Genomic DNA, 251,226 nt, shown 5'->3' with positions numbered 1-251,226 from the left:
GAGGTATTTACAGCTTTCAATTGAACATCACAGTAAGACAAGGTGGGTGAGGGATCGGTGTAGGCCCCCTTTGCTGGGAGCCCTAATACCACATGCAACACCTCTACATGCCTTCATGCTGAGCCACCCTCTGGTGGTACCAATATCAGTTTTGTAGACTACCACTGTCAGAAAAATCTAAGGATAGTAAAATGGGTAGTTGGCATCCGGCATGTTAGACATCTGTGACATCTCTTATACCTCGTGATGAACCGTTACAGCAGGGAAACGCGTCGGGGTGCATCCGCTCATAAGTGACCATCTTTTGATTCAAGCACTAATGGGCCCTCCCTTGGGACATGTGGCAAACGTTATAATATTTGTCAGGCATGTTTTTGGTCCTTATTTGTTATGATGTGGATTTGTCTGGTTTTTAATTATATATATATTGTAGGGATGTGACTCGCTCAGGTGCAGCGGGAGACAATCATGAGGCAGGTTCTTCCCAAAGTTCATGAGGTTTATTTGCTCCATAAACCATAGACAGCATAACACTGAAATGTAACCTTCACTTCAGGCAAAGGAACAGAAATGTCCGTGGCTTCAGACTCGGACTGAGAGTCTCAGCACATGCTGGGAGCTGTAGTCCTCCCCATATACACTCTCTGTAGTGTCCCACCTGGACACATGGAAGTCTGTCCACACTCATACAGACTCCCTCACACTCTCTCACATGTGCCAAACACCTCAATTACATAGCCCTGTAACCACACCCACAGGTGATCACATGGCTATGACATCACTAAAGGTTGTATAGACACACACAGGCTTCCCTGACACAGTGTAACAGAAAGATCAGCAGTACCTCTGCTGATCAATACACCCTGGAGCCTGCATACCAAGGCCACCCACCTTGAGACCCATAATGGTCATTTAGGACCCTGCTCCTGTTACCACACTGAATGTGCCTGTACACCCGTCCTGGGACACCCACACAGCGCCCCCTAGCTGACATAGTGGTAACTACACCACATACCTCCCCCCTCTGTTCAAACTTGTGGGGTTGAACACATGACATCACCCAGGGATCTTGAGACCTGGCACCCATGTCACCTTGCCCTACCAGTCGGGAGGACCATCTCCGTCTGTTTCGGTAGTCATACTGCATATTTACGTTAGGCCTCCCCTGCCCCTAGCGGTCAGTATCTCGGCCTTGGGCCTTCCCGTCAACGTCCGTCAGTGTGACCAGACACTCTTTAGTCTCCGCCTGTCTGCAGTGTGCTCCATCACGCGACCTTTCTCTCACTGACTGGCTCTCCCAGTTCGCACGGTCATGAGTCCCACGTCCAGCTGGGCCAACTGGCTGGTCTGAGTCTGACCCTCTGTCGCTATGTCCACCACCGAGTCTCGTGCCTATGTTACTAAGATTAGAACGGCCACTTGCGGACTCTCGACGTTCTTGCCTTCGACTACCTGTCCTTTCATTCCTTGGAGGATCCCTTCGGGTCCTTACACCTTGGGTTGGAGGGGGACGCCACCTGACGTTCTCTATCTGCTCATTCATCTGCAGTCGATCCTGTCTTAGCTGCTCAATCTCCTTCAGGTACGCTACCCGATATTCCAGGAGCATGCGAAGCTTCCCAATGCTTTCCACCGAACCAACCACAATGACAGGAACCATGTCATCTTCAATAACGACTTGGATTTCACCAGCAGGTGGGATCCTCACTCTCTTCACACAGGATCGATTCACCATCTCCTGCATCACCTTTCCAAGTCTGCCAACGACTTTCCCCACCAGATTTCTGGGTACCGGAATTATGTCTTCCACAAAGCCCAGCCGACTTTGTGCTTCCCTTGCAAGCTCCAGACGTCGAGCGGCTTTCCTATTACGCTCCACGAGCATCTGTTTCGTGTGGAGACATTGTAGGTGCATCTCCTTCAGGACAGCCACCCTTCTCTCTGTGTCTTCCGTTTCTGCCAGTATCACCAACTGGTCTGTTTCTGGTGCCCAGCTCACACTATAGGCCTTTACTGCCTTTTTAAAGGTCTCATGCACACCTTCGCTGGCACACGCTTCTCGCACGTCTTCGGGTACCTCCATCACGCACTTGAAGGTCATGGACTTGCTCTCATCCTGGACAGATGGCTCTGGGTTCCCCACGGACACTTCCCTCAAGGTATCTGCCAAGACTGGGTGACTGTCTTGTGCAGCTCTTGGCTCACCATCTTCCTGAGATTTACAGTCTTCAGGACCCTTTTCCAAGATGGACTTTGGCAGTTCTGCCTTGCTATCAGTCGGGCAAGGCCGCTTTACGTCTTCGCCCCTCCACTTCTCCTGCAGAAGACCTTTTACTACTCCACTGAGTTCTTGCAGAACTTTATCTTTCTCCTCTGCCAGGTAGCGACGCTCATCCTCTCTCCTGAGAATCTCCTGTTGATGCTTCTCTTGGGCCTCTCTGAGCACCTCCATATCTTCCAACAGGGTCTTGTTCATGGTTTTACTCGCTGACAGGTGACCTCTGAGCTCAGAGACTTCCTTCTCCAGCTCATCCACTCTGTGCTCAGCTGCTTGCCTTAGGACTCTTTCCTGTTCGACATGTTCTGTTACAGTCTCCTTTATCAGCTGTATCTCACGATCCTGCTCTCTTTTGTCCATCACGTGTCTCACTACTACCTCTTTAATTATATCGTTAAAGGGTACCACTGGGTCAGTCACCCCAGTCGAGTGAACCCTCCAGTTACCGTCCAGCACCAATGTGTCTAGTCCAGTCGTCTCATCTCCCAGCCCACCATCTGTCTTATCACGAGACGTCAGGTCCGTCAGTTGGGCAGATGTACTTCTTCCTCTGGTCAGTTCTACCTCTGACCTGTCCATGTCAGGAGCCGTCACTGTCTCAGTGTCCGCTTGCCCCACAGTCGAAGCATCTCCATCGTCAGACCAAACGTCATCAAACAAAAGAAAGTCCCGGCCCCTCTCCCAGGCATAGACTAAGTCCCGTGGTATCCCTCTACCTTGGCACTCACCAACTTTGGTCCCCTCAAACACTACTGTGTCTACTGCGTAGTTCACCGTGACCCCGTGTTTACAGCGAACCCTGACGTTTTTCTCGGTCAGAGAGAAAACGAGAGGCGTTCCTGTCAGAGTCACCTGACTCTCTGAGTCCAGCCGACCAAAGGCTCCTTCCCGGTGCAGCATCACTGTACACATCTGTGGCCCGTCATTACTACCCGGAAAGGATATTCCACATTCTGAAAAAGACCTGCACATACACTGCAGTACTCCAGACATATCTACTGAGTCACCCAGTGTTGTCACTTCTTCACACTTGGCCCCTTTCTGGACCACCACCCCACTTTGGGTTGCCACCCCAATTTGGGTCACCGCCCCCTTTTGGAACTCCACCCCTTTTTGGGTCACCACTCCAACTTGGGTCACCGCCCCCTTTTGGGACCACCCCTTTTTGGGTCACCGCCCCCTTTTGGGTCACCGCCCCCTTTTGGGATTTCCCCATGTCCGTCCTGCAGAACCTCTTAGGCCACAGTTCACACAGTACAGTTTGTCTTTTAACGATACCACACAAGTCTTTGCTGGCACCACCACAGCTCCTGCTATCACTGATCACCGGCACCTCCGGCTGCTGTTCACACACATACACAGCGGCTGGTGTCACTGCAGCTCCTGCTGCGCCATCTTCGTGGACCCGCCGATCCACCGGAAGCCGCTTGTCACCTTCGTAACCCCGCCGGGTTACTGGAAGCCGCTTGTCACCCTCAAAGATAAAAACCACAAAAGTGCACCCATAGGGCCTTACCAGTGCAGGTATAATGGGTTATGAAGCAATGATACAGGGTACTCACCCTTAATAGTTGTGTAAAGCCACAACTACTGTATCCGCTTAGTCATATGCAATAAAGCTGCAGCAGGATGGTGTAGACAGACAGCGTCTGCTACCAATGCTCCCAGGGCAGATCCCAAAAAAGGAAAAACACCAGGTCCCTGTGCTGCGAGACCTTCGTGACCCCACTGAGCCACAGCAAGCACCTTCAGGTTTTGCAGAGGAAAAGAAAAAAAAAACAAAAACACATGCACAGTCTCTCATGTCCTGTCCGTGTGCTGTTCAGGACGTACCGTCTCCGCCTGAGACCGTCCAACACACAGGCGCACACCGGGTGCTATTCAGGGAGCAGCCCTCCTCCCAGGGTTTCCCAACACACCGGTCTCACCAGGTCCAGGGGCTCAGCGAGTGCTCTTCAGGACATCCGTCTCCACCTGAGACTGCCCAACACACGCCTCACCAGGTCCAGGGGCTCAGCGGGTGCTCTTCAGGACATCCGTCTCCGCCTGAGACTGCCCAACACACGCCTCACCAGGTCCAAGGTCATATCACGTGTTCCAGGGATCCGATTCCTCTCCCAGAACCTCCCAACACTGACCCTCCAGGACCTTGCTCACTGAACCCTCCAGGAACACAGTCTCTCACTGACCCAGGTCAGTGCAACACAGACTCCTGTCTGTTACCTGTGTCGGCCACACAGGTTCCTGGACGCCTCTTCTCCTCAGAGGTATCCCACAAATATTAATACAGTCACTTTCTCTGACCTCGGTCAGTATTACTCACGGTTGTCAGACCGTCTGCTCTCCTGGCTCAGAATTGCCAGCGCTGCCACACGTGCTTCTGGGAATCGCTGCCCGCAGTCTGTCACCAATTGTAGGGATGTGACTCGCTCAGGTGCAGCGGGAGACAATCATGAGGCAGGTTCTTCCCAAAGTTCATGAGGTTTATTTGCTCCATAAACCATAGACAGCATAACACTGAAATGTAACCTTCACTTCAGGCAAAGGAACAAAAATGTCCGTGGCTTCAGACTCGGACTGAGAGTCTCAGCACATGCTGGGAGCTGTAGTCCTCCCCATATACACTCTCTGTAGTGTCCCACCTGGACACATGGAAGTCTGTCCACACTCATACAGACTCCCTCACACTCTCTCACATGTGCCAAACACCTCAATTACATAGCCCTGTAACCACACCCACAGGTGATCACATGGCTATGACATCACTAAAGGTTGTATAGACACACACAGGCTTCCCTGACACAGTGTAACAGAAAGATCAGCAGTACCTCTGCTGATCAATACACCCTGGAGCCTGCATCCCAAGGCCACCCACCTTGAGACCCATAATGGTCATTTAGGACCCTGCTCCTGTTACCACACTGAATGTGCCTGTACACCCGTCCTGGGACACCCACACAGCGCCCCCTAGCTGACATAGTGGTAACTACACCACAATATATATATGTATTTCTGGGATTGGTTATTGGGCATTTTAATCTTTTTCATCTCTACACTATCATGAAATTGTTTTCCTACCTATGAGAATAGGGATTGGTAGGGGAGCGAGGGACAGTCCTTGTTGAGTGGGGGCGCCAAAAAAAAATTGTTTAGGGTGCCAACCTCCACAGACAGACAGGCCTAGATTAGGGCCTTGCAGCACCTGAGAATAGGTCTTTTCTATATTTTGACATTTGCCAGTTTTTTCACTGGGAATGTGTTTTTTAACATTGATCATTAAAAACTTTTTTAAGGGATTGTATGTTCACCTTCCAAGGAGGTGGAGGCCTGATGGTCTTGGAGGCCTACTGCTACAGGCAACACGCATGAAGGAGACCTAACCAGGAGTTTTAACATTTCCAAAAATTATTGGCAGACACCATCAAAGTGGCATCAATTTCACCGCAGTAGAAATGGTATAATAGGGACTAACAGGTCTTCCACTACACCCAATCCAAAAGATGGATACTATACAAAGAGTGTTCACATTTAAATAAATGAGGGCTTTACACCACAGAAGTGGCATCAATTTAACCACAGTCGAAATAGTATAATAGGGACCAACAAGTCTTCCACTACACCCAATCCAGCAGATGAACACCCAACCAGGAGTGTTCACATTTTTAAAAATGAGGGCCTAAGGCTGGTTTCACACTTGCGTTTTTTTGCGCTGTTTTTTTGCGCAAAAAAAGCATGCGGTTTTTTCCTATTAACATGAATGCGCATACACATTCGTTTGTACGCGTTTGTATGCGCATGCGTTTTTTTGTAGTGTGCGCTCGGGCGCACAAGATGCACTCTGTTGCCTTTTTTGAGCGTCCGACTTGTCCCAAAAAAACGCATGCGCACGCAATGCGTTTTTTTTTCACCCAACCACCCATTAAAGTCTATGGGTGCGCTGACGTGCACATGGACGTGACATTAATGCATCACACTAAAAAATGCAATATCACCTAGTCTGTACAGTCTGCGATTGGGTGCAAAAGGCCTTGGAGATCCATGACTTGTTCATCTTAATTAAAGTTAGGCGGGCTACACTTTCATGGGACTGCCAGAAGTGCTTATCCATCAGGACACCACCAGCAGCTCTGAAAACACATTCTGAGAGAACACTGGCTGCTGGGCATGATAAAACCTCCAAGGCATGTGAGGCGAGATCAGGCCACTCCTCCATTTTTGAAGACCAAAATGTGAAAGGGTCCAATCCCTCCCTGATGGTATTGATATTTAGTTCTAGATACTCCTGCACCATCTTCTTCATTCGTTCACCACGTGTAAGACTTGGACTCTGTTGTGCTGGTGCACGAGTTGGTGTAAAAAAAAAAGTGTCAAAGGACTCACAGAAATTGCTTCTTCCACTTCCACCACTGCTGCAGCTGCTAATGTTTTGGCATTGCTGCATTGACTGGCCGGAGGTTGGGAGTCTGCATCTGCAATGCAAACTGTGAGCTTAACTGCTGTCCTGGGGAAAAGCTCTCTTAAGGTTGCATAAAAGTTGTTTTGATACTCCAGCATTCGCGGGTCTCTTTCTAGGGTGGGAATCATCTGTCAAAATTTGGTTTTATAACGTGGATCTAATAAAGTGGCAACCCAGTGGTCAGCATTATTCCTAATTATAACTATACGGAGATCATGTTGCAGATAGTGCAGCAAGAAGGCACTCATGTTGGGCTCTACCATGAGGTCCAAGCCCATGCTTTGTTGGTGTCTGGGCATCAATGAGGCGCATTTCCTCTTTCCCCTCCCACCAACCACGAACAACAGAGAGGTGAGGATTATCCTCTTCATCCGACAGGTGCTCGCCCATCACCTCTTCCTCCTCCATTTGTTCCTCGGATCTTACACCTTTGATAACAGTTTGACTTGTTATCACCAGCCCCCCTTGATCACAGTAATCCACCCACCCTTGGCACCTGCCTGTGTGACGACAGTCTTGAACTTAGAGACATTGTTATCCCTTCCGCAGTCTCCTCTGCTTCCTCCTCTTCTTCTGGGACCACCATCTCCTCTCACAGGCTATTCAAAGTCTGCTCCAGCATATAGTTGACCGGAATAGTGATGCTGATGATGGCGTCGTCAGCACTAACCATCTTAGTAGCCATTTCAAAACTGTTCAGAAGGGTGCAGAGCTCCTTAATCCAGGCTATACGACATGACATACTGCATCAGGGCTTGTTGCTGCTGCCACAGTCGCTGCAACATGTGTAGAGTGGAATTCCACTATGTCGGCACATCGCATATCAACCTGTTAACTGGCATGGGCAAAGACCTCTGTATCCATGCAAGTCGATGGGCAGAGAGGTGCGAATGGCGGAAATGAGCACACAGCTTATGTGCTTTCTGGAGCAGCTCACCCAGGCCAGGATAATGGCTGAGAAAATGCTGCACCACCAGGTTGAGGATGTGAGCCATGCAAGATACGTGTATGAGCTTGCCTGTCCATAGGGCAGCCACCAGGTTCGCACTGTTATCCGAAACGGTCTTCCCTGGATGCAGGTTCAGCGGAGACAGCCATTGATCAACAGCCTGGAGAGCGGTCCACAACTTTTCAGCTGTATGACTGTGATCTCCAAGGCATATCAATTTGAAGACTACCTGATTGCGGTGAGCCCTGGTTGCGCAGTACAGAGGTGGTGGGGGTTCGCTATGCACTGTTGGAATGCATGTCTCGTGAAGGCAAAGCTTGAGGGTGCAGGTGGAGGCCCTAGAAGAAATAGAGAAGACAAGCAGTGGAGGAAGTGTTAAATGTAGAGGTTTGCCCTGCAAGCCTTGGCGATTCCAAGACTTATGGAGCAGCACCTGTCCCCACAGCTACCATAGTCATCCAGTGCCCAGTCAGTGAGATTTAACGCCCTTGACCATGAGTACTCGTCCAAGCATTTGTGGTGAAAGGCACCTTGGCAGACAGAGGTTTTCACATGGAATGGGTGATGTTGTCTGCTACATGCTGGTGTAGTGCAGGCACAGCTTTCTTAGAAAAGTAATGGCGACTGGGTAATTGATACTGGAGTACTGCGACCCCCATCAGCTTTCGGAAACTGTCGGTATCCACCAGGCGGAAAGATAGCATTTCGGTGGCCAACAAATTGGAGATGGCGAAGTTCAAGCTCTTAGCTTTGTCATGTGTAGGAGGAAACAATCTTTTCCATCACCACAACTGCGGAAACAGGAGTGTTCACATTTCCAAAAAACATTGGTAGACACTACCAAAATGGCATCAATTTCACCACAATAGAAATTGTTAGGAACGGCAGAACGCACTAAATAAAAATAAAGTGCGTTCACCGCTCGGGGTCCACCGTGCAGTAGATGTTACACCGCTGCTAGGTAATGGCAGATGCACAATATAGCGGTATATCGCGCACGGGTTGAACGTCACCCAAGTGCGGTAAGCAATCTCTGTTTGCTCACAGAGATATCAGCAGAGATAAACAAAAGGCTGAGCGTGTTAGTGTCACAGGACTCAGGTAAATGCACACACGGTATCTGGTCACAGAAGCAGAACCCAAGACAGGAGCTGCGTCCGTCTAGACCTACCGTGCGTGCGGCGTCGTTACTGCGGACGCCAAAGAGGACTGCAGCGCGGCGTAGAACACTGCCGCAAGTCGACAAAGCAAGGAAGCAGGTGCAATGTCGGATGCTAGCACTGTGGATGATGCTGTAGTGGCTTGAGGCTTGCCATGCGCTGGCGCTGCCTCTAATCTAAGTCCCTGTACACATTTGTAATATCAAAGGAAGGGGATCTTAATAAGTCATTCGCAGGTTCATACATCCATCATCATTCACACATTAGCAACTAGAGACTATACTAGCGCATGGCCGAACGGTCATGCGCGCTTTTTATAGCCGGGACCTTCCGGAAGCTTCCAGATCTCCGAGATGGACCAATGAGATCTGGAGCAGGACCTGGGCACATGACTCCCGATCTCCAATGGGAGATCGTCTCATGATCATGCCCAGTAGGAGAACAGAGGGACTTAGTCTCTGGTGCAATCTGCTGCAAAGTAATCTCCTATGCAGTAGATAGACAGCAGGAGACCGCAGAATGTGAGGCTCTGGATTCCTCCAGAGCAGATGCAGAACCCTAAGCCTAACATTACCCCCCTCCTAGGGCCCCCTCCCCTCTGAGCCTTCCAATCCACTACCATGTGCCCATCAGAGGCATAGGCCTCAGACTCGTCCGAAGGCAAGTCTGATGTCCCGGCAGGTGACACGGAAAACCGGGACACGTGGAAGGTATCAGAGGCGGCAAGATCGCCAGGTTTAAGAAGGGACACGTGGGAGACAACAGGAGCGGAAAAATTGCCAGGAGCAGAAGTAGTAGTGGAACGCCGCAGTGTGTTGGCGGGCGTCCTCACTCTTTGTTTAAGGAAGCTATTCCGAGCACAAGAGTCACATGCCCGACTATATTTTTTAGTGTCCCGAGCCCTGTGCAGCCACCAATAAGACCCTGTCAGGAGTTTTGTGGCCTGCATGTAGCCACAGTGACCACCCGCCCTGGACGCGTGTGCCCACGCGAGAACCTTCGGCCGAAGGCGAGGGGGCACAAAGGTCTTGCCCGGCGGCACAGAGTTTGGCCATTGCGGGGCCCTGTTATCCTGGGGAACAAAGTGCTGACAGTGGTAACCGCGAGTGGGACTTAGTGCCGGACGCACCTCGAGGCTGGCGCGAGACACCTCCATAGGCTCTGGGGGTGAACACTCTGGCTCGGGTAATTCTGGAGGTTCAAAAAGGTTGGGAGCCGAAGTAACCTTCCGTCTGGTTTGAGCATGCTCCAGCCCGCGCTCCAAAAAATGGAGATCAATGCGGGTGGCAATGGCAATCAGCTCCTCCTGACTTATCGGAACCTCTCTGGTAGACAGAGCATCCTTAACATGCTCGGCTTTATCAGACCACTCCAGCTCAGAAGCCAGTGTCCGAAAACGAACGGCATACTGCCTAACCGAAAGAGATCCCTGAGTCAATGCAAGTAACTGAAAAGAGGTATCGGGCTTGACCCGTGGTCCCAGGAAGACCTGCTTGATAGATGTTAAGAACTGAGCAGCGGTCCGAACCTCTGGGTCACCACGCTCCCATAGTGGCGTGGCCCACTCCAGCACCCTGCCCGACAGTAGGGAAACAATAAACCCCACCTTAGCCCGTTCCGTAGGGAATCGCACAGCCAGTAACTCCAGCTGGATAGAGCACTGGCTCATGAAACCCCTACAGGAGGCACAATCGCTAGAAAATTTATCAGGCAACGGGAGGCGGGAAACTGTTGGCGCAGGGGAGGACGTGGACATACGTGAAACCGCCTCTGCGATTGCCAGTACAGCAGCCTCAGTAGACTTCGCAGCTGAGATAGCACTCTCAAGAGTAGCCAACCAGCCCTCTAACTGCCGAATGTACTGTAAGAGTTGCTGCTGATCTGTCATTACTAGCCAGACGCTGGCGCTAGTATGATGTTAGGAACGGCGGAACGCACTAAATAAAAAAAATAATAAAGTGCGTTCGCCGCTCGGGGTCCACCATGCAGTGGGTGTTACACCTCTGCTAGGTAATGGCAGACGCACAATATGGCGGTATATCACGCACGGGTTGAACGTCACCTAAGTGCGGTAAGCAATCTCTGTTTGCTCACAGAGATATCAGCAGAGAAAATCACAAAAGGCTGAGCCTGTTAGTGTCACAGGACTCTGGTAAATGCACACACGGTATCTGGTCACAGGAGCAGGACCCAAGACAGAGGAGCTGCGTCTAGACCTACCGTGCGTGCAGTGTCGCTACTGCGGATGCCAAAGAGGGCTGCAGCGCGGCGTAGAACACTGCCGCTAGTCGACAAAGCAAGGAAGCAGGCGCAATGTCGGACGCTAGTGTGGCGCCCCCACGAGTATGGTCGCCACACTGGCTTTGCCTTCCTCCAGGGGTGGGGAATGTCAGGCTTGGAGGCAATGATGGGTCTCTCTCACAGTCAATCCATACATACAACACAGTTCCACTCCGGGCCAGCAGGGGGAACTCCGAACCAGGATTAAGGGGAGGAGTGCTCTCTGTGGGCCAGGAGGAGGGAAGAGTTAGTCAGTCTGCGGAGGGTGAAGTGTGCAGACGTGGAGAGAGAAGCTGGAAGTCGAGCTTCAGAAGGCGAGCTCCCTCAGCTTGAGAGCGCAAGAACTGGAGCCTGGTCTCCACGGTGGTACGGATACTAATGGTCCTGCCACAGACACCAGAGTAGGAGGCTGTAAATGCCCTACTCCCATCTAAGACTTGAGGCACAACAGCAAAGCGGATAGAGAGCCGGGATTCAGGAAGAGAGGAGTCCCAGAGATAGGCTACAGCTGTCTGCCGTGCAAGTAGAGTTCTAGGAACATCTGACAGGAGTAACTCCAGAGTAACTAAGGACTGGAGTGCTTCACACCACAAGCGCTAGGAAGGAGACTGCACAGCCCATCTGAGAGAGAATCCCTGAGTTGCTTCCAGGCTAGCCTGCTCTGTTACCATCTGTAATCAGGACCCTGGACTACAGTTATCAAGTAAAGGTACAGAAATTGCACCCCGCTGTGTCTTGTCTGCTTCCTATCCTTCCGGCACTGCTACATCCCCGTGCCAACCACATCTACACTGCCCTGGGGCTACAGCTTCACCTGTGGGGAGCTACACCATCTAAGCTGCAACACACCATCAGCCCCAGAGGATCTGCACGCAGCGTTGGCTAACACCTAACTTGCCAAACACCACAGGTGGTGTCACGAACTTTCCATATAAACTACCTTACAAACATCACCGCCATTGATATTGGGCGCCCAGGGCCACGGACCGGGTCACCGCTGCTGTGACACATCCCCCTGACACCGGCCCGGTACCGAGTACCCCACAGCCCTGGGAGGGCGACCCACTAGCACTGTGGATGATGCTATAGTGGCTTGAGGCTTGCCTCTAATCTAAGTCCCTGTACACATTTGTAATATCAAAGAAAGGGGATCTTAATGAGTCATTCGCAGGTTCATACATCCATCATCATTCACACAGTAGCAACTAGAGACTATACTAGTGCATGGCCGAACGGTCATGCGCGCTTTTTATAGCCGGGACCTTCCGGAAGCTTCCAGATCTCCGAGATGGACGAATGAGATCTGGAGCAGGACCTGGGCACATGACTCCCGATCTCCAATGGGAGATCGTCTCGTGAGCATGCCCAGTAGAAGAACAGAGGGACTTAGTCTCTGGAGCGATCTGCTGCAAAGCTCTGGATTCCTGCAGAGCAGATGCAGAAACCTGATGCCTAACAGAAATAGTGTAATAGAGACCGACAGGTCTTTCACTACACCCAATCCAGCAGATGGACACCCTACAAAGAGTGGTCACATTTAAAGAAATGAGGGCCTTACTCCACCAAAGTGGCATCAATTTCACCACAGTAGAAATAATATTATAGGGACCGACAGGTCTTCCACTACACCCAATCCAGCAGATGAACCCCCTACAAGGAGTGTTCACATTTAAAGAAATGAGGGCCTTACACCACAGAAGTGGCATCAATTTCATGGGAGTAGAAAAAGTATAATAGGGACCGACAGTTCTTCCACTACACCCAATCCAGCAGATGAACACCCAACCAGGAATGTTTACATTTTAAAAAATGAGGGCCTAACACCACCGAAGTAGAATAACTGTCACGAGAATAGAAATTGTATAGTTGTGACTGACACGTTTTCCATTAAAGCTAACCCAGCAGATGTAGACCAATCACACATGTTCATATTTCCCCAAATTTGTGTTAACATCAGCAGCAGCAACAGAAGCAACGCTAAGGCTGTGTGCACACGTTGCAATTTTTAAGCGTTTTTGCTGCGATTTTCGCCGTGAAAACATGGTGAAAACGGTTAAAAAACACATACAGAACGCACTCCATGCATTCCTATGGCATTTTGCACATGCTGTGCTAATGCTGCGATTTTTTCCATGGCGGAATCGCATCGCGAAAAAAAAACGCAGCATGCTCATTCTTTTTGCGTAATCGCCGCAATTCCGAAAAGAATTTCCGCGATTCCTCACCCATAGGAATGCATGAGATCCGCATACTTCCAGCATGTGGCTTTGCCCACCATGCACAAAGTGAGCCGCTCATGTGCAGATGGTACCCGCGGTGTGGAGGAGAGGAGACTGTACAAACTTTGACGCTGTTGTGTTGGTGCACGAGTTGGTCTAAAAAAAAAGTCAAAGGACTCACAGAAATTGCTTTTTCCACTTACACAACTGCTGCTGCTAATGTTTTGGCATTGACGCATTGACTGGCCAGAGGTTGAAAGACTACAGCTGCGATGTGAACTGTGAGCTTATCTGCTGTCTTGGGGAAAACCTCTCTGTCGAGGTTCTGCAGTCAAAGACCTGCATCTCAATAGTTGGCACGGTAACAGAGGAGGAGGAAGAAGCAGCAGATGCGATTGATGGGGCGGCTGATGGTTGTTGATGTCCGCTGGTTTGCATTTTTGCGCAGTGGGATTCCCACAGTAAAGAATATTGATAGTGCATGTGAAGATTCATACATATAGTAGTCGAATTATTGTACTTTTTACCGCGACTCAGTTTTTTTTGCAATATTGGCAGAATACATGAGTTGGCTCATCCTATGAGGTGTCAAATAAGTCCCAAACTAGGCAACCCTTGCCTCCCCTATGAGCTGCAGACCCACGAATGCTGCTGGTCAGAGGCACAGTTTTGGCTGAGGATGCATCGCTCGTCGTGGCTGCATTACTTTATGCCTGCGACGGACGCAAAGTAACCTCCTTAGATGACCTACTCAGCTGTATACCACTATGTTCACACCAACTGGGAACTAACACCTCATCATCATCCTCTGTGTTATCACATTCCTTGCCATTGGAGTCACCCTCCTCCTCTTTTTGCCCTGACAGCAGTACAGTCTGCGTGAGCCTCAGATATCTGAGTATCATCAGGATCACCTCCCCCCAGGGGTTAACGTCTGATGACGAGGGTCTGGATGCTGTTTGGACCGTACTTCTTCCTGCCCCGGATCCAAGCTAAACTAATTTTGAACAGCAGTGTTAATTTCCTCCACTTGATTGTTTGAAGCGCTTGAGTACACTTCTGATGAACATGGCATAGAATGTGTGAACAGCTCTTCAGACTCACCCATCTGTGGTTCCGTACAGTCAGTTGAATGGATGGATAGTTGGGACGCTGTGGTGCTAATAAAAATATGGATATCTTATAGCCTACATATTGTAATATATTGTTTATATGCTTTGATATAGTGTGGTCATTAGACCAAGGGTAGAAAGTATTGCAAATATGAAATATGGTTGCTTGAATCCAAACACTATATTGCAATACTAGGGTGTAATCTGGACTTTTGATACTGAGACACAAAGCGTTTGCTCTGTGTCAATACCGTAAGACAAGGAATTGCACTGTGGTCTTTGAAGCTCTGTGTTTCAAAGATTCCTTATCCTGATTTGCACACAAGTGATATTTGCTTTGAGTGAATACCTTCACTTGGGGGTGGTTGATGGAAAGAAGCTTTCCAACTAATTCTGTGTGGTATTCTAATATAAGAGTTGTGTGGTATATTCTTACATATAAGACAATAGGAATAACAACTGTATAGATAATGAATATTTATGCTGCTTGAACAAGGAAGTCTTGTGCTCAATAATAGTCAATATTGGGTCGTGCATGACATCCATAATCGAGGAACGATTGTGATACATATCTTGACATGTCTGAGTGTGTGTCTGAGTTACATAGGTATCCAGTTTTCAGAATAGGTGATTATGGAAGTCATGCCACCATCTTAGAGCATTATGCTATGAGCATGAAGAGTTAACTTTGTAACAAGCAACATATGTTGAACTTTTCAACTTTGACAAGTTGACCAGAGGCAAACAGAGTCTAGGTTGACATACTATTGGCAAACAAATCTCTGGTTGGTGCAAACACACTAAGAGGCTTTAGCAAACAGACCTTGAAGTCTTGTGCAGTTTCCAGATTCTGATGACTCAGCATACTGCACAGAGGGAATGTGGGAATATTGTGTATAAAAAGGTGGACCTGTGTCAGTGAGGTAGGGACATTTTCCAGAAGCTATCGTGGGTGCACGGTTTCTGTGATGACAAGATTTTCCTTCTCACTGACACTGTGGGGTCCCTCCAGTGGAGAAGTGATGTTGCAATGCTACCTGGTAATGTATTGATGCTTATTTCTCTATGTAAACAAGACAGGGTAATATTATATCTGCCATTCCATTAATTTGGTGTTTTATAATCATTGTATAATAAAATTGTGTTATATCCAAGTAGTAGCCTTCTTTAAAGCCGTATTCGAACCTTATTGCTAAACAGTTGGCAATACAGACGCGGAGGGAATCAATGGGGAATTTGGGTGCCACATCTGTGGACTGTACTGGGTGTGACATTGAGGTGGAGGAAGTGGAAGAGAGGCCACTTGAAGCTGCACTTGCCATCCACTTGAGTACATGCTCTTTCTGGACATCATCGACAAGGCGTACTTGTCAGGACCTGCTGCCTGACAGGAACTCACCAGTGGCAGTGTAGGAGGCTGATCTGAACGTCTGGTGCCGGGGCAAGCCCGTGGCACCAGGGAACAACAAATGTGAGCTGTACTAGTGGTGCAAAAGCAGCTAGCTGCTCTCAGGACAAGGCAGACAGGACTGCGTCACGTGACAGCGTCAAATGAGGTGGGCGGAGCCTAGTGCCGCTGTAAGGGTAGTCAGCGTGGGGTTGCTGCAGCTCTGGGGGGCACTTGCAGGAAGGAGCGGAGGTCTCAAGGGTGTTCAAGGCGAAGCAGAGGTAACGTAGTCACACATGAAACACCAGAAAAACATACAATAGCATAGGCACAAAGCACAGCAGGGTCAGACATACTAAGCCAAGTGTCAGAGTATAAATGACAAAGAATGGTCTCACAGTGAGGCTATAAAAAGCCTCCCAGAACCAAGAAAGAGGCAACCAGAGTTAGCCCTGCAACTACCTAATCCGAGAACCCAGTAAACCATGACAGTACCCCCTCTCAACGGTGGGCCTCTGGACCCCCAGATTTTTCAGGATTCCGAGCATGTAATACCAGAACCAGACGGTCAGCGTCTACTGATCTGGCCGGCACCCAAGATCGGTCCTCCGGACCGTACCCCTCCAATGCACTAGATGCTGTAAGGACCCCCGCACCCGTCGGGAGTCTACGATGTGTTGTACCTTAAATTCCATGTGCCCATCGATCAAGACTGGGGAGGGAACAGCACCTGGATCCTCTACCACCGATCCCATGGGTTTGAGCAAGGATCTGTGGAATACGTTGTGGAGTTTCAAAGGGGGGGTGAAGACAATACGCCACCGGGTTGATTACCTCGATGATCTCATAGGGACCGATGAACTTAGGCCCCAATTTGGCGGAGGACACACGAAGATTTATGTTCTGCATAGAGAGCCACACCTTGTCCCCACACTGCAACATCTGAGTAGGATCCTTTTTTTTATCCGCAAAACGCTTATAATTCTCCTGAGCCCTGGAAATTTTTAAGTGAACTGGTTTCTACCTAGGGTGGCCTCTCCTACTGAACCTAGGCACTGGAATTTTCCGACCTCTTTGGACAGGTACGAATCAGGTGCTCGGAACTACCACAGTAGAGGCAACTTCCCTCTTTGGGACGCGCCTCCTGGCGGCAGCTGCCCAAACTTACTTGATCAACCTCCATGGACTCAGGGGAGGGAGGGGAGGTAGCCGTCTAAGGAGAACCAGAGCCCAAGTGGTAGGGCCTTTTGTCTCATTTGTTCTCCTTGGAACGCTCCTGAAAACGCAGGTCAATCTGGGTTGCCAAGGATATCAGGTCATCCAAGATAGTAGGCTTGTCTCGTCCCGCCAGCTGATCCTTGATTCTTCCCAATAGGCCCTCCCAGAAGGTAGCCACCAAGGCCTCGTTATTCCAGGATAGCTTGGACGAGAGAGTACAGAACTGAACAGCATACTGAGCCACTGTGAAAGTTCCTTGACGTAAGCAGAGAAAAGCTAAAGCTGTCGACGTGGCACGACCAGGTTCATCGAAGGTCCTGCGAAAAGCTTCTAGGAAAGATTGAAGATCATTAACCAGAGGGTCCCTTCTCTCCCATAGAGGGTTCAGCCAGGTGAGGGCCTCTCCAGCAAGATGTGACATTATGAAGCCCACCTTGGCTCGGTCAGAAGCAAACATATGCCCCAGGATTTCGAAATGCAAAGTGCACTGATTGATGAAACACTCGACACTGAGTGGGGTCGCCGTGGAAGCAGGTGGGAGCTGCCAGGCAAGGACCTTTACTTGCCATGCAGGTGGGTACCTGGGTTCCGGTAGATGAGTCAGGTGCAGTAGAGGTCAGCAGGGAATCCATGCGGGTAGACAAGCTGCGAAGATAAGTCGTGATCTTGTCCTGTTGATCCCTTAAACGGGTCACCTCTTGGCAAAGTTCCACAGTCGGAGGTCTCTGGGATCCAGCAGGTTCCATAGCCTGAGCAATTTGTAACGAATGGAAGCGGAGGCACAGATGGTGAAGTTCACATTCATTTTTTATTTTTAGAGTGGAACCTCGGGAGTATGGTCCGGGGGGCTCCGAAGGGGTAGTGACTATTGAGCCTCAGGTATCTGTAGTAAGGTCCCTTGAACAGGACCAGACTGGAATACCTGGGGGACACAGGTGCTACCTCCAGTTGGACACGTGGCAGCTGTTCCAGCGGAACAAACGGGTAACAGGTATAACAGATCTGATGGAGGTGACCGGCGGACACTGGGTATGAGTGGTGAACCTGGCACTGGTGAGGAAGGTCAGGTTCCGGGTAGATGATAGGAAGCTGGCTCCAGTAACCTTGACGTAGTCCTTGGATTCAGATGGCGAGTGGCGGAATGGGATGGCACTTGAATCGATGAATACTGATGTCGTCTGAGATAGTTGAACACTGGTCACAGATACTCTGCGGAGACAAACAGGTATGAGCAAGTGCAAATGGATTGCTAATGCAGCGCAGACAGAACAGGGACAGAACCGGATGTAGCACGAGTAGATACTCATTGCTCCAGCACTCTCCCTATGGAGGAGAGGCCAGAAATAGTAATCAGTGCAGTGCCATTGGTTAATTGCTATTTTCAAAAAATGCGTGCTGTCCCTTTAAGAGACAAGAGGGAAGCACGCGTCCTAAGCATTCTCCCTGAAGGCCTGCTGGCAGCATGGGGTACCTGTTGTCATATTCGGGTTTTTGGATGGATCAGGAGAAGGTCCGCACTGCCCTTGATTGGGACCATCTCTAGAACTTGAAGTCTCTACAATGTTTTCTGGGCTTTACTAATTTTTTCTGGAAATTCATCCAAAATTATTCTGTGGTTGTGAAACCCCTCACTGGCATGACAAGGAATGGGTTTGATTTTCCCAAATAGTCGATTGTCGCCCTGCAGGCTATCTCCTCACTAAAGAACTATTTTGCTGCAGCCCCTATACTCAGTCAACCTGATTTTTCCCAACCCTTCATTGTGGAGCTTGATGCATCAAAGGTGGGGGTTGGAGCTGTGTTGTCTCAGGTTCTGTCCCCGGGTAAATACCGTCCCTGCGCTTTCTTTTCTAAGATATTGTTGTCGGCTGAGAGAAATTATGATGTGGGCAATTGGGAACTTTTGGCGATTAAATTGGCATTTGAAGAATGGTGACATTGGTTGGAGGTGGCTGTCCATCCCATTACTCTTTTTACTGACCATAAGAACCTCTCATATATATCTTCAGTCGGCTAAACGTCTCAACCCTGGGCAAACTAGATGGTCCCTGTTGTTTTACTAGGTTCAATTTTGTTGTCACTTTCCATCCAATGGTCAAAAATGGCAAGGTTGATGCTTTGTCCCTGAGCTTACCTGGTGGTGGTGACCATAAGAACCCTGCCCTGATTTTGCAGGAGGGGTTAGCATTTTGGCATTGTACCCTGAGCTGGAGGGTGAGGTGTTGGAGGCCCACGGGATGCCCCTGCCTCCTGCCCTTCAAGAAGATTATTTATAGCAGGGGTGGGGAACGTCCGGCCCGCGGGCCGTATGCGACCTGCGATATCATCTGGTGCGGCCCCCAGCCACTTTGCCCGTTTTTAGGCGGTGGGCCCTTTAATTCTTCAGAGAACTCGGACACAGACACAGACTTGGTTCCCATCACAACTGTGTCATGTCTCTGCCTACTCCTGGGGGGGACTGGTTCCAGTGAGTGAGCTGCTCACAGTCAGAGGCACCTTCTGCTGACACCACGGCTCCTGCCCGGCCCCCTCCCGAGTATCGTGTGAGTACGAGTACGTGCTGTGCCCCTCATGTCGGGCACCGCTCAGGATGGCAGACGCTCTGCTGTCTAGTTCTGTCACCTTCCAGCTCTAAGGGGTCACTGCTATTCCTGGGAGGCAGCAGCTGGTGTGTGGAGGTTCCCAACCAAAGCAAAGGGGAGAATGTCTCAGCCTGGTAACGGAGGTAAGGGAAGCCCAAATTCTGGCGTTTGCACTGTGCAAATGCAAAATCCTCCTAGTGCATATGAGAGTGCAGGAGTGCAGGCAGCTGGGGGCCAGTGCATTAGTAAGTTCGAGCCTTCCCTGTTGCACATGTATTTCCTGTTTGCTGGCTGCCCTTCTGCAGAGTTCCTGCAAGGCAGGGCTTCCATGCAACATGTCTGGAGATCACCACACTTAGTGCAAGCTGACATGGCTGCACTGGCATGCATGTACTCTCTGCAAAAACTGCACAGCCCACTGCATCTTGTCAATGTAGTACAAAAACTTGGCACTCAAAAAGAAAAATTGGTTTGATGTCAACAGCCATTCTAAGCTGAATTTGCATGCCCTTGTCAGATCGCTGCTGCTAAGTAGCTTGAGGCTGGGCCAGTACCCGCATGGGAAACTGGCTGGGAATCCCTGGTCCTGTTGACACCAAAGGAATGTACTCAACTGGATGCCTTTTACAATAAAGGAACTGTCAAACCAATTTTTCTTTTTGAGTGCCAAGTTTTTGTACTACATTGTTAGGTGGCTGGATACCCGACTTGTGCACCTCTCTCCTCATTGAGTGCCGTGTTTTTCTATTTTGCACTGCATCTTGTCAGTCAGCAAGCAACTGGTTAAAAACTCCATGCATGCTTAATTTAATATTTTTCTCTTTTTTTATATTGCTTTTTTTTTCATGGTTGCAGCTTTAGGCATTTACTACGTAGCATTTTTCTTATTTTTTTCATGCTCATTTGTGATTTTATTTTGCAAAGTTTCAAATTATCACTTGTATATTTGCAGGCATTTTACTATCATTTTTTAAATATATTTTTTTATATAATTTTGCAGTTGTATTTTTTTTCTTGCAAGTTATTTTGTATTTGCATTTCACTGACTGATGCAAGCTTAGAAAACCAGTTGGGAGTAGCAACATCATCAATACCTCCCAACATAGCAGGCCTCACCAAAGAGAAGTCCTTCCAGCCATCACATTAGGTGGGAGTTATTTAAAGGGAACCTGTCACCAGTTATGGCCACTGCCTTTCGGGGCTGATATGTAGTATTCTATATTGCTGCATATCTGCACCCGATCAGATCTGTAAGAGAAGAAAAATAACTTTTTTTTATAGTCACATGGGGGCGGTCCGATGGGCGTCGCTGGTCCTGGTCCGGTGCCTCACATCTTCTTAGGATCCCAGCCCTCCTGCTTGCTTCATGTGGATGACGCATCCCTGAATCATCCACACAGTCTCCCCGGAATCACGCTGCTGCGCAGGCGTACTTATCTGCCCTGTTGAGGGCAGAGCAAAGTCCTGCAGTGCGCAGGTGCCGGGAAACGTCAGAGAGGTCCAGCACCTGAATAAATATTAAGGCCCCCAAACGCCTTTATAAAATTCGAAATGGCCCTTGGCAGAAAAAAGGTTCCCCACCCCTGATTTATAGCATCAAATCTGCGCCAGAAAATAACTAAGGAACATCACAACTCTCTGCTTGCTGGCCAACCAAGTGGTAAGGCAACTGCGGACGCAATTCTCGCTATTTTTGATGGCTGGAGATCAGGATGTAGTTGAAAATGTATCTGTTTTTAGTATCTGTACACTTTCTATCACATACCTGTCCGTCTGGTACTCTTCTTCCACTACCTATTCCTAGCAGGCCATGGATGCACTTGTCCATAGATATCATTACTGACCTACTAGTATCTGCAGGCAAGACTGTGGTTTTGGTGGTTGTAGATATGTTCAGTCAGGTGGTTCATTTTGTCGCATTACTGGCACTTCCGAATGTCAAGACTTTTGCTCAGGTGTTTATAAATGAAATCGTGAAACTTCAAGGGGTTCCCTCCAATATCGTGTAAGATAGGGGGACCCAATTAGTTTCTAATTTCTGGAGGGCATTCTATTCTCGACTAGGGGTACAGCTGTTCTTTTCCTTTGCCTTCCTTCCCGAGTCGAATGGACAGACCGAATGTGTTTATCAGAATTTGGAGACTTGCCTCAGGTGTTTTGTCTCTGAGAATCCAGTAGGATTGGTGCCTGCTTCTTACCGCTGGTGGAATTTGCTATTAATAATCATCAGGAGTCAACCGGTAGGTCTCTTTCTTTGGGGCGTACGGTTACCATCCACAGTTTGTTACTTTTAGCCGGGGAGGGGCTTTGGGAGTTCCAGATAAGGAAAGTTTCGCTTTGTCGCTCTCTTTGGTGTGGCAGTGAGTTCTGAGTAATTTGAAGTAATTTGAAGATCATGGGAGACAGGTACAAACATATGGCTGACAGAAAGTGCTTGCCAGGTCTGGACCTGTATGTGAATGATTTTGTGTGGTTGTCTACCAGGAATATCAAGTTGACTGTTCCTTCCTGGAAGTCGGGGCCAAGATTTATTGGTCCTTATAAAATAACCTGCCATCAATAACCAAGAAGCGTTTCATCTTAAGCTACCCCAGGCCCCTTAAGATCCCCAATGTCTTTCACAGGTCTCTACTCAAGAACTATGTGGAACCTCTTGAGTCCTCACCCCTACCACCACCCCCCAATAATGACTATCCGGTAATTGGGCAGAAAATACTGAGTCTCCCAAACAATAATTAAACCATCCTAAAAAAAAGAAACTGGGGAACTCTATTGAAAAGATAATGGAAAAATCTTTATTGAATACAATATTAATTAATAAAGCATAAACATTAAAAAGTAGTACATGATTAGACAGCAAATGGTACTTTCAGATAAAAAAAAGTGGTATCAATAATAACAAAAAAAAAATTGGGGGCATAATTATTCTCATAAAAAAGTCGCCCTTAGCATATAAGTATAGAACTATATATACTATTTTTCACATTAATTTATTGACATACTGATCTACAAAAGGGGGAATCTATGCATTAATAAATCTCTGAAATTAATTTCTATAGTTAATTCAAAATCAAAGAGAAAATGCATCATGTAGTCATATATATTATTATATATAGTATATATTTTTTTATTATACTGCCATCTGGTGGTACAAAAGAGGAATATTCTCTAAATATGGTATTTTCTGGTGTATAAGACAACTTTTTAACCCCTTTTTAATTTATGATTGCTATATTATTGTTAGTGAATAAAATGTGGAATTTAGCCTAATCTAATGGCGGTCAAATGACTCTATGTAATAATTTTGTAATTTGCTAGTGATACGTTGCCTTTAAAATTGACCATGGATATGGTATATCTAAATGTATGGCTCTGCTGCAATGTGGATGTGTTGACGTTTGTCGGTAGCTATGGGGTTTGTTTACATGACTGGTCATGTGACCGGTCATGTGACTGCCCCTGTACTCTGACGGGCGCTCGCAGCCTGATTGTCATGCGTGAGCCTTTAAATTAGCTTGTGACTTAGGTGATACTGTTAGTGCGCGTGCGTGGTCACGGGTGGATGGGGGCGGGGCCTATGATCGCTGTTTGCGCTCTGCTTGAGATGCCGCGCATGCACGGTATTTCGGGCACGATTGCATCGCGAGACTTCTTCCTGGTCCCGTCCTATCTGCGGCTGCGCTCCCGCACTACACAGCAACCTGGAGCAGACGATTGATAGGGTGACGTTCCTGCCTACCATCTTATGTGTGAGTACCGCTGATAGGCTGCTTACTTGGCACCAACGCCATGATCTTCTCTCATTGGCAATGAGACAGCTTGATATGAGCAGACTTCTATCTGGAATGGTGATTGGTGTATTATCACTATGGTAATCGCTATGCCTAATGGGGATTGTGTGATGACATTGGGGAGCTGTGTTTATTATGATTTTTGTTTATTGTCCACGATAATTTTGATAAATATATATATATCTACAAAGGTTGTTTTATTCTGTAATAGAATGTTTTCTTATCTGATGTACTTTATGACTTATTTTTGTGTATGTATTATTAAGGGGTGTTACCTAAAAAGTGATTGGTTTGTCCACACTATATAAGGTCGTTCCATATGCTATTTGGATGTACTTGAAAAAGACCTTGTTATGGTCGAAACGTTGTACTGATGTACTGATGGCAGAATAAAGGAATTGAATTTTTCACCTGGACTGGATGCTGTTCCCTCTACATTTTTGTAGAAGACAGAAGCAGGTCCGAATGCAAGCCAAATCAAAACCAGGGAGTCAACAAACTTACAGGGAAACACTAACTCAGGACAGACAGAGGGAATAAACAGACACGGGGCAAGACAGGGATCACCGCAGGACAAATCAGGATATACCAGAGTCAGATACACACGCCGAAGGCAGAACTATAGCTGACACCGCCTGCAGGAGCTAAATAGCAAACCTGAAACCAGACTGAGGCTGAGAAAAGTTAACCCCCTGAAATGACCAGACAGACAGGACTCAATACCCGGTCTGGATCATGACAACACTTAGCTAAAAGGAATCATGTACTTCATTAAGAATAGCTACACATAAAGAGGGTGGTATATAAATTCTAAGGTATGTGATAAGAAACAACCCAGAGTGGTTTATTAAACAGTCAGTTTATCATGGGCGTGGCCTAGCGCGCAATGCGAGAAGACGTGCGGTGGAGCTCTCCTGCCACAATCTCCCTTAATATCGGTACCTGAGGCGCCGCCGAACGCTGAAATCACTCTAAGGAGTGTGCAAAGACTCGGGGAGCAGCATTGAGCGGAGGGCGGTCTGGTGGAGAGGAGTCCCGCAAGAGGATGACGCGCAGGAGACAGAAGGAGCCGGCAGCGTCGGGAAGCTCTCAGGCCCAAGATGGCGCCGAGGCGGCAAGGGCGAGCGCGGCATATCAAAGAAAGATGGAGGTGATCGCTTGGCTGGAACGCTTTGCGAGGTCAGAGGAGGCTGTTAATGAGAGGTCAGTGGCTGAAGGTGAGAGACCTGAAACAACACATGTCCCTGGGAAACAGCAGGAAGGAGGGGGCCAGCCGCAGAGCGGTGGGGAGGAACAGAGATATCCTGATGTGGCTGCACGTGCTGGCCAGCTTGAACAGCCGGACACATTCGATATAGCAGAGCCGACACTCAAAGATATATTCTCTGTGGTAATGCGGCTCTGAACAGTCGTGTGGATGATTTAAAGGGAGAGATGGCTGCGATTAATGTTGCAGTGCGCAAAGTTGAACAGAGAATGGAGGTGGTGGAAGAACGTGTGGGGAGCGCTGAAGACCAGGTTAATGAATTGTTGAAAAGGGAAAAAAAAGTATGTGCAGCGTATAGCTGAACTGGAATTTAAAACTGATGATCTTGAGAACTGCTCCCGCAGGAGCAACCTGAGGATTGTGGGGGTGCCAGAAAAAGAGGAAAGAAATAACCCCACTGAGTACATTGAGTCATGGCTGAAAAATACTGTAGGAGGGGATGGTCTTACTAAAATGTTTTCCGTTGAAAGGGCACATCGTGTGCCCACTAGACCCCTGCCCCCAGGATCACCCCAAGAGTCATCTTGGCTTAAGTTCTGAATTATCCGGACCGGGATACTCTGCTGAGGAAAGCCAGGAACTGTGCGGAACTAACCATAGATGGCAATCGCATCTCCATCTACCCAGATTATTCTGCAGCCGTTCAGAAGCTCCAGATGACGCTTGGAGAAGTTAAAAGACGACTACGAGACATGGATGTGCGCTATTCAATGATTTATCCAGCTAAGCTGAGAGTCGTAGCCTTGGATCGGGTGCACTTTTTTCAAAATCCAGAGGAGGCGACACACTGGCTTGACTCTAACATTAAAAATATCAGAGCGGAACGGTCCCGTTGAAGCATACTCTGGGTGATGTTGAAACAGTGACTAACTGTTATTCAGTTTGAATTTGATAAGTTAATGGTCATCTCTGAGATGACGTAATGCCATGTTGGTATATGTGGGTTGTGTTCGGCGGCGCAACGGTTATTGCAGTTTGATAAATGTGGACGGGAGAGTAGTTGGAGTGCAGAGCTTGTATTGTTAGGCTGTAAAAACGCCCTTCTAGATCTCAAATAGAGAGGGAGAAAGAATTGTTATCAGCTTAAAAGTTGTGGGAGACAACTAATTTTTCGGGAGGGGGATGGAAGGGAAGGATGGGAGTTATTTCAGTTGGAAGGTTGGGAAAGGGGGAAAGGTGGGGGGGAGGGACAGGGGGGATAGGGGGGGAGGACCGAGATCTCAGTTTTAACTAGTCAAATGTTTGGTATTGTAACATATCATGGGGGTAGAATTAAAATTCTAAGCTGGAACGTTAGGGGTCTCGCTAACGTCTCAAAACGGGCCGCAATTTTACAATATCTGCTGAAGCTGAGGCCCTCAGTGATTTGCCTTCAAGAAACACACCTGGTAGAAGACAAAGTAGCTATGTTACAAAAAAGATGGGTGAGGAAGGCTTATCACTCGACGTACTCAGCATATGCTAGGGGAGTGGAGGTATTAATCCACACTTCTACTCCATATGAAGAAGTGGAGGTTATAATAGAGAAGGATGGGCAATACGTGTTTATTATATGTAAGATATTGAATAGATTATTATGTATTGTGTCTTTGTATATCCCTCCACCGTTTTCTGGAAAAAAGATACAGGAAATTCTGGACTTATCCGGGAAATGGACTGGGGTCCCGTTGCTTGTAATAGGTGATGTGAATAATATTGCAAATGATCATTGGGATAAGGGTAAACATACGGGGAGCAGAGAGGGAGGGAATGTGACACCTTTTGGAAACTACATGAGGGAAATTGGTTGGATTGACTTGTGGAGAGTTCGGAATATGGAGAATTACACTTACTCGTGCTACTCGGCGACGTATGGATCCCTGTCTCGCATTGATGTGGCTTTGGGAAATGAGGGGATGGATAACTTGGTACAGGAAGTGGAATATTTGCCCAGAGTCCTATCGGATCATTGTCCACTGGTGGTATGTCTACAATTGGGAGAACGGGGGAGGTTGGCAGGTATGGGATGGAAAATTCACTCCTTTTGGTTACGGTTGCTGGACATGGGAAAGATAGGAGAGGAATTGTGAGAATTCTTTAGGATAAACGAAGGTAGTGCAGAGGGTCATATAGTTTGGGATACTATGAAGGCGTTCTTGAGAGGGACATTATTCAGAGAAGTATCTCAATATCAGACTTGGTCTCAAAATCTAGACAAAGCAGTGATGGAGGAATTAAGGGTGGCAGAGGAGGCATTGGGTGCGCAGTGTTCAAAAGCTACGCAGACCCGTATGAGAGTAGCCCAGTCGGAGGTTAATAAACTTCACATCCGTAAGGCAGAGAGACTGGGCATTTCAGAAAGAGGCATTCAATGCGGGGGGTGAAAAAGTGGGGCACCAGCTCTCAGTAGTAGCTTCGGCACAACTTGAATCCTCACATGTGTATGCAATTAAAACTAAGGAAGGTAATGTGGTTACATAGGGGGATCAAATTTTGGATGTATTTAAACAATTTTACAGTGAGCTATACTCCTCAAAGATACATAAAGGTCAAGAGGAGATGGACAGGTATATGAGTGCGATTAAGCTTCCTAGACTAGGGGATGAAGACAGAGAATGGTTGGATAGGCCGCTTGCCGCGGAGGAGTTGAGGGTGGCACTGGCGGACATGGCGGGTAGTAAGGCCCCGGGGGCGGATGGCATTCCGGCAGAGGTGTATAAAATTTTTTAATGAAGAAGTAATAACTAAATTGGAGAAGGTATTTAATGAGTCGTTGGAGAGGGGAATATTGCCTACATCTATGAGAGAGGCCATTGTTGTGGTCATTCCTAAAACGGATAAGGATCCATTGAATCCGGAGTCCTACAGACCAATCTCACTCCTTACAGCGGATATAAAGATTTTGGCGAAGGCCTTGGCCAACAGACTGACCCATGTGATTGATAAGGTAATCCACCCAGATCAATCTGGATTTATGCCCAATAAATCTACAGCAATCAATTTAAGGAGGCTATTTTTAAATATGCAAATTCCAGCCGAAAATGCTGGAAAGAGAGTAGTAGTGTCTTTGGATGCCCATAAGGCCTTTGATTGTGTAGAATGGAATTACTTGTGGTTGGTTCTGTTGGGCCTTGGGTTCGGGCCTAAGTTTATATCTTGGGTGGGCTTGCTATACTCCTCTCCAACGGCAAAAATTAGAGTAAATTATAAGTTATCTGATAGTTTCTCATTACATAGGGGTACGAGGCAGGGGTGCCCATTGTCTCCGTTGCTGTTTGCCCTAGCCGTGGAGCCCCTGGCCGCTAAAATAAGGGATGCACGAGAGATAAAAGGATTTGTCTATGCAATGAAGGAGGAGAAGGTGTCTTTGTATGCCGACGATATTATGTTATTTTTGGGGGACTCAGGGGAGAATCTGGATAATGCGGTGACATTAATTGAGGAATTCGGGGAATTTTCTGGACTCAAAATCAATTGGGACAAATCATGCATTATGCCCATTGATGAGGTGGATAGGGGTATGGGGGAGGTGGAAATGTCAGCAAAATTGAAGGTAGTTTCGAGATTTAAATATTTGGGGATACAAATCGCCCTTCCTCTAATGAGGTTTGAAGAACTTACCGTATTTTTCCGACCATAAGACGCACTTTTTTCCCCCAAAATTTTTGGGGAAAGTGGGGGGTGCGTCTTATGGTCGCAATACACGGTACTAACCTTCTAGCTGGTGGCAGCGGGTGGAGCTCTGCGGTGCGGTGGTGGCAGCGGGCGGCGCTCTGCGGTGTGGTGGTGGCAGCAGGCTGTGCTCCGGTGCAGGGGCGGCAGCTCCGCCGGCATTTCTTCGCAGCCCGGAGGCCCCCGCACAACCCTTGCTGGCCGCCGCCATGTTGCGGTGGCCTCCAGGAGCATGGACGTCGGGAAGATGGCCGCCGGTCCGGGGACGGCGCATGTGCAGCTTCAGATCTCGTCCCGAGATCTCGGGGGACGAGATCTCGTTGCCGAGATTTGAATCTCATCCCCCGAGATCTCGGGACGAGATCTGATCCCGCGCATGCGCCGTCCCCGGACCGGCGGCCATCTTCCCGGCGTCCATGCTCCCGGAGGCCACCGCAACATGGCGGCGGCCAGCAAGGGATGTGCGGGGGCTTCCGGGCTGCGGAGAAATGCCGGCGGAGCTGCCGCCCCTGCACTGGAGCACAGCCCGCTGCCACCACCGCACAGCTGCCCCAGCCCCAGCACTGCTGCCCCTGCCCCAGCACAGCTGCCCCAGCACTGCTGCCCCAGCCCCAGCACTGCTGCCCCTGCCCCAGCACAGCTGCCCCAGCCCCAGCACTGCTGCCCCTGCCCCAGCACAGCTGCCCCAGCACAGCTGCCCCTACCCCAGCGCAGCTGCCCCAGAACAACCAACCTGCCCCAGCACAGAGCCTGGACCACTGAATGACCCCTGTGACTACTTCTCCACCTGTGCCGGATCCCTTCCCAGGTAAGCTGAATTCAGACTGTAAGACGGACCCCCATTTGACACATTATTATTTTTTTCCCTATTTTCCTTCTGAAAATTGGGGTGCGTCTTATGGTCCGGTGCGTCTTATAGTCCGAAAAATACGGTAATCTAAGCCCTCTGTTACAAAAAATACATTCCAAAATTTCGGCGTGGAATAAATTACATCTTTCTGTAATTGGAAGGGTGAACCTTTTAAAGATGATTGTGATGCTACAGCTATTATATGTACTGCATAATTCTCCAATTTGGATCCCGCAGAGTAGGTTCCGCAAAATTAAATCGCTGTTTGGCGAACTAATATGGGGGGGGAATCCCACGGTTTAAACAAGAAACTTTGCAGAGGCCACAGGAGGAAGGAGGCTTAGCGCTCCCTAACCCCTAGGTATATTTTTTATCAGCACAATGTAAGCATATTGGAGGATGGGGGGAGGAGACGGGAAAGGGACAATCGCCCAGTAGTTTGAGATATGTGATTGGAAAATGGCCTCTAGGAGAGAGTTTGGAAGGGGGGCAATTTTTAAAACTGGGTTCTCGGTTTCCTACTGTTCTCCTAATTCATAAGGTATGGGAAAAAGTTAAACAGATTAGGGGTGTCACGGGCCTTACCAAATACTCTCCTGTATGGGATAATATGAATTTACAAGAATTTAAGCAAATGGAAGCATTTGGGCCCTGGAGAGAGGCAGGAATTAGAAGGATGGGTCAGCTAATGGGTCAGGGGAGACTTAAGTCATCCGTGGAGTTACAAACAGAATTTCAGTTATCACATTTAAATTTATATCATTATAAAAGAATTCAGCATGCGTATCAGTCGCAATGTCGGAGAAAACTTGTTGAGATCCAGATTGATGTCACGCTGGCCTCCATTTTGGAGAACAGCGTGACAAGGGGGGCAATCTCATAAGTGTATAGAGATTTATTATTCACCTTTCTAGTCAAACATCCCATCAAGTCTATAGTGAAATGGGAAGCTGAATTGGGAGAGATAAATGACGATAGATGGGAATCTATTTTGGAATATGTGCCTAAGATCTCTATGAGCGAACTCTGGAGGATGTCTCAGCTGTACGTAATTCATAGAGCTTACAGAACTCCAGATAGACTGTTCAAGATGGGTTTGAGGTCCGATTCCGAGTGTCCACGATGTTCGCAGGAACGGGCAGACATGCTGCACATGCTGTGGCATTGCCCTAGATTGTCTACCTACTGGACAGTTGTTTTGAGTCGGATTGAATTGATATATAGGTGTGCAATCCCCAGAGACCCTTTGGTCGGTATATTAGGTTATGTGGAAGAATTAGTAGCGGTATCCATGGTCAAACTGGCGATTGCTAGACTCTTGTTCATAGCAAGGAAGTTGATCGCTCGGTTCTGGATCAGAGAAGAGCCTCCGACTAGACAAGACTTTCTTATGCAGGCGGAGCATATAATTTTATTGGAAAAATGTATTTATACTAAGAGAAATAAACTTGATGTATTTCATAAGATATGGCAGCCATGGGTAGAATGGAGAAAGATTTGTGGGGAGGATGTATTATGACATAGATGATGTTCATACTATACAGTTGTATATGGATGTGGGAAAGAGTACCGGAATAGAAATGAGGAAGACACTGAGGGGGTCTCGAAGGGGGGGGGATAGGGGGAAAAAGGGGGGGGAGTTTTGTTCATAAAAATATATGATTATATGTGAACAATAGCTTGATGTCATATATGTTATAATTGTTATCATTAATAAAAATTTATCTGATTAAAAAAAAAAACATCATACAGGAACACAAGACAGGAGCAATCTCACCGCTCATAGCTGCCTGACTTTTCAATTGTCCAAGGACCATGGGCTATCAAGCAAACAGGATCCCATACTGGTCTCTCCTCAGCCAGACATAAATATAGTTTTCAAGGCCGCCCTCCCTGGAAGGGGTTAAACAAACGAGATTTCCTCATTTTCGCTCCTGGTATGGAGTCTATAGCACAATCATATGCCGCCATATAGTAGCCGTCCGGTAACTGGTGATAATTCCCTGATGTGTGGCGTCTATTTGTCTCCAAGCAGAGAAATCACACGTTACATTCCACACATAACACTGTGCAGAAAAGGCGGCGCGGGGGAATTGTGCCAGTAGTGAGGGGGAATAATGGCGGGAAAGTCACTGACTGAGGAGAAGTCTCCATGTAGCGTCTGCACTCCGGATATCATGTGACCCCTGACTCCTCCCCTCCTGTGACCTCATCACAGGTCCTGTGCGCACAGAGCAGCCATATATGTGGTGTGCGGCTCTGCGGGTGGAGGTAGGTGCTGGAGACTCCCCATTACTGGGGGGGGGCATTAACCCCTTCAGCACTGAGGAGACTCTTTTGGGGTCTTTGTTGCCCCTTTATAAGAATCATAACGTTTCTGTGCTGTTTCCTGTAATAGATACATACGACCCAACTATGGGAGACAGGAAGGGAGGAAACGGAGTGTTCTCATAGTACAGAGCCCCATTCTTGGCCCCACACAGTGTAATGCCCCTTATGCAGTATGTATGATGGCCCCCACACTGTATAATGTTCCCACAGTACCGTCACCCCCCACACACAGTGTAATGCCCCCATTATGCCCCTTATGCAGTATGTATGATGGCCCCACATACAGTGTAATGCCTCCATTATTAGTGATGTACGAATTTGTTTGGAAAACGAACAACAAACATAAATTTGGCACATTCAGATTCCGGAGCAAAATTTTATAAAATCGGTAACATTTGGTAAAAGTGCGGGAAAATGTTTGCGTTGCCACATAAATAATTCCCTCACTTTAACAACAATAATGTAGCATGTAAGTCTGCAAGGGCAGGGTCCTCTCTCCCCTCTGTATCAGTCTGTGATTGTTAGTTTGTTTACTGTAAGTGATATCTGTAATTTGTATGTTACCCCTTCTCTTGTACAGCACCAAGGAACCAATGGTGCTATATAAATAATAATAATAATGGTGGTGTATCATGAGTGTTTGGCCCGTGTATGATGGGGGGAGGGGGGGTTTGCAGAGATCAGAGACGCGGCGTTCTTGTAAGCACAGCAGTCATTTTTCCCCCTAACTTTATGTGCGCACATTGCGGCTAGCCAATCAGTGCACAGGAAACATCCACAATGTCCCTACTCAATGGCTTATGTCATTGGCTGCTGAAATCACATGTCCCTCTGCATATCAATAGCGGCCATCTTGTTTTAGCGCCATTTTGACACTGACACAGCGCAGAGAGGCTGCTCCTGACGCTGCCACTGTTTGCAACAAGATTTCAGCTATTTAGTTAGGCCACTGTAGATCAGTCAGATAGTGTAGCTAGTGTCCAGTGTCGCTGTAAAATATACCTTCCAGCCCTTTTTTCATTTTTGGCCATACTGAGGTTTACATACAAATCCAGCAGGGTATGTGTTGTGCACTGGTTCTATTGTGACCCATGCATACATATATCATTCAAATTCACATGTAGCTAGTGAAAAAATATTAAACAGCCCGCTGTATCCCGCCTTGTAACTTAATGGTGGTAAAACTGTCTACAGACCTAAGGCACATAAAAAAAGTTACAATTTTTTCTGTTGCTAAATGTGAAACATGCTTCTGTATGCCACCTTGTCATTTTGTGGCAGTGATATAAAACTGTCTGCAGCCCTTTGGCACATTAAAAGAAAATTAATTTTTCAGTTGCAAAAAGTCAGACAACCCGCTGTATTACACTTTGTCATTTGGTTGGGTTGAAATTAAGCTCATACAGTAAGGGACCTGAGTTTAAAATAGTTTGTAGCATCTAGTGTGTTATAGAAGCCTGATCCAGAGGCCACAAATATATATCGAATGGTTAATGCTTTTCTTTCTTTGGCTAGAATTTGTTCTTATATTCGTGTAGCCTTATAGTCTCCGATCCAAGGACTTTATACCTCTTATCTCACATGCAATGTTTTCAAGAATCTGCAAAAAAATGTTTTGGGTACATGGTAAATAGAGGTCATCATGACCTGGGTAACGGGGGGGGGGGGGCTGCATGAGTTACATTGAGATAGACTGCTGTAAATGATATAAAATACTGCTTCTTGTGTGAACAAACTAGAAAAGTGACTTGCTTACAACCAATGTGCATTCTTTTCTCTGAGGGCTTGTTATTTGGGGGCGTAATCTCTTCATTCGGCCTCACTGGTGATCCGGATCATCTGTTTTTGCCGGATACGGTGCAGGAGAGGGAGAGGGAGAGAGAGTCTTTGCGCATGCGCTCTGCAAAAAAGTGGTCTGGCGCTGTCAATAAACGTTGCATGGAACGTTTTTTGCAGACACTGGACAGGCATTTTTTGCCGTTTCCGGCAAAAGCCGGACACGCCGCATGGCCATCAGGTGCAATGCGGCGATAATGTAAGTCTATGGGAAAAAAACGGATCCGGTGGCAACAGGCGCCGGATCCGGTTTTTACATTTTTCGCCGCATCGCGCCTGATGCTTCAAAACGGAAATCTGAAAGTAGCCTAAGGGACCTGACTTTAAAAATAGTTTGTAGCATCTAGTGTGTTATAGAGGCCTGATCCATAGGCCACAAAAACGTCCTGTGCTATTAACTAGTGATGAGTGAGCATGCTTGCAACTATTCGGCGCTCGCCCGAGCATCGCAGTGTTCGCGATGCCTGGAGCTCGCCAAGTATTAAAGGGGTTGCTCGGCTGGAGCTTGGGTGCCCGCCCTGCATGTTTGACACTCTTTAGAGAGCCAATAAACATGCAGGGATTGTCTGCCATGCACTGTAATGCCGCAGCCTTGTTGGGTGTGACATTACAGTGATTGGCTGGCCGCACAACGTCATCAGGTCAATTTCAGACCTGGTGCCACCATGCTAGTCACATGCTGTGTCTGTGAATGCAGTTGTGTGCGTGTGTCTGTGTGGGTGTGTGTGTCTGCAGGTGTGTGCGGGGACGGTACCGCCGGTACTGTCGGTCACAGCACTAGGGATCATGCTCTCAGATGTCGGCGTCAGATGATCTTTTTGCTCCCAATTTTTTATTTTCCCATATATGTGGGGGTAAACCACTGTTTGGGGCCATGGCAGAGCTTGGAAGGGAAGGAGCACCGTTTGACTTTTTCAGCGCAGAATTGGCTGGAATTGAAATCAGATGCCATGTCACGTTTGGAGTGCACCTGATGTGCCTGAACAGTGGAAACCCCCCAATTCTAACTCCAACCCTAACCCCAACACACCCCTCACCCTAATCCCAACCCTAACCCTAATGGGAAAATGGAAATAAATACATTTTTTTTAAATTTTGTTATTTTTCTCTAAGGGGGTGATAAAGGGGGTTTTGATTTACTATTTATAGCGGGTTTTTATGTTTGGCAGCTGTCACACGCTAAAAGACGCTTTTTATTGCAAAAAAAATAGTTTTTGCATCACCACATTTTGAGAGCTATAATTTTTCCATATTTTGACCCACAGAGTCATGTGATGTCTTATTTTTTGCGGGACGAGTTGACGTATTTATTGGTACCATTTTCGGGCACGTGACATTTTTTATCGCTTTTTATTCTGATTTTTGGGATGCAGAATGAACAAAAAACAGCAATTCATGAATTTTTTTTTGGGGGGGACGTGTCCACCGTTCCGCGTGTGGTAAAATTGATAAAGCGGTTGTATTCTTCAGGTCAGCACAATTGCAGCGATACCTCATTTATATATTTTTTTATGTTTTGATGCTTTTATACAATAAAAACAATTTTATATAAAAAATAATTATTTTTGCATCGCTTTATTCTGTGAGCTATAACTTTTTTATTTTTTCGCTGATGACGCTGTATGGCAGCTTGTTTTTTGCGGGACAAGATTACATTTTTAGTGGTACCATGTTTATTTATATCTGTCTTTTTATCGCGTGTTATTGCACTTTTTGTTCAGCGGTATGATGATAAAGGATTGTTTTTTGCCTTGTTTTTTTTTTCTGAAGGGGTTCACTAAAGGGGTTAACTAGTGGGACAGGTTTATAGGGCTGGTCGTTATGGATACGGCGATACTAAATATGTGTGCTTTTATTGTTTTTCTTATTATTTTCAAAAAATAAGAATTTATTAGGGAATATTTTTTTCTTTATTTAGGAATTTTTAAAAAATTATTGTTACACTTTTTTTTTTACTTTACTATATTGTCCCAGTATGGGACATCACTATATAGTGTCAGATCGCTGATCTGACTCTTTCCAATGCACTGTGTCAGATCAGCGATCTGACAGGCAGTGCAGGTGGCTTCTCAGCGCCTGCTCTCAGCAGGCACTGAGAAGCCACCTCCTTGCAGGACCTGGAAGGCCCCCACAGCCATCTTGGATCCGGGGGCCTGCAGGGAGGAGGCCCTTGGAACAACATGAGCACATCGCGTTGTTCTGAGGGTCTCAGGGAAGCACGCAGTTCACCGATCAACACTCGTGCTAGCTTTTTTTTTCCTTAGCCCCCTTTCATTTTTTTCAGCCCCCTTTGTGCCACCTAACTACAACCCTAACTGATCCCTGCCCAATCTCTCTTTATCCACCCCAATCCCCCATCCCCCTATTTTTAACCCCTTCACCCCACTTTTGCGCCACCTCTATGCACAGCCGCCGAGCGTTGATCGGTGACGCAGTTCACCGATCAACACTTGTGCTAGCTTTTTTTTCCTTAGCCCCCTTTCATTTTTTTCACCCCCCTTGTGCCACCTAACTACAACCCTAACTGATCCCTGCCCAATCTCTCTTCATCCACCCCATCCCCCATCCCCCTATTTTACCCCCTCCACCCCACTTTTGCGCCACCTCTGTACACAGCCGCCGAGCGTTGATCGGTGACGCAGTTCACCGATCAACACTCGTGCTCGCTTTTTTCCTTAGCCCCCTTTGCATCACCTCCGTACACACATCTCGCAGACGCAAAACTTGGATAAGTGACACACGTCACTCAACAAAGCTTGTGCCTGCCGTTTTTCATTTTTTTCACCCCCCTTTGTGCCACCTAACTACAACCCTAACTGTTGATCCCTGCCCAATCTCTCTTCATCCACCCCAATCCCCCATCCCCCTTTTTTGTACCCCCCTCCACCCACCTTTGCGCAGCCGCCAAGCGTTGATTGGTGACGCAGTTCATCAAGCCTCACAGAAATTGACTTTTTCAAAGTCTTTTTCTCTGAGGATTTTGTTAACGTCATGGTGGAGCAAACTAATTTGTATGCTCGTCAATTTTTGGAGCAAAACTCCCGTTCATCATTTTCAAACTGGTCTCCTGCAGACGCAGTTGAAATGACGCAGTTTTGGGGCCTGGTCCTCCATATGGGGATACTGAAGAAGTCGGAAATTCGGCAATATTGGAGTGTTAATATTTTATACAACGCTCCAGTGTTCCAAATAGTCATGGCCCGGACGCGTTTTGAGGCCATCCACAAGTTTCTGCATTATACTGATAATGCACAGTGTCCCGCACGAGATGACCCCAACTTTGACCATCTTTTCAAAGTTTGGCTGGTCATCGAACACTTCAACAAAAAGTTTGCTGAAGTGTACGTGCCCAAAAGGGACATCTGCGTGGATGAGTCCTTGGTTCTCTTCAAGGGAAGGCTGCGATTCCATCAATACCTTCCCAGTAAGAGGGCCAGGTACGGAATCAAACTCTATAAGCTGTGTGAGAGTACCTCAGGGTACATCTACAAGTTTAGAGTTTACGAAGGGAAGAGCACCCGGATTGAACCCCCTGAGTGTCTCCTCCTTTCTTGGAAGTGAGTGTGAAAATTGTGTGGGATTTGGTGCACCCACTGCTGGATAAAGGTTATCACCTCTACACTGATAACTTTTATACCAGCATCCCACTCTACAAATCCCTCTCTGAGCGACGTACCGCAGCCTGCGGTACTGTCCGCAAAAATCAGAGAGGCCTCCCGAAGATGCTACTTGGGCAGATGCTCCGAAAAGGTGAGAGCAGAGCCCAATGTTGCGACCACCTGCTGGTGGTCAAGTACAAGGACAAGAGAGATGTCCATCTCTTGACCACCATACACGGTGATGGCAGTACCCTCTGCATTGTACGGGGTACCTCTACACAGGTCTGCAAACCGACATGTGTAGTGGGGTACAACAAAAACATGGGGGGCGTTGATCTGTCCGATCAACTCCTCCAACCGTACAATGCATTGAGGAAGGCCAAGGTGTGGTATAAAAAGCTGGCCGTGCACATCGTCCAAATGGCAATGCTCAACGCATTCCTGCTGTCACAATGTGCATGCCCCAGCGATACGTCGTACCTTCAGTTCCAGGAGGTAGTGGTTAAGGCCCTGATGTTTGGTGCTCAGGAAGGAGCGGGCCCCAGTACTTCTGGAACTGAAGGTGCTCGTATTGTACCAGGTCAGCATTTCCCAGGGGTGGTCCCGTCAACCCCAAGAAAAGGTAAGCCGCAAAAAAGGTGTCGCGTTTGTTACAAAAAAGGAATACGCAGGGACACCACTTATCAATGCGACACCTGCCCCGAAAAACCTGGCCTGTGTATGAAGGATTGCTTCAAATTGTACCACACCTCCATGCACTACTAATTTACATTACATTAGTTGGGGGCACATCTAGATTTGTTCTTTGGGGGTCTAGTATCCAAAATGATGTCACATGTGGTTTTTTTTCCTGTTTAGGCACATCAGGGGCTCTGCAAACGGAACATGACGCCAGCAGACCATCAAAGTCTGCATTCCAAAATGACACTACTTCCCTTTTGAGCCCCGACGTGTGCCTAAACAGTTTTTTCCCACATGTGGGGTACCAGAGTACTCAGGACAAATTGGACAATGACTTTTGGGGTCCAATTTCTCCTGTTACTCTTGGGAAAATTAAAAATTGGGGACTAAATGATCATTTATGTGGGAACAAAACAGGATTTTATATTTTCACGCCCGGGCATTATAATCTTTAGTGAAACACTTGGGGGTTCAAAGTGCTCACCACACATCTAGATAAGTTCCTTAGGGGGTCTAGTTTCCAAAATGGGGTCACTTATGGGGGGTTTCTACTGTTTAGGAACATCAAGGGCTCTGCAAACGGAACATGACGCCCGCAGACCATTCCATCAAAGTCTGCTCCAAAACGTCATTACTTCCCTTTCGAGCCCTGACGTGTGCCCAAACAGTAGTTTTCTCCCACATGTGGGGTATCAGCATACTCAGGACAAATTGGACAACGACTTTTGGGGTCCAATTTCTCCTGTTACTCTTGGGAAAATTAAAAATTGGGGACTAAATGATCATTTATGTGGGAATAAAACAGGATTTTATATTTTCACGCCTGGGCATTATAATCTTTAGTGAAACACTTGGGGGTTCAAAGTGCTCACCACACATCTGGATAACTTCCTTAGGGGGTCTAGTTTCCAAAATGGGGTCACTTATGGGGGGTTTCTACTGTTTAGGAACATCAAGGGCTCTGCAAACGGAACATGACGCCCGTAGACCATTCCATCAAAGTCTGCTCCAAAACGTCATTACTTCTCTTTCGAGCCCTGACGTGTGCCCAAACAGTAGTTTTCTCCCACATGTGGGGTATCAGCGTACTCAGGACAAATTGGACAACGACTTTTGGGGTCCAATTTCTCCTGTTACCCTTGGGAAAACAAAATATTGGGGACTAAATGATCATGTTTGTGGAAAAAATATGATTTTTTATTTTCACGCCCGGGCGTTATAAGCTTCTGTGAAGCCCTTGGGGGTTCAAAGTGCTCACCACACATCTAGATAAGTTCCTTAGGGGGTCTAGTTTCCAAAATGGGGTCACTTGTGGGGGGTTTCCACTGTTTAGGCACATCAGACACTCGTCAAACGCGACATGCGTCCGATCTCAATTCTAGCCAATTTTAGGTTGAAAAAGTCAAACGGTGCTCCTTCCCTTCTGAGCCCTGCCATGTGCCCAAACAGTGGTTCCCTCCCACATATTGGTTATCAGCGTACTCAGGACAAATTGGACAACAACTATTGGGGTTCAATTTCTCCTGTTACCCTTGGGAAAACAAAATATTGGGGACTAAATGATCATGTTTGTGGAAAAAATATGATTTTTTATTTTCATGCCCGGGCGTTATAAACTTCTGTGAAGCCTTTGGGGGTTCAAAGTGCTCACCACACATCTAGATAAGTTCCTTAGGGGGTCTAGTTTCCAAAATGGGGTCACTTGTGGGGGGTTTCCACTGTTTAGGCACATCAGACACTCGTCAAATGCGACATGGCGTCCGATCTCAATTCTAGCCAATTTTAGGTTGAAAAAGTCAAACGGTGCTCCTTCCCTTCTGAGCCCTGCCATGTGCCCAAACAGTGGTTCCCCCCCACATATTGGGTATCAGCGTACTCAGGACAAATTGGACAACAACTTTTGGGGTCCAATTTCTCCTGTTACCCTTGGGAAAATAAAAAAAAGTGTTGCTAAAATATCATTTTTGTGACTAAAAAGTTAAATGTTCATTTTTTCCTTCCACGTTGCTTCTGCTCCTGTGAAGCACCTGAAGGGTTAATAATCTTCTTGAATGTAGTTTTGAGCACCTTGAGGGGTGCAGTTTTTAGAATGGTGTCACTTTTGGGTATTTTCTGCCATATAGACCCCTCAAAGTGACTTCAAATGTGAGGTGGTCCCTAAAAAAAATGATTTTGTAAGTTTTGTTGTAAAAATGAGAAATCGCTGGTCAACTTTTAACCCTTATAACTTCCTAACAAAAAAAAGTTGTTTCCCAAATTGTGCTGATGTAAAGTAGACATGTGGGAAATGTTATTTAATAACTATTTTGTGGCACATATTTCTCTGTTTTAAGGGCATAAAAAGTCAAAGTTTGAAAATTGCAAAATTGTCACCATATTTCTGTTTTTTTTCATAAATAAACGCAAGTTATAGTGAAACATTTTTACCACTAAAGTGAAGTACAATATGTCATGAGGAAACATTGTCAGAATCGCCTAGATCCGTTGAAGCGTTCCAGAGTTATAACCTCATAAAGGGACAGTGGTCAGAATTGTAAAAATTGGCCCGGGAGGAGAGAGAGAGAGAGGGAGAGAGAGAGAGAGGGAGAGGGAGAGAGAGAGTTTTTTTCCCACCGCCAGAAAGGAAAAAAACTGCCGGATTTTGACTGATGGTCAAAAACGGAAGTGTGAAAGAGGCCTTAGGTTACAGTTGCATAATGGGCTGGTTTCATGTGGACCTTCATAGAGCGGGTGGGAGGAGGTTATTCAAACTGGATGCTAAAAAGAGCTAAAATCAGGGCAGAGAATAGGAACAGAAAAAATGTATTGGAGTCAAAAAATAATATTATAGAAAAGAAGGATATGAATATAAAAACATTTGTAAGTTTGGAATATAGCCTGCAATTCAATAAAATCAAGAGCATTTTTTTTAAATGCTTACCAATATTATATGAGGATGAAATACTAGCGAAAATATTAGATTCTGGCACTAATGTCATTGCCAGATGGGCTCATACTATTGGAGATATTGTATCTCCCAGTTTTTTTGCGTCTGCATCATCCTGTGAAAATTGGTTGAAAACCACTGGTTTCTATAAATGTGGCTCCAATAAATGCAGAATGTGCAGATATGCGCAAAAAAACAAAAACATTTAATGATTCAGGCAATATCCAGGAGTACAATATTAAACCGTTTATTAATAGTAACACAGAAAATGTAGTCTATAAAATACATTGTAAAATATGTAGTTTATTTTATGTAGGCTGCACAACAAGAAAACTAAAAGCCCGCATCTTGGAGCATATCAGAGATGTAGAAAATAATAACATTAATATATGCAACATTTCCATGATTTCTAAACATTTTTTAACGCAGCACAATTCAATTGTAGGAATTGAATGTGTTAAAAATTCAAAACGTGGTGGTGATGGAAAAAGACGCCTTCTCACAAGGGAGGCTTTCTGGATTTTTTGTCTTGGGTCTAGGTATCCAAACAGTCTAAACAAAAGAACGGAAATTATGTATCACTCTTAATGGTTATCTCTATACTTTTTATTCATTTATATATATGTTTGTTATTTTGTTTTTAATCTGTTATTATTATGCAAACCTAAATAATGTGGAGAATTGCACACAGGACCTTACTATTAGAACATGTGATAGAAGGCAATGTCGTCATTGGTCCCTATAGAGCATGTGATATGAGTCGCAGTTCCCATTGGTCAGCATTAGGTATAAGGTTTGTGTTATGTCATTAATTTGCAGCTGTGATAAAGATCCATGTAGGATCGAAACGCGTAGCTGGTGACTCAGTGCCTCACTGCACATCCATCTAGTTATGAGGAGAAAGCCGCTGTATTATGTTTTAATCCTTCAATAAGGCAAGTAATTTATCAGCTGGAATGCTCCTTTTCCTCTGTCTACTATCAACTATCGTTGGGTCCAGACGAAGTTCCGTGCTCTGGCTGTGGTTGGGGAGCTGACTAGGGCTTTTTAGCCCATTTTTTTCTATTTGTGTCACTTTATCTCCACCTGCAGAGCTGCCAGGACCTGTGTGATGTCATGATCATGTGGTCAGTCACATGCTGGAAAGAGTCACATGGTCTGGGGTTTAAATAAATGGGCTTTACAGGCAGTCTGGGTTCAGCAAGACTGGAGAGAGGAGTCTTCAGTGGTTTTGTTCGTTGTAGACGACAGACTGAACCTCTATTGCTCCAGAGTGGGGCGCCACCCATAACATCTGGACTGTGTTGCAATGTTTTTGTTTTTCTTTGTTGCTTTCCTGATTTAGCCAGAAAGGCTGAGTTTATTTCCCCTCTTGTTGGTTTATGCTGCATAATAATTAACCAACCATGGATTTAAAGAGACTGTGTTCCTATTTTCTACCTCTGTATACAGCCGTGTGAATTGAACTACCACAAATATATATATATATATATATATATAATATGTATATATATAGTTTCCTTTTGAAGTTGGGAGGCCCTATTCCAGATATTGCTGTGGGACCTGTGATTTCTATCTATTCAACTGTGTATAGGATAATAGAGTATAATAAAGTTATGGACGAGACTTCACTAACATTGTGCAGTGACTCTATTTTCCCTAAAGTGACTGGATATTTCTTGTTGTTAAAACTGTGATATTTTCTTTTCATTTTAAACTTTTTCAAACAATACTGATTAGTAGTGATGTAGTCAGTGACGGACTCTGGCCAAATATGTTTCTAGAGCCGTAGTAGAAGATGAAGATGTCGTCCTCATCATGAAGTACTTATTTCTCCTGTCCCGTGTAATGAATATCTCCTGCAGTATTGCTAATGCCGATTCCAGTGTCGGGAAATAAGACGAGAATTAGCGTTATGGAAGATGAGTCTATGAGGAACGTATTCAGCTGCCGACTCCGAGGAGGAAACTGCTTGTTGTCTGTGGCCTAAATACATAGGTTTTATTAGTAGATGTAAAGAAGGAAACTAAATACTGTAAAATAATAAATCTCATATGTTTCCCTTATTATCTCCAGTAATTGTATTATTACACAGGATTTTTATGATGTTACATCGGCTCATCTTCTCATTCAGGTCTCTACTATATCGGATCCTCTCAGTGAAGATCTTCTATATAAGAGAATTTTCCTGATTTACCCATCAAAGATGGATATGGACAGAGACAAGATGGTGGAGAGGATATTACACCTCACCCTAGAGATCCTCTTCCAGCTTACTGGAGAGGTGAGAGATTCTGATGACGTCACATTACATCATTCTTATCTATGGGAATAACAGATGGACAGAACTGCAGAGGTGAGGACTCTGGAAATGTCTGTAGTGAAATTTATTAATGTGTCTCTCCATAACCAGGATTACACAGTAGTGAAGAAGACCTCTAGTGAGCGCTGTCAGGACCCTGTGTCTGAGGAATGGGGAAGACCCCTGAGCCCAATCACAGGGCCTCCAACTCACCCCCTGATACATGAGGACATCAATGACCAGAAGATCCTAGAACTCACCTACAAGATGATTGAGCTGCTGACTGGAGAGGTGACACTGCTGGGAACACTGGGACATTATACGTTAACGCTATGAAGGGATCGGGGGGATGATGGTATCATTATATGTGTCAGGTTCCTATAAGGTGTCAGGATGTCGCTGTCTATTTCTCCATGGAGGAGTGGGAGTATTTAGAAGAACACAAAGATCTGTACAAGGACGTCATGATGGAGGTTCCCCAGCCCCTCACATCACCAGGTAATAGACAGGACTAAATACACACGGCCTATAATTGTCTGTGTGTAAAGAATGAATTCAGTCCCTGTATGTGTTTCCCCCAGATCTATCCAGTAAGAGGACAACACCAGAGAGATGTCCCCGTCCTCTTCTTCCTCAGGACTGTAAACAAGAAGATCCCAATGTTCCTCAGGATGATCAGGTAGATGGAGAGAAGGTGTCATGAGATCTCCCCTAGATGTGTAGATGGCTGTGAAGGTCTTGTGCTCAGTCTTGTTTTATCCCCCAGTATTATATGTTTTATACTTGTGTATTGAGAACGGTGGAGATGGCAGGATTAGAGCTGATCATAGATGAGACTTATCTATCTGTCTGTAACTTTTAGGGTATGTTTCCATTCCACGGTTCGTACTGCCAGCGCTTTGAATGCAGCAGATTCTCGCTCTGTCCAAAGCGCTGCCTGCATTTGTACGCGCGGTGATTCCACATGTGTTCATTGAACACATGCGAAATCATCGCATCCTATAAATAGGACGTGCTATTTATCTTGCGGAGGCTGTGTGTCTCCGCAAGATAAATAGACATGCTGCAGTCTATAAAGACGCACCGCATGTGCGCATACGCAGTTCTGCCACCTGCATCTTTGAACTCATAGTGGAGATGAGATTTTATAAAATCCCATCCACTATGCTGTAACATCTGGCTGCTGCGGATTGGATGCTGCAGATGTATGCAGCCTCCAATCCGCAGCAAATACTGAGCATGGAATTATAGCCTTACGTTATTTGTTTCAGGGTGCAGATCTGACCCATATTAATACTAAAGAGACAAACATAAGGGGTGATGAAGGGTGCCAAGAGGAGATTCCTACATATAAGTACCCAGGTGAGTAGTAACAACTAAATGCAGAGATGTCAGATTCTTCTCTGTCACCGGCTGTGGCTGCTTCATCGGTCGAGTAGTCCGGCCGTATTACAATTGTGTGATCATTATTTTGCCGCTAGACCATAACATTCTCCTCAACACAAAACTGTTCAAATGACTTTGGGCATTGAAAGCCCTTTTCTGTAGCACTTACAACCTGGAGAATCCATCTACCCCCTGGGATTAGGAGATGCTGACCGTTACCTGCACAGATCTGTATACTACAAAGCCAAATGACAGCGTACATAGAATGTGCTGACAAGTTAAAAAATCACTTGAAGAAAAGTATTACGATGGGTTTGTAAGAGAAAGCGGAGGGTAATGATGCTGTTGGCTTCCTAGATCCCTGATATCTTATTGGATGAATCTCCCTTCTCTCCCTTCTGTGCTGCTGAATGTGCTCATATGGTCCCTACAAGACCAGGTCCAGTCTTTCTGGCCAAACTTCACTTTTATGATTGACAACAATAAATGTGCAGTGAGGCCGAGTGTGAATTTCTGTACAATAACAGTGGAGTTTCCCTTTATCCTGACTTTTCAATTTCTTTTAAAACCAATTAATTTCAAACAGGATTGCAACAACATTACATTGCTATAAAACCATTACACCTGTGCCACGATATATCTCTAAGCTGTGTGTGGTTGATGGCTATAATACACATGTATTCACGACTGTAGGAGATGCATTGGCATTGTTTGAGCCCTGGTTTCATGGATTCACTTCACGTCATAAATTCCATTATGCTTTCAAACCTAATCAATTCAGATTCCTGTTCAAGCTCTTATGAAATGAAGAGCACAAATACTTTCTGTACTCTTCTGGTCAGAACTCAGAACTCATAGTAGCTCCAATGGTCGACCGTAAATGAGTGCAAGTCCAATTTAGTGTTGGAGTTCTCCTCTCATACACACGTTTACAGTTTTTCATTCTGTATTGATTGTGTTGGGATCAGTCTGCCTCCCTTATTTGAGTCTAACTCCCTGGTAGTGTTTAAAATGAATGATCTCCATTGATTCGTTCAAATGCCCAAGATCTAAATTTAAGACACCTCAGCACTGCAGTATTTTAAAAAGTTCTCTTTATATGTCTAATATTTCTTCTTAAAACTCACCTGATAGAAAATATTGACCCTTATGATAATTAAGATTGCCACCGAGCCACATACTGTAATTTTGCAAGTGAGGTTTCCCCACTTGTTAGTCATCTCCCTTTTTTTCACTTTAGATAACTGTTCAGCTTGATAATTTCAGTAGATGTGTTATTGTCTATAGTCACAGTTTTGACCATCACCCTTTCACTACTTTAACCTCTGTACTTGGATCTGGACTTACACAGAGACCTCTAGGCTTGGGCCATGGTGTATCTGCTGTTCTGTAAAGTGAGATGAGAAGAATAATAGTCAGGTAGTTGGGTCAGAATGAGGAGGGCAGAGAAAATGCAAAATCAGAAGACATAAGAGTAGTCAGTAAATGGGTCGGGGGCACAGCAGGAACCAAATACACAAGCTGGGAGCTGAGCACAGATGACTGAACCAGAGGAGAACAAGGCTGTATCTGGCAGCTTCCGGCAATATGCTTCAAGCTTTAGTAGGGTGTGGTGCTTTCCATTTGGCTGAAGCAGGGAGCAGATTACTTCTTTTGGGCAGCACGCACACCCATTCTGCCATACTGAATGGTACCACTGGTCCCAGGTACCCTAATCTTAGTGGCTGGACAGAGCTTCCATCACCCAGAGCTTCTGGTTTATAGTACAGAAGTTGAATGATCCCAGCAAAGAGCAAACAGATGAACGGCAATCTAGGGTACACAAATCACTTCATTAACAGACGGCGCTAATTATCTGAAGTATTGCGGTATATATTTCAGTCAAAAAACGGAGGTGCTTGCATGAAAAAACATGAATATTTCAATGTGAAATGAAAAAAGAAGAAATATGCAGCACTCACCAATATAGCTGAAAAACTGTGCGTCTTTATTTGTTCAGTTGCCATGACAGCACCACGAGAGAGGGGATCCGACCCTCGGGGACAGGAAACCTACAGACATAAAAAGGGCGGCCCTCTCTCCCACCTCAGTTGGTTTCCTGTCCCTGACAGGGGATCCCTTCAGACATACCTTTGGATCATGGATGAAGGCCCAGGCCTGGCGGCCGACTCAGGCAGCGGGGGTCCCATGCCTCGGCCTGACCAGAGCTGTGGAAGCGCCGCACGGCAGGGGAACTGTTGGTGCAGGCGGTGCCAGGTGGAAGTAGCCTCCAGGGGGAGAGCCTACTTCAGGACACCCAAGAGCCGGTACCGGGTGAGTAGGTCCGGTTTCCTTTCCCCCCTCGCCCGACCCCGGGGGGGGTGGGCGCTGTCCTTTCCCTTGGCGGGGGCGCTGGCCTGGGTATGTCTGCACTATTGCCAGGTGGCTGCTTCCGCTTCAGAGAGCGGCCGTTGGCGTGCAGGTGCGGACTGATGACGCGGCCGGCCGCGCCGCATGATGCGCCGGTTACGTGCTGCAGGCCGTGACCCTGACGTCAGAGGTGTGCTTTTCTGGAGGAACTGGGGTAGCGGCGTGTGCATACGCGGCGTTCGGGGCCGCGTGCGCCGGCCGGGGGCGTCTCGCCGGCCCCCGTCGGGGGGGGAAGTTGCTGGGCGCAGGAAAAGAGGTACTCGGCGGGCCTGATGGACGGCACCTGCGAGCCCCAGAGGGGGCGGTACCGTGGCTACATAAGGGCTCAGGTCACAGTGAGAGCTGCTTCTGGCCCTGTGTCATTCCATAATGGCGTCGCAGGAGCAGCCAGAGCCTCTGGAGGAGACGCAGCCTCAGTCTTCAGAGAAACCGGAGCAGCGTTCTAGTAGCAGCAGCCGCTCTGAGAAACACAGGTCCACCCAGAAGGCGAGACCTGAGAAGTCCACGAGCCGTAAGGGGTTGGCGGCTCCGATGGACCCCCCACAGTACTGCGCTGTTATAAGCCAGGGTAAGTGAGCTCCAAGAAAGTTCACCGGGGTGATTATCTGTTCCCCTTATGTTCCCTCTCTCGCTTTCTACCAGGGGAAAAAGTGCTCGGGGAAAAGCAAGCACAGAGAGTGTGCCGAATGCGGATTCCCCCTCCCGGATGGTCAGGGAAGGAAGCTCTGTAGACCCTGCGTTCATCGCCTGGTCTCGGAAGAGACAGCTGATTTTACCTCCAGTATAAGGGAGATAGTCAGACAAGAAGTCAGGGGTTCGGTTAGATCCCTTTCTCCGGCAGGGTCTAGAGAAAAATCCCCTAAATCCCTGGTTCTAGTCTCTGATAGTGATTCGCAGGAGCTAAAATCGGATTCATCATCTTCCTCGTCTTCTGAGCCAGATCGGGCCAGTCCTGTTTCCCACTGGAGCAGATCAATCATCTGGTAAAGGCGGTAAATACTACAATGGGGATTGCGGTGACCCCAACCGAGAAGTCAGTACAGGACTCTATGTTTCGGGGTTTGGACCGGAAAAATCGAAGGTCATTCCCTCTGATAGATAAAGTCAGTGCCCTTATCACAAGGGAATGGAAAAAACCAGAGTGGAAGGGCTCCCTGCCTCCGGCTCTTAAAAGAAAGTATCCATTTGATGAAGCAGCTTCATCCTCATGGGACAAAGCCCCAAGATTGGACGCGGCTATAGCGAAGGCATGTAAAAAGACTTCCCTACCCTTCGAGGATCTTGGTAGCTTAAAGGAACCTCTGGATAGGAAGGCTGATGTGTTCCTTAAGGGAACTTGGGAAACAGCAGCTGGAGCCCTACGGCCAGCAATTGCGGCCACATGCACCGCCAGGTCCTTAACGATTTGATTGGACCAGCTGGAAGAACAGATCAGGGATAAAGTCCCAAGGCAGGATATCCTTTCCTCCCTCTCTACAGCTCAGGGGCCAGCGGCCTTCCTCTCTGATGCATCAGTGGACTCAGTGAAGTTAGCAGCCAGATCCGCGGCCCTCTCCAATGCCGCTCGTAGGGCCTTGTGGCTTAAATGTTGGCCAGGTGATATGCAGGCCAGATCTAAATTATGTGGTATCCCATGTGAGTTTGGCAAAGTTCTGGATGAGCTGTTAGAAAAGGCAGGCGACAGCAAGAAGCGCTTTCCATATTTAGGAAGAACGCCTTACAGAAGAGACTCCTACAGAAGGTGGTTTGATCCTAGGAGAACATTCAGAGAAAGACCCAGATATGACACCAGGAGAAAAGGTAGGGGGTATATGTTTATTACCCCTCGAGACCGTAATGATCCCAAATGACTGACGGACCAGGTGGGAGGGAGGTTGTAATCCTTCTACCCAGCCTGGTCGCGTATTTCAAATAGTCTTTAGATACGGAGCATCATCAGAGAAGGACTGAGGTTCGAGTTCCAGCAGACTCCGTGTGAGAAATTTATTCTAACTCTCATTCGTTCTTCGTCCACAGAACAGATGGCGTTGGAGGTGGAGATCTTCGATCTTCTCCAGAAAGGTGTTTTGGTCGAAGTTCCTGAACTACAAAGGTAAGGGGTTTTACTCCCCCCTCTTTCTAGTCAAAAAGCCAGATGGCTCTTATCGTACCATTATTAATCTCAGAAGCCTTAATAAATTCATTAAAATCTACTCTTTCAAAATGGAGTCTGTAAAATCGGCGATTAAACTGCTATTCGATGGGTGCTTTATGGTAGTCCTAGACCCTAAAGACGCCTATTATCATGTCCCGATACATGCAGATCATCAGCAATTTTTAAGGGTGGCCATCTCACTGGGTGGAAGAATAAGCCATTTTCAGTATAGAGCGCTTCCCTTCGGGATGGCGGTGGCACCCCGGGTCTTCAGAAAGTTAATGGCGGAGGTTATGGCCCATCTGCACGAACAGGACATTCTCGTAATTCCTTATCTGGACGATTTCCTAATTGTGGGGAATTCGGAACCTCACTGTGCCTCCCAATTAGGGAAGGTAATATCCAGCCTTCAGAATCTAGGGTGGATCATTAACTTTAAAAAGTCACGACTGCAGCCCCTGAAGGTGCAACAGTTTCTCGGCTTTACCCTTGATTCTGATATACAGGAATGTCGGTTACCAGAATCTAATGTCTTAAAAACCCAACATCAGATACGTAGGGTAATAGATAATCCATCGATTTCTCTTAGAGGGGCTATGTCACTTTTGGGCTCACTTACGGCATGCACTCCAGCAGTACTCTGGGCCCAACTCCACACAAGAACCCTGCAGTGGGACATCTTACACACCACCCGTCGGCTAGAGGGTTGCCTTGAGAGTAGAGTCACCTTGTCTAACGCGACCATTCAGTCCCTACATTGGTGGTCCCTGAGTTCGAATCTGCGTAGAGATGTTCCTTGGGTAAACCAGATCTCCTGAATTCTAACTACGGACGCTAGCCCCAGGGGCTGGGGGGCTCATATGGGGGATAACTGGGTCCAGGGAGTGTGGTCTCCGTCTGAACAGAGATTCTCCTCTAACCTTAAAGAACTGCTAGCAGTAGAACGGGCGGTAAATGCTTTCCTTATGTCCCTACAGGGCGAACACGTCAGACTATTCTCAGACAACCAGGTAACGGTACCCTACATTAACCACCAGGGGGGAACACGGTCCAGGCCCTTAATGGATGTAGCGAATCGTATTTTCCAGATCGCAGAGCTTCACCTCCTATCCCTCACAGCTCTACATATAAAAGGGAAACAAAATCTAACAGCCAATTTCCTAAGCCGCAACAAGCTCAAACAAAGAGAGTGGACACTAAAAAAGGCCGTCTTCGGGCAGATCGCACACAGGTGGGGGCTTCCAGAGATAGACTTGTTCGCCAGCAGAAGGAACTATCAACTCCCCTTATTCTGTTCTCTGGATCCCAGAGAAGACCCGTTTGCAGTGGACGCTTTCCTGATTCTGTGGAGCTTCGGTCTGGCATATGCCTTTCCCCCGCTGAATCTGATTCTAATGGTGCTAATTAAGATCCAAGAGGACAGGGCCCACGTTATCTTAGTAGCCCCATTCTGGCCCAGGAGGTCATGGTTTCCTTGGCTGAGGAAGATGTCGGTATCTCAGCCATGGATTCTCCCCGAGCTCCCGGACCTTCTATCCCAGGGTCCAGTTTATCACCCACGAGTTTCCAACTTACATCTAGCGGTATGGAGTTTGAGGGGGTGCTGCTAAAGAAGAGGGGGTTTTCCCAAGGTCTAGTCAACACCCTCTTAAAAAGTAGGAAAGCCTCCACAACAAATATCTACACCAGGGTATGGAAGAGGTTTTTGGCAGTGTCTGGGGCGGAGGTCGGTCAGAAAATCCACGTTGATCAGATACTGGAATTCCTTCAGAGGGGGTTGGAGATGGGCCTAGCCACAAATACTCTTAGAGTCCAGGTTTCGGCGCTAGGGGCCTTTTATAACTGCAACTTAGCAAGCAATTACTGGGTGGCAAGATTCATTAAAGCAGCAGCAAGATCCAGACCCGTTATTAAAGACAGGCTGGTCCCATGGGACCTCAACTTAGTTTTATCAGCACTCACAGAGCCTCCCTTTGAGCCTATTGACTCCGTTCCCATAAAAATCCTGTCATTCAAAACTGCCCTGTTGGTTCCGGAAGGTATAAGAGCGCACTCTACTCGGGCCATGGCAACATCCTGGGCAGAGAGATCAGAAGTATCCATCGAGGACATATGTAAGGCGGCCACATGGTCCTCTCCATCAACTTTTTTTCAACCACTATAGATTAGATTTAGGCGGGTCCGCCGACCTCACGTTTGGGAGAAAGGTGCTTGAGGCAGCTATCCCTCCCTAGAGCTCTCCTCATCTCTGTAAATCTCTCATGGTGCTGTCATGGCGACTGAATAAATGCTCAGCTACTTACCGGTAGCGGTGTTTTTCAGGAGCCCATGACAGCACCTTCACATTCCCTCCCTCTGCTTTCACATCTTGGATCAGCACCTTTACTTCTGGTTAAAAATTTTGCACGAGAATAAAGTATACTTAGTTTGACTGTGCATATATAAATTGCTACTAACCAGGGAGGTCCTCTCATGCCCTGTAATCCAACTGAGGCGGGAGAGAGGGCCGCCCTTTTTATGTCTGTAGGTTTCCTGTCCCCGAAGGGCGGATCCCCTCTCTCATGGTGCTGTCATGGGCTCCTGAAAAACACCGCTACCGGTAAGTAGCTGAGCATTTCACATGAATTCCATCAATGGATATGTGGACATGCAGGACGTTAGAGGAATGCTATGGGAGGGAGGTGCCGGACAACGGCCATTTCGCGATTACTCACCTCTTTTTTCATTTCATAGTACAGAAGCCCTAGTATGACAAAATGGCAGAAAACCAGATCAGCAGAAATCCCCATAAAGTGACTCTATTTTGGAAATTATAACTCACTGTATTAATATATCGCAGCAGTAACTATTTTGACTCCATATGCACTTTCCGGAAACTATAACACAGTGGATGTTGTAGAGTTAAAATTGCACATTTGCCATTTTATTACAAAACACATAGTGCCCAGATTGTGCTCCAGGAGACACACACACCATAAATTAAGTGGTTTCATCTCACTATAGTAATGCCAAATACATGTATGCTAAATGTAGTTTGGGCACATTGCAAGGCTCAGAAGCGAGGGTGAGATTTGACTTTGGTACAGTGGATATTGCTGGATTGGTTTGTGGAAGCCATGTTGCTTTTCAAGAGCCTTTGAGTCACAATTGAAGAGGAAACATCTGTTTTTCCAGTTATGGACCTGAGGGGTGGCTTTTTTTTTCTGAGATGAGTAGAATTTTTCATTGGTATAATTATTGTCTACGTAACATTGGTGGCATTTTATTCCATATTTGGGAGGCAGAATAAAAAAAACAGTTGAGCATCACGCTCCATTGGTTCATGCTATGAGGTTTTCTATTAGACTGTGAACTGTCATTGCCTTGGTGAAAATTTAAGATTTTTACATAACTAGCCATTTTTAAATACAATTTAAGTAGAAATACTCAAAAATATAAAATTCAATGATATTTCATTCAAAAATAATAATTGGTTTTATTTTGGCAGATGACTGTACCAGGAGATCAGAGGGACAGCTGACATCTTCAATTTTTAAATCAGATAATCTTGAGATCCCACAAGTTACAATTGAAGTGAATGACATTACTCGAGATATACCATCATCCCTTCACACCAAAGATCAATCATCTGTTTTTTTAAGCAAATCCCTTCTTCATATTCATTAACAACTACTAAGGAAAATCAAAGTCACAAGTTAAGCATTAAAGAACAATTTACCCCTAAAGCAAAGAAGCCATTTTTACATGCATGTTCCAAGTGTAAGAAATGTTTTAAGCAGAAATCAGATCTTGTTAGTCACCAGAGAAGTCACACAGGGAAGAAGCCATTTTCCTGTTCAGAATGTGGGAAATATTTTACACAGAAATCAAATTTTGTTAATCACCAGAGAACTCACACAGGGGAGAAGCCATTTTCATGTTCAGAATGTGAGAAATGTTTTAATCGGAAAGCGCATCTTGATGGCCACCAGAGAATCCACACAGGGCTAAAGCCTTTTTCCTGTTCAGAATGTGGGAAATGTTTTTCCCAAAAATCACATTTTGTTAATCACCAGAGAACGCACACAGGGGAGAAGCCATTTTCATGTTCAGAATGTGAGAAATGTTTTAATCAGAAAGCGCATCTTGATGGCCACCAGAGAATCCACAAAGGGCTAAAGCCTTTTTCCTGTTCAAAATGTGGGAAATGTTTTTATCAAAAATCAGATTTTGTTAAGCACAAGAGAACTCACACAGGGGAGAAGCCTTTTTCATGTTCAGAATGTGGGAAATGTTTTAAGCAGAAAGCGCATCTTGATAGCCACCAGAGAACCCACACAGGGGTGAAGCCTTTTTCATGTTCGGAATGTGAGAAATGTTTTAACCAGAAAGCGCATCTTGTTAGCCACCAGAGAACCCACACAGGGGAGAAGCCTTTTTCCTGTCCAGAATGTGGGAAATATTTTAACCAGAAATGGGTTCTTGTTAATCACCAAAGAACTCACATAGGGGAGAAGCCTTTCTCATGTTCAGAATGTGGGAAATGTTTTACAGAGAAATCAACTCTGGTTAATCATCTGAGAACTCACACAGGGGAGAAGCCTTTTTCATGTTCTAAATGTGGGAAATATTTTACACACAAATCAAGTTTTCTTAATCACCAGAGAACCCACACAGTGGAGAAGCCTTTTTGCTGTTCAGAATGTGGGAAACATTTTACAAGGAAATCACATTTTATTAAGCACCAGAGATCCCACACAGGGGAAAAGCCTTTTTCCTGTTCGGAATGTGGGAAATATTTTACACAGAAATCAAATTTTGTTAATCACCAGAGAATTCACACAGGGGAGAAGCCTTTTTCATGTTCAGAATGTGGAAAACATTTTACACAGAAATCAAATTTTGTTAAGCACCAAAGAACCCACACAGGGGAGAGGCCTTTCTCCTGTTCAGAATGTGGAAAATGTTTTACAGCGAAATCAAGTCTTATCAGACATCAGAGAACTCATGTTTCGAATGTGGAAAATGTTTTGTGAATAAATCATCTTTTATTAGTCACCAGAGCAGTCACACAGGGGAGAAACCCCTTTTATGTTCTTAATGTGTAAAATGTTTTACTTGAAAATCAACTTTTAACAAAACACCTTGTTACATACCAGAAACTTCACACAGGGTAGAAGATATTTACATATTTAGGATGTGGGAAATAATTTCTACTTAAATGAGTTCTTTACGCACATCAGAGATCTCACACCAGGGAGAAACAATGTGGGAAATTATTTATCTTGATATCATATCTTGTTATACACCAGATAAACCATTTTCATGTTCAGAATGTAGAAATTGGGGCAGCACGGTGGCTCAGTGGATAGCACTGCAGCCTTGCAGGACATTTGCAAGGAGTTTGTATGTTCTTACTGTGTTTGCGTGGGTTTCCTCCGGGTACTCTGGTTTCCTCCCACATTCCAAAGACATATACTGATAGGGAATTTAGATTGTGAGCCCCATTGGGGACAGTGATGATAATGTGTGCAAACTGTAAAGCGCCACGGAATATGTTAGTGCTATATAAAAATAAAGATTATTATTATTAATTGTTTTGTGGTGAAATCATCTTTTACCGTCTCCCATGACGGCACACATGAGAGGGGATCCGCCCAGTCAGGACAGGAACCCTACTGAAGATAAAAGGGGCGGTACCTCTCCCTCGCTTCAGTTGGGTTTCCTGTCCTGACAGGGACCCGTGTTCTGAAGATTACGTACCTGCCCCTCTTTCGTGCCGACATGGAAGATCAGGCTGGTTCATGAGCGCTGTGTGTCGGGACGGGGAAGCGCCGTCCGCGGGTCCCCCGGGGGCTCAGCGTCCGAGCAGGCGCAGAAACAGCACGGCTGGGTTCCTGGGGCTCTGCCGTGGCTGCCGCGCCGCCCTCTCCCCCTTTGCCGCGTCCATAAGCAGCGCAGGAGCCTCAGGGAGTGGCCGCTTTCCCGGGTCGCGCCCCTCTGATGTCACACGCAGGGCATGCTGGGAAAGGGGCGTGCCCGCGTGACATCGGGAGACGGCACCGGTGATCCAAGAGGGCGGCGCCCATAGCAAACAACGCCGGCCGGCGAAAGGAGATCCCGGCGGCATGGCAGGGGGGAGGGGCTGTGGGGGTAACCGGAGGAGGCAGAGAGTGCAGTGGATCCCCCTTACATAAAGGGGATGACCACAGAAGACGCACTCATGCCCAATGCTTCATGATGGAAGTGGGGCAAGATGAGCAGCGTCAGCAGCAGCGACAGCAGCGTCAGCAGCAAGAGCTCTCGCCAGATGCTAGGCCGATCCGCCAGCATACCAGGAGCAGTCGCTCGAGTGGTGGGAGCGGCAGTCATAAACGCAACTCTGAGACTCTCTCTGCATGACTCTGAGACGTCCAGGAGAAGCGTCACGAGTGCATCTGAGGAGCCTCCGAGATCGGTACCCCTGATTGACAGGTGAGTGAGCTACGTGAATGTCACCCTTATGGTAACGGGGTTCCATTTTCTCTGTTTAATCACTAGGGGTCGAGGAAGGCTAGCAGCAAAACCAAGAATAGAGAATGCGCCCTTTGCAAACACCCGCTAGCAGATCAGTGGCAGAAAGACCTCTGCGCTGACTGTATAAACAAAACTATATAGGAGGAAACCCCCTGATTTGGTGACTAGCCTTAAAGAGTTAATACAACAGGAGGTGAAAGGTTCCTTAAAGGCAGCCCTTAAAAAGAAAGGTAAAAGAAACCGTAGAAGGAGCTCCGATTCAGAGGCCTCGCCAAGGCAGAAGGGGCGGGATAGATCCTTGTCCCCCTCCACCTCCTCTTCCTCTACTCAGTCCTCAGAATCCTCCTCGGACAGCGATATAGGTGGCCGTCCATGTTTCCCAGCGGAGGACGTGGAAAAGCTGGTCAAAGCTATCAGGGCTACAATGGGCCTTAAAGAGGAAAAGACTCCCAAATCATTAGAGGATGTAATGTTTGGAGGACTGGAGGAAAAGAGAAAATGTACCTTCCCTGTAAATGATAAAATAAAAGCACTAATTGACAGGGAATAGAAAAAACGGAGAGGTCAGGGGGCTTAACTTCCACATCAAAGAGGAGGTACCCTTTTGAGCAAAAGGATTCAGAAACCTGGGAAAATGTCTCTAAAATTGATGGGGCCGTAGCCAGATCCTCAAAAAGGTATCTCTACCATTAGAGGACTCTGGCGTGTTGAAAGACCCGCTTGATAAAAAAGCAGACGGTTTCCTAAAGCATATCTGGGAAGCTTCAGCAGGTGGATTAAAGCCAGCGATAGCTGGTACCTGTACCGCTCGTGCCCTCATGGTCTGGCTACAACAAATAGAGGACCAGATCAAGGATAGCGTTCCTAGGGACGAAATTCTGTCTAATTTGACACTGGTACACTGGTACACGGAGCAGCGGCTTTCCTAGCAGATTCCTCTACAGATTCTGCAAGGTTGACAGCTAGAGCGGCAAGCCTGTCAAATGCGGCAAGACGAGCCCTGTGGCTTAAAGGGTGTCCCGGAGATTTACCATCAAAACATAGGTTATGTTCCATTCCATGCGATGGCCAATTCCTCTTCGGAAAAAAACTAGAAGAGATTTTGGAACATGCGGGGGATAGGAAGAAAAGCTTTCCTCGATTTCCGGGAGAACCTAAAAAGCAGCCCTTTCGGAGGAGGAGATTTAACAGGGGTCGTCCCCCGGGAGATAGAAAAAGCTGGGACTTTAAAGAAAGAAGAGGATCTGGCTATATGTTTAAAGGGCCCTCCACTTCCTCCAAAAAATCTCCCCAATGACATTGGGCCGGAGGTAGGGGGAAGGCTTTCTCTCTTCCTTTCCGCCTGGGCGAATATCTCCCCCAGTACATGGGTCCTAAACATAATAAAGGACGGTTTAAAAATAAAATTCATCTGTCCGCCCAGGCATACCTTCATAATGACACCCAGAAGGAAAGCCCAAGAGCAACAGCTGGCCCTGGAGATGGAAGTCCTGGGACTAGTGAAAAAATAAGTCCTACAGGACGTCCCAGTGCAATAAGAAGGAAGGGGGTTCTACTCCCTCCTCTTCTTAATACAAAAACCAGACGGCTCTTGGAGAACCATTGTCAACCTGAGGAGACTCAATCAGTGGGTAGACAATTGCTCCTTCAAAAAGGAGTCAATCAACACAGCCACAAAGATCCTGTTCCAGCATTGCCTCATGGCAGTGATAGACTTAAAAGATGCCTACTATCACATCCCAATTCATCGGGAGTATCGAAAATACTTGAGAGTAGCGCTCTATGTCCAGGGGCAGGTGAAACACTACCAATACGCAGCCCTTCCGTTTGGCCTGTTTACAGCCCCCAGAGTATTCACCAAAGTGATGGCCGAAGTAATGTCTTTTCTTCGTTCCAGGGACATAGTGATCGTCCCATACCTAGACGACTTTCTTGTAATAGGGAGGTCGGAGTCCCACTGCGCACATCAAGTGAAGGAAGTGATAGCAATTCTAGTAGGACTAGGATGGATAGTAAACATCCCCAAGTCAAGGCTAACCCCAGTAAAAGAGCAATCCTTCCTAGGGTTGATATTGGACTCCGAGCAACAACGCTGCCTCCTACCAGAGAGCAAAGTGACCAAGATAAGAGGCCTAGCTCGCACAGCAATACAAAGACCAAATATGACACTGAGGAATGCAATGTCCCTTTTAGGCTCGTTGACATCATGCATACCCGCAGTAGCATGGGCGCAGTACCACTTAAGGCAACTACAGTGGGAGGTTCTGTCAGCACAGAAACAATTAAAAGGGCATTTAGAAGGCAAACTATGTCTCTCAGTGGCTGTAAGAGATTCCCTGCTCTGGTGGACTGTAGAAAAGAATAACAGCTGGTGTCCCGTGGCAAAAACCAGTCGAGGACATCATTACAACAGACGTGAGTGCCACAGGATGGGGAGCACACTTGAGATCCCACTCAATACAGGGGACCTGGTCCTCGCTAGAAAAGGATCACGGTTCAAATGTAAAAGAACTATGGGCAGTGGAAAAAGCCGTGAAACATTTCCTTCCTTTACTTCGGGGCCGCCACACCCGAGTCATGACGGACAATCAGGCAGTTGTAGCCTACATCAATCACCAGGGGGAACGAGATCTCGGGGCCTCATAAAAATATCGGATCTACTCTTCCAGCTAGCAGAGCAACATCTGTTATTCATCACAGCACTGCACATAAAGGGGGTAGAAAATATACAGGCAGACTTCCTGAGTCGCAGGCACCTAAGACAAGGGGAATGGTCCCTAAACCCCCAAGTCTTCCAACAAATAGTTCAGGCCTGGGGCAAACCAGAAATAGACATGTTCGCTACCGCACACAACCGGAAGGTCAGGAAGTTCTGCTCACTAAATCCAAGAGAAAACCCCTTCGCAGTAGATGCCCTACAAATACCCTGGAAGTTCATCCTGGCCTATGCATTTCCCCCGATAACAATGATCCCAGTAGTGGTCAGGAAAATCAGGGAGGATCGAGCGAGAATAATTCTTATAGCTCCGTTTTGGCCAAGGAGACCTTGGTTCTCCCTTCTGAGACTCATGTCGGTTACAGATCCATGGATATTACCGGAGATTCCAGACCTGCTTTCCCAGGGACCAGTGGTCCACTCTCAGGTGAAGGGCTTCCATCTAGCAGCCTGGAATTTGAGAGGGTGCTACTGAGTCACCAGGGATTCTCTCCAGGGTTAGTCTCCACCCTGTTGAAAAGTAGGAAACCTATAACATCCCAAATCTACGGTAGAACCTGGAAAAAGTTCCTAGACTTCCTGGGGGAACCCTTGGGGGATGTAGCGCCAGTGGGACCTATCCTAGAATTCTTACAGTCGGGGCTACTACTGGGATTAGCCACTAACACACTCAAAGTCCAAGTCTCAGCTTTGGGAGCCCTATAAACAGTGGGGCAAAAAAGTATTTAGTCAGTCAGCAATAGTGCAAGTTCCACCACTTAAAAAGATGAGAGGCGTCTGTAATTTACATCATAGGTAGACCTCAACTATGGGAGACAAACTGAGAAAAAAAAATCCAGAAAATCACATTGTCTGTTTTTTTTTCATTTTATTTGCATATTATGGTGGAAAATAAGTATTTGGTCTGAAACAAAATTTCATCTCAATACTTTGTGATATATCCTTTGTTGGCAATGACAGAGGTCAAACGTTTTCTGTAAGTCTTCACAAGGTTGCCACACACTGTTGTTGGTATGTTGGCCCATTCCTCCATGCAGATCTCCTCTAGAGCAGTGATGTTTTTGGCTTTTCGCTTGGCAACACGGACTTTCAACTCCCTCCAAAGGTTTTCTATAGGGTTGAGATCTGGAGACTGGCTAGGCCACTCCAGGACCTTGAAATGCTTCTTACGAAGCCACTCCTTCGTTGCCCTGGCGGTGTGCTTTGGATCATTGTCATGTTGAAAGACCCAGCCACGTTTCATCATCAATTCCCTTGCTGATGGAAGGAGGTTTGCACTCAAAATCTCACGATACATGGCCCCATTCATTCTTTCATGTACCCGGATCAGTCGTCCTGGCCCCTTTGCAGAGAAACAGCCCCAAAGCATGATGTTTCCACCACCATGCTTTACAGTAGGTATGGTGTTTGATGGATGCAACTCAGTATTCTTTTTCCTCCAAACACGACAAGTTGTGTTTCTACCAAACATTTCCAGTTTGGTTTCATCAGACCATAGGACATTCTCCCAAAACTCCTCTGGATCATCCAAATGCTCTCTAGCAAACTTCAGACGGGCCCGGACATGTACAGGCTTAAGCAGTGGGACACGTCTGGCACTGCAGGATCTGAGTCCATGGTGGCGTAGTGTGTTACTTATGGTAGGCCTTGTTACATTGGTCCCAGCTCTCTGCAGTTCATTCACTAGGTCCCCCCGCGTGGTTCTGGGATTTTTGCTCACCGTTCTTGTGATCATTCTGACCCCACGGGGTGGGATTTTGCGTGGAGCACCAGATCGAGGGGGATTATCAGTGGTCTTGTATGTCTTCCATTTTCTAATTATTGCTCCCACAGTTGATTTCTTCACTCCAAGCTGGTTGGCTATTGCAGATTCAGTCTTCCCAGCCTGGTGCAGGGCTACAATTTTGTTTCTGGTGTCCTTTGACAGCTCTTTGGTCTTCACCATAGTGGAGTTTGGAGTCAGACTGTTTGAGGGTGTGCACAGGTGTCTTTTTATACTGATAACAAGTTTAAACAGGTGCCATTACTACAGGTAATGAGTGGAGGAAAGAGGAGACTCTTAAAGAAGAAGTTACAGGTCTGTGAGAGCCAGAAATCTTGATTGCTTGTTTCTGACCAAATACTTATTTTCCACCATAATATGCAAATAATATGAAAATAAAATAGACAATGTGATTTTCTGGATTTTTTTTTCTCAGTTTGTCTCCCATAGTTGAGGTCTACCTATGATGTAAATTACAGACGCCTCTCATCTTTTTTAAGTGGTGGAACTTGCACTATTGCTGACTGACTAAATACTTTTTTGCCCCACTGTAACTGCAACTTAGCAGTCAATAGGTGGGTGTCCCGATTCATGAAGTCCTGTGGCAGGTCAAGGCCGTTCATTATCCCAAAGATACCACCCTGGGACCTCAACCTAGTCTTAGAGGCCTTAACCAAAGATCCCTTTGAACCACTACTAGAGCTGTCACCAAAGTTACTTACACTTAAAACTGTCTTACTGGTAGCCTTAACATCATCCCGAAGAGTGAGCGACCTACAAGCTCTATATGTCCTCCATATACACAGATCTTGGATGACCGAGTGGTTCTAAGACCAGACCCGGCCTATCTCCCCAAGGTAGTCCGAAAGTTTCATAGGACTCAGGAGATCTCCTTGCCATCTTTCTGTAACAAACCTAGAAACCCTGGGAAGCAAAAGTTCCATACATTAGATGTAAGAAGAGCCATAGTACAATATATGTCAGTAACTAGTCAGTGGAGGAAAGATCAGTCCCTTTTTGTAGCCTTTCAGGGTAGTAGAAAAAGGCACGGGGTAGCTAAGAGTACCATTGCCAGATGGATCAGGGAGGCCGTTATGCTATCCTACTCCGCAAGTGGCGCTCCGGTTCCAGAAGGCGTCAAGGCTCACTCCACCAGAGCCGTGGCTACCTCCTCGGCAGAGAAGGCTGAGGTATCGATTGAACAAATTTGTAAAGCCGCTACTTGGTCCTCACCATCCACCATTTTTAAGCACTACCGACTTAATCTGTCTTCCTCTACTGACCTAACCTTTGGTAGAAAGGTGCTGCAAGCGGTGGTCCCTCCCTAAGGTGTCTTATTCTACAAAAGTCTCTCATGTGTGCCATCATGGGAGACGGGAAAACACCAAGGTTACTTACTGGTAGCCGGTTTTTCCGGAGCCCATGACGGCACCTGTATATTCCCCCCCTTTTTCACTTCTTTGGTGTGCACTATAGTTTGGGTGCTTTTTTTAGTTAGATATAATGTGGTGATAGTTTTACCATGTGTACTAACCCGAGGGGCCTCTCATGCTCTGTAAACCAACTGAAGCGAGGGAGAGGTACCGCCCCTTTTATCTTCAGTAGGGTTCCTGTCCTGACTGGGCGGATCCCCTCTCATGTGTGCCGTCATGGGCTCCAGAAAAAACAGCTACCGGTAAGTAACCTTGGTGTTTCTTAGTCACTATAACATTCACACCGGGAGAAGCCTTTTTATGTTCTTAATGTGGGAAATGTTTTACTTTTCAATCAACTCTTAATAAATATCAAAGAACAATGGAAAGGACACCATTGTAGGCATTTACTACAGGCCGCCTGTGCAAGCTGAAGATAGGGATGAACTCTTTATGCATCAAATGGCCAAGTTCTCCAAAAAATATGACATAGTTGTCATGGGAGATTTCAACTATCCAGACATTTGTTGGGAATCTCTCTCAGGCAAAACTAACAGGTCAAGGAAATTCTTATCCTCTCTTGCTGAGAACTTTATCTTCCAAAAGGTAGGGGAGAAAACAAGGGCCATGCTATTTTAGAATTTTGGAAAACTAGAGGAGAAAGACCTGTGAAGACTCAGACGTCAAGGTTAGATTTCAGAAAGGCAGATTTTAAGGGATTCAGAAAGAGAATTGGAGGGATCCAATGTCTGGATATCCTTAAAGACAAAAATGTCCAGGAAGGATGGGAAATCTTGAAAAAATGAAATTCTCAAAGCACAATTGTTAACAATTCCGAAAACAGGGAAGAAATAATAGGAAGCATTTAAGGAAGCCAGGATGGATGAACACAGAACTTAAGCACATGCTAAAAAGGAAGAAAAAAATGTTTATAAAATGGAAAGAGGGAGGCATATCTAAAGAAGAATATAATGCTGTCTGCACAACCTGCAGGGCACAAATCAGATTTTCTAAAGCTGACAATGAATTGAGGCTTGCAAGAGATGTGAAAAGCAATAATAAAGGATTTTGGGGATATGTCAAAAGTAAAAGAAAAGTCAAAGATGCTATAGGATTTTTACAGGATGAAAATGATGAAATGGTAAGACAGGATGTTGAGAAGGCCGAACTTTTAAATTCCTATTTTGCATCTGTTTTCTCTCAGAAAGGAAATGTAACATCAACTGTTCTTCACTGTCCTATTAAGGGAATAGAAGAATCCAGGATATCTATAAACAGAAAGATAGTGAGGAAACACTTAGCTAACCTAAATGAATTCAAGTCTCCAGGTCCAGATGAAATACATCCCAGAGTACTGAAGGAGATAGCAGAAGAAAATTTTGAACCCCTCTCCATAATCTTTGAAAATTCTTGGAGAACAGGAAAAGTCCCAGAAGACTGGAGAAGAGCAAATGTTGTTCCTATCTTCAAAAAGGGGAAGAAGGTGGACCCAGGCAACTATAGGCCGGTGAGTCTGACTTCTATACCAGGAAAGATCTTTGAACAAATTATTAAACAACATGTATGTCAGTACCTGGATAAGAATGAAGTGATTAAACAGAGTCAGCATGGGTTTGTAACTAATAAGTCATGTCAGACTAACTTAATTTCCTTCTATGACGGAATCACTGATTGGGTGGATCAAGGAAATGCTGTAGATATAGTATATCTTGACTTCAGCAAAGCATTTGACAAAGTATCTCATACAATCCTTATTGAAAAAATGACTAAGTATGGAATGGACAAGGCAACTGTTAGGTGGATTCATAACTGGCTTAGTGATCGGACCCAAAGAGTGGTCGTAAATGGCTGCACATCCAGTTGGAAGAATGTCTCAAGTGGGGTACCACAGGGCTCTGTCCTGGGCCCTGTATTGTTCAACATCTTTATCAACGATTTAGATGAAGGAATTGAGGGTAAACCGATTAAATTTGCTGAAGACACAAAGCTAGGAGGGATAGCTAATACTAGAGAAGAGAGAGAGGATTCAAAAAGATATAAATAAACTGGAGAAGTGGGCAGCAACTAGCAGAATGGTTTTTAACAGGGAAAAAATGCAAAGTACTACATCTGGGCAATAAAAATGAAAAAAGCATATACAGAATGGGAGGAATAGGGCTAAGAACAGCACATGTGAAAAAGACTTGGGTATACTAATAGATCACAGACTGAATATGAGTCAACAGTGTGATGCAGCAGCAAAAAAGGCAAATGCAATTCTAGGATGTATTAACAGAAGCATACAGTCTAGATCGCGTGAAGTCATTATTTCCCTCTACTCCTCTTTGGTCAGTCCTCATCTGGAATATTGTGTTCAGTTTTGGGCACCACATTTTAAAAAAGACATCAACAAACTGGAGCAAGTTCAGAAAAGAGCGACCAGAATGGTGACCGGTCTGCAAACCCTGTCTTATGAGGAAAGGTTGCAGTATTTGGGAAGGTTTAGTTTGCAAAAGAGAAGACTGAGATGAGAATTAATAGCTGTCTACAAATATCTAAAGGGCTGTCACATTGTAGAAGGATCAACTTTATTCTCATTTGCACAAGGAAAGACTAGAAGCAATAGGATGAAACTGAATGGGAGGAGACACAGATTAGGTATTAGAAAAAACTTTTTGACAGAGTGATCAATGAGTGGAACAAGCTGCCACGAGAAGTCTTCAAACAGAGGCTGGACAGACATCTGACTGGGATGATTTAGCGAATCCTGCTTTGTGCAGGGGGTTGGACCAGATGGCCCAGGAGGTCCCTTCAAATTCTACGATTCTATGATTCTATGATTCTAAGTCACAAAAGGGAGAAGCATGTTTCATTTTCAAAATGTTGGAAGAGTTTTAACTGAAAATTGTATCCTCCAAAAAGGATTGGCCACTACCAGGGTCGGACTGGAGCACCTTGGGCCCACCAGAGAAAATAATTCTTGGGGCCCACTATGTAGTTACATAGAAATAAATACAAGACCACCAATTTTGCGGTAAAACACGTTAATATCAGGGTATAATATAAGGTAGTACACGACTTAATAATGTAGCAGGGGTTGGGTTAGCCCCCTCATAGAATATAAAGTAGCCCCCCTCATAGAATATAATGCAGCCCCCCACAGAATATAATGCAGCCGCCTCATAGGGTATAATGCAGTACCCCAGCAAAATATAACGTACCCACCTCAGAGTATAATGCAACCCCCCTCATTAGGAATACTTTCCCCTAGAATATACTGTAGCCCCCTCATAAGGCATAATGCAGCCCCCCTCATATAGTATAAGGTAGTCAGCCCAGAATATAATGTAGCCCCCCCGAGTATAATGCAGCGCCCCCACTGAATATAATGTAGCCCCCTCATAAAATATAATGCAGCCCCCTCATAGGGTATAACGCAGCCCCCTCATAGGGTATAACGCAGCCTCCTCATATAGTATAATGCAGCCCACTCATAGGGTATAATTCAGACCCCCCACTTAGGATATAATGCAGCCCCTCTCATAGGTTATAATGCAGCCCCCCATAGGGTTAAATGCAACCCCCAACAGAATATAATGCAGACCCTCATAGAGTATAACGCAGCCTGAAATGGAATATAATGTAGCCTCCCCCCATAGAATATAATCCATCCCCACAGTCCTAGTCTTATGGCCACCAGAACTCACTCAGTGACTCACAAAAAAACATTATCACTCTACGTCACACAGTGCAGATACAGAATAATATCTGCATTCAGTCACTTACCACTGACGTCTCGTCTGATTAGAGCTGCTTTCTGCTGTTGCTTCTCCATTTAGTCAGACCCTCATGTCGACATCTCCCAGCCACAGCTTGTCTTGTCACGATGATCTTCGCAGCCTTGAAAATAACAAGGTCAAATACGTTGTATACATATGTGTCTCCTCCCTGACTATAGATATATACCCCACCATTAATATACTATTAGCCAGGCGCCATTAAAAATACAAAGTAATAATCAGCACTGTGTCTCCATTAACTATAATCTCTGACTCCCAATAATATAAATTATTCAGTCTGTGACTCTCCACAATTAACTGTAAGGCTATGTGCACACGGAAAATTTGCAAGGCTTTCCAATACAAGCAAAGTGAATGAGATCCCTGTAGTCTCATACACACGCTGCTTATTTTTTCCTTTCAAATTTGCAGCAGATTAAAATCTGCATAATGTCAATTCTTGCAGCGTATTTCACGTGTACTAATGGACAAAAATACGTAGCAAAAGCATGGCAGAATTGTGGAAAAAGGATGAATGTATTTTACACAATTTTCCTCCTGCCAACACATTAGTACATGCAATACCAGCAGGTCAAACTCACATACATGGTATATCAAATATACATCTACCATATAAATATGGATTTAAGCTGCCTATCACCAACAACACATAGACCATACTAAGAAAACGGTGAACACAAGGCCAAAATTAGCATATAAAAATACAAAATTTTATTTAGGATAATTAGTAAAATCCGATCGACAGGTAAATTGGGGGAAGGGCATAGAAAAACACACACATAATGGTGGTACACAAGCACATGCAAAGGGACGCGGTCATCCAGATTAATATATACTAACAGTTTATCAAAAGAGTATCACAAACATGATTTTAATTCGTGTGGAAAAAAACACCTATAGTATATACCGACTAACAGGAAAAACATGGATGCATAATCAGTTGGGGTAAATACCACAATCAATCCCCCTTGCAACGTCCATAAAGATCCCACCCTGCCAACTGCTCACGGCCTCCCATGATCCACAAAAATAGTCACAGTAATGCCAAATCGCATAAGGAGTTGTTTACCAAGGTATTAGCAGCAGCAGGAGACTGGTCAAAATCAGGATGAGCGCATCAGCCCCGACGTGCGTTTCGGTCCTCCTTCAGGGGATATGGCTACACTACACTACACTTTATACTGCCTGGTCATAGCGCGTTTGACCGCTCGACCGGAAGTAGCGGTCCCGGCCCGGAAGTGACGCGTGCCGCTGTCAAGACACCAACGACGCCGGCCAGCCTCAGAGTCATGCAGGGGGAGGAGCCAAGGGGCTCCACCACCGCATAGAGATGCCGAAAGCGGGCGGGCGTAGGAGGGTCGAGACAGCCGGGCGCGTACAAGCCAGGAGAGCTAGTCACATAAGAGGTTCAATACATACATAGAAATATAATTTAAAATCACCACCATAGTGACTTATATGTGAAACGGATTGAAGACATCATCCATGAGCAAATATATACCAAGACAGCGGTACAACAATTATACACATATACATATGAGAATTAGGAGAAAAATATAATCATAGACACACATATATACCAAAAAGACATAATATAAATTATTCAATAACAAATGAATCTGTATTTGTGTATCTGTCATTTCTTCTTCCCACTTTCATCAATAGACATAGGACTTGGTTCATCATATGCTGTCAAAGAAGCCGCTAGTCAGGTATACATCCAGTTCACATAGGCCATCATCATGGCGAGAAGTTACTAAAACATAAAATCAAAATTAAAATGTGGACAACACACAATGTGAGCGTTCTCACTGAAACAGGATGGTGTGATCATAGGAATGAGGCATAACTGATGTGTTTGTTTAGTCCAGATGGATGGACAGTACCAAGTGTCCAAATCCATCTGGACTCTAATTGGGCTAACCTTTTAGATGTGTCCCCTCCACGGATGCCAACATTCAACATATCGATGCCTCTCACCCTGAGAAGACCACCATTGCACCCATGGAACTTCCTAAAATGACGAGGAATGGTTTTTAGCGATGAAGGATCCTCCGCGGACAATGCTGCCTCAATCCCCAATACGTGCTCACGTACACGTTTTTTAAGTTGCCCAGTGGTCATGCCCACGTATATCAAATTACACGGGCATACCGCATGGTAGATGACATTTCTACTCTCACATGTTATATATTTTTTAATTTTATACTCACGAGAGCCATCATTGCCCTTTCCACCACCTCCATCAATGTCTTCTCCTGCACCATCCCCATCATTGCCCTTTCCACCACCTTCATCATTGCCCTCCCCATCACCTCCATCATTGCCCTCTCCACCTCCATCATTACCCTCTCCACCACCGCCATCATTGTTCTCTCCCTCCACCCCAATCATGGTACTCATCACCACCTCCATCATTGCCTTCTCCCCCACCACCCCATCATTGCCCTTTCACCACCTCCATCATTGCCTTCTCCCCCACCATCCCCATCATTGCCCTTTCCACCACCACACACCTCATTGCACTCTACATCTACTCCATCAATGCCTTCTACCCTGCAACCACCCCCATCATTGCCCTTTCCACCACCTCCATCAATGTCTTCTCCCCCACCATTCCCATCATTGCCCTTTCCACCTACCACCTCATTGCCCTTTCACCACCTCCATCATTTCCTTCTCCCCCACCACCTCCATTATTACCTTCTCCCCCACCACCCCCATCATTGCCCATTCCACCTCCACCATTGCCTCTTCCCCCACCAACACCATCATTGTCCTTTCCACCACAACCATCATTGCCTTGTCCCTAACCACCCCATCTTTGTCCTTTCCACCACCTCCATCATTGCCTTCTCCCCCACCATCCCTAGCATTGCCCTTTCCACCACCACTCACCTCATTGCACTCTCCATCTACTCCATCAATGCCTTCTACCCTACAACCACCCCATCATTGCCCTTTCCATCACCTCCATCTTTGCCTTCTCCCCCACCATCCCCATTATTACCCTTTCCACCTCCCACCTCATTGCCCTCTCCATCTACTCCATCATTGCCTTCTCCCCCACCACCCCATCATAGCCCTTTCCACCCCATCATTGCCTTTTCCACCACCTCTATCATTGTTTTATCCCCCACCATTCCCATCATTGCTCTCTCCATCTTCTGTATCATTGACTTCTCCCTCATCTTTGCCCCTCCACCACCTCTATCATTACCTACTCCCTCACCACCCCCATCGCCCTTTTCACCACCTCTATCATTGTTTTTTCCCCCACCACTCCTATCATTGCCTTTTCCACCATCTCTCTCATTGTTTTCTCCCCACCACTCCCATCATTATCCTTTCCACCACCTCTATCATTGCCCTCTCAACACACACACACAGCACCACTCTCTCACACACACCACCAAACACACACACATAGCACCACTCACCTCTCCGCACGTTCACCGCAGCCACAGCATGTCTCCGCATTATCTTTTTCTCCGGCAGCTTTCTCTCTGAAACAGCTGCGTGCTGAATGATGACGTCATCCAGCCACGCTGCTGTGTCAGAGTCCGACAGGAAGCGCGGGCAGGAAGCAGGACGGATCCCTGCAGCTCTGATCCACTGCTATTCTCTCCTGTAGGCAGCGGAGCTGCAGGAATCGCTCCCTGCCCACTGATTGCGCTCAGTGTTAGCTGCCCTGCAGGAGCCCACCCCTGGGGCCCCGATGCAGCCGAACAGGCTTTACATGCGGTATGTCCACCCCTGCGGGCAGTGTTAGCTGCATCATGTGGCTAACACTGCCCGCAATTAAAGTGAAATGAATATTCATTCCTCTCCATGCGTATGGGCGTATGGGGAAGCGTGAATATTCATTTCTCTAGCAGCGGAGACAGACTCCTGTCTCCAGCTGCTGCTCCGCTGGCATCAGGCGGGCCCCCCTGACTCACAAGCTCCATAGCAGCTGTGTGGTGTGGTGCTATTAGCGACATGCCACTGGCTGGGGGCCCCTGGAGCAGCGGGGGCCCTAAGCAGCTGCCAACCCTTTATGCCAGCAGGTGTAAGTTCCTGGGTCACCTTAATGAGCAGTGCCACGTGATCGCTCAGCACAGGAAGTGCTGCCGGAAGCCAGGACCAACTAGATGCAGGGCATGCTGGAGGGTGAGTAGGATGTCTTCTGAAAGGCTGCAGCTGTCACTGCGCGATATAAGAGAAATTAATATTCATTTCTCTTTAGCAGTGGCATAGGCTGTAGCCACAGCCGCCGGCTCCTGCCTCTGTCACCCACTGCTCCGCCGCTCCCCCTCCCCTGCTGGCACTCTGGGACAATTAATCATAGAACCAATTGACTCATGTATAAGCCCAGGGGGACATTTTCAGCACAAAAAAGTGCTGAAAAACTCGGCTTATACACAAGTATATATGGTACTTTCATTCAAAACCAGGCCGTACAATATGTCAAGCACTTATGTGTGACCACAATTCCTACCTTCTCATTGGCCAGCAGTACTTTAAAGTGTCCGACACTTCCCCTCCCAAAATCACACTACCCTGAGGAAGTATTCACGAAATGTGTGTTGGGGCAGAAAGAATCACAGTCAAATCCGCAGCAGTATAAAGGATGTTCATGATTCTGGACTTCTTTACAGTAGGTAAAAACTCTTCATTTTATTTTGATATGGTATCTTTGGTATTTGTACATTAGCACAAAAACAGCCTCTTGGCCTATACGCATACTTTAATTACATGCACTTGCACTTTCTGGTCCTTGCGGACTATTAATATGGCTGATTTCAACAAGCCTGTGAATATGCATATTATGTATACAACCTATGGAATCTAAGAAAGAACCCTCTGACATGATCCATTTACTGATCAATGCATCTTATTACTACTAATTTATCTAGGGATTATCTGATGTGCAGCCCATCACACGAGTAATCTTCTGTTTTGTTTTATTACTAATAATTGTTTTGCTGATTTTAATATTAATGAAATAAAGTATATTGTTTTTTAAACAATTCCCCTTAAGTGATTATCTTTGTATGCCCTTTCCCCCTTATGTGGATTGATTAGAGGCATTACACTTTGTTTTGCCGATCCTCATACAGCCTGACGTCTCTCAGTCTTTTTTCGTTGAGGTCAATGCGTCGATGGTGGGAGTCGGGACTGTGTTGCAGCAGGGTGCATCTACTGGTAAATGGCAACCATATGCTTATTTTCCAAAACAACTGTCATCTCCTGAAAAAAATTATGACATCGGTAACTAGGAACTTCTGGCAACCAAGTGGCTTTTGAAGAGTGGTGTCATTTTTTGGAGGGAGGTCATCCGGTTATGGTAATTACGGATCATAAGAACATTATATATTTGGAATCGGTGAAACGTCTAACGCCTCGACAGGCAAGATGGGCTTTGTTCTTTACCAGGTGTAACTTTTTTGTCACATATATAGGACAGGGAACAAAAACATCAAGGCAGATGCCTTATCCCGTTGCTTTCCTGGGGGAGGAAATAATTATGAACCAATACCTATTCTTCAAAAAGGGGTGGTTATAGTATCTATATGGTCCGATCAGGAAAGAGAGGTTGTTAACGCTCAGGGGGATGCCCCTGCTGCCTGTCCACTGGGTAAACTATTTGTTCCTGTTAATCTTCGTCTAAGAGTCCTTAGTGAACCCCACGATTTGATCTTAGCTGGAGATCCTGGTAATAAGGCTACCACTGATCTTTCTACTTGTCGTTTTTTATGGCTAGGTGTTCATCAGGATGTCCGGGAGTATGTAGCCACCTGCAGTGTCTGTGCGCGTTCTAAGACCTCTCATACTCATCCATCAGGTGCTCTCCAACTATTGGAGATTCCCAGCAGACTTTGGACTCACTTGTCAGTCGGATCTACCCGTGTTGGTGGTGAATACTGTAATTCTGGTGGTAGATTCAGTAAGATGTCTCATTTTATCGCTTTACCAGCTTTACCGAACGCCAAGTCGTTGGCACAAATTTTCATCAGCGAAATTGTAAGATTACATTGGATCCCAACCGATATTGTTTCTGACTGAGGGTACAGTTTGTTTCCAAATTTTGGAGGGCATTTTGCTCCAGTCTAGGTATCCATCTGTCATTTTCTTCTGCGGGTGCAGTCTTGCAATGTCAGTAATAAGAATTACAAAGGTTAGAATGACACAAGCTAATATGAAATTTTTTAATTTTATTATATATATATGAGAAGACCCTGAGGGTCCCTGGATTCCCCTTTCAATGTATTTCATCAATCTCTCCTCAAAAAATACGTTATATCTTCGATACCATCACCACTATCTCCATATCCTGTCATTGTCGATGGAAACTTTGAGTTTCTGATAGCGAAAATCATGGATTCTCATTTAGTCCATCGGTCACTTCAGTATCTGGTACATTGGAAGGGGTACGGTCATGAGGAAAGGATGAGGGCATCAGCATCTGATTGTTCATGCGGCCTTACTGATCCATTCTTTTCACGTGGCACACCCTGATAAACCCGGTCCTGAAGTTCTGGAAGCCCCTCGTAGAAGAGGGGTTACTGTCACTCACATCCCCTTTATAATCCGGGTCCTGATTCAAATCCATGTCAGAGCTAGCATTTGCTGCATGGCTTAGGAGGAGAGATGTTAATATGAGAAGGCGTTTGGAAGGAGTTATCTGTGACTGTTGCATGGTTTGTAAGTGTGATAATTCCCATCCCTCCACTACTTTGTTTTTTTCCCATCCTCCACTCCTTGGTGCATTCCTGTTAGGCTGGCGGAAAGCACCAAATAATAAAATGATAATGAGGTGCGTTTGAAGCCTGGGGTCCACCGTGCAGAGATGTTAAACTGCAGCTCGGTAATGGGGGACACAGACTGGCGGTATAGCAAATCCACATGGGATAACTTCACCCGGTGGATTAGAAAGTGAACCCTGTTACTTCACAGGGCCGCATACCGCAAAATGAACGCTAGGGTTCGGTCACAGTAGCCTACCCCAAAGACACGGGGTTAGAGTCCGTCTAGACCCCCTAGCTTTCGGCACTGCAACAGCGGTGCCTAGGAGACCCAACTAAAGATAAGCACTAGGTGTGCATACAGCGCGGTCCAGGAGGACGCCACCAACCACCCTAAGCTTGGGGTAGGAAGGTGTACTATTTTGTGCACGGCGCCGCTCTGATGGATGTTGCTGTAGACACACTACAATCGTGCCTTGTGCTGGATGGCACTATATGGCGCTAAGTGTGGTGCTGTGACGTGATAGCACAGTGGCTCCAGACTATGCCACTAGTATGCACTGACACTAACTCTAAATCCCTAAAACATGCGTATCCAAGCGAGGGGTGTTATAATGCATCAGTCACCAGATACATGCATCCATCATCACACACACAACTAACCATAAGAGTCTATACTAGCGCGCGGCCATGCAACTCTTTTATAGTAGCGTCCTTCCAAGACCTTCCCTATGGTCCAATCAGAGCAGGAACGGGACCTGGGCATGTGACCCCTGAGCTCCAATGAGAGGCTGAACCACGGGCATGCTCAGTAGTCTGAAAGAAGGACTTAGTCCCTGGAGCTGCTCGCTGCTGGCTAGCGTGGATTGCTATAGCTGGACCAGAGGTGGCAGCAGCAACCAAACCAACAGTGCTAGCCGGAGCAAGACGCTGGGAACGACGGCTTTGCTGAGCAGGCTCCTCTGCAGCTGGGACTGAATGAGAGACTGCAGAATGCAAGGCTCGAGATTCCTCCTGTGCAGAGGCAGGAACCCGATGCCTAACAATTCCTCTGTTATATGTGATTGAATATTTGTAAGCCTGGTGTTTTCAGTTTACTCTTGTTTATCGGGTTGGTGTACTGCGGTGCACAGTAGCGCCATCTTCTCTGGGTGGGGGAAGAGAACAGACGGAGGGCTTACTCAGGAATCAATGCAAGGGTTGCTGCCCCGGGATCTTCACCTTCAGAAGTATCCCGGGGAATAGGACGAGCTAGAGCACCCTCCAATGTTAGGGACAGGGAAGGAGCCCCTGGTCCCGGGTCACCTGACAGCTGAGTCATGACAGTTGCTCTACAGAAAGATGGCCATGGCTATAACAAGATTGCCAACACCCTGAAACTGAGTTGCAGCATGGTTGTCAAGACCATACAGTGGTTTAACAAGACAGGTTCCACCAAAGAAGTTTACTCAGCTTCATTTCCAGAAGTTTCCTTTTCAAAATAGATGTGTGAGTGCTGCCAGCATTGTTGCAGATGTTAAAGGGGCAGTGGATCAATCTGTTAGTGCTCAGACCATAAGCTGCACACTGCATCAAACTGGTCTGCATGGCTTTGATGTCATAAGGAAGGCTCTTTTAAAGATGATGCACAAGAAAGTCCACAACCACTTTGCTGAAGAAATGCAGACTGTTAGGCGTCGGGTTTCTGCGTCTGCTCTGCAGGAATCCAGAGCCTCACATTCTGCGGTCTCCTGCTGTCTGAATTAGTGCAGCAGTCAGCGCCAGTCAGTGGCAAGCCTTAGGCCACTGTGCACACCGCACCTCTGCTCTAGCGTCCGACATTTCGCCTGCTTCCTAGCCTTGTCGTCTAGTGGCCATGCCCTACGCCGCGCTGCAGTTGCAGCCCTCCTTGGCGTCCGCAGTAGCGACGCCGCACACATGGTAAGTCTAGACGGACGCAGCTCCTCTGCCTTGGGTCCTGCTCCTGTGACCAGATACCGTGTGTGCATTTCCCTGTGGTCTGTGACACTAACAGGCTCAGTGTTTTTCGTATGTTTATGTTGCGGCACCTCTGTGTGTAAACAGAGCCCGCTTTGCGCACTTCGGGTGAAGTCTAACCCATGCGCATTATACCGCCATATTGCTCGTCTGTCATTACCTAGCAGCGGTGTAACACCTACTGCATGGTGGACCCCGAGCGGCGAACGCATTTTATTATTTATTTGTATTTAGTGCGTTCCGCCGTTCCTAACATTATACTAGTGCCAGGGTCTGGCTAGTAATGGCAGATCAGCAGCAACTCCTTCAGTGCATTCGCCAGATAGAGGGCCGGTTGGCTACTCTTGAGAGTGTTATCTCAGCGGCGAAGTCTTCTGAGGCTGCTGTACAGGCGATCGCAGAGGCGGTTGCACATATGTCCACGTCCTCAACCGCGCCGACAGTTTCCCACCTCCCGTTGCCCGATAAATTTTCTGGCGATTGTGCTTCCTGTAGTAGTTTCGTGAGCCAGTGCTCTATCCAGCTAGAGTTACTGGGTGCGCGATTCCCTATAGAACGGGCTAAGGTGGGGTTTATTATTTCCCTTCTGTCGGGCAGGGCGTTGGAGTGGGCCACGCCACTGTGGGAGCGTGGTGACCCTGAGGTTCGGACCGCTGCTCAGTTCTAGATCACGTGAAGTCATTATTTCCCTCTACTCCTCTTTGGTCAGACCTCATCTGGAATATTGTGTCCAGTTTTGGGCACCACATTTTAAAAAAGACATCAACAAACTGGAGCAAGTTCAGAAAAGAGCGACCAGAATGGTGACCGGTCTGCAAACCCTGTCTTATGAGCAAAGGTTGCAGGATTTGGGAATGTTTAGTTTGCAAAAGAGAAGACTGAGAGGAGACTTAATAGCTGTCTACAAATATCTAAAGGGCTGTCACATTGTAGAAGGATCAACTTTATTCTCATTTGCACAAGGAAAGACTAGAAGCAATGGGATGAAACTGAATGGGAGGAGACACAGATTAGATATTAGAAAAAACTTTTTGACAGTTAGAGTGATCAATGAGTGGAACAGGCTGCCACGAGAAGTGGTGAGTTCTCCTTCAATGGAAGCCTTCAAACAGAGGCTGGACAGACATCTGACTGGGATGATTTAGCGAATCCTGCTTTGAGCAGGGGGTTGGACCAGATGGCCCAGGAGGTCCCTTCCAACTCTACGATTCTATGATTCTATGATTCTTAACATCTATCAAGCAGGTTTTCCTGGGACCACGGGTCACGCACGATACCTCTCTTCAGCTCCTTGCATTAACTCAGGGATCCCTCTCGGTCAGCCAGTATGCCCTTCGTTTTCGGACACTGGCTTCCGAGCTGGAGTGGTCTGATAGAGCCCTCATCCCTGTGTTTTGGAGAGGTTTAGCTGAGCATGTTAAGGATGCTCTGTCATGATCCAGGACGGGATTTCGCTTTGGCCCGTCCTGGTTAGACTATGGGTTAATTGTGCTGCCTCTCTCTGGCAGAAGGAGGCTATTTAATGCTCACTGGACCTAGGTCCGGTGTCAGTTATACTCCTGCCCTCGGCTGAGTTAAGTGATCTCTTGTATTCGTGTGCCTTGTGCCTGATAACTTGTTGCTTGTTTGGTTGTGATCTGGTTCTGTCCCTGTTACGAGTTCTGCCTGACCCTCTTGTACCGCACTGTCCTCTCGTGTATGACCCTCTGCTTGTGACTCGACTGCTCTTTGCTCGTCCCTTTGGTACCACACTGCCCTCTTGTGTATGACCTTTGGCTTCGTCTGACCTCCCATCTGCTTGTCCCTCCTGTACCTTGTTCGCCTGTATTGTGTATGATCTCTGGTTTGCCCGACTCTGAGTGTTCTTGCATTTCATTAAGCAGGATGATATGCCCCGCCCTCTTGTGGTCACGTGAGCGTAGGTCCCGTACCTGCTTGCTAATACTTCAGCGTTCAGGTCCTGTGCTTCTGTACTTTCCAGCTGTTACTGTTCCCGGGACCCCTACAGCACTGCTGAGTCCCTGCTCAGCGGAGGCTGCATGCCGGCGCTGTCAGGAACCTGATATTATAACTGACCCATACCATTTTTTTTTCTCTGCTCCCATTCACCTGTTTGTGTGATGGATCCTATGCACGCTCTTTCTGAGCAGGTTAAGCACCTGACGCAGATGTCTCAGAAACTCCTTGGAGAACGAGTCCTGGCTCAGTCTCAGCAGCTGATCGCTGACACTGTACAGGGGTTTTTTTCATCGGGGGCTCGGGATGTTACATTAATTTCCCCGGAGTCTCCGGTTAAATTACTGGATACCTTTTCTGGATATAAAAATGAATTCAGAGTTTTCAAGGAGGGATGTAAGATTTTTTTTTCCTTAAGACCACACTCTTCTGGGGATGAAAGTCAGAGAGTGGGGGCCATTATGTCTCTGTTAAGGGGAGCCCCCCAAGCTTGGGCTTTCTCCCTTCCTACCACGGCCCCTGAGCGTATGACTGTGGATGCATTTTTTGAGGCCCTGTAAAATAATGCTTATCCTGTAAAATACTCAGGACTAGTTACCAGATAAAAATATAGTGGTTTATTTGGTTTCTTCCATCAAAGAAAGGTTATTACAGAAAAACAGGTGAATAAAAATAGGTGAAAGAGAAATTGTCCATAGTTCATACTCTGAGATCCCACATGGCAAAAGCAACATGTATTCTTCTTTCTCTCCGGGATCTCACATGGCAAATGGCGTCTGTCTCTCTTAGTCTTCTTCGTACTAAAGTAACATACCAGCTGTTATGTCATGTCATGGCCCAGCACAGAAGACATCTTCGTGTCTGTCTCTCATGATGGTGAGGGAAGAAGAGCGACCTCTAGAGTTAGCCATGAATTATATACGTCTCCTAAAGCACGTGGTCTCTACATATATGGAGCTGTCTTTCTACCATGAGCCAAGCTTAAAAATAGCCTATGTCGTGTAAGCTAAAGCAATGTACAGAACTGAGTCTTATAAGAAATTAACGGATTATTAATATTTAACAATTCCCCCTTTTGAGGGAGACAGACATTAATTGGAACCCTCAAAATATAACAAGATCTTCTTTCTTCTTTTCTTCTTCTTTGACAAAATAATTTAATATCAATAATAATAATCAGATTACCGTTATAAGTACTCAATGACATAATTGATGTGAATTCATGTTATGGTAAGCCGTGAACAATATTCATATAAAATATGTATAATTATACTTCCCTAAGTCTAAATTGAAGCATCTCAGGTCCAGTCATCATCATCTGATGTCATCTGGTCTTCATTTTGATGTCTTCTGTCTTCTTCTTGGTTCTTTTAAAAACACAGTTTTTCTATAGCATATAGATGTTGTAGAAATCGTGTTGTGTAAAAATTAAAGTCCATAAATTCAAATGTTGATAAGAAACAAAGTCTATAGATGAATTGCAGCTTTAATATCTGTGCAGTGTCACCTTTAAAAAACCTGGGCTTACATTGGCTCGCCTTGGATATTCTGGAATCCTCCATCGGCACTGGTCTTTGAACAGGTGTGACGTCTTTGGTCAGCAAAGCAAGGGTTAAAATGACTCTTCCTTGCTAAACATAGCACCATAACCAGTCCTTGTCCTAATGCACAGGACATATGTCAGGGTTGTAGCTTCCTGACAATTACCTTATTGTTCACCAGCTTTACATCGAAGCTTTACAGGTGATTGAAAACTTCTGGAACTTGATAAGAACGTGATAACACAGTTCATCTCAGCATCATAGGATCATCGTCCTCTGGTTGTCAGGTTAGACACTTTAATTGTGACTGTCAGTGGTGGATACTGCACTTGTAATTAACACAGTCTTACTGAGAAGTCATAGCTTTGTTACCTTCTGGGACTTCTGGAACGCGGCATTCTTCTTCTTGCAACTGATAAGAATCAATTTTAATATGAAAAGTCTTTATTAACGTAATTTCAGTATCTTGCTTGAAGTCTTCATTCCCTATCCTATACCAAATCTGGTAATTATCCTATCCTATAATATCAAAGCGTACCATAGCAATCAGTAATATCCATATAATTATTATCAGAATTTGTACTGTATATGGATTTCAATGTTTGAAATATTAAACCAATAATAAGTGATAATACATTATTATCCATATTTTTTCATGTGATAGAACATTTTTATGTCATAGGTGTAATTACCTTTTTCAACCCATAGGTGTCACTGTGTTTTATGTAACCAGTGTTTTCATCTTTATTAATAAGGAATATATTTATTATACTAATAATATGTAGGAATGTAAAGCCATGAACCAAAATAAGAATATATGAGTGAGCGAATGAATGAATAAAAGAATTGTTGCATATAACTCAGAAGTGAAACATTTCCTTAGTAATAGAACCATATAATTGCTATATTTAATGAAGCAATATTCTCAGTAGATATTACTTTACTAAATATTGGTGAAAGAATTAAAAATAATGAAAAATAAGAATAAAAATAAAAATAAGAATAAGGCCTTTATGTTGATGCAGAGTAGTTATGTCTTCAGTAACATATACCCTTAATATTTCCATGATCTGGATTATTTCATAATTGTCATAAACTTGTGTTACCAAAATATTCAAATTATGCAACTTTGCATGTAATTCCTCTTAGTGTAAAGAAATGATTCTTTATAATACTTATTATTATACCCAATACTTATAACATTGTACCTTATTAATATTTTTTTCCTATTAAAATGTGTGAAGAAGAGGTATTAATCAAATGTGATGATGTAGTCAGGATCAAAAACATATTTTCCCCCTTAATACCAAAAAATATTGTTCTATGAAATAATTCATTTATCAAAACCAAAATTAAAATAATTTATAAATTGTGTGAATATTATACTTGCTTATACCATTATTTGTCTGAAGATGTGTAACCATCAAAATTAATTTGAATATCATAAAATTATCCTTTGGAAAAATTAATTTGCATAAACCATTTTGATGTGCGATTGCACTTTGCACTTATCCACTATTAACTAAATCAAGAAATAATAATTACTATAGAAATATAGAAATATATGTTGTATAGATAATATTTCATTATGTATCTTAATATTCTAATAATTTAACTGATCTGCATATTTCTCCTAAAGATAAAAGCTTTTGGTGTTTTTTTTTTTTTTCCTTTCTCTCATGCATTCAGGATCCTGAGGCCTCATACAAACGTATCACATTACTCGCTCAGCAGCTGCTCATACACTCAGTCACTGTCACTCAGACTGTGTCACATATTTAAGTTTAAACCAAATACCTCACATACGAAGGTGTGATGAATACACGTGTTTTAACCCAAATTATCCTAATTATCAATGCATTGTAAACTATTTAAATTTAGCCTTAATATTTCTTTGAATATTCCCCAAATACACATGACATAAATATATGTATATGTATAGCTATACTTGACATTTAGGCCTGGAAAAAAAAATTCCATTGCTTTGCAAAAGTTGAGACCCCCTTTTAAAAATTCTTTCCCTAAGGAACAGGGACATAGTATACTGGTATACTTGTATTATTAGAACAAGGTACAAATTCCATATGTTGTGGTAGTCATTCAAGCCATGCGGAAAAGGCATACACCCAGAACACATTTAAAAATGCAATTAGTTATTTCCTTTTAAGGGTTAGATATATAAAATCATGCAATTATTGCAACTTCCTGTGTAAATAAAGGCATAAATCCTTATAAGAGAATTTTTCCCGATTAAGTCCTGCTTTGAAATGAAAATTCTAGGGAAACATAAAAGGTAAGGTTAATATCATATTCATAATTCTAAGTATTATTACTGATGTAGATTTTAATTTTCATTAAAAAATACAGTTCTACTATTTCTACTTCTACAAACACTCTATATATATACTGTATGAATATGTATATATCCACAAACCATAAAACTACAGGATTATAACCTATAAAATAATTACATATAACTCACTAATTGTATAACACTGTTACACAATATATATAATTACTTTTTCTAGCCAATTCCTACACCCATACTTATTTCTCTGCAAAAAATATCCTGAAAGGTTCTTGCCATTTTAAAGCTGATAGATTCTTGGAGCAGAGTATTCAGTTTACAGGCCATGATGTCACTCACCACCTGTTTCTGTCTGTCAAATTCGGCCATCTTTGTTACAGGAAGAAGATCAGAACTCATCATTTTTCTTAATTCCATTTGTGTCTTTTCGGTGTTCTTTTGCATCATTCCATATGGCTTATAACAAACATGTGATTTTCTTTTTCTTTCTTCGTAGATTTGATTTTGGGGAAAACTCATTTTAGAAGGCTTTGCTAATACAAGCTTCTGATAAGATTTTACTCTGCCTGTCTTCACAAAATTAACACAATTTACTTTCTTTTCACGATTCTCGTGTTTTCTGGCAAAATCAAGGGATTGCGCACATTCAAACAAAGAATCTTTTTGTGACGCAATAACACGAGATGCAGGATTTAAAAACCAAAATTTGCTTACAAAACTCCTTATGAGGGACGGTGTTTTGACATTCTCACTCAGCATTCTATACAAACGTTCATATATGGACATGAACGTAAAAATACATTCCTTCCGACCAATCCTTAATTTTTGAAGAATATCAATATCTGGATGATTTTCATTTGATGAACAAAAAATGAGAATTTTTAATCTGTCTTTATCATTTAAGTTCTCATGTGTTTCACCAGATAACTTTAAAGATAACCTCCTGGAAAAGGTTACAGGGATCCACATTTTGAACAACTGATTCTTCTCCTCGTTAGATAAATCAAATTTATCAACACAACTTTCAAAAACCTCAGAGTTTCTACAAACATCTATTTTGTTTTCATATGCAGGAATTATTTCGCATATCTGTAGCAAAGTTTTTCTTACTTTCCTTCGGGTTTGGGCCTGTGAGTCGTCTATTTTTAGTGGTACGTCTTTCCCTTGTACGTCCTCTACGTCAGTTCTGAAGTCTCCTCCTACTTCTCCATCTTGTTCCACGTCTGCAAGGTCACCTTCAATGGCTGCTACAGACACTTGATTACAGTCAATCTCCCTAACTTTACAGCCAATCTCGAGAACATCACAACAATCATTTTTGGATTTCTCTGACACAGATCTATGAAATATATCTACCATCTGTAGAATATTTTTTAATCTCTCTCTTTCTCTATTGAAAAACTTAGAATCTAACCTCTGATTCTCGAGTTCACACTCGGCATATAAACTCAACCATAAAACTTCTGAATTAGAATTGTCTACAGACTTAAATTTCAATCTACTCTGCTTAGCATAAGAATTAATTACATCCATTTCTCTTACCTTGAAATTTCTCAGCTTGTTCCTTTGATAGACAATGCTGGGCTCTTGTCTTGGTTTCAGCACGTCTGGCACTTTGGCACTTGTAGTACTTCTCAATCTATCTGGCAATTCTTACTTCTAGGTTCTGTGTGATTCTTGTAAGTAGTGGAATTCCCGATAACTTGCACATATGATTTGACGTTAGCAAAGTCCAATCCCCCTTTTGGGCAAGTGGAGGGAAATCCGCAAAAAGGTACAAAAATTCAGATCTGGCTGGCTCTCCAATGTAAAATAATGCTTATCCTGTAAAATACTCAGGACTAGTTACCAGATAAAAATATAGTGGTTTATTTGGTTTCTTCCATCAAAGAAAGGTTATTACAGAAAAACAGGTGAATAAAAATAGGTGAAAGAGAAATTGTCCATAGTTCATACTCTGAGATCCCACATGGCAAAAGCAACATGTATTCTTCTTTCTCTCCGGGATCTCACATGGCAAATGGCGTCTGTCTCTCTTAGTCTTCTTCGTACTAAAGTAACATACCAGCTGTTATGTCATGTCATGGCCCAGCACAGAAGACATCTTCGTGTCTGTCTCTCATGATGGTGAGGGAAGAAGAGCGACCTCTAGAGTTAGCCATGAATTATATACGTCTCCTAAAGCACGTGGTCTCTACATATATGGAGCTGTCTTTCTACCATGAGCCAAGCTTAAAAATAGCCTATGTCGTGTAAGCTAAAGCAATGTACAGAACTGAGTCTTATAAGAAATTAACGGATTATTAATATTTAACAGGCCCTGGGGCATATTTATGATGAGCCTGATTGGATGCGTATGGCTGAGGACATGCTGATGAGTGTTTGCCAGGGGAAGCACTCAGCTGAGTGGTTTTGCTCTGAGTTCAGACTCTGGGCTGCTGAGGTCTGCTGGAATGATGTCGCCCTCCGGGGGTTGTTTCGTAGAGGCCTGTCTGAGCATCTGAAAGATGCCTTGGCTCTCCACACCCCACCTGATTCCCTGGAGGAGGCTATGACACAGGCCGTCCGAATGGATCGCAGGTTACGGGCGAGGGGAGTGATGCAAACAGAGACATCATTATTCTCCCAAGGAAGGGGAGCTAGTCCTACATTGGAAACCATGGAGATGGGAACCATCGACCTCAAAGAGAATAAAAGGAGACAACAGCGCGTGGGAAAATGCTGTTTTCACAGTGGCGATTCTGGACATTGGAAAAAGGATTGCCCCGCCATCCACTAACCAACAAGCGACTGAGCCTGGGTGATTATCGTGGAGGTCACCCAGGCTCTCAGGTACCCTTTTCTGCCTTCTCTAAAATGTTGTTGCAAGTGGAACTTTGTTGTGGGAGTGTCTCCATATCCACTTCTGCCTTCGTGGATGGCGGATCGTCATTGAACTTTATTGACTCTGAATTAGTGTCCAGGTGTAAGTTTGGGACAGTTAGGTTGGAGACTCCTATTCACATTGTTGCCATTGACAAAACACCACTGGTTAAGAATGACATTATGTTTCGTACTGAAGAGTTTCTCCTTAAAGTGAGTTCCTTGCACCAGGAACGTATTTCATGTTTTGTAATGAACAACCTGCCTGCGGGACTGGTGTTGGGGTTCCCCTGGTTACATTTGCATAATCCTGTTGATTTATTGGGAATCTCGGGACATTGTTAAATGGGGTCCCTATTGCTCTGAGAAATGTCTTGTTTCTGTGTCTGTGTCGTCCGTGGGTCTGGAAGGTATTCCGGAGTGCCTGATAGACTATACGGACGTTTTCTTCGAAAAAGAGGCTGAGGTTTTACAACCACACCGCCCATTTGATTGTGCCATTGACCTAGTTCCTGATGCTAAATTTACCAAAGCCCGCTTGTATAACCTCTCGGGTCCGGAACGGCCTGACCAATGCTCCAGTGGTCTTCCAAAATTTCATAAATCATGTGTTCTCTGATTTGATTGGACGATTTATGGTGGTGTATTTGGATGACATTTTAATCTACTCTCCTGATAAACAGGCTCACATTGGTCATGTTCGGGCAGTTCTCCAAAGGCTCCGGGAGAACTGTCTTTTTGCTAAACTTGAAAAATGTTTGTTTTTTGTTCAGGAACTGTCCTTTCTGGGGTTCATTGTGTCTGCTGAAGGGTATCGCATGGATCCTAATAAGGTGCAGGCCATTGTCGAGTGGGTTCAACCTTGTGATTTGAAGGATTCGCCAATTACTATCGTAAATTTATTTATATGATCTCTGGTTTGCCCGACTCTGAGTGTTCTTGCATTTCAGTAAGCAGGACGCTAAGCCCCGCCCCCTTGTGGTCACGTGACCGTAGGTCCCGTGCCTGCTTGCTAATACTTCATCGTTCAGGTCCTGTGCGTCTGTACTTTCCAGCTGTTACTGTTCCCAGGACCCCTACAGCACTGGTGAGTGCCTGCTCAGCGGAGGCTGCATTGCGACACTGTCAGGAACCTGATACTCTATTTACCAGAGAGGTTCCTGCAAGTCTGGAGGAGCTGATTGCCATTGCCACCCGCATTGATCTCCGTTTCTCGGAGCGCCGGCTGGAGCGTGCTCAATCCAGACGGAGGGTTACTACGGCTCCCAACCTCTTTGAACCTCTGGAATCACCCGAGCCAGAGTGTTCACTCCCAGAGCCCATGGAGGTGTCTCGCGCCAGTCTCGAGGCGCGTCCGGCATTAAGCTCCACTTGCGGCTACCACTGTCAGCACTCTGTTTCCCAGGATAACGAGGCCCCGCAATGGCCAAACTCTGTGCCACCGGCCAAGACCTTTGTCCCCCCTCGCCTTCGGCCGAAGGTTCTCGCGTCAGCTCGCATAGAGCTGACACCTGCACCTGATTGCCCGGCACTCAGCATGAGGATGTGCAATCGTGCCGCCGTATATGTACTGCAGTTTGCGGGAACGCATTTCCCGCAGAGCAGTATATGTACGGCGCATGTCGGGAAGGGGTAAACTGCAAGTTCTAGGCAGTACTCTCCTATACATTCAACAGTGACTGAGACGTCATTTTATTTGCTTTAAAGGGATTGAGATAATTTTTGAACAAGAGTCAACTGTGGAAATACTTTGCCCACTCTCTTGTTCAGTGGGAGGTGTTTATTATTTCTGTGCTATAGTTAGGGTTTTATGGGGGGGCTTTATTTTTTGGGAATTTGTTACATTGTCGACAACCTTGTAATATGCACTTAACTAGTTATGTAAAACAGAAATCCTCTGCTAATAGGATATTGGAAATTACATATATCTATTCTATTAAATATGGCAGGGTCAGTAAAAAGTTACCTGGAATGTATGGTGTCTCTCCAGTGATAAAAGACAGGAAAGCTTTCAGTATATTTAGTTGATATCCAAGAAGTATCATTTCTTCTTGCAGAGATTGACATGCTAAGTGGCATGCTTTGCATGTCAATCTCCGCAAGGAGAAACGATACTTCTTGGATATCGGTCAGACGCCTCTCACACAGCCAAACCAGATCTAACACTTTGCACTGATGAGTGGCAGTACCCCCGAAACAGTGTCTGCAAATTGAGATTCTGGTTTGGCTTTTGTCCTAAGTCATGTAACAAGGCTCTTTGAAGGGTCAACATTGACTTTTAGGATTGCTACTTCCAATAGGTGGCACTAGAGTTCTAGTCCTCTTCCTCTTTGAAGAGACAATTGTGGCGCCCCTGAGGCTTCAGTCGCCACAGAGGTACTGCACCTTCTCCTAAGGTGTAGTGCCCCACCATCCAGGTAGGGTGGGAACTCCTGACTACGCTCCACACCTGCATTCCACACGCAGGATTGTTCAGTGGGGCCACCTAACAGCTTCAGGCTGGGGGTTAGCAGAGCACCCCTCGTGGAACCCTGCTTCGTAACACGAGATGTGCTGGGAGGCAGGTGGAGTGAGATGATATAAAAGAGTGGGAAGAGTGAAAGTTAGGGAGCAGTTGGGTAGTTGGTTAGAGAAGAGAGAAGATGGGTGTCTGAGGGACGTGCTGCAGCAGGTCTCAGTGATCTGGGCTGCTGGCACGAGAAAGACCAGAGAAAGAGACTGATAAGATTGATAACCTAACCTTCCATAAGAGAGATAGAACAGATCGGAACGAAGGAGAATAGAAGGACGGTGGGAAGCTGGTTGAAGAAAGATAGAGAACCCTTCCATTCCAGAGAGCGCAAAGGCCGGGGCCCGGTCCCCGAGGTTGATTGGATCTTTATGTCCGGCAACAGACACCGGAGGAGTAGTGAGCCGCTAACGCCTTGCTCCCATTATAGACTTGGGACACAACAGCAACTGAATAGAGAGCCGGGACGCAGAGTGGAGTCCCCGAAGCAGGCTACAGCTGTCTGTCATACAAGTAGAGACTAGGAACACCTAGAGAGAGGCATTCCAGGGTAACTAAGTACTGGAGTGCTTCGCACCTAAAGGCGCATTGGAGGAGTCGTTCAGTAAGGTACATGTTGGCGGAGTGTGGAAGGGAGAATCCTATCCTGCCTGGAGGTTGGCTGGTGCCCTGACCTGGAGAACAAGTACGGAGGCAGGCAGTTGTGTGAACTGCAAACAGTGAGTAAAGCTTTGGAACCGCATACTCTGGTGTCCTCCAGTTATTCCCGCACCGTTACACCTGAGTAACAACATCTATACCATCCTGCGCCTCTCCTCATCCATTGCACCTACACTGCCCTGGGACTACAACTCCACCTGTGGGGAGCTACACCATCTTTGCTGCACCACACCATCAGTCCCAGCGGATCTGCATGCAGCGTTGGCTCAACACCTTACTTGCCAAACACCACGGGTGACGTCACAAACTATTCTAATAAACTTTAACACCATTAACATCACCGCCATTGATATTGGGCACCCAGGGCCACGGACCGGGTCACCGCTGCTGTGACACGTTCCCGCCTTGACACCGGCCCGGTACCAAGTACCCCGCTGCCCTGGGTGTGCGAGGGCGACCCACAATCAGTATATTTACTTGGAAATGCTGCTTTGATTTGTCTACAAGAAATACATTTTACCTCTGAGAAACTTCATCCACTAAACAAGAAGTGGTGACAGGCCAACTATCACTCCCCGCTCTCTCCAAACTCTCGGGGCATCAGTATATTAGTACACCATAGTGCACAATGTGAGCGTGTTACAGTGATAATAGATACAGAGGGTCAGTAGGTATGTTTGTTCTGTAAGGTTACTACTAAATCTCTATTAATATTCTTTATCTACATACCAATACTGTATTCCAGGAGAATCATGCATAGCATTCTCACTCTTATCGCCGGCTACTCCTAAATCCCCTATATTATAATGCGGGACTGTAATAATATACCGGACCCTCACTGGGATAGAGGGAGGCAAGAAGCTAAGAGGGTAGAAGGCAATTGTACCTCCTTTGGTCACATACTTACGGAGACAGCCTTAACTGATCTATGGAGAGTCATTCATCCTAATATACACCAATACTGTTTCTCATCCACGTTCTCCTATTTGTGGAGAATTGATTTGGCTCTTGGAAATGAGCTGTTGCAGGGTCTTATATCTGCCATCAGCTCCCTGCCCAGAGTGCTATCCTTATTCTCTGTGTCTTCCTAAGCTTAATCCCCCAATTCAGTACAGACCCACAGGGACATTAAACCTCTTTTGGTTATAAACTCCAAACAAAATGAATGCCTAGGAGACGGCTTCAAATACTAAACCATCAAATGAAAAAGGAAGCTATGTCTAAAAGTGAATCAACTTTTATTGGAATCATTTTAAAAAAACATTTTTGTAAAAGAGAATATTGGACATATAAAAGTGTGGACACTATTGCAAGAAAGAACAGCAAGCCGTCCCCCAATGGTAATTTGCATGAGATGACAGTACAAGATCGCCTACATGGCAAGCAGCCCATGAATTAGATGAATATAAAAAATGCAAAAAAGTGAAGAGTCAAATATAAAGGGATTAATGGATACCTCCTATCACATGCCCAAATTACAAAGGGTTAAGATAAACCACAAAAGAAATCATATATATCACACAGTAAAGTGCCAGTGCATAACCATGTGTAAAAATAGCAGATAAGTATATTATAAAGGTGTTATTCATGAGGCATTAGAGTAGTGTAAACAGGAATAGTATTCATGAGATGCGAGCAAGGAGGGAACAGGACATTAACAGGCAAGTATCTCTGAATACAGAAGATAGACAGATCAGTAACCGTAGATTACCTCAAGGGGACCGGCTGGAAACCCCGATGCGCGTTTCGCGTTGGCTTTTTCAAGGGGCAGATGTGGTGGTGTGACAATGGTGGCCCTGTACGCTAATAGCGGCAGCAGCTTCAAGGCGGCGCTTCCGACTAGGATTCCCGCCCAACGTCACAGTGTACCGGCGTCATGCAAAACCGCGCCCTACTCTGGCACGACGTGTCAAAGCAGGGAGGAGGAGGTGGCCGCATAGAGATACGTCCTATAGGCGGATGGGAGCAGCAGTCCCATGCGGCGATCGAGCACAATAGGGGGCCTACCGCCGCATGGACACTCTCCGGACGCACACAGACTGACACACACACAGACAGACGCACACACAAACATACAAACATACATACCAGATCTATCAGACGCCCCACATCAATGTCCATGCGACGGTAGGCCATGGCGACGTCTTCTTCCCTCCTCCCACACACTTCCTCTTCCGCCCCCTCACTTCCTTATCCTGCGGTTTTTACACCCCAAACCGCAGCAAAAAAAGCAGATCTTTTTACAGCTGCGGTTTTTGCTGCGGAATACAGTGACTCAATGCAAGTCTATGGGTGCAAAACCGCTGCAGAACTGCAGAAATAATTGACATGCTGCGGAAAAAAAAGGTGCCTTTCCGCACGTTTTTTTCCGCAGCGTGTGCACAGCGGCTTTGCAAACCCATAGAGTAACATGGCAATGTACACTGTCTGCGGAACTGCTGCGGTTCCGCAGGACTAATACCGCTGCGGAACCGCAGCAAAAACCGCAGCGTGTGCACATACCCTTAAGATTCCATAATAACAGGGTCTGTACCACAGGACTGGCGTATAGCAAATGTGGTGCCAATATTCAAAAAGGGGACAAAAACTGAACTTGGAAATTATAGGCCAGTAAGTTTAACCTCAACTGTGGGTAAAATCCTGGAGGGTTTTCTAAGAGATACTATACTGGAGTATCTGGAGAAGAATAACCTTATGACCCAATATCAACATGGGTTTACAAGGGACCATTCCTGTCAGACTAATCTGATAAGCTTTTATGAAGAGGTAAGTTCCGGACTGGACCAAGGGAATGCAGTGGATGTGGTGTACATGGACTTTTCAAAAGCTTTTGATATGGTGCCACACAAAAGGTTGATACATAAAATGAGAAGAATGGGGATAGGGGAAAATATGTGTAGGTGGGTTAAGAGCTGGCTCAGGGATAGGAAACAAAGGGTGGTTATTAATGGAGCACACTCGGACTGGGTCACGGTTAGCAGTTGGGTACCACAGGGGTCAGTTTTGGGCCCGCTTCTTTTTAACATATTTATTAATGACCTTGCAGGGGGCATAGAGAGTAGAATTTCAATATTTGCAGATGACACTAAACTCTGCAGGGTAATCAATACAGAGGAGGACAATTTTATATTACAGGAGGATTTATGTAAACTAGAAGCTTGAGCTGATAAATGGCAAATGAGCTTTAATGGGGATAAATGTAAGGTCATGCACTTGGGTAGAACGAACAAGATGTATAATTATGTGCTTAATTGTAAAACACTGGGCAAAACAGTCGCTGAAAAAGACCTGGGGGTATGGGTGGACGACAAACTCACATTTAGCGGCCAGTGTCAGGCAGCTGCTGCAAAGGCAAATAAAATAATGGGATGCTTTAAAAGAGGCATAGATGCTCATGAGGAGAACATAATTTTACCTCTATATAAGTCACTAGTGCGACCACACTTAGAATACTGTGTACAGTTCTGGTCTTCGGTGTATAAGAAAGACATAGCTGAACTGGAGCGAGTGCAGAGAAGAGCGACCAAGGTTATTAGGGAACTAGGGGGTCTGCAATACCAAGACAGGTTATTACACTTGGGGTTGTTTAGTTTGGAGAATCGAAGGCTTAGGGGTGATCTTATTACAATGTATAAATATATATGGGGACAGTACAAAGGCCTTTCTAATGATCTTTTTACTCTTAGACCTGTGACGGGGACAAGGGGGCATCCTCTACGTCTGGAGGAAAGGTTTAAGCATACTCACAGATGCGGATTCTTTACTGTAAGAGCAGTGAGACTATGGAACTCTCTGCCATATGATGTTGTAATGAGTGATTCCCTACTAAAATTTAAGAAGGGACTAGATGCCTTTCTTGAAAAGTATAATATTACAGGGTATATACACTAGTTTCCTTAATATTGCGCTGATCCAGGGAGCTAGTCTGATTGCCGTATGTGGAGTCGGGAAGGAATTTTTTTCCACAATGTGAAGCTTACTGTTTGCCACATGGTTTTTTTTGCCTTCCTCTGGATCAACATGTTAGGGCAAGTAAGGATAGGATATGGGTTGAACTAGATGGACTTAAAGTCTCCCTTCAACCTTAATAACTATGTTACTATGTTAAGTATTTTGCATAAATAGCTGTAAGATGAGATATATATATATATATATATATATATACACATATATATTGAACTAGCTGAAGAGCCCGGCGCTGCCCGGGCATAGTAACTAACTGTGGTTAGTTGTAGAAAATTATAATTATCCTCCATCCCATAGTCCCGTGCCCATATACCCATCATACATATCCACGATCCCATAGGCCCGTGCCCATATACCCATCATACATATCCTCCATCCCATAGTCGAGTGCCCATATACCCATCACACATCCTCCATCTCATAGTCCCGTGCCCATATACATATCCGCCATCCCATAGTCCCGTGCCCATATACCCGTCAAACGTATGCTCCATCCCATAGTCCAGTGCCCATATACCCATCACACATCCTCCATCCCATAGTCCCATGCCCATATACATATCCTCCATCCCATAGTCCCGTGCCCATATACCTGTCATACATATTCTCCATCCCATAGTCCAGTGCCCATATACTCATCACACATCCTCCATTCCATAGTCAACCATTATGACATCATAATGATCGGCGGTAGGGCTTGCAACCTTTGATGACATCAGCGTCGCCATGGCAACCTTTGTGACATCATAATGAGGGGTGGGGCTTGACACGCACACACTGCTTCCCCAGTATGCAAATAGGGGCATTGTGACATCACAATGAGGGGCGGGGCTTGACACGCACACACTTTTTCACCCAGTATGTAGATAGGGGCAAAATTGTTTCGTGAATTGGAACGCGCGGGGTTAAAATTTTGCCTCACAACATAGCTTAGGACTCTCTCGGGGTCCAGACGTGTGACTGTGCCAAATTTTGTGGCTGTAGCTGCGACGGTGCAGATGCCTATCCCGGACATACAAACATACACACGCACATACACACACATACATACACACTTTGAGCTTTATATATTAGATATATATAGCAGGACATGTGAAAAAAGAAAAATGGACAAGGTCAGTTTAGAGACATAATTATGAAAGTGCACATGAGAAAAAACTTATTATCACAAATATGCTTGTAGAGGCTTATACATGAATATAAAAAATATATTATTGAGACAACGTATAATAGCATATTAATAATAGAATATATATATAGTAGTTCATAGACATGAAATAGTATAAATAAATATATAGCGGTTCATGAAATATGAGGTATATATGTAGAAACAACACAGAGGAAAAAACTCCACATAGAAATTCCTCCAGAAGAAGCAGCGTTGAACAGAATAAGGGTGTATTCCAATGATGTCAATCAAAGCTTCATTAAGGAACGAAAACCTTAGCACACCAGCACGATTTGATATAGAATTAATCTGTAAAAATAAAAATCAATTAAAAACATATAAAAGGAAAAAACAGAGCTATAAAAATGGGGCGAAACTGAGAACCTCGTTCAGACCCTTTGGCTGAACAGGTACCGACTTTGAAGATCCACCGTGCCTCTAGCTGGGCAAGCGCTTTCCTCCAATTGCCCCCCCCTAACATCAATGTGGATTTTGCCTATCCCAAATGCCTTTAAGAGGCCTGCATCACAGCCATGCAACATTTTAAAGTGCCTCGGTATTGGTTTGAGAGAGGCAATGTCTTCAACATCCAAAGCATTAATGATATTGGGGTGATGCTCCTTAACCCTGATTTTTAAAGGTCTGGATGTGAGGCCTATATATACCTTGGGGCATGGGCAAAAAGCGTAATAGACTACCCCTATGGAATTGCATGAGATATGCTGCATAATAGAAAAGGTGACCTTACCATCCCAGGATTCAAAAGTAACAGCTCGTATTATGTTGGGGCAGGCGAATCAGTCTCTGCAAGGAAAAAATCTCCATAATGGGCCCTTTGCTTTCTCAATTTTGGGTCCGGAATAATAGCTGCGAACAAGATGGTCTTTACCCCATTTCCTACAATAGACGTACTATTCCGTCCATGTGACCTGGGACCTAAGTCCCAAGGACGGAATAGTACGTCTAATGCGATCAGCTGCGCTCAAGTGGTGAGCGCAGCTGATCGCGGCTGGGTGTCAGCTGATTATCACAGCTGACACCCGGCACAATGTGTCAGGGGTGGTCACGGACCGCCCCCAACACGTTAAGCCCTGGCACACCGCGATCAAAAATGATCGCGGTGTACCGGGGGGTTAAAGAAAGCATCGGCAGGAAGGGGGCTCCCTCCGTGCTTCCCTGCGACCCCCACAGCAGCGCGATGTGCAACGCCCCTGCGGGGGTCGCCTTCCCTGCAGGTCCCCGGATCCAATATGGCGACGGGGACCTTCGGGGGCCTGCAGGGAGCTGGCTTCCTCACTGCCCGCAGAGCGCAGGCATGAGGAAGCCTGCAGCAGTGCCTGTGACAGATCGCTGATCTTTCACAGCGATCTGTGATGTAACAGATCAACGATCTGTCACAGGACAGTGATGTCCCCCATGGGACATTATAATAAAGTTAAAAAAAAAAGTGTAAAAATAATTTTAAAAAAATCGCTAAATAAATTAAAAAAAACAATATTCCCTAATAAATTCATTTTTTGAAAATAAAAAAACAATAAAAGTAAACATATTTGGTATTGCCGCGTCCGTAATGACCCACCCTATAAAACTGTCCCATTAGTTAACCCCTTTAGCGAACCCCTTAAAAAGTAAAAAAAATTAAAAAACGAAGCAAAAAATAATGACTTATTATCATACCGCCGAACAAAAAGTGCAATAACGCGCGATCAAAAAGACGCATATAAATATCCATGGTACAGCTGAAAACGTCATCTTGTCACTCATAAAACGAGCCGCCATACAGCATCATCAGCGAAAAAATAAAATAGTTATAGCTCGCAGAATAAAGCGATGCAAAAATAATTATTTTTTATATGAAATTGTTTTCATTGCAAAAACTGCCAAAACATAAAAAAAGACATAAATGAGGTATCGCTGTAACCGTACTGACCCGAAGAAGAAAACCGCTTTACCGATTTTATCACACGCGGAACGGTGTAAACACACCCCCCAAAAGAAATTCATGAAACGCTGGTTTTTGTTCATTCTGCGTCCCAAAAATCGGAATAAAAAGCGATCAAAAAATGTCACGTGCCCGAAAATGGTACCAATAAAAACGTCAACTCGTCCCGCAAAAAATAAGACCTCACATGACTCGGTGGGCCAAAATATGGAAAAATTATAGCTCTCAAAATGTGGTGATGCATAAACTATTTTTACAATAAAAAGCGTCTTTTAGCGTGTGACAGCCGCCAAACATAAAAACCGCCATAAATAGTAAATCAAACCCCCCGTTATCACCCCCTTAGTTAGGGAAAAATAATAAAATTAAAAAAAATATATTTATTTCCATTTTCCCATTAGGGTTAGGGCTAGGGTTAGGGTTGGAGTTAGAATTGGGGTGTTTCCACTGTTTTGGCACATCAGGGGCTTTCCAAACGCGACATGGCGTCCGATCTTAATTCCAGCCAAAAAAGTTAAATGGTGCTGCTTCCATTCAGAGCTCTGCCATGTGCCCAAATAGTGGTTTACCCCCATATATGGGGTATCAGCATACTCAGGACAAATTGCACAATAACTTTTGGGGTCCTGTTACTCTTGGGAAAATAAAATTTGGGGGTGAAAAGATAATTTTTGTGGAAAAAATATGATTTTTTTAATTGTACCGCTGTACGTTATAAACTTCTGTGAAGCCCTTGGGGGTTCAAAGTGCTCACCACATATCTAGATAAGTTCCTTGGGGGGTCTAGTTTCCAAAATGGGGTCACTTGTGGGGGGTTTCCACTGTTTAGGTACATCAGGGGCTCTCCAAACGTGACATGGCGTCCGATCTGAATTCCAGCCAATTTTGCAGTGAAAAAATCAAACGGCGCTCCTTCCCTTCCGAGCTCTGCCATGCACCCAAACAGTGGTTCCCCCCACATATCAGGTATCGGCGTACTCAGGACAAATTGCACAATAACTTTTCCAGTCCAATTTCTCCTAATACCCTTGGTAAAATAAAAAAATTGAGCCTGAAGTAATTTTTTTTGTGAAAAAAGTTAAATTTTGTTTAAACATTCAAAAAATTCCTGTGAAGCACCTGAAGGGTTAATAAACTTCTTGAATGTGGTTTTGAGAACCTTGAGGGGTGCAGTTTTTAGAATGGTGTCACTTTTGGTTATTTTCTATCATATAGACCCCTCAAAATGACTTCAAATGTGATGTGGTCCGTAAAAATAAAATGGTGTTGTAAAAATGAGAAATCGCTGGTCAACTTTTAACCCTTATAACTTCCTAACAAAAAAAAATTTGGGTTCCCAAATTGTGCTGATGTAAAGTAAACATATGAGAAATGTAATTTATTAAGTTTTTTGTGTGCCTAATCTCTGTGATTTAAGAGTATAAAAATTAAAAGTTGGAAAATTGCGAAATTTTCACCAAATTTCCATTTTTTTCACAAATAAACGCAAGTTATATGAATGAAATTTTACCACTAACATGAAGTACAATATGTCACGAGAAAACAATGTCAGAATCACCGGGATCCATGGAAGCGTTCCAGAGTTATTACCTCATAAAGGGACAATGGTCAGAATTGTAAAAATTGGCCCGGGAATTAACATGCAAACCACCCTTGGGAGTAAAGGGGTTAAGGTTAGGGAATTTCCTATAAGTAATAGATGGATAATCCGGTAAATACTTGGCCAAATTTTGATCCACCTGTAACAGAGGTCAAAATTTCTCTAGTATATTTCTTATACCGCGCCAGTTAGCGCTATAGGTTGCAATGAATCTCACCCTAGATTCTTGTGCAGGCTTACTGCGCGGTTTCAAGAGTTCAACACAGTTAATTCTATCAGCTGCCTTGAGGTCTCTTGATACATCTGCGTGAGTATCCCTTTTCTTGAAACCTACGAGATAGATCATTGGCCTGCTCAGCAAAATTCTCTTGGCTAGAGCAAATCCGCTTGGCCCTAAAAAAATTGGCCTTTGGGTATACTTGCAATTAAAGGCTGGGGATGGGAGGACATGGCGTGGAGGAGCGAATTGACAGCAGTATCCTTTCGATAAATGTTAGTTTCTAAGAATCCACTTGGGGAGCCAGATATTTTAATATCAAGAAAATCAATGGAGGCCTGGCTATACTTACAAGTAAGCTTGATGTTAAAATTATTATCATTGAGTATCTCAACAAAATTGAGAAGGTCCCGCTCAGGGCCCTGCCAGACCATGAGTATGTCGTCTATATAGCAGGCCCAGAACAGGACCCTCTCAATGTGTGCTATGGGTTTGGAGAAAAAAATTTCCCGCTCCCACATCCCCATGAAGAGATTCGCGTTTGAAGATGTGAAGGCCGCCCCCATCGCGGTCCCTTGCTGTTGCAAATAGATGCTCTGCTTGAAAATGAAAAAATTATGCTCCAAAGCAAATCTCAATAGAACCAATAGGAATTCAATGAAATCAGGACAATGTTCAGACATAGACAGGAAAATTTTTGCAGCTGTAATTCCGTCCTGATTTTGGATTGATGTACTGTATATAGTGATTCCACATCCAAGGTAACTAGCCACATATCCTTATCGAGGGGTATACCCTCGATTTTCCTCAGTACATCACCCGTATCCTTAACATAGGATGGGAGATCGGATACTAGTGGCTTAAGGTGGAAATCCAGATATTTTGAGATGGTTTCACAGAGCTTGCTGTTACCAGAAACAATGGGACTTCCAGGCGGCACAATTGCATTTTTATGAATTTTAGGTATAAAATATATGCACGCCATTTTTGAATAAAGGGGCACCAAGTGATCCCTAAGATCCTTAGAATTGACACCATCATCAAAAGCCTGATCCAAAATGCTCTGCAATTTGAACTGACAGCAGTATCTGTTATGAATGAGTCACCGGAGGAGGAGAAAACAAAAATACAAGCTAAGTCCAGAAAACCGGAGAGGTTGGTAGCTATCGGATTGCAGACCCCTGATCCTATACACCACAACTAACAGTAGCCGTGGGGGGTCCCTACGGTGCCCTAGACCCCTCGTCACAGCCGGAGAACTACATAAGCCTAAAGAAGGAAAGGGGAAATCTAAACTGCCCCAGAGCAGACCCCAAAGCAAAAGACAGCCCCCAACATGTATTGTCGGTGAAAACAGATGAAAACACAAATACAGACAGAAAGACAGGCAGAGCAAACGATGGGGCCCAACTAACTAGATAGGAAAGGACAGAAAAGATGCTGGCTGCAATCCGCAAAAACCCTACCAAAAATGTCTCAATACGTCTGATAGGAAAAACGGCCCTGAAGTCACTAGACTTCAAAATCACTATATCAGCACTCAGGTATATTCTGAAAACAGAGCAAAGAGATCAACTGATCAGAGACAAAAATGGAATTCAGCCAGTTCCAACCAGGACTGACTGAACACAAACACTAAGCAAACCAGACAAAATCTCATGGAACAACAGTAGGGCAAAAACTTAGCTTTTAGTAGACAGGAACCAAGCTGGATGCAAGAGCTCAAAGCAGAAAGGATCACCAGCAACCCAGCAGGGCGTCGGCTGCCTTATATCCACTGAGAAATTCCAGATGTCCAATCACACTCCGCCTGTTCAGATGACAGGTTCTTCCCATCCCAATCAATTTCACTACCTCTCTTCACCAGCAGAGGGAGTTCATCAGACATCAAAGGTGAAGGGGAGAATGAACTCACAACAGGTATCCTTTCGATAAATGTTAGATTCTAAGAATCCACTTGGGGAGCCAGATATTTTAATATCAAGAAAATCAATGGAGGTCTGGCTATACTTACAAGTAAGCTTGATGTTAAAATTATCATCATTGAGTATCTCAACAAAATTGAGAAGGTCCCACGTTGTACACACACACACGTCTCCTCTCCGTACACCTCATACACACACGGCTCCGCTCCGTACACCTCATACACACACGGCTCTGCTCCATACACCTCATACACACGGCTCCGCTCCGTACACCTTGTACACACACGTCTCCGCTCCGTACACCTCATACACACACGGCTCCGCTCCGTACACCTCATACACACACGGCTCTGCTCCATACACCTCATACACACGGCTCCGCTCTGTACACCTCGTACACACACGGCTCTGCTCCGTACACCTTGTACACACACGGTTCCGCTCCGCACACCTCGTACACGCGGCTCCGCTCTGCACACCTCGTACACACACGGCTCCGCACCGTACACCTCGTACACACACGGCTCCGCACCGTACACCTCGTACACACACGGCTCCGCTCCGTACACCTCGTACACACACGGCTCCGCACCGTACACCTCGTACACACACGGCTCTGCTCCGTACACCTCGTACACACACGGTTCCGCTCCGCACACCTCGTACACGCGGCTCCGCTCCGCACACCTCGTACACACGCGGCTCCGCTCCGCACACCTCGTACACACGTGGCTCCGCTCCGTACACCTCATACACACACGGCTCCGCTCCGTACACCTCGTACACACACGGCTCCGCTCCGTACACCTCGTACACACACGGCTCCGCTCCGTACACCTCGTACACACACGGCTCCGCTCCGTACACCTCGTACACACACAGCTCCGCTCCGTACACCTCGTACACACACGGCTCCTCTCCGTACACCTCGTACACACACGGCTCCGCTCCGTACACCTCGTACACACACGGCTCTGCTCCGTACACCTCGTACACACACGGCTCCGCTCCGTACACCTCGTACACACGTGGCTCCGCTCCGTACACCTCGTACACACACGGCTCTGCTCCGTACACCTCGTACACACACGGCTCCGCTCCGTACACCTTGTACACACACGGCTCCTCTCCGTACACCTCGTACACACACGGCTCCGCTCCGCACACCTCGTACACACACGGCTCCGCTCGGTACACCCCGTACACACACGGCTCTGCTACATCCACACTGTAAACCCCTCCTGACCCCACACAGAAACTTCCCCTCATCCAGCATGATGACAACCAGCACAGCAGAGTCCTGCATACACTGAGGCCCCTGATCATGTGACCCCTGACTCCTCCCCTCCTGTGACCTCATCACAGGTCCTGTGCGCACAGAGCAGCCATATATGTGGAGTGCGGCTCTGCGGGTGGAGGCTCCACACCGGGACTGTAGCAGGTAAAGACCCCAATATCCACAGGTGTCCCTTCTAATTGGGGGAAACTATCCCCTCTAATAATCCTCGGACAGTCCTGACAAACACGGGAAAGTGCCCCTTTATGGAGGGGACAGAAAGTCTGTTTAGTCTCTTTAGCTTCATAGTATCAGCTCTAATCCAATGGTGAGAGAGCGATTTACCCCGAAGAGTCACAGATTGTGGGGTTGTTATATAATGTTATATTTAGGGGGTTTTGTGTTGTCTCCTTATAAGAATCACAATGGTTTTGTTCCTTTTCCGCTGATAGAAACAAACGACCCAACTATGAAAGACGGGAACCAAGGAGACCTGTATTACTCTCCTAGTACGGGGCCTCCACACAGTATAATGTTCCCACAGTAGTGTTTTTCATGTAAAATAGGGAAGCATGGTAACAAAAACATATCCCAGGAGAAAAAAACTGTACATGGAGACATTGTTATCACATAACTCCAGTCTTAGTTCTCAGAAAAGACCTTTTCTAAAAGCCTCAAACTTCTGTGTGTGACTCAGACCGGAGATCTAACGTGATAGAAGATTACAGTGCGGGGAAGACGGGAAACCTTCATATAGACGGCCGGTGGGGATGGAGTCAGTGACGGACTCTGGCCAAATATGTTTCTAGAGCCGTAGTAGAAGATGAAGATGTCGTCCTCATCATGAAGTAGTTATTTCTCCTGTCCCGTGTAATGAATATCTCCTGCAGTATTGCTAATGCCGATTCCAGTGTCGGGAAATGAGACGAGAATTAGCGTTATGGAAGATGAGTCTATGAGGAACGTATTCAGCTGCCGACTCCGAGGAAGAAACTGCTTGTTGTCTGTGGCCTAAATATATAGGTTTTATTAGTAGATGTAAAGAAGAAAACTAAATACTGTAAAATAATAAATCTCATATGTTTCCCTTATTATCTCCAGTAATTGTATTATTACACAGGATTTTTATGATGTTACATCGGCTCATCTTCTCATTCAGGTCTCTACAATATCGGATCCTCTCAGTGAAGATCTTCTATAGAAGAGAATTTTCCTGATTTACCCATCAAGGATAGATATGGACAGAGACAAGATGGCGGAGAGGATATTACACCTCACCCTAGAGATCCTCTTCCACCTTACTGGAGAGGTGAGAGATTCTGATGACGTCACATTACATCATTCTTATCTATGGGAATAACAGATGGACAGAACTGGAGAGGTGAGGACTCTGGAAATGTCTGTAGTGAGATTTATTAATGTGTCTCTCCATAACCAGGATTACACAGTGGTGAAGAAGACCACTAGTGAGTGCTGTCAGGACCCTGTGTCTGAGGGATGGGGAAGACCCCTGAGACCAATCACTGGACCTCCACCTCAACCCCTGATACATGAGGACATCAATGACCAGAAGATTCTAGAACTCACCTACAAGATGATTGAGCTGCTGACTGGAGAGGTGACACTGCTGGGAATGCTGGGACATTATATAGTAACTCTATGAAGGGATCGGGGGGGTGACAGTATCATTGTATGTGTCAGGTTCCTATAAGGTGTCAGGATGTCGCCGTCTATTTCTCCATGGAGGAGTGGGAGTATTTAGAAGGACACAAAGATCTGTACAAGGACGTCATGATGGAGGTTCCCCAGCCCCTCACATCACCAGGTAATGGACAGGACTAAATACACACGGCCTGTAATTGTCTGTATATAAAGAATGAATTCAGTCCCTGTATGTGTTTCCTCCAGATCTATCCAGTAAGAGGAGAACACCAGAGAGATGTCCCCGTCCTCTTCTTCCACAGGACTGTAAACAAGAAGATCCTAATGTTCCTCAGGATCATCAGGTAGCTGGAGAGAAGGAGTCATTAGTTCTCCATTATGATGTGTAGGAAACTGTGAAGGTCTTGTGCTCAGTCTTGTTTTATACAGTGGCATGTAAAAGTTTGGACACCCCTGGTCAAAATTACTGTTATTGTGAACATTTAAGCAAGTTAAAGATGTAATGATCTTTAAAAGACCTAAAGTTAAAGATGACACATTTCCTTTGTATTTAGGCAAAAAAATTGTCATCTTTTACGTTTTAATAATTAAAAAAAAAATGACCCTATGCAAAAGTTTGGGCACCCCTGGAGATTTCAGTGCTCAGATAACTTTAACCACGGTTTCAGACCTTAATTATCCTATTAGGGTTATTGCTTGTTCATGATCATCGTTAGGAAAGGCCAGGTGATGCAAATTTCCCCTCTTTATAAAAACTCAACCTCCTCTAACCTTGTGCCAAAAAACAGCAGCCATGGGGTCTTCTAGGCAGCTGCCTAGCACTCTAAAAATGAAAATGGTGGAGGCTCACAAAGCAGGAGAAGGCTATAAGAAGGTAGCAAAGCGCATTCAAGTTGCCCTTTCCTCAATTCGAAATGTAATAAAAAAAAAGGCAGTTATCAGGACCAGTATAGGTCAAGATAAGGTCCAGACCAATCAAAATTTCAGTGAGAGCTGTTTGTAAGATTGTTAGAGAGGCAAATCAGAACCCGCCACTTGACTGCAAAAGACCTTCAGAAAAAAGTAGCAGACTCTGAAGTTCTGAGACATTGTTCTACTGTTCAGAGACACCTGCACAAATCTGGCGTTCATGGAAGAGTCATCAGAAGAAAACCTCTCCTGCGTCCTCACCATAAAATTCAGTGTCAGAAGTATGCAAAAGGACATCTAAACAAGCCTAATGCATTTTGGAAACAAGTCCTGTGGACCGATGAGGTTAAAATAGAACTATTTGGCCACAATGATCAAAGGTATATGTGGAGAAAAAAGGCACAGAATTTCAGCAGGAGAACATCTAGCCAATCATTAAGCACGGAGGTTGATCAATGATGCTTTGAGGCTATGTTGCAGTCAATGGCATGTGTACATTTCACGGGTAGAGTGAAGAATGGATTCAATGACATTTCAACGCATTCTTGTTGCAAGCATAACATGATCTATAAAAAAGCTGAAGGTGAAGAAGGATGTCTTTTACAAAGGAATAATCCTAAACACACGTCAAAATCCACAATAGACTACCTCAAAAGAGCAAGCTGAAGGCTTTACAATGGCCCTCACAGTCCCCTCATCTGAACATCATTGAAAATCTGTGGCTAGACCTCAAAATAGCAGTGCATGCAAGACCACCCAGGAATCTCACAGAACTGGACGAATTTTGCAAGGAAGAATGGATGAAAATCCTTCAAACAAGAATTGAAAAACTCTGGCTGGCTACAGAATGTGTTTACAAGCTGTGATACTTGCAAAAAGGGGTGCTACTAGGTACTAACCATGCAGGGTTCCCAAACTTTTGCATCGGTACGGAAAGTATTCAGACCCTTTTAAATTTTTCACTCTTTGTTTCATTGCAGCCATTTGTTAAATTCAAAAAAGTTCATTTTTTCCTCATTAATGTACACTCTGCACCCCATCTTGCCATCTTGACTGAAAAAAACAGAAATGTAGACATTTTTGCAAAATTATTAAAAAAAAGAAAACCCGAAATATCACATGTTCATAAGTATTCAGACCCTTTGCTCAGACACTCATATTTAAGTCACATGCTGTCCATTTCCTTGTGATCCTCCTTGAGATGGTTATACTCCTTCATTGAAGTTCAGTTGTGTTTAATTAAACTGATAGGACTTGATTTGTACAGGCACACACCTGTCTATATAAGACCTCACAGCTCACAGTACATGTCAGACCAAATGAGAATCATGAGGTCAAAGGAACTGGCCAAGGAAATCAGAGACAGAATTGTGGCAAAACACAGATCTGGCCAAGGTTACAAAAGAATTTCTGCAGTATTCAAGGTTCCTAAGAGCACAGTGGCCTCCATAATCTTTAAATGGAAGAAGTTTGGGACCACAAAAAGTCTTCCTAGACCTAGCCATCCAGCCAAACTGAGCTATCATGGGAGAAGAGCCTTTGTGAGAGAGGTAAAGAAGAACCCCAAGATCACTGTGGTTGAGCTCCACAGATGCAATAGAGAGATGAGAGACAGTTACACAAAGTCAACTATCACTGCAGCCCTCCACCAGTTGGGCCTTTATGGCAGAGTGGCCCAATGGAACCCTCTCCTCAGTGCCAGACATATGAAAGCCCACATAGAGTTTGCTAAAAAAACGACATGAGGGACTCCCAGACTATGAGAAATAAGATTCTCTCGTCTGATGCTCATCACCTGCCAAATACAATCCCAACAGTGAAACATGGTAGTGGCAGAATCATGCTATGGGGGTATTTTTGAGCTGCAGGGATAGGACGACTGGTTGCAATTGAAGGAAACATGAATGCAGCCAAGTACAGAGATATCCTGGATGAAAACCTCTTCCAGAGTGCCCTGGACCTCAGACTTGGCCGAAGGTTCACCTTCCAACAAGACAATGACCCTAAGCACACAGCTAAAATAGCAAAGGAGTGGCTTCAAAAGAACTCTGTGACCATTCTTGACTGGCCGAGCCAGAGCCCTGACCTAAACCCAATTGAGTATCTCTGAAGAGACCTGAAAATGGCTCTCCACTAACGTTCACCATCCAGCCTGACGGAACTGGAGAGGATCTGCAAGGAAGAATGGCAGAGGATCCCCAAATCCAGGTGTGAAAAACTCGTTGCATCGTTCCCAAGACTCATGGCTGTACTACCTCAAAAGGTGCGTCTACTCAATACTGAGCAAATGGTCTGAATACTTATGACCATGTGATATTTCAGTTTTTCTTTTTTAATAAATTTGCAAAAATTTCTACATTTGTTTTTTTCAGTCAAGATGGGGGGCAGAGTGTACATTAATGAGAAAAAAATGGAATTTTTTTGAATTTACCAAATGGCTGCAATGAAACAAAGAGTGAAAAATTGAAAGGGGTCTGAAAACTTTCCGTACCCACTGTATATATATATATATAAATATATATATATATATATATATATATTTTTTTTGCCTAAAGTACAAAGGGAATGTGTCTTTTCTAACATTAGACCTTTTAGAGATCATTTCATCATCAACATGCTTATCTGTGTACAATAACAATTATTCTCACAAGGGGTGCCCAAACTTTTACATGCCACTGTATACAATGAATTCTGCTTGCTCTAAGTATAATAACAGCCTATAACTGTAACTTACATTTTCACTACTGACAAGGGTTATAGTCCCAACACATATAGGCCACAACACTATCTCCTCTACAAACACTGGCCTTAGTGGGGGGGTCTCCGGTTCTTCCCGCTAGGCTGCAAGTTCTCCTGATAGTCTACCAAGACTCGCTGGTCTGCCTTTGCATCACTGGCCCTCCTCCTGTCTGTTTTACTAGCCTGGACCAAACTCTGTACCGTACATCAATGATGGAAGCAACGGTCCGGTTCAGTAGAGCCACCAGCTTTTTATTGCAGGCATATACTCCCGGAATCTCCTCACAAATCGTCGGTGATTGACCAACGGCAGATGTTTCTCGTATCCGAAATAGTGCGGGCTGGTACTCGACTCTTACCTGGTTTAGTCTGGCCTATTGGTCTTGACCAGTTCAGGTCTTGTTCTCAGGCATTGGCTGGCGTAGCCTGGACTCTTGGACTTGTCAGGCGCCGGCCAGGTTCTGCTTGCCGGTGCTCCATAACCTGCTGCCTCGGGCTCTTTACCATGGCCTAGTACCTTGGCCTCAGATCCGTCCACTGCACTCATCCTGCCAATTCCTTTGCTTGATGTGAAATCTGCTCCTGTTTTGGCAGGTTGGCATTTTATGTCAGCTACTTGCGTCATTAAGGTCACCTTTCCCGGGGTACCATCTAGACTCTTCCTTTCTAAAACTCTCCCTTTTCCCATTGGTTCTGCATGGTCCCTCCTGAACTGCAGTTGGCAGTCATCTTTTATAAATGCTGCACCACGCTGAGGATTCTTGCTTCTAATAGCACACACTCTTACACCCCTTCTGCAGGATGTATGATGCCCCTCACAGAATGTAATATTCCCACAGTACTGGCATTTCTCATACACAAGGTAATATTTGCACAGTCCCCCTCCACACAAAGTATGATGTTCCCACAGTACCGCTATTTCACCACTCACAGTATTATGCTCACACATTACTGTCATTACTTCCACATAGTATAAGGTTCCCACAGCACTGCTATACCGCTACATACTGTATAATGTTCCCACAGTACTGCCATCCCCCCACACACAGTATAATATACCCACAGTATCGTCATCCCACCACACACAGTATAATATACCCACAGTATCGTCATCCCCCCCACACACAGAATAATATACCCATTGTATCGTCATCCCCCCACACACAGTATAATATACCCACAGTATCATCATCCCCCCACACACAGAATAATATACCCACAGTACCGCCATCCTCCACGCACATTATCATGTTTCCCTAGTACTGCCATCCCCACTAACAGTATCATATTCCTACAGTACTGTCATACCCCTACACAAAGTATAATGTTCCCACAATACTGTCATCTTCCAACACACAGTATAATGTTCCCACAGTACCGCCATCCTACCGCTTTCTAATGTTGCCACAGCACTGTCCCCTTCATCCACCCCACCGAGTACCCTACAGCTAATTATTAACCCCTTAACCTCCAAGGGTGGTTTGCACGTTCAAGACCGGGCCAATTTTTACAATTCTGACCACTGTCCCTTTATGAGGTAATAACTCTGGAACGCTTCCATGGATCCCGTGGATTCTGACATTGTTTTCTCGTGACATATTGTACTTCATGTTAGTGATAAAATTTCATTCATATAACTTGCGTTTATTTGTGAAAAAAAAAGGAAATTTGGCGAAAATTTTGAAAATTTCGCAATTTTCCAACTTTTAATTTTTATGTCCTTAAATCACAGAGATACGGCACACAAAAAAACTTAACAATAAATAAAATTTCACATATGTTTACTTTATATCAGCACACTTTTGGAACCAAAATTTTTTTTGTTAGGAAGTTATAAGGGTTAAAAGTTAACCAGCGATTTCTCATTTTTGCAACACCATTTTATTTTTACGGACCACATCACATTTGAAGTCACTTTGAGGGGTCTATATGATAGAAAATACCCAAAAGTGACACTATTCTAAAAACTGCACCCCTCAAGGTGCTCAAAACCACATTCAAGAAGTTTATTAACCCTTCAGGCTTATTGCCAACTGTTTAGCAATAAGCTTCAGATACGGCTTTAAAGAAGGCACCACTTGGATATGACACATTTTTATTATACAATGATTAATTTAAATGATCAAACACCAAATTAAAGGAATGGCAGATATAATATTACCCTGTTTTGTTAATTAATTTCATGTGAATCATACAATTAATATGAATTATAGTACATAGAGAAATAAGCATCCATACTATACATTACCAAGTATTGTAGCATCACTTCTCCACTGGAGGGACCACAGTGTCAGCGAGAAGGAAATACTCTGGTCTTGTCATAACAGAAACCGTGCACCCACGATACCTTCTGGAAATGTCCCCTCCCTCACTGACACAAGGTCCACCTTTTTATACACAAAACTCCCAGATCCTCCCCTATTACATCTGTGCAGTATGTTTAGGCTGAATCATCATCAGAATCTAGAAATTGCACAGTACGTTGTTGTCTTGATAACAGCACAAGACTTCAAGGTCTGTTTGTTATAGACTACTACAATCTTAGTTTGTTTGCACCAACCAGAGATTCGTTTGCCATTAGCATGTCTCTTAACAATAGCACAATGCATCAGGGTTGTTTTGCTACTGATTATAACCAAAGGTCTGTTTGCCTCTAACAATCAATGTTGCCTGTCCAGGTCCAACATATGTTGCTTGTTACAAAGTTAACTCTTCATGCTCATAGCAAAACGCTCTAAGATGGTAGCATATGGGCAGCATGACTTCCATAATCACCTATTCTGAAAACTGGATACCTATTGTAACCCAGGCACACACGCATACTTGTCTCATGTGTATCACAATCGGTCCTCGATTATTGATGTCATGCATGACCATTGCTACATGAGACCATCCAAACATTTCGGTCTCTCTTGTCTTCGAGAATCATGCTATTATTGAACACAAGACTTCCTTGATCAAGCAGCATAAATATTCATTAAAGATATTACACCGTAGTATATTGCAATATATAGTGTTTGGATTCAAACAACCAAATTTCATATTTACAATACTTTCCACTCTTGGTCTAATGACCACACTATATCAAAGCATATAAGCAATATATTACAATATGTAGGCTATAAGATATCCATATTTTTATTAGCACCACAGTGCTTCACAGGAATTTTTTGAATGTTTAAAAAAAAAATGAACATTTAACTTTTTTTTTCACAAAAAAATTACTTCAGGTCCATTTTTTTTTATTTTACCAAGGGTAACAGGAGAAATTGGACTGCAAAAGTTATTGTGCAATTTGTCCTGAGTACGCTGATACCTGATATGTTGGGGGAACCACTGTTTTGGCACATGGCAGAGCTCAGAAGGGAAGGAGCGCCGTTTGACTTTTTCAATGCAAAATTGTCTAGAATTCAGATCGGACGCCATGTCACGTTTGGCGAGCCCCTGACGTACCTAAACAGTGGAAACCCCCCACAAGTAACCCCATTTTGGAAACTAGACCCCCCAAGGAACTTATCTAGATATGTGATGAGAACTTTGAACCCCCAAGGGTTTCATAGAAGTTTATAACGTTCAGCCGTACAATTTAAAAATCATATTTTTTCCACAAAAATGATCTTTTCACCCTCAATTTTTATTTTTCCAAAGGTAACAGGACCCCAAAAGTTATTGTGCAATTTGTCCTGACTACACTGATACCCCATATGTGGGGGTAAACCACTATTTGGGCGCATGGCAGAGCTCGGAAGGGAAGCAGCGCCATTTGGCTGGAATTGGGATTGGACGCCATGCCGCGTTTGGAAAGCCCCTGATGTGCCTAAACAGTGGAAACCCCCCACAAATGACACCATTTTGGAAACTAGACCCCCTTAGGAACTTATCTAGATGTGTGGTGAGCACTTTAAACCCCCAAGGGCTTCACAGAAGTTTATAACGCCTGGACGTGAAAATAAAAAAAATCATATTTTTTCCACAAACATGATCTTTTAGTCCCCAATTTTTTTAATTTCCCAATGGTAACAGGAGAAATTGGACCCCAAAAGTTGTTGTCCAATTTGTCCTGAGTATGCTGATACCCCATATGTGGGAGAAAACTACTGTATGGGCACACGTCAGGGCTTGGAAGGGAAGTAGTGACGTTTTGGAATGCAGACTTTGATGGAATGGTCTGCGGGTGTCATGTTGCCTTTGGAGAGCCCCTGATGTACTTAAACAGTGAAAACCCCCGCAAGTGACCCCATTTTGGAATCTAGACCCCCTAAGGAACTTATCTAGATGTGTGGTGAGCACTTTGAACCCCCAAGGGCTTCACAGAAGTTTATAACGCACGGGCGTGAAAATAAAAAAATCATATTTTTTCCACAAAAATGATATTTTTGCCCCCAATTTTTTATTTTCCTAAGGGTAACAGGAGAAATTGGACCCCAAAATTTGTTTTGCAATTTGTCCTGAGTAGGCTCATACTCCATATGTGGGGTAAAACACTGTTTGGGCACATGGCAGAGCTTGAAAAGGAAGGAGCACCATTTGACTTTTTCAGCACAGAATTGACTGGAATTGAGATCAGACACCATATTGCATTTGGAGAGCTCCTGATGTGCCCAAACAGTGGAAACCCTCCAATTCTAACTCCAACCCTAACCCTAATCTCAACCCTAACCCTAGCCCTAATGGGAAAATGGAAATAAATACATTTTTTTAATTTTATTATTTTTCCCTAACTAAGGGGGTGATAACGGGGGGTTTGATTTACTATTTATGGCGGTTTTTATGTTTGACGGATGTCGCTCGCTAAAAGACGCTTTTTATTGTAAAAATAGTTTTTGCCATCACCACATTTTGAGAGCTATAATTTTTCCATATTTTGACCCACCGAGTCATGTGAGGTCTTATTTTTTGCGGGACGAGTTGACGTTTTTATTGGTATAATTTTCGGGCGCGTGACGTTTTTTGATCGCTTTTTATTCCGATTTTTGGGACGCAGAATGAACAAAAAACAGCATTTCAAGAATTTCTTTTGGGGGGTGCGTTTACACCATTTCGCGTGCGGTAAAATTGATAAGTCGGTTTTATTCTTCGGGTCAGTACGATTACAGCGATACCTTTTTGGCGCTTTTATGCAATGAAAACAATTTTATATAAAAAATTATTTTTGCATCGCTTTATTCTGCGAGCTATAACTTTTTTTATTTTTTTGCGGATGACGCTGTATGGCGGCTCGTTTTTTGCGGGACAAGATGACGTTTTCAGCGGTACCATGGTTATTTATATCCGTCTTTTTGATTGCGCGTTATTGCACTTTTTGTTCGGCGGTATGATGATAAAGCTTTATTTTTTGGTTTGTTTTTTATTTTTATTTTTTAAGTGGTTCGCTAAGGGGGTTAACTAATGGGACAGTTTTATAGGGCGGGTCGTTACGGATGCGACGATACCAAATATGTGTACTTTTATTGTTTTTTTTTTTTTATTATTTCCCAAAAATGAATTTATTAGGGAATTTTTTTTTAATTTAGTTAGCGATTTTTTTTATAAATTATTTTTGCACTTTTTTTTTTTTTAAGTTTATTACAATGTTCCAGGGGGGACATAACTGTCATGTGACAGATCAGCGATCTGTCACAGGCAGTGCAGAAGGCTGTGCAGGCAGTGAGGAAGCCAGCTCCCTCCAGGCCCCCGAAGGTCCCCACCGCCATTTTGGATCCTGGGACCTGCAGGGAAGGAGGCCCCCGCAGCAGCGCTGCACATTGCGCTGCTGTGGGGGTCTCAGGGAAGCACGGAGGGAGCCCCCTCCCTGCCGATGCTTCCCTAAACCCCCGGTACATTGCGATCGTGTTTGATCGCAGTGTGCCAGGGGTTAATGTGTCAGGGGCGGTCCATGACCGCCCCTGACACATAGTGCCGGGTGTCAGCTGTAATAATCAGCGTTAACGGATGGCAGCGTTAACAGATGCGTTACATCGCATTAATGCCACCTTGTAATGCTATCCGTTAAACGGACCTGCCAAACGCTATGTGAACCTGGCCTTAGCCCCATTCTTGGTGCAGATACTAAAGATCCCAGGACCTATGAGATACTTACCACATGATAGTTGAATAGACACGGGGTAACATCCATAACGACAGCCCACGCGGCTGCTATGGAGCCTGTGAATTGAGAAGATTTGTGCTTCTCAGCACTGGTCATCCTCGCTTTCCCAATCATCACAATTTTAGCGATAGCCACATTATCGTGACAATTAGACTATTGAATAGAATAGTGAGTTTGGTGGATCAGGAGCTTTCGACTCCCTATCAGCCTTCTCCTGTGAGTCTGAGACTCCATGCTCTGCGGGCACAATGATGTCACTACATCACATCTGTAGTATGGAGCCTCAGTACTCACACTGCACAGACTGGAGCAGCGCACCTCGGGAACAGGGTTGGGTGAGTAGTGTGTTGTTTTTTTTGTTTTTTTAATATCAGGAATTGTGTGGACATCAAATTAAGTGCAGTGCTGTGGGGGCTCCCATACTCTGTGGAGGCCATTATGGTGAGTAAGGGGCTGTGGTGGACTGTAAGGGTCTCCATACTGAGTGGGGGTCCTTATTTTGTGCAGCAGACTGCGATGGCCATAATACTGTTTGAGGGGCTGTGGGGGCCATCATACTGAGATAGTACATTCTGATGGAAAGGAAAGATATAATGGCAGTGGGAATCCTGATTCCAGGCAGTGAGCATAGCCGAGACAAACCAGCAGGGCGAGGTCCTTATATCAGGCCAGGAGGCCTAATTAAAGGGAAGGTGCCTCGATTTTTAATGTTGTATTTAATAATTATTGATTATATAATCAATTAGTTTTAATACAAAATTAAATGTATAACTTTAAAAGTTTTTCTCTGGGCATAAGAGACTGTGGTCACCGTCTGACTACATCTCTTGCTTTGAGGCTGCTTCTCCTGCCTCTTAGCTGTGACCTGGACTGTCAAGGTCACAGTGCTGGGAGGGGATTGCGGCCATATTTGTGTAGCCTGCACTGTATGCTGCTAACTTCGTTTTCCCTTTATCGTACACATTCCTGCCGGGGAGAGGAAGTGCCAGGGAATGGAGGTTCCAGGTGAGGTGAGTATCTTCAGAAGTGGCGGGGAGCGGTGATCACAGTCTGTTCTCAGTATTACATTACCGACTGCTTATCACCGATCACCGCTCACTGCTGACCTGCTCAGAGCACAGCAGGGAGATCATCATCTGCTGTGCTCTGAATACAATGAACAGGATTCAACACTGTGTGGGAGCGCAGGGAAGGTAAGTACATGTGTTTTTTCTATGTATTGAATATATGGGGCTATATACCAGCGATGGGGACATACATACCATGATGGTGGGGACATATATACCAGGATGGAGGGGCCATATACTAGGGGAAAAATACCAGGATTGAGGGACATATGCAAGGATGGGGCCATATACCAGGATGCACTATTTGGGGCAAATATATTGTGGAGCACTATGTGAGTCCATTATACTGTTGGGCACTATATGGGGCCATTACACTGATTACACTGTGGAGAACTGTATGAGGCCATTACACTGTGGAGCACTGTATGAGACCATTACACTGTGGAGCACTATATGAGACCATTACACTGTGGAGCTCTGTATGAGATCATTACACTGTGGAACACTGTATGTGCCATTACACTATGGAACACTGTATGTGCCATTACACTATGGAACACTATGAGGCCAATATACTGTGGAACACTATATGGGGCCACTATACTGTGGATCACTATATGGGGCCATTATACTGTGGAGGACTATATGGGGTCATTATACTGTGGAGCACTATATGGGGTCATTATACTGTGGAGCACTATATGGGGTCATTATACTGTGGTGTACTATATGGGGCCATTATACTGTGGTGCTCTATATGGGGCCATTATACTGTGGAGCATTATATGGGGCCATCATACTGTGGTGCTCTATATGGGGCCATTATACTGTGGAGCATTATATGGGGCCATTATACTGTGGAGCACTATATATGGGGCCACTATACTGTGGTGCGCTATATTGGGCCATTATACTGTGGTGCACTATATGGGGCCATTATACTGTGGTGCAATATATGGGGCCATTATTCTGTGGTGAACTATATAAGGCCATTATACTGTGGAGCACTATATGGGGCCATTATACTGTACTGTGGAGCACTATATGGGGCCATTATACTGTGGTGCTCTATATGGGGCCATTATACTGTGGAGCATTATATGGGGCCATCATACTGTGGTGCTCTATATGGGGCCATTATTCTGTGGAGCATTATATGGGGCCATTATACTATGGAGCACTATATATGGGGCCACTGTACTGTGGTGCGCTATATTGGGCCACTGTACTGTGGTGCGCTATATTGGGCCATTATACTGTGGTGCACTATATGGGGCCATTATACTGTGGTGCAATATATGAGGCCATTATTCTGTGGTGAACTATATAAGGCCATTATACTGTGGAGCACTATATGGGGCCATTATACTGTACTGTGGAGCACTATATGGGGCCATTATACTGTGGTGCTCTATATGGGGCCATTATACTGTGGAGCATTATATGGGGCCATCATACTGTGGTGCTCTATATGGGGCCATTATACTGTGATAGTACATTCTGAAGGAAAGGAAAGATATAATGGCAGTGGGAATCCTGATTCCAGGCAGTGAGCATAGCCGAGACAAACCAGCAGGGCAAGGTCCTTATCTGAGGCCTGCTTAAAGGGAAGGTGCCTCGATTTTTAATGTTGTATTTAATAATTATTGATTATATAATCAATTAGTTTTAATATAAAATTAAATGTACAACTTTAAAAGTTTTTCTCTGGGCATAAGAGACTGTGGTCACCGTCTGACTACATCTCTTGATTTGAGGCTGCTTCTCCTGCCTCTTAGCTGTGACCTGGGTTGTCAAGGTCACAGTGCTGGGAGGGGATTGCGGTCATACTTGTGTAGCCTGCACTGTATGCTGCTAACTTCGTTTTCCCTTTATCGTACACATTCCTGCCAGGGAGAGGAAGTGCCGGGGAATGGAGGTTCCAGGTGAGGTGAGTATCTTCAGAGGTGGTGGGGAGCGGTGATCACAGCCTGTTCTCAGTATTACATTACCGACTGCTGACCACCGCTCACTGCCGTCCTGCTCAGAGCACAGCAGGGAGATCATCATCTGCTGTGCTCTGAATACAATGAACAGGATTCAACACTGTGTGGGAGCGCAGGGAAGGTAAGTACATGTGTTTTTTTTATGTATTGAATATATGGGGCTATATACCAGCGATGGGGACATACATACCATGATGGTGGGGACATATATATCAGGATGGAGGGGCCATATACTAGATTAGGGGCAAAATACCAGGATTGAGGGACATATGCAAGGATGGGGCCATATACCAGGATGCACTATTTGGGGCAAATATATTGTGGAGCACTATGTGAGTCCATTATACTGTTGGGCACTATATGGGGCCATTACACTGATTACACTGTGGAGAACTGTATGAGGCCATTACACTGTGGAGCACTGTATGAGACCATTACACTGTGGAGCACTGTATGAGATCATTACACTGTGGAACACTGTATGTGCCATTACACTATGGAACACTGTATGTGCCATTACACTATGGAACACTGTATGGGACCAATATACTGTGGAACACTATATGGGGCCACTATACTGTGGATCACTATATGGGGCCATTATACTGTGGAGGACTATATGGGGCCATTATACTGTGGAGCATTATATGGGGTCATTATACTGTGGAGCACTATATGGGGTCATTATACTGTGGTGTACTATATGGGGCCATTATACTGTGGTGCTCTATATGGGGCCATTATACTGTGGAGCATTATATGGGGCCATCATACTGTGGTGCTCTATATGGGGCCATTATACTGTGGAGCATTATATGGGGCCATTATACTGTGGAGCACTATATATGGGGCCACTATACTGTGGTGCGCTATATTGGGCCATTATACTGTGGTGCACTATATGGGGCCATTATACTGTGGTGCAATATATGAGGCCATTATTCTGTGGTGAACTATATAAGGCCATTTTACTGTGGAGCACTATATGGGGCCATTATACTGTACTGTGGAGCACTATATGGGGCCATTATACTGTGGTGCTCTATATGGGGCCATTATACTGTGGAGCATTATATGGGGCCATCATACTGTGGTGCTCTATATGGGGCCATTATTCTGTGGAGCATTATATGGGGCCATTATACTATGGAGCACTATATATGGGGCCACTGTACTGTGGTGCGCTATATTGGGCCACTGTACTGTGGTGCGCTATATTGGGCCATTATACTGTGGTGCACTATATGGGGCCATTATACTGTGGTGCAATATATGAGGCCATTATTCTGTGGTGAACTATATAAGGCCATTATACTGTGGAGCACTATATGGGGCCATTATACTGTACTGTGGAGCACTATATGGGGCCATTATACTGTGGTGCTCTATATGGGGCCATTATACTGTGGAGCATTATATGGGGCCATCATACTGTGGTGCTCTATATGGGGCCATTATACTGTGGAGCATTATATGGGGCCATCATACTGTGGTGCTCTATATGGGGCCATTATACTGTGATAGTACATTCTGAAGGAAAGGAAAGATATAATGGTAGTGGGAATCCTGATTCCAGGCAGTGAGCATAGCCGAGACAAACCAGCAGGGCAAGGTCCTTCTCTCAGGCCAGGAGGCCTGCTTAAAGGGAAGGTGCCTCGATTTTTAATGTTGTATTTAATAATTATTGATTATATAATCAATTAGTTTTAATATAAAATTAAATGTACAACTTTAAAAGTTTTTCTCTGGGCATAAGAGACTGTGGTCACCGTCTGACTACATCTCTTGCTTTGAGGCTGCTTCTCCTGCCTCTTAGCTGTGACCTGGGTTGCCAAGGTCACAGCGCTGGGAGGGGATTGCGGTCATACTTGTGTAGCCTGCACTGTATGCTGCTAACTTCGTTTTCCCTTTATCGTACACATTCCTGCCGGGGAGAGGAAGTGCCGGGGAATGGAGGTTCCAGGTGAGGTGAGTATCTTCAGAGGTGGCGGGGAGCGGTGATCACAGCCTGTTCTCAGTATTACATTACCGACTGCTGACCACCGCTCACTGCCGTCCTGCTCAGAGCACAGCAGGGAGATCATCATCTGCTGTGCTCTGAATACAATGAACAGGATTCAACACTGTGTGGGAGCGCAGGGAAGGTAAGTACATGTGTTTTTTCTATGTATTGAATATATGGGGCTATATACCAGCGATGGGGACATACATACCATGATGGTGGGGACATATATACCAGGATGGAGGGGCCATATACTAGATTAGGGGCAAAATACCAGGATTGAGGGACATATGCCAGGATGGGGCCATAGGCAAGGATGGGGCCATATACCAGGATGCACTATTTGGGGCAAATATATTGTGGAGCACTATGTGAGTCTATTATACTGTTGGGCACTATATGGGGCCATTACACTGATTACACTGTGGAGCACTGTATGAGGCCATTACACTGTGGAGCACTGTATGAGACCATTACACTGTGGAGCACTGTATGAGACCATTACACTGTGGAACACTGTATGTGCCATTACACTATGGAACACTGTATGCGGCCAATATACTGTGGAACACTATATGGGGCCACTATACTGTGGATCACTATATGGGGCCATTATACTGTGGAGGACTATATGGGGCCATTATACTGTGGAGCACTATATGGGGTCATTATACTGTGGTGCTCTATATGGGGCCATTATACTATGGAGCATTATATGGGGCCATCATACTGTGGTGCTCTATATGGGGCCATTATACTGTGGAGCACTATATATGGGGCCACTATACTGTGGTGCGCTATATTGGGCCATTATACTGTGGTGCACTATATGGGGCCATTATACTGTGCTGCAATATATTAGGCCATTATTCTGTGGTGAACTACTGTATATAAGGCCATTATACTATGGAGCACTATATGGGGCCATTATACTGTACTGTGGAGCACTATATGGGGCCATAATACTGTGGAGCACTATATGGGGCCATTATACTGTGGAGGACTATATGGGGCCATTATACTGTGGAGCACTATATGGGGTCATTATACTGTGGTGTACTATATGGGGCCATTATACTGTGGTGCTCTATATGGGGCCATTATACTGTGGAGCATTATATGGGGCCATCATACTGTGGTGCTCTATATGGGGCCATTATACTGTGGAGCATTATATGGGGCCATTATACTGTGGAGCACTATATATGGGGCCACTATACTGTGGTGCGCTATATTGGGCCATTATACTGTGGTGCACTATATGGGGCCATTATACTGTGGTGCAATATATGAGGCCATTATTCTGTGGTGAACTATATAAGGCCATTATACTGTTGAGCACTATATGGGGCCATTATACTGTACTGTGGAGCACTATATGGGGCCATTATACTGTGGTGCTCTATATGGGGCCATTATACTGTGGTGCTCTATATGGGGCCATTATACTGTGGTGCTCTATATGGGGCCATTATGCTGTGGTGCTCTATATGGGGCCATTAAACTGTGGTGCTCTATATTGGGCCATTATACTGTGGAGCACCATATGGGGCCATTATATTGTGGTGCTCTATATGGGGCCATTATACTGTGGAGTGCTATATGGGGCCAGTATACTGTGGTGCTCTATATGGGGCCATTATACTGTGGAGCAATGTATGGGGCCATTATACTGTGGTGCTCTATATGGGGCCATTATACTGTGGAGGACTATATGGGGCCATTATACTGTGGAGCACTATATGGGGTCATTATACTGTGGTGTACTATATGGGGCCATTATACTGTGGTGCTCTATATGGGGCCATTATACTGTGGAGCATTATATGGGGCCATCATACTGTGGTGCTCTATATGGGGCCATTATACTGTGGAGCATTATATGGGGCCATCATACTGTGGTGCTCTATATGGGGCCATTATACTGTGGAGCATTATATGGGGCGATTCAACTGTGGAGCACTATATGGGGCCATTATACTGTGGAGCATTATATTGGGCCATTATACTGTGGTACTCTATATGGGGCCATTATACTGTGGAGTACTATATGCGGCCATTATACTGTGGTGCACTATATGGGGCCATTATACTGTGGAGCACTATATGGGGCCATTATACTGTGGAGCACTATATGGGGCCATTATACTGTGGTGCTCTCTATGGGGCCATTATACTGTAGAGCATTATATGGGGCCATCATACTGTGGTGCTCTATATGGGGCCATTATACTGTGGAGCATTATATGGGGCCATTATACTGTGGAGCACTATATATGGGGCCACTATACTGTGGTGCGCTATATTGGGCCATTATACTGTGGTGCAATATATGAGGCCATTATTCTGTGGTGAACTATATAAGGCCATTATACTGTGGAGCACTATATGGGGCCATTATACTGTACTGTGGAGCACTGTATGGGGCCATTATACTGTGGTGCTCTGTATGGGGCCATTATACTGTGGTGCTCTATATGGGGCCATTATACTGTGGAGCAATATATGGGGCCATTATACTTTGGTGCGCTATATGGGGCCATTATACTGTGGAGCTCTATATGGGGCCATTATGCTGTGGTGCTCTATATGGGGCCATTATGCTGTGGTGCTCTATATGGGGCCATTATACTGTGGAGCATTATATGGGGCCGTTAAACTGTGGTGCGCTATATTGGGCCATTATACTGTGGAGCACCATATGGGGCCATTATATTGTGGTACTCTATATGGGGCCATTATACTGTGGAGTGCTATATGGGGCCATTATACTGTGGAGCAATGTATGGGGCCATTATACTGTGGTGCTCTATATGGGGCCATTCAACTGTGGAGCACTATATGGGGCCATTATACTGTGGAGCATTATATTGGGCCATTATACTGTGGTACTCTATATGGGGCCATTATACTGTGGAGTACTATATGCGGCCATTATACTGTGGTGCACTATATGGGGCCATTATACTGTGGAGCACTATATGGGGCCATTATACTGTGGAGCACTATATGGGGCCATTATACTGTGGTGCTCTATATGGGGCCATTATACTGTGGTGCTCTATATGGGGCCATTATACTGTGGAGTACTATATACGGCCATTATACTGTGGTGCACTATATGGGGCCATTATACTGTGGAGAAGTATATGGGGCCATTATACTGTGGTACTCTATATGGGGCCATTATACTGTGGAGTACTATATACGGCCATTATACTGTGGTGCACTATATGGGGCCATTATACTGTGGAGCACTATATGGGGCCATTATACTGTGGTGCTCTATATGGGGCCATTATACTGTGGAGTACTATATGGGGACATTATACTGTGGTACTCTATATGGGGCCATTATACTGTGAAGTACTATATGCGGCCATTATACTGTGGTGCACTATATGGGGCCATTATACTGTGGAGCACTATATGGGGCCATTATACTGTGGTGCTCTATATGGGGCCATTATACTGTGGTGCTCTATATGGGGCCATTATACTGTGGAGTACTATATGGGGCCATTATACTGCGGTACTCTATATGGGGCCATTATACTGTGGAGTACTATATACGGCCATTATACTGTGGTGCACTATATGTGGCCATTATACTGTGGAGCACTATATGGGGCCATTATACTGTGGAGCACTATATGGGGCCATTATACTGTGGTGCTCTATATGGGGCCATTATACTGTGCAGCACTATATGGGGCCATTATACTGTGGAGCACTATATGGGGCCATTATATTGTGGAGTACTATATGGGGCCATTATACTGTGGAGTACTATATGCGGCCATTATACTGTGGTGCTCCGTATGGGGCCATTTTGCTGAGAAGCACTATTTGGGGTTATTATACTGTAGAGCACTATATGACCCAGCGCATTGCACTTCTATGAGAATAATAGTGTAATGTGTGACCCCGATCCCTCCACTTCTATGGGAATAGTGATGTAATGTGTGACCCTGCTCTGTCCACTTCTATAGAGGTAGTGGTGTAAGGTGTGGCCCCGCTCTGTGTGCTTCTATGGGAGTAGTAATGGATGGAGCAGGGTTACATATTACATACATTAGATACTTTCAATTGTTGAATTTGTTGGGGTTTTTTTATGGCGCCTTCCCTTTAAGTGGTAGGGAACTTTACCTGGGTGAGCAGAAGGCCTAATTAAAGGGGATGCATTTAAGGTAGGATTCCTTACCTTAGACAAACAGGATTTAAGCAAACTGTTGTCTATACTAGAGAGGAAGCTACAGTGTCGCCAAACTGGGACACGAGTTCTCCTGCGAAGAGCTGAAGATGCAGTGTCACAGCAAGGAGTGTGTGGCCCCTCATCTAATGGATTTTTAGAGTACTAGTGAGGAGTCGTACCGATGCACCTCAGCCAGTGACGTCCTCACAAATCAACCGGGAGGACCAAAGCGACACATCTCGCCCCATATGGTCCCCACAGGAGATGATGGGCCTTCCCATAATGGTTTGCTGGCTGTCGTAGCTCGTAACAAAAGTTATGTACTGCCAAATGTAACCGGAAAGTTCTTTATTCTGCATAATCCAGAAGAAACATTCATAAACTGTTGTGCCGGCTATCTGATGTACCGTATTATTCGGATTATAAAATGCACTGTTTTTCCCCCAAATTTGGGGGTGCCTCTCATAATCTAAAGGTATGCGTAGATTGAAATCTTGGGAGACGAGATATCAGGAGACCTGTGCCGTCCCTGCGGTGTACATCTATGTTCCGGTGCCCAAAAGAGTTAATTATTTTTAAAATAATGTTTAAGGTGTTAAAAAAATAACATGTGACTTCTGCTTTTTATATGTTTCTTCTCTTTTTACAAGAATTATTGGACCCAATTTTCTTTTGAAACCTTTTAATATCTGCTTTTCCGGTGTTTTTCTTGTAATATAGGAAAGCCTACCCCATAAAATACTGGACATTGAGACTTTGGGATCTCTCTGTTTCTTCTGTAAATACTGTAAAATAATAAGGGAAACATATGAGGAGATTTATTATCTCCAGTAATTGTATTATTACACAGGATTTTTATGATGTTACATCGGCTCATCTTCTTCTCATTCAGGTCTCTACAATATCGGATCCTCTCAGTGAAGATCTTCTATATAAGAGAATTTTCCTGATTTACCCATCAAAGATGGATATGGACAGAGACAAGATGGCGGAGAAGATATTACACCTCACCCTAGAGATCCTCTTCAGGCTTGCTGGAGAGGTGAGAGGTTCTGATGACATCACATTACATCATACTTATCTATGGGAATAACAGATGGACAGAACTGGAGAGGTGAGGACTCTGGAAATGTCTGTAGTGAGATTTATTAATGTGTCTCTCCATAACCAGGATTACACAGTAGTGAAGAAGACCTCTAGTGAGCGCTGTCAGGACCCTGTGTCTGAGGGATGGGGAAGACCCCTGAGCCCAATCACGGGGCCTCCACCTCACCCCCTGATACATGAGGACATCAATGACCAGAGGATCGTAGAACTCGCCTACAAGATGATTGAGCTGCTGACTGGAGAGGTGACACTGCTGGGAATGCTGGGACATTATACAGTAACACTATGAAGGTATCGGGGGATGATGGTGTCATTGTATGTGTCAGGTTCCTATAAGGTGTCAGGATGTCACCGTCTATTTCTCCATGGAGGAGTGGGAATATTTAGAAGGGCACAAAGATCTGTACAAGGACGTCATGATGGAGGTTCCCCGGCCCCTCACATCACCAGGTAACAGACAGGACTAAATACACTTGGCCTAGAATTATCTATATGTAAAGAATGAATTCAGTCCCTGTATGTGTTTCCTCCAGATCTATCCAGTAAGAAGACAACACCAGAGAGATGTCCCCGTCCTCTTCTCCCCCAGGACTGTAAACAAGAAGATCCCCATGTTCCTCAGGATCATCAGGTAGATGGAGAGAAGGTGACATGAGATCTCCCCTATGATGTGTAGACGGCTGTGAAGGTCTTGTGCTCAGTCTTGTTTTATCCCCCAGTATTATATGTTTTATACTTGTGTAATGAGAACGGTGGAGATGGCAGGATTAGAGCTGATCATAGAGGTGACTTCTCCATCTGTCTGTGACTTTTACAATATTTGTTTCAGGGTGAAGATCTGACCCATAATAATACTACAGAGACATATGTGAGGGGTGATGAGCGGTGTAAAGAGGAGATTCCTACATACGACTACCCGGGTGAGTAGTGACCACTAAATGCAGAGAAGTCACAGATTCTTCTCAGTCACTGGCTGTGGCTGCTTTATCAGTTGTGTAGTCCAGCCGTGCCACAATCGTGTGATCACCATTTTGCTTCTAAACCATAACATTCTCCTCAACCCAAAACTGTTCAAGTGACTTTTGGTGTTGAAAGCCCTTTTCTATAGCGCTTACAACCTGGAAGATCCACCTACCTCCTGGGATTAGGAGATGCTGAACGTTTCCTGCCCAGATCTGTAAACTACAAAACCAAATGACAGCGTATATAGAATGTGCTGACAAGTAACAAAACTACTTGAAGAAAAATATTATGATGGGCCTGTAAGAGAAAGCAGAGAGTAATGTTGCTGTAGCCTTCCTAGAATCCTGATATCTTATTGCACACAGGGTGATTGTATTTGGCCCGCTATGCCTGCACCCCACCCCATTATACTGTATGGAAGATCATGAGGGGTCGTTCTACTGTATGAAGAGCTATGTGGGGCCCATTATACTATATGGAAGACTATGCGGTGCCCATTATTCTGTATGGAGGACAATGTTCGGCACATTATACTGTATGGAAGACTATATGGAGCATATTTTACTGTACAGAGGACTATGTGGGGCCTATTATGCTGTATGGAGGACTATGTGGTGCCCATTATACTGTATGGAGGACTATGTGGGGCCCATTATACTATATGGAGAACTATGTGGGCCCATTATACTGTGTGGAGAACTGTTAATACATATCAAGGTTGTCCCACGACTTTGTCCAAGTTTTTTAGTTTGGCCCTCTCTGTATTTGCGTTTGACATCACTGTCTTATTGGATGAATCTTCCTTCTCCCCCTTCTGTGCTGCTGAATGTTCTCATATGGTCCCTACAAGACCAGGTCCAGTCTTTCTGGCCAAACTTCACTTTTATGATCGACATTAAATGTGCAGTGAGGCCAAGTGTGAATTTCTGTACAATAACAACAGAGTTTCCCGTTATCCTAACTTGTAAAATTATTTTAAAACTGAATAACTTCAAACAGGATTGTGATAAACTACATAATAATATATTACACTTGTGCCATGATATACAGAAGGGAAAATAAGTATTTGATACCCTGACGATTTTTCAAATATTCCCACCTATAAAGAATGTAGAAGGCTCTAGTTTTTATCGTAGGTACTCTTCAAGCGTGAGAGACAGAATCTTAAAGAAAATCCAGAAAATCAAATTGTATGATTTTTACATAATTAGTTTGTATTTTTTTGCATGAAATAAGTATTTGATACAATAGAAAAACGTAACATAATATTTGGTACAGAAACTTTTATTTGCAATTACAGAGGTCAGACTTTTCCTGTAGTTTTTTTCTTTTTACTAAGGTTGCACACACTGCAGCAGGGAATTTGGCCCACTTCTACACACAAATCTTCTACAGATCTTTCAGGTTTTAGGGCTGTACTGAGCAACATTTAGTTTTAGCTGCCTCCAAAGATTTTCTATCGGTTTCAGGTCTGAAGACTGGCTAGGCTAGTCCAGAACCTTGAAATGCTTCTTACAAAGCCACTTCATAGTTGCCTGGCTGTTTGTTTCGGGTCATTGTCATGCTAGAAGACCCAGCGACGACCTATCTTTAGTGCTATGACTGAGGTGAGGATGTTTTTGACCAAAATCTTGCGATACATGAACCCATCCATCCTCCCTTCACTGTGGTGCAGTCGTCTTGTACTCTTTGCAGAAAGGCACCCCCAAAGTATGATGTTTCCCCCACCATGCTTCACGGTTAGAACAATGTTCTTGGAGTTGTACTCATCCTTCTTCTTCCTCCAAACACGGCGAGTGGAATTCATACTAAAAAGTTATATTTTGGTCACATCTAGCCACATTCTCCCATGCCTCCTCTGGATCATTCCTATGGTAATTGTTGAACTTCAAATGGGCATGAACATGTGCTGGCATGAGCAGGAGGACCTTGCGTGCTCTACAGGATTTTAATCCCTTAGTGAGCGGGCCAAATTTTTCAAATCTAGAACGCTTTAACAGATCTCATTGTTTTTTCATGACACATTGTACTTTATGTTCATGGTACATTTATTTTGATATTTTCTGCATTTATTCATAAAAATATCATACATTTGCCAAAAAAATTCAAACACTAGCAATTTTCAAACTTTCAATAATTATCCCTTTAATCCAGGCAGTCATACCACATAAAATAGTCATTAAATAACATTTCTCTCATGCCAGCACCATTTTTAAAATACCCTTTTATTTTGTTAGGATGCTAGAAGGTTTAATCTATAGCAACAATTTTTAATTTTTTCAAGGAAATTAACAAAACTTACTTTTCTAGGGACCTATTCAGTTTTGAAGTGACTTTGGCAGACCTGTCTGTCATTAAATCACCAAAAGTGAGACCATTTTAAAAACAACAACCTTCAATCTTGATCTCAGGGTGCCGATGGGATTAAAGAGGGAGCTGTTGTGAATTCGCTTTCTGGCCTACCTCTGGTTACTACTGAAGGTAGTGGAGCTGGTCAAATTGACAGAGGGGTTGCGAGTTCTTTCTCTTTCTGGGCTCCCTCTGGTGGTTACTGGAGGTAATGAAGCTGATATGATTAACAGAGGCTTGCCACCTGATAATGAGGACGACGATTGGAGATCTGGGGTTTCAGACTGGGATTTAAAACAGCCGACTACCTCTATCCCTGCTGGTGATTTTTTTCCTGCCTCCTGAGGTCTTAGTTTCCAGCTCAGTCCCTGCATGTTCAGCTAAGTGTTTATTTGCTATTCTGTTTACATTTGATCTTGTTTTGTCCATTTCAGTTTTGTGTGGGTCAGCCAGCTCCGGCTGGGGCTGTGCTGAATCACCATCCATATGTTACTGCTTGTGCCAGTTTGTTTTTGTCCCTTATTAGATTGGCCTCTTTTTGCTGTACTTTCAGAATATACCAGAGTGCTGATATAGTGGGCGAAGTCGTGCGACTTCAGTATTTTTTGCTTCAGACGTGTTGGACTTTTTTGCAGGTTTTTTTGCGTGATTGCAAACAGTGTCTTTCCTTTCCTGTCCTGTCTAGTCAGTGTGGGCCCCATCGTTTGGTCAGTCTATTTTCCTACCTGCGTTTGTGTTTTCATCTTGTCTCACCGACAATATACAGTATGTTTGGGGGCTATCTATTCCTTTGGGGTCTGCTCCCCTTTCTTGCTTTAGGCTTAGTTAGCTCTCCGGCTGTGCAGAGGCATCTAGGATCATCGTAGGCATGCTCCACGGCTACTGCTAGTTGTGTGGATAGGATCAGGGGTCTGCAATCCGCTTAGTTACCAACCTCTCTGGTTTTCTGTGGCTTAGCTTGGGCTTTCTCTCCTCCTTGGTGACCCAGTCATAACAGGGAGCCCCCACACCCTCATAAACATTTACATGCCGTAGTCCTTATTGACAGCAGCATCAGAGGGCTTAAAAAGCCATGTTTAGTGCAAACACCAATCAAGGCTGATATAGCAAGATGCAGCTATGGTATACAGTAGAGTTGAGCGAAACGGGTCGAAAAATTTCAAAAGTCGCCGACTTTTGTCAAAGTCCGGTTTCATGAAACGAAACCCGACCCTAGGATGAGGTCGGCCACGAGGTCGGCGACTTACGCGCCAAAGTCGCGTTTCAAAAGTTTGTTTTGCGCTCTTTTACAGCCAATCAGGATCCACGGACACTGTGGGCAACGTGATGACATAGGCAGGGGTCACCACCATCTTTCAGAAGGGCATGCAAGTGATTGGCTTGCTTTGGTGGGCGTCACAGGGGGTATAAAAGGGCGTGCACGCCGACCGCCATCTTACTTCTGCCGATCTCAGTATAGGGAGAGGTTGCTGCTGATTCTGTAGGGAGAGCGTTAGGCAGGGAAGAAGACAAAAAAACTGCTTCTGCTGCTAGCAATTTGGCCTGCACAACACACAAGTCACTGTGTGTGCAGTGCAAGGGGAGGCTATATTGTGGTATATCAGTGGTGTTGGTTGTTGGGCTGCCTTTTAAGGCTTCCTGACAGGCTGGCATTGCTGTTTACCCACTGCTCCGCAAACTGCTTTTTTAAAAGCAATCCAATCTCCCTTATCCTGTAGTCACTTTGGTCACAGCTGTGCCATCGAGCCTGTCACATAGCGCTCAGATATTCATTGGGCCTCACACAATCCACAAGTGTCCAGTGTCCAAAAGTGTGTGCAGAGATTCAAAATCTCCCTTATCCTCTCGTCACTTTGGTCACAGCTGTGCCATCGAGCCTGTCACATAGCGCTCAGATATTCATTGGGCCTCACACAATCCACAAGTGTCCAGTGTCCAAAAGTGTGTGCAGAGATTCAAAATCTCCCTTATCCTGTAGTCACTTTGGTCACAGCTGTGCCATCGAGCCTGTCACATAGCGCTCAGATATTCATTGGGCCTCACACAATCCACAAGTGTCCAGTGTCCAAAAGTGTGTGCAGAGATTCAAAATCTCCCTTATCCTCTCGTCACTTTTGTCACAGCTGTGCCATCGAGCCTGTCACATAGCGCTCAGATATTCATTGGGCCTCACACAATCCACAAGTGTCCAGTGTCCAAAAGTGTGTGCAGAGATTCAAAATCTCCCTTATCCTGTAGTCACTTTGGTCACAGCTGTGCCATCGAGCCTGTCACATAGCGCTCAGATATTCATTGGGCCTCACACAATCCACAAGTGTCCAGTGTCCAAAAGTGTGTGCAGAGATTCAAAATCTCCCTTATCCTGTAGTCACTTTGGTCACAGCTGTGCCATCGAGCCTGTCACATAGCGCTCAGATATTCATTGGGCCTCACAAAATCCAAAAGTGTCCAGTGTCCAAAAGTGTGTGCAGAGATTCAAAATCTCCCTTATCCTCTCGTCACTTTGGTCACAGCTGTGCCATCGAGCCTGTCACATAGCGCTCAGATATTCATTGGGCCTCACACAATCCACAAGTGTCCAGTGTCCAAAAGTGTGTGCAGAGATCCAAAATCTCCCTTATCCTCTCGTCACTTTGGTCACAGCTGTGCCATCGAGCCTGTCACATAGCGCTCAGATATTGATTGGGCCTCACACAATCCACAAGTGTCCAGTGTCCAAAAGTGTGTGCAGAGATTCAAAATCTCCCTTATCCTGTAGTCACTTTGGTCACAGCTGTGCCATCGAGCCTGTCACATAGCGCTCAGATATTCATTGGGCCTCACACAATCCACAAGTGTCCAGTGTCCAAAAGTGTGTGCAGAGATTCAAAATCTCCCTTATCCTCTCGTCACTTTTGTCACAGCTGTGCCATCGAGCCTGTCACATAGCGCTCAGATATTCATTGGGCCTCACACAATCCAAAAGTGTCCAGTGTCCAAAAGTGTGTGCAGAGATTCAAAATCTCCCTTATCCTCTCGTCACTTTGGTCACAGCTGTGCCATCGAGCCTGTCACATAGCGCTCAGATATTCATTGGGCCTCACACAATCCAAAAGTGTCCAGTGTCCACAAGTGTCTGCAGAAATTCAAAATCTCCCCTGTCCTATAGACACCTTGTACCTTGTTTTACATTACTATATAGTTTGTTGGATTTTGTCTACATTTCTACCAAAAATAAGGAAGGCTGGTGGAAGAGGCCGTGGAATTGTGCGGGGGTTGGCAGCTGGTAATGATGGTGTTGGTGGTGGATCTGATGGTAGTGGCAAGAGCAAAATAGGACCGAATGCAGGAGGTGTTGAGCCTGCGTCATCGTCTGGCTACATAAGGCCTCGAACGCTTAGTTTTCTAGGAGTTGGCAAACCGCTTTTAAAGCCAGAGCATCAGGAAAAAGTTTTGTCTTACATTGCTGACTCAGCCTCCAGCTCTATCGCCTCCTCTTCTTCAGTTGTAAAAAGTAAAAGCACTGAGTCGTCATTGGAGGCTCATGTTCATGAACCACACCTTTCCTTGTGTCCTTCACCCCAACCAAGATTGAAGGATGACGCAGGCCATACTACTGATTACTCCATGGAGCTGTTTTCACATACCATGCCTGGATTATCAAGTCAAATGGTGAATTACCCAGGCCAAGATGAATCTGACATGGAGTGCACTGATGCACAGCCGCTGATGGATGATTCTGCTGGTACATTCACTCAGAGCACTACATTGTCCTCGCAGTGTACAGAGCCAGATTCTGACCCTGATGAGACTCAGGTGCCCCTTCCCGCACACTATACCACCATACACGGTGACACAGAGGAAGGTGCACATGACATAGAAGAGGAGGTGATGGATGACCCAGTTGTTGACCCAGATTGGCATCCATTGGGGGAAGAGGGTGCTGCTTCCAATAGCTCAGATGAGGAGCATCCACAGCAGACATCGACATCGCAACAGCTGTTATCTGGCAGGCCCGTAGCACTCCAAAGACAGGTTCCAAACATCAAAAGAGTTGCTGGACAGCTTGTCCAGAGGGTCAAAAGATCACAGCGTGCTAGGCCGCAAAATGTCTGCCAAAGTAGGAAGAGTGCAGTGTGGCACTTTTTTGAACAAAATACTCATGATCAGGCCAAGGTTATCTGTAAGAAGTGCGCAAAGACCTTTAGCCGAGGGAAAAATCTGAAAAATTTGAATACCAGTTGCATGCTTAGACATTTAACCAGCATGCACTTGCAAGCGTGGACACAACACCAAACCTCAAGTGCCACATGTGCAACTGATCACAACGAAGGTAGTCAGCAACGCTACATTGTTTCCCCCACTGTAAGCCCCCCGGTTATCACAGCAGCAAATGTTGAGGTGTCGTTGCAAGGCCACAGCAGTCAGGGAATCCCACTGTTATATCAACGAAAGACTGATTCTAGGCCATCAGAAAGAACACCAACTCCATCACCATCATCAACCCTCTCTCAGTCCGCCCTGTCCACCGCTACCATATGCAGCTCTCAAGTCCAGCTCACCCTCCCAGACACTATGAGTAGGTCAAGAAAGTACTCAGTCTCTCATCTGCGTACACTGGGTTTGAACGCCCACATTGCCAAACTAATCTCGTTTGAGATGATGCCCTTTCGGTTGGTGGAAAGCACAGCTTTCCGCGAACTCATGGCCTATGCAGTACCACGCTATGACCTACCCAGTCGACACTTCTTCTCTCGCAAAGCCATCCCAGCCCTCCACCATCATGTGAAAGACCGCATTGTCCATGCACTCAAGCAGTCAGTGAGCGGAAAGGTGCACCTCACAACTGATGCATGGTCCAGTCGGCATGGCCAGGGCCGTTACGTGTCCATCACTGCGCACTGGGTTAATGTGGTGGATGCAGGGTCCACAGGGGACAGCGGTGGTGGGACAGTGCTGCCTAGCCCACGGTATAGGAAACAGTTGGCTGTAGGCGTTCGACCCTCCTCCTCCTCCTCCAGAAGCGAAAGCTCGTCCACAGAGCGCAGTCGTACGAGCACTCCATCTGCAGCTGCCACTGTTGCACACGATGTGTCCCCCTATCGAGCAGCTAGTGGAAAGCGTCAGCAGGCTGTGTTGCAGATGATGTGTTTGGGCGACAGACACACCGCCGAGGTGCTGGCCGAGTACTTGAAGCAACAAACTGAGTCATGGCTGGGCAGTGTACATCTTGAGGCAGGCAAGGTAGTTAGTGATAACGGCCGTAATTTTGTGGCAGCCATAGCCCTTTCAAAACTCAGCCACATACCTTGCTTGGCTCACACCTTGAACCTGGTGGTGCAGTGCTTCCTCAAAAATTATCCGGAGTTAACAGCCCTGCTCCAGAAGGTGCGAAGACTGTGCGCGCACATCCGCCGGTCGCCTGTACACTCCGTTCGTATGCAGAAGCTGCAGCGATTGCTCCACCTTCCCAACCACCGCCTCATTATCGACATTGCAACAAGGTGGAACTCCACCCTGCACATGGTGGAGCGGCTGTGCGAGCAGAGGCAGGCCATAATGCATTTGTGGGAGGATACACGGCCAGGCACTTTGAGAGCAGACATGGAGTTGACAGGTGTGCAGTGGTCGAAGCTGAAAGACCTCTGTAAAGTCCTTCAGTGTTTTGAGGAATGCACACGGCTGGTAAGCGCAGACGACGCCATCCTAAGCATGAGCATCCCACTTATGCGTCTGCTCATGCAAACTTTGACGCACCTTAAGGAGCAGGCGTCTGCAGCCAATGTTGATGAGGAGGAAGAGGAGGAGGGAATCCTTGATGACATTCAGCCATTGTCTGCTCAGGGACCTCTCCTGGACGAGGTGGAGGAAGAAGAGGAGGAGGAGGATGATGATGGGGATGATTACTTAGGGGAGGAGGATGCATCTCGTGGGGCAAGTGAAAATGTTGGCGTGGCAAGGTCTGGTACAGGGTTTGTGCGTGACTGGAGGGATGTGGATTTGCCAGAAAGTGCTCCTCCACCCAGCACTCGCAGTGCATCATTGACACCGGGAACATTGGCCCACATGTCAGATTATGCCTTGCAGATCCTAAAAAGGGACACCCGCATTGCCAAAATGATGAACGATGACGACTACTGGTTGGCCAGCATCCTGGATCCACGCTATAAAGGCAAATTACAAAACATCATGCCACAGGAGAACCTTGACCTAATATTGGCTAATAAACAAGCAACTCTGGTAAATCGGTTGCTTGAGGCATTCCCAGCACACAGCAGCGGTGATGGTTCTCACACGAGCCGTACGGGCCGGGGGCAGCTTGGCAGAGGTGTTCGTGGTGCACACAGCAGAAGTGGCGTTGGAGACAGGGGTTTCATGACAATGTTGTGGACTGATTTTTCAAATACCGCTCACACAACTGGTAATACTGCATCAATGGAAAGTGACAGGAGACAGCAGTTGTCAACTATGGTTACAAACTACTTTTCCTCCCATATCGATGTTCTCCCACACAGGTCATTCCCCTTTGACTATTGGGCCGCTAAACTGGACACCTGGCCTGAATTGGCCCAATAAGCCTTACAGGAGCTCGCTTGCCCAGCTGCAAGTGTGCTATCGGAAAGAGTCTTCAGTGCAGCTGGATCAATCCTGACAGAAAAAAGGACCCGTCTGTCAACCCAAAATGTGGATGATCTAACCTTCATTAAAATGAACCATGCATGGGTTTCCAAGGATTTTGTCACACCTTCCCCTGATGACACATAGGGTGACAGAAAAATGGCTTGCTTTGGTCCACCTCTTCCTGGGACTTCACCTATTTCGCCTTTTGCATCAGCTGAATGTCCAACATCAACATATGCCACTTTCTAAAACTCCCTAACTGTGCTGCCTCCCCCCCCCCATGGCCGGGGTCACCACCTAGCGCACGACACCGTGCGAGTGCCGTTGCCCTGGACAGGTGGGTAGGCCGACTCTTGGGCGCGGGCACTGGCACAGGGTCCCTCATAGTGCAATCAAGTGTCTCTGACGGTGGTGGTGCACACCCGCCGTCAGACACACCGCTGTACTATGAGGGGCCCAGTGCCAGTACCGACGCCCACGAGTGGGCCCCCCTTGCTTGGGCAGGGCCCCAGCATTTGCAATCTTTACCTCTCCCTGCTCCTCCGCTGTGTAATCTGGGCCGTCAAATCCATACTGTGCCTGACACCGTCTGAGCCTGCCTCCTGAGACATATATTTTGAATGTGTACGCTATCCATACATGTTATCCGGGGATACGGTACCCTATCTAACCTTTGTGCAATCACGTGCAATCCATACTGGGCCTGACACCGTCTGAGCCTGCCTCCTGAGACATATATTTTGAATGTGTACGCTATCCATACATGTTATCCGGGGAAACGGTACCCTTTCAAACCTTTGTGCAATCACGTGCAATCCATACTGGGCCTAACACCATCTGAGCCTGCCTCCTGAGACATATATTTTGAATGTCTACGCTATCCATACATGTTATCTGGGGATACGGTACCCTTTCTAACCTTTGTGCAATCACGTGCAATCCATACTGGGCCTAACACCGTCTGAGCCTGCCTCCTGAGACATATATTTTGAATGTGTACGCTATCCATACATGTTATCTGGGGATACGGTACCCTTTCTAACCTTTGTGCAATCACGTGCAATCCATACTGGGCCTAACACCGTCTGAGCCTGCCTCCTGATGTATAGACATATATTTTGAATGTGTACGCTATCCATACATGTTATCTGGGGATACGGTACCCTTTCTCACCTTTGTGCAATCACGTGTAATCCATACTGGGCGTGAGAACGGCTGGCGAGCTGTTAAGCAAGCTACAGCACCTGTGGTTTGCACACGTAAGTTTTTAATTTTTTCAGGAATGACGGTTGGGCCTAATTCCGAAACTGCGGTTGACCTGCACTTACTGGGAAATCATCGTTCGCGGGTAATAATTGTAATCAGTGATCCCCATCACTAACGTTGTTCAGCAGGTTATCTGCATCTGTAAGCGACAAACGCTGGCCTTTTCAGTGTAGCGCACGTGCAGCCACGGACATGTAAGGGCATGACACACCAGTTATTGGCCAATCTCATGTGCCAGAGCCTCACGTGTCCCTCTAGTAAGCCGGACTCGGACCGCGGGGCATGACGGAGTCTCGTTCGTTAACGGAATTAAGCTTGCAATGTGTGCATCTGTTCTGTAGCTGGCATGGTTGAGGTTTCCCAGGTGGAGTCGAATTTAACCGTAGGCTCCACTCCTGGTGGTGCCCTTCTGGACATTCCTTTAAGGTTCAGCTTTGCAACCATACTGCCCACGTAAAACAAACACTTTGCCTTCATGAACGCTGTTTGGAGGGTCATGACTTGTGGGAATAACGCCGCCCAATCAGTTAACCTGCTAGAGAGATCCTTCGTTGCTCCCAAGCATGACATCACACTCCCTAGGAAGAAGGTAATGCCACTGTGGCGACCGTACTCCTGGGGGCGACACAAGTGCACTGATGCCCAGCCACTGCTCGATGAATCTGCTGGTACATTGACCCAGACCACTACATTCCCCTCGCACGCTACACGACCTGAATCTGACCCTGATGAAACTCAGGTTACCCTTCCCATATACAGTTCCATCTTACACGGTGACAAAGAGGAAGCTGCAGATGAAAGTGCAGGTTCGGCCCACCCGCCATCAGACACACCACCGTACTATCATGGGCCCTGTGCCAGTGCCGTCGCCAACGAGTGGGCCCCCCCTGCTTGCCCAGGATCACAGCACTTGCAAAGTTGAAATACTGTGCAGTGAGATGGAAGATGGGGACGACGAGGAATCCAGAGAAGTACAGGGATTCCCTAGCGAGGAGACTTATTTGATTGTTTTCAATGTTGGGACAGCAATTTTTGGGGAGCACTATACTCTGGAGAATGATAGATGGGGCCCACCATACACTGGAACATTCCAAAGGTGGACATCAGACACTGGAGCAGCATTTACAGGGCCCATTATACACTAGAGCATTAGAAATGGGGCCCATTATGTTTGGAGCATTATTTGGGCCCATAAGACAGTGGAGCTTCATCCATGGGGACCAACATATACTGTAGCATTATGTGGAGCTCATCATATACTGTTTCAAACATTATATGGGACCAATGATTCTGTATGGAGAAATAGATGGGCCTCGTCATGAGATGTAAAAAGTGAGGTATTTTTCATTGTACTATACCGCTATTTCTCTGCCGTATCGGAGCATGATGAGTTGTGGTATGTGTTAAAGGGGCGCTCTTTCGCCCAGGGCACATGAAAACCAGCAGCCAGCCCTCCCCCCCCCACAACTTTAGCCAAATAACCCCCATTTTTCAGTGCGTAACTTGTATTATGAAGTTAATTAAGGTTGACAAGCTTAAGTAAGAAGAATTGATGCTTTTGGCATTCAAATGGGCACTGTAGGTGTGTTTCCTGTCCTCCTCTCACTGCCGACTTTTATTCCCCATTGACTTACATTGGGTTTCGTGTTTCGGGACGACCCCGACTTTTCCCTATAATCGGACGATCTTGCTCGACCCGACTTTTGGAAAAGTCGGGTTTCACGAAACGAAACGCGACCCTAAAAAAACAAAAGTCGCTCAACTCTAGTATACAGTTGACAGCTGATACATTTTCACTAGTTGGGGTATGCTATTGTCTGACACATGAGGTCAGTAAAAAGACGTATTAGTGGTCACTAAGGGTTAATCCATGATGGCGTAGTGTTTTAATAGCGGTAATGTTTGAAACTGTGGTCCCAGCACTCTTCAGGTCATGGACCTGATCCTTCAATGTAGTTGTGGGCTAATTCCTGACCTGTCTCAGAATCATCCTTGCCCCATGAGGCGAGAACTTGCATGGAGCCCCAGACCGAGGACGATTGACAGTCAGCCTGTGTTTCTTCCATTTTCTAATAATTGCCCCAACAGTTATTGCCTTCTCAACAAGCTGCTTGCCTATTGCCCTGTAGCCCATTCCAGCCTTGTGCAAGTCTACAATTTTGTCCCTGGTGTCCTTAGACAGCTGTTTGGTTTTGGCCATGCTGGAGAGGTTGGAGTGTGATTGCTTGAGTGTGTGAACAGGTGTCTTTTATACAGGTAACAAGTTCAAACAGGTGCAATTAATACAGGTAATGAGAACAGAGTAGGAGGCTTCTTAAAGAAAAATTAACAGGTCTGTGAGAGCCAGAATTCTTGCAAAAAATGAAATTTAGTTATTTAAAAATCATACAATGTGAATTTCTGATGTTTTTTTTTAGTTCTATCTCTCACAGTTCAAGTGTACCTACGATAAAAATTACAGCTCTCTACATCTCTTTGTATGTGGGTAAACGTCCAAAATTGGCAGTGTATCAAATACTTATTTTCCTCACTGTGTCTCTAAGCTGTGCACGGCTGTTGGCTGTAATATACAGTTATTCACACCTGCAGGAGATGTGTTGGCATGGCTCCAGCCCTGGTTTCATAGATTCACTAAACGTCATGAATTCCAATATGTTTTCAATCCTAAGGAATTCAGATTCCTGCACAATCTCTCCTGAAATGGGGAGCATTAATACTTTCTCTACTCTTCTGTTCAGGACTCCAATGGTCCACCATAAATAAGTGTAACTCTGGTTTAATGTTGTAGTTCTTCCCCCGAACATACGTTGTTGGGGATGTAACATGCAATAGAAAAAATGTTTTTAATTAATACGTTTATTCTGTATGATTGATTGTGGTGGGATGGGCCTGCCTGACTTATGAGAGTCTGTAACTCCCTCATAGTCTTTTAAAAAAGGTCTCCATTACCTCTTCCGAATGCCTGAGATCTAAATTTCATACACCTCAACTCTGCAGTATTATAAAAAGTTCTTTATGAATTTCTAATATTTTGTCTCGAAAATCAGCTGATAGTTTAGATTGCCAAGAGCCACCGAGCCTCATACTGTAATTACTCCAGAGATGTTTCACCACTAGTTACTCATTTTTCACTGATGAAGACTGTTGTGTTTGATCATTTCAGTAGATGTGTTGTTGTCTATACTCAGTTTTTGACTACAGTAGTTTGTGCCCAAAATACTCTCATTTAACCACTTCCCGCAGCCAGTTTTGTGTTCCTAATCAGGGCCTATTTTTCAAATCTGATGTGTGTCACTTTATGTGGTGATAACTTTGTTTCCTATAATTCTTTGCGAAGAATTCCAGAGGATCTCACAAATTATTTTCTAACTTCTCTTGAATTCGACAATACCGAAGAGTACACTACTGTCAGGTTAAGAAGGCAAGGAGCGACATTTAGCTATTTGAATGCAGGTCTTGCTGGAATAGTTTGCAGACACAATGTATTAGGGCACTGTTTGTGGTTACCTGGCAGATCAAAAGATGGCCACCATGAACAGGCTTGGCACTATCCCCCTGCCGTCACCAATCTGTGATGGAGCTTACATAGTCTTAACTCTCTGGCTCCCGCCTTACCATCAGGTCAGTCCGGGAACTGAGTAGTCACCGGAGAGGCTGCCCTGTTACGTACTGGTTATCGAGGCACTCTACAGTGAAGGCGGTATATATATCACCAGTCCTGGGCCGGGAATGTCTATATATATATATATATATATATATATATATATATATATATATATATATATATATATATATATATATATATATATATATATATATATCTATATATATATATATATATCAAGATGATGTCATAATGGTTGCCATGGTGACGATGTCATAATAAGTTGGCATGGCGAAGATGATGTCATAGTGGGTACATGGGTACGGAACTATGGGATGGAGGATGTGTGATGAGTATATGGGCACGGGAATATGGGTTGGAGGATATGTATGATGGGTATATGGGCACAAGACTATAGGATGGAGGATGTGTGATGGGTATATGGGCACTGGACTATGGGATGGAGAATATGTATGATGGGTATATGGGCATGGGACTATGGGATGGAGGATGTGTGATGGGTATATGGGCACTCGACTATGGGATGGAGGATAATCATTATAATTTGTTATAACTAACCACAGTTAGTTACTATGCCCGGGCAACACCGGGCGCTTCAGCTATATATATATATATATAAACCTCCGGTCCGTCACTGCCAGGATCCCCTAATAACACCAGAACGGTATACTGCCACCAGTTCCTCATTAGATATAAGCCTGGTCTGTACACAAAAGACAGAAGGGGGTCCCAGCTCTTTTCTTCCTCATATTAATTAGCACAGGGCCTCTATGGCAAGGACCTGTTCTTTTGAGGAATTGTGCATTTATCTCATGGGTGGGGACCACAGTTCAGGGGCAGGAGGAGAGGGAGAAGTCTGGATAATATATTGGGCCTGAAATTGTTAAATCAAAATGGTGTCTCCTTCGTCCCTCACAACTATCTACTCCGTTTTGGAGATCCCAGGGATTGCTTTGTTCATTATCCCTTAACCCGTCTACATACTGTAGATCTGGACTTACACATGGACCGCTAGGCTTGGGCCACGGTGTTACCTGCTGTTAGGCGAGAAAATGCAAAATCAGAAAATGCAAGCGTAGTCAGTAAATGGGCCGGGGTCACAACAGGACACAAATACACAAGCCAGGAACTGAGCACAGAGGAATGAACTAGAGGAGAAGAAGCTGTATCTGGCAGCTTCCACCGATATACTTTCAGCATTAGTATGGTGTGATGCTTTCCAGTTGTCTGAACTAGGTAGAACACGATGGTATTACTGGTCCCAGGCACCCTTATCTTATTGGCTGGACAGAACATGCACCACCCAGAGCTTCTGGTTTCGACGTCTCCATCACCAGTGCTACTCAAAAAAATGGATAAGGCGGCACCTGGTGACAAAAAGACGTTGAAGGGGCTGATCCGAAAGAAGATGGGAAACACCATTTGCAGAAGCCCTTATATGATAAAATGTCTGAAAACCAGAACAGTAGAAATCCCCATAAAGAGACTCCATTTTGGAAATTATAACCCTCAATGAATTAATTTATAGGGATAATATCTATTTTGAATAACTTTTTGGAAATTAGTATGTTGGAGAGTGAAAATTGCAAATTTGTCATTTTATTACCCAACACATAGTGTCCAGATTGTGCTCCAGGAGACACACATACCGTAAATAAGTTAGTTCTTCTCACTAAAGTAATGATAAATACAGGGATCCTAAATGTTGTTTGAGCACACTAGACAGCTCAGAAGCGAGGGGGGATTAGAGAGAGAATGCATTTTGCTGGATTGCTTTACTTTTTACTTTGAGCTATTAATAATGTGGAAACCTCTGTTTTTCCACTGACAGATCATGGACCTGAGTGGGGGCTTGTTTTTTGTGAGATGAGTAGAAGTTTTTATTGGTATTATTTTCACCTATGCAACATTGTTTGGTGGCTTTTTGTTCCATATTTGGGAGGCAGAATGAACAAACAGTTGAACACCACGCTCTACTTGTTCATCCTATAAGGTTTTCTATTAGACAGTGAACTGTTATTGTCTTAGTGAATAATTCAATATTTTTACATAGCTTGACATTTTTACTGACAGTTTAAGTAGAAATGTGCAAAAATATAAAATTCAAGGATATTTTATCCCAAAAAAATAATTGTTGTTTTTTTGGCAGATGTCTGTACCAAGAGATCAGAGGGACAGCTGACATCTTCAATTTTTAAATCAGATGATCTTGAAATTCCCCAAGATACAATTGAAGTGAATACCATTATTCCAGATATACCATCATTCTTTCACAACAAAGAGCTATCATCTGATCCTTTCAAACAGGTCATGTCTTCTGATTCATTATCGACCACCGAGGAAAATCAAAGTCACAAAATAAGCATTAAAAAACAGTCTGCTCCTAAAGGAAATAAGTCATTTTCACTTTCAGAATATGGAAATAGTTTTTCCATCGAAAATGCTTTTCTTACACATCAAAAAATTCACACATTGGAGACTAGATTTTCTTGTTCCAAGTGTGGGAGATGTTTTAGTCAGAAATCAGATCTTGTTAGTCACCGGAGAACTCACACAGGGGAGAAGCCATTTTCATGTTCAGAATGTGGGAAACATTTCAACCAGAAATCAGATGTTGTTATACACCTACGGACACACACAGGGGAGAAGCCTTTTTCATGTTCAGAATGTGGGAAATGTTTTAGCCGGAAAACTCTTCTTGATAGCCACCAGAGAACCCACACAGGGGAGAAGCCTTTTTCATGTTCAGAATGTGGGAAATGTTTTAACCATAAATCAAATTTTGTTAAGCACCAGAGAATTCACACAGGGGATAAGCCTTTTTCATGTTCAGATTGTGAAAAATGTTTTATCCGGAAAGACCATCTTGATAGCCATCAAAGAACCCACACAGGGGAGAAGCCTTTTTCATGTTTGGAATGTGGGAAACGTTTTAACCAGAAATCAGATGTAGTTATACACCAAAGAAACCACACAGGAGAGAAGCCTTTTTCATGTTCAGTATGTGGGAAATGTTTTGTAGGTAAATCAAATCTTATCGCACATCAGAGAAGTCACAATGGGGAGAAGCCTTTTTCTTGTTCAGAATGTGGGAAATGTTTTACAGATAAGTCAAATCTTATCGCACATCAGAGAACTCACAATGGGGAGAAGCCATTTTCATGTTCAGAATGTGGGAAATGTTTTACAAATAAGTCAAATCTTATCACACATCAGAGAACTCACAATGGGGAGAAGCCTTTTTCATGTTCAGAATGTGGGAAGTGTTTTAACCAGAAAGCACATCTCGATACCCACTGGAGAATTCACACAGGGGAGAAGCCTTTTTCATGTCCAGAATGTGGGAAATGTTTTAACCAGAAATCAGATTTGGTTAAGCACCAGAGATATCACACAGGGGAGAAGCCATTTTCCTGTTCAGATTGTGGGAAATGTTTTACAGATAAATCAAATCTTATCGTACATCAGAGAACTCACACAGGGGAGAAGCCTTTTTCCTGTTCAGAATGTGGGAAATGTTTTGTGAGTAAATCATCTTTTCTTGGTCACCAGAGCAGTCACACAGGGGAGAAGCCTTGTTGAAGTTCTTGATGTGGGAAATCTTTTACATGGAAATAAACTCTTAATAAACAGAAGAGACGTCACACAGGGGTGAAGCCTTGTTCATGTTCCGTATATTGAAAATGTTTTAACCGAAAAGTGTATCTTCAAAAGTTGTGCACTTGTCATTCCTCATACTTACCTCTCGTGGTAGGGCCATTCCAGCACCATTGGCAGTCACTTTCCCAGGGCACATGTGAGATTGCTGCATCACACGAGGCCTTCGCCCTATCAGTGCCATTTTCACCTTCCTCGCTTTCGGAAGTATTGAACAGGAAGCCTGTGCTGCAGCTCCTCTACGACTTCCTCTATTTTTCTATTTGTCTGAAGGTGGGGACAGTAATGCCAGCACTGATTGGGACAGGGCTCATGTGACGTAATAACCTCACATGATTCCCAGGAATGCATTGCTGAAACCGCTGGAATGGCAATGAGTATAACTTTTTATAACAAATTCCACATAAGGAAAAGCCATTATCATACCTAGAGTATGAAAAATGTATTAGTGGAAAATCATATCTTTTTGACTATGAAAAATAATAATGGGAGAAACTATCTTTTCTATTATTTCTAAACACTGTTTTTCGGTGATTACTTTGTATCTCCGTTCATACTGCACCCACACACACAAATGATACACCATTTGAAAGGTAAACTTACCCCATTCAGCAAGAAAATAGCTAAACAAACCACACATCCACAATTTGATCACAAAATACAGTTTAAACTTTAATTTTCATTAACCTGCAGTAAGGAAAAATGACCTGCAGGTGGCACCACAGTACTCCAAAGCATACTACCACAAAGCTGCTTTCAGACATCACAAACAAATCCAAACATTTGCCTTGGGGGCTTGCCCAGCCTATTTTAGCCAAATTGGAGGATTGCACACTTCACTGCAGGTGAGGCACATATGCAAACACATTTGTAAACATGCACTGCCTATTGAATTGCACACTTGCTCCGTTCATATTCCACCCACACAAACAAATGATACACCATTTGAAAGGTCAAATTACCTGCAGGTGGCAGCACACTACCCCAAAGCACACTACCACAAAGCTGCTTACAGACATCACAAACAAATCCAAACATTTGCCTTGGGGTCTTTCCAGCTTGCTCAAGTGCTTGCCCAGCCTATTTGAGGCACATTGGAGGATTGCACACTTCACTGCAGGTGAGTCACATATGGAAACACATTTGTATACATGCAATGTATACACACACAAATGGTGAGTCACATATGCAGACACATTTGTACACATGCACTGCTTTTTCGCTGATTATTTCGCCCCACACACACAAATGATACACCATTTGAAAGGTAAACTTGCTCCCTTCAGCAAGAAAACAGCCAAACAAACCACACATTCACGATTTTATCACTAAATACAGTTTAAACATTCATTTTCATAAACCTGCAGAAAGACACAATGACCTGCAGGTTGCACCTCAACCGGAAAACATTTTTTGGTCTCTACTTATCAAACCAATTAATTGTAGTACCAATCTACATATATAAATACCTGTCTGTGTTCATCAGCTCATGAAATACATTTACATATCACCAGCTTGCTTTTTCGAAAATTGCCTGCGCCCCCGACGACAAATGTGCGAAAATTTCGCACGGGCCAAGCTAGTATATGTTATTGACAAATTGAACGAAAAACATATAACAGACAGTTGTACAGTATAATTAAATGAGAAAGGGAAATTACTTTGGAACTTACCGTATTTTTGGACTACAAGACACACTTTCAGCATGAAAAAATCTTGCTAAGTGGTTGCGTCTTATAGACCGGAGGCAGATTCCTGTAACAGAGGAGAAGGCAGAGACCGTGTCCTTTCTGATCACAGAGAACTGCTCTCGCCTCTACACCCACTCTTATCTAACTGATTGGTGTAAAGTAGGACAGGAAGGTATGGGCCCTGCAGATCATGTAATTAATCAAATGACTTGGAAGGAACTGCAAAATGGAGTAAAGTACTGTATATAGGTCCACTGTGTTTTATCAAGACCAAAGTCAGCACAGCTGTCTACCAGCAAATTTTAGAGCACTTCATGCCTCCCTCTGCCGACAAGCTTTTTGGAGATGGACATTTCATTCTCCAACAGGACTTGGCACCTGTCCACACTGCCCAAAGTACCAATACCTGGTTTACAAACAGCAGTATCACTGTGCTTAATTGGCCAGCAAACTCACCTGATCTTAACCTCATAGAGAATCTATGGGGTATTGTCAAGAGGAAGATGAGAGACACAAGACCCAACAATACAGACAAGCTGAAGGCTGCTATCAAAGCAACTTGGGCTTCCATAACACCTCAGCAGTGCCACAGACTGATCGCCTCCATGTCACGCTGCATTGATGCAGTAATTGATGCAAAAAGAGCCCCAACCAAGTATTGAGTGCATTTACTGAACATACATTTCAGTAGGCCATCATTTCAGATTTTAAAATCATCTTTTCAAGCTGGTGATATAAAGAATTCTAATTTACTGAGATAATGACTTTTGGGTTTTCATTGGCTGTAAGCCATAATCATCAACATTAACAGAAATAAACACTTGAAATAGATCACTCTGTTTGTAGTGACTCTATATAATATACGAGTTTCACTTTTTGTATTGAAGATCTGAAATAAATTAACTTTTTGATGATATTCTAATTTTGTGAGATGCACTGTATTTCTCTTTACTTCGTGTGATTGATTTTAGGTAGGAAACTGTATTTGATTTTCTTGTTTAGTTCCATATTGTTGTCCGCTAGCGATTTATCTATGTCATTCAGATTCCCAGACAGTCATTCTGCTCAAGTCTGAACATGCGCTTAAAAGAATTATCTATTATCCCTTTGGGGTAATTCTTTGCCTTAAACCTCTTGTTAGGTGCTGGGATTCTCCCTCTACACAGGGTAGATCCCAAGCCTTGTCTCCCTCTGTGGTCCCCCATTCAGCTTCGACCGCAGTGGGTGCTGCTCAGAAAAAGACCTCAGTCTCAGCGTCTTGCTCAGACTCATGCTGTGCACTTTGTTACTGCTGGCTCTCCAGCTTCAGCTATAGTAACTAGCAATAGGCAGCGGTGAACAGACGTTCCTGAGGCTAAGTCCGGGAATCACCCTACTGGGCATGCTCGTGAGGTGGCGACCTCTCATTGGTGGTCAGTCGTCAGCTGCTCCGGTGAGGTAGCAGTCCTGGATTGGTCCACGAGCAAGGTTCTGTCTGACTGGACTTAAGCGCAGTCAATAAAAGGGTCTTTGGGGTGCCCGGCGGCACGCTAAGATCATTTGCGGTCGTGTGTGTGGGTGGAGACTCTACCGCTCTGTCGGTGTGTGTGAATGTCTAGTTTTACCTAGAGAGGCAGTTTTTCCTTGGCTTGGCCTAGCGCCTGTCTCGGCCACGTGTGCTGTTAGCATGGGCTGTTTACAGGGCACAGTCAAACCCACGTGCATTAACCCTTTTGTTTTGGGTGTAGCACACACCTCTTTTGGTACTGCTTGGCGGTTAGCTGAGCTTGGTACTCTTATTTTTGTGCCACTCAGTGGAGCTGAATTAGTTGTTTTTTGTTGCCACTCGGCGGTTAGCTGAGCTGATATTCCTCGGCCTGTGCTCACCCCGCTGAGAAGTTATCAGAGTAGGGTAATCTGCACTCAGTCCACACAGGGTGATGTTTAACCCCATGTGTTCTTGGTGATCGCTCGCTGCACTGCTCAGTCATTGCTCACTAGCAGCAGGTTAACATCTCTGCACGGTGGACCCTGGGTTGCGATCGCACTAAATAAAGTAATAAAGTGCGATTCGCCAACCCTAACAGTATCTTAGCACCGGATGGCGCGTGACGTTGGGGACTACGTTCAAGCGTGTGTCTCTTGTGCCAAGAATCGGCATTCCCGGCTTAGACCCGCGAGTTTGCTTCATCCCCTGCCGGTGGCAGACAGACCCTGGGAGTTGAGCAAAAAGCAGCCGACCGCACAACAGGAGCTAAGTGGATGCAGGTTCAAAGGTTCACGAACCCAAATGAACAAAATGTCCATATAAGAAAAAGGAACAGCATCCAATCCAAGTACTTGAAAAAGGCCACAATATGGCGAAACGTATTTTACAATGGCAGAATAAATTTTTGAAACGATTTTCACCTGGATTGGATGCTGTTCCTTTTTCTTATATAGACCCTGAGAGTTGGTCGGGATGGATTTCATTGTGGGCTTGCCCAAGTCCCGTAACAACACTGTCATTTGGGTAGTCACCGACCAATTCTCCAAGATGGTACATTTGGTTCCCCTTCCGCGCGTACCGTTGGCACGGGCTTTGGCCATGCTTTTTGTGAAGCACATCTTCCGTCTTCACGGGATGCCCAATAAAATTTTCAGTGACCGGGGTCTCCAGTTCACTTCTCGGTTCTGGATAGAGCTCTGTCGGCTGCTCAGTATTGAGCTATATCTCAACTTGGCATATCATCCTGAGACAAACGGGTTGGAGGAGAGGGCCAACCAGACTCTGGTCACGTACCTACAGCACTTAATCTCAGCCAAGGTTTTGGCTATGGATCCTGCCAAGGTGGAATCTGTGTTGAACTGGCAGGAGCCACATTCCCTTAAAGCAGTGCAGTGCTTTATGGGATTTATTAACTACTACTGCCAGTTCATTCTCCACTTCTCCACCCTGGTGGCTCCCTTGGTAGCTCTCACCAAGAAGGGAGCTAACCCTAAGGTATGGTCTAAGGAGGTTTCTGAGGCGCTAAGATACTGTTAGGGTTGGCATAGCACACTTTATTACCGTATATACTCGTGTATAAGCTGACCCGTGTATAAGCCGACCCCCCCCCCCTAATTTTGCCACAAAAAGCTGGGAAAACTTATTGACTCGTGTATAAGCCTAGGGTGGAAAATGCAGCAGCTACTGGTAAATTTCAAAGATAAAAATAGATACCAATAAAAGTAAAATTAATTGAGACATCAGTAGGTTAAATGTTTTTGAATATCCATATTGAATCAGGAGCCCCATATAATGCTCCATACAGTTCATGATGGCCCCATAAGATGCACCATACAAAATACACCCCATATAATGCTGCACAAAGGTTAATAATGCCCCCACAAGATGCTCCATAGAATAATATGCCCCATATAATGCTCCATAAAGGTTATGGCTCCATAAGATGCTCCATAGATTATGCCCCCATAAAATGCTCCATAGATTATGCCCCATAAGATGCTCCATAGATTATGCCCCATAAGATGCTCCATAGATTATGCCCCCCAAAAGATGTTCCATAGATTATGCCCCCATAAAATGCTCCATAGATTATGCGCCCATAAGATGCTCCATAGACTATGCTCCCATATGCTGCTCCATAGAATATGCCCCCATATGCTGCCCCACAGACTATGCCCCCATATGCTGCCCCATAGACTATGCCCCCATATGCTGCCCCATAGGATATGCCCCCATATGCTGCCCCATAGGATATGCCCCCATATGGTGCTCCATAGAATATGCCCTCATATGCTGCCCCATAGGATATGCCCCCTTATGCTGCTCCATAGAATATGCCCCCATATGCTGCTCCATAAGATTTGCCCCCATAAGCTGCCCCAAAGGATATGCCCCCATATGCTGCCCCATAGGATATGCCCCCATATGGTGCTCCATAGAATATGCCCCCATATGCTGCCCCATAGGATATGCTGCTCCATAGAATATGCCCCCATATGCTGCTCCATAGGATTTGCCTCCATATGCTGCCCCATACGATATGCCCCCATATGCTGCTCCATAGAATATGCCCCATATGCTGCCCCCATAAAATACTCCATATATTATGCCCCCATATGCTGCTGCTGCAAAAAAAATGCCATACTCACCTCACCTGTCTGGGGCTATCGCTGCTCACCGCTGCTTGCCATGTCGTCTGTCAGTGACGTTCAGGCAGCAGAGGGCACGGCGCGCACTAACCACGTCACCGCGCCCCCTGCTGCCTAAACGTCACAGACAGAGGATGCAGCAGACAGCGGTGAGCAGCGATGGACACCCCGGACAGGTGAATATCGCTATACTTACCTCCCCTGGCACGGTCTCTGCAGCGGCAGCACCGCTTCTCCACGGTCTCCCTTCCTACCTTTAGCGGTCATGTGGTATCGCTCATTACACTCATGAATATGCGCATATTCATGAGTAATGATTGGTACCATGTGACCGCTGAAGGCAGGAAGGGAGACCGTGGAGAAGCAGGGGAGCTGCAGAGACCGTGCCAGGGGAGGTAAGTATGATCTCTGACACCCCCGCTCCCCCTCCCCTGCCGACCCCCAGGTATATGACCCGTGTATAAGCTGAGAGGGGGACTTTCAACCCCCAAAAATGGGCTGAAAATCTCGGCTTATACACGAGTATATACGGTAGTTACTGTATTTAGTGCGATCGCAACCCAGGGTCCACCGTGCAGAGATGGTGGAGCAGTGCGGCGAGCTATCACCAAGAACACACGAGGCTAAATGTCACCCTGTGTGGACTGGGTGTAGATTACCCAACTCTGATAACTTCTCAGAGGGGTGAGCACTGGCCAAGGAATACCAGCTCAGCTAACCGCCGAATGGCAACAAAAAACAACTAATTCAGCTCCACTGAGTGGCACAATAATAAGAGTACCAAGCTCATCTAACCGCCGAGTGGTACCAAAAGAGGTGTGTGCTACACCGAAAATAAAAGGGTTAAAGCACGTGGGTTTGACTGTGCCCTGTAAACAGCCCATGCTAACAGCATACGTGGCCAAGAAAGGCGATAGGCCAAGCCAAGGAAAAACCTGCCTCTCTAGGTAAAACTAGATGTTCACACACGCCGACAGAGCGGTAGAGTCTCCATCCACACACACACGACCGCAAATGATCTTAGTGCGCCGCCGGGTGCCCCAAAGACCCTTTTATAGACTGTCGGACAGGCCCTTGCTCGTGGGCCAATCCCGGACTGCCACATCACCGGAGCAGCTGACGCCTGACCACCAATGAGAGGTCGCCACCTCACGAGCATGCCCAGTAGGGTGATTCTAGGACTTAGCCTCAGGAACGTCTGTTCGCCGCTGCCTCTTGCTAGTTACTATAGCTGAAGCTGGAGAACCAGCAGTAACAAAGTGCACAGCATGAGTCTGAGCAAGACGCTGGGACCGAGGTCTTTGCTGAGCAGCACCCACTGTGGTTGAAGCTGAATGGGGGACCACAGAGGGAGACAAGGCTTGGCATCTACCCTGTGCAGAGGGAGAATCCCGGTGCCTAAAACCTCTTCTTTAGAATTTGTGCTTCTTTTAAAAAATACTCATTAGATGTACATTTTTTTCTTATTCTTCTGTACTAGCCATAGAGAATATTAGTGATCCATATTGGATAATGGCCAGTACAAAATTCAAGGTTCACGTTGAAGCTTTTAAAAAATGTCACAATGTGGATAGTGTCAAGGACTCCCTTATGCATGTTCAGATCAAGAAATTCAATTTTTGGGGAGAAATTCTGCCAGAATTTGAGACCCCAGGACTTCTTATTGAGATCTAGCACAAAGGTTTCTGCTTCACTGGAAGTTCCTGTCCATATGATGAACATGTCATCTATCTCCTGTAATAGAGGATGTAGCCCACCGGCAAGGGGGGCATGCAATGTAGAGAGACTCGAATAGTTCCATGAAGAGATATGCATAGCTGAGTGCGAAGAGCGTGCCCACCGCACAGCCCATCAGCTGCCGGTAGATCACACTCTCAAAGGAAAACACATTGTGTCCTAGCACAAAGCAGATACTGTTCATCAAAAATGTTGATTTAATCTCAGACATTGGTTGGCCTTGGTCCAGATAATATTAAATGGCCTTTAAACACAACTCATGTTGGACATTGGAGTATAGTGACTGGACCTCTAATGTCATGAATGAATAATGACAGGATAATGGTAATTTCTTTAGTTCAGTGATATGATGTTGGAGTCCCTTAAGGCCCCGTCTCACTAAGCGATCTCGGTAGCGAGATCGCTGCTGAGTCACAAGTTTTGTGACGTAACAGCGATCTCACCAGCGAGATCGCTATGTGTGACAGCGATCAGCGAGCGGCCCCCCTGCCGGTATCGCTGATCGCTGGAAGAAATCTCTGGACATTTCTTTGGTCGCTGGTCTCCCGCTGGCCAGCACGCATCGCTGCGTGTGACAGGCGGGAGACCAGCGATCAGGTGTAAAAAATAATAAAAAAAATAAAAAATATAGTTATTCTCACCTTCCGACGTCCCGTTCAGCCATCCTGCCTGTCTCCACGCTCCGGTCCCAGTGATCCTTTGCACGAATGACCGCGAGATGTCACGGTCTCACGGGATAACAAAGTCTCGCGGTCATTCGTGCAAAGGATCACTGGGACCGGAGCGTGGAGAGAGGCAGGATGACTGAACGCGATGTCGGAAGGTGAGAATAACTATATTTTTTATTTTGATTCTATTTTTTACAGCGATGGCCAGCGATGCCGGGCGCTCGGCATCGCTGTGCTGATCGCTGGTGAAGCTGTCTGTTTGACAGCTCACCAGCGATCACATAGCGACTTACCAGCGATCCTGACACATTGATATCGGTGTCGGGATCGCTGGTAAGTCGCTTAGTGTGACGGGGCCTTTAAATAGGAAGGTAATCGGAGAACATAGGGCTGTAGAAATAAATCAATGTCATCGGAAAGCTTGGCAGTGAGTGAATTGATCCCAGATATTATAGGGGATATTGGTAAGGCACTTATGTACTTTGGTTAAAAACTAAAAAACGGTAGTTGGAAGTGTTTTATATGTAAAAATGATTTTTTTTTTCTTGTTCAAAAGATTGTTAGATTTTGCTTTCCCAATTAGAGACATACACTTTTGATGATAGTGGGATGAGGGATAATCTGATAATCTTGAGTAATAATCTTCATCACTCAGAATTCCCATACCTTCCTCCAGATAAGCCTCACGATTCATGATAGTCACACCCCCTCCCTTGCCTTTCAGCGCCACCATAGCTTCTCATTCACCCTCAGTTCTTTCAAGTGATGGGATTTTTCTTCATGGCTGCCTCTGTGATGGAATGTTTCTATATGGCTGCCCCTGTGACGGGTCGGATAGTAATGTGATTTGGGATGAGCATCCCCATGTTGGATAAGATTTTCAGCCGCAGACAATGTGGGAGGAGGAATTTATGGCCAAGAAATTTGTTGCTGTGTCTCCTATAATAGAAAATGTCTGTTCAATGTCCGTTATCTGTCAAAAGAATTAAAATCCAAAAATAAATCAGAAGGATTTGCTTTGGCTGTTGGACAAAACGACAATCTTTTATTCAATAATTTGGCTTCATCCGCACTTAAGGCATGGTCAGATAAGTTACACATTCTTAATCCTTGTTCCTTTTGTATAGGTTCACAGGTATGACCTTTCCATGAAAATCTGGTTTTAATGCCTCTCCTGCACGCCCTATATTGGATTTTCTTTTTTGTGCATTATTGGGATCGATGGTACTTGGTGGAAAAAATATGTAATTTTTTTGGGAATTTGCCTAGGGTCTAACAAAGAGGACGCTAGTTTGTAATGGTTCTGATTTCTTATCTAGATGAGTAGTAGAAATGAGTGAATGGGATATCCCCGAACCATGGGGGCAATGATTAGCTGACTTTTGTGATGATCTGTCTTATGTGTGAAAGGGAGTTGTGAGGAAATACCCATATCACCAAGCCCTTTAATGTTGTTATAATTTAACCCTTCACATGATGATGGGGTTAGTGGATTATTTCTTGTACCTTCTGATGTGGCATGCTGTGAATTGCTCAATGAAAAGTGACTTCTACCATTGGGGATACTGCCCCAACATTGTTACATTTATGAGAATGAGCACTGTGTGCCCCCAACTCCCCTGACTTTGGGCTGGGTGTTTTGACCTGATCAAGACCGCCAAAATCTCAGTAGGTGGTTTAGAAGGGTAATCTACGTGGTCACAAGGAACCTCAGCTGACAGAGTGCGGTTTAATGTCTCGGATCGACACTCCTGTATCATAGGGCATGTGATAATAACCTGGATGTTTTCAAGTTCCTATTTATAATTGCATTTATCTTTTAAGGTTTAATTTTTATTCCTTTTTCATTTTAGTAAGTTGTCAAATTTTTCTTTTACTAGGTTTTATACATTTTTATATTGTGATGCATTAGTTCATCTGATCAATCATGTGATGCAGGTGCACTTCACAGGCACTAATTATTCATACGAAAAAGCGTGTTTGATGATGCCCCTTTGGAGTGTATGTAACTTCCAAGTTACCACTGCATTATAGGTGTATAAATGGCTGAAAAAGGAGCTAGATAAGCTATGAAATGAGTAGCATTAATAAAGTTCATTCATATGGTGAGCATTAATAAAGTTCATTCATATGGTGATCCCTCAGTGGTACCAATTTGTTCCTTACCTTTGGCAGCGCTATACCCAGCCATGAGTGCAAAAAAGAGGGCACACGGAGACAGGGAAACTATCATCAGAGCAATAAAATAATGAAGATAATGATGATAGCCATCAAAGTGTAAGTCTAAAAAAGATCTGCATTATAAGCTAGGCAAACAATAAGTAAATGCACAGGTATCCACCAAGTATGTGAATCATGGTCATATTTCCCTGACGAAGGATGAGCATCCGAAACGCACGGCCCCAGGGACTACTTGTCTGCTCATCACTGAAGGTAACTGTCTGACTGCCATGGCACCCACATATTGTCCATAGGACCGTGATTCATATACTTGGTGGACACCTGTGCATTTACTTATGGTTTGCCTAGCTTATAATGCAGATCTTTTTCAGACTTACACTTTGATGGCTATCATCATTATTATCTTCATTATTTTATTGCTCTGATGCATGCTATCATCAGCGTTATACCATATGATTGATAGTTTCCCTAGCTCCGTGAGCCCTCTTTTTTGCAGTCATGCATTCATGCATCTAGATTGTACTTTGTGGCACATATTTCCTCACCTGTGTTGTTTAATATATTTAAAAAGTTATTTTTATATATATATTTACGGACTTTTTTGGTACTTGTACCTCCCCCTTTCTCTATTGGCTAGCGACTAGTCCATATTGATGTCCAAAATAATGTCAGCACGTAGCTAGTGAATATTTGTCTCATCATTGTTAATTAACATGCTGATTCTTTTCATGAGTATCTTTTTTCAACACTGCCACAAAGCATAAAAAAATTAGCTGGATTACATTTCTCACCCATACACTATACTGTGGTCTGGGGTACATTTCTGTGATATCTAACACTCCAAAAATCGTTCAAATTTACTGGATTACAGTTATCACTCTGTAACGATAATGTAAAATATGACGTAAGATTCCCCTGAATTATCACATTACAGAATCTTCTATTTGCATACTGAGCTCTGTTATGTCAGTGTGTGGGTTTGACCCCCCTGTTCTTTTCCCTTTGCCTGCATATTTCGGCTCACTGGCAGCCTGTAACGTGAGACGCAGCCACTCACCCCCTTGTTCCTGCCCCTCAGCTTACACGCACAACCAGTCTAACCTGAATTACCAGCGTGAGCTCCTTCCCGCCTCATAGCAGGGGGTCTCTTTGTCTCCAACATGTGCAGCTACTCTCAGACAATAATGAGAATCTAATCATTGGGTCATAAAACGCTGCGAGTTTATGATAATAATACGAAAGTTACATTTCTGTGGCGTGCGTCGACTAAGCTTCATAGCCCATGTTTTTAACGGTTCCAGCACCAACAGAACCAGAGAAATGAATTTCTCCTGAATGGTGTGGAATAACTAGTTCGAGTTTGGTTTTGGATGAATGCCAGCGACAAGCTGGAAAAGATGATACTATGTGCATTTCTATATGAGGTACCCTCTGCAAGTTATGATTACGATAAGTCTGGCTCCACCCCCTCCCTGCATGGTTCTGCCTGAAATGATCTTAGCAATATGTAAGTTCATCTCTATTTTTAAATCCCTTTTATTTGTAGTTGAATTGTACATACTGTTATTGTCTCATATCGTAAAACCTTTTTATCTTCTGTAAACACTGCCCATCTTCTGGGAATAAGCTATAAAATTTATTAGTTCAGTCTCTTTGCTCTGTGACGAAATTGTAAGCTAATTACGCTACTGATATGGGTTTGCTTCGTACCCCTCTATTAATTTTACATATTAATAAGAGAAATCTGAACTGGTGGCAGCGAAGTGTGCTCTGGGCAGGTAGGCCAGCTGGCAGTGACAGAAAGGGTTTTATAAGCTCATTTGTCTGGCAGCTGCCAGAACTAGTTATAAATCCCTCACTGCGGCGGCCTAATAGCCAGTGCACAAGTAGCCTGTCTGGCGACCAATTATCCTAGGTGTAGTTTCCTGACTGACCTGAGGGTAAGGGGGGCGCCAGAGAGCTGCAAATTCCAAAGTGGAACTGAAAAGTGGGATATACATAAATCCCGGTAGCTTGTAACATATTGTGGCAGTGGTGGGATAGTTAAAATAAACCCGCCTGCAATAAATTATTAGGGCAAGACTAGCTTGCTGTTTTTGTCACATTGTTGGAAGCGGTGGGATAACTAAGATAAGCCCCCCTGCACATGTGTGTGGTCAAAGGTCACACCCCTGATCGTGACACACCCATATACTATTCCGTGGTCTGTGGTACATTTTTGTGATCTATCATATATCAAAAAAAGCTTAACTTTTTTGCAGGCTTAAATTTCTCAGCCACACAGTATTACATGATCTGGGGTACATTTCTGTGATATAACACTACAAATGAAAGTTTTAGAAATTTTGCTAGGTTAAATTTTACACCCATACTGTTTTACGTGCTTTGTGGCATATTTCTGTGGCATATAACACTCCAAAAAATCATCAAAACATTTTTCTGATTTGAATTTGATTGTCATCCATGCACTTTTTATGTTCTTTCTGTTACATTGAGGTGGTATTAAACTCCCAAAAACCACTTTGACTGCTGCAGGTGACCAATTTTTTTTCTTTTATTAAAAATTAACTTGGTTTCAAGAGACCTAGCAATGACAAAATGTGTAAGGTGTGCGGTAAGGGACCTGGAAGTGGAAGTGCTGATGATGGTGCACGCAGATGCCGGGGATGTGGGGCAGGTGTGACTACGCCTGTTGCTCGAGCACAAGAAACACTCCTATCCACGACATGTAGGTTCCTGTCCCACTTTGCAGGGAGGCATGGTACACCACTTCTGAAGCCAGAGCAGTGCAAACAGATGGTCGGTTGGATAGCAGGCTTGACAGCACCACTAAAAAAAAATGGGCTATAAAAAAGCCCTAGCCAGCTCACCAACCACAGCCGGAGCACGGAACTTCATCTGGACCCAACGAATGTTGATTGTAGACAGAAGAAAAAGCAGGAGCGTTCCAGCTACTAAAAATACTTAGCTAGGGGGCACTAAGTCTTCAGCTATGCGTTTCGATCCTGAGCGGATCTTTTTCACAGCTGCAGATTAATTAGATGACGCAAATCTTATACTACTCAGGGACCAATAGAAATTGCATATTCCATCACATGTTCCGATACTAAGGTCCTATGCATATTTCAAAATGCATATGGGCCCAAGTGTTTGGTAATGAGCCCATAGTAGCTGGTGATTATCTGGACTTCACAGAACACATGATACAGCTTGAAAAATTAACCCAGCAAGAGACTAAAATTTGGTGGGATCACACTACGCTGTAAAACTATGTAGCGAAAGAGATGGTCCCGAGAGGTCTCAGAATAAAAAAATTACCGACAACTAATTTTAATACTGAGTTTATGGAGAGTTGGAATCAAATTCTAACTAATTGTTCCCTAAATCTCATGAGACTGATCATTTAGCAGGAGGAATTAAAACTTGCTGAAATTCAGAAAGAAATTGAAGATTTGCAAAAATCTATGGAAAAGCTTAAAACCCTGCCACAATATGATAAGTCTCTAGGGAAAATGAAAGAGAATCTACTTTGGAGAAAGGCATAATGAGTAGAAAAAAAAGAAAATTCTCAAGGGATTTAAAAGACTATGCAACTGGCAAAATTTATGAATGGGGTCAATGGGAAAAAAACACCCCACAGACTGAAGTCCATTCTAAAAAACAGCCAGACTCAAAGCACTCCAACCAGGAAATCGCATGTTGTTTTTTCTATGTCCTCGGACCCAAAATCATCGGATTCCAATTGCAGTACCTCTGAAACTTCATTTACTGCTGGCACTAACAGAAATTATAGAAATTTTTTGGGACATTCCAAAAACGCAGGAGGCGCGCCGGGAGGAAACACCGGAGAAACACAAGGTGCGATGACCAGGCACAGGAAGAAAAAACAAAGGAACTAAATGTGCTAAACTTATCTTCACGAACTCTGACACAAGATCATATGGACATTTTAGCATTGGGATTAAACTTCGCACCCGATCAGAATTTTGATCTTTTTTTGACAATTTTGGATTTCAACAAAATTTATAAGAAACCTCACAATTAGGAAACATTTTTATGCTGAAACTGAAAATGAATTTGTAGGTGAAACGTCACAAGATAGTAATATTTCCCATAAATTAGACTATAGGGAACAATTATCTATCCTAAATTTACAGTCTCTAGAATCTGAAAATGGTATTAATGATGAAGATAAAATTTTTCAGTCTCAGCATTTAAATGTAAAGAAACCATATTTTTATCCAATCCAATGTAGAAGTGACTGCATGGATAGATTTCAAGAGGTCCTAGAGAGGGAGCTGAAACAACTAAAATATGAAATTTCTACCGAGACCTCAGCTAATAATTTAAATGGAAACAAAAAGCTGCTCTGTCAGATCTCAGAAAAACGACAGATATAGTAATAAAACGCAGCGATAAGGGGGGTATGGTGGTAGTTTTAGATGCTGTTGATTATAAAAATGAAATGTTAAAATTGTTATCAGAAAATGTGGTTTAGGAGAAACTAAAATCGAATCCCACTAAACTTTATAGTCAAATAGCTGAAGACATCATTACAGAAGGTCTCAATATGGGTATACTCAGTAAAAAGCAAGCTGAATATCAAATAGTCAAAAATCCGGTTTTAAAAAATCATATATGGCCTGCCTAAAATTCATAAGGCTGTAGACATCCCCCCTATGAGATCAATAGTGTCTGGCATAGGCTCTTCAAATGAGCATCTTTGCGAATGGGCTGATTCCTTGCTTCAGCCACTGGTACGGAGTCTACCAGATCACCTCAAAGACTCCACGGATGTATTAGCTACCTTTTCAAATAAGATTTGGCATGATAATTCTACATGGCTAAGCTGCGATGTTATATCGCTGTACACATGCATCCCACACAATCTGGCTATGGAAAAACTGGAGTTTTTTTCTGATCAATCAAAGTGGTTATTCAGCTGACTTAATTTTTTGTTACAGGTGATTTTTTTTTCTTTTGAAGCATAATTTTTTTGCGTTTGACGGTACAATTTATTTACAGAAATCCGGAGTTCCCATGGGAGCGAAATACTCCCCATCCTTGGCCAATTTAACTATGGCATAATTGGGAAAGACAATTTATATATTTAGTGAACAATCCTTTTATGCAGAACATTAACTGGTATGGAAGATACATTGATGATACCCTGATTATCTGGGAGGGTGATGCATCTACCATACCAGTTTTTATGGATTATGTTAATTCTAATGCTTTCAATATTAAGTTTACCTATAAAGCAGAGAAAACCTTAATATCATTTTTGGATCTGGAATTGCAGGGGAGTATAGGCCAATTTATCATGTCTAACACCTACTGTAAACCTATTAAAGGAAATGCATTATTGCATGCCCATAGCGGACATCCAAAACATGTAATTAGGTCTATCCCCGCAGGGGAACATATAAGATTGAAAAGAAACTGCACAGAAGAACAGGATAAAAACAGGGAATATGATGTTTTACACAAAAAAACTAAAAAAAACGAGGCTGTCCAAATTGGATGCTGGAAAGAGCTAAAACCAGGGCAGATAAAAGGGATAGATAAAACTTACTGGAACCAAAAAATAAAAATGTAAAGAATAAGGAGACAAATAAAAAAATGTTTAAGTCTAGAATATAGTCTTCAATTTAATAAAATAAGGGACTTTTTTTAGGTGTTTACCAATTTTATATGAGGACGACGTACTAGCCAAAATTTTGCAAACAGGTACCAACGTCATAGCCAGATGAGCTCCCACAATTGGAGACTTTGTTTCTCCAGGTTTTTCCTCATCAGTGCCATCCTCAGGAAATTGGTTAAAAACTACAGGTTTTTTTTAGATGTAGGCATAATAAGTGCAAAATGTGTAGATATGTACAGAAAACAAAAAAAATTTAATGACACAAATAATACTCAGACATACAATATTAAGCAATTTATTAACTGTAACTCAGAAAATGTAGTTTACAAAATTCATTGTGAAATATGTAACTTATTCTATATAGGTTGCACGACAAGGAAACTTAAAATTCGTATTTTGGAACACATTAGGGACGTAGAAAACAATAGTACAAATATGCATAATATATCTATGGCCTCTAAACATTTTCTGACACATCACAACGGCAATTTAGAAGCCATGTCAGTTGCAGGAATTGAATGTGTCAGAAATTCCAAACGTGGAGGGGATATGAAAAGACGTCTTCTCGCTAGAGAAGCGTTCTGGATATTTTGCTTGGGTCCAGATATCCGAACGGCCTTAACAAAAGGACTGAAATCATGTATCACTACTAAAGGTCGTTTCTATATTTCTTTTAATATTTGTATTGTTGACTAATAATTTGCTTTTATTTGTATAGCAAGTCGCAAATCTATGTGATTCATTGAAATATGCATAGGACCTTAGTATCGGAACATGTGATGGAATATGCAATTTCTATTGGTCCCTGAGTAGTATGAGATTTGCGTCATCTAATTAATCTGCAGCTGTGAAAAACATCTGCTCAGAATCGAAACGCGTAGCTGAAGACTTAGTGCCCCCTAGCTCATCCATCTGCTAGTGAGGAGAAAGCCATATTGTCGATGTATTGAATTTTCTTCAAAATAAAGCAAGTATCTTTAGTAGCTGGAACGCTTCTGTTTTTTCTTCTGACATCACCACACAGTCTTTCACACTGCCCAGGCTCACCAACCTAAAGGATCACTTGATCCTCACCCTGTTCCTCCTTTTTCCAACATGTTGAGTATTAGGAGACTAGTGATCCCACACAAGGACACTCTGAGGAGCTCTTTACAACATTTCTTGATCGTGGCCTCTCAACCTGCATGCTTCAAGAGGGACAGGAGGACATGCTGATTAGTGAAACACACATCTTGGAGCAGCCACCGCCACAAGAAGCTGACGGTGGGGAACGGCAAATTTTGGTTAAGGAGGAATATGATGCTGACACACAATTCTCCCTAACTCTTGTTGTTGTTAAGTCACAAAGTCAGGAGGACCAGGGTGTGGGGGTGAAAGACAAGCTGGTGGATGAGGAAGTCAAAGACCCAACCTGGGAAGCTGGCATGCAGAGCGAGGCTGGCAGCGCTGAGGGGGAGCAATCAACAGCACTGAAACATACAGGCAGTGGGGGCCAAAGGAAGAAGGCGGAAGTGATAAGTGCTCCCCAGTCTGGGACTTTTTTAAAGAGAGTTTTGAGACAAACAAAATGACCATTTGCAACCTGTGCCATGCCAACATCAGCAGGGGCCTGACCACTAAGAACCTAACCAGCACTAGCATGATCAGGCACATGTCATCTAAGCATCCTATTTGGTGGGTTGAATGCCTGGGTCCACAATTGGTGCCATTGGGTGGCAGCACTGCCTCTTCCATTAGGCTAGGTGATTCCCAATCCCCTGTTCAAAACACTGGCGCAGATGCCTCCTGCCCTGCACCTATCCTTGCACATTCTGACATACCATCATCAGGCAATTCCAAATCCTACAGCCAGCACAGCCTTCAGCTGTCCCTACCCCAGGCCTTGGAATGAAAGAGAAAGTTGCATTCAACCACCCACAGGCCCAAAGACTACACGCCAAAAAGCATAAAATTATAGATGACACATTTCCTTTGTATTTTAGGCCAAAGATATATATAGTTTTTCAACTTTTACATTTTACAAATTACAAAAAGGAAAATCAGATAATGCAAATGTTTGGTCACTCTGCATGGTTAGTACCTAGCAGCACCCACTTTTGTAAGTATCACAGTTTCAAAACACTGTTTGTAGCCAGCCAAGAGTCAATTCTTGTTTGAGGGGTTTTCATCCGTTCTTCCTTGGAAAAGTCTTCCAGTTCTGGGTCGTTTTGCGTGCACTGCTATTTTGAGGTCTAGCCACAGATTTTCAATGATGTTCTGATCAGGGGACTGTGAAGGCCATTGTAAAACCTTCAGCTTGCATCTGTCACAGGGCGGTAGTGGGAAAACGGGGGACAAGGAACCTGGGCCCCTGAACTTCCCCTCAGGCTAAGGGGGTGCCCTGACTTTCCTTAACTTGGGGTACACTTGATGGTAGTGAGGCCCAAGACACCGACCTGTCCCGATCGACTGCTTAGCCCTGAGCTAAACCCCCAACCCCCTCCCCAGGAGGTGAGACAGGGAAAAAAGTGAACTGCACCAAAAACCATAGGAAAGATAAGACAGACACATCAGGGTTAAATCAACTAAAAAACAAAACTTAGCTTTATCTGCTGCAATGCACCGAACAAGAGTAAGGCAGCAGATCAGCATTCAGCAGAAGCACCACTGCTGTCAGCCAGCTCCTGTCTTGACCACGTTTGGAATCCAAAAGGAAGTGTATTACCAACACCAGCTGATGCATCAGGTGACCTTTTAAATGAAGGTGGGAGTGGTCCCAACTTGCATTAGCAAACTCACCTAGCAATGCAATTATACCAGCGGCCACTAAGGGGAAAAAATATTAACCCCTGATGGCCTGAAAGGAAAAAAGTTTATATAAGAGACTCCAGAATCTGACACAGATCCAAAAATGGATCGTGACAGTACCCCTCCTTCAATGAGGGGCCTCTGGACCCTCAACACTGCACCTCATCAGAAAACCACCTATGGTGAGGATGCCTAGATCCACCAGAGTTCACCTCGGCAATCACCTGACTCTCAGGTTTATAGCAAACGTGGACTGATAGAGGTGGCAACGTATGCTCCGGAGGCGCCAAAAATATCCAGAACGCCGACCTGGGGAATGCGTTGTGTATGGGCATTACTGGGGGTGACTCCAGCTGGTAAGTCCCCGGGCCGAGAATGGCTGACACCCGATATGGCCCGATCACCCGAGAACTCCAGACCCCAGCAGCACACTTCCACCGGATGTTTTTGGTGGTCACCCATACATACTTGTTCACACACAGGTTCGGACCTGAACGTTTATTGTCACACACGTTTGCCACAAGATGGTGAACTCTTCAAGGAACTGACAATAGAGGCATCCCCCTGTGTCACCACACTCACACCCCCACAATTCTTCGAGGGAACCACCACCCTCCTCTGACCCCTCCTCCTATGAGGACTCCACCTCTCAGGGTTCGCTAGTGGTGAGAGTTGACTCCCTGGCAGCACCTATGCTGCCCCCACTGGAGAAGAAGGGAACAGTTGTAGAATGATGGTAGAGACAGTAGCCCTCACACGACTGATCCCAACTAACTATTTTCCTAGACCGCAAATCTATGACTGGGTTGTGTCTTTTCAACCAAGGGAGGCCTAAAACGATAGGTGATGACATTCCCCCAAGATGTAGCATGACAGGGTCTCTTCATGATGAATCCCTATTCGCAGATTATTAGGTGTCGGGTTCCTGACACTGCACAGCAGGAATCCAGAGCCTTGCACCTAGCGGTCTCCCATTCTTTTTCAGCTGCAGTGGAGCCTGCTCAGCAGATTCATCGGTCCCGGCGCTCTGTCCAGGCCAACTCCGTGGGTTTGCTTGCTGCTGCCACCTCTGGCACAGCTATGGCAATGCAGGCCGCTCAGCAGTGAGATTCTCCGGGGACTAAGTCCTCATGTCGGGCTCTGAGCATGCCCGTGGAGTGATCTCCTATTGGAGATCGAAGGTCACGTGCTCAGGTCCTGCTCCTGTTCGGATTGGCCCATCCGAGAAGCCAGGAAGGTCCCGGATGCTCACGGCTATAAAAGGTCTGCATGGCCGCTCGGCCATGCACTAGGATACTCTGTATTTTCAGACCATGAGGAGTGATGTATGCACGTATGAATGTCTCTGGTGACTGACTCATTATGAAACCCCTACCCTTGGTACGCATGTGTTGTGCAGCCTAGCCTGCTAGCGCCCAGGCTTAGGTGTAGGTAGGGCAGAGTTGGAGTCAGGTATTAGTCCCTATCAGTGACTCGGCACGCCACATTGCACGTGCTCCACACTCCGTAGCCAGCGTCTAGCGGCATTCACGGCAGCGACGCCGTGCGCTCAGAGGTCCTAGAGGAACTCTAACCCCGTGTCCTTGGGGTAGAGTTCTGTGGCCGCTTTCTGTGCGCTTTTTGGCCGGGCTCTGTGAGCTAAACAGGCTCCGGTATTTACATTCAGTGGCTGTGCGGCTCTTGAGTCAACAGAGTTCGCCCCTGTTCACACTGGGTGACGTAACTCACGTGACTGTTTTCACGCCACTCTATTCTTCCGCCATTACCTAGTAGCAGTGTACCACCTCTGCACGGTGGACCCCGGGCTGTGAACGCACATACTATTATTTATAATTTGGTGCGTTCCGCCAGCCCTAGCACAGATGTACTGTATATTATCCACGACTTGGGTCAACCTCCCCTGGCTAAATGGGACAGAGTCAATGGCCTGAATGGTTAGGGATTTTACTAGCATCCTACACCTCAGCCATGGGTCTGGAAAAAGTGAGCATCCACCAGATTGATGCCTGCTCCACTCTCCACAAGCACCAGTATACCCTCAGGTACCCCGCCAACCACCACTTCTGCTGACAATGTACACTGAGGGGAAAAAATGGAGGAAATATACACTCCCTGGTTGCCTCCTACCACACGACCAGGGAGACGTGGCTTCTTAGGTGGTACAGATGTTTTGGCGCGAGCTGGGCAGACCCCGATAAAATGATCAGTCTGCCAACAGTAAAAACATGCCCCCAAACCACGATTAACTGAAGGCGATACCGTGGGGGAACTAGCTCTTCCCACCTGCATGGGTTTGTCCATCAGCACTGGTGTGCCCTCCTCCCTTACAAGGACTACAGGGGGCTCATTTGGTGTATGTCTATCCCTCAAGCATATATCGACCCGGATGGCAAGGGACATGGCGGCCTCAAACGACCTGGGGGCGGTGTACTGCACTAGAGTTTCCTGCAACCTTGGAGACAGACCCTGCACAAAATGACTCCTAAGGGCAGGGTCATTCCACCGTGTGTCAGTAACCCTCCTCATGAACTCTGAGCAGTACTCCTCAGCTGGCCGGACCCCCTGCTTGATTTTACGAAGTTGGGATTCCGCCAAGGAGACGCCATCTGGTTCCCCATACACCAGCGCCAATGCCGTAAAAAACTCATCCACTGATCGCAGAGATGGTGAATCGACCGGCAGGGAGAAGGCCCAGGATTGGGGATCACCCTTAAGAAGGGACATAATGATTCCCATCCGCTGTTCCTCACTCCCTGATGAACGAGGACCTAGCCTGAAGTATAACTTGCAGGCCTCCTAAAGACTAAAAATGTATCTCTCCCTCCAGAAAACCTGTCAGGGAGAGATATCTTGGGTTCTGGTTGAGCCTGCACCTGGAAAAAGGCCCCAAACCCCACCAACTGCTGCAGCTGCTGCACCACCTCACCACACAGCACCCTAAGCTCATCAGAAAGGGCATGAAGCAGTTGGGCAAAGGCCTGCATTTGGGCCATGGTTCACCAGAAAAAATGGGACGGTTGGTGATGTCACGGGGCAGTAGTGGGAAAACAGGGGGCGAGGAACCTGGGCCCCTGAACTGCCCCTCAGACTAAGGGGGTGCCCTGACTTTCCTTAACTTGGGGGTACACTTGATGGTAGTGAGGCCCAAGTCACCGACCTGTCCCAATCTCGTGTTTAGCCCTAAGCTAAACCCCCAACCCCCTCCCCAGGAGGTGAGACAGGGAAAAAAGTGAACTGCAACAAAAACCAAAGGACAGATAAGACAAACACCTCAGGGTTAAATCAACTAAAAAACAAACCTTAGCTTTATCTGCTGTAATGCACCAAGCAGCAGAGTAAAGCACCAGATCAGCATTCAACAGAAGCACTACTGCTCTCAGCCATTTCCTGTCTTGACGACAGTTGGAATCCAAAAGGAAGTGTATCACCAACACCAGCTGATGCCTCAGGTGACCTTTTAAAGGAAGGTGGGAGTGGTCCCAACTTGCATCAGCAAACTCACCTAGCAATACAATTACACCAGCGGCCACAGGCGGGGAAAAACTGTATTAACCCCCGATGGCCTGAAAAGAAAAAAAGTTTATATAAGAGAATCCAGAATCTAACACAGATCCAAAAATGGATCGTGACAGCATCTTTTTGTGTAGTCTATTGTGGATTTTGACATGTGTTTAGGTTTATTAACCATTCGTAGAAACCATTCTCCTTTCAACATCAGCTTTTTTACAGATGGTGGATTCTCTTACTTCTGAGTCGGGGCTCCCTCTGGTGGTTACTGTAGGTAGTGGAGCTGGCCGGATTGACAGAGGTCTGTCACCTGATGATGATGATTGGAAATCTGGGGTTACTGATTGGGAGTATTGAAGTGAGCAGGCTTCCCTCAATTGTTGCTGGTGATTAGTTCTTCCTGTACAACTTGAGGTCTGCTGTCTCCTGCCTGATCCTGCATTTTTCAGTTAAGTTGTTCATTTGCTAATCCTTTGCTTCTGATCTGGTTTTGTCTCTTTCTGCTTTGCGGGTTCAGCGTGCTCCCTGCTGGGGTTGTGCTGGACCCCACTCCATATGTTACAGCTTGTGTCAGTTTGTTCAGTCCCCTGTTATATTAGTCTCTTTTACTTTGCTGCCAGTTTACACCAGAATGCTGATATAGTGGGAGAGAGGTCGTGAGACCTCAGTGTTTTTTGTACATCAGACGTGTTGGATTTTTTAGGGTTTTTGCATGATTGCAGACAGTGTCTTTCATTTCCTATCCTAACTATACAGTTTGGGTCCCATCATTTGCTCAGTCTATATTCTGCCTGTGTTTGTCCCTCATCTGGTCTCACCGACAATATATGTTTGGGGGCTATCTGTTTCTTTGGGGTTCTACTCCGGGGCAGTTTAGATTTTACCTTTCTTGCTTTAGGCCTAGTTAGCTCTCTGGCTGTGTCGAGGCGTCTAAGGCATCGTAGGTACGCTCCACGGCTACTGTTAGTTGTGTTGTTAGGATTAGGGGGTCTGCAATTCGCTAAGTGACAAACCTTTCTGGTTTCCTGGTTGCCTAGCCTATTCCTGCCATCATCCTCGGTGACATGTTCATAACAGATGGTGTTATGTTTGCTTCAAGAATTTGTTGAAATTTCATTGAAGCTACCCAAGAAATGTTGCTCGTGCCATTGACTGCAACACAACCCCAAAACATGATTAATCCACCCCAGTGCTTGTTCTTTTCCTGAAATTCTGTGCCCTTTTTTCTCCACACACCTTTGATCATCATTTTTTGGTCTTCCGCTTTTCCTGTTAACTGCCATTTCTTAATTACACTTCAAACTGAGGAAATGGCAACTGTAAGAAAAAGCTTTGTAATCCTTTTATAGCCTTCTCCTGCTTTGTGGGTGTGATGACACAGCATTTAATCTTAATTAGCCAATGTCTATTTTTGTAAGCCAGGAAGAATAGACTGTTATCTATTAACTTTTCAATTTATGTGTTTCTTTCTGGTTGGTCAAGAAAACAGACTTTTGTTCGTGTAAGCTTGTAATATTAACTTGTATGTTGACAGTTTGTTGTAACATATTGTGCTTTTATCCTGGATGACTAGTGATACAGGGTCATGGAACAATGATGTTTGCTGATATGTTGATACACATTGTCCAGGCCAGCCAGAACAGAGGAGGAAACACTATGCAAATAGGTTACATAATCAAGCAATGCGAGTTGGTCTTATCACTATTCTTCTTTTACCTGTGAATACTGGATGAAGGACAGTTGCTAACAATAAAAAGAGGTTATATGCCTCTTTAACATGAGACAAAGATTCTGCCAAGACATCCAGACATCAAAAAGAACAAGAGTCCGGATAGCAGCCAAAACATCATGGCTCCAACACGAGGAAGCCAGCTAAAGGATGCCAGCTTAGCTTAAGGGGAGGTGACCACGGCTCCGGCTGAAATACAGATCTGCTATATTGACCATTGCACACTCATGGCTACATTTGGGGTAGTCAGCATTTGTGGGTGCCAGTAATGGGACCGGCCGGTCACCTGGCTACATGGAGATATTAGTAGAAGCCAGGTTGTGACACTCCGGTCAACTTGTTTTGTACCTCAATGAACTATCATCTTCCTAAACTTGTCATTACGTCCTCTCTGTGTGTGCCACAGGTGGGATAGTCAGCCCTGGAAGCTCTGAAGTCATATCTGCTCTTATCCCAGCGAGTCTGTGGCAGGGTAAGAATCTGTAATTTGCACCATCTTGGATATTTTGCTGGTACTGTTCTATGTGTTATTTGCCTGTTTTGTGGTTCAATAAAGTATTGCCACACTGTTTTACTATCACCCTGTGTTGTCTGAGTAGTGTTATGCCCACGGTTAAAGGAGAGCTGGCATTCGGTGGGATGATCTCAGTTCCATGCAGTTTCGGCTGGCAGACCAGGGCACCCGCTGACCCCTCATGTATTCACAGTGAGCCTCCACCATTTTGAGAGTGCTAGGCAGCTACTGTTTTTTGGCACAGGATTAGAGGAGGCTGGGTTTTTATAAAGATGGGAAATTTGAATCACCTGTCCTTTCCTAACGATGGTAGTGAACAAACCATAACCCTAACAGCCTAATTAAGGGATGAGACCTTGGTCAAAGTTATCTGAGCACACAAATCTCCAAGGGTGCTGAAACCTTTGCATCTGCCCTTTTACCATTTTGTAATTTTGAAAATATAAAAATGGCTATATGTTTTTTTTCCGTAAAATACAAAGGAAATGTCATCTTTACCTCTAGGTCTTTTGGAGATCATTTGATCTTCAACTTGCTTAAATGTTCACAATAACAGTAATTTTGACCAGGGATGTCCAAACTTTTACATGCCGCTGTAAATGCTTTATCCAGTTTGTGTTCAATATTTAAAAGGGTCCGTGCTATTAAACTCAATTAAAAGATCCATGAATTTCTTTGATTTGTTATTGGAAATATTTCCTAGTTATTCTTGAACTCCTCATCCTCAAAAGAGAAGGTCTCACACGTGTCCGCAATCCTCTCGGGATTGTTTGGGAAGATCATTTTCCAGGAAAGCTTTGTTCTACCAGGTTTTAGGTAATTTAAAAAGTAGACTTTTTTAAAATCAAAACGTTAAAATCCTTCATACTCTGAGCCCCAGAGCCGCCTTGGTGCTTCATTATTGGAAACCGGATTTACAAGCCAAGACCGTTCCTTGGCTTTGTAGTCCATGGTCTTTAGCAAGATGCCCTGTGCAGAACACAGAATGATATTCGGGAGAAGGGAAAAGACACAAGACGATAATACACAGATGGGAATAATAGAGAGGAAATATTAGAGAACAAAACATGGAATATTCAGATGGATCCAATCATTGCTTTATAAAACATCTACTTATTAAACTAACTTAAAAAAAAAAAAAAAAATGCACTCACATTGTGCATACACATTAACTTACTTGTCTCAGTTCAGATTTGTTTTTTTATTCATTTCATTGTGCATTCAGTGCATATAGGGTGTGACCGCCCTTTTTCTGAGCTGGGAAAGCCATCCAGTCTGGCCTAAGCTGTTACAAGTGGTTCAGCCGCTCGACCCTTATTCACATTCACGCCACTTGGCAAGTGATAAGGTTTTAAATACTAGAGTAGGGACTGTCCCACAAGGGTTGCCGTGACGTGGCGGGATGGCTTGTACATTATTTTGATCAAAATTATGTTTACTAAATACCCTTATTATTATTATTACCTTTATGCATTATTTGCAGTATATTTTTTACTTTTAGTTCAGGATATTTGTGTTTTTTGCTTTCTGTTTTATTAAACTAACTGAAACATGGTGGAACAAAGGTCTGCTCCGTACACACATGGCTCTGCTACATACACAGACGGTTCCGCTCTGTACACTTCTTACACACACGGCTCTGCTCCATACACCTCATACACACAGATCTGCTCCGTACACCTCGTACACACACGGCTCCGCTCCGTACACCTCGTACACACACGGCTCCGCTCCGTACACCTCGTACACACACGGCTTCGCTTCGTACACCTTGTACACACACGGCTCCGCTCCGTACACCTCGTACACACGCGGCTCCGCTCCGTACACCTTGTACACACCCGGCTCCTCTCCGTACACCTCGTACACACACAGCTCTGCTCCGTACACCTCGTACACACATGGCTCCGCTCCGTACACCTCGTACACACATGGCTCCGCTCCGTACACCTCGTACACACACGGCTCTGCTCCGTACACCTCGTACACACAGCTCTGCTCCGTACACCTCGTACACACACGGCTCCGCTCCGTACACCTCGTACACACACGGCTCCGCTCCGTACACCTCGTACACACGCGGCTCCGCTCCGTACACCTTGTACACACCCGGCTCCTCTCCGTACACCTCGTACACACACGGCTCTGCTCCGTACACCTCGTACACACAGCTCTGCTCCGTACACCTCGTACACACATGGCTCCGCTCCGTACACCTTGTACACACATGGCTCCGCTCCGTACACCTCGTACACACAGCTCTGCTCTGTACACCTCGTACACACACGGCTCTGCTCCGTACACCTCGTACACACGCGGCTCCGCTCCGTACACCTCGTACACACGCGGCTCCGCTCCGTACACCTCGTACGCACACGGCTCTGCTCCGTACACCTCGTACACACGCGGCTCCGCTCCGTACACCTCGTACACACAGCTCTGCTCTGTACACCTCGTACACACACGGCTCTGCTCCGTACACCTCGTACACACGCGGCTCTGCTCCGTACACCTCGTACACACGCGGCTCTGCTCCGTACACCTCGTACACACGCGGCTCCGCTCCGTACACCTCGTACACACGCGGCTCCGCTCCGCACACCTCGTACACACACGGCTCCGCTCCGTACACCTCGTACACACGCGGCTCCGCTCCGTACACCTCGTACGCACACGGCTCTGCTCCGTACACCTCGTACACACACGCCTCTGCTCCGTACACCTCGTACACACACGGCTCTGCTCCGTACACCTCGTACACACACAGCTCTGCTCTGTACACCTCGTACACACACGGCTCTGCTCCGTACACCTCGTACACACACGGCTCCGCTCCGTACACCTCGTACACACACGGCTCCGCTCCGTACACCTCGTACACACGCGGCTCCGCTCCGTACACCTCGTACACACACGGCTCCGCTCTGTACACCTCGTACACACACGGCTCCGCTCCGTACACCTCGTACACACGCGGCTCCGCTCCGTACACCTCGTACACACACGGCTCCGCTCTGTACACCCTGTACACACAGCTCTGCTCAATCCCCCCCCCTCGTAAACCCCTCCTGACCCCACACATAAACTTCCCCTCATCCAGCACCATGACAACCAGCACAGCAGAGTCCTGCATACACTGAGGCCCCTGATCATGTGACCCCTGACTCCTCCCCTCCTGTGACCTCATCCCAGGTCCTGTGCGCACAGAGCAGCCATATATGTGGAGTGCGGCTCTGCGGGTGGAGGTAGGTGCTGGAGATCCCCCATTACTGGGGGGGAGACATTAACCCCTTCAGCACGGAGGAGACTGTTTTGGGGTCTCTGTGTGGTGTGAACAGTGACGTAACAGCTGTGGACAGAATGCGGCTTAGCTAGCTCCCAAGTTCACATTAGATCCATTCAGACAAATGCAAGATGAGAGGACAGAAGCCCAAAGAGGCTGAAGTTGGTTTTTTATTCGTCAGTTTCTTATTCGGCAATTTTGTCTTTTCTGTTTTTTATAGGTTTAACAATAAAAAATAAGCATCACAATGATAACACACAATGCAGCGAGGGGCCCTGATGTGAATAAACTTAAAAACAGTGACAAAAACTATATGACTGGCACAAAAATGGGCATTAAAGAGCGTTAAAGAAAGGGTTAAATTACTTTAAAAAAAAAAAAACAGAAAAGAAAAAATTGCCGAATAAGGCCTCTTTCACACTTCAGTCTTTTGACGTCAGTCGAAATCCGTCCTTTTTTGAAAAAAAGGATCCGTCGTTTTTTTTTTTTAGCGGAATCCGTTTTTTTCTCATAGACTTGCATTAGCGACGGATTGCAATGGATGGCTGTCCGTTTCACCCGTCGGAATTTCAGCGTCCGTCGTCTGGATGCAACAGACATAGTAATGTTTTTTGTCTGCGTTAAAAAGACTGACGTTGATGGATCCGTCGTTGTCCGTCGTCTGCTAGAATGGACGCCTATGGGCGGCGGATCCATCGCCATCCGTCATATGACGGAATCCAGTGACTGAATCCGTGTTTTTAAACTGAGCTTGCCCGGAAGAATTTAATTTAACCCCAAAAGGCGTTCTGGCTCAGAAAAGCTAAAGTTAGGGTTGGGGCTAAAGTTAGGATTAGAGTTAGGGTTGTGATTAAGGTTAGGGGTGTGTTGGGGTTAGGGCTGGAGTTATAATTGGGGGGTTTCCACTGTTTGGGCACATCAGGTGCTTTCCAAACGCAGCATGGCGTCTGATCTCAATTTCAGCCAGTTCTGTGTTGAAAAAGTCAAACGGCGCGCCTTCCCTTCCGAGCTCTGCCATGCACCCAAACAGTAGTTTACCCCCACATATAGGGTATCAGCCTACTAAGGGCAAATTGCACAATTACTTTTGGGAGAATAAAAATTGGAGGTGAAAAGATCATTTTTTGTGGAAAAAATGTGATTTTTTTAATTTTACGTCTCTACGTTATAAACTTCTGTGAAGCACTTGGGTGTTCAAAGTTTTCACCCCACATCTAGATAAGTTCCTCAGGGGGTCTAGTTTCCAAAATGGGGTCACTTGTGGGGGGTTTCCACTGTTCAGGCACATCAGGGTGTCTCCAAACGCGACATGACGCCCGCAGAACATTCCATCAAAGTCTGCATTCCAAAACGTAACTATTTCCCTTTCGAGGCCCGACGTGTGCCCATACAGTAGTTTACTCCCACATATGGGGTATCAGAGTACTCAGGACAAATTGGACAACAACTTTTGGAGTCCAATATCTCCTGTGACCCTTGGGAAAATAAAAAATTGGGGATTAAAAGATCATGTTTGTAGAAGAAATATGATTTTTATATTTTCACGCCCGGGCGTTATTAACTTTAGTGAAACAGCTGGGGGTTCAAAGTTCTCACCACAAATCTAAATAAGTTCCGTGGGGGGGTCTAGTTTGCAAAATGGGGTTACTTGTGGTGTGTTTCTACTGTTTAGGTACATCAGGAGCTCTCCAAACACAACATGACGCCCACAGACCATTCCATCAAAGTCTGCATTCCAAAACGGTGCTCCTTCCCTTCCAAGCTCTGCCATGCGCCCAAACAGTGGTTCCACCCCACATATGGGGTGTCAGCGTACTCAGGACAAATTGCACAACAACTTTTAGGGTCCAATTTCTCCTGTTACCCTTGGGAAAATAAAAATTTTGGGGCAAAAAGATCATTTTGTGGAAAAAATTTGATTTTTTTAATTTTCACAGTTCTACGTTATAAACTTCTGTGCAGCCCTTTGGGGTTCAAAGTGCTCACTACACATCTAGATAAGTTCCTTGGGGGGTCTAGTTTCCAAAATTATGTCACTTGGGGGTTTCCACTGTTTAGGTACATCAAGGGCTCTCCAAATACGACATGGCATCCGCTCTTGATTACATCCAATTTTACGTTGAAAACCTCAAACAGCGCTCCTTCCCTTCCGAGCCCTGCTGTGCACCTAAAGAGTGGTCTTCCTCCACACATGGGGTATCGGTGTAGTCAGGAGAAATTGCACAACCAATATTGTGGTTCATTTTCTCCTGATACCCTTGATAAAATAAAAAAATTGTGTCAGATGTAAAATTTTTGTGAAAAAAAAGATACTTTTTTTGGAGCACCTTGAGGGGTACAGTTTTTAGAATGGTGTTACTTTTGGGTATTTTCTGCCATATTGACTCCTCAAAATGACTTCAAATGTGAGGTGTTCCCTAAAAAAATGATTTTGTAAATTTTGTTGAAAAAATGAGAAATCGATGGTCAAATTTTAACCCTTATAACTGCCTAACAAAAAAAATTTTGTTTCCAAAATTGTGCTGATGTAAAGTAGACATGTGGGAAATGTTATTTATTACGTATTTTGTGTGACATATCTCTCTGATTTAACGGCATAAAAATTAAAAGTTTGAAAATTGCAAAATATTAGAAATTTTCGCCATATTTCCGTTTTTTTCATAAATAAATGCAAGTTATATCGAAGAAATTTTACCACGAACATGAAGTACAATATGTCATGAAAAAACATTCTCAGAATTAGTGGGATCCGTTGAAGCGTTCCAGAGTTATAACAACATAAAATGACAGTGTTCAGATTTCAAAATTAAGGCCTGGTCATTAACCTACAAAGTGGTCCTTAAGGGGTTAAATGAGCTGTTTCTCCCATCCCTCTGCTACATTCAGCTAAGTGTGGTTTGTTCTCTCTGTGCCTTGTGTTCTTGCATGTTGATCTTTTGTTGTCTGACTTTGGACCTCGTTTTGACCATCCATCTGTTTAACCCCTTCTGCTCTGATCCGCTATCCTTTTGGCATTCTGACCTCAGAATGTTACCTGACTTATCTTTTGTCTCTTCCTTCTATTTATGACGTACCCTCCTAGCTTCTGACCTCAGACTCTTTGACTATCCTGACTCACGGCTTGGCCATGTGAAGTAAATAGCATCTCAGGGAGAACATACAGTTGTGGCCAAAAGTATTGACACCCCTGCAATTCTGTCAGATAATACTCAGTTTCTTCCTGAAAATGATTGCAAACACAAATTCTTTGGTATTATTATCTTCATTTAATTTGTCTTAAATGAAAAAACACAAAAGAGAATGAAGCAAAAAGCAAAACATTGATCATTTCGCACAAAACGCCAAAAATGGGCCAGACAAAAGTATTGGCACCCTCAGCCTAATACTTGGTTGCACAACCTTTAGCCAAAATAACTGCGACCAACCTCTTCCAGTAACCATCAATGAGTTTCTTACAATGCTCTGCTGGAATTTTAGACCATTCTTCTTTGGCAAACTGCTCCAGGTCCCTGATATTTGAAGGGTGCCTTCTCCAAACTGCCATTTTTAGATCTCTCCACAGGTGTTCTATGGGATTCAGGTCTGGACTCATTGCTGGCCACCTTAGAAGTCTCCAGTGCTTTCTCTCAAACCATTTTCTAGTGCTTTTTGAAGTGTGTTTTGGGTCATTGTCCTGCTGGAAGACCCATGACCTCTGAGGGAGACCCAGCTTTCTCACACTGGGCCCTACATTATGCTGCAAAATTTGTTGCTAGTCTTCAGACTTCATAATGCCATGCACATGGTCAAGCAGTCCAGTGCCAGAGGCAGCAAAGCAACCCCAAAACATCAGGGAACCTCCGCCATGTTTGACTGTAGGGACCGTGTTCTTTTCTTTGAATGCCTCTTTTTTTCTCCTGTAAACTCTATGTTGATGCCTTTGCCCAAAAAGCTCTACTTTTGTCTCTTCTGACCAGAGAACATTCTTCCAAAATGTTTTAGGCTTTTTCAGGTAAGTTTTGGCAAACTCCAGCCTGGTTTTTTTTATGTCTCGGGGTAAGAAGTGGGGTCTTCCTGGGTCTCCTACCATACAGTCTCTTTTCATTCAGACGCCGACGAATAGTACGGGTTGACACTGTTGTACCCTCGGACTGCAGGGCAGCTTGAACTTGTTTGGATGTTAGTCGAGGTTCTTTATCCATCATCCGCAGAATCTTGCGTTGAAATCTCTTGTCAATTTTTCTTTTCCTGTTATCAATGGGTGACCGAGGAGGAAAAAACAAAACAAGTTAAGTCACAGAAAACCAGAGAGGTTGGTAACTATGCAGATTGCAGATCCCTGATCCTAACCACACAACTAGCAGCAGCCATGGAGCGTTCCTACTGTGATGTACAATGTCTGTGAGGTATGGGGTTTTGTCTACAAAATATGATGTTTTCTGTTGTAACTTTCCAGAACAATCCAGCCCTCTATGCCAATGCAGGCTGTCAGCTCATGCAGCACCTTCCCCCCTCCTCTTTTCGCCCATGGCTCACTCGCACACTGACCAGTGCCCCCCTGCCTGGGCTAGCTCTGAAACCTTAAACCATCTTCCTCACACCATTTGGCTTCTCTCAGCTGAAAGAGAAAAAAAGTGCGGGAACTAAACTCTTTGTTTGAAACCAGGAGTTTGAATAAAACAATAAGGGATTGTCCCGCGAAAACCATACCCAGCAGAAATATAAAAATCATATTTCTGCGATCCGAGCAGACCCAGCTTCGCTGTGGTGCCTGTTGCAAAACTCTCGGATGTCCAGAACCTGAGATATGATTTGCGCCCAAATGGACGGTCATATCGCATAGATGTTTGATGTTTTCTTGATGGGCTCATTACGCTGGGAAACATGATACCACTGATGAGTCCATACCAGCTTCTCCCATAAAGTTATAGCTAATCTAAGTTTTGTAGCCAAAACATAACTTGGATAAGAGAGGTGGGATCAACCCAGAATGCACCTCTCTGTGATGTCACATAGGAAAGTCTATAAGGCATTCCCTGGGCAAACCAGCTCAGAACAGCTGCAGAGTCGGTGCTGACAAGAACTCCAGATGAATGGAGACGTGTGGCTCCTCCCCCCTTAAAGCCGCATGGTCTGCCTAAGGAACAATATGGAACTGTGAGTGTAATCTCTTTGTTTTCTCCACTTTTATTTTATACCTGTACTGTACATATTTTATGTCTCAATTTTATAGCAACTTTTATCTGTAATCACTGTCCTCTTTCGGAAAATAAATGAAATTATTTAGATCTGTCTCCATGCTCTAAGAATCGAACTATACGCCTTTGATAGATAATCGCTACTAATTCAAGGGGTTTGCCACGGACCCTCTTAATTTAACACTGTGAATTAAGTAACCGTGACTGGTGGCAGCGCGTTGTGTACGGCTATTACGGCTTGCTGGCAGTCTAGAAGGGTCTTATATTGCTGAGTAAGGGGCTTCAGCCACAGCATTGATAATTCCCTTACTGCAGAAGCCTAATTGCCGGTTCACAACAGGCAGCCCGTCCGGCGACTAATTATCCTAGGTGCAGTTCCCTGACTGACCTGAGGGTAAGGGGGGCGCCGGAGAGCTGCGAGTTCCAAAGTGGAACTGAGAAAGTGGGATATACACAAATCCCCGCAGTACTTGGAAGATTGATAGCAGTGGTGGGGCATCCAAATTAAACTCCCCCTGCGGCAAATTGTAGAGCGAGATTAGCTTGCTGGATATTTTTGGTCACATGGTGCCAGTGTTGGGATAACTAAGATAAGCCCCACTGCGCCTGTGATAGCCGTGTGCCGGCATTGTGTCACGCCCCTCCGTCCGCTGATACACCGGTGTCAGTGGTGGGATCGTGACATAGTGGTGACACAGGGTCCGCTGTCCGTCGCGTTTTGGTGGCAGCGGGACCCCCGTTAGTCGTCGCCCGTAAGTGGACGAACGGCCGTGGGCTGTTCGTCACATATTGGTGGCAGAGCGGTGGGATAATCCTAGAGCATTAGTGATTTGGTTTGAGCAATCATTCCTCTCACTAAAGACCTGCACGGTTCCTGCGGGAATCCTGCATCATAGGTTTTGGAGAACAGACTCAGTGGTTACTAGTCCTGAGACATTAGTGTGTACTTGCAAGTATCCCCCTCCCGTTTCTTCGTTTTTCTTTTTCTATCTTTTATTTGGCAACCATGGCGGCGATGACAGTGGAGTGGTATCAGAAGCAGAAAAAGGACACCCTTGCTGGGTTATGCACGTACCGAGGCATAGACGCCGCAGGAGGAACCAAAGATCAAATGATCGCGGCTCTAGTGCAGCTGGACAACGGCCAGAATCCAGCGAGCGCAGAAGTTGGCCCAAGTTGCCATGGGGCTGCAGCAGAGGCTCCACTCCTGAGCGCTGGCCCCACATTCAACCAGAACGGGGTGGACCCCTATCTGCAAATGGCCTTGGACGAACTCCCCGCCGAAGACAGGGATGGGCGGGTGAGGCTGATCCAGCAATATCGGCAGGAGGCCCAAGCCGAACGTGAGCGCCAAGCTGAGGCTGAGAGGGTCGAGCGTCAAGCCCAGGCTGAGAGAGCTGAGCGCCATGCAGAAGCTCAGAGGGCCCATGAGCTGGAGATGCTCCAGCGGGGGTGGAATGCCCCCACAGCCCGAAGCCGTGAGCCCAGCAGCGTCCAGACTCCTAAACCCCGGCCAGAGCATTTTCCCGTGATGGAAAAGGATGGGGACTTGGACACGTTCCTGCGAGCCTTTGAGAAAGCCTGCAGACAGTACCAGCTGCCTAGAGACCAATGGGCAAGGTACTTGACCCCAGGGCTAAAAGGCAAAGCCCTGGAGGCATTTGCTTCTCTTCCGCCAGAAGCCGATGACGACTATGACGCCATAAAGCAGGCGCTGATCGCCAAATACCGGCTGACACCTGAGGTATACCGAAAGAAGTTCCGACACCTCCAACGTGGCCCACACGATAGCTACAGTGATGTGGTGCAAGGACTCAGGACCCACTTTGACCAGTGGATCCATGGACTGTCCGTTGAAACCTTTGAGCAGCTACGGGACCTGATGATCAAAGACCAGTTCCTGCATCTCTGCCCAGCTGAGGTCCGACAGTTCATCCTGGACCGCGAACCAACGAACGCGGACAAAGCGGCGCAGATCGCCGACAACCACGAGGCCAACCGGAAGCCCGAGACGCGGAGGCCAGTCGCCACCAGCTGGAAAGGGGGTAAGCCAGCAACCAACCCCAATGCCCCAGCTAGCCGTCCCTCCGGAGGCCCTGTCCCTGTTGCCAACAACAGGCCGGCTACTGACAGTCGCCTGTGTCACCACTGCAAGCGGCCTGGTCACTTCTCTTACACCTGTCCGAATAGGCCGAAGAACCCCCCAGCCAAGGCCCCCGGGCCCAACGCCTCTGTTCTTTTGGTGGGAGGTGTGGTTGGGAGGGCTGACGACAACGTTCAACCTGTTCAGGTGGGGGCCCGTCTTGCTACAGGCCTCAAGGACACCGGGGCTGAACGAACCCTCATCCGTCCTGGACTGGCGGCCCCTGAAGAGTTTGTTGAGGGGAAAACCCTGACTGTCACCGGGATTGGAGGCACCCGTTGTCCCTTGCCAGTGGCACGAGTTTTTCTTGATTGGGGTGTCGGGAGCGGGTTGAGGGAGGTGGGAGTGTCTGAAAATTTGCCCACTGATGTTTTATTGGGGACTGACTTGGGGAGGATGGTTGCATACTATGTCCCTGACACCCTTCCCCAAACTGATAATAAGGGTAACGTTAACCCTGATGATGTTGATGATGGGAAACTGAATGTGTTACCTGCTAATGCCTTGATGAGTAATGATGCAACTAACAACCATTCTTTCCCCAGGTACGATGCTGATGCTGATGTGAATGTACCAAAGCAAACTGATAACCATTCTTTTCCTAGGAATGATGATGTTGATGTATCTGTGCCGACTGAACCCGTTAACCCTTTCTTTGAAACGGTAGATGTGTCCACAGGTACCGAGGTGCTCAGCCCCGTCACTCTGCGGAGTGAGACGGCTGAGGAACCCCTGGCAGGAGCAAGCAACGGTGCTCAAGAGAATGGGGAGGTGCATGGGGACCATGAGGAAGGTAATGCCATGCAGCTGACCAGTGCCACCGAGGAAGGTAACTGGCCCATAAGTAGCACTGCTCCTAAAGTGTTGGGGGTGGATGGGGAGGGAGAGCCCAGGGCAGCACCGGCTGGTGGGTCTGCAGAAATCCCCAGGGAGACAGCATACATAGCAGCTGTCACACGCAGTCAGAGTGCCCAGATCGCAGGTAACGCACTGTCTTCTGGACCCTCTGCTGCTACAGGAGAGACTGAACCAGAGGTGAACCCAGAGCCGGTTCCAGAGGGTCCCAGTAAAGAGGGGACCCTGACGTCCCTTCTGGCAGCCTCCAGCATGGAGTTCCAGGCTGCTCTGCACTCAGATGCCAGCCTGGAGAAATTGAGAGGTCTCGCCGAGACGCCCACCTCCAAGTCTGATAAGGAGAGGGTGTTCTGGGAACGAGGAAGGTTGTACCGGGAGACAGTACCCGGAGATCCTAAAAAGGAGTGGTTGAGGGAAAGACAGCTGGTCGTCCCCTATCAGTTCAGAACTGAGTTGTTGCGGATTGCCCATGAGATTCCACTCGCTGGACACTTGGGGATCAGCAAAACAAAGGCACGGCTGTCTCAACACTTCTATTGGCCCAAGATGGGGACAGATGTAACACACTACTGCCGCTCCTGTGCCACCTGTCAAAAAGTGGGTAAGGCGGGGCCTGCTCTTAAGGCTCCCCTTATTCCTTTGCCGGTGATAGAGGAGCCTTTCCAGAGAATCGCGGTGGACATTGTAGGACCGCTGTCCGTCCCCAGCAGCTCCGGAAAGCGATACATTCTCACCGTGGTAGACTACGCTACCCGGTACCCAGAGGCAGTAGCTCTGTCTTCAACCAGGGCAGATAAGGTGGCTGACGCACTGGTGACCATCTTTTCAAGGGTAGGATTTCCCAGGGAGATGCTTACCGATCAAGGGCCCCAATTCATGTCTCGCCTAATGGGGGCTCTCTGTGAGAAAATGCAGGTGACGCACCTGGTATCGAGTCCGTATCACCCACAGACTAATGGTTTGTGTGAACGCTTCAACGGTACCCTCAAACAGATGCTCCGCATACTGGTTGAGACCCAAGGGCGCGACTGGGAGCGGTACCTCCCACACCTGCTGTTCGCTTACAGAGAAGTTCCGCAGGCCTCGACCGGGTTCTCCCCCTTCGAGCTCCTGTATGGCAGGCGAGTCCGGGGACCCCTTGGGTTGATAAGAGAATCCTGGGAAGATGAGCCAAACCCCACAGAAGTGTCCATCGTGGATTATGTCATGCGCTTCCGTGACAAGATGCAGACCTTGACGCAGTTGGTGCATGACAACATGACGCAGGCTCAGGCTGACCAGAAGCACTGGTACGACCAGAACGCCCGGGAGCGGACCTACCAGGTGGGTCAAAAGGTGTGGGCGCTGGTCCCCGTACCAACGGATAAGCTTCAGGCAGCCTGGGAAGGCCCATACGTCGTCCACCAACAGCTCAACCCGGTCACCTACGTGGTCACGCTTGACCATGCTCGGGGTAGGCGCAAGGCCTTTCACGTCAACATGCTGAAGGCGCACTACGAACGTGAAGCTTGCGTCCTACCGGTCTGCAATCTGCCAGAGGATGGGGAGGAAGATTCCCTCCTGGACATGCTGGCCCAGGCCAAGGCCAATGGGTCCATTGAGGACATGGAGATAAGTGGTTCGCTCACCGTGTCCCAGCGGTTGCAGTTGATGGCCACCCTGGAACTCTTCCGGCCCGTGTTCACCAACCGTCCTGGGAGGACGGAGTTAGCGGTTCATGAGGTGGACACCGGGAATCATGCCCCATTACGGCGAACACCTTATCGGATCTCTGAAACGGTGCAACAAGTCATGCGCCAAGAGATCGATGAGATGTTAAGGCTGGGAGTGATTCGACGGTCAAAAGGTGCGTGGGCTTCACCTGTAGTCCTCGTGCCTAAAAAGGATCGAACCACCCGGTTCTGCGTGGACTACAGGGGGCTCAACGCCATCACAACCTCTGATGCCCACCCGATGCCGCGCATCGAGGATCTGCTCGAGCGGTTGACAAACGCCAACTACATATCCATCATGGATTTGAGTCGGGGATACTGGCAGATTCCCCTGAGCCCTGAGGCGCAGGAGAAATCCGCCTTTATCACCCCCTTTGGACTGTACGAGTCCACGGTCATGCCCTTCGGCATGAAGAATGCCCCTGCCACTTTCCAGCGGATGGTCAACCACCTGCTTCGGGGACTGGAGGAGTACGCCGTGGCGTACTTAGACGATATTGCCGTCTTCAGTTCCACCTGGGAGGAACACCTTCAGCACCTCCAGGAGGTGCTCAAGCGTCTTCACCAGGCAGGCCTGACCATCAAGCCGGGGAAGTGCCAGATAGGCATGCGCAAGGTCCACTACCTGGGGCACCGGGTAGGCGGGGGTTCCATGAGTCCGGAGCCAGGAAAAGTGGACGCAATCGTGTCCTGGCCCACCCCCAGGACCAAGAAACAGGTGAAGTCCTTCTTGGGCACTGCAGGGTACTATAGGCGGTTCGTACAGGACTATAGCGCCCTTGCCAAACCCTTGACTGACCTCACCAAGCAGAGGCTACCCCAAACAGTCAACTGGACAGATGACTGTGAGGCGGCTTTCCAAGCTTTGAAAGCAGCCCTGTGCAACTCTCCAGTGTTGAGAGCAGTCGACAGCAGTCGCCCGTTTCTGGTACAGACCGACGCCAGCGAGTTTGGCCTCGGTGCTGTGCTTAGCCAGGTCGACTCGGGGAACCAAGAGCACCCCGTGTTGTACCTGAGCCGGAAACTTCTGCCGAGGGAAGTGGCATACTCGACCATCGAGAAGGAGTGTCTGGCCATGGTGTGGGCACTGCAGCGTTTGCAGCCCTACCTGTACGGGCGCGCCTTCACGGTGGTAACTGACCACAACCCTCTGAGCTGGTTGCACACAGTGTCCGGAACCAATGGAAGGTTGCTCCGCTGGAGCCTTGCCCTTCAACAGTACGACTTCACTGTAAAACACAGGAAGGGCAGTGAAAACGGCAATGCCGATGGGTTGTCCCGCCGGGGCGAACCCGCTGAGGTGCGCATGGCCGATTACCGAGAGGTAATGCCTCCTTAGCGCCCTCTTAAGGGGGGAGGTGTGATGTACAATGTCTGTGAGGTATGGGGTTTTGTCTACAAAATATGATGTTTTCTGTTGTAACTTTCCAGAACAATCCAGCCCTCTATGCCAATGCAGGCTGTCAGCTCATGCAGCACCTTCCCCCCTCCTCTTTTCGCCCATGGCTCACTCGCACACTGACCAGTGCCCCCCTGCCTGGGCTAGCTCTGAAACCTTAAACCATCTTCCTCACACCATTTGGCTTCTCTCAGCTGAAAGAGAAAAAAAGTGCGGGAACTAAACTCTTTGTTTGAAACCAGGAGTTTGAATAAAACAATAAGGGATTGTCCCGCGAAAACCATACCCAGCAGAAATATAAAAATCATATTTCTGCGATCCGAGCAGACCCAGCTTCGCTGTGGTGCCTGTTGCAAAACTCTCGGATGTCCAGAACCTGAGATATGATTTGCGCCCAAATGGACGGTCATATCGCATAGATGTTTGATGTTTTCTTGATGGGCTCATTACGCTGGGAAACATGATACCACTGATGAGTCCATACCAGCTTCTCCCATAAAGTTATAGCTAATCTAAGTTTTGTAGCCAAAACATAACTTGGATAAGAGAGGTGGGATCAACCCAGAATGCACCTCTCTGTGATGTCACATAGGAAAGTCTATAAGGCATTCCCTGGGCAAACCAGCTCAGAACAGCTGCAGAGTCGGTGCTGACAAGAACTCCAGATGAATGGAGACGTGTGGCTCCTCCCCCCTTAAAGCCGCATGGTCTGCCTAAGGAACAATATGGAACTGTGAGTGTAATCTCTTTGTTTTCTCCACTTTTATTTTATACCTGTACTGTACATATTTTATGTCTCAATTTTATAGCAACTTTTATCTGTAATCACTGTCCTCTTTCGGAAAATAAATGAAATTATTTAGATCTGTCTCCATGCTCTAAGAATCGAACTATACGCCTTTGATAGATAATCGCTACTAATTCAAGGGGTTTGCCACGGACCCTCTTAATTTAACACTGTGAATTAAGTAACCGTGACTGGTGGCAGCGCGTTGTGTACGGCTATTACGGCTTGCTGGCAGTCTAGAAGGGTCTTATATTGCTGAGTAAGGGGCTTCAGCCACAGCATTGATAATTCCCTTACTGCAGAAGCCTAATTGCCGGTTCACAACAGGCAGCCCGTCCGGCGACTAATTATCCTAGGTGCAGTTCCCTGACTGACCTGAGGGTAAGGGGGGCGCCGGAGAGCTGCGAGTTCCAAAGTGGAACTGAGAAAGTGGGATATACACAAATCCCCGCAGTACTTGGAAGATTGATAGCAGTGGTGGGGCATCCAAATTAAACTCCCCCTGCGGCAAATTGTAGAGCGAGATTAGCTTGCTGGATATTTTTGGTCACATGGTGCCAGTGTTGGGATAACTAAGATAAGCCCCACTGCGCCTGTGATAGCCGTGTGCCGGCATTGTGTCACGCCCCTCCGTCCGCTGATACACCGGTGTCAGTGGTGGGATCGTGACATAGTGGTGACACAGGGTCCGCTGTCCGTCGCGTTTTGGTGGCAGCGGGACCCCCGTTAGTCGTCGCCCGTAAGTGGACGAACGGCCGTGGGCTGTTCGTCACACCTACGATGAACCTAGACGCTTCGTCACAGCCGGAGGACTAAATAAGCCTAAAGCAAGAAAAGGGGAAAACTAACTGCCCCAGAGCAGACCCCAAAGGAAAGACAGCCCCCACACATGTATTGACGGTGAAACAAGATGAAAACACAAACACAGGCAGGAAAATAGGCTGAGCAAATGATGGGGCCCAAATTAACTAGAAAGGAAAGGAAAGACACTGTCTCCAATCTGCCAAAAACCCTACAAAAATAATGTCCAACACTTCTGATAACAAAATTAACCCTGAAGTCACTAGACTTCTCCCACTATATCAGCACTCTGAAATATTCTGAGACAGAGCAAAAAGAGGTCAATCTAATAAGGGACAAAAAGCAAATTGGCAAATACAGATACATAAGAGTTGAAATTCAGCACAGCCCCAGCCGGGGCTGACTGACCACAAAAAACTGAATAGAACAAAAATAAAGTGTGAACATTAGCAGAAAAACTTAGCTTGAGCTGACTGGAACAGAGCTGAGAACCAAGACCTGACAAGCCAGAAGGAATCACCAGCACCAGAATAGGGCGTCGGCTGTCTTAAATCCAGTCTGAGATTCCTGAGGTCCAATCGTCATCCTCCTTATCAGGTGGCAGATCTCCACTGATTAAATCAGCCTCACTACCTCCTGTTACCACCAGAGGGAGCCTGGAAGGAGAACTCACAACTGGTAGACAAGAAAATGAACTCACAACATTTTCCATCCACATCTAGGGAGGTTAGCCACAGTGCCATGGGTTTAAACTTCTTGATGACACTGCGCACGGTAGACACAGGAACATTCAGGTCTTTGGAGATGGACTTGTAGCCTTGAGATTGCTCATGATTCCTCACAATTTGGTTTCTCAAGTCCTCAGACAGTTCTTTGGTCTTCTTTCTTTTCTCCATGCTCAATGTGGTACACACAAGGACACCACAAGGACACAGGACAGAGGTTGAGTCAACTTTAATCCATGTCAACTGGCTGCAAGTGTGATTTAGTTATTGCCAACACCTGTTAGGTGCCACAGGTAAGTTACAGGTGCTGTTAATTACACAAATTAGAGAAGCATCACATGATTTTTCGAACAGTGCCAATACTTTTGTCCACCCTCTTTTTTATGTTTGGTGTGGGATTATATCCAATTTGGCTTTAGGACAATTCTTTTTGTGTTTTTTCATTTAAGACAAATTAAATGAAGATAATAATACCAAAGAATTTGTGTTTGCAATCATTTTCAGGAAGAAACTGAGTATTATCTGACAGAATTGCAGGGGTATCAATACTTTTGGCCACAACTGTACAAACTCCTTACAGATGTCTTTGGTGGGATTTGCACCCAGGACCACAGCTCTGCAAGACTGCAGTGCTAACTACTGCGCCACCGTGCTTCCCAATATTTAAGTTGTTTTTGTCTTGCCACGTTATAAGAATTACAGTGTGTTTGTTCCTTTTCCACCTGATGGATACATATAGGACCCAGCTATGAAAGACTGGAACCAAGGAAACCTGTATTACTATAATAGCACAGTGCCCCTTTTTTTGGCCCCCCACACATGAAATATCTGCTATCTGCCACACACATTAAGATAGTATGAGATGCCCCAACACAATATACTACCAACCAAACCACTAGATAATAAATCCTAACTTATCCCCATTCTTGATGCTGTACGGTGTCCCTTTCTTGGTTGACACACATAGTATAATGTTCCCACAGTACTGTCATTCCTCACACACAGTATAATGTTCTCACATTACTATCATCCCCCACACACAGTATAATGTTCCCTCAGTACCGCCACCCCCACACACAGTATAATGTTCCCCCAGTACCGCCATCTCCCCACACACAGTATAATGTTCCCCCAGTACCGCCATCCCCCCACACACAGTATAATGTTCCCTCAGTACTGCCACCTCCCCACACAGTATAATGTTCCCACAGTACCACCATCCCCCCACACAGTATAATGTTCCCACAGTACCACCATCCCCCCACACAGTATAATGTTCCCACAGCACCACCATCCCCCCACACACAGTATAATGTTCCCCCAGTACCGCCATCCCCCCACACACAGTATAATGTTCCCTCAGTACTGCCACCCCCCCACACAGTATAATGTTCCCTCAGTACTGCCATCCCCCCACACAGTATAATGTTCCCTCAGTACTGCCATCCCCCCCACACAGTATAATGTTCCCACAGTACCACCATCCCCCCACACAGTATAATGTTTCCACAGCACCACCATCCCCCCACACACGGTATAATGTTCCCCCAGTACCGCCATCCCCCCACACACATTATAATGTTCCCTCAGTACTGCCACCCCCCCACACAGTATAATGTTCCCCCAGTACCGCCATCCCCACACACAGTATAATGTTCCCACAGTACCTCCATCCCCCCCCACACAGTATAATGTTCCCACAGTACCGCCATCCCCCCACACAGTATAATGTTTCCACAGCACCACCATCCCCCCACACACGGTATAATGTTCCCCCAGTACCGCCATCCCCCCACACACATTATAATGTTCCCTCAGTACTGCCACCCCCCCACACAGTATAATGTTCCCCCAGTACCGCCATCTCCCCACACACAGTATAATGTTCCCCCAGTACCGCCATCCCCCCCCACACAGTATAATGTTCCCACAGTACCGCCATCTCCACACACGCAGCATAATGTTCCCACAGTACCGCCATCCCCCAACACACATTATAATGTTCCCTCAGTACTGCCACCCCCCCACACAGTATAATGTTCCCACAGTACCACCATCCCCCCACACAGTATAATGTTCCCACAGTACCACCATCCCCCCACACAGTATAATGTTCCCACAGCACCACCATCCCCCCACACACAGTATAATGTTCCCCCAGTACCGCCATCCCCCCACACACAGTATAATGTTCCCTCAGTACTGCCACCCCCCCACACAGTATAATGTTCCCTCAGTACTGCCATCCCCCCACACAGTATAATGTTCCCTCAGTACTGCCATCCCCCCCACACAGTATAATGTTCCCACAGTACCACCATCCCCCCACACAGTATAATGTTTCCACAGCACCACCATCCCCCCACACACGGTATAATGTTCCCCCAGTACCGCCATCCCCCCACACACATTATAATGTTCCCTCAGTACTGCCACCCCCCCACACAGTATAATGTTCCCCCAGTACCGCCATCCCCACACACAGTATAATGTTCCCACAGTACCTCCATCCCCCCCCACACAGTATAATGTTCCCACAGTACCGCCATCCCCCCACACAGTATAATGTTTCCACAGCACCACCATCCCCCCACACACGGTATAATGTTCCCCCAGTACCGCCATCCCCCCACACACATTATAATGTTCCCTCAGTACTGCCACCCCCCCACACAGTATAATGTTCCCCCAGTACCGCCATCTCCCCACACACAGTATAATGTTCCCCCAGTACCGCCATACCCCCCCACACAGTATAATGTTCCCCCAGTACCGCCATCCCCACACACAGTATAATGTTCCCACAGTACCTCCATCCCCCCACACACAGTATAATGTTCTCCCAGTACCGCCATCCCCCACACACATAATGTTCCCTCAGTACTGCCATCCCCCCCACACAGTATAATGTTCCCACAGTACCACCATCCCCCCACACAGTATAAGGTTTCCACAGCACCCCATCCCCCCACACACAGTATAATGTTCCCCCAGTACCGCCATCCCCCCACACACATTATAATGTTCCCTCAGTACTGCCACCCCCCCACACAGTATAATGTTCCCCCAGTACCGCCATCCCCCCACACAGTATAATGTTCCCACAGTACCGCCATCCCCCCACACAGTATAATGTTCCCACAGTACCGCCATCCCCCCACACAGTATAATGTTCCCACAGTACCGCCATCTCCACACATGCAACATAATGTTCCCACAGTACAGCCATCCCCCCACACACAGTATAATGTTCCCAATACTATTTTGTAATATTTTTACACCTTTTTTTTAAGTGTTTTTTTTTTTAATGAATTCTTTATTTAAGAATGTTGGCATAAGCAATATAACTGCAAAGATACATAGAAAATTAACATACGTTTTCTTTAAGGGATATACATTTTTAGGGAACTGGGAGTAGGAGAGAGAGGAAGGAGGGGGGAAGGGGAAACAAACAAGGGCAATAGGGATGAGAGGAAAGCATAAAGGTGTTAGTCCTGTGGAGATTTAACCCTTTTTTTCCCTTTTCTTTAGTGGAGAAACTAAAACATGTATAGTTATATATAGCACAGACATACTTGGTAATTAATTCCAAGGTTTAAAGTTTTATCTTGTTTTGATATTCATACCATTGTTGCCAGCTTTCTCTAGGTTTGTCTTGATTGGGGTGAATCAGGCAAATTTTTCCATTCTGATAGAGAAGGGGGATCCGTATCCTTCCAATATCTTGCAATGAGGATTTTAGCCGCATTAAGGAGATGGGATATTATAGCAAAAGCACTAAAATGCTGATATTGAGGATGGACGTTAAGGAGAACTAGTTGGGGTGTTAAAGGGGTCGCTATGTTAAGAGCTTTTCCGATATGACTATGTATTGTTTCCGAAAAGGCTCCAATTTTATCACATTCATACCAAATATGGGAGGGTGTTCCAGGTAACAAATTGCATCTCCAGCAGTTAGGTGATTAAGAGTTAACTAGAAAGCAGGATTTTGTATCCACCAATTTGAATGAGGTACTAGCTAATGAATAAAAATTAACTTTTAATCAAACAATTAAAAACGGACAAAAAAGCACACACACCCAGGTGCAGGAAAAACCACAAAGATGTACAGACACAAAATTTACATAGCATTGTGTTAAATCAAGTGATGCATCACAATACACTCACAGGGAATGCTCATTAGCATAATGAGGAAGCATGGTTCTGTTTTTGTGACTGTACATATGGGATGGAATTATTTATGTAGCCTATGTTATTTACTGCTTGCGTTTAGTCTTCTAATGGCCTCTTTTTGCCCAGCAAAGGGGAATTTGTGTGCACGAAGCACTTTGAGACGGTGAATGTCCATCAGTTATGTGCAATATAAATACAGTCACATGTAAAAGTTTGGGCACCCCTATTAATGTTCACCTTTTTTCTTTATAACAATTTTGGTTTTTGCAACAGCTATTTCAGTTTCATATATCTAATAACTGATGGACTCAGTTATATTTCTGGATTCAAATGAGGTTTATTGTACTAACAGAAAATGTGCAATCTGCATTTTAACAAAATTTGACCGGTGACAATCAATTAAAAGAATATTTCCGACAAGTCATTCCATGCAAACAATAAGTCCTTGTTACAAAGAATATTGCGTCGAACTTAAAAGAGAATAAAGAAAAAACATTATGGCCCAATGGGTAACTGGCCAGTCAAAAAAGAAGTCCCAATTGTTGAGGCATCTTTATGTGTTGGGACTAGTGTTGAGCGAGTATATGTGTTGCTTGGGTGATCGAGTATTTTGGCGTGCTCAGAGATTTAGTTTTCGTGGTCTCAGCTGCATGATTTGTGACTTGTAGGCAGGATGAATACACGTGGGAATTCCCTAACAAACAGGCATTCCACACATGTATTCACCCTGTCCAGCAGCGTCAAATCATGCAGCTGCATCGACAGGAACTAAATCTCCGAGAACGCTAAACTACTCGGAGGCCACTCGAGTATGCTCGCTCAACACTAGATGGGACGATTCAGCCTTCACTTCCCTCGCTATTCCTATTCGGAGTTTTATTAGAGTCAGAGTTGGTTTTCCTGGGCTTTCTTGGTGTGATTGTAGACCATTTCTCATGCTTTGGTAGTGGTGGAAGGCTAAGAAAATCCTCTGATGTCCAGTCAGGTATTTGAAGTTGAAGGAGGTCTAGTTTATTAAGGAAAAAGGGTAAGTCTTCTGGAGTTTTAATGATTAAAGTTTTATTATCAAAAGAGATAGCAATGTTCCTGTCTCTCAGGATCCTTGTCAAGGGTTGGAGTTGTCTTCTAAGGTCGAGAGTTAGTTTTGAAAGATCTTGAAAAAACTGGATGCAATTTTCTTCATATTCAATATTAGTAGCGTATCTGGCTTTGTGGTATCTGGCTTTTCTCTTCTTTAACTTTAAAGCTTTGTAGGCAGCAAAGTACATCCCTGGGTTTGTCCGGGTTTATGTTTCTTGGCCTATATACTCTATGCGCTCTTTGCAGACCTATAATCTTTGAGTCTTCTTTTTCCAGTAAGTCATTAAATATTCTGGTGAGAGTTGCAGGTATATCTTTATCTGGGATATTTTCCGAGAGTCCTCTAATTCTTAGGTTGTTTCTCTTTGACCTGTTTTCAAGGTCATCTATATGGATTTTTTGAAGGAAGCTTTCCTTTTGTTTATCGATTAGGGTTTCTGTGACCCATTCCGAGTGTGTAGATATTTTATCACAGGTATTTTCCAAAGTTTGTAGTCTCATATGTACCTTCTTGACCTCATTTTTTAGATCGGCTATTTCTTCTTTAATAGTTTGGGTGAAGTTTTTGAAGAGATTTCTTATGCAGTTGGTGGTAGGTAGAGCTTTTTTGTAGTCTTTAATGTTTGTTTCTTCATACATAGGCTCCTCTCTTCGTCACTGTCAGACCATTGAGCAAGAGAAGAGGAGCTCTGTTTATGTGATTGTGAGGCATTATTTGATTTTCTGGTTTGCATATGAAGAGATATTTGTTTTCTAGATTTTTCTATTTTTTTAACTTTTTTAGGGAATTTTTGTAGTTTTGGCTGTCTCTTTCGCTTGTGGTTTGATAGGTTTACCCATTATTAAATCTGGTCTAAATATAAGTTAATTAGAGGAGATTGACAAAATCAAGTTATTTATTTGGAGCCCGTGGCTATTTAAATGAGTTATTATTATTATTATTTATATAGCACCATTGGTTCCATGGTGCTGTACATGAGAAGGGGTTACATACAAATTACAGATATCACTTACAGCAAACAAACTAACAATGACAAACTGATATAGAGGGGAGAGAGCACCCTGCCCTTTCGGGCTTACATGCTACAGGATGGTGGGGAAGGAGACAGTAGGTTGGGGGGGTTGCAGCTGCTCTAGTGATGGAGAGGCGGTGGCTCCGGTAGTGGTGAGGAGGCAGCGGGGATCATTGCAGGCTGTAGGCTTTCCTGAAGAGGTGGGTTTTCAGGTTCTGTCTGAAGGATCCGATTGTTGTTGATAGTCGGACGTGTTGGGGCAAAGAATTCCAGAGAATAGGGGCTATTCGGGAGAAGTTTTGGAGGCGGTTGGGTGAGGAGCGAATAAGTGTGTAGAAGAGAAGGAGGTCTTGGGAGGATCGGAGATTACGTGAGGGAAGGTATCGGGAGATTAGTTCAGAGACATATGGAGGAGACAGGTTATAGATGGCCTTGTAGGTCAGTATTTGTAATTTGAACTGGATACGCTGAGGGAATGGGAGCCAGTGAAGAAATTTGCAGAGGGGAGAAGCGGAGGAGTAGCGAGGAGAGAGATGAATTAGTCGGGCAGCAGAGTTAAGAATGGACTGGAGAGGTGCGAGGGTTTAGCAGGGAGGCTGCAAAAAAGGATGATGGGAGGCCGGAGATGATGAGATCAAGCACAAGCATTTTAGTAGATAGAGAGTTAAGGAAAGGACGGATTCTGGAAATACTTTTGAGCTGGAGGCGGCAGGAGGTGGAAAGAGCTTGGATTTATTCTTTAGTACATTTGAATAAACGATTTTATCTTTAATATATTGCTGTCACATGACTTGAAATTATCTGATCAAAGAGTTGGTCAGAGTATATTATTGATATTGTAGAAAGAATGTAGAAATCCTTTATTTAAGAGCGTGTAAGGAAATAAATATAAATCAGGAATAGTTGTACTTGTAGTACAAAAGTGGTCAATAGATGGCAGCAGAGTTCTATTCGCTTCTTTTCTCCTTTTCTATAATAGTGATGATATTATATGGTGGTTGAGGGAATTTCATATCTTAATGGAGGAAGTATAAGAGAGTTCAGAGATATTGTCCCAAGTGGGTTGTTTGCTTCCTCTTTATATAGTATTCACGTTTTGGATTTATACAGAGTCTTTTATTTTATTCCCCTCCTCCTCCTTCTTCACTCACCTCTTCTCCTTTAACTCGGCACAATCCCTTCTTTACTCCCCTGACACCGCACTGGGTATTATCAGGGTATATGTGGCGTCTCTTTCTGCCATGCAGGCTCCAGGCAGGTAGCAGTTCTCACTGCTTCGACCCCCAGCGCCCAAGCACACCGCAGAGCCCAGATCCCAATATGGAGCCAGCGAGGAAAGGGATACCCCGGATGCCGCAGCTTCAGTCTGGGTATGTCAGAGTCTCGTTCTGGGAAGCGGAAGGAGAGAGAAGCCAGGGGAGATACCGAGCTCCACAACGGCGAGCAGGTCCGGTGTGTCACCTAATGAAGCGCTCTCTTCCGCCCGCTCAGAGAGGCAAGGGAGACCCGGAGGCGTGCAGGAGAATCTCCGCACCGCCGGGTATGTAAACGCCGGATTCTGTAGGGAATACGAGGGGGGATGTTATCTCTGGTAGGAGTGGGGGATCAGAGTCACTGTGGGGTAGTGCCTCGGTGTTAGTCTCCACTTCCTCCAAATCGCCGTCTGCAGCAAGGACTTGTGGCAGGAAGATAGCGTTCATCTTTTCGCTGCTGGATCTGCCTATTCAGTTCTTCAGATCTGCAGAGACGGCAAATTTCTCTCCTTAGCCCCAGAGTCTCCCCCAGAAAACACAGAGGGGTTCAGCTTGACTCTGAGGGTCAGATTACAGACAAAGGTCCACAATTTCCCTTAGATTACTCTGGGTTATTCAGGAGCTTGTACCAAAAAAGAGCATGAACCACACTTCCAAAAATCATACTATGATCTAATGCCGCCAGGCCAAAATTTATATCACTAAACATGAGGGTCTTAGTTTAACATTCTGATCAGAGTATATGAAGCCCACTGCTACGTCACTGCAAACCTCGTAGTGGGTCCTACCACCCTAAAGGAGCGGAGCAGCACGCCGACCACCACAACAGAGGCAATACATCAGCAGGGCAGACGGCCTGGTGCCCTACAGCGCCCATGCTGCAAGACTGAGTCCCCATGACTCCAGACCGCGCCGCCCCGCCAGCACAAAACCACAACAACGATGGCCGTCACACAGCACCAACACCAAATGAAAGGAGTACTGAAACTCACCTTCCTCCAGCTCTTTAGTAAGAGCAGAAATTGGCTAGACCCCTATCTTGTAGTCTCCTACTAATTAAAATCACCTATTCCAAATGGAAGGAGTGCTGGTCCAAGAAAGGAGAAAAAACATGCTATGCACCAAAAAAGAGCATGAACTGCACCTCCAAAAATCATACAGTGATCTAATGCCGATAGGCAAAAATGTATATAAATGAACATGAGGTTCTTAGTTTAACATTCTGATCAGAGTGTATGAAGCCCACTGCCACGTCACGGCAAACCTCATAGTGGGTCCTACCACCCGAGCGGAGCCGACCACCGCCACAGCGGCAATGCACTGGCAGGGCAGACGACCTGGTGCCCCACAGCACTCATGCTGCAAGACAGAGTCCCCATGACCCCAGACCGCACCACCCCACCAGCACAAAACCAAAGCAACAATGGCCGCCATATATCACCCACACCAAATGAAAGGAGCACTGAAACTCGCCTTCCTCCAGCTCTTCAGGAGCTTGTGTCAAATATGTCTTCTCCTCAGGGCAGCCAGGCCATGCCCCCTTTTGGTGTTTTTCACATATATTGAAGCCTATGGGAAAATGCTAAAAAAAAAAATAATATACCATCACATCCAGAGGAAAAAAAAAACATTGTACGTGAAGACGTTAGCATCAAATATCTCATGTCTTAATATTCTTACAAGCAAACTTTTAGGCTATGTGCGCATGTTGCGTATTTGCTTGCAGAAATTTCTGCAAGGGTTCTGCATCTCTTGGCAGAAAACCACAGTGGAAACTATACACATTTTTTATGCATTTTTTCATGCCTTTTTGTAACTCCATCGAGCTAAATAAAGATATATTATTAAAAAAAAAGAATTGTGATGTAATTTCCTTGTTTAACCTCTTCTTTTTCATTTTTCATTTTCCATTGAAGACCATAATATCATTACATACCATGTTCAAATATGTTTACACATAAAATAAATATAAGTGAATATATACAGTGGGGAAAAAAGTTAAGTTAGCCACTAATTGTGCAAGTTCTCCCACTTAAAAAGATGAGAGAGGCCAGTAATTGACATCATAGGTAGACCACAACTATGAGAGTCAAAATGAGAAAATAAATCAAGAAAATCACCTTGTCTGATTTGGCAAGATTTATTTTTAAAATTATGGTGGAAAATAAGTATTTGGTCACCTAAAAACATGCAAGATTTTTGGCTCTCACAGACCTTTAACTTCTTCTTTAAGAGGCTCTTCTGTCCTTCACTCATTACCTGTAGTAATGGCACCTGTTTGAACTTGTTATCAGTATAAAAGACGCCTGTCCACAACCTCAAACAGTCACACTCTACAGCCGGAGAGAGCGGTCACATCTCCCGATATAACTGTTCTACACGTGGGATCGCTGTGGGACACTCAATATAAATGGACTATGGCGGACAGGGAGTATGTGTTGGTTTATTATTTTTGATTGCTTGCAGGAGACGCGGGTTTCAGGGATTAGGTGTTTGGTGAATATGTATATTGTATGTGATTATGTAAATCTTTTGATTTTTTTTTTACAACACAGGCGCCGGATGTTGAGACTATTTTCCCATCATCGGCTCATGCTGTCTCTGTTATATGTGACAGCAGACATAGCCGGATGGGAGTAGTAGTCCCATCAGATGTCTCCTAAGTACAATCACTATGGGCTGTTTGTTGCATGGGTATACACACACACAGACACCCGCAGACAGATGCAGACACACACTAGTGATGTGTTGGTCGCGAACGATCCGACACAAAGAGCCGGCTCCCTGCTGTGAACTATGGGAGCCGGCACCCCAGTGAGAGCCACTAAAATCCCCGAATGGCTCTCACTGGGCCTAAAATCCCTATGTTCGACAGGCGTAACTCCGCCCACCCGGACAAAACTCCGCCCACTCAGCAAACTAATTGCTTCATAGAAAGTGGGTGGGGTTTACACTGTAGGTGGGCGGAGTTTCGGACGCCTGAACATGTAAGCAATAGGGATCCATTTAGGATCCAAAAAGAGCTGGCTCTTTTTGGTGAGCAGAGCCAGATCACCAAAAAGAGCCGGGCTGCCCATCACTAACACACACAGACACAGACAGACATGCACATATTCTCCGCCCACACACTCTTCCTCCTTCTAACATCCTTTCCTTTGACAATTCGCAGCATTTTTGGCAGCAAATCTGCAGCAAATAAGCAAACCTTTTAACACCTGCGTTTTTGCTGCAGATTTGACTGACTCAATTGAAGTCATAAAACGCAAGTACGGACGGAAATTTACTGATCATGTGCACAACACTTCAGGATTATCATTGAATTACCTTGCTTTAGTATTCCATTGTGTTTTTGGAGCATTTACGTGTGTAATAAAACTGTGAAAATGCATCAAAAGCGCTTCGTGTGCACATAGCCTTATAAATTCCTCAAACTTGTGAATCAGGCATGAGATCTAACGTGATAGAAGACTACAGTGCGGGGAAGACGGGAAACCTTCATATAGACGGCCGGTGGGGATGGAGTCAGTGACGGACTCTGGCCAAATATGTTTCTAGAGCCGTAGTAGAAGATGAAGATGTCGTCCTCATCATGAAGTAGTTATTTCTCCTGTCCCGTGTAATGAATATCTCCTGCAGTATTGCTAATGCTGATTCCAGTGTCGGGAAATGAGACGAGAATTAGCGTTATGGAAGATGAGTCTATGAGAAACGTATTCAGCTGCCGACTCCGAGGGAGAAACTGCTTGTTGTCTGTGGCCTAAATATATAGGTTTTATTAGTAGATGTCAGGGGGAAAAAAAGTTATGTTGTAAAATAATAACAATACTATTGCTGCTTTGGTCCCCACCAGTCTCTGTATTTCCTAGTCAGTCCCAACAAACTTGTGATTCCTACAACCAGTCAGATGCCGAAGCAGTGCGTAACATAGTCAGTGATTGGGAGCATGGAGGAGTTGTCTTAATCAACAATTCAACTTATGTTCCAGTTCATACAAGACTAGAGAATGCAACATCTACACGTTCTATCTCTTGATATGTTTCCCTTATTATCGCCAGTAATTGTATTATTACACAGGATTCTTTGTGATGTTACATCTCTCATGTTCTTCTCGTTCAGGTCTCTACAATCTCAGATCCTTAAAGTAGAGAACTTCTATATTCAGAGAATTTTTCTGAATTACCCATCAAAGATTAATATGGACAGAGACAAGATGGTGGAGAGGATATTACACCTCACCCTAGAGATCCTCTTCCGACTTACTGGAGAGGTGAGAGATTCTGATGACGTCACATTACATCATTCTTATCTATGGGAATAACAGATGGACAGAACTGGAGAGGTGAGGACTCTGGAAATGTCTGTACTGAGATTTATTAATCTGTCTCTCCATAACCAGGATTACACAGTGGTGAAGAAGACCTCTAGTGAGCGCTGTCAGGACCCTGTGTCTGAGGGATGGGGAAGACCCCTGAGCCCAATCACAGGGCCTCCACCTCAACCCCTGATACATGAGGACATCGATGACCAGAAGATCCTAGAACTCACCTACAAGATGATTGAGCTGCTGACTGGAGAGGTGACACTGCTGGGAATGCTGGGACATTATATAGTAACGCTATGAAGGGATCGGGGGGATGACGGTATCATTGTATGTGTCAGGTTCCTATAAAGTGTCAGGATGTTTCCGTCTATTTCTCCATGGAGGAGTGGGAGTATTTAGAAGGACATAAAGATCTGTACAAGGACGTCATGATGGAGGTTCCCCAGCCCCTCACATCACCAGGTAATAGGACTAAATACACACGGCCTATAATTATCTGTATGTAAAGAATGAATTCAGTCCCTGTATGTGTTTCCTCCAGATCTATCCAGTAAGAGGACAACACCAGAGAGATGTCCCCGTCCTCTTCTTCCACAGGACTGTAAACAAGAAGATCCCAATGTTCCTCAGGATCATCAGGTAGATGGAGAGAAGGTGTCATGAGATCTCCCCTATGATGTGTAGACAGCTGTGAAGGTCTTGTGCTCAGTCTTGTTTTATCCACCAGTATTATGTGTTTTATACTTGTGTAATGAGAACGGTGGAGATGGCAGGATTAGAGCTGATCATAGATGTGACTTCTCCATCTGTCTGTGACTTCTACAATATTTTTTTCAGGGTGAAGATCAAACCCATATTATTACTACAGAGACATATGTGAGGGGTGATGTGTGGTGTAAAAAGAAGCATTCTACATATGACTGCCCAGGTGAGTAACTACATGACCACTACATGCAGAGAAGTCACAGATACTTCTCAGTCACCGGATGTGGCTCCGTTATTGGTCGTGTTGTCCAGGCGTATTACAATTGTGTGATCACCATTTTGCCGCTAAACTGCAACATTCTCCTCCATTTAAAATAATAACATTTTATAAATCTTACAACCTGGAGGATCCACCTACTTGCTGAAATTAGAAGACGCTGTTACTTGCCCAGGTCTGTAAACTACAAAGCCAAATGACAGTGTACGTAGAATGTGCTGACAAGTTAGAAAATCACTTGAAGAAAAACATTATGAAGGGCCTGTAAGAGAAAGTGGAGGGTAATGATGCTGTTGGCTTCCTAGATCCCTGATATCTTATTGGATGAATCTCCCTTCTCTCCCTTCTGTGCTGCTGAATGATCTCATATGGTCCCTACAAGACCAGGTCCAGTCTTTCTGGCCAAACTTCACTTTTGTGATTGACAACATTAAATGTGCAGTGAGGCCAAGTGTGAATTTCTGTACAGTAACAACAGAGTTTCCCTTTATCCTGATATTTCAATTTCTTTTAAAACCAAATAACTTCAAACAGGATTGTGATAAACTACATAAAAAACATTACACCTGTGCCATGATATATCTCTAAGCTGTGCGTGGCTGATGGCTGTAATATAGAATCATAGAATGGTAGAGTTGGAAGGGACCTCCTGGGTCATCTGGTCCAACCCCCTGCTCAAAGCAGGATTCACTAAATCATCCCTGACAGATGTCTGTCCAGCCTCTGTTTGAAGACTTCTATTGAAGGAGAACTCACCACCTCTTGTGGCAGCCTGTTCCACTCATTGATCACCCTGTCAAAAATTTTTTTCTAATAATAGAATTAATTTTTCTAATAATAGAATCATATACATTTATTCACGCATGTGTTGGCATGGCTCGATTTATGGAATCATCCCATGTCATAAATTACATTATGTTTTCAATTCTAAGGAATTCAGATTCCTGCACAACCTCTCCTGAAATGGGGAGCGCTAATACTTTCTCTTCTCTTCTGGTCAGGACTCATAAAAGCTCCAATGGTCCACCATAAATGAGTACAACTCCAGCTTAGTGTTGTAGTTGTCCCTCCAAACATGTTGTTGGGTATGTAACATAGAATTAAAAAAAGTCTTTTTTTACAGGTTCATTCTGTAGGATAGTTTGATTGTGGTAGGATCATCCTGCCTCACATATGTACAGTGGGTGTACAGTATTCAGACCCCTTTTAAATTTTCACTCTTTGTTTCATTGCAGCCATTTGGTAAATTTAAAAAAAAACATTTTTTTTCTCATTAATGTACACTCTGCACCCCCATCTTCACTGAAAAAAATAGAAATGTAGAAATTTTTGCAAATTTAATAAAAAAGAAAAACTGAAATATCACATGGTCATAAGTAGAGTTGAGCGACTTTTGGTTTTTGGTTTTTTAGGGTCGCGTTTCGTTTCGTGAAACCCGACTTTTCCAAAAGTCGGGTCGAGCAAGATCGTCCGATTATAGGGAAAAGTCGGGGTCGTCCCGAAACACGAAACCCAATGTAAGTCAATGGGGAATAAAAGTCGGCAGTGAGAGGAGGACAGGAAACACACCTACAGTGCCCATTTGAATGCCAAAAGCATCAATTCTTCTTTCTTAAGCTTGTCAACCTTAATTAACTTCATATTACAAGTTACGCACTGAAAAATGGGGGTTATTTGGCTACAAACTGTGGGGGGGGGAGGGCTGGCTCCAGGTTTTCATGTGCCCTGGGCGAAAGAGCGCCCCTTTAACACATACCACAACTCATCATGCTCCGATACGGCAGAGAAATAGCGGTATAGTACAATGAAAAATACCTCACTTTTTACATCTCATGACGAGGCCCATCTATTTCTCCATACAGAATCATTGGTCCCATATAATGTTTGAAACAGTATATGATGAGCTCCACATAATGCTACAGTATATGTTGGTCCCCATGGATGAAGCTCCACTGTCTTATGGGCCCAAATAATGCTCCAAACATAATGGGCCCCATTTCTAATGCTCTAGTGTATAATGGGCCCTGTAAATGCTGCTCCAGTGTCTGATGTCCACCTTTGGAATGTTCCAGTGTATGGTGGGCCCCATCTATCATTCTCCAGAGTATAGTGCTCCCCAAAAATTGCTGTCCCAACATTGAAAACAATCAAATAAGTCTCCTCGCTAGGGAATCCCTGTACTTGTCTGGACAGGTGCTGTAGCTTGCTTAACAGCTCGCCAGCCGTTCTCACGCCCAGTATGGATTGCACGTGATTGCACAAAGGTTAGAAAGGGTACTGTATCCCTGGATAACATGTATGGATAGCGTACACATTCAAAATATATGTCTATACAGCATGAGGCAGGCTCAGACGGTGTTAGGCCCAGTATGGATTGCACGTCATTGCACAAAGGTTAGAAAGGGTACCGTATCCCCGGATAACATGTATGGATAGCGTACACATTCAAAATATATGTCTATACAGCATGAGGCAGGCTCAGACGGTGTTAGGCCCAGTATGGATTGCACGTCATTGCACAAAGGTTAGAAAGGGTACCGTATCCCCGGATAACATGTATGGATAGCGTACACATTCAAAATATATGTCTATACAGCATGAGGCAGGCTCAGACGGTGTTAGGCCCAGTATGGATTGCACGTCATTGCACAAAGGTTAGAAAGGGTACCGTATCCCCGGATAACATGTATGGATAGCGTACACATTCAAAATATATGTCTATACAGCATGAGGCAGGCTCAGACGGTGTTAGGCCCAGTATGGATTGCACGTCATTGCACAAAGGTTAGAAAGGGTACCGTATCCCCGGATAACATGTATGGATAGCGTACACATTCAAAATATATGTCTATACAGCATGAGGCAGGCTCAGACGGTGTTAGGCCCAGTATGGATTGCACGTCATTGCACAAAGGTTAGAAAGGGTACCGTATCCCCGGATAACATGTATGGATAGCGTACACGTTCAAAATATATGTCTATACAGCATGAGGCAGGCTCAGACGGTGTTAGGCCCAGTATGGATTGCACGTCATTGCACAAAGGTTAGAAAGGGTACCGTATCCCCGGATAACATGTATGGATAGCGTACACATTCAAAATATATGTCTCAGGAGGCAGGCTCAGACGGTGTCAGGCACAGTATGGATTTGACGGCCCAGATTACACAGAGGAGGAGCAGGGAGAGGTAAAGATTGCAAATGCTGGGGCCCTGCCCAAGCAAGGGGGGCCCACTCGTGGGCGTCGGTACTGGCACTGGGCCCCTCATAGTACAGCGGTGTGTCTGACGGCGGGTGTGCACCACCGCCGTCAGAGACACTTGATTGCACTATGAGGGACCCTGTGCCAGTGCCCGCGCCCAAGAGTCGGCCTACCCACCTGTCCAGGGCAACGGCACTCGCACGGTGTCGTGCGGTAGGTGGTGACCCCGGCCATGGGGGGGGAGGCAGCACAGTTAGGGAGTTTTAGAAAGTGGCATATGTTGATGTTGGACATTCAGCTGATGCAAAAGGCGAAATAGGTGAAGTACCAGGAAGAGGTGGACCAAAGCAAGCCATTTTTCTGTCACCCTATGTGTCATCAAGGGAAGGTGGGACAAAATCCTTGGAAACCCATGCGTGGTTCATTTTAATGAAGGTTAGATCATCCACATTTTGGGTTGACAGACGGGTCCTTTTTTCTGTAAGGATTGATCCAGCTGGGCAAGCGAGCTCCTGTAAGGCATATTGGGCCAATTCAGGCCAGGTGTCCAGTTTAGCGGCCCAATAGTCAAAGGGGAATGACCTGTGTGGGAGAACATCGATATGGGAGGAAAAGTAGTTTGTAACCATAGTTGACAACTGCTGTCTCCTGTCACTTTCCATCGATGCAGTATTACCAGTTGTGTGAGCGGTATTTGAAAAATCAGTCCACAACATTGTCATGAAACCCCTGTCTCCAACGCCACTTCTGCTGTGTGCACCACGAACACCTCTGCCAAGCTGCCCCCGGCCCGTACGCCTCGTGTGAGAACCATCACCGCTGCTGTGTGCTGGGAATGCCTCAAGCAACCGATTTACCAGAGTTGCTTGTTTATTAGCCAATATTAGGTCAAGGTTCTCCTGTGGCATGATGTTTTGTAATTTGCCTTTATAGCGTGGATCCAGGATGCTGGCCAACCAGTTGTCGTCATCGTTCATCATTTTGGCAATGCGGGGGTCCCTTTTTAGGATCCGCAAGGCATAATCTGACATGTGGGCCAATGTTCCCGGTGTCAATGATGCACTGCGAGTGCTGGGTGGAGGAGCACTTTCTGGCAAATCCACATCCCTCCAGTCACGCACAAACCCTGTACCAGACCTTGCCACGCCAACATTTTCACTTGCCCCACGAGATGCATCCTCCTCCCCTAAGTAATCATCCCCATCATCCTCCTCCTCCTCCTCCTCTTCTTCCTCCACTTCGTCCAGGAGAGGTCCCTGAGCAGACAATGGCTGAATGTCATCAAGGATTCCCTCCTCCTCTTCCTCCTCATCAACATTGGCTGCAGACGCCTGCTCCTTAAGGTGCGTCAAAGTTTGCATGAGCAGACGCATAAGTGGGATGCTCATGCTTAGGATGGCGTCGTCTGCGCTTACCAGCCGTGTGCATTCCTCAAAACACTGAAGGACTTTACAAAGGTCTTTCAGCTTCGACCACTGCACGCCTGTCAACTCCATGTCTGCTCTCAAAGTGCCTGGCCGTGTATCCTCCCACAAATGCATTATGGCCTGCCTCTGCTCGCACAGCCGCTCCACCATGTGCAGGGTGGAGTTCCACCTTGTTGCAATGTCGATAATGAGGCGGTGGTTGGGAAGGTGGAGCAATTGCTGCAGCTTCTGCATACGAACGGAGTGTACAGGCGACCGGCGGTTGTGCGCGCACAGTCTTCGCACCTTCTGGAGCAGGGCTGTTAACTCCGGATAATTTTTGAGGAAGCACTGCACCACCAGGTTCAATGTGTGAGCCAAGCAAGGTATGTGGCTGAGTTTTGATAGGGCTATGGCTGCCACAAAATTACGGCCGTTATCACTAACTACCTTGCCTGCCTCAAGATGTACACTGCCCAGCCATGACTCAGTTTGTCGCTTCAAGTACTCGGCCAGCACCTCGGCGGTGTGTCTGTCGCCCAAACACATCATCTGCAACACAGCCTGCTGACGCTTTCCACTAGCTGCTCGATAGGGGGACACATCGTGTGCAACAGTGGCAGCTGCAGATGGAGTGCTCGTACGACTGCGCTCTGTGGACGAGCTTTCGCTTCTGGAAGAGGAGGAGGAGGAGGAGGGTCGAACGCCTACAGCCAACTGTTTCCTATACCGTGGGCTAGGCAGCACTGTCCCACCACCGCTGTCCCCTGTGGACCCTGCATCCACCACATTAACCCAGTGCGCAGTGATGGACACGTAACGGCCCTGGCCATGCCGACTGGACCATGCATCAGTTGTGAGGTGCACCTTTCCGCTCACTGACTGCTTGAGTGCATGGACAATGCGGTCTTTCACATGATGGTGGAGGGCTGGGATGGCTTTGCGAGAGAAGAAGTGGCGACTGGGTAGGTCATAGCGTGGTACTGCATAGGCCATGAGTTCGCGGAAAGCTGTGCTTTCCACCAACCGAAAGGGCATCATCTCAAACGAGATTAGTTTGGCAATGTGGGCATTCAAACCCAGTGTACGCGGATGAGAGACTGAGTACTTTCTTGACCTACTCATAGTGTCTGGGAGGATGAGCTGGACTTGAGAGCTGCATATGGTGGAAGTAGCGGTGGACAGGGCGGACTGAGAGAGGGTTGATGATGGTGATGGAGTTGGTGTTCTTTCTGATGGCCTAGAATCAGTCTTTCGTTGATATAACAGTGGGATTCCTTGACTGCTGTGGCCTTGCAACGACACCTCAACATTTGCTGCTGTGCTAACCGGTGGGCTTACAGTGGGGGAAACAATGTAGCGTTGCTGACTACCTTCGTTGTGATCAGTTGCACATGTGGCACTTGAGGTTTGGTGTTGTGTCCACGCTTGCAAGTGCATGCTGGTTAAATGTCTAAGCATGCAACTGGTATTCAAATTTTTCAGATTTTTCCCTCGGCTAAAGGTCTTTGCGCACTTCTTACAGATAACCTTGGCCTGATCATGAGGATTTTGTTCAAAAAACTGCCACACTGCACTCTTCCTACTTTGGCAGACATTTTGCGGCCTAGCACGCTGTGATCTTTTGACCCTCTGGACAAGCTGTCCAGCAACTCTTTTGATGTTTGGAACCTGTCTTTGGAGTGCTCCGGGCCTGCCAGATAACAGCTGTTGCGATGTCGATGTCTGCTGTGGATGCTCCTCATCTGAGCTATTGGAAGCAGCACCCTCTTCCCCCAATGGATGCCAATCTGGGTCAACAACTGGGTCATCCATCACCTCCTCTTCTATGTCATGTGCACCTTCCTCTGTGTCACCGTGTATGGTGGTATAGTGTGCGGGAAGGGGCACCTGAGTCTCATCAGGGTCAAAATCTGGCTCTGTACACTGCGAGGACAATGTAGTGCTCTGAGTGAATGTACCAGCAGAATCATCCATCAGCGACTGTGCATCAGTGCACTCCATGTCAGATTCATCTTGGCCTGGGTAATTCACCATTTGACTTGATAATCCAGGCATGGTATGTGAAAACAGCTCCATGGAGTAATCAGTAGTATGGCCTGCGTCATCCTTCAATCTTGGTTGGGGTGAAGGACACAAGGAAAGGTGTGGTTCATGAACATGAGCCTCCAATGACGACTCAGTGCTTTTACTTTTTACAACTGAAGAAGAGGAGGCGATAGAGCTGGAGGCTGAGTCAGCAATGTAAGACAAAACTTTTTCCTGATGCTCTGGCTTTAAAAGCGGTTTGCCAACTCCTAGAAAACTAAGCGTTCGAGGCCTTATGTAGCCAGACGATGACGCAGGGTCAGCACCTCCTGCATTCGGTCCTATTTTGCTCTTGCCACTACCATCAGATCCACCACCAACACCATCATTACCAGCTGCCAACCCCCGCCCAATTCCACGGCCTCTTCCACCAGCCTTCCTCATTTTTGGTAGAAATGTAGACAAAATCCAACAAACTATATAGTAATGTAAAACAAGGTACAAGGTGTCTATAGGACAGGGGAGATTTCGAATTTCTGCACACACTTGTGGACAGTGGACACTTTTGGATTGTGTGAGGCCCACTGATATCTGAGCGCTATGTGACACGCTCGATGGCACAGCTGCCTGTGACCAAAGTGACGAGAGGATAATGGAGATTTTGAATCTCTGCGTACACTTTTGGACACTGGACACTTGTGGATTGTGTGAGGCCCACTGATATCTGAGCGCTATGTGACACGCTCGATGGCACAGCTGCCTGTGACCAAAGTGACGAGAGGATAATGGAGATTTTGAATCTCTGCGTACACTTTTGGACACTGGACACTTGTGGATTGTGTTAGGCCCACTGATATCTGAGCGCTATGTGACACGCTCGATGGCACAGCTGCCTGTGACCAAAGTGACGAGAGGATAATGGAGATTTTGAATCTCTGCGTACACTTTTGGACACTGGACACTTGTGGATTGTGTGAGGCCCACTGATATCTGAGCGCTATGTGACACGCTCGATGGCACAGCTGCCTGTGACCAAAGTGACGAGAGGATAATGGAGATTTGGAATCTCTGCGTACACTTTTGGACACTGGACACTTGTGGATTGTGTGAGGCCCACTGATATCTGAGCGCTATGTGACACGCTCGATGGCACAGCTGCCTGTGACCAAAGTGACGAGAGGATAATGGAGATTTTGAATCTCTGCGTACACTTTTGGACACTGGACACTTGTGGATTGTGTGAGGCCCACTGATATCTGAGCGCTATGTGACACGCTCGATGGCACAGCTGCCTGTGACCAAAGTGACGAGAGGATAATGGAGATTTTGAATCTCTGCGTACACTTTTGGACACTGGACACTTGTAGATTGTGTGAGGCCCACTGATATCTGAGCGCTATGTGACACGCTCGATGGCACAGCTGCCTGTGACCAAAGTGACGAGAGGATAATGGAGATTTTGAATCTCTGCGTACACTTTTGGACACTGGACACTTGTGGATTGTGTGAGGCCCACTGATATCTGAGCGCTATGTGACACGCTCGATGGCACAGCTGCCTGTGACCAAAGTGACGAGAGGATAATGGAGATTTTGAATCTCTGCGTACACTTTTGGACACTGGACACTTGTAGATTGTGTGAGGCCCACTGATATCTGAGCGCTATGTGACACGCTCGATGGCACAGCTGCCTGTGACCAAAGTGACGAGAGGATAATGGAGATTTTGAATCTCTGCGTACACTTTTGGACACTGGACACTTGTGGATTGTGTGAGGCCCACTGATATCTGAGCGCTATGTGACACGCTCGATGGCACAGCTGCCTGTGACCAAAGTGACGAGAGGATAATGGAGATTTGGAATCTCTGCGTACACTTTTGGACACTGGACACTTGTGGATTGTGTGAGGCCCACTGATATCTGAGCGCTATGTGACACGCTCGATGGCACAGCTGCCTGTGACCAAAGTGACGAGAGGATAATGGAGATTTTGAATCTCTGCGTACACTTTTGGACACTGGACACTTGTGGATTGTGTGAGGCCCACTGATATCTGAGCGCTATGTGACACGCTCGATGGCACAGCTGCCTGTGACCAAAGTGACGAGAGGATAATGGAGATTTTGAATCTCTGCGTACACTTTTGGACACTGGACACTTGTAGATTGTGTGAGGCCCACTGATATCTGAGCGCTATGTGACACGCTCGATGGCACAGCTGCCTGTGACCAAAGTGACGAGAGGATAATGGAGATTTTGAATCTCTGCGTACACTTTTGGACACTGGACACTTGTGGATTGTGTGAGGCCCACTGATATCTGAGCGCTATGTGACACGCTCGATGGCACAGCTGCCTGTGACCAAAGTGACGAGAGGATAATGGAGATTTGGAATCTCTGCGTACACTTTTGGACACTGGACACTTGTGGATTGTGTGAGGCCCACTGATATCTGAGCGCTATGTGACACGCTTGATGGCACAGCTGCCTGTGACCAAAGTGACGAGAGGATAATGGAGATTTTGAATCTCTGCGTACACTTTTGGACACTGGACACTTGTAGATTGTGTGAGGCCCACTGATATCTGAGCGCTATGTGACACGCTCGATGGCACAGCTGCCTGTGACCAAAGTGATGAGAGGATAATGGAGATTTTGAATCTCTGCGTACACTTTTGGACACTGGACACTTGTGGATTGTGTGAGGCCCACTGATATCTGAGCGCTATGTGACACGCTCGATGGCACAGCTGCCTGTGACCAAAGTGACGAGAGGATAATGGAGATTTGGAATCTCTGCGTACACTTTTGGACACTGGACACTTGTGGATTGTGTGAGGCCCACTGATATCTGAGCGCTATGTGACACGCTCGATGGCACAGCTGTGACCAAAGTGACTAGAGGATAAGGGAGATTGGATTGCTTTTAAAAAGCAGTTTGCGGAGCAGTGGGTAAACAGCAATGCCAGCGTGTCAGGAAGCCTTAGAAGGCAGCCCAACAACCAACACCACTGATACACCACAATATAGCCTCCCCTTGCACTGCACACACAGTGACTTGTGTGTTGTGCAGGCCAAATCGCTAGCAGCAGAAGCAGTTCTTTTGTCTTCTTCCCTGCCTAACGCTCTCCCTACAGAATCAGCAGCAACCTCTCCCTATACTAAGATCGGCAGAAGTAAGATGGCGGTCGGCGTGCACGCCCTTTTATACCCCCTGTGACGCCCACCAAAGCAAGCCAATCACTTGCATGCCCTTCTGAAAGATGGTGGTGACCCGTGCCTAGGTCATCACGTTGCCCACAGTGTCCGTGGATCCTGATTGGCTGAAAAAGAGCGCAAAACAAACTTTTGAAACGCGACTTTGGCGCGTAAGTCGCCGACCTCGTGGCCGACCTCATCCTAGGGTCGGGTTTCGTTTCATGAAACCCGACTTTGCCAAAAGTCGGCGACTTTTGAATTTTTTCGACCCGTTTCGCTCAACTCTAGTCATAAGTATTCAGACCCTGAGTAGAAGCACCCTTTTTTGCTAGTACAGCCTTGAGTCTTCTTGGGAATGATGCAACAAGTTTTTCACACCTGGATTTGGGGATCCTCTGCCATTCTCCCTTGAAGATCCTCTCAAGTTCCATCAGCTTGGATGGTGAACGTTGGTGGACAGCCATTTTCAGGTCTCTCCAGAGATGCTCGATTGGGTTTAGGTCAGGGCTCTGGTTGGGCCAGCCAAGAATGGTCACAGAGTTGTTCTGAAGCCACTCCTTTGTTATTTTAGTTGTGTGCTTAGGCTACTTTCACACATCAGGTTTTCGGCGTCAGGCGCGATCCGGCGTCGTGCCGGAACGCCGGATCCGGCAACTGTTTCGTAAAACCGGATGTGACGGATCCGGTTTTCTGCCGGATCCGTCTTTTTCTTGACAGACAAAACCGGATCCGTCTCATCCGGTTTATCCGTTTTTCTATCCGTTTTTCGACGGATTACGCCGGATCCGGTTTTTAAAATTGACCCTTGTGGCCTTCCGAACGGGATTGGCTACTGGAAAACTATATATAGCATGTTCCTACAGCCCTTCTTTGACAGGTTGTAGAGGAGAAAGTGCAGGTTGGAGAGAAGAGCAAGTTACTGGCGAAGATGGATGTTGTCATTGGAAATATTTTGAAGAATTTGGCGGATTTTACAGCGGAGGCGAATCGTTTGAGGGTGATTGTTCTGGAGAAGGAGAGAGCGAGACAGCAGCGCATCAGGCATCGTAGACGACGTTTGTGGATCCACCCCATCACAGCCAAGAGAATGACGCGTGGGGTCTATTCTACACTATGCATGGACCTTCGACGAAACCCGGATACATTTTTTGGATATGTTAGGATGAAAATGGAGAATTTTGATTACTTGGTGGAGCGCATTGCACACCTCATAAGAAAAGCGGACACCTATTGCCGCTTCTCTGTTTCACCCGCAGAGCGTCTGATGGTGACTTTAAGGTAAGCCACATTTATTGGATATGCTCGCATCAGAGCACACTTTCACTGCAATCTTGTTGGTGGTAGTTTGTATCGCCAAGTGTTATAGCTCAGTTTTGGTATGTAATGCTGTGATTTAAAACTAATTTATTGTTTTTTAATTCCCCACAGATTTCTTGCAACTGGAGAATCCCTTTCGTCACTGCATTTCCAGTACAGACTCGGGATTTCCACCATATCTGGAATTGTGAAGTACACATGCCGTGCACTGTGGGACTCCTTAGCTGAAGAGTTTTTACCAGAGCCCACAACAGAGAGGTGGATTGAAATTGCTGACAAGTTTCAACAGATATGTCAGTTTCCAAACTGCTTGGGCGCTGTGGACGGGAAACATATCCGCATTGTAAAGCCAGCTGGATCGGGATCGGAATATTTCAATTACAAGAAATATTTTTCAATTGTCCTCATGGCCATCGCTGACGCGGAATACAAATTTATTGCGGTTGATATTGGGGCCTATGGCCGCTCCAATGACTCTCAAGTTTTCAAACTGTCTGCCATGGGGCGTAAACTGTATGGAAACACCTTCCAGTTCCCACCACCTAGACCGCTGCCGCAAACATCTGGTCCACCTATGCCATTTGTCTGTGTAGGGGATGAAGCCTTCCAGCTGTCAGAACACCTTTTGAAACCGTACTCTAGCAGAGGATTGACAAGACCAAAACGCATTTTTAATTACCGCCTCACAAGAGCAAGAAGAATGGTTGAATGTACCTTTGGTATTCTGACAGCCAAATGGCGGGTCCTATTGACTGCGATCAACCTCAAGACAGAAACTGTGGACGAGGTGATCAAAGCGTGCGTGGTACTCCACAATTTTGTTATCTGCAAGGAACCCATTTCCATTGAGGACACCTCTGAAGAAACCACCTTGCAAGATTACCATGACATTACCACTAGAAGTTCTGTGACGGTTTCAGTAATGAGGGACAATTTTGCACTATACTTTGTCACCTCAAGGCAGAGTACACTGGCAGGATGACAGAGTGTGAAAGATTTGTGCCCAACCAAACTTGTGTACCTTCTGTACCAACAGTATATACCTTTGCCAACCAAAGTTGGCTATCTTGTCATGGTCTCTATTTTTAGCTTTAGGCCACAGGTGTGTACCTGGTTGTGTTTTATGCAAAGTATTTCACCTTTTAACAAAAGTTGTGTACATTGTTAGGAAATCACCAACAATAAACACAACTTTTTAGGTGAAATACTTTGCTTCAAACACAACCAGGAACACAACTGTGGCAAAAAGCTAAAATTTACCCACAGTTATATACCTAGTTTTGAATACCATTTCACCTTTTAAATACCCTGTATTTAACCATTTTCGCCGCAGAAAGAAATGACAGACAACCAGTGTAAAATAATTTAACTTTTATTGAAAAATGTTTTTTTTAGTAAACTTTTTTAAAATGTTAATAAACTTGTTTAATAAAACTTTGAAACTATAAAACTGAAACCATAAAACTGGTCATTTTTATTTAAATACACACATTATAAATCTGTGTAGTGTGTGGTGGAAATACTGCTGTAGGGGCTGCGGGACACTTCGACACTGGGAGTGTGGAGAGAGGACTGGGATCGTGGTGGGGAAGGAACAGTTAGAGGTGAAGGTGTGGAAAAAACTACAGAATGGGTGGACATGTGGGAAGCAGAAGAGGTGGTGGGTGGTGGAGTGGAGGGTTGGGCAGGGACTGTAGGAGCAGATGATGTTGATGGCAAGTTGTATGGGGAAGGAGTTTGGTACGGGGCAGGTTGCTGGAAGTGGGGAGATGTCTGGTACGGGGCAGGTTGCTGGAAGTGGGGAGATGTCTGGTACGGGGCAGGTTGCTGGAAGTGGGGAGATGTCTGGTACGGGGCAGGTTGCTGGAAGTGGGGAGATGTCTGGTACTGGGGAGGTTGCTGGTACTGGGGAGTTTGCAGGTACTGGGGAGGTTGCTGGTACTGGGGAGGTTGCTGGTACTGGGGAGGTTGCTGGTACTGGGGAGGTTGCTGGTACTGGGGAGGTTGCTGGTGCTGGGGAGGTTGCTGGTGCTGGGGAGGTTGCTGGTGCTGGGGAGGTTGCTGGTGCTGGGGAGGTGGATGGTGCTGGGGAGGTGGATGGTGCTGGGGAGGTGGATGGTGCTGGGGAGGTGGATGGTATGTAATAGGAGGGGGAGGATGGAAAGTGGCTGGAGGGGGTGTAGATGTAATAGGAGGGGGAGGATGGAAAGTGGCTGGAGGGGGTGTAGATGTAATAGGAGGGGGAGGATGGAAAGTGGCTGGAGGGGGTGCAGGTGGAGGAACTACTGTGGTGGGAGGAGGAGGTTGGGAGGTAACTTGCTGAAGAGCAGCGTGGCATGAATGCATTACATGCATCTGCTGGGCAGGAGAGCGCGTTTCCATGCGCTCCACAACAGACCTGAAAAAGGTGTGGTTTGGCGAAGATCTTGCTTCTGAATGCATGGTTTGCAGAAGTGTCTTCACCTCCAGAATGCTGGAGTTGATCTGCTGATAGCCTGCGGAGATTTGCTCTGACAAGACTTTTAGACAGTTCTGGAAAGATGCATTCAGATGCAAGAACTCTGGCGCATAAGTCTTTTCCTGACCCCTCTGCCGCTGCCGCCCAGTACCCGCAGGTGTACTAGAGGTGGCAGGGGAAGAAGGGTGGGGTAAAGGGAAAGCGATCTCCTCACCAGCAGCTTCATGTAATGTAGGCGGCCACGATGCTCCTGTGCTGGTGGATGGGACAGATGGGTCGAATGTGTGGGAAGGCTGGGAAGGTGCAGATGTACCGGGGCGGTCGAAGTGTCCCTCGGTGCCGGTCTCCTCAGGGATCGCCTCAGAAGGGTCCAATCGTGCAGGCTCCCGAGTGCTGCTCACCGTGCTGTGGAATAAAGAGAAAAAAAAACAATTAAAATACTGACATGGTATGGCCCTGGCTGAAAAAAAAATTTACATCTAACATTTGTTTTCACATGTGGTGTGTAATATTTACCTTCTGGTGACCATTGTTTCCCGGAGGAACGACAGGGCTTCTGCGTACTTGTACTTGCTCCTGCGTCCTCCAGATCCACTCGGGGCCCGCATCTCTTTATTGAACTCCTTCTTGAAACGATCCCTCACAGACCGCCACCGATTCACAATTCTGTTCCCTGAAACGAGAAAGGAGTGGTTAGTATACAACATCAGTGTTTCCCAAACTCCAGTCCTCATGGTCCCCAGGGGTCATGTTTTCAGGATTTCCATAGTAAATAGAAATCCTGAACACATGATCCGTGGGGACCACGAGGACTGGAGTTCGGGAAACACTGGTTTACATCAAGCAACCGGTACTGTATATACTTACGCTCTGTAATCTGGGCCCGAACATCGAGGTCCTCCCAGCGGCCCACAAGGAGCGAACAGATTTCCTCCCAGAGTCGTCGGGTAACGATAAGGTCAGCGTGGCGGCGGTCAGCCATATTCCAGAGCGGCTCCCTTTCTCGGACGAGATCGATGAGGTGGTCCACATCGAGTCCTCCATCCTCACCGTCAGAGTCGGGAGCACGCTGTGAAGGCTGTTAAAGAAAAAGACAAAAATAACGCCTCCACATAAGAAATGAAATAAAAAGTGCAAAAAAAACAAAGCAAAAATATTTATACTTACACGCTGGTGACCGCCGCGTTGCTGTCGCCGACGACCCTGGGAGGCACTGCGAGGACCTCTTGGCCGAGCACCAGATTGGGAAGACTAGAGAAGAAAACAAAAAATGTTATGTCTTTGGATGTAGGCATTTGTTTGCTGTGTGTGGTCTGCAGAACATTGTTTTCTATGTGTTGTGTGTAGTGTGATGTTGTGTTTCTGCATTTGATGCAAAAAACTTACCAATTGTGAGCCCACTCCAGGTGTCTGTCCACCCCTTCCTTCTTCTTCTGGGAGCTCCTCTTCATCTTGTGAATCCTGTTTTGAAATAAAAGGCAATGAATAGACATATATTACAGAGAAGATGGATTTTGGAAATAAAAACTTACCGTCAAACGCTGACGATGCGAGGGAGGGCTCCCAGAAGATGATGTGCTGTCTTCCTGGTGGCCACACTCCATGCCTGTGGGTGGTGTTCCAGCTGCTGCCATTGCTGCTGCTGCTGCTGCTGCATCTATTGGGCGGCTGTTGAATAAAGAGAAACAAAGGGCCAATGAATATCTTGATATTCAATAGCCCTAGTTTGGAGGAATGGGGGATTTGATAATTACCGTCTCTCATCTGCTGCTGGTCTCCCCTCCTCAGCATGTTGCATTTGCTGCTCCATTTGGGGTGGTTGTGGTGCTGATGGTGCTGCAGTGGTCTCCTGCCTTCTCCTGCTTCGCTTGGTTGCTTTCTTGGGTGGCATGTTGGGTGTGGCTGTGGGTCCCACTGTCTTGCTTTTATATATGTCTTGTGGGCAGAGCTACTGAGCATGCTCAGACCAAAAAACCGGATCCGGCCGGCGCATTGCGGCGCTCATAGGCTTTCATTGTGTGAAAAAGCCGGACGCGCCGGATCCGGCGTGTCCGGCTTTTTCGCCGGAGACAAAAAACGTTACAGTAGCCGTTTTTTCCAGACGCCGGATCGCGACACATTGCCGGATCCGGCGAAAACCGGATGAAATGCATGGCCATCCGGCGCGATCCGGCGCAAATGCAAGTCAATGGGGGGGAAACCGGATCCGGCATTGCATTTCGCCGGATCCGGTTTCTGTCAAAAGCGCCGGATCGCGCCTGACGGCGAAAACCTGATGTGTGAAAGAGGCCTTAGTGTCATTGTCTTGTTGGAAGGTGAACCTTCGGCCAAGTCTGAGGTCCAGATCACTCTGGAAGAGGTTTTCATCCACAATATCTCTGTACTTGGCTGCGTTCATGTTTCTTTCAATTGCAACCAGTCATCCTGTCCCTGCTGCTGAAAAACACCCCCATAGCATGATGCTGTCACCACCATGTTGCAATGTTGAGATTGTATTGGGCAGGGGATGAGCAGTGCCTGGTTTTCTCCACACATACCGCATAGAATTATCACCAAAAAGTTCTATTTTCATCTCATCAGACCAGAGAATCTTATTTCTCATAGTCTGGGAGTCCTTCATGTGTTTTTTTAGCATGTCCATGTGGACTTTCATATGTCTTGCACTGAGGAGAGGCTTCCGTCAGGCCACTATGCCATAAAGGCCTGACTGGTGGAGGGCTGCAGTGATTGTTGACTTTGTGGAACTTTCTCCCATCTCCCTATTGCATCTTTGGCGCTCAGCCACAGTGATCTTGGGGTTCTTCTTTACCTCTCTCACCAAGGCTCTTCTCCCACGATTGCTCAGTTTGGCTGGACAACCAGGTCTAGGAAGACTTCTGGTGGTCCCAAATTTTTCCATTTAAGGATTATGGAGGCCACTGTGCTCTTAAGAACTTCAAGTACTGCATTAATTCTTTTGTAACCTTGACCAGATCTGTGCCTTGCCACAATTCTGTCTCTGAGCTCCTTGGCCAGTTCCTTTGACCTCATGACTCTCATTTGGTCTGACATGCACTGTGAGCTGTGAGGTCTTATATAGACAGGTGTGTGCCTTTACAAATCAAATCCTTTCAGTTTAATTAAATACAGCTGGACTCCAATGAAGGAATAGAACCACCTCAAGGAGGATCACAAGGAAATGGATATCATGTGACTTAAATATGAGTGTCTGAGCAAAGGGTCTGAATCCTTATGACCATGTGATATTTCAGTTTTTCTTGTTTAATAAATTTGCAAAAATTTTTAAATTTCCGTTTTTTTTCAGTCAAGATTAGGTGCAGAGTGTACATTAATGAAAACAAAAAATGAACTTTTTTGAATTTACCAAATGGCTGCAATGAAACAAAGAGTGAAAAATTTACAGAGGTCTGAATACTTTCCGAACCCACTGTAAAGGCCCTTTTACATTTAGCGATGCACCAGCGATCCGACCAGCGATCCGACCCGGTCAGGATCGCTGGTGCATCGCTAAATGATCGCTAGTGAGCTTTCATACAGAAAGATCTCACAGCGATGCAGCGCGCGATACTCACCTTTCACACACAGCGATCCTGACCTCCTCCCGCCCGCGTCCAGCGTCGCTTGTCGTCACAGCAGGAAGTCTCAGCAGGAAGCGCCCGACGAGAAATGGAGCCGGACATTCTCGCGCGATCAGCGATGGACAGCGGGGGAGCCGGTCGCTGGTAAGTATCACACATAGCGATATCGCTAGCAATATCGCTATAACGTCACAAAACCAGTGACGTTTTAGCGATATTGCTAGCGATATCGCTTAGTGTAAAACCCCCTTAAGTCTGTAACTCCCTGGTGGTCTTTAAAAAAGGTCTCCATTGCCTCTTCCAAATGCCTGAGATCTACATTTAAGATACCAGTAACAATTATGTAGGTACTATGGAATCTGATTGCGTGGGATAAAATGAATCTGAGACCAAAGTTGAGACAAATAAACTGTATATAAACAAAGCAAGAAGTACAACATAAACTAACAGAGACTTTCCTGCAATTACAGCGAAATGCCCAGCACAAAACGGAAATATCCAGCAAACATATAGCGGGGTGCAACCGCTAATACAAACACGTCCAGCAGTAATATGACGCATGAGTGCGAACTGCACTTACACGTGGAAGTCCAGCCGTATTAAGAAGCAAAGTGTGACCAGCACTTATACGTGAAAGTCGTGAAATATGCAGAGGAGCCGACACCTTTCATGGAAGTCTAGAAATACACGAGTGTAGCATAACAAGGAGAAGGTCTCTAAGTGTACCTTTTGGGCTGAAAAGTCCTGCTCAAGTCCAGCACCACAGCCCGCACAGACACAGTCAAAGAGGTAATAATAATGTCGGAAAGTCTTACAGACCACAGTGGTCCCAGAAATGTATAGCTCCTCACTTGAAGTCTGGACAATAGGTAACCCCAGCCAGGATCAGGAAGCAGCACAGAGGAGTGAAGGCAGCTGGAAGTGATGAGGCAGAGCCTCGAGTAACGAGCAGCAGCAGGAACTCCAGAAGCAAGCAAGGAGGAAACTCAGAAGCCAACAGCAACAAAATACTCAGGCAAGAAGGATCTCCCTACCTGGACTTACCGTATATACTCGAGCATAAGCGAACCCGAATATAAGCCGAGGCATCTACTTTTGCCACGGAAAACTGGGTAAGCATATTGACTCAAGAATAAGCCGGGTATGCACTGTCCCCTCATCCCTGTCCTGGTATGCATGCCTTCCCAATCCCTGTCCCTGTATGCATGCCTCCCCCATCCCTGTCATTGCATGCATGCCTCCCCCGTCCCTGTCATTGCATGCATGCCTCACCCGTCCCTGTCATTGCATGCATGGCTCCCCCGTCCCTGTCATTGTATGCATGCCTCCCCCGTCCCTGTCATTGTATGCATGCCTCCCCCGTCCCTGTCATTGTATGCATGCCTCCCCCGTCCCTGTCATTGTATGCATGCCTCCCCCGTCCCTGTCATTGTATGCATGCCTCCCCCGTCCCTGTCATTGTATGCATGGCTCCCCCGTCCCTGTCATTGTATACATGGCTCCCCGTCCCTGTCATTGTATACATGGCTCCCCCGTCCCTGTCATTGTATAAATGGCCCCCCGTCCCTGTCATTGTATGCATGGCTCCCCCGTCCCTGTCATTGTATACATGGCTCCCCCGTCCCTGTCATTGTATGCATGGCTCCCCGTCCCTGTCATTGTATGCATGCCTCACCTGTCATTGTATGCATGCCTCCCCCGTCCCTGTCATTGTATGCATGGCTCCCCCGTCCCTGTCACTGTATGCATGCCTCCCCCGTCCCTGTCATTGCATGTATGCCTCCCCATCCCTGTCATTGCATGCATGCCTCCCCCGTCCCTGTCATTGTATGCATGGCTCCCCGTCCCTGTCATTGTATGCATGCCTCACCTGTCATTGTATGCATGCCTCCCTGTCCCTGTATGCATGCCTCCCCATCCCTGTAATTGTATGGATGCCTCCCATGTCCCTTGTCATTGAATGCATGCCTCCCCGTCCCATCCCTGCATGCATTCCTCCCCCATCCCGTCCCTGTATGCATGGTTCCTTATCCCGTATCCCTGTTTGCATGTTTCCTATTGAAAAAGAACAAACATCCTACTCGCCTACATGCTCGCTCTAGCTGCTGGCACTATATCTCGTTTCAGCCACCGGCGCCTGCAGCTCTTCCTGTCAAGCGATCATGTGGCCCCGCTCATTAAGGTAATGAATATGTGCTCCATGACTAAGGGAGTGGAGAGCAGTGCATATTCATTACCTTAATGAGCGGGGCCACATGATCGCTTGACAGGAAGAGCTGCAGGCACCGGCGGCCAGAACGAGATGCAGTGCCAGCACCCAGGGCGCGCAGATAGGTGAGTCTAATGTGTGCTGGAAACTGGCGGCAGCGGCTGGCACTGTGCGCTATTACAGCAGCGGCACAGGCTTTAGCCACAACCGCCGGCTCCTGCCTCTGTGACCTGCTGCTCCTCCTCCCCCGCCGGCTTTCTGGGGCAATGACTCGTGTATAAGCTGAGGGGAGCGTTTCCAGCACCAAAACAATGTGCTGAAAAACTCTGCTTATACACTAATATATTCGGTAAATAGCAGGACAGACAGGAAGTTCAAGGACAGGGCGAAGTATCAGACTCCATCTTGGACAAGGGCAAAACAGACTCCATGGAACATCCGGAAACATTACAATACCTCAGTTCTGCACTATTATGAAAAGTTCTATTTAAATGTCCATTATTTCTTCCAGAAATTCGTCTGACAGAAAATACTGGTATAACTAGATTCTGATTGCCCCCCCTGCAAGATTTGGACTGGGTACCCCCTCATCCTGGCCCCATGCTGGTTTTATATATCCTCCATCCTGGTACTTGTCCCCCATTCTGATGCTGTTCTTTAATGTATGGAATGAAATAAACCATTATAATTACCAGGGGTGTACATAGAAGTCATGAGGCTCCATAGAAGAAGTATAATGCACAGCCCATAATCCTCTATATAGTATAAAGCATCTGAGGACTCACATCCAGTTCAAGTTTTTGCTGGCGTCAGGGGGCCCGTGACCCGCTACAACTGTGGTTGTTACTCCCCTGCCCTTATGATAGTTAAGGAAACAAATATACAAGCTGGGAGCTGAGCACATTGGACTGAACCAGAGGAGAACAAGGCTGTATATGGCAGTTTCCAGCAATATGCTTGGAGATTTAGTAGGGTGTGGTGCTTTACTGCTGAAGCAGGGAGCAGATTACTCCAGCTAGACAGCACAAACACCCATACTGCCAGACTGGATGGCACTACAGGTCCCAGGCATCCTAATGTTAGTGGCTAAACAGAGCTTCTGGTTCTGATATCTCCATCACCAGCGCCTCCTGCAGAATGAATAAGGCGGCTCCTGGTGACAGAAGCAGATGTCGCAGGAGTAGATCCCAGAGGAGATGGGACACACCATCTTCATAAGCCCTTATATGACAAAATGGTAGAAAACCAGAACAGTAGAAATCCCAATAAAGTGACTCCATTTTGGAAATTATAACCCTCAATGAATTCATTTATAGGGGTGATAACTATTTTGACTACACAGGCACTTTCCTGAAATTAGCAATAAGTGGATGTTGGAGTGTGAAAATTGCACAATTGCAATTTTACTGTTTCACACTTCCGTTGAAGGCGGACAGGTAACATCCGTCCCAAACGAAAAGTAGCGGACCCGCTTTCGGTATGTGACATACGGATGTCAGTGGCCGCTAATTTTGTCGCATCCGGCGAAGGAGAGAGAGAGAGACTCCCCGGAACAGCATTTCATGGTTAAAATTCTTCCCGGAGTAAAGCTCCCGAGCATGCGCACTTCAAAATAGCGAAATAGCGGACCGTCAAAGAAAAAAAACGTTGCAGGGTCCGTCTCATCTGCCCGGGAGACGCTAAAATCTTGGCGGTTCCTTCAAAAAACGGGTGGGACGGACGACCGTCAGTCAAGATCCGCCACTAATGTAAGTCTATGGGGGAAAAAAATGCATCCGCCCCTTTTTTGGCGGATCCGTTTTTTTCAAAAATTGGCGGATTTTGACTGACGTCAAAAAACGGAAGTGTGAAACAGGCCTAACACATTGTGCCCAGATTGTGCTCCAGGAAATACACACTGTAAGTTAAGTGGGGTCTTCTCACTATAGTAGTGCCAAATACATGGGTGCTAAATGTGGTTTGGGCACACAGCAAGGCTCAGAAGCGAGGGAGAGATTTGACTTTGGGATAACGGATATTGCTGGATTGGTTTTTGGCAGTCAAGTTGCTTTTCAAGAGTTTTTGAGTCAGTAATAATGTAGATACTGTTGAACTATTATTGTCTTGGTGAATAATTCAATATTTTTACATAATTTGTCATTTTTACAGACAGTTTAAGTTGAAATGTTCATAAATATACCTTTCAAGGATCAGTTATTCATAAATAACAATTGGTTTTACTCTTCGCAGATGACTGTACGAGGAGATCAGAGGGACAGCTGACATCTTCAATTTTTAAATCAGATGATCTTGAGATCCCACAGAATACAAGTGAAGTGAATGTCATTACTCCAGATACACCATCATTCCTTCACAGGAAAGATCTGTCATCTGATCCTTGGAAACAGGTCCTGTCTTCTAATTCATTGCACACTACTAAGGAAAAGAAGCCATTTTCACGTTCAGAATATGGAAATAGTTTTCCCCTCGAAAAATCTTTTCTTAAACATCAACAAATTCACACAGCGGAGAATAGATTTTCTTGTTCCAAGTGTCGGAAATGTTTTAACCAAAAATCAGATCTTGTTAGTCACCAGAGAAGTCACACAGGGGAGAAGGCATTTTTATGTTCAGAATGTGGGAAATGTTTTAACCATAAATCAGATTTTGTTAGACACCGGAGAACTCACACAGGGGAGAAGCCATTTTCGTGTTCAGAATGTGGAAAATGTTTTACCCAGAAATCAAATCTTGTTAGTCACCAGAAAACTCACACAGGGAAGAAGCCTTTTTCCTGTTCAGAATGTGGGAAATGTTTTAACCAGAAATGTAATCTTGTTATACACCAAAGAACTCACACAGGGAAGAAGCCTTTTTCATGTTCCGAATGTGGGAAATGTTTTAACCAGAAATGGAGTCTTATTATACACCAGATAACTCACACAGGAAAGAAGCCTTTTTCATGTTCAGAATGTGAAAAATGTTTTAACCAAAAATCAGACTTGGTTAAGCACCAGAGAACCCACACTGGAGAGAAGCCTTTTTCCTGCTCAGAATGTGGAAAATATTTTACTCAGAAATCAAATTTTGTTAAGCACCAGAAAACCCATACAGGGGAGAAGCCTTTTTCCTGTTCTGAATGTGGGAAATGTTTTACCCAGAAATGTAATCTTATTATACATCAAAGAATTCACACGGGGAAGAAGCCTTTTTCATGTTCAGAATGTGGGAAATGTTTTAACCAGAAATGGAGTCTTGTTATACACCAGAGAACTCACACAGGGGAGAAGCCTTTTTCATGTTCAGAATGTGGGAAATATTTTGTGAAGAAATCATCTCTTCTTAGTCACCAGAGAAGTCACAGTGTGGAAAAGCCTTTTTCATGTTTTTAAACATCAGAGAAGTCCGAGCAGGGAGAAGCCTTTTTTGCATTTTCAGAATGAACCCCCTATAAAAAGGATACGTTCTGAAACGTGCGTCGGGGTGTGCGCCGCACCAGTGATCGTGAACTGCACAGGTAACTTTGTGCCCATGCCCACACTATTCCATCCTATCCTGATTTGTTTTACTCTAACAGGCTTTGCATTTCCTGCCTATATTAACTTGCCCGATTTTAATTTATCGCAATCACAACTATTCCCTCACAGGTCTTGCATTTCCTGATCCTATTCACTTCTTTTCCCTATATTTTGTACACACTATATATTATATTCAGGTGGCACATTACTTTTCCTGCTTATGTATTTACACCTCCGTGGCACCTACTTTCATTGTATATAGCCTGGGTATTTGTACCTTTGATATTTTGTCTATGCTGATGACTGTTTTTCCATCCCAGTCACATTGATATGGTGATCCATTTTTTTTGTCACACTATCACTGTGAGGCAATTCTCTTGTGGCCCTGATAAAGGACGAATCTTCCTCTTAAAAATACTAAAATTATAGTTATTAAAGGGGGAACTCTCCCTGCACCTCTATTGAGGTCTGATATGAACTATTAACGCCAAACTCAACTATTAATAATTAATATCCACTTAGTAATGTCTTAATGTTATCTTTTCCTTATATACTACCTGAGATAGAACAGTGTATCAATAAAGAATATTTATTACACACACAAGCCTACAGTCTATTACATACATATACTGTATATTTATACCCAAGCAGGCGACTATAAATATATACAGCTCTGTCAAAAATTAAGAGACCACTGCAAAATTTTCTGTTTGTATGATTTTTCTCTTTATAGGTATATTTTTGAGTAAAATGCAAATTGCCCTTTTATTCTATAAACTACTGACAACATATCTTCGAATTTCCAAGCACTAAATTTTGTATTTATTTTCAGAAAATGAGAAATGGTCAAAATAGCAAAAAAATGCCGTGCTTGCAGACCGCAATTAATGTGAAGAAAACAAGTTCATAATCATTTAAAAACAAAAATACTAATGTTTTAACTGAGGAAGAGTTCAGAAATCAATATTTTGTGGAATAACCATGATTTTTAATCACAGCTTTCATGCCTCTTGCCATACTTTCGACAAGTCTTTCACACTGCTTTTGGGTGACCTTATACCACTCTTGGTACAAAAATGTAAGCAGCTCTTCTATGTTTGATGGCTTGTGACTATCCATCTTCCTCTTGATTACATTCCAGAGTTTTTCAATGGGGTTTAGGTCTGGAGATTGGGCTGGCCATGACAGGAATTTGATGTGGTGGTCCTTCATCCACACATTGATAGACCTAGCTGTATGGCATGGCGCATTGTCCTGCTGGAAAAAAACAGTCCTCAGAGTTGGGGAACATTGCCTGAGCAGAAGGAATCAACTGTTTTTCCAGGAGAACCTTGTATGCGGCTTGATTCATACGTCCTTGCAAAGATTAAACTGCCCAATTCCAGACTTGCTGAAGTATCCCCAGATCATCACCGATGCCCCACCAAATTTCACAGTGGATGCAAGACACTGTGGCTTGTACGCCTCTCAAGGTCTCCGTCTAACCATTAGACAACCAGGTGTTGGGCATAGCTGAAAATTAGACTCTTCAGAGAAGATTGCCTTACTCCAGTCCTCTATGGTCCAATCCTTATGGTCTTTTGCAAACTTTAGCCTGGCTCTCCTTTGCTTCTCATTGATGAAAGGCTTTTTTTTATAGCTTTACATGACTTGAGCCCTACCTCTAGGAGCCTGTTACAAACTATTCTTGCCGTGCACTTCACCCCAGCTGCCATTTGCCATTCCTTTTGTAGGTCACTTGATGTCATCCTGCGGTTGCTGAGTAACATTTGAATAAGATTACGGTCATCCCGGTCAGTGGAGAGTCGTTTTCACCCTCTGCTGGTCTGTAGCTTTTTTGTCCCCAATGTCAGCTGCTTGACCTTGTTGTAATGGACTGCTGTCTTAGAAATTTAAAGGATGGAGGCGACATGACTCTCACTCTGCTAGTAAAGCCAGAATTGAGCCCTTCTTTTCCTCACTCAAGACTTTTCAACTCCTATGGCATGGTTAAAAGTTATTTTTTCATTCCTATTACTTTTGGGATATTACTAGCACTTGTTTTGCCATCCAGCTAGTCGTATAGCAAGAGGATTGTGAACACCACAGCAGGGATTTTTATACTTTCCTTCGTTAAATAAGATTTGGTTCAGGTGATCACCTAATCAGAAGCACATTAACCCCTTCATGACCCAACCTATTTTGACCTTAATGACCTGGCCATTTTTTGCAATTCTTACCAGTGTCCCTTTATGAGGTAATAACTCAGGAACGCTTCAACAGATCCTAGCGATTCTGAGAATGTTTTTTCGTGACATATTGAGCTTCATGTTAGTGGTAAATTTAGGTCGATAATTTTTGCGTTTATTTGTGAAAAAAACGGAAATTTGGAGAAAATTTCGCAATTTTTAAATTTTGAATTTTTATTCTGTTAAACCAGAGAGTTATGTGACACAAAATAGTTAATAAATAAAATTTTCCACATGTCTACTTTACATAACTCCCTAACAAAAAATTAGAGAGTTATAAGGGTTAAAAGTTGACCAGCGATTTCTCACTTTTACAACAAAATTTACAAAACCATTTTTTTTAGGGACCACCTCACATTTGAAGTCATTTTGAGGGGTCTATATGGCAGAAAATACCCAAAAGTGACACCATTCTAAAAACTGCACCCCTCAAGGTACTCAAAACCACATTCAAGAAGTTTATTAACCCTTCAGGTGCTTCACAGGAACTAAAGCAACGTGGAAGGAAAAAATGGACATTTAAATTTTTCCAACAAAAATTTTGTTTTAGCATCATTTTTTTCATTTTCACATGGGCAACAGGATAAGATGGATCCTAAAATTTGTTGGGCAATTTCTCCTGAGTACAACGATACCTCAAATGTGGTCATGAACCATTGTTTGGGTGCACGGCAGGGCTCAGAAGGGAAGGAGCGCCATTTGACTTTTTGAATTGAAAATATGCTGGAATATTTAGCGGCTGTCATGTCGCGTTTGGAGAGCCCCTGTGTGCCTAAACATTGGAGCTCCCCCACAAGTGACCCCATTTTGGAAACTAGACCCTCCAAGGAACTTAACTAGATGCATAGTGAGCACTTTGAACCCCTAGGTGCTTCACAAATTGATCCGTAAAAAAAAACATTACTTTTTTTTTCACAAAAAAATTATTTTAGCAGTTTTTTCATTTTCACATGGGCAACAGGATAAAATGGATCCTAAAGTTTGTTGGGCAATTTCTTCTGAGTACACCGATACCTCATATGTAGTCATAAACCACTGTTTGGGAGAACGGCAGGGCCCGGAAGGGAAAGAGAGCCATTTGACTTTTTGAATGGAAAATTAGCTTCAATCGTTAGCTGACACTAAGTCGTGTTTGGAGAGCAACTGTGTGCCTAAACATTGGAGCTCCCCCACAAGTCACCCCATTTTGGAAACTAGACCACCCAAGGAACATATCTAGATGTGTAGTGAGCACTTTGAACCCCCAAGTGCTTCACAGAAATTTATAGCGCAGAGCAGTGAAAAGAAATAATCATTTTTTTCCTAAAAAATGATTTTTTAGCCCGCTATTTTTTATTTTCACAAGGCTAACAGAAGAAATTGGACCACAAAAATCTAGATGTGTGGTGAGCACTTTGAACCCTCAAGTGCTTCACAGAAGTTTATAACGCAGAGCCGTAAAAATTAAAAATAATTTTTTTTCCACAAAAATAATTTTTTAGCCCCCAATTTTTTATTTTCCCAAGGGTAACAGGAGAAATTAGACCCCCAAACTTGTGCAATTTTTACTGAGTACGCTGATACCCCATATGTGGGGGTAAACCACTGTTTGGGCACACGTCGGGGCTCGGAATGGAGGGAGCACTGTTTGACTTTTTGAATGCAAAATTGGCTGGAATAAATGGTGGCGCCATGTCGCGTTTGGAGACCCCGTGATGTGTCTAAACAGTGGAAACCTCTCAATTCTAACTCCAGCCCTATCCCCAACACACCCCTAATCCTAATCCCAACCCTAATCATAACCCTAACCACAACCCTAACCCCAACACACCCCTAACCCTAATCCCAACTCTACCTCAAACCACAAGCCACCCCTAACCCTAATCTTAACCCTAATTCCAACCCTAACCCTAGTTCCAACCCTAACCCTAATCCCAACCCTAATTCCAACCCTAACCCCAACCCTAACTCCAACCCTAACCCTAATTCCAACCCTAATTCCAACCCTAACCCTATTTCTAACCCTAACCCTATTTCTAACCCTATTTCCAACCCTAATGGAAAAATAAAAATAATTTCTTTATTTTATTATATGTGCCTGCCTATGGGGGTGATAAACGGGGGGGTTTATTTACTATTTTTTTCATTTTGATCACTGTGAAAGAATATCATAGTGATCAAAATGAATGAATGAATCTGCAGTGTTTTCAGATCCAGGTGGGCGCACTGCGCATGCGCCCGCCATTTTCCAAGATGGCGACGCCCATGAATCAGGACGGCGGACACCGGGAGCCGGAGCGGGACATTGGAGGTACCGGGGGGGTGAGGGGGGGGGTCGGAGAAAAGGGGGAGGGGAGCAGATGATGACGGCGGCAGCACATTACCGCCGTCAGTCGGTATCGGGGGCCCGATCGGCCCCGTGTGTCGTGGGGGGGGGGTCGGAACTGGGTCACCAGCCATGTCCGATGCTACTGCAGCATCGGCCATGGCTGCATTGTAATATTTCATCAATTTTCATTGATGAAATATTACTATTGCTCTGATTGGCTGTTTCACTTTTAACAGCAAATCAGAGCGATCGTAGCCACGTGGGGGCGAAGCCACGCCCCCTGTGGTGAAGTACAAAGCCCCCTGTATCTGCGGGTCAGGTGACCTTTCAGTGACCCCGGTCACCCGACCTGCAGGGGGGCTTTGAAGTCATGACACAGGGTATGCGTCATGGGTCGTATTGGCACCTACTTTCATGACACATGCACTGTATCACAGGTCGGGAAGGGGTTAAGTAGAATGAGGTGGACTCTGGTTGGAATTCAACTGACACTGGAATGGAATGGCTGTCAGACATGTAGAGAAGCTGATTTTTATAAAACTGCAGTGGTCTAATTTTTGTCAGAGCTGTAATATATACAGTAATATCACAACAGTATCACACATTCAAAACCCACAATTAACTGACTGAATTACCCAAATCACAAATGCAATATCAGCCCTCCCACCTATGGCTCACTATCCCTAAGGCCCAGTAAGTAAAAGGTTACAGACAGAGGCGTATCTAGGCATTCTGGCACCCGGGGCAAGAATTTGATTTGGCGCCCCCCCCAAGTACATATCCGACTTGTACAGTCAGTCATGTACCCATGAGCTGCTCTCTCTAATCCTCTCAATGTTCAGTAAAAAACTGAAAGCAGGAACAGAAGCTCGTTGTCACAGGACCATAACTATGAAAATCGCATATGAGTGAAGTGTCCATGTGATGACTACTGGAACCTACAGAGCTGAATCCTGACATTGCAGGCTTCTGAATTCTCACAACTAATGCACTGCACACTTTTAGGATTCTCCCTTGCTGATATTCAGTCATGTCAGCACAAGTATGTGATTTGTATACTTCTGGCCACATTCCAACTAGACGTGCCCAGCCTCGCTCCATTTTCATGGAGTGAGGCCACACACGTCTAGTCAGCATGTGACCGCATGTATGTAAATTACCGTCACGAGAGAATCGTGACAGCGTTCAGTGAGCACTGTGAGAATTCAGAAGTCTGCAGTCACATAGAATGACTGCAGACTCAGCACAAGCCTGGACAACCCCTTTAATGTTCCTAACGAATAAAAACATGAGAATTAGTCAGTATCACAAATAATATTTACATCCAGGTACCTTATAGATGACGTCCTCTCTGCAGTCGGTCTCCTTTTCTTCTTGTCCAGACCCCATGATGAGTTTTCTCATCCACAGCTGTCTCTGTAGACGTCCATCTTCTCCGGTCTTCTGCAGCAAATCTCCACAAGATCCCCTTAAACATAGAAGTGTCATTATAATGCTCCTAAATAAAAATGTCTGCAATATACTGTCGCCTCACACTATTCCCCTCCTTCCTCATACTGTCTCCTCTAACATCCCCTCTGCTCACCATACTGTCTCCTCATATATTTACCCCTTACTCTCTATACGGTCTGCTCACACATACCCCCGACTCCCCATACTGTGTCTGCACACATCCCATCACCCTCACTCCCCATACTGTGTCCACATACATTAACCCGTTCGCTCCCCATACTCTCTGCACCCATCCCCCATACTGTTTCCTCGTACATACTCTTCATTTTGTGTCCTCAAATCTCCCCACACACATTAAATCCCCCTTCCCCACTCCAAATGCCTCACACATTAAATAACCCCCATCCCCACTCCAAATCCCCACACACATTAAATAACCCCCCATACCCACTCCAAATCCCTCATACACATAAAATAACCCCCATCCCCTCTCCAAATCCCCCCACACATTAAATAACCCCCCATCCCCACTCTAAATCCCCACACACATTAAATAACCCCCAACCCCACTCCAAATTTCCCCACACATTAAATAACCCCCATCCCCACTCCAAATCCCCCCACACATTAAATAACCCCCATCCCCACTCCAAATCCCCCCACACACATTAAATAACCCCCATCCCCACTCCAAATGCCCCCACACATGAACCCCTCAACCCCACTCCAAATCCCTCCACACATTAAATAACCCCCCACTCCAAATCCCCCCACACATTAAGTATCCCCTATCCCCATTCATTAACCCCATCCCCACTCATTAACCCCCCTCACACACATTAACTCCCCCCACAAATTAACCCCCATGCCCTCATTAACCCCCCCACACATTAACCCCCATCCCCACTCATTAACCCCACACATTAACCCCCCCGCACACATTAACCACCATCCCCACTCATTAACCCCCTTCCCCACATTAACCCCCCCATCTTCGGTGTCTTCAGCTCCACAGTGGAGCACTTACCACTAGCGTTCGCTCTGGGCGCCGGGGAGTGATGTCAACAGCGTGATCACATGACCTGATCACGCTGCTGACGTCGCTCTGGCCTGGCGGTCAGAGCTTCTTTTGTACTGGTGTCTGTATAGACGCCAGTACAATTGTTCTCTGGGAGCCGGCACGCGCACCTTCTCTGCGCCAGTTGTCAACTTGACAGCTGACACAGAACCGCCGACTCTCAGGCCGGGGGGATGGCAGAACGCAGCCGCCAGGGAGGACACTGCGGACCACTGCATTAGGCGGCCCGACTGCGCCCCCTGCCGGCTGCGCCCGGGGCAACTGCCCCAGCTGCCCCCCCTAGATACGCCTCTGGTTACAGATACTCAGCCATGTGGTCCTCATGGTTCCCTCCCGGCAGCAAGAGAGAGAGACAAAAGCACAACTCTGGTATCTGTATATCCAGCTAGAAAGAGGTGTGTCCAGCCCCAGGTGTGGGGATGATGTGACCAGTATATTGTCCACTAAGATACATCCCCTCAATCCTGATTAAACCTGTTTTACTAGCACTTGGCTGGACCTTACCTTGTAATACAGCAAGCTGGAGGAGGGGCTTCTGCTCCATGTAGAATACATGTGGGGGAATTATATATAGACGTGCATATACACAAAATATGCACTATACACATCTCTATATAATGATGTACATTTTGGGACACTTCCCTTCTACAATCCCCCTGTTGAGAGCACGACAATGAAATTTGAGGGAAGTGTTGTGCTGGGATTTATTTGCCTACTCAACCGCATTTATAACTTGTGACAGTTCAGGATGGAATGAAGTATAATTCTGCACTTAGGTACCTAGACATCATCCACATGGCCATCAGCTCTTCCCTGCCGTTCACCGTAACCCAATATCTCCATTCACAGAATACTCCTTCGTCTGCTTCTTGAATCTTAATTAAAGTCTTTTTGTTATCAAAGTCTTTTTGCTATGTCTTTTCTCTCTGGTCATGTTGTTGCCAGTCTTCAGGTATCCACCTATCCCAATGTCGTCTTTCTAAAAGTTTGACTGGTCAAACTCTGGAATGGCTTCACCCTTACAGTCCGTAGGTCGGCCGGCGTCATCCTGTGGACACCCCTCACTCTGCCAGACTTCACGTTACTCTCCTGCAGCTTGCTTCATCAGAATTTTGAGTATATCTGGCTTGATGAGACTGCTGGGTGTCACAGTCTGTAGTTAGGCCTCAATGCTTTTTTGTAGCAGAGGCACAACCTACATCAGGCACGACTTCCATCAGAAATGCATCAGACATGACTTCCATCAGGCACTTCTCCTGTAGTCTTGATTGAAGATTGTTGATGAAGTTCCTCCATGGATAGATACGCAGATCTTTACTTGGCAGGTCAGAATTTCTTGAGTAGGGAGTGATGTCACAATACCTAAATTGACTGCGGGGAGGAACACTGTCTAAGGGTGGTTTCACATTAGCGTTTCAGGCAGCAGCGTCGGCCTGCGCACGGCCGCGACTAAGCCCCGCCCTCTGCCGCGCCTCTTCCGGTAGCTCCGCCTACGGGCGCATGACGCTGCATGCGTCCTGTGTCCCCTATCTTTAGCACTGGGGATGCAGGCCGTGCGCAGATATGCGTTTGGCGGCGCATGCGTCCTTTTGACGGTGCGCTGACCAGCGCCAAACGCTAATGTGAAACCACCCTAATTCTAACCGACATTCAATCCATCCCTTAAGAACTTCACCATTGCTAGGGTTAAAGTGGCAAATACCTTAGAAGGTGAGGGGATCTGTTCCTTGAGACCCTCACTCTTTTTCCCCATTCACACAAAACGCATATTACAAATCCATTCCAAAATAAGCCTTTGGTTTGAAAGCATATAGAGACTTAAACTAAAATAGCATGGATGCTACTGATCCATAATGCACATGCAGATCATTGACCCATGTGCGGTTGGCGTTATCTACAGGCTGCAAATGCATGAACAACTTGACATGAACACACTTAGGCTAGTTTCACATTAGCATTCAGGGGCTTTGCGGGGGGCTGCGTACTTCCTCCGTTAATCCCTGCCTACTTCCGCATACTTCTGCATTTGTCTTGCGTACCTATCTTTAACATTGGGTACGCAGGACATGCGGATGCATTGTTTTGATGCGCCCGTCTGCACAAAATGCAACTTGTTGCGTTCTCGTGCGGTCGGCGGGCGCGTCAAAACAACGCATCCTCATACATTCGCATACCTCTACGTACCCAATGTTAAAGATGGGCACGCAGGACGCATGCAGAAGTATGCGGAAGTAGGTGTGGCTTAACGGAGGAAGTAAGTAGCCCTCCGCAATGCCCCCGAACGCTAATGTGAACCTAGCCTTACCGAATATGTCCATGTACAGGCAGACCCGCACTTACACTTAGTGTCTATATGCACACATATGGAATTTCACTAGGCAGTAAACCGATCAATGTACATAAAACACAATGCTTTCATCACTATTTATATGCAATATATATTGGATCTGGGGTAAAGTCCCAGAACAACCGGAGTCCAAATGGGAGAACTCCCCGAAATGTGGATTGAACCCATAATTACAGAAAAATGGAGAAATGCCTGTGGAGTGATTAACGTGGTTATTGTTCGCAAACTCTACTAACGGCAATGCATCACACCAGTCATCCTGTCTAGAAGTGGAAAAACAACACAAAATTTGCTCCAACGACTGGTTGGTCCTCTCAGTCTGACCATTGGTCTCTGGATGGTATGCGGACAAAAAGGACAACTCAACACCCAGCCTTTTGCAGAACGCCCTCCAAAACCTGGACACAAACTGTACTCCACAATCAGACACCACATTCAAAGGCACACCATGCAAACTAATCACATGCTGTACAAACAACCTGGACAAAGTTTCCGCAGAAGGCAAAGCCACCAAGGGTACAAAGTGTGCTTGTTTGGAAAAACACCACCCAAATGACAGTATTGCCCTTGGAAGGAGGAAGATTGGTGATAGACCATGGACACATTTGTCCATAGATTTTATCATGAACTGGCAAAGGCACCAATTCGCCGGCCGGTTATGAAAGCTCTTAGCGCGGGCACAAATGCCACAGTCAGACACAAACTTCTTGACATCAGACATAAGCGAGGACCACCAAAAAACCCTTGTGATGGCTCCCTGCATAGCCGAGATCCCAGGATGACCACTCAAAGTCGAATCATGGAACTCTCCAAGAACCCTAAGGCGAAACCGAATTGGAACAAACCATTTATCAACCGGTTTGGATGAGGGAGCTTGAGACTGAGCTTCTCGAATCTTCCATTCCAACTCCAACGAGACATCAGCCACCACCACCCCAGGTTGAAGAATGGAGGATGGAGGTTCAGGAGGAGAAACCGGATCCAGACTCCGGGACAAGTCATCGACCTTTACATTTTTGGATCCTGGATGAAAAGTGATCGAGAACTGGAACCGGGAAAAAAAAGTGACCATTGGGCCTGCCTTGGGGTCAATCTTTTAGCAGACTCAATGTACGCCAGGTTCTTGTGATCAGTAATCACTGTAATGGGATGAGCTGCACCCTCAAAAAAATGCCTCCATTCCTCAAAAGCCAATTTAACTGCCAGCAGTTCCCGATTGCCAACATCATAATTTCTTTCTGCCGAGAACATTTTAGAAAAGAAGGCACATGGTCTTGGATTGGTCAATGTGGCGGGTCCTTGAGATAACACCACCCCGACCCCCACCTCCGAGGCGCCCACCTCCACCACTAAGGGTTCAGATGAATCTGGTTGTACCAGAACCGGGGCCGTCATAAAGCATTTCTTTAAAGACAGACGCGCAGGTACCGCAGGGGCAGTCCAATTCTTAACATCTGCCTCCTTCTGTGTCAAATCAGTGAGTGGCTTGACCACTTAAGAGAACTCCTTAATAAACCTCCGGTAATTATTGGCGAATCCTAAGAATCGCTGAAGCCCCTTCAGATCATGAGGCTGCACCCAATCAACAATAGCTTGAACCTTCTTGGGGTCCATACAGAAACCCTCACCAGAGACAATGAAACCCAAGAAAGACAGTTCCTGAACAAAAGATGAGCATTTATTTAATTTAGCAAAGAGCTGGTTCTCCCTGAGTCTCTGGAGAACAGCCCGAAAGTGACCAATATGGGCTTTACTACATTTTAATAGTTTTTTAATGTTTTGGCATTTTTACACAATAAAGTCTTTTTTATAGAAGAAATAATTATTTTTGTATCGCTTTAATCTGAGAACTATAACTTTTTATTTTTTCCACTGATTGAGCTTTTTTTCTGGCTTGTTATTTGCAGCACATGATCACCATTTTTATTTCCATTTGTCTTTTTGATCCGTTATTCCACTTTGTATGATGATCAAGCATTACAGCATCATTTTCTGCTTCTTTTTTTTCTGACGGTATTCACTGAAGGGGTTAACTGGTGGGACAATTTAATAATAATAATAATATTATTTTATTTCTATAGCGCCAACATATTCCGCAGCACTTTACATTATAGAGGGGACTTGGACAGACAATAGACATTACAGCATAACAATAATCACATAGATCATAACAGATACCAAGAGGAATGAGGACCCTGCTTGCAAGCTTACAATTTATGAGAAAAAAGGGGAGACACGAAAGGTAGATGGTAACAATTGCTTTCATTATTCGGACCAGCCATAGTGTATGAATCGGGTGTTCCTGTAATGCTGCATCAACCAGTTAACATCCTAAGTATATAACAATACAGGCACAGAGGGCTATTAAATGCATAAAGCATGAGAGAACAGGATGCGAGGAACCTGAATATGGTAAAAAATATTTTTGAATGAGCCACACAGGGATAATTAGGTTAATTAGTTGAGGTTGTAGGCCAGTCTGAACAAATGCGTTTTTAGGGCATGCATAAAACTGGGGATTGGGGATTAATCATATCAATCTAGGTAGTGCATTCCAAAGAATTGGTGCAGCACGTGAAAAATCTTGGAGACGGGAGTGGGAGGTTCTGATTATTGAGGATGTTAACCTCAGGTCATTAGCAGAATGGAGGGCACAGGTAGGGTGGCAGGCTGAGACAAGGGAGGAGATGTAAGGTGCTGCTGAGCCATAGAGTGCTTTGTGAGTGAGGGTAATAAGTTTGTACTGGATTCTGGAGTGGATGGGTAACCAGTGTAATGACTGGCACAAGGTAGAGGCATCGGTATAACAATTGGTGAGGAATATGATCCTGGCTGCAGCATTCAAGACAGATTGAAGAGGGGAGAGTTTGGTAAGGCCTGTTTCACACATCCGTTTTTTCCCTTCAGTCAAAATCCGCTAAATTTGTAAAAAAACGGATCCGCCAAAAAAGGGGCGGATCCGTTTTTCCCCCATAGACTTACATTATTGGCGGGTGTTGACTGACTGTCGTCCATCCCAACCGTTTTTTTATGGATCCGCCAAGATTTTAGCGGCTCCCGGGCAGATGAAACGGACCCTGCGACGTTTTTTTGCTTTGACGGTCCGCTAATTTCAGCATTAACCCATAAATGCCACTCCGGGAGCCGCTAAAATTCTCTCTCCTCACCCGTCACTGCGCTCCTCCAGCTCCCGCGATATAGCGCTCCTCCAGCTCCCGCGATATTGTGCTCCTCCAGCTCCCGGCTATTCCAGCTCCCGCGATATCGCGCTCCTCCAGCTCCTGCGATATCGCGCTCCTTCAGCTCCCGGCTATTCCAGCTCCCGCGATATCGCGCTACTCCAGCTCCTGCGATATCGCGCTACTCCAGCTCCCGCGATATCGCGCTCCTCCAGCTCCCGGCTATTCCAGCTCCCGCGATATCGCGCTACTCCAGCTCCCAACTATTCCAGCTCCCACGATATCACGCTACTCCAGCTCCCGCGATATCGCGCTACTCCAGCTCCCGCAATCTACATGCAATTCGCGACCGCCGCAGTCGCTTTAAATTTGGCTGCATCGCTTCTCCCATGGATCCTTCATCCTACGTGCTCCGCTGACATCCGTCCGTCACGGATCCGCTGGTTTCAACCTTTGGTGGATTTCAACTGACCGCCGATGACGGAGGTATGAATCAGGCCTAAGAGGGAGGCCGATTAGTAGAGAGTTACAATAGTCCAGATGAGAATGAATAAGAGAAACAGTAAGAGTTTTTGCAGAGTCGAAAGTAAGAAAAGGTCGAATTCTACAAATGTTTTTGAGGTGCAGATAACAAGAGCGAGCCAGTGATTGTATGTGGGGGGGTGAATGAAAGCTCAGAATCAAGTACAGTGTTGTGCAAATTAATTGGGACAAAGCATTTTTTTAAGTAAAATCATAAGTTGGTTACCAGTCAGTGATTCAAACCAGTTTAACTGCTTTGAACAGGCACTCACACCTGTTCAAAGCAGTTACAACTGGTTTGAATCACTGACTGGTAACCAACTTACGATTTTACTTAAAAAAATGCTTTGTCCCAATTAATTTGCACAGCACTGTATGACCCCAAGACAGCAGGCATGTTGCTGGGGAGTAATGGTGGAACCACACACAGAGATGGCAATGTCGGGCAAAGGTAGGTTAGTAGAGGGAGGAAACACAAGGAGTTCAGTTTTTGACAGGTTCAGTTTCAGATAAAGGGAGGACATGATGATAGAGACAGCAGTAAGACAATCACTGGTGTTTTCTAAAAAGGCAGGCGTGATGTCGGGAGAAGAAGTGTATAATTGGGTGTCATCAGCATAGAGATGGTACTGGAAACCAAATCTACTGATTGTTTGACCAATAGGGGCAGTGTACAAGGAGAAGAGGAGGGGGCCTAGAACCGATCCTTGAGGAACCCCAACAGTAAGGGGAAGATGAGAGGAGGAGGAACCAGCAAAAGACACAGTGAAGGAATGGTCAGAGAGATAGGAGGAGAACCAGGAGAGAACGGTGTCCTTGAGGCCGATGGAGTGAAGCATAATGAGGAGGAGCTGATGATCCACAGTGTTGAATGTTGCAGGGAGATCCAAGAGAATTAGCATGGAATAGTGACCATTAGATTTAGCTGTTAGTAGATCATTAGAGACTTTAGTGAGGGCATTTTCAGTAGAGTGTAAAGAGCAGAAACCGGATTGAAGCGGGTCGAGAAGAGAGTTATCTGAGAGATAGCGGATAAGATGGATGTGGACCAGGCGTTCCAGGAGTTTAGAGATGAAGGGAAGATTAGAGACAGGTCTATAGTTAGCGGCACAGTTTTGGTTTACAGTTTTTTAAGGAATGGATGTATGATGGCATGCTTAAATGAGGAGGGAAATATACCAAAGAGAGAGAGGTTGAATATTTTTGTTAGGTGAGCGGTGACAGCAGGGGAAAGGGACTGGAGAAGATGTGACGGAATAGGGTCAATGGTGCAAGTGGTATGGCGAGAAGATGCAAGGAGCCTGATTACTTCTTCTGTGACTGGTTCAAAATCAGAGAGTGAGCTAGGTGCAGTGTGGGAGGGAGAACAGTGCATGGTATGAGGGGATTGGGAGATAATTTCCTTTCGGATATGGTCAATTTTTTCTTTTTTGTCTTATGAAAAAATTCCCAGAAGAAAACCCTACTATTTCAATATATTAAAAGATATTTTTAGACTAATTAATAAAAAGTTAACAATCGGTGCAAAAAAACACAATACCATCACCAATTCAAAAATAGACACTATTCTATAGCTGTATCCGTCCACCCATCAGTGGAGGTTGACACCCTATTCCTGCGCAAATGGCACGCCTGCTCACCATCGGCTCTCCCTTCTAACCCTTGGAAACCCTGTAGGGGAAGGGTGGAAAAGAAGTTAGTTAGTTGGAGTGTATTCAGCGATAGACACTGCCAAAAATGATATTTGTCAGTAAAAAAAGGGAGACCGTAAAATAGCAGTCAGTATATATGTATATTCTGGGCATGGGGCAGATAGTGTGGCTGTCCTTATTCTGTCCCTGCTTGTCAGTGGAGGTTGGCACCCATTTGATTCATGAGACTGGTGCCCCCGCTCCTCAACGGCGATCCCAAATAACCCTAATTGGCTGATTTCATGGGGTATATACTGTATATAAAGTGCTACTGTGCTAGAGTGCTTCGACATGATATCAATAGCATCAATTAACTGCTGAATAGTACACTTAACAAACTCAATAAAAAGTGGTGTTTATCAAAAAAGAGCTCATCTAAAGAAGGAAGGTGGTGCAGATTAACTAATATGAAACAATGCAATAGATTAACTCAATGTAAATAATGATTATTGATTTCTTGCAATTCTCTCATCTATAATATACCACCAAATATCCACCGCATCAATATTCATAACCCAAGCTGCATCGCGTAGGTGGTGCAACCATCCACACCACAAATAAACAGATAGGATACAACTTAGTGAGCTCATCATTAAGTTAAAAGTCTATGAAAAAAAAGAAACCATGTATGCAGTAAATGAAACTCGACGCATTTCCCCTCTATAGGAAGTTCATCAGGAGTGCATATACATGTTGAAAGGACTAATTAGCTTGTTCCTTAATGGTACATGGAATGTATTGAGTCCCCAGCGCACAACAACGGCTGGAACAGTTTGTTCTATGAGGTTGTCACAGAGGGGTTAGACAGCTACAGAGGAGGAGCATGCAATTGAGGACTGGGTGGTCCCAGGAGAGGTAGGCCTCCCAGGTAAGGCCTCATTGCAGGGTTCCTCCACAAACGGGATGTCAAAGTGCCAGGTTATGCAGTCTGGACACGTGACTTGGTTGTAAGCAGAGGAGAAGTGGGTAATAACCGTGATTGCAGCAACCGTGGCCGCTGTCACACGCAGTGATAGCGCCAGGAGCCCTCGGGGATCCAACGGCTTCCCCACTTCCCACCAAGTGGCTGCTGCTGTTGTGAGTTCATTTTTCCCTTCACCAGTGAGGTCTGATGAACTCCCTCTTCTGGCGAAGGAAGGTAGTGAGGCTGATTACCAAACAGCTGAGCAGGTAGATGATGACTGGGTCACAGGAACTGATGACTGGATATAAGGCAGCCGACGCCCTGCTGCCTTGCTGGTGATTTCCTGCTGGATTCTTGGAGACCAGTCTGATTTCTGCTTCTCAAAGCTAAGTTTTGCTCTGCCTTTTGTACACTTTAGTTCTGGTTTTGTTTGCCTTGTTTTTTGGAGATCAGCCATCCCCGGCCGGGGGTGAACTGAATTCCATTTTTGTCTCTGATCTGTTGATCTCTGGCTCTGTCTTCAGAATATACCTGAGTGCTGATATAGTCTTTTTGAAGCCTAGCGACTTCAGGGCCTGTTTTTCCTATCAGTCTGTTGGTTTATTTTTGGATAGGGTTTTTGCAGATTGCAGACAGCAGCTTTTCTATCCTGTCCTATTTAGTTAGCTTAACCTATCTTTCTATCTGTGTTAGTGTTTTTCATCTTGCTTCACAGTCATTATATGTTGGGGGCTGCCTATTGCTTTGGGGTCTGCTCTGGGGCAGTTTAGATTTCCCCTTTCTGTCTTTAGGCTAATTTAGTTCTCCGGCTGTGATCGAGGGGTCTAGGGCACCGTAGGAACCCCCCACGGCTACTGCTAGTTGTTGTGGATAGGTTCAGGGGTCTGCAATCCGATAGCTTCCAACTTCTCTGGTTTTCTGGACTTAGCTATTATTTTTGTTTTTTCCTCCTTCGGTGACTCATCCATAACATGCTGCGTAAGATGGAAGCCAGGAGACAAGTCCCAGGAACTGACCGAAGACGTTGCACTCTCGTCTATTCTGGCCACGTCCTGTCGGGTTTCAGGCGGCATTGGAGGCCGATGACAGTTGGTTGTACCCTATCTGTTCAGGATGGAGTTGTGGATTGCGCATAAGGATAGCCCAGCATTTTTACTTGTCAAAGATCGTGTGACACTTGTCAGAGGGTGGGGAAGGTCGGGGCAGTGCCCCAAAGTCCAACTAGTAACTGTCCATCATTGAAGAGCCTTTCAGGAGAGTGGCTGTGGTTTTGATTGGCCTGGTTGCCACTGCCAGCAGCTTCAGGGAAATGCTTCGTACTGACAGTAGTAGACTACGCCACCCGATACCCGAAAGCAGTAGCCTAATCATCTGTTCAGGCCAACAAGCTGGCCACCGCCTTACTGAAGATTTTCTCCAAAGTGGGTTTTCCCCAGGAAATGCTCACTGACTGGGGGACCCAGTTCATGTCGCAACTGATGGAGTCCCTCTGTAAGCAAATACAGGTGCAACATCTGATGACTAGCCCATACCACCCACAGACAAATGGCCTGTGCGAACGGTTCAATGGCACCCTAAAGCAGATGCTTAAGATGTTGATCGACCCCCACAGGTGCAGCTGGGAGCGGTACCTCCCACTCCTGCTATTTGCCTACCAGGAGGTTCTACAGGCCTCAACAAGGTTCTACTTTGAGCTCCAGCACTGACGTCGTGTGCGTGGGCCCCTAGCTCTGGTGAAAGAGATCTGGGAAGGAGACTTAGCCATTCCTGGAGTGTCAGTCATCAAGTGCTCTTCCGTGACAAAATGCAGGCCTTGGTGCGGCTGGTGCATGATAATATGATGTGAGCCAAGGCTGATCAGAAGGGAGAGTATGACTAGAACACTTGTAAGAGGACCTACCAGGTGGGTAAAAAGATGTGGGTATTGGTCCCCGTACCTCAGGACCAGCTTCAGGCAGCCTGGGTGGGCCGGTATCTCATGCACCAGCAGCTCAATGCCGCAACATACCTGATCACCCTGCACCACACTCAGGGAAGGCGGAAGGCTTTCCACGAGAACATGATGAAGACCCATCATGAGTAGGAGGCGTACACCCTCCCCATATGCATCCTGCCAGAAGAGGGAGAGGCTGAGACTCTCCCGGATATGCTCACTCAAGCAAAGGCGGATTGGACCATCGAGGATGTAAAGGTTTGCAACCAGCTCTAGTCTGGCCAAAAGTCCCAGCTGTGGGTGACCCTACACCCCTTTCGGGATTTGTTCAGCTACAAGCCCGAAAACACAAAGTCAGCTGTCCTTTATGTGGACACAGGGGATCACCCCCTAATCTGTCGGTCAGCATATTGGGTCTCCCTGGAGGTACAGCAGAACATGCGCCAGAAGATTGACAAGAAGGTGAAGCTGGGGGTCATCCAATCATCCAGCAGGTTTGGGCCTTGCTTGTAGTCCTCATCCAATAGAACGACCGGACAACCTGGTTCTGCGTGGACTACAGGGAGCTCAACACAGTCTTGGTCACAGGGGTTCCCAATGCAGTGCATCGATGACCTGCTCGACCAGTTGGCAGGGGCTAAGTACCTGACCATCATGGATCTGAGCAGAGGATATTGGCAGAGCCCTCTGCCCCCGAGAATGCTCTGCCTTTATCACCCCATTTGGACTGGACGAGTCCACAGTGATGCCATTTGGGATGAAGAATGCCCCTGCCACTTTTCAGTGGATGGTCAACACGCTGCTCAAGGGACTTGTACGGTATGTGGCCACGTACCTGGACAATATTGCCATATTCAGTCCCACCGGGGAAGATCACCTAAAGCATCTGGCGCAGGTGCTCGGGTTGATCCGCTGAGCAGGCTTGACCATCAAGCTGAAGAAGTGCCAGCTGCGCATGAGTGAGGTCCACTACCTCAGACACCAGGTAGGCATTAGGGCTCTAAGTCCAGAGCCCGGGAATGTGGATGCTATCGCATCCTGGCCCACTCCCAGGACCAAGAAACAGGTGATATCCTTATTTGGCACCGCCGGGTACTATAGGAGGTTCGTCCCTGACTATAGTAACCTGCGAAGCCCCTGACGGACCTCCCCACAAGAAGCTGTACTCTGCAGTTGATTGGACCAGTGACTGTGAGACGGCCTTTCAAGCTCTGAGGACCGCCCTTTCCAGCTTCCCGATACTACAGGCAGCTGACTTTACAAGGCTGTTTGTAGTACAGACCAACGCCAGTGACTTTTGCCTCAGTGCTGTGATCAGCCAGGTCGACACTGGGCCATGAACACCCCATTTTGTACCTGAACCAGAAGCACCTGTCAAGGGAGATGGCCTACTCCATGATGGAGAAGGAATGTCTGGCAATTTTGTGGGCCCTGCAATGTCTACAGCCATAATTTTACAGACACCAATTCACCTTGGAAACGGACCACAACCCCCTCAGCTGGAAACACAGTGTATCCGGAACAAATGGGAGGTTGCTACACTGAAGCCTTGTGCTACAGTTCACCATTCACTACAAGAAGGGCTGTGTCCACGGTAATGCTGACTAGTTTTCTTACCAAGGGGAGATTATGGACAGTGCGCGGGGAACACCTGAAAGTGCTATCTCCTAGCGTCCTCTAAAGTTGGGAGATGTGAAGAATATTGGAGACATAATTCCATGTCAATCATCTGTATCCTATTTGGAATACAATTATAAAAACCCCTTCAACACGTGCTGTAGTAACATGATACCTGGCCAGCTTCAAACAAAGGGATTCACCCCCCCCCCCACTAGCTAGCTGGTATGCAACCTTCTACAGGAAGACCTGCAATTCCAAGCCATGCAGCCTGAGTCCATTGATCAGTCAGCTAAGAATTCATAAAGGAATTATGGAAATACTATACGTCTTAGCTGTACATCATGTATATTTCCGAGATCCTCAGAACAGGGCAAGCGCCTGCCTGGTTCTTGAGTCATTCTAACATGCATGGGAAGGTAGATTCAAAGTATAGTGACTAGCAGCTAGGTAGAAAAATTGTGTTTACTCTCTATGAGTAGCCCGGTTCCGGATCCGATGGCGCCAGAAACGGTGCCCTAGGACCGCCCAGAAAGGAGATGTGATCTTTCCTAAGTTTTGGGAGATTTATCTCCAAACCTCCAGGGGAGAGGACTTAAGGGCCTGTCACACTAAGCGATATCGCTAGCAATATCGCTATAACTTGTGACGTTATAGCGATATTGCTAGCGATATCGCTGTGTCTGATACCTACGACCGGCTCCCCCGCTGGTAATCGCTGATCGCGCGAGAATGTCCTGGACTGTTTCTCGTCGTCAGCTTCCTGCGGCGCTTCCTGTGGAGAGACGAGCGACGAGCGTGGAGCCGGGCGGGAGGATGCAGGATCGCCTAGTGTGACAGGTAAGTAGCGACCCCCGTCCCCAGCGATGTCGCTGGTGAGATCTGCCTGTGTGGCAGCTCACTATCGATCACTTAGCGATGTACCAGCGATCCTGACCGCGTCATCTCGCTGGTCGGGATCGCTGGTACATTGCTAAGTGTGACAGTACCTTTAGGTTCAGTCCAGAGGGCAGGAGGGGAGTTACTTGCAAGAGGGGAGTTAAATGCTCGTGTGAAGCATATACTATTGCTTTTTCTCTGGGAGGTCGCGAGGACACATCGTGTGAGAAGTCACACACAGAGGGGACCACAAGCCTCCCATGTGGCAGCCACTCCCTCGCAAGCCAGGCATTTCATCTAACTGGCAACTGACTATATTCTGCTTATATCTTTTGTCCTACCACTATTGACCATGCATCTCTGACCATTATATATGTATAACCAGTATTTATATAGTGTATTATCTAGTGCGCCCTTAAGGCGATTAAATATATAACTTTACCTTGGGATACTCTTATCTCGATCCACAAATCCATTTCTCAGCCTATTCAACCACACTACTGGGACTGGGTCCTGGCCTGATATAACCCTATTAACGGACCAGGCATATATCGAACGAGGAACTGATGGCAGTCCTTCCGAGCTGATAGGTTCTATTTCACTGGTGTTAGTGAAAGGGGTCTGTCAATCTGTCAGGGTTGTGGGCAAGTGTGGTGCCACAGAAGTGACAGTATGGGCCACATTCTCTCACTTCCCGTGCCTCCCTGGGCCCATGAGGACAGGGAGGTGTCTGTGTAAAACTGTGCCAAGCTGACCTTACTATCCCTAGAGGGTGCGGATTGTCACAGTATTACAAGTAGAGTTGAGCGAAACGGGTCGAAAAATTTCAAAAGTCGCCGACTTTTGGCAAAGTCGGGTTTCTTGAAACGAAACCCGACCCTAGGATGAGGTCGGCCACGAGGTCGGCGACTTACGCGCCAAAGTCGCGTTTCAAAAGTTTGTTTTGCGCTCTTTTTCAGCCAATCAGGATCCACGGACACTGTGGGCAACGTGATGACATATGCAGGGGTCACCACCATCTTTCAGAAGGGCATGCAAGTGATTGGCTTGCTTTGGTGGGCGTCACAGGGGGTATAAAAGGGCGTGCACGCCGACCGCCATCTTACTTCTGCCGATCTCAGTATAGGGAGAGGTTGCTGCTGATTCTGTAGGGAGAGCGTTAGGCAGGGAAGAAGACAAAAAAACTGCTTCTGCTGCTAGCGATTTGGCCTGCACAACACACCAGTCACTGTGTGTGCAGTGCAAGGGGAGGCTATATAGTGGTGTATCAGTGGTGTTGGTTGTTGGGCTGCCTTCTAAGGCTTCCTGACATTCCTGCATTGCTGTTTACCCACTGCTCCGCAAACTGCTTTATTAAAAGCAATCCCAATTTTTTTTTTTTGTCCTGCTGAGAAGAAAAAAAAACTGCTTCTGCTGCTAGCAATTTGGCCTGCACAACACAGCAGTCACTGTGTGTGCAGTGCAAGGGGAGACTATATTGTGGTGTATCAGTGGTGTTGGTTGTTGGGCTGCCTTTTAAGGCTTCCTGACAGGCTGGCATTGCTGTTTACCCACTGCTCTGCAAACTGCTTTTTTAAAAGCAATCCAATCTCCCTTATCCTCTAGTCACTTTTGTCTCAGCTGTGCCATCGAGCCTGTCACATAGCGCTCAGATATTCATTGGGCCTCACACAATCCAAAAGTGTCCAGTGTCCAAAAGTGTGTGCAGAGATTCAAAATCTCCCTTATCCTCTAGTCACTTTTGTCACAGCTGTGCCATCGAGCCTGTCACATAGCGCTCAGATATTCATTGGGCCTCACACAATCCAAAAGTGTCCAGTGTCCAAAAGTGTGTGCAGAGATTCAAAATCTCCCTTATCCTCTAGTCACTTTTGTCACAGCTGTGCCATCGAGCCTGTCACATAGCGCTCAGATATTCATTGGGCCTCACACAATCCAAAAGTGTCCAGTGTCCAAAAGTGTGTGCAGAGATTCAAAATCTCCCTTATCCTCTAGTCACTTTTGTCACAGCTGTGCCATCGAGCCTGTCACATAGCGCTCAGATATTCATTGGGCCTCACACAATCCAAAAGTGTCCAGTGTCCAAAAGTGTGTGCAGAGATTCAAAATCTCCCTTATCCTCTAGTCACTTTTGTCACAGCTGTGCCATCGAGCCTGTCACATAGCGCTCAGATATTCATTGGGCCTCACACAATCCAAAAGTGTCCAGTGTCCAAAAGTGTGTGCAGAGATTCAAAATCTCCCTTATCCTCTAGTCACTTTTGTCACAGCTGTGCCATCGAGCCTGTCACATAGCGCTCAGATATCAGTGGGCCTCACACAATCCAAAAGTGTCCAGTGTCCACAAGTGTCTGCAGAAATTCAAAATCTCCCCTGTCCTATAGACACCTTGTACCTTGTTTTACATTACTATATAGTTTGTTGGATTTTGTCTACATTTCTACCAAAAATGAGGAAGGCTGGTGGAAGAGGCCGTGGAATTGGGCGGGGGTTGGCAGCTGGTAATGATGGTGTTGGTGGTGGATCTGATGGTAGTGGCAAGAGCAAAATAGGACCGAATGCAGGAGGTGTTGAGCCTGCGTCATCGTCTGGCTACATAAGGCCTCGAATGCTTAGGTTTCTAGGAGTTGGCAAACCGCTTTTAAAGCCAGAGCATCAGGAAAAAGTTTTGTCTTACATTGCTGACTCAGCCTCCAGCTCTATCGCCTCCTCTTCTTCAGTTGTAAAAAGAAAAAGCACTGAGTCGTCATTGGAGGCTCATGTTCATGAACCACACCTTTCCTTGTGTCCTTCACCCCAACCAAGATTGAAGGATTACGCAGGCCATACTACTGATTACTCCATGGAGCTGTTTTCACATACCATGCCTGGATTATCAAGTCAAATGGTGAATTACCCAGGCCAAGATGAATCTGACATGGAGTGCACTGATGCACAGCCGCTGATAGATGATTCTGCTGGTACATTCATTCAGAGCACTACATTGTCCTCGCAGTGTACAGAGCCAGATTCTGACCCTGATGAGACTCAGGTGCCCCTTCCCGCACACTATACCACCATACACGGTGACACAGAGGAAGGTGCACATGACATAGAAGAGGAGGTGATGGATGACCCAGTTGTTGACCCAGATTGGCATCCATTGGGGGAAGAGGGTGCTGCTTCCAATAGCTCAGATGAGGAGCATCCACAGCAGACATCGACTTCGCAACAGCTGTTATCTGGCAGGCCCGTAGCACTCCAAAGACAGGTTCCAAACATCAAAAGAGTTGCTGGACAGCTTGTCCAGAGGGTCAAAAGATCACAGCGTGCTGGGCCGCAAAATGTCTGCCAAAGTAGGAAGAGTGCAGTGTGGCACTTTTTTGAACAAAATCCTCATGATCAGGCCAAGGTTATCTGTAAGAAGTGCGCAAAGACCTTTAGCCGAGGGAAAAATCTGAAAAATTTGAATACCAGTTGCATGCTTAGACATTTAACCAGCATGCACTTGCAAGCGTGGACACAACACCAAACCTCAAGTGCCACATGTGCAACTGATCACAACGAAGGTAGTCAGCAACGCTACATTGTTTCCCCCACTGTAAGCCCCCCGGTTAGCACAGCAGCAAATGTTGAGGTGTCGTTGCAAGGCCATAGCAGTCAGGGAATCCCACTGTTATATCAACGAAAGACTGATTCTAGGCCATCAGAAAGAACACCAACTCCATCACCATCATCAACCCTCTCTCATTCCGCCCTGTCCACCGCTACTTCCACCATATGCAGCTCTCAAGTCCAGCTCACCCTCCCAGACACTATGAGTAGGTCAAGAAAGTACTCAGTCTCTCATCCGCGTACACTGGGTTTGAACGCCCACATTGCCAAACTAATCTCGTTAGAGATGATGCCCTATCGGTTGGTGGAAAGCACAGCTTTCCGCGAACTCATGGCCTATGCAGTACCACGCTATGACCTACCCAGTCGCCACTTCTCTCGCAAAGCCATCCCAGCCCTCCACCATCATGTGAAAGACCGCATTGTCCATGCACTCAAGCAGTCAGTGAGCGGAAAGGTGCACCTCACAACTGATGCATGGTCCAGTCGGCATGGCCAGGGCCGTTACGTGTCCATCACTGCGCACTGGGTTACTGTGGTGGATGCAGGGTCCACAGGGGACAGCGGTGGTGGGACAGTGCTGCCTAGCCCACGGTATAGGAAACAGTTGGCTGTAGGCGTTCGACCCTCCTCCTCCTCCTCCTCCAGAAGCGAAAGCTCGTCCACAGAGCGCAGTCGTACGAGCACTCCATCTGCAGCTGCCACTGTTGCACACGATGTGTCCCCCTATCGAGCAGCTAGTGGAAAGCGTCAGCAGGCTGTGTTGCAGATGATGTGTTTGGGCAACAGACACACCGCCGAGGTGCTGGCCGAGTACTTGAAGCGACAAACTGAGTCATGGCTGGGCAGTGTACATCTTGAGGCAGGCAAGGTAGTTAGTGATAACGGCCGTAATTTTGTGGTAGCCATAGCCCTTTCAAAACTCAGCCACATACCTTGCTTGGCTCACACCTTGAACCTGGTGGTGCAGTGCTTCCTCAAAAATTATCCGGAGTTAACAGCCCTGCTCCAGAAGGTGCGAAGACTGTGCGCGCACATCCGCCGGTCGCCTGTACACTCCGTTCGTATGCAGAAGCTGCAGCAATTGCTCCACCTTCCCAACCACCACCTCATTATCGACATTGCAACAAGGTGGAACTCCACCCTGCACATGGTGGAGCGGCTGTGCGAGCAGAGGCAGGCCATAATGCATTTGTGGGAGGATACACGGCCAGGCACTTTGAGAGCAGACATGGAGTTGACAGGTGTGCAGTGGTCAAAGCTGAAAGACCTCTGTAAAGTCCTTCAGTGTTTTGAGGAATGCACACGGCTGGTAAGCGCAGACGACGCCATCCTAAGCATGAGCATCCCACTTATGCGTCTGCTCATGCAAACTGACGCACCTTAAGGAGCAGGCGTCTGCAGCCAATGTTGATGAGGAGGAAGAGGAGGAGGGAATCCTTGATGACATTCAGCCATTGTCTGCTCAGGGACCTCTCCTGGACGAGGTGGAGGAAGAAGAGGAGGAGGAGGATGATGATGGGGATGATTACTTAGGGGAGGAGGATGCATCTCGTGGGGCAAGTGAAAATGTTGGCGTGGCAAGGTCTGGTACAGGGTTTGTGCGTGACTGGAGGGATGTGGATTTGCCAGAAAGTGCTCCTCCAACCAGCACTCGCAGTGCATCATTGACACCGGGAACATTGGCCCACATGTCAGATTATGCCTAAAAAGGGACCCCCGCATTGCCAAAATGATGAACGATGACGGCTACTGGTTGGCCAGCATCCTGGATCCACGCTATAAAGGCAAATTACAAAACATCATGCCACAGGAGAACCTTGACCTAATATTGGCTAATAAACAAGCAACTCTGGTAAATCGGTTGCTTGAGGCATTCCCAGCACACAGCAGCGGTGATGGTTCTCACACAAGCCGTACGGGCCGGGGGCAGCTTGGCAGAGGTGTTCGTGGTGCACACAGCAGAAGTGGCGTTGGAGACAGGGGTTTCATGACAATGTTGTGGACTGATTTTTCAAATACCGCTCACACAACTGGTAATACTGCATCGATGGAAAGTGACAGGAGACAGCAGATGTCAACTATGGTTACAAACTACTTTTCCTCCCATATCGATGTTCTCCCACACAGGTCATTCCCCTTTGACTATTGGGCCGCTAAACTGGACACCTGGCCTGAATTGGCCCAATATGCCTTACAGGAGCTCGCTTGCCCAGCTGCAAGTGTGCTATCGGAAAGAGTCTTCAGTGCAGCTGGATCAATCCTGACAGAAAAAAGGACCCGTCTGTCAACCCAAAATGTGGATGATCTAACCTTCATTAAAATGAACCATGCATGGGTTTCCAAGGATTTTGTCCCACCTTCCCCTGATGACACATAGGGTGACAGAAAAATGGCTTGCTTTGGTCCACCTCTTCCTGGGACTTCACCTATTTCGCCTTTTGCATCAGCTGAATGTCCAACATCAACATATGCCACTTTCTAAAACTCCCTAACTGTGCTGCCTCCCCCCCATGGCCGGGGTCACCACCTAGCGCACGACACCGTGCGAGTGCCGTTGCCCTGGACAGGTGGGTAGGCCGACTCTTGGGCGCGGGCACTGGCACAGGGTCCCTCATAGTGCAATCAAGTGTCTCTGACGGTGGTGGTGCACACCCGCCGTCAGACACACCGCTGTACTATGAGGGGCCCAGTGCCAGTACCGACGCCCATGAGTGGGCCCCCCTTGCTTGGGCAGGGCCCCAGCATTTGCAATCTTTACCTCTCCCTGCTCCTCCGCTGTGTAATCTGGGCCGTCAAATCCATACTGTGCCTGACACCGTCTGAGCCTGCCTCCTGATGTATAGACATATATTTTGAATGTGTACGCTATCCATACATGTTATCTGGGGATACGGTACCCTTTCTAACCTTTGTGCAATCACGTGCAATCCATACTGGGCCTAACACCGTCTGAGCCTGCCTCCTGAGACATATATTTTGAATGTGTACGCTATCCATACATGTTATCCGGGGATACGGTACCCTTTCTAACCTTTGTGCAATCACGTGCAATCCATACTGGGCCTAACACCGTCTGAGCCTGCCTCCTGAGACATATATTTTGAATGTGTACGCTATCCATACATGTTATCCGGGGATACAGTACCCTTTCTAACCTTTGTGCAATCACGTGCAATCCATACAGGGCCTAACACCGTCTGAGCCTGCCTCCTGAGGCATATATTTTGAATGTGTACGCTATCCATACATGTTATCCGGGGATACGGTACCCTTTCTAACCTTTGTGCAATCACGTGCAATCCATACTGGGCCTAACACCGTCTGAGCCTGCCTCCTGAGACATATATTTTGAATGTGTACGCTATCCATACATGTTATCCGGGGATACGGTACCCTTTCTCACCTTTGTGCAATCACGTGTAATCCATACTGGGCCTAACACCGTCTGAGCCTGCCTCCTGAGACATATATTTTGAATGTGTACGCTATCCATACATGTTATCCGGGGATACGGTACCCTTTCTAACCTTTGTGCAATCACGTGCAATCCATACTGGGCCTAACACCGTCTGAGCCTGCCTCCTGAGACATATATTTTGAATGTGTACGCTATCCATACATGTTATCCGGGGATATGGTACCCTTTCTCACCTTTGTGCAATCACGTGTAATCCATACTGGGCGTGAGAACGGCTGGCGAGCTGTTAAGCAAGCTACAGCACCTGTGGTTTGCACACGGAAGTTTTTCATTTTTTCAGGAATGACGGTTAGGCCTAATTCCGGAACTGCGGTTGACCTGCACTTACTGGGAAATCATTGTTCGCGGGTAATAATTGTAATCAGTGATCCCCATCACTAACGTTGTTCAGCGGGTTATCTGCACCTGTAAGCGACAAACGCTGGCCTTTTCAGTGTAGCGCACATGCAGCCACGGACATGTAAGGGCATGACACACCAGTTATTGGCCAATCTCATGTGCCAGAGCCTCACGTGTCCCTCTAGTAAGCCGGACTCGGACCGCGGGGCATGACGGAGTCTCGTTCGTTAACGGAATTAAGCTTGCAATGTGTGCATCTGTTCTGTAGCTGGCATGGTTGAGGTTTCCCAGGTGGAGTCGAATTTAACCGTAGGCTCCACTCCTGGTGGTGCCCTTCTGGACATTCCTTTAAGGTTCAGCTTTGCAACCATACTGCCCACGTAAAACAAACACTTTGCCTTCATGAACGCTGTTTGGAGGGTCATGACTCGTGGGAATAACGCCGCCCAATCAGTTAACCTGCTAGAGAGATCCTTTGTTGCTCCCAAGCATGACATCACACTCCCTAGGAAGAAGGTAATGCCACTGTGGCGACCGTACTCCTGGGGGCGACACAAGTGCACTGATGCCCAGCCACTGCTCGATGAATCTGCTGGTACATTGACCCAGACCACTACATTACCCTCGCACGCTACCCGGCCTGAATCTGACCCTGATGAAACTCAGGTTACCCTTCCCATATACAGTTCCATCTTACACGGTGACAAAGAGGAAGCTGCAGATGAAAGTGCAGGTTCGGCCCACCCGCCATCAGACACACCACCGTACTTTCAGGGGCCGTGTGCCAGTGCCGTCGCCAACGAGTGGGCCCCCCCTGCTTGCCCAGGATCACAGCACTTGCAAAGTTGAAATACTGTGCAGTGAGATGGAAGATGGGGACGACGAGGAGTCTAGACTAGTACAGGGATTCCCTAGCGAGGAGACTTATTTGATTGTTTTCAATGTTGGGACAGCAATTTTTGGGGAGCACTATACTCTGGAGAATGATAGATGGGGCCCACCATACACTGGAACATTCCAAAGGTGGACATCAGACACTGGAGCAGCATTTACAGGGCCCATTATACACTAGAGCATTAGAAATGGGGCCCATTATGTTTGGAGCATTATTTGGGCCCATAAGACAGTGGAGCTTCATCCATGGGGACCAACATATACTGTAGCATTATGTGGAGCTCATCATATACTGTTTCAAACATTATATGGGACCAATGATTCTGTATGGAGAAATAGATGGGCCTCGTCATGAGATGTAAAAAGTGAAGTATTTTTCATTGTACTATACCGCTATTTCTCTGCCGTAACGGAGCATGATGAGTTGTGGCATGTGTTAAAGGGGCGCTCTTTCGCCCAGGGCACATGAAAACCTGCAGCCAGCCCCCCCCCCCCACAACTTTAGCCAAATAACCCCCATTTTTCAGTGCGTAACTTGTATTATGAAGTTAATTAAGGTTGACAAGCTTAAGTAAGAAGAATTGATGCTTTTGGCATTCAAATGGGCACTGTAGGTGTGTTTCCTGTCCTCCTCTCACTGCCGACTTTTATTCCCCATTGACTTACATTGGGTTTCGTGTTTCGGGACGACCCCGACTTTTCCCTATAATCGGACGATCTTGCTCGACCCAACTTTTGGAAAAGTCGGGTTTCACGAAACGAAACGCGACCCTAAAAAACCAAAAGTCATAGAATCATAGAATCATAGAATCGTAGAGTTGGAAGGGACCTCCTGGGCCATCTGGTCCAACCCCCTGCTCAAAGCAGGATTCGCTAAATCATCCCAGTCAGATGTCTGTCCAGCCTCTGTTTGAAGACTTCCATTGAAGGAGAACTCACCACTTCTCGTGGCAGCCTGTTCCACTCATTGATCACTCTAACTGTCAAAAAGTTTTTTCTAATATCTAATCTGTGTCTCTTCCCATTCAGTTTCATCCCATTGCTTCTAGTCTTTCCTTGTGCAAATGAGAATAAAGTTGATCCTTCTACAATGTGACAGCCCTTTAGATATTTGTAGACAGCTATTAAGTCTCCTCTCAGTCTTCTCTTTTGCAAACTAAACATTCCCAAATCCTGCAACCTTTCCTCATAAGACAGGGTTTGCAGACCGGTCACCATTCTGGTCGCTCTTTTCTGAACTTGCTCCAGTTTGTTGATGTCTTTTTTAAAATGTGGTGCCCAAAACTGGACACAATATTCCAGATGAGGTCTGACCAAAGAGGAGTAGAGGGAAATAATGACTTCACGTGATCTAGACTGTATGCTTCTGTTAATACATCCTAGAATTGCATTTGCCTTTTTTGCTGCTGCATCACACTGTTGACTCATATTCAGTCTGTGATCTATTAGTATACCCAAGTCTTTTTCACATGTGCTGTCACTTAGCCCTATTCCTCCCATTCTATATATGCTTTTTTCATTTTTATTGCCCAGATGTAGTACTTTGCATTTCTCCCTGTTAAAAACCATTCTGTTAGTTGCTGCCCACTTCTCCAGTTTATTTAAATCTTTTTGAATCCTCTCTCTCTCTTCTCTAGTATTAGCTATCCCTCCTAGCTTTGTGTCATCAGCAAATTTAATCAGTTTACCCTCAATTCCTTCATCTAAATCATTGATAAAGATGTTGAACAATACAGGGCCCAGGACAGAGCCCTGTGGTACCCCACTTGAGACATTCTTCCAACTGGATGTGCAGCCATTTACGACCACTCTTTGGGTCCGATCACTAAGCCAGTTATGAATCCACCTAACAGTTGCCTTGTCCATTCCATACTTAGTCATTTTTTCAATAAGGATTGTATGAGAGACTTTGTCAAATGCTTTGCTGAAGTCAAGATATACTATATCTACAGCATTTCCTTGATCCACCCAATCAGTGATACCGTCATAGAAGGAAATTAAGTTAGTCTGACATGACTTATTAGTTAGAAACCCATGCTGACTCTGTTTAATCACTTCATTCTTATCCAGGTATTGACATACATGTTGTTTAATAATTTGTTCAAAGATCTTTCCTGGTATAGAAGTCAGACTCACCGGCCTATAGTTGCCTGGGTCCACCTTCTTCCCCTTTTTGAAGATAGGAACAACATTTGCTCTTCTCCAGTCTTCTGGCACTTCTCCTGTTCTCCAAGAATTTTCAAAGATTATGGAGAGGGGTTCAAAAATTTCTTCTGCTATCTCCTTCAGTACTCTGGGGTGTAATTCATCTGGACCTGGAGACTTGAATTCATTTAGGTTAGCTAAGTGTTTCCTCACTATCTTTCTGTTTATAGATATCCTGGATTCTTCTATTCCCTTAATAGGACAGTGAATAACAGTTGATGTTGCATTTCCTTTCTGAGAGAAAACAGATGCAAAATAGGAATTTAAAAGTTCAGCCTTCTCAACATCCTGTCTTACCATTTCATCATTTTCATCCTGTAAAAATCCTATAGCATCTTTGACTTTTCTTTTACTTTTGACATATCCCCAAAATCCTTTATTATTGCTTTTGACATCTCTTGCAAGCCTCAGTTCATTTTCAGCTTTAGATAATCTGATTTGTGCCCTGCAGGTTCTGCAGACAGCATTATATTCTTCTTTAGATATGCCTCCCTCTTTCCATTTTATAAACATTTTTTTCTTCCTTTTTAGCATGTGCTTAAGTTCTGTGTTCATCCATCCTGGTTTCCTTAAATGCTTCCTATTCTTCCCTCTTTTCGGAATTGTTAACAACTGTGCTTTGAGAATTTCATTTTTCAAGATTTCCCATCCTTCCTGGACATTTTTGTCTTTAAGGATATCCAGCCAAGTCGCTCAACTCTAATTACAAGTGGTGAAACTTTACCACCTGATCCCGACGTAATATTGAAGTCAGGCAGGTGGCGTGGTATGGATCTTTCACATTCTTCAAACAAACCATGAGTATAAATAAGAGTTCCTTCATTGCAACGGTAATGGAGGCATCTTCTTCTAAATCACTGCTATCTATCATATATAAATACTTGACATCAGAATTTCTGAAACAGTTCCCTATAAGGCTATGTACACACCATGCAGATTTGTTGTGTTTCCGCATCGTTCTTTCCACGCGGATGTGCTCCAAAAACGCAATGGATTACTAAAGCAATGTTAATCAATGATATTCCTGAAGTGTTGTGCACATGCTGAGGAAACTTCCATCCTTATTTGCAGCATTTTCTGCAGCAAGTCCATTCTTTTTGCAGATCTGTAGTGTTTTTCACCCTTTGACTACCATTTGAGTCTGTCAAATTTGCAGCAAAAAACGCTGCAGAATTGTCAAAGGAAATGATGCCAGAAGGAGGAAGTGTGTGTGGGTGGAGAATATGTGTGTGGGCGGAGAAAATGTGCGTGTCTGTCTGCGGGTTTCTGTCTGCGGGTGTCTGCGTTTGTGTCACGTGGCCGCAGGGCGGATGTGTGCAACTCACTCCCAAAGAGCGATATCGTGGAGTAAGGATTGCACACACTCACGCAGGCCTGGGGTGCAGTGGCGCCGTCGCCACTAGATGGCAGAAGAAGCGTCAGACAAGCCAGATCGGTAACAAACAGGAAACACAGTACCAGAGGGAAGCAGCAATACGCAAAGTCAGAAGGAAGCCAAAGAAGTCAGAGCCAGTTGAGAACAGGAGCGCCAAGATGATAAACCACTAGACAGGTCAGGAAACAAGCCGAGTCATACAGCAGGAAGTCAAAGCACGGATGGTAAATACTAAGTTGAGTCGGGATACTGGGTGAGGATGGAAACAGGAACTTAGCAAAAGGCAAGGGACATATCAGGGTGTAACGGGATCAGCCGCTCTAGCCGGAGACAGGAGCTATAACTGACAGAGCCCACCAGCGGCGGCGGAATGAAATAGCCGAACACACACCAAAGAGGCAGAGGAAGTTAACCCACACATGAAAAGGCCGGGAAAAAGGCAACAAATGACAAAGTCTGACCTGGATCATGACAGTACCCTCCTCTCATCAGGGGCCCACCGGACCCCCAGGTTTCCCTGGAAAACGAGCATGAAAGGCCCAGACCAAACGGTGCGCATGGACTAAGCGCGCTGGAACCCATGACTGGTCCCTCCAATGAACCAGGTATTGGCGTGAACGGCGGAGCATATGAGAATCCTCAACCCATTCTACTTCAAATTCAGTCTGACCATCCACCAAGACAGGTGGTGGATGAGGCAGAGATTCATCCGAGGAAGACACCATTGGCTTCAACAGAGCCTTAAGGAACACATTGGGGATCCGCATCAACTGAGGCAGGCGCAAGCGAAAGGCCACTGGATTGACCACCTCTAAAATCTCATAAGGACCAATAAACTTAGGACCCAACTTAGCAGAAGGAACCTTCAACCTTATATTCTTGGTACATAACCATACCTTATCTCATACCCGAAATACCGGCCCCAGCGACCATCGTTTATCCGCAAAAATATATTTACCCTGAGCCTCCCCAATGTTCCTCTGGACCTCCCTCCAAACCTCCCCAACTGCTGAATAGCCAAATCAGCCCCTGGACACCCTGAATCCAGCCAAAAAACTCATCAAAATTAGGGTGAAAACCATAATTGCAAAATAGCGGGGAGGTACCAGTGGACTGATTGACACGATTATTAAATGCAAATTCTGCCACAGGCAGTGAAGAGCACCAATCATCCTGCCGAGACATGGCAAGACATCGCAGAATTTGCTCCAGAGACTGATTGGTCCTCTCAGTCTGGCCATTGGTCTCAGGATAATAGGCTGATGAAAAGGTCAAACTTATACCCAGCCTTTTACAAAAAGCCCTAAAGAATACAAATTGCACCCCTCGATCAGAAACCACTCTCATAGGCAGCACACCATGCAATCGCACATGCTCAACAAACAGCCTGGATAATGTCTCAGTATTAGGCAAACCTGCCAAAGGTACAAAATGCGCCTGTTTACTAAATCTGTCCACCACCACCCAGACCACAGTTTTACCATTGGAAAGGGGAAGATTGGTGATAAAATCCATTGACAGATGAGTCCAAGGTCTATCCAGAATTGGTAGTGGCACCAATTCCCTAGCAGGCTGGCTATGAGAGCTTCTAGCATGAGTACACTTTTCACAGGAAGATACAAGTACAGTGACATCAGACGCCAACGAGGACCACCAAAACAGTCTAGCAATGGCTCTACGAGTGGCCGAGATTCCAGGATGCCCAGTAAGAGCAGAGTCGTGGAACTCCCAGAGCACTCTCAACCGATATTGGACCAGCACAAAGAGCTTATTATCAGGCACAGATGGAGGAGCAAGAGATTGGGCCTGACGAATCTCCTGCTCCAATGCTGAGGAAACCACAGCCATAACCACACCGTGCTGAAGAATGGAGGAAGGTGGTTTGGGAGGTGATATAGGGTCTAAGCTACGAGATAGGGCGTCAGCCTTGACATTCTTGGAATCAGGCCCAATAGTGATAGAAAACTGAAACCGTGAAAAAAAAAAAAGTGACCACCTTTCCTGTCTCAGGGTCAAACACTTGGCAGATTCAATGTAGGACAGGTTCTTGTGGTCCGTGATTACCGTGATCCGATGGACAGCACCCTCCATAAAATGCCTCTATTCTTCAAAAGCCAGTTTAATGGCTAGTAATTCTCAGTTACCTACATCATAATTCCTTTCAGCAGGAGAAGAAAGCACAGGGTCTTAGGCTTGGCTGCACCCCGAAAAATACAGTGCACAAAATACACAAAAATAGGGAGGGATTGGTTAATATTTTGGCCAAAATACGCAAGCTCGCAATCCGCGTCAAGGATCCCCACACTTGCGAGTCCCTACACTAAACTAATAGCAAAGCCACAAAAGAAGACAAAAGCCTCCAAAAATGTAATTTACACAGCAGAAAAAAAAGCAGCACTGCTTATCAGCCCAGCTCTTAGAACAAATGCACTACAGGATGTATACTCTGCTGATAAACAGGCTCACATGAGTCATCTTCATGCCGTTCTACAGAGGCTTTGGAAGAGCTCTCTCTTTGCTGAACCAGAAAAATATTAATTTTTGGTTCAGGAACTGTCCTTTCTGGGTTTCATTTTGTCTGCGGAAGGGTTTCATATGGACCCTAGAAAGGTACAGGCTATTGTAGATTGGGTACAACCCAGGGATCTTAAGGGTCTTCAGCGTTTTTTGGGGTTTGCCAGTTATTACCAGAAATTTATTAAGGGATTTTCTCAGGTGGTCAAACCCCTCACTGATTTGACTCATAAAGGGGTTGATATCAAAAATTGGTCAGCTCCAGCTATAGCAGTGTTTACTCCCTTAAAGGAATATTTTATGTCCACCCCTGTATTAATTCAACCTGATCCGTCTGAACCATTTATAGTTGAGTTGGACTCCTCGGAGGTGGGGGCAGTGTTGTCCCAGGGACCCACCACTTTAAGGCTAGTTTCACACTAGCGAATAGCAGAGCTGCGGAGGGGTGCGGACTTCCTCCGTGAAGCTCCGCCCACTGCTGTTCAGCTCCGCCTACGTCGATATGCGGCCTGCGTACCCTATCTTTAGCATTGGGTACGCAGGCCATTCCGATGTATGCGGATGCCTCCGCATGTGTCGTTTTGACAGTGCGGCTACCTGCGCTGAACGCAACATGTTGCATTTTGTTGCGGTTGCCGCACCATCAAGACGCATGCGGTGGCATCCGCTTACATCGGCATGGCCTGCGTAACCAATTCTAAAGCTAGGGTTCGCATGCCGCATCCTGACGTAGGCAGAGCTGAACGGAGGAGGTGCGGCAGTGGGCAGAGCTTCATGGAGGAAGTCCGCATCCCTCTGCAGCTCTGCCATACGCTAGTGTGAAACTAGCCTTAAAGTGGTGGGTCCCTGGGACAGCACACTGCCCCCACCCCCACCTCCGAGGAGTCCAACTCAACTATAAACGGTTCAGATGGATCAGGTTGGATGAATACAAGGGTGGACGTAAAATACTCCTTTAAGGGAGTAAACATTGCTATAGCTGGAGCTGACCAATTTTTTATATCAACCCCCTTACGAGTCAAATCAGTGAGAGGTTTGACCACCTGAGAAAATCCCTTAATAAATTTCTGGTAATAATTGGCAAACCCCAAAAAACGCTGAAGACCCTTAAGATTCCTGGGTTGTACCCAATCTACAATAGCCTGTACCTTTCTAGGGTCCATATGAAACCCTTCAGCAGACAAAATGAAACCCAGAAAGGACAGTTCCTGAACCAAAAATTAACATTTTTCTGGCTCAGCAAAGAGAGAGCTCTTCTAAAGCCACTGTACAGTAGAACGGCACGAAGATGACTCATGTGAGCCTGTTTATCAGCAGAGTATACATCCTGTAGTGCATTTGTTCTAAGATCTGGGCAGATAAGCAGTGCTGCTTTTTTTCTGCTGTGTAAGTTAAATTTTGGAGGCTTTTGTCTTCTTTTGTGGCTTTGCTATTAGTTTAGTGTAGGGACTCGCAAGTGTGGGGATCCTTGACGCGGATTGGGAGCTTGCGTATTTTGGACAAAATATTAACCAATCCCTCACTATTTTCGTGTATTTTGTGCACTGTATTTTTCGGGGTGCAACCAAGCCCAAACACGTCTTGTCTCGTATGAGGGATGTTCACACTGGGATGCATTGAGGGTGTGCTGGCCAGTCTGCCTAATCGAATAGTAGGGGCGTGACTAATAGGCTGTGAACCAGGCACTGTGCCCTTATG

The 251,226-nt window shown here is 45.7% G+C and overlaps 2 protein-coding genes across 2 annotated transcripts; both read left to right on the top strand.

The window, feature by feature from the left end:
- Nucleotides 1–42,710: 42,710 nt before the first annotated feature.
- On the top strand, nucleotides 42,711–215,636 carry LOC141055868 (uncharacterized). The gene is given in 15 exon segments (XM_073552585.1): nucleotides 42,711–42,857; nucleotides 42,987–43,166; nucleotides 43,250–43,373; nucleotides 43,457–43,554; nucleotides 98,763–98,912; nucleotides 99,042–99,221; nucleotides 99,305–99,428; nucleotides 99,512–99,609; nucleotides 119,143–119,292; nucleotides 119,422–119,601; nucleotides 119,684–119,807; nucleotides 119,891–119,988; nucleotides 120,187–120,277; nucleotides 136,310–137,584; nucleotides 214,105–215,636. Coding segments are annotated over 15 exon segments (3,708 nt in total). The 5' UTR covers nucleotides 42,711–42,779; the 3' UTR covers nucleotides 214,863–215,636.
- On the top strand, nucleotides 47,040–53,841 carry LOC141055922 (uncharacterized). The gene is made up of 4 exons (XM_073552636.1): nucleotides 47,040–47,238; nucleotides 48,150–48,470; nucleotides 48,687–48,762; nucleotides 52,388–53,841. The coding sequence occupies exons 1-4, from the start codon at nucleotides 47,040–47,042 to the stop codon at nucleotides 53,817–53,819; spliced, it is 2,028 nt and encodes a 675-aa protein (XP_073408737.1). The 3' UTR covers nucleotides 53,820–53,841.
- Nucleotides 215,637–251,226: the final 35,590 nt, after the last annotated feature.

This window comes from Dendrobates tinctorius, unplaced genomic scaffold (genome assembly GCF_039654945.1).
Source record: "Dendrobates tinctorius isolate UK_male_01 unplaced genomic scaffold, ASM3965494v1 ptg000192l, whole genome shotgun sequence".
NCBI classification, from domain to species: Eukaryota; Metazoa; Chordata; class Amphibia; order Anura; family Dendrobatidae; genus Dendrobates; species Dendrobates tinctorius.
Note: the sequence above shows the minus strand (reverse complement) of the source record. Positions and strands in the feature narration are given on the sequence as shown.

Coding starts and splice junctions, on each gene's coding strand:
- LOC141055922 (XM_073552636.1), top strand. CDS start 47,040: ATGGCGTCGCAGGAGCAGCCAGAGCCTCTGGAGGAGACGCAGCCTCAG. Junction 48,471..48,686: donor ATATGACACCAGGAGAAAAG/GTAGGGGGTATA, acceptor CTTCGTCCACAG/AACAGATGGCGTTGGAGGTG. Junction 48,763..52,387: donor GAAGTTCCTGAACTACAAAG/GTAAGGGGTTTT, acceptor AAGTGAATGACA/TTACTCGAGATATACCATCA.